At 39.1% G+C, this 223531-nt stretch overlaps 14 protein-coding genes and 1 non-coding gene across 24 annotated transcripts; 7 read left to right on the top strand and 8 right to left on the bottom strand.

Moving 5' to 3' along the window:
• Positions 1 to 11369: 11369 nt before the first annotated feature.
• Positions 11370 to 31752, bottom strand: LOC117297949. The gene is made up of 5 exons (XM_033781141.1): positions 31717 to 31752; positions 30664 to 30785; positions 12911 to 13004; positions 12227 to 12363; positions 11370 to 11556 (listed from the first exon to the last, which is right to left on the bottom strand). Exons 2-5 carry the CDS (start codon positions 30743 to 30745, stop codon positions 11525 to 11527), a joined length of 345 nt encoding a protein of 114 aa, XP_033637032.1. The 5' UTR covers positions 30746 to 30785; positions 31717 to 31752; the 3' UTR covers positions 11370 to 11524.
• Positions 31753 to 32309: 557 nt separating this feature from the next.
• On the top strand, positions 32310 to 42388 carry LOC117298011 (leucine-rich repeat-containing protein 40-like). 3 transcript variants are annotated; one of them, XM_033781229.1, is made up of 14 exons: positions 32310 to 32324; positions 33054 to 33468; positions 34016 to 34197; positions 34852 to 34925; positions 35588 to 35717; positions 36173 to 36296; positions 37078 to 37220; positions 37431 to 37603; positions 37902 to 37992; positions 38594 to 38742; positions 39352 to 39459; positions 40347 to 40457; positions 41010 to 41273; positions 42133 to 42388. In XM_033781229.1, exons 2-14 carry the CDS (start codon positions 33291 to 33293, stop codon positions 42236 to 42238), a joined length of 1833 nt encoding a protein of 610 aa, XP_033637120.1. In that variant the 5' UTR covers positions 32310 to 32324; positions 33054 to 33290; the 3' UTR covers positions 42239 to 42388. The 3 variants fall into 3 exon arrangements, with proteins under 3 accessions (XP_033637120.1, XP_033637119.1, XP_033637121.1); XM_033781228.1 differs by lacking the exon at positions 32310 to 32324 and adding an exon at positions 32725 to 32950; XM_033781230.1 differs by lacking the exons at positions 32310 to 32324; positions 33054 to 33468 and adding an exon at positions 32725 to 32950.
• A 3262-nt stretch (positions 42389 to 45650) lies between these two features.
• Positions 45651 to 52669, bottom strand: LOC117297649 (ATP-dependent Clp protease proteolytic subunit, mitochondrial-like). Its single transcript, XM_033780792.1, has 7 exons — positions 52592 to 52669; positions 51368 to 51478; positions 50751 to 50822; positions 49628 to 49724; positions 48384 to 48571; positions 47501 to 47606; positions 45651 to 46514 (listed from the first exon to the last, which is right to left on the bottom strand). The coding sequence occupies exons 1-7, from the start codon at positions 52613 to 52615 to the stop codon at positions 46390 to 46392; spliced, it is 723 nt and encodes a 240-aa protein (XP_033636683.1). The 5' UTR covers positions 52616 to 52669; the 3' UTR covers positions 45651 to 46389.
• Positions 52670 to 52980: 311 nt separating this feature from the next.
• On the top strand, positions 52981 to 61768 carry LOC117297815 (small glutamine-rich tetratricopeptide repeat-containing protein alpha-like). 2 transcript variants are annotated; one of them, XM_033780962.1, is made up of 10 exons: positions 52981 to 53036; positions 53956 to 54133; positions 54780 to 54889; positions 55336 to 55483; positions 56799 to 57003; positions 57904 to 58042; positions 58788 to 58886; positions 60137 to 60174; positions 60658 to 60744; positions 61517 to 61768. In XM_033780962.1, the coding sequence occupies exons 2-10, from the start codon at positions 54034 to 54036 to the stop codon at positions 61692 to 61694; spliced, it is 1104 nt and encodes a 367-aa protein (XP_033636853.1). In that variant the 5' UTR covers positions 52981 to 53036; positions 53956 to 54033; the 3' UTR covers positions 61695 to 61768. The 2 variants fall into 2 exon arrangements, with proteins under 2 accessions (XP_033636853.1, XP_033636854.1); XM_033780963.1 differs by having other exon boundaries at positions 53004 to 53036; positions 53953 to 54133.
• A 5320-nt stretch (positions 61769 to 67088) lies between these two features.
• Positions 67089 to 80840, bottom strand: LOC117297838 (trafficking protein particle complex subunit 13-like). 2 transcript variants are annotated; one of them, XM_033780994.1, is made up of 12 exons: positions 80742 to 80840; positions 79394 to 79462; positions 78264 to 78363; positions 77192 to 77407; positions 75709 to 75781; positions 75114 to 75158; positions 72859 to 72867; positions 71291 to 71424; positions 70184 to 70391; positions 69573 to 69673; positions 68840 to 68990; positions 67089 to 68008 (listed from the first exon to the last, which is right to left on the bottom strand). In XM_033780994.1, exons 1-12 carry the CDS (start codon positions 80821 to 80823, stop codon positions 67907 to 67909), a joined length of 1290 nt encoding a protein of 429 aa, XP_033636885.1. In that variant the 5' UTR covers positions 80824 to 80840; the 3' UTR covers positions 67089 to 67906. The 2 variants fall into 2 exon arrangements, with proteins under 2 accessions (XP_033636885.1, XP_033636886.1); XM_033780995.1 differs by lacking the exon at positions 72859 to 72867.
• A 903-nt stretch (positions 80841 to 81743) lies between these two features.
• On the bottom strand, positions 81744 to 92825 carry LOC117298016 (calreticulin-like). Its single transcript, XM_033781235.1, has 9 exons — positions 92595 to 92825; positions 91142 to 91243; positions 89299 to 89502; positions 88562 to 88656; positions 87732 to 87941; positions 86683 to 86796; positions 85898 to 86041; positions 84838 to 84930; positions 81744 to 83890 (listed from the first exon to the last, which is right to left on the bottom strand). The coding sequence occupies exons 1-9, from the start codon at positions 92677 to 92679 to the stop codon at positions 83672 to 83674; spliced, it is 1266 nt and encodes a 421-aa protein (XP_033637126.1). The 5' UTR covers positions 92680 to 92825; the 3' UTR covers positions 81744 to 83671.
• Positions 92826 to 95147: 2322 nt separating this feature from the next.
• Positions 95148 to 106024, top strand: LOC117298017 (UMP-CMP kinase-like). The gene is made up of 8 exons (XM_033781237.1): positions 95148 to 95350; positions 96979 to 97089; positions 97709 to 97852; positions 98838 to 98975; positions 99926 to 100002; positions 101835 to 101931; positions 103004 to 103040; positions 103807 to 106024. Exons 1-8 carry the CDS (start codon positions 95297 to 95299, stop codon positions 103812 to 103814), a joined length of 666 nt encoding a protein of 221 aa, XP_033637128.1. The 5' UTR covers positions 95148 to 95296; the 3' UTR covers positions 103815 to 106024.
• Positions 106025 to 107969: 1945 nt separating this feature from the next.
• On the bottom strand, positions 107970 to 117483 carry LOC117297798 (ribosome biogenesis protein BRX1 homolog). Its single transcript, XM_033780946.1, has 10 exons — positions 117466 to 117483; positions 116506 to 116715; positions 114305 to 114416; positions 112927 to 112970; positions 112450 to 112520; positions 112230 to 112279; positions 110210 to 110334; positions 109519 to 109620; positions 109193 to 109321; positions 107970 to 108874 (listed from the first exon to the last, which is right to left on the bottom strand). Exons 1-10 carry the CDS (start codon positions 117481 to 117483, stop codon positions 108632 to 108634), a joined length of 1104 nt encoding a protein of 367 aa, XP_033636837.1. The 3' UTR covers positions 107970 to 108631.
• A 575-nt stretch (positions 117484 to 118058) lies between these two features.
• Positions 118059 to 129064, top strand: LOC117297907 (polyadenylate-binding protein-interacting protein 1-like). The gene is made up of 11 exons (XM_033781088.1): positions 118059 to 118127; positions 119263 to 119517; positions 119969 to 120157; positions 121081 to 121193; positions 122083 to 122191; positions 122492 to 122602; positions 123025 to 123143; positions 123732 to 123894; positions 124704 to 124758; positions 125431 to 125557; positions 126387 to 129064. Exons 2-11 carry the CDS (start codon positions 119299 to 119301, stop codon positions 126475 to 126477), a joined length of 1296 nt encoding a protein of 431 aa, XP_033636979.1. The 5' UTR covers positions 118059 to 118127; positions 119263 to 119298; the 3' UTR covers positions 126478 to 129064.
• Positions 129065 to 132618: 3554 nt separating this feature from the next.
• On the bottom strand, positions 132619 to 139637 carry LOC117297599 (coiled-coil domain-containing protein 130-like). The gene is made up of 6 exons (XM_033780713.1): positions 139529 to 139637; positions 137752 to 137944; positions 136759 to 136962; positions 135979 to 136151; positions 134311 to 134449; positions 132619 to 133721 (listed from the first exon to the last, which is right to left on the bottom strand). Exons 1-6 carry the CDS (start codon positions 139529 to 139531, stop codon positions 133012 to 133014), a joined length of 1422 nt encoding a protein of 473 aa, XP_033636604.1. The 5' UTR covers positions 139532 to 139637; the 3' UTR covers positions 132619 to 133011.
• Positions 139638 to 141485: 1848 nt separating this feature from the next.
• Positions 141486 to 164528, bottom strand: LOC117297629 (disabled homolog 1-like). Of its 6 annotated transcripts, none has more exons than XM_033780759.1 (10): positions 164273 to 164528; positions 155098 to 155151; positions 153521 to 153642; positions 152360 to 152449; positions 151975 to 152106; positions 150457 to 150636; positions 149823 to 149915; positions 146361 to 146618; positions 143977 to 145800; positions 141486 to 142696 (listed from the first exon to the last, which is right to left on the bottom strand). In XM_033780759.1, exons 2-9 carry the CDS (start codon positions 155114 to 155116, stop codon positions 143980 to 143982), a joined length of 2715 nt encoding a protein of 904 aa, XP_033636650.1. In that variant the 5' UTR covers positions 155117 to 155151; positions 164273 to 164528; the 3' UTR covers positions 141486 to 142696; positions 143977 to 143979. The 6 variants fall into 6 exon arrangements, with proteins under 6 accessions (XP_033636650.1, XP_033636655.1, XP_033636651.1 ...); XM_033780764.1 differs by having other exon boundaries at positions 164480 to 164520; XM_033780760.1 differs by lacking the exon at positions 164273 to 164528 and adding an exon at positions 157537 to 157805.
• Positions 164529 to 169907: 5379 nt separating this feature from the next.
• LOC117297345 lies at positions 169908 to 175712 on the bottom strand. Its single transcript, XM_033780324.1, has 2 exons — positions 175202 to 175712; positions 169908 to 171408 (listed from the first exon to the last, which is right to left on the bottom strand). The coding sequence occupies exons 1-2, from the start codon at positions 175695 to 175697 to the stop codon at positions 170858 to 170860; spliced, it is 1047 nt and encodes a 348-aa protein (XP_033636215.1). The 5' UTR covers positions 175698 to 175712; the 3' UTR covers positions 169908 to 170857.
• A 20007-nt stretch (positions 175713 to 195719) lies between these two features.
• On the top strand, positions 195720 to 195791 carry Trnap-agg. Its single transcript has one exon. It is a non-coding gene; the product is annotated as a tRNA-Pro (tRNA).
• A 1257-nt stretch (positions 195792 to 197048) lies between these two features.
• LOC117297796 (mucin-5AC-like) lies at positions 197049 to 198272 on the top strand. Its single transcript, XM_033780943.1, has one exon. The coding sequence runs from the start codon at positions 197049 to 197051 to the stop codon at positions 198270 to 198272; it is 1224 nt and encodes a 407-aa protein (XP_033636834.1).
• Positions 198273 to 201781: 3509 nt separating this feature from the next.
• LOC117297795 lies at positions 201782 to 221231 on the top strand. The gene is made up of 4 exons (XM_033780942.1): positions 201782 to 201843; positions 205301 to 205329; positions 205851 to 206872; positions 220049 to 221231. The coding sequence occupies exons 1-4, from the start codon at positions 201782 to 201784 to the stop codon at positions 221090 to 221092; spliced, it is 2157 nt and encodes a 718-aa protein (XP_033636833.1). The 3' UTR covers positions 221093 to 221231.
• Positions 221232 to 223531: the final 2300 nt, after the last annotated feature.

Raw genomic sequence — 223531 nt, 5'->3', positions numbered from 1 at the left:
GTGCAAAAGATTATTCCTTGAACTCAAAAACATTAAAATTTGACTGACTTTGTTGATCGCATGACGGACAAATCGGACAGCAGGTACCAGACTATGCAACACAGACGCACGCAAAGTGGCACTGTATTCGTAATCGGGCGGTGCGTGGGTTATGGGATGGTCGCTTATAATATTGCAGGTCGGAACTCACATTGCTTGCAGTCCTACGCGGTCGCACATTGCAGGTCGGAACTCACATTGCTTGCAGTCCTACGCGGTCGCACATTGCAGGTCGGAACTCACATTGCTTGCAGTCCTACGCGGTCGCACATTGCAGATCGGAACTCACATTGCTTGCAGTACTACGCGGTCGCACAATGCAGGTCGGAACTCACATTGCTTGCAGTCCTACGCGGTCGCACAATGCAGGTCGGAACTCACATTGCTTGCAGTCCTACGCGGTCGCACATTGCAGGTCGGAACTCACATTGCTTGCAGTCCTACGCGGTCGCACATTGCAGGTCGGAACTCACATTGCTTGCAGTCCTACGCGGTCGCACATTGCAGATCGGAACTCACATTGCTTGCAGTACTACGCGGTCGCACAATGCAGGTCGGAACTCACATTGCTTGCAGTCCTACGCGGTCGCACAATGCAGGTCGGAACTCACATTGCTTGCAGTCCTACGCGGTCGCACATTGCAGGTCGGAACTCACATTGCTTGCAGTCCTACGCGGTCGCACAATGCAGGTCGGAACTCGCATTGTAGTCTAAGCTGAATGGGGAAATTCAAGACTTTCACCGTGGAAGAATCTGTCCATTTAATTTGTAATATTGTAAATAAATCAGTTGTATATAAAGGTGGCGATCTATGTTACAAGTTTTGGAATGGCTTGTCAATTAATATCTTATTCATTCTGGTTTTCTGTATCAGGGGGGAGATCGTACACATACGGCCATACGTTGTACTGTGCGGTATTCGGTGGGTAAAAGCCGGAACTATCATTTTTTGTTTTACTACGACGCTTAGGGAATCCACGAAGAGTCTACACCCATACGTTGTGCGTTTTGCGGTGGGTAAAATCCGGAACGATAGCAGTTTTCTGTTTTACTACGGTGCTTTAGGGATCTACAAGTTGTACACACCGTACGTTGTTCGTTATTTGGTGGGTAAAAGCCGGAACGATGGCAGTTTTGTTTAAATAATCTTTCAAACGATTTTGTTCGGTTTATGAAAAAAAATGTTTTAAAAATAATTCAGGATTTCGCGGTTAACCGTCATTCAGGGCAGCCTAGCCTTAGCCCACCTTATTGAGCTATTAATGGCTCCGCTTTTAACATCGGTCTCATCACTGTAATGGTGACAGTGATGAGACCGATGTTAAAAGCGGAGCCATTAACAGCTCAACAAGGTGGGCTAGCCTAGCCTATAAGCATATCAATCAATGCATCCACAGCCGTTTCTATAAACATTTGTATTATTTCTAAGCTTAAAATTAATTTGTTTTGTTTTCCCCTGTATGTATCAATGAATTTGGTTATGTACATCAACCCTTATTTTTACGATGCACTTTCTTGGGGTAATACTTTAATAGAATCCTGACAAGAGTTCGACTTATTTATTAAAAAAAAAATGTAATGCTCGTGAACAGTTACTTATAATCCCCTTTTTATAATTGCCTTGTTTTAAAAGTTAATGAAATTTATTCTCTCCAGCTTTGCTCCCTCATGCATCAACTTTTTAAAAAACCTCGCCCAATTCCATCAGTTCTATGTTTAAAAACAAAATAAAAAAATTCATCAACACTTCACAAGGCAGTGTCATGAATTTTATCAATCTTATACTCTTATAAAATAAGTGTGAAATATGCGAGGCCCAAGCTATGGAGCTCTGTTGACACCCCATCTCTAGTCCATCACACTTTAGACGAAAATAATTATTAAAAAAACTGTTTACAAAAAGATTTCTTGAATAACATATATTTTTCTCATGGGGTTATTTCATTAATCTATATCAGTATTATGATATTTGTGTTTTGTTATGGGGTTTTTCTTATGACACAAGACCCCTCGTTTTTGTTTGTGAGTTGTTTATTCTGTTCTTATTTTCCAATCTTTGTTATAATTGTAACAAGGGGGCCACTACTTAACAAGCTTGAGACCCCCTCCACATCCAAGTTGATTACTGCTTTGGTAAAAACTATTACTTGATTAAACCATCTCTTCTGTTATTTTCATATAATATTGTCACCATTTTGTTTTAATGTGGAAAAGAAAGTTAAGTGCAGGTAGAAACCTGCGTCGTGTTGACATAGCATTGATCGTACATTATGTAAAATGTCAATTACATGTCGTGTATAGATTATATAAAGAACGCAGGTCGGAACTCACACGAGCTGATTGGGCATGCATTATTTCTGAATCGACTCACGACCCGGCATGGTTGGAAGTTGCAGGTCGGAACTCATGTTTTAAAGTCAAATCTTTGCACCGTGGAAGTTATTTTTGCAGTCAAACCATGTAAAATAATGTTGTTTCGATTGAAACAATTCATGTTACTCACTCATGTTCTCGACAGCATTATTTTCTTGGCCTTAATGTCATTCATTATTGATGTATTCTCTAGCAAATCAAGCTCAGGTTCGAACCGTGAAAAGGGTTGGCCTGTACGTGCGTGCAGTCGTAGTAACTCAAAAAGAAACTCAAAGAATCCCACCCGAGTAATGTGTCTGTGATTTCTTTCACAGAACTCTGGCATAACACACATCGGTGTACATGGGTAAAAACAAAAATGAATATAACTATTTCAAAAAGGTTCCCATGAAGTAAATCATTTTGTTGGTAAAATTCGAAATTATCACTCACAGTTTTATTCTTATCAGTTAAACAAACCATGTTAGAGGAATTGAAACACTGTTTTTCTGTACGACGCTTGTCACGTTGTGCGGTATTCGGTGGGTAAAAGCCGGAACTATCATTTTATGTTTTACTACGACGCTTAAGGAATCCACATAGATTGTACACCCATACGTTGTGCGGTATGCGGTGGGTAAAATCCGGAACGATGGCAGTTTTCTGTTTTACTACGGTGCTTAGGGTATCAACACCACATGGTAGTAGATCGTAGGCCTATACATACACTGCGCCATTCGTGGATAAAGGTCGGGACGGCCAGTGTTTGAAAATTACTATTTACAAAGACGTTGTTGAGGTTTTTTTTCTAAAGTTTTTTTAAACAATTAATCCAGTAGATTTAATAACTCAATTTGTACAGGTTTAACATTCATCCGTTTAATAAGCCAGGGCATGATCTAATATTATTATAGACCCTCGTCCATTGGTTGGAAGTTGCAGGTCGAAACCCGCGTCCATAGCATTGATAGTACATGGTATGGGTGGGGGGGGGGGGGTCCAAGAAAATATGATGAGGTATATTTTTACAAATAATGTTTGCATAAAACGTATTATATCAAGAAGATTATTGGAACTTTTCATGGAAATTATATATAGTTTGGTCAAATTTATCGGCCTTGGCGGTATTCAAGCTGCCACCGGAGGGCGCTGTTTTGAAAAACGATGTCGGTCGTTTTGAGGGCTTCCTTCCACAAGTAGTAATGTGGTTGAAGAACTGAAGACATAATCGGGACATAATAAAGCTTGGAAATACTTATTGAACTATTTTGAGCGATTTGAGTTAGGCTTCGCATCTTAACGTGGTCACGGGTGGGCTGTCCTAGCAACGTCCGTCAAGTATCGGCTGTCAATTATTATGCCAAGTTCAAGTTTATTGAAATAAATTAACAAAATGTAACATTACAGGAGAACAAACACAATATTTATAATAAGTTGAGGTTACTAAAACAATTATTTTTCCACTGTGATCAGATAATTAAATGCAAGTTTGTCATGGTCTTTTGTATTTGCAGTATTATGTTTTTTAATTGTTGAATTAAGCAAACTTGTTTTAATAGGCCTTATAGATAAAATATGACGGACGTTAGGGGTCGAATCAACATGTATGCATACATGAAGTGTGTATAAATGCGACGGTCGGTAAACGCAGGTCGGAACTCTCATTGCAGTGTTGTGCATTATAAATATATTAGTAAATTTTGGGTAGCGATTGAAATAATCCATGTTTTATGTTTTAGACACCATTAATTTCCTCGGTTGTTTTCCAGTTAACCAAGCTCTAGTCAGAACTGAAGAAATTTATACAATTTAAATTAAAAACCTAAACTGGTACGTGCGTACAGTCGTCGTAGGCCTATATACTTTATGAAGGTTCTCATAAAGTAAATAATTTGAGGGTAAAATATGAAACAGTTTTTCTTGTCCGTAAAGCAACGATGCTAAACGGAACTGACACACGATTGATTCAATATTCATCAGATTGCACTCATCGTAATGTGTGCTTTAAATTACTGGGTAAAACCTGGAACGATTTCATGTTTTAATTTTGTTTTCCCGTAAGACGCTTGTTAATCAGTGCAACAATGATCTTACACACACACACACACAGCTGTGTTTATGGTGTAAACCGAGGACTTCTCTTTGTTCTCCCATTGTTTGGACATGGTTTATTTTTCAGACGTCCCTATTGGTTTTGTACACGAAATCAAATTGAGGACGTCCTCGGTGTGACTTTTTCCCGGATCCCTTTTGTTATAACCTTCTCCAAGTCCTCGGTTTGAATGCGTATACATGCCCATTACGTTGTGTGGTACTCGGTGGGTAAAAGCCGGAACTATCATTTTATGTTTTACTACGACGCTTAGGGAATCCACGAAGATTGTACACCCATACGTTGTGCGTTATGCGGTGGGTAGAATCCGGAACGATGGCAGTTTTCTGTTTTACTACGGTGCTTAGGGTATATCAACACCACGTGGTAGTATAGTTTCAGAATAGATCGTAGGCATATACATACACACTGCGCCATTTGTGTTTAATATTTCAATGTTGGCAACAACAAAAGCATCAAATGTAATTCAAGCATTACACAGTCTACAGAATTGAGACACATGGCTAAAGATACTCAGTTAATTGTTACCAACATGCAGAAAATTTGAAGGTCGGGACAGCCAGTGTTGATGTTACTTTTTTTATCAAGTTTGTGCACAATATTATTCAGAACTCAATTTGTACAGGTTTAACATTCATCCGTTTAATAAGCCAGGGCCTAATCTAATATTATTATAGACCCTCGTCCATTGTTTGGAAGTCGAGGTCGCCATGCCCTGCGTCCATAGCTTTGATAGTACATGGTATGGGGGGGGGGGGGGGTCCAATAATATATGATTTGAGGGTAAATTTTTACAAAAATAAATGTTTGCAATAATTGTATTACATTAAGAAGAATGTGGCTAAAGAACTGAAGCTTGTAAATACGTATTGAACTATTTTGAGCGCTTTCAGTTCGGCTTCGCATCTTAATGTGGTTGGGGTAGGCTGTCGTCGTCCGTCAAGTCGTCTGTCACATTAAATGACTATTTCAATTAATGTCAAGTTCAATTCATTCAATCATTTCAAATTTACAAAAATATTACATCACAGGAGAACAACCACACTTAAGTTGAGGTTATAAAAACATTTTTTTTTTCACTGTCACCATAATGGTCATAATTGTTTGCAATATTATGAAGTTTTAAATTTTATTCGGCAGCTTTTTTTTTATGTCAGTTATAACAGCCTATTTATTATATAAAATATTACGTATAGTGGGGGTCCAATCAACATGTATGTCTACAAGTTGTGTATAAATGCGAAGGTCGGTAAACCAGGTCGGAACTCTCATTAATTTCTGCAGTGTAGTGAAGTAACGTCATGTGTAAATAATTCAGTAGATTTTGGGTGGCAATTGAAACAATCCCTGTTTTATGTTATCTACACTATTTTTCCTCGGGGATGTTTTCCAGTAAATCAAGCTCTGGTTAGAACTGAAGAAGTTTATACAATTTGAGTTAAAACCTAAATTCGCGCGTGCAGTCGTCGTCTACTAACTTCAAAATAGGTTCTCGTGAAAAAATAAATTGAGGGTAAAATTTGTAACGATCACTTACAGATTTTCTTGTCAGTAAAACACGGAATTGACTCACGAGTTATTCAGTGTTCAGCAGATTATACTCGATGTAATAAGTGCCTTAAACAACCGGGTAAAATTCCGAACGATCTCAGTTTCATTCTGCTGTTTTTCTGTACGACGCTTGTCACACACACACCATACGTTGTGCGGTATTTATGGTGGCTTTAAAGGGACATCGCAAATATATATTGACGCCAATATTTGCGACTTTTACACCAAGTTGCAAATATTGACGCCAATATTGACGCCAATATTCACGACTTGGCCCAAAGTCGCAAATATTGACGCCAATATTAACGCCAATATTCACGACTTGGCCCAAAGTCGCAAATATTGACGCCAATATTGACGCCAATATTCACGACATTGGCCCTATGTCGCCTGTTCGTACACTGCGCCATTCGCGTTGTTGAAAATTATTATTTACATAGATTTTGACAATTTATTTTTAGTTTTAACACACCTATTCTGTAGATGTCAAAGCTGAATTTGTACAGGTTTAACACTTATCCGTTTAATAAGCCAGGGCCTAATCTAATATCATATTATAGACCCTCGTCCATTGTTTGGAAGTCGAGGTCTCCATACCCCGCGTCCATAGCTTTGATAGTACATGGTATGGGGGGGGGGGGTTCCAAGAAAATATGATTTGAGGGTTAATTTTTACAAAAAACAGTAATTGTATTATATCAAGAAGATTATTTGAACTTTTCGAGGAATTTATATATTGTTCAAAATTATCGGCCCTGGTGGTATTCAAGCTGCCACCGAGGGCGCTGTTGAAAAACGAATTCGCTCATTTTGAGGGTTTCCTTCCAGCCGGTTTTAACAAGTATTAATGTGGCTAAAGAACTGAAGCTTGTAAATACTTATTGAACTATTTTGAGCGCTTTCAGTTCGGCTTCGCATCTTAATGTGGTTAGGGTGGGCTGTCGTAGCAACGTCCGTCAAGTCGTCTGTCACATTAAATTACTATTCACAATTAATGTCAAGTTCAATTCATTCAATCATTTCAAACTTACAAAAATATTACATCACAGGAGAACAACCACAATGAAGTTGAGGTTATAAAAACAATTATTTTTCCACTTTCACCAGATAATCAAATGCAAGTTTATCATGGTATTTTTTTATATTTTCAATATTATGAAGTTTTAAATTTTATTCGGCAGCTTTTTCTATAATAATAACAGCCTAAATATAAAATATTACGTATAGTAGGGGTCGAATCAACATGTATGTCTACAAGTTGTGTAAAAATGCGAAGGTCGGTAAACGCAGGTCGAAACTCTCATTAATTTTTGCAGTATAGTGAAGTAACATCATGTGTAAATGAATCAGTAGATTTTGGTGACGATTGAAACAATCTTTATTTTATGTTTTCGACACCATTATTTTCCTCGGTTGTCTTTTTTTGTATGTTTATGTTAATGGTTTATCAAAAATATATTCAATTCGCTAATTAGCAGAATTACATGAACACTTACATAGTTAAAATTCTGGAGTAAAACATTGCAATAATAATTAAAATGGCATTAACTCTAAACATGTTTTTTTCTAATAGGCTTTAGATAAAATTATGACACAAATGGACGTGCCTGTTTTCCATATTGGTGACTCTGTTATTAAACAAGCTAATTGTATCAAACTGTTAGGCATTCTTGTTCAAGAAGACCTGGGGAGGAACACTCAGGTTGGTAGTATGTGCACTAAATTCAACAGAAAACTGTTTTTTCTTCGAATGCTCAAACATTGCAATCTCCCACGGGCTGACCTTGTTACAATTTATTTACAGTATGTCAGGCCCACTCTGGAATATGCCTCCCCTGTGTGGTTTTGTGGTTTTGTGGTTTGACAAAATCACAAAGCGAGTGCCTTGAGAGGCTGCAGAGGAAAGCTTTTCGTATTATTCTTTCCACTGACGTAGTCAACTCTAAACCTTATATAGTGAAATCTGCCAGACACTTCAAATTCCACCCGTCCTAGCCAGGCTTGAAAAGCTCAGCCTTAATTTTGGGAACGCTTTGTTGAACTCCAACATTCACACAGTGGTTGGCTTCCTCACAGGAGGAATAATAACTTATGAAATTCCGACGATTAAATTTGTCCGCTATCAGATGCCGCACTAACCGCTACAAGACAAACACTATTCTATACCTGGTTAACCTCATCAATAAACAATAGCTTGGTTTTTTTTCTTGGGAAGTCAACCACTGTGAATGTCGGCTTAATCTCATCCTCATTCAATTATTGGTTTATTATTCACTGAGTGTACAAAAGGTCACAAACGACCTATTTTTAGAACGATGCCAACTTTATATAAAAACCATTCATTAACTTCCGGAGTAGTATAACAATTCACACGTCTGGAAAGTTTCGGCAGCTGTCTGGACAATTCCAGTGGCGAAACTCTTTAAGATAATGCACAATTATTTAAGGTGTGTCAGCACTGTATACTCAGTACTTTCCCGAGTCCTGTGAAAAAATATCACAGGCATGTTACTCGGGTGGGATTCGAACCCACGACCCTTGCGAATCCAACCCGAGTAACATGCCTGTGATATTTTTTCACAGGACTCGGGAAAGTATCGAGTATACAGTGCTAACACACATCGGTGTATGGGTACAAAAATTAATATTCTTTGTCCCCGATGCAAATTTAACATCTATTATATTCTTTATCCATGTCGGAACTTTAATTCGTGTATCATTTGTATTATTATTATTTATTAAACCACTTCCCTGATGGCACAACATAGAAGACATGGAATTAAACCGATACATTTTCCACCCGGTCACATTGCTGTTTGTTTGTTGTTGGTGGTGGTGACTAAATGAATCTGTATAGCTTCAAAGCGAGAGAAGGAAAAAAGGGGAACAAAATTTACTTATAGGGGCCTAAACACTGTATGCCTAATAGAAATAAACGCATACACAAAACTGGTATTGGGGGAGGGGATCACATGGATTTCCCAATGGAAGTCCGTACCGAGTGCCTCTCCCGTGGGCGTTTGTAATTAAAAAATTACCTGATTAAAATATTGGATTTTGTATTAAGTTTAATTTGATGCCCTTAAACCCATTTTTCCATTTACACACAACAGACAATGTATTTGCTTTTACACTCACGTCAGTCAGTATATATTTTTAAATTACAAAAATCATGGTACATCAAGAACACTGAAATGTTTTTTTTTTTAAGAAATGCAAAACGGGAACTAAACTGTGCGACCCTTTGTGGCCCGTAAATATGTACCCTTGATTTGGCTAAATTATTTTGAGCGGATTTTTGTTTTTTTGTTTTTTGAATCAACATACAATAATTTATTCGGTTCTTCCATCCACGGAAGTGTAAAGAAATACGACCCGGTTGTGACCAAATTCTAGTCTTCTATTTAAATTCCTCCTCAAAATATATGCCGACTGCTCCAAACGATGACCGAACAAAATCGTTTGAAAGATTATTTAAACAAAACTGCCATCGTTCCGGCTTTTACCCACCAAATATAACGAACAACGTACGGTGTGTACAACTTGTAGATCCCTAAAGCACCGTAGTAAAACAGAAAACTGCTATCGTTCCGGATTTTACCCACCGCATAACGCACAACGTATGGGTGTAGAATCTTCGTGGATTCCCTAAGCGTCGTAGTAAAACATAATGATAGTTCCGGCTTTTACCCACCGAATACCGCACAGTACAACGTATGGCCGTGTGTGTACGATCTCCCCCCTGATACAGAAAACCAGAATGAATAAGATATTAATTGACAAGCCATTCCAAAACTTGTAACATAGATCGCCACCTTTATATACAACTGATTTATTTACAATATTACAAATTAAATGGACAGATTCTTCCACGGTGAAAGTCTTGAATTTCCCCATTCAGCTTAGACTACAATGCGAGTTCCGACCTGCATTGTGCGACCGCGTAGGACTGCAAGCAATGTGAGTTCCGACCTGCAATGTGCGACCGCGTAGGACTGCAAGCAATGTGAGTTCCGACCTGCATTGTGCGACCGCGTAGGACTGCAAGCAATGTGAGTTCCGACCTGCATTGTGCGACCGCGTAGTACTGCAAGCAATGTGAGTTCCGATCTGCAATGTGCGACCACGTAGGACTGCAAGCAATGTGAGTTCCGACCTGCAATGTGCGACCGCGTAGGACTGCAAGCAATGTGAGTTCCGACCTGCAATGGGCGACCGCGTAGGACTGCTGCAAGCAATGTGAGTTCCGACCTGCAATGTGCGACCGCGTAGGACTGCAAGCAATGTGAGTTCCGACCTGCAATATTATAAGCGACCATCCCATAACCCACGCACCGCCCGATTACGAATACAGTGCCACTTTGCGTGCGTCTGTTGCATAGTCTGGTACCTGCTGTCCGATTTGTCCGTCATGCGATCAACAAAGTCAGTCAAATTTTAATGTTTTTGAGTTCCAGGAATAATCTTTTGCACAGGTTAGTGAGTAGTTATAACAAAAACTGATGTATTTGACCATTCCAACTGAGTTCCGACTTCAAATGCAATACAATTATCCGAAAAATTTCATTTTTTTAGCAGTTCCGGCAGATCAGGCAGATCAGGCAGTTCCGGCTTTTACCAATTGCCGTCACCCTCGAAGGATCGGAAATAACAACCAAAACTTCCCACCAGTGACTCCGATTTGTGCTGATAAATACTTCGACAAAAGCATGGACGACCTCCATGACAAAAGTAAGACATTTTTTTCTGTTACAAAACAGAGAAACATTGCCATGGTCATGATGATCGAGGACTGTCATGACTGTTTTACAAAAAATAAAAACATTTCTTATTCCTGGTCTAGATAGAGTCTAGATATAGCTCTATGGGTAAAGCCCATCAATGGTTACATTGTCTTGATTCGATTGTATCTGTAATACTGATCAGCAATGACGTGGACGTAAATAGAATAGCTTTCAATCATGGTAGTTGAACCCTTGCAAGCGCGTCACATGCAGCAACTGATGCCAACTCACCATGTTGGTGGTCAATAGGTTTACGTGTAAATGCCGCGTCGCCTAAAATGCGCACTTCACTGAATAACACACGTTTACATTGACCACCAAAATGGTGCATCCAAGATTATTCTGATGATGACGTTAGGTGAATTGGGTTAAAACTCATGTACACTACATAACAAGAGTGGACCTGATAACAAAAGTCCACATAATGTAGGGGATTGAAACACTGTGTGAACTTGCACACATTCACACAGTGTTATTTGAAAGTGTTGAAGAATATGATGCCCCAACCCACCCACCCCAGTTATGCCAGTGTTTACGCCACATCTTCTCTGACAAGTCTCAATCGTGAGGGGCCCAAAATGTCTTACCAGTAGAGACTTGATTTCTGCATGAGTGGAATGATGTCTTGATTCTGCATGTCTGCAGTGAAGCATTCCAGACAGAATAGCGACTGGAGAATGGCGTTCATGTAACACGTATTACCAAGATTTGAGAATCTGGCGGAAAAAGTGCACAAATCAGACAAATCGTCACCAACATTACAAACGGACACACACAAATACAAGTAAAAAGTAGCAATCCGGGAAAACAGCAATGAACATTTTTAAAATCAAGCTCTGTAAAAAAAGTTATGGGTGTTTTCAACTAGCTTTCTAACAATGGTTTCTTGATGCTTTGAACTTTATAGCCTACATGCGTCGAAGATTGCAAAAAGGCATTTTCCGTTTTCACAAACTGACACCAGATAATACAACAAATAAGCAAAAAATAAAAAGCACATTGCACATTGAGACATTTGAGATAAAAACTAATTAATGTTATTATTGTTATAGATGGTAATGTTACATTGGTGCTAAAGAATATTAATGCAGTACCCGTATTGGCAGTTCGAATCCTATGTTAACATCTATTATATCGTTGTGGTACCCGCTGCCAAAACATAGGATTCAAACTGCCTCTAGCTACTGGCAGTCACGGTAGTCTTATTGGTAAGACACTGCTCTAGAATTGCAAGGGTTGTGGGTTCGAATCCCACCCGAGTAACATGCTGGTGATATTTTTCCACAGCAATCGGCAAAGTACTGAGTATACAGTGCTAACACACATCGATGAAAGGGTAAAAAAGTAATAATAATACTTTTTTTTTTAAGTGTGTGAATGACCTACCCTTGTAGACTGATCTGAGACGTCTTGACTGCTGTGGGGATGCTCTTCTGCCTCCAGCCGGGTAGCTTGTGATCGGGTACAACCTCTTTGAGTTAGAGACGCTCAGGAATCCAGGGGTAACGTTAGAGTTGGTTTGCCTGAGGGGACAAACAACATTAAGAATATGGGACTTGAGGCATTGCACGGTGGGGTATCAATAACCTAGGTATCAATGTTAGCGATAACAACATGCGGATCTACTTGCTAGGTAGATTTCCTACCTTCTGCCTAGGTAGTATTTAAGAAGCAGGACAGTTCTTTTCAGAACTGAGAAGTCTCCCCAATAGACCCTTTCCATGAAATATGTAAATTGCACATAGCGCGTGCGCACTAACGTTTTGGTTGGCAAAATGAGGGAGCATCGCGCTGTTTTTTTAAACGGCTAATGGGTGCGTGACGCAGACGCGATTGCGCGTCTGCAACCAACAGGGTCTGTACGCATGCATGAATGTAATTAGCATATTTCATGGGTAGGGTCCATTCAGAGAATCTAATCTGAGGTAGTAGAGAAGTCTCCCGAATTAAAAAAAAGTTGTTGTGCTCTAAAGAAATCAACATCAGGTTGTGAGGACAAATAGAACTAATGCCATATAAAAAATAACATGTTTTTTTAAGGCCCCACTTTAAAAAACCCAATAAACTCACCTTGATTGTAGCAATGCATCCGTGGCAGAGTAACCAGCAATCTGGCGCCCTCTACTGTAGAAAGCTGATGCATTGGAAACCGGCTTGGGGGCAGCTGCAAGTCAGGGTTTAAAAAAAGAATTCACTAGTATTCTCATACTTTGTATTGTTACTAAAAATGACACTTCATCTAAGCCCTAAGCGGATATAGGCACGGGAAAATTCTGCATTTTAGATGCTCTGTGGTGCAATCTTTGGTAAATTTTGAGGGGGGACATTTGATATAGTGTCCCCCCACCCTTCTAAAAAGTTGTGTCATCCTTATAGCCCCCAGGATTAATGCCCATGGCGAGACACAGGGTTGGTCTTACACAGTGCAATACTTGGGCTTCATGATTAAGGTGGTCAAAAAGATGGGGGGACATTTGATATTGTGCCCCCCCTCCCCTTGTCACCCCCCCCCCCACCCCCACCTATTTGATGCCCACCACCATTAGTAGGATTTGAAACTTTGTATGGTGGAATTGTAACTATAAGAACATTTTGCGATAACACTATGTGAATCTCTTTATGAGTAGTGTTGGTTCGGAAAAGAACTTTTGGTTAATGACTCATGTTTCTATTAATATACGCTGATCATCTACAGGAGAAAAATCATAAGAAAGACTGTACTTACTGTTTGTCTAGACGCTACTGCTCGTCGAAAGTACTTCAGTAGGGTTCTCTACGCAACCTAAAATAAACGACAAATATCGGACAAATTTACATCAGCTGTGTAGTTGCACGTTTTGTGTGCATTTGATCACTAGGCATAGTTAATTTTTTACAGTATTACATTTGAGAACCACCAGTTCCTTAAAAGCTCAGATGTGCCTAGTTCATTTTGATGGGTCATAATAAATAATTTGCAGAAAATAATTAACTATTTGTCTTTTTAACGACAAATAAAGCATCAAAGTCTTTTGGGAAAAGAAATTACACACAAATTTCACAAGTACCTACATGTGAGGTGAAACTAAACATGGATTGGAAATCACTAACAAGGCAATTATTTTTTTAGAAACCTCTTTCATCAGTGAAAAGGGTACAAAAGAATTTAGGCATTGCATGGTGAGGTATCAATATATATTTGGTTTGCGGTAACACCAGCATGTGTGTTTCTACTTGCCAGGTAGAGTTTGTTCTTAGAGAACTGTCTTTCTTTATTCTACTACCACAAAGAGTAGATTATCAGATTTTTGAGAGACTTTTTCTGAAAAGAACTGTCCTGCTTTGTAACTATACCCGGGCGGAAGGTATAGAAAATTGGCTGGGACAACTACTTTAGCTTTATAGGATCATAATTAACTGCACTACCGCGGAGTCAATCTCTTGACGATGACTATAGCAAGCTAGTCAAAACGTTGAGACCAATTCAAGAACTGGATAATGATTTGGTTCCCTATTGGGCAATCCCTATAGGCTTCTGCTTGCTTTTTGTTGATATGTCTCTAATTATTTTACTAATAATGTAAAAATTACACATTTCTACTTATTGTTGCTGTGTGTTTTGAAGTTTTTAAAGCCTAAGTGAATAAATAAATAAACAAATAAATAAATTACTTGATGGATTGGAATTGGACCAAAATTAAGTACAGTTTCAAGAAAAAGGACAAAGCTTTATGGAAAGATTTCTCCAAACTGTAATAACCTGGTTGTCTCTTCGTCTTTTATCCATATGCTTCAAGTCCTCTGCATTCTTCTCACTCAGCCTCTTCCTTGATTCAACCTCTTCCCTGCAAACAGTCAATCAAAACAAACAAAGCTCGGTAAATAACACCAAACTCACAAATCTCAACTCATGTTAATCCGGCATGGGTAGGCCTATCGTCTTCTTGATACTCCAAGAGTTTATGAAGACGCACCAAAAATTCAATCCATACTCAGTGATACCGCCTCTTGAAATACATAATTCTAAAAACTCCCCCTTTCTGGAGCTCGCCAGCCCTGGCCCCACGCGTCGACCTGGTATTCTTTAAAAACGTGAGAGCCCATAATTTAATAACAACAAGTATGCTAGTAGTAGTACAATAATTTCGCTGCATTGGCCTGCAACCCCCCCCCCCCCCCTCCCCCTGGGTTAAACAACAGAGGAACTGCAGTTGAAATGACCAGATAGAGAAAGGACCAATAATACTATAATTAATACCAGTATCAGCCGCCAGACTTGAGATTTGCTGAATTGGGCCCGCCAGACACCCCCCCTCCTGGGTTAAACATCTGAGGAACCACCTAAAACCAAGTTGAAATGACCACTGATGACACTATTCCCAATACGCTTGCCCTATACACAGAATTCACTGCTTCCGTAAGCGCTGATTCTTTGCTCACGGTAAGCAGTGCCATGAAATTGGGCCCAGCTGGAGCTGTTTATAACCGGCTTTCTGTGCTAGCCTTTCAAGCGTAGAATGCCTAGAAACGTGCAGTAGGCACGCACAAAAGCCAAAATTCGCCGCTAACCCATGAAATACGCTTGCCGTATACACAGAATTCCCTGCTTCCGCAAGCGCTGATTCTTTGCTCACGGTAAGCAGTGCCATGAAATTGGGCCCTGCTGGAGCTGTTTATAACCGGCTTTCTGAGCTAGCCTTTTAAGCGTAGAATGCCTAGAAACGTGGAGTAGGCACGCGCAAAAGCCAAAATTCGCCGCTAACCCATGAAATACGCTTGCCGTATACACAGAATTCCCTGCTTCCGTAAGCACTGATTTTTTGCTTACGGTAAGCAGAGCCATGAAATTGGGCCCAGCTGGAGCTGTTAATAACCGGCCGGCTTCCGCGTGTCAGGCCTACGTACGCCAATATACTCATGCCGAATGCGCAATTCATAGCTTTTAGTAACAGGGCGTAATCTATTTCTAAGCGCGCGCGAATATCTATTTCTAAGCGCGCTTTTTAACAAAAGGGCATTTATGAATGGGAATAAAAGAGTAGTGACTTTTTCTTAAACGTATGTTGCCGTGCGATATAGGCCCTCGCCTTCTGCTCGGGCCTTTATCACCTGGCAACGACCCTGCTGGTTTTAAACGGCCAATAAAGAACTCGTCGCTTCCCTTTTGTTCCCCTATCAAATGTCCATCAATTGAACAGATAAACAGTTCTTGAACTTGGTTCATGAACTGCTCTAATGAACATGTTGTGAACTGTTTAAGGAATGTTCATGGACTGATCATGAACATTCTTGAAAGTTCATCGAGTCAAATTCCATCTTACCTGATGGGGTAGATTGGTTAGATGCATAGAGCTATATATACATACGTATATACAGCTGATGACAATTAGTTAACAACAGGGTGGACCACGTGAAGGTTGTCATCTCCCACCCCACAAAAGGGATCGTAATACATCTGAGTGTGTAACCATTACAACAATTGCTTCTTTGTAATGTTACCCCCTCTAATTATTATTTATTATTATTATTATTTTATGTTATTATTATATTATAAAACCTTGTTCATGAGTACTCTATACAGCTAAGACAATGGCATGACCTTTGTATACATACAACCTTGTAATGAGTACTCTATACAGCTAAGACAATGTCATGACCTTTGTAATTATAAACCTTGTTAATGAGTACTCTATACAGATAAGATAATGTCATGACCTTTGTAATTATAAAACCTTGTTAATGAGTATTCTTTACAGCTAAGACAATGTCATGACCTTTGTAATGATAAAACCTTGTTAATGAGTACTCTTTACAGCTAAGACAATGTCATGACCTTGTATTTATAAAACCTTGTTAATGAGTACTCTATACAGCTAAGACAATGTCATGACCTTTGTAATTATAAAACCTTGTTAATGAGTACTCTATACAGCTAAGACAATGTCATGACCTTTGTAATTATAAAACCTTTTAATGAGTACTCTATACAGCTAAGACAATGTCATGACCTTTGTAATTATAAAACCTTGTTAATGAGTACTCTATACAGCTAAGACAATGTCATGACCTTTGTAATTATAAAACCTTGTTAATGAGTACTCTATACAGCTAAGACAATGTCATGACCTTTGTAATTATAAAACCTTGTTAATGAGTACTCTATACAGCTAAGACAATGTCATGACCTTTGTAATAATAAAACCTTGTTAATGAGTACTCTTTACAGCTAAGACAATGTCATGACCTTTGTAATAATAAAACCTTGTTAATGAGTACTCTATACAGCTAAGACAATGTCATGACCTTTGTAATTATAAAACCTTGTTAATGAGTACTCTATACAGCTAAGACAATGTCATGACCTTTGTAATTATAAAACCTTGTTAATGAGTACTCTATACAGCTAAGACAATGTCATGACCTTTGTAATAATAGAACCTTGTTAATGAGTACTCTTTACAGCTAAGACAATGTCATGACCTTTGTAATAATAAAACCTTGTTAATGAGTACTCTATACAGCTAAGACAATGTCATGACCTTTGTAATTATAAAACCTTGTTAATGAGTACTCTATACAGCTAAGACAATGTCATGACCTTTGTAATTATAAAACCTTGTTAATGAGTACTCTATACAGCTAAGACAATGTCATGACCTTTGTAATAATAAAACCTTGTTAATGAGTACTCTTTACAGCTAAGACAATGTCATGACCTTTGTAATAATAAAACCTTGTTAATGAGTACTCTATACAGCTAAGACAATGTCATGACCTTTGTTATTATAAAACCTTGTTAATGAGTACTCTATACAGCTAAGACAATGTCATGACCTTTGTAATTATAAAACCTTGTTAATGAGTACTCTATACAGATAAGACAATGTCATGACCTTTGTAATTATAAAACCTTGTTAATGAGTACTCTATACAGCTAAGACAATGTCATGACCTTTGTAATTATAAAACCTTTTAATGAGTACTCTATACAGCTAAGACAATGTCATGACCTTTGTAATTATAAAACCTTGTTAATGAGTACTCTATACAGCTAAGACAATGTCATGACCTTTGTAATTATAAAACCTTGTTAATGAGTACTCTATACAGCTAAGACAATGTCATGACCTTTGTAATTATAAAACCTTGTTAATGAGTACTCTATACAGCTAAGACAATGTCATGACCTTTGTAATAATAAAACCTTGTTAATGAGTACTCTTTACAGCTAAGACAATGTCATGACCTTTGTAATAATAAAACCTTGTTAATGAGTACTCTATACAGCTAAGACAATGTCATGACCTTTGTAATTATAAAACCTTGTTAATGAGTACTCTATACAGCTAAGACAATGTCATGACCTTTGTAATTATAAAACCTTGTTAATGAGTACTCTATACAGCTAAGACAATGTCATGACCTTTGTAATAATAGAACCTTGTTAATGAGTACTCTTTACAGCTAAGACAATGTCATGACCTTTGTAATAATAAAACCTTGTTAATGAGTACTCTATACAGCTAAGACAATGTCATGACCTTTGTTATTATAAAACCTTGTTAATGAGTACTCTATACAGCTAAGACAATGTCATGACCTTTGTAATTATAAAACCTTGTTAATGAGTACTCTATACAGATAAGACAATGTCATGACCTTTGTAATTATAAAACCTTGTTAATGAGTACTCTATACAGCTAAGACAATGTCATGACCTTTGTAATTATAAAACCTTGTTAATGAGTACTCTATACAGCTAAGACAATGTCATGACCTTTGTAATAATAAAACCTTGTTAATGAGTACTCTATACAGCTAAGACAATGTCATGACCTTTGTTATTATAAAACCTTGTTAATGAGTACTCTATACAGCTAAGACAATGTCATGACCTTTGTAATGATAAAACCTTGTTAATGAGTACTCTTTACAGCTAAGACAATGTCATGAACTTTGTAATAATAAAACCTTGTTAATGAGTACTCTATACAGCTAAGACAATGTCATGACCTTTGTAATTATAAAACCTTGTTAATGAGTACTCTATACAGCTAAGACAATGTCATGACCTTTATAATTATAATGATATTAACCTATTAATGAGTACTCTATACAGCTAAGACAATGTCAAGACCTTTGTAAATAAATCACCTCGTTAATGAGTACTCTATGACATTGTCATGACCTTTATAATTGAAATAACCTCGTTAATGAGTACTCTATGACATTGTCATGACCTTTGTAATTACATCACCTCGTTAATGAGTACTCTATGACATTGTCATGACCTTTGTAATTAAATAACCTCGGTAATGAGTACTCTTAAACAACCTCCATATTCACACAACACAATGTCATGACCTTTCACATTAAAAGCTTTAAGAGTTACCAACAAAACAACATGGTGGCCACCATGTAAGCTACCCCAGAACAAATACCATGTAAACAATTAGACTAATAAATAATTGAAAGACAAATTAAGTAGTAACAATACAAAACTTAATGTCTAATAAACACTTAAACACACTCCTTAAACATATTGTTCTCTTTTTATTTGTTATGAATTTACTGCAAATAAACTTATGTTGTTTCGTATTTTGTAATGAGCAAACTGCATTACAAATTAACTTAACTTGTTTCACGGTTGTAATGCGGTACTTCATTACGCACATGAAACGTTCACATACTTGCAATAAGGTACTGCATTGCAAGCATGTTATAATTACATGATTGTAATGAAGTACCTCATTACAAACATGCAGTTTTTGTATGTGAATACATGAACTTGTATAGTACCTCGATACAAGTTTAACATGTATTCTGTCTACATACTTGTAATGAAGTACCTCATTTCAAGTACGTTGACAACAATTCGAAAAGCACATATACTTCCAAGAATGAATTAAACAGGCCAACGAAATGTGAAATCTTCACAAATCTTGTTGTGGCTTGTAGTCAGGCACCCTCTGCGATGTGGCTTGTAGTCAGGCACCCTCTGGGATGTGGCTTGTAGTCAGGCACCCTCTGGGATGTGGCTTGTAGTCAGGCACCCTCTGGGATGTAGCTCATAGCCAGGCACCCTCTGGGATGTTGTCAGGAGCAGGTAGCACCACATCCCCAGCAGAACTGCAGACTCCTGAAATTTATACCAATCGAGTCAAATCAACGAGTGTAACACTGCATGTCTCTATGTGGGTCTGTACATAAGCCCTTTGATTAATTATGATCAGAATTTGGAAATTTACCTATGTTTGGTGCGCTTCAATCACATGGGATGATGTCCTCTAGGCAGGCACCCTCTGGGATGTGGCTTGTAGTCAGGCACCCTCTGGGACGTGGCTTGTAGTCAGGCACCCTCTGGGATGTGGCTTGTAGTCAGGCACCCTCTGGGATGTGGCTTGTAGTCAGGCACCCTCTGGGATGTGGCTTGTAGTCAGACACCCTCTGGGATTTGGCTTGTAGTCAGGCACCCTCTGGGATGTGGCTTGTAGTCAGGCACCCTCTGGGATGTGGCTTGTAGTCAGGCACCCTCTGGGATGTGGCTTGTAGTCAGGCACCCTCTGGGATGTGGCTCGTAGTCAGGCACCCTATGGTATGTAGCTCGTAGCCAGGCACCCTCTAGGATGTTGTCAGCAGCAGGTAGCACCACATCCCCAGCAGAACTGCAGTCTCCTGAAATATATACCAATCGAGTCAAATCAACAAGTGTAACACTGCATGTCTCTATGTGGGTCTGTACATCAGCCCTTTTGATTAATTATGATCAGAATTTGGAAATTTATCTATGTTTGGTGCGCTTCAATCACATGGGATGATATCCTCTAGTCAGGCACTCTCTGGGATGTGGCTTGTAGTCAGGCACCCTCTGGGATGTGGCTTGTAGTCAGGCACCCTCTGGGATGTGGCTTGTAGTCAGGCACCCTCTGGGATGTGGCTTGTAGTCAGGCACCCTCTGGGATGTGGCTTGTAGTCAGGCACCCTCTGGGATGTGGCTTGTAGTCAGGCACCCTCTGGGATGTGGCTTGTAGTCAGGCACCCTCTGGGATGTGGCTTGTAGTCAGGCACCCTCTGGGATGTGGCTTGTAGTCAAGCACCCTGTGGGATGTAGCTTGTAGTCAGGCACCCTCTGGGATGTGGCTCGTTGTCAGGCACCCTCTGGGATGTAGCTCGTAGCCAGGCACCCTCGTAGCAGGTAGCACCACATCCCCAGCAGAACTGCAGGCTCCTGAAATATTTACAAATCGAGTCAAAACAACAAGTGTAACACTGCATGTCTCTATGTGGGTCTGTACATAAGCCCTTTTGATTAATTATGATCAGAATTTGGAAATTTACCAATGTTTGGTGCGCTTCAATCACATGGGATGATGTCCTCTAGGCAGGCACCCTCTGGGATGTGGCTTGTAGTCAGGCACCCTATGGGATGTGGCTTGTAGTCAGGCACCCTCTGTGATGTAGCTCGTAGCCAGGCACCCTCTGGGATGTTGTCAGCAGCAGGTAGCACCCATCCCCAGCAGAACTGCAGACTCCTGAAATATATACCAATCGAGTCAAATCAACAAGTGTAACACTGCATGTCTCTATGTGGGTCTGTACATAAGCCCTTTTGATTAATTATGATCAGAATTTGGAAATTTATCTATGTTTGGTGCGCTTCAATCACATGGGATGATATCCTCTAGTCAGGCACTCTCTGGGATGTAGCTTGTAGTCAGGCACCCTCTGGGATGTGGCTTGTAGTCAGGCACCCTCTTGGATGTGGCTTGTAGTCAGGCACCCTCTGGGATGTGGCTTGTAGTCAGGCACCCTCTGGGATGTGGCTTGTAGTCAGGCACCCTCTGGGATGTGGCTTGTAGTCAAGCACCCTCTGGGATGTAGCTTGTAGTCAGGCACCCTCTGGGATGTGGCTCGTTGTCAGGCACCCTCTGGGATGTAGCTCGTAGCCAGGCAACCTCTAGGATGTTGTCAGCATCAGGTAGCACCACATCCCCAGCAGAACTGCAGACTCCTGAAATATTTACCAATCGAGTCAAATCAACAAGTGTAACACTGCATGTCTCTATGTGGGTCTGTACATAAGCCCTTTTGATTAATTATGATCAGAATTTGGAAATTTACCTATGTTTGGTGCGCTACAATCACATGGGATGAAGTCCTCTAGGCAGGCACCCTCTGGGATGTGGCTTGTAGTCAGGCACCCTCTGGGATGTGGCTTGTAGTCAGGCACCCTCTGGGATGTGGCTTGTAGTCAGGCACCCTCTGGGATGTGGCTCGTAGTCAGGCACCCTCTGGTATGTAGCTCGTAGCCAGGCACCCTCTGGGATGTTGTCAGCAGCAGGTAGCACCACATCCCCAGCAGAACTGCAGACTCCTAAAATATATACCAATCGAGTCAAATCAACAAGTGTAACACTGCATGTCTCTATGTGGGTCTGTACGTGAGCCCTTTTGATTAATTATGATCAGAATTTGGAAATTTACATATGTTTTGTGCGCTTCAATCACATGGGATGATGTCCTCTAGGCAGGCACCCTCTGGGATGTGGCTTGTAGTCAGGCAACCTCTGGGATGTGGCTTGTATTCAGGCACCCTCTGGGATGTGGCTTGTAGTCAGGCACCCTCTGGGATGTGGCTGTAGTCAGGCACCCTCTGGGATGTGGCTTGTAGTCAGGCACCCTCTGGGATGTGGCTTGTAGTCAGGCACCCTCTGGGATGTGGCTCGTAGTCAGGCACCCTCTGGGATGTGGCTTGTAGTCAGGCACCCTCTGGGATGTGGCTTGTAGTCAGGCACCCTCTGGGATGTGGCTTGTAGTCAGGCACCCTCTGGGATGTGGCTCGTAGTCAGGCAACCTCTGGGATGTGGCTCGTAGTCAGGCACCCTCTGGTATGTAGCTCGTAGCCAGGCACCCTCTATGATGTTGTCAGCAGCAGGTAGCACCACATCCCCAGCAGAACTGCAGACTCCTGAAATATATACCAATCGAGTCAAATCAACAAGTGTAACACTGCATGTCTCTATGTGGGTCTGTACATAAGCCCTTTTGATTAATTATGATCAGAATTTGGAAATTTACCCGTGTTTGGTGCGCTTCAATCACATGGGATGATGTCCTCTAGGCAGGCACCCTCTGGGATGTGGCTTGTAGTCAGGCACCCTATAGGATGTGGCTTGTAGTCAGGCACCCTCTGGGATGTGGCTTGTAGTCAGGCACCCTCTGGGATGTGGCTCGTAGTCAGGCACCCTCTGGTATGTAGCTCGTAGCCAGGCACCCTCTGGGATGTTGTCAGCAGCAGGTAGCACCCATCCCCAGCAGAACTGCAGACTCCTGAAATATATACCAATCGAGTCAAATCAACAAGTGTAACACTGCATGTCTCTATATGGGTCTGTACATAAGCCCTTTTGATTAATCATGATCAGAATTTGGAAATTTATCTATGTTTGGTGCGCTTCAATCACATGGGATGATATCCTCTAGTCAGGCACCCTCTTGGATGTGGCTTGTAGTCAGGCACCCTCTGGGATGTGGCTTGTAGTCAGGCACCCTCTGGGATGTGGCTTGTAGTCAGGCACCCTCTGGGATGTGGCTTGTAGTCAAGTACCCTCTGGGATGTAGCTTGTAGTCAGGCACCCTCTGGGATGTGGCTCGTTGTCAGGCACCCTCTGGGATGTAGCTCGTAGCCAGGCACCCTCTAGGATGTTGTCAGCAGCAGGTAGCACCACATCCCCAGCAGAACTGCAGACTCCTGAAATATTTACCAATCGAGTCAAATCAACAAGTGTAACACTGCATGTCTCTATGTGGGTCTGTACATAAGCCCTTTTGATTAATTATGATCAGAATTTGGAAATTTACCTATGTTTGGTGCGCTACAATCACATGGGATGAAGTCCTCTAGGCAGGCACCCTCTGGGATGTGGCTTGTACTCAGGCTACCTCTGGGATGTGGCTCGTAGTCAGGCACCCTCTGGTATGTAGCTCGTAGCCAGGCACCCTCTGGGATGTTGTCAACAGCAGGTAGCACCCATCCCCAGCAGAACTGCAGACTCCTGAAATATATACCAATCGAGTCAAATCAACAAGTGTAACACTGCATGTCTCTATATGGGTCTGTACATAAGCCCTTTTGATTAATTATGATCAGAATTTGGAAATTTACCTATGTTTGGTGCGCTACAATCACATGGGATGAAGTCCTCTAGGCAGGCACCCTCTGGGATGTGGCTTGTAGTCAGGCACCCTCTGGGATGTGGCTTGTAGTCAGGCACCCTCTGGGATGTGGCTTGTAGTCAGCTCGTAGCCAGGCACCCTCTATGATGTTGTCAGCAGCAGGTAGCACCACATCCCCAGCAGAACTGCAGACTCCTGAAATATATACCAATCGAGTCAAATCAACAAGTGTAACACTGCATGTCTCTATGTGGGTCTGTACATAAGCCCTTTTGATTAATTATGATCAGAATTTGGAAATTTACCCGTGTTTGGTGCGCTTCAATCACATGGGATGATGTCCTCTAGGCAGGCACCCTCTGGGATGTGGCTTGTAGTCAGGCACCCTATAGGATGTGGCTTGTAGTCAGGCACCCTCTGGGATGTGGCTTGTAGTCAGGCACCCTCTGGGATGTGGCTCGTAGTCAGGCACCCTCTGGTATGTAGCTCGTAGCCAGGCACCCTCTGGGATGTTGTCAGCAGCAGGTAGCACCACATCCCCAGCAGAACTGCAGACTCCTGAAATATATACCAATCGAGTCAAATCAACAAGTGTAACACTGCATGTCTCTATATGGGTCTGTACATAAGCCCTTTTGATTAATCATGATCAGAATTTGGAAATTTATCCTATGTTTGGTGCGCTTCAATCACATGGGATGATATCCTCTAGGCAGGCACCCTCTTGGATGTGGCTTGTAGTCAGGCACCCTCTGGGATGTGGCTTGTAGTCAGGCACCCTCTGATACTACAACTGATGCTACAACGGATGCTACAACTGATGCTACAACTGATGCTACAACTGATGCTACAACTGATGCTACAACTGATGCTACAACTGATGCCTACAACTGATGCTACAACTGATGCTACAACTGATGCTACAACTGATTCTACAACTGATGCTACAACTGATGCTACAACTGATGCTACAACTGATGCTACAACTGATGCTACAACTGATGCTACAACTGATGCTACAACTGTGCTACAACTGATGCTACAACTGATGCTACAACTGATGCTACAACTGATGCTACAACTGATGCTACAACTGATGCTACAACTGATGCTACAACTGATGCTACAACTGATGCTACAACTGGATGCTACAACTGATGCTACAACTGATACTACAACTGATGCTACAATGATGCTACAACTGATTGCTACAACTGAGCTACAACTTATGCTACAACTGATGCTACAACTGATGCTACAACTGATGCTACAACTGATGCTACAACTGATGCTACAACTGATGCTACAACTGATGCTACAACTGATGCTACAACTGATGCTACAACTGAGCTACAACTGATCTACAACTGATGCTACAACTGATGCTACAACTGATGCTACAACTGATGCTACAACTGATGCTACAACTGTGCTACAACTGATGCTACAACTGATGCTACAACTGATGCTACAACTGATTCCTACAACTGATACTACAACCTGAAGCTACAACTGATGCTACAACTGATGCTACAACTGATGCTACACTGATGCTACAACTGATGCTAAACTGAGCTACAACTGATGTACAACTGATGCTCCTAACTGTACTACAACTGTACTACAACGATGCTACAACCTGATGCTACAACTGATGCTACAACTGATGCTACAACTGATACTACAACTGATACTACAACTGATGCTACAACTGATGCTACAACTGATGCTACAACTGATGCTACAACTGATGCTACAACTGATGCTACAACTGATGCTACAACTGATGCTACAACTGATGCTACAACTGATGCTACAACTGATGCTACAACTGATGCTACAACTGATGCTACAACTGATGCTACAACTGATGCTACAACTGATGCTACAACTGATGCTACAACTGATGCTACAACTGATGCTACAACTGATGCTACAACTGATGCTACAACTGATGCTACAACTGATGCTACAACTGATGCTACAACTGATGCTACAACTGATGCTACAACTGATGCTACAACTGATGCTACAACTGATGCTACAACTGATGCTACAACTGATGCTACAACTGATGCTACAACTGATGCTACAACTGATGCTACAACTGATGCTACAACTGATGCTACAACTGATGCTACAACTGATGCTACAACTGATGCTACAACTGATGCTACAACTGATGCTACAACTGATGCTACAACTGATGCTACAACTGATGCTACAACTGATGCTACAACTGATGCTACAACTGATGCTACAACTGATGCTACAACTGATGCTACAACTGATGCTACAACTGATGCTACAACTGATGCTACAACTGATGCTACAACTGATGCTACAACTGATGCTACAACTGATGCTACAACTGATGCTACAACTGATGCTACAACTGATGCTACAACTGATGCTACAACTGATGCTACAACTGATGCTACAACTGATGCTACAACTGATGCTACAACTGATGCTACAACTGATGCTACAACTGATGCTACAACTGATGCTACAACTGATGCTACAACTGATGCTACAACTGATGCTACAACTGATGCTACAACTGATGCTACAACTGATGCTACAACTGATGCTACAACTGATGCTACAACTGATGCTACAACTGATGCTACAACTGATGCTACAACTGATGCTACAACTGATGCTACAACTGATGCTACAACTGATGCTACAACTGATGCTACAACTGATGCTACAACTGATGCTACAACTGATGCTACAACTGATGCTACAACTGATGCTACAACTGATGCTACAACTGATGCTACAACTGATGCTACAACTGATGCTACAACTGATGCTACAACTGATGCTACAACTGATGCTACAACTGATGCTACAACTGATGCTACAACTGATGCTACAACTGATGCTACAACTGATGCTACAACTGATGCTACAACTGATGCTACAACTGATGCTACAACTGATGCTACAACTGATGCTACAACTGATGCTACAACTGATGCTACAACTGATGCTACAACTGATGCTACAACTGATGCTACAACTGATGCTACAACTGATGCTACAACTGATGCTACAACTGATGCTACAACTGATGCTACAACTGATGCTACAACTGATGCTACAACTGATGCTACAACTGATGCTACAACTGATGCTACAACTGATGCTACAACTGATGCTACAACTGATGCTACAACTGATGCTACAACTGATGCTACAACTGATGCTACAACTGATGCTACAACTGATGCTACAACTGATGCTACAACTGATGCTACAACTGATGCTACAACTGATGCTACAACTGATGCTACAACTGATGCTACAACTGATGCTACAACTGATGCTACAACTGATGCTACAACTGATGCTACAACTGATGCTACAACTGATGCTACAACTGATGCTACAACTGATGCTACAACTGATGCTACAACTGATGCTACAACTGATGCTACAACTGATGCTACAACTGATGCTACAACTGATGCTACAACTGATGCTACAACTGATGCTACAACTGATGCTACAACTGATGCTACAACTGATGCTACAACTGATGCTACAACTGATGCTACAACTGATGCTACAACTGATGCTACAACTGATGCTACAACTGATGCTACAACTGATGCTACAACTGATGCTACAACTGATGCTACAACTGATGCTACAACTGATGCTACAACTGGTGCTACAACTGATGCTACAACTGATGCTACAACTGATGCTACAACTGATGCTACAACTGATGCTACAACTGATGCTACAACTGATGCTACAACTGATGCTACAACTGATGCTACAACTGATGCTACAACTGATGCTACAACTGATGCTACAACTGATGCTACAACTGATGCTACAACTGATGCTACAACTGATGCTACAACTGATGCTACAACTGATGCTACAACTGATGCTACAACTGATGCTACAACTGATGCTACAACTGATGCTACAACTGATGCTACAACTGATGCTACAACTGATGCTACAACTGATGCTACAACTGATGCTACAACTGATGCTACAACTGATGCTACAACTGATGCTACAACTGATGCTACAACTGATGCTACAACTGATGCTACAACTGATGCTACAACTGATGCTACAACTGATGCTACAACTGATGCTACAACTGATACTACAACTGATGCTACAACTGATGCTACAACTGATGCTACAACTGATGCTACAACTGATGCTACAACTGATGCTACAACTGATGCTACAACTGATGCTACAACTGATGCTACAACTGATGCTACAACTGATGCTACAAACTGATGCTACAACTGATACTACAAACTGATACTACAACTGATGCTACAACTGATGCTACAACTGTAGCTACAACTGATGCTACAACTGATACTACAACTGATGCTACAACTGATGCTACAACTGATGCTAAACACTGATTGCTACAACTGATAGCTACAACTGATACTACAACTGATACTACAACTGATACTACAACTGATACTACAACTGATGCTACAACTGATACTACAACTGATGCTACAACTGATGCTACAACTGATACTACAACTGATTACTACAACTGATGCTACAACTGATGCTACAACTGATGACTACAACTGATGCTACAACTGATGCTACAACTGATGCTACAACTGATACTACAACTGATGCTACAACTGATGCTACAACTGATGCTACAACTGATGCTACAACTATGACTACAACTGATACTACAACTGATGCTACAACTGATGCTACAACTGATACTACAACTGATGCTACAACTGATACTACAACTGATGCTACAACTGATGCTACAACTGATGCTACAACTGATGCTACAACTGATGCTACAACTGATGCTACAACTGATGCTACAACTGATGCTACAACTGATGCTACAACTGATACTACAACTGATGCTACAACTGATGCTACAACTGATGCTACAACTGATGCTACAACTGATGCTACAACTGATGCTACAACTGATGCTACAACTGATGCTACAACTGATGCTACAACTGATGCTACAACTGATGCTACAACTGATGCTACAACTGATGCTACAACTGATGCTACAACTGATGCTACAACTGATGCTACAACTGATGCTACAACTGATGCTACAACTGATGCTACAACTGATGCTACAACTGATGCTACAACTGATGCTACAACTGATGCTACAACTGATGCTACAACTGATGCTACAACTGATGCTACAACTGATGCTACAACTGATGCTACAACTGATGCTACAACTGATGCTACAACTGATGCTACAACTGATGCTACAACTGATGCTACAACTGATGCTACAACTGATGCTACAACTGATGCTACAACTGATGCTACAACTGATGCTACAACTGATGCTACAACTGATGCTACAACTGATGCTACAACTGATGCTACAACTGATGCTACAACTGATGCTACAACTGATGCTACAACTGATGCTACAACTGATGCTACAACTGATGCTACAACTGATGCTACAACTGATGCTACAACTGATGCTACAACTGATGCTACAACTGATGCTACAACTGATGCTACAACTGATGCTACAACTGATGCTACAACTGATGCTACAACTGATGCTACAACTGATGCTACAACTGATGCTACAACTGATGCTACAACTGATGCTACAACTGATGCTACAACTGATGCTACAACTGATGCTACAACTGATGCTACAACTGCTGCTACAACTGCTGCTACAACTGCTGCTACAACTGCTGCTACAACTGCTGCTACAACTGCTGCTACAACTGCTGCTACAACTGCTGCTACAACTGCTGCTACAACTGCTGCTACAACTGCTGCTACAACTGATGCCACAACTGATGCCACAACTGATGCCACAACTGATGCCACAACTGATGCCACAACTGATGCCACAACTGATGCCACAACTGATGCCACAACTGATGCCACAACTGATGCCACAACTGATGCCACAACTGATGCCACAACTGATGCCACAACTGATGCCACAACTGATGCCACAACTGATGCCACAACTGATGCCACAACTGATGCCACAACTGATGCCACAACTGATGCCACAACTGATGCCACAACTGATGCCACAACTGATGCCACAACTGATGCCACAACTGATGCCACAACTGATGCCACAACTGATGCCACAACTGATGCCACAACTGATGCCACAACTGATACTACAACAGCAACAGCAACAGCAACAGCAACAGCTGTAATAAATAATAATAATTAATAATAATTAATAATAATAATAATAATTAATAATAATAACCGAATTTATAAAGCGCCTTTTCCAAAGGATGTAAAGCGCTAAAATGCGTAAACCGCGGACCGGCGGAAGAGTTGCATGCCTGGAGCGCTATGTTTGAAATATGAGACCCAAGGACGCCTCTCATTGAACAGACTTATAAGAAACCTCAAATATTTCCACACAGTTTTAAATTGAAATGGATGTCCACAGGCCAATAATGAAATTGTAAGATACAACAGACTTTTATTATGGTGTGGCCATCTTGATTTTCTTCCATGGAAATCAATGTAACCAAACCAAGGCTGGAAGATGTATGGTCTGGTTCCTTTTTGTACAATGAGTATTAGCATTCAATACTGTTATTGGATACATTGAACATGACCGATATGATGGCAGTATGATGCAGGTCTCTACTTACTGTTTTCTTTCCTCTCCTCAAGTAGCAGTTGTTTCTCTTGGAATGAGGCCATGAAGACCGACCTCCCTTCCTCCTTGCGCATCTGGAAGGCGCTCTTTTGCCGTTCACTGTACTTTGGAATCCTTTACGAAAAAGAGCAAGACAAAACAAAAGATGCAGAGATGAACTAAGTACATGAAGGGGCATTGCTTGGCAACCAGACCATTGCTGTGCACTAGCGGGTCGTGTGCAGGCGGCAGCGAATAAACCCGAAGAAACCACACGTCCAGACACGTCACTATTTTTGGCAATATGTTTGCTGCCACCATCGGTGAAAGGTGCTCGTGTTTGGGGAAGCCCTTATGTTGCGAATTTTGTTTTTTTCTCAAATACAAGATGAGTGTAAAAATCTAGGAATAAGGTAAGGTACTAAAATACAGATCTTTTAAATGTAGATGGCTGAAGGGGGGTATTTTGTATGGTCTTTAAGCACAAATTATTATGCTAACTGGACTCTGGCTACCAGCTAAAATACCATGTCACACGAACAAATTGTGACTGGTTTCCTGCTCATTTCTGCTTAGCCCCTTAGCAGAAAAATTGTTCAGCAATATTTTCTGCTTAAGCAGCTCTCTCTATGAAATTGGGACCTGTCTGGTAAGGGTCACTTCTATGGGGAAAATGTACTTTTGTATTGGAACCTTGAAGAGTGAGGGCACCACAACAAAAGCACAGGGCACCATAGCCCTAATTAGGACTCTTCCTCTGTACACAGATACAGAGTCCTAATTATTAAGGCCCATTTCTGGGGCGGAAAATTTTCAAAGCTTCATAACTAAAAATCTTACCTGCAACAAGCCATTTATTTCAACAGATTCACATTCCATTGCGGCATATTTCATATCGAATGAAAAAGTGGTGGCACCATACGGAAACATTTGTGTATAGTGCCAGTGCAACTGCCACAACTTGTGCCAGCACTTATTAAATTTTACCCTCATGATAATTTTCCGCATGTCGCCACCAATTTATCTAGCGTTAACTAACTCCAAAACCACTGAATTGTTTTCTTACCTGAGAAGAAGGGTTACCACATATGATATGGAAACGTTTCCGTATAAAACTTGTTTTCATCAATTACAACGAGTTAAAGTTCCGTCTCCACCGCTAGCGATAAATCCTTTACTTCAGTGCTTGGTCAGCCTTTTTGAATTGGCGCGAAATTGCTATTTGTAAATGAACGTTGAGGGACACAAACAAGTAAGTCGGTCGTCGAAGAATTAAGTCTTGTCGGTCAGTACGAGTCTTGGTGCAAGACGTTTCTCGTTTCCCTTTTCACGCACACCGCCACCAATTCACCAACAGCGCCCGCACCGACTCAATTCGCACCGACTCACGTGACATAGGCCGTGTCCGAAACGGCGACTTCGGCTACAGCTACGGCTAGATCGCGCGCGTCTGCCTATTCTTCAACACTGGTAGACGCGCTGATCTAGACGTAGCTGTAGCCGAAGTCGTCGTTTCGGACACGGCCTTAGTTCACTCACCGCTCCCCCCCGGAGAAGCGGTGAGTGAACTAAGTCACGTGAGTCGGTGCGGATTGAGTCGGTGCGGGCGCTGTTGGTGAATTGGCCGCGGTGTGCGTGAAAAGGGAAACGAGAAACGTCTTGCACCAAGACTAGGTCAGTACACACGTAGGCCCCGAGAGATACGTAGTGCGACATCCGGTTTGACCTTGCGCGTTGGAGTCTTTGTGTAAACAACGCGCGATTTATGTGAACTTGGCGAGAAACAGGGCGCCCGCGCGCGGTCAAAATGCGTTTGTGTGGCCCGAATTTTAAAAAGTTTCCCTGTGAACTCATCATAACTGCAAGCAATGTGAGTTCCGATCTGCAATGTGCGACCGCGTACGACAGACTGCAAGCAATGTGAGTTCCGACCTGCAATGTGCGACCGCGTAGGACTGCAAGCAATGTGAGTTCCGACCTGCAATGTGTGACCGCGTAGGACTGCAAGCAATGTGAGTTCCGACCTGCAATGTGCGACCGCGTAGGACTGCAAGCAATGTGAGTTCCGACCTACCTGCAATGTGCGACCGCGTAGGACTGCAAGCAATGTGAGTTCCGACCTGCAATATTATAAGCGACCATCCCATAACCCACGCACCGCCCGATTACGAATACAGTGCCACTTTGCGTGCGTCTGTGTTGCATAGTCTGGTACCTGCTGTCCGATTTGTCCGTCATGCGATCAACAAAGTCAGTCAAATTTTAATGTTTTTGAGTTCCAGGAATAATATTTTGCACAGGTTAGTGAGTAGTTATAACAAAAACTGATGTATTTGACCATTCCAACTGAGTTCCGACTTCAAATGCAATACAATTATCCGAAAAATTTCATTTTTTTAGCAGTTCCGGCAGATCAGGCAGATCAGGCAGTTCCGGCTTTTACCAATTGCCCATAGTCAGAAAGCTGAATAACGCTGCAAATTTAGCCAGATTTGTTTGCCTAGCTTTGGTCATTTTAGTCTTTCTGAAGTCCGATCGGCCTGAAGTCTGTCATCATTATTGGGTTTCACTTGCTGGTAATTAGTAACTGGCAGTGTTCAGCTTTTTAGGAGACATTTTGATGAGCTGATCAGTCACATTATGTCGAGACTTCGAGGAGGTGGACCAGCATCAGGGAGGGGAAGGGTACCCCTGAATCCCAGAGCAGGATTTCAAAAACCTGCTGCTAAAGATGTCAGTGGAGGGGTGTCATCAGCATTGCTGAAGCAGGCAATGCGTAGTGGACAGCTGAATCTATCAAATCGCGAACTCACAACAGGTTAGGAAGACCTTTATTCATTTAATTACAAACAGTTGATTGAATTTCACTACTGTCTGAATCACAAGTAAATGATTGAGTGCAAATTACATTATTATTTAAAAATCAATTAATTATAGTAGAGTTCATTTAATTAACCCAATGTGTTTGTGAGATTGGCTTCTGACACTGACAGCTTGTTTATAATGCAGAGTTCATTTGATGGGAAGATACTCTAAACAAACAAACAAACAAACAAACAAACAAAATCACTCAAACTAAGGTGTATCATACTCAAAGTTTCAAAGTACTATTTTATAAACCACAACTTCACAAGAGAAACTGACTGTGTAGTAAATGTTAAACGATTTTGGGTTGAACAAAGAAAAATTGACTAGAGTGGGACTCTAACTACGACCTGTGGATACATGTGCTGGCCTGTTAATCCAGAGGTCGTTAACTGTACGAGTCCCACTATAGTAAATTTTTCTGAAACGAATGAGTAAACTGACGATACATAACATTTCACTTGTTTAACAGTCTCTCTTTACTACTTTGTTTATTGTAGTCCCAGACTCTGTTTGGCGCATCAACATTGACGTACCTGAAGAAGCCAAGTCGGTGTCGATGGACAAGACAGAAGATGGCTGGTGGGAACAAACTGACTTGGTGAAACTCATCCTCGCTTGTAACAAACTCCAAGAGATCTCGAATGATATTCAACAACTGCCTGCACTTACTGTCCTGGATGTAAGTCTCTATTAAATGAAGGATGATTGGACAGACCTTTAAATTGTTGATAAACAAACTGCGCTGGTTTGCTTTGACGGCCGAATGTTGGCAAAACATTCAGTTGTGCTGACAGATGTTGTCAACTTTTTCTGCAAAATGTCAATTAAAAAATCTCCCATGATAGGTTGCTTTATTTCCAATAAATTTGACAGTTTTTTTGTTTTTACATGGGTTTATTGTCACAAAGTTTTTGTTTTGCATTGGTGGCTTTCCTTAGAGAATGGTTGGCAGGTCTAATAATAACAACCAGCAACTGCTGTGGTGTCCTGTGCTTTTGCTGTGGTGCCCGTTTCAAAATTCATATATAAATTAACATTTTCACTACCAGGTGACAGATGCAGTGCCCTGCAAGCTTGAGTCAGGATGCTCTGACCTTTTCGGTCATCTTTGTCATGCCAGCGAAAAAGACGAAAAAAACAAACAAACAAACCAAACCCAAACAACAACACATTGTTAGACGGTCTGTAATAATATTTTTAATTGTTTGTTCTTTTTTGGTCACCTTTGGCATGCGAGCGAAAAAGAAGGGAAAAAAAGAAGAAGAAAAAACCCCAAACAACAACACATTGTTAGACAGTCTGTATTAATCTTTTTAATTGTTTGTTCTTATAGGTCCACGACAACGCGTTGACTTCTCTACCACCAGCGATTGGAGAGTTACTGAATCTACAGAGACTCAATGTCAGGTTTGTTATGTAACCAGGGCCCAATTTCACAGAGCTGCTAAGCACAACAATTAGCTTAGCATGAAATTTTTGCCTTCATAAAAACAGGATTTCCAACCAAATTTCCATGTGGTTTTCAGGATAAGCAAACAACAGCTGTATGCTAGTGACAAGCAATATGCATCAAATGGAAGTTTGGTTGGTAATCCTGTTTTTATCAAGGAAGTAATTTCAGGCTAAGCAAATTTTTGTGCTTAGCAGCTCTATTAAATTGGGCCTAGAAAGGCACTGGACACTATTGGTAATTACTCAAAATAATCATAGCATAATGGTAACAAGCAATGGAGAGCTGTTGATGGTATAAAACATTGTGATAAACATCTCCCTCTGAAGTAACAGTCTTTTTCTCACTCAAATTATTTAATTTGACAAAAGACTTTTTTATGCTACTGAAAGCACAACAATTTGTGCAATAATGGTATTTTTTCTATCATTATTTTTCTTGCAACCTCGATGATCAATTGAGTCCAGATTTTCTGTTGTTTTATGCATATGTTGGGATACACAAGTGAGAATACAGCTCTTTGACAATTACCAAAGGCCATTATTTGTATTTATACACAGGTTCTTTAGGTTGGTGAATTTGCAGCAGCTAATTCTATTTTCTCATCATTTTCTTTCAGTCACAACAAATTGACAAGTCTACCTACTGAGATATTTAAACTGCGACATTTACTGACCCTACATGCAGAGTTCAACGATCTGACGGCAGTTGACGAAGGCATAGGAGAATATATTCACCTCGAAGATCTGGTAAGCGCAAAAAGAGTTCCCTTGATGGGAAGATACTCAAAAAAACAAAACAAACAAACAAACAAACAAACAAACACCACAACAAACACACAAACTAACACGTAACTAAAACTAAGAGTATTTAACTGACTAGTACACACATGGAGGATGTAGTAGTGGTACACATTTGAGCCAATTGACTTTTAAAAAGACTGCTATAGACCAATCCGACGAAACAAAATTGATAGCGCCCTCTATTGAAAAGACATTAGCAACTACGGTGTCTTTTGTGCATAATCTAGGGTTTCACAATGAGCTAAAATTGACCTTGAGATACATATCAATCTAATAATTGCTGAGCAAAGTGTTATGTCACAATACACATCACTTTAGTGATTTATGTAAGACCATAATTCAACCTTACAGACTATCCGTTTTAGGTATTTGTTTATTTTTCTCTTGTATTATACCTACAGAATCTGTCGCACAACAAGCTCACAACACTGCCGTACACGATAGGTCAGCTCGGGAAACTCAAAACCATGAATATATCAGAGAACCAGATCACGCTACTCCCATCAACTATGGGCCTTCTAAAAGGTGAACTATTGTTACCAGTTAAGGGCGCTGGACACCTTGGGTTATTGTCAAAGAACAGTAGTCTCACATCCCAACACATACATAAAATAACAAATCTATGAAAATTTGGACTCAATTGGTCATCGCAGTTGCAAGATAATAATAAAGGAAAAAAATACCCTTGTTCCACAAATTTGTTTGATTTCAGATGAATAATAAGGCTAATTATTTGAGTGAGAAATTACCTCTTTCTCAATAACTACGTTAGTTCAGAGGGAGCCGTTTCTCACAATGATTTTATTATCAACAGCTCTCCATTGCTCGTTACCGAGTAAGTTAACTAACAAATTATTTTGAGTCATTACCAATAATGTTCAGTGCCTTTAATCGGCTGTAATAATTGATTGGTCGATGTGTTTATAAATTGTTTCGTGTCGTGGCCAGTTCATAAAGCCTGTAAGTGAAAAAAAATGCTAAGCACAGAAACAAGTTACCAGCATTCATTCCATAAAGTTTTTGTTGATGCGACAGGTACTCCACTAATTTTTTGCTTAGCAAAGAAATTTGCTTGCAGCATTTCTGCTTAGTAGCTTTATGAGTGCTGGTCTTGCTCCTTAGTCACTGAAAAGGTGCAACCCGTGCACGCAAACCGTACATGCAATATCAATGATCCCAACCCTTAAACTCACAGACAAATATGTGTATACTAGTGGAAGTTAACCAAGTTCCCTTGACCGAAAGATCATCGAAACAAATGAGCAAACAAACAATTAAACAAACTCTTGTATCATTTTGTTCGTAGCTGTTAGAATCTTGGAGGCATCCAACAACAAACTGCCTGAAATTCCAACAGAAGTTGGCGACATGAAGTCCCTGGAGCAGCTTTATCTCCAACACAACGTCCTGACTGCTCTACCTCTACTGAGGGCTTGCATCTCTCTCAAGGTTCGTTATTAAAGCAGAGGTGTCATGGCCGAGTGGTTAATAATAATAATAAACAAGACTTATAAAGCGCATTTATTAAGAGCATTGAATTCAACTTCTGGTGGTTAAGGTTGGGCTAATCAATAAAATGCATCACCCGTGCAGTATTTGGAACTAAGCCTCTGAATTGATAAACAGTCAAAAATAATTTGCATTCATTATTTCCAACAGGAGCTTCACGCTGGAAACAATCGCATTGTTGTCTTGTCCCCAGACCATCTGGAGCACCTGACTACAGTCAATGTAATGTCTATGAGAGACAACAAATTGAATGAGATACCAGACGAGATTATAAATGTCCGTAGCTTGCAGAGACTGGACCTTACAAACAACAACATATCAAGGTGGTCTTTATCTATCATTTATTTTTTAAATTCCTTTAAATGTCAAAAGGCCAAATAATTTAATGGGGTCAGAGACATAGTAGACAGCTGTCCTAAATTTTCAATAAGTGAGTGTGACATTTTCACCCTCAGTACTAATCTTTAAATTGATGACAAAAAAAACAGCACATTTTAAGCATTTTTGTGTTTGCCAAAATAATACATAATATAACTGACTATTGTGTGTCAACTCAAAAGTGATCCATCTAAAAGAAAGATACTTACTATGCATTGTCTTGCTTTTTGTATATTGATTCAGTTTGCCAAATAAGTTGGGTACCCTGACTTCTTTGAAATCGCTGGTGTTGGAGGGAAACCCAATGCGTGGCATACGCAGGGATATTGTTAGTGTAAGTATCTTGACTTTTTTTAAGATGCAGAAGTAATAGTGTATCATGACCATGTTGTCAACAAACTGGACTCAAGCTTTGATATTTCTGATCAGCAGAGTGTGGGTTCGAGTCCTGGTGTGTCCTAAGTAAGACACTTTACCAAATTACCAGTATTGCTTCGTCCTTAAGATGGACGTAAAGCCGTTAAGTCCCGTGAATCGTTTCTCAGATTTCTGAGGGTAGGATTGTCTGTTTGTTAATACTGCTGTCAGAGATGTAGTAGGTACCCGCTGTCACCTCGCTACATGTTAACGTATTTGACGTTCTTGTGAAAATACCGTGAGAGTTTCACTTGTTTGACTTTTATTCAATCAATCAACCAATCAAACTATCAGAAGTCATTTATAGGGCGCCAAAATCAAAAGTTTACTCTAAGGTGCTGAGGCACAGTTGAATAGTTAGTAAGCCTGCTGGAACAGGTGAGCTTTAAGGAGTGTCTTGAATGAGGTAGAGCTGACGTTTCTAGTTAATTTGTACAGGAATAAGCTTATTTCACATTTTTGGGGCATATTTTAATTAAAAATGATCTCTCTATTGTATTTTTCTTCATGTTCTTTAGCGAGGTACCCAAGGTATCCTGAAGTACCTTCGTAGTCGCATCGAGGAAGAGCCATCAACCAAAGATGCCACAGACGGCCCATCAGCCTCGGACCCATCAAGTGCAATGGGTGTAGTTGCAGCTGTGGCTAGTAAAACCTTAGACTACAGGTAAGCACAATGGCTAACATTATGCTCATCTGCATCATCTTAAGCAGCATGCAGCATCAGAGTCTGGCTTTCTCCAGAAGACGATCAGAGCATACTGATCGAAACGTCGCGTTTAAACCAACGGGTTTTTTCAGAACCACCCCAACTCAATTAGAGATTATCATTACATGGTGTTGCCGCAAACCTTGCTATACCGTAATTCCACCATGCAAAGTTTCTAATCCTGCTAATTATGCTCGCTGTGAAGCACGAAGCTTGACCTCCAAACCTCTCACTGTCACAAACTGACACAAAATCTTCCAATGTGTGAACCAAATCACTCTCACAAAAGGGCCAGGCCTGGTATTACACAGAGACTACGGATGACATGGTGTCTGTTGCCCTGGTCTTGGTCTTGGTGCCCCTTCAAAAGTTTCCGATAGACTTTAACATTTTACAATGGAAGTGCCCTTTGTAAAATGAAAAATGGCCTTGCCCTTTCAAATCTGAAATTCCAGGCCTAAAGTTCAATACCTGTTTGATCAATCAAATTCACCCAGCTGGACAGAGCAAATGCCTTCTTAATGATAAAAGTGGATGTGTTTAGTAAATTGTGTTGTTTGTTTTTAGTAATAAGAAAGCAACTGAGGTACCAGTTACACTGTGGGAGCCAGCCAGGGAGGCTGATGTCGCTGTCGTCAATCTTAGCAAGAATGCCTTCACTCAAGTACCTCCAAAGTAAGTGTTATGTGAAAGGAGACTGTTATCAGATAATAAAGATGAGCTCCATGGTAAAGTTGTAGTTTTGTGATCCTTTCATTTTCCAATAGAGTCCTTATGAAAAACAGTCTCTAACTTCACTTTAAAGCCATTGGACACTTTCTGAACAGAACAAAAATTTAACAGATTAAAAAAAACACATGTCATATGACACTGCGGAACGTACTGAAACAAGGGTGGGTTTTCCCGTTATTTTCTCCCGACTCTGATGACCGTTTGAGCATAAATTTTCACATGTTTGTTATTTTATATATAAGTTGGGATACACAAAGTGTGGGCCTTTGGACAATACTGTTTACCGATGTTGTGCGATTGCTTTAAAATGATATAAAATGTTATTGTGTTTGATGCCCTCAAGTGCTTTTTTGGTTGAAATCCAAAAACTTTTGTTGGCGTCACATTTCAATGATTGTCTGTACATTTTTGTTGAGAGAATGTTCCGTTCATTCCTGAATTCTGATGATATCAATCAAAACGGCTTCGAATTTGACTGGCGCAGAAATTCCTCCTTTGAATGTACACACCCATTTGTATTTGATGTCCGATGACTTTGTGTTTAAATTTTGCTCTGAAAGAGTATCAAATAAAGTTAAATTTTACACCATTTTAACTTAAGAAAAAGAGAGTTGCAATTTTGTTCTTGTTTTAAATGAAAATGACAACCCCACAAGACTCAATTTGAACATGCAGCTCTGCTTTGATTTTACTTTTTTGTACATTGACTGACATATAAATGCTAAACAAGCTTGGTACAGTTGGATTTTACGTATTGCTTATGTTATTCCCTTGAAGTCTAAATCTGAGATTTTGAGGTATCTTTTTGTTCCTTTTTTTTTTAAACCCAGTTTGATACTCCTTTCAAAGACTGTGACTGAACTGAATCTTGGCTTCAACAAACTATCAACGCTCTCTGTCGAGTTACAGATGATGGTCAACCTGGTACATCTGGATCTCAGGTAAGTTTGACAAACAAATGAACATTTAACTTTTAAATCAGATTGAATCCTCCAAATTCTACCATGATTTGACTGATTTTAATTGATTCATTATCATGGTGTGGTGTGTCATGGCGGAGCGGTCTAGGGCGGTGGACTCAAGCTCTGTAATTAATAAAAGAAAGATGGTGAGAATCCTGGCCAGGCCATGTTGCGACACTTGTGTCCTGAAGCGAGGCACTTTATCATAATTGCTTCTCTCCACCCAGGAGTACAAATGGGTACTGTGTGAGAGCTGGGGAGTAAATTGCGCTGGACTGGCATCCTATCCAGGGGAAATAGAAATATTCTCATTCGTTTAATGCGTAAGAAACCAAATAGAAACACCCTCCTGATGAGCCATACTGGCTTGGGATCGACTTTACTTTACTTTATTATTATGGTTTGGGAAAAGCAGACAATTTCCTTTTCAATAAGATTGATATTATAAATTATGAAAGGTTTTGAAACAATCTTAATCAAGCCAGATATTTCAAATATTCTGATACAGACTTTTTGTTTTGATTGTACTAGGAACAACGCAATAAGTAATCTTCCATCAGAATGGACTACATTCAGCAAGTTACGGGAGATTAATCTTTCTTACAACCGGCTGAAAGAAGTGCCAGCTGTAGTCTTCACTTGGACTCAGCTAGAGAATTTGATCCTGGGCGACAACCAGATTGGCATTATTGACGTCCCAAGCTTGAAGAAACTACCAAAGATCGCTAGTCTGGATCTACAGAATAATGACATTATGCAGGTACCACCAGAACTTGGTAACTTGGAAACACTGCGGTAAGTTAGTAGTGATTTTTTTAATAATAAATAATAATAATAATTTTTTCATTTATATTGCGCCCATTCCATAACATGTACACAAGCGAATAAGAAAATAATTGTAAAAATATTACAAATTTACAAGAGGAAAAAGTGAGGAAATACAACAATCCATAGAAATGTAAATACAAGAACCATACAGGACTTTCCAAATAGAAAAACTGCATAACACTAAAACAGTAAAACCAAATATATTAGAGATCAACTTGAACAAAGTTAACATAATTTTGCTTATGTTATAGAAAGGTACTGGGTACATGTAAATGCATGCGCAATGATTACATACATGTACAGTTGCGGAAAACGTTTTTTTAAAATGGTATAATAATGTGAAAAACACCACATTTTGATGTCATACTGGGCAAAAGTGAAGAGTTTCACCGTTAAGTGACACTACAACAAACTCGAATCAAACAAGACAATGGCAAATGCATTGCAACAAAGATACACAACCTTCATCCAGTCTGTGTTATGACATCAAAGTGTCTTTTTAAACTGGTTTTCTGGGCACTGGTACTTCGTGTTGATTTCAATTTTCATTCTTGTTGGTCTTTGCTCGGATTATTAGTTTGGGTTATTTCGTTGATATTTTACGGACAGCAACATAAATAAGCCTTTTTGAGGTATGGCGGACACAACACTACAACACTATAAGGTTTGGGTAAACTTGTCTGTTTTTACACCCAAACCAAACAGTACACTCCTATCACGACCGCCATACCTCAAAAAGGCTTATTGATGCTGAAATTATTTTGAAGACACCATTGTTAGTGCATTGCCTTCTTATAACCCAATTCTCATATCTGTCTGGATGCAGGTCTCTACAGCTTGGGGGCAACCCATTCAGGACTCCTAGGCCAGCCGTCCTTGCTAAGAGTACAGCAGCTCTCTTGGCCTACCTCAAAGATCGGATTCCTACTTAGGTTAATTAAACAATAGGTGATCAAATCCATCAATAATCTGATCTGAAGAATAATCCTAACTCTTTCTTGCTACTAGTCTGCATTATAACACACCTCTTGGGTGTTCTGTATTCTGGTTGGCTGAAACACGGTAACGTGGGATGAACTATTATAGGCTAGTGATCGCGCGCGCTTGTTTTGCGAGAATAGTACCAGAGCGTTCTCGTTATCGAGGACTGTGTGACCGGGCCTTAAGAGGTAATTTTTCACCCAAATTTTAAAACAAGTACTATCCTACCAAACTATTTGGCTGCTTTATGACTGTATTCACAAGTACTATTATAGTTTTAAAGATTGGTCCATATCATAGAGCTATATATATTGACTAGAGCCCTTAAAGACACTGGACACTATTGGTAATTGTCAAAGACCTGTGTTCTCACTTGTTGTATCTCAACATAATCATAAAATAACAAACCTGTGAAAATTTGAGCTCAATTGGTCGTCAAAGTTGCAAGATAATAATGAAAGAAAAAACACCCTTGTCACGGGAAGTTGTGTTCGTTTAGATGGTTGATTTCGAGACCTCAAATTCTAAATCTGAGGTCTCAAAATCAAAGTTGTGGAAAATTACTTCTTTCTCAAAAACTATGTCACTTCAGAGGGAGCCATTTCTCACAATGTTTAATATCATCAACCTCTCCCCATTACTCGTCACCAAGTAAGGTTTTATGCTAATAACTATTTTGAGTAATTACCAATAGTGTCTACTGCCTTTAAGCCCAGTTCATACTTCCTGCAAATGCAGTACAAAGTTTGACGTCACAAATTTGCAACAGGTGAACCGTGTTCAACTCCTGCCAAACATTTGCTGCGGAAACAGCCCTGTGACGTCAAAATTTGTATGAACCGGGCTTTACTTCCTATTTATACATGCAAACGTTTTTAGAAGCCTCCTGGGGGCAGAGTCCACAGACATGTGTTTGTTCTTGTTTTGTTGAGGTCGAATAAATAATAATAATAATAATAATAAATGTCAAGTGAAAGCAAAATCTGCTTCAACCAATGGAACAAGAACAAATTTATTTTTAAAATTACCACATCATGGCACAGACAGGGGAACATGCACTGGGTGTACAAGAACAACCCCAGTCATATACGCCCAGTGCCTGACATCATGGGACAGACTCGGCATACAAAAACGACCTCAGTCTCTAATCCATGTTCACATTTGCAGCATATTTGATTTGAAGACGTAAAGAAAAGGATAAACGCACTTACATGCATGTAGCCATACAAAAGCAGTACATAAGTTCAAGCTTTTACACAAGTTTGTACACAAACGGGATGTGCCCAGATCATGTATTCTCTTGGCTTATGGTCGTTAGTTATATGGTGGCTTTAAAACACAAGGCAACTTAGTGCTCTAGTCAATAGATATAGCTCTATGATTATTGCGAATAATCTAACTTTGATTTGAAATTACAAAAAGGGGGAACTTTCTCAATATGAGATTTACAAATTATGTTTCTTTGAGATTTAAAGGTTATCATTTTATGTTTATTGTATTTTTGATTGCTGGCTTCCATTTGAATATAGATATTTATAATTAAACATTTGGGGAATTTACTTTTGTAACAGTAATGTTTTGTACAAAAACAAATTTAATTCCAAATTCAAAACACTTTGTGCATGAATTGTGAATAGATATAGCTCTATGATTATTGCGAATAATCTAACTTTGATTTGAAATTACAAAAAGGGGGAACTTTCTCAATATGAGATTTACAAATTATGTTTCTTTGAGATTTAAAGGTTATCATTTTATGTTTATTGTATTTTTGATTGCTGGCTTCCATTTGAATATAGATATTTATAATTAAACATTTGGGGAATTTACTTTTGTAACAGTAATGTTTTGTACAAAAACAAATTTAATTCCAAATTCAAAACACTTTGTGCATGAATTGTGAAAAGAACTGTGTGAAATAAATAATGTAATAAACTCCGAGTTTAAAGCATGATCTTTTATGGTTTGTTCTTTGATTTTAGGACAAGATAAAAGCGATGTATGTTTACCATTCCACTTTCCCTGACTGCTCTCATCAATCTTATCCAATATTTAGCATGATCAAACAATGGATGCATATCATTGTCACAGAATATAACCAGATTTTGCCAGATCTACACTCAAATACTGTGTCATCGATAAATTTACTGACAGCTAGTTAGGTAGATGATGACCACAAATCAACAGAAAATAAGGGAATAAAAGAGTGGTGACGAGGTCTTAACCAGCCGTTTCAAACCAGCAGAGTCGTGGCCGAGCCCTAGTTCAAAATCGCATGGCCATGATATGACCCTGCAAGGTTTTATACTGCCGGTAAATGGATGCATATGAATGCATTGTTGCAGAAAATAATCACAAGGTGATATCTGGACTGTTCCATTTCATGAGGCCAAGCTGAGTGAAATGGAAAAGCCAGATTTCACAATGATGATGATGTCGTATGCTTTATGCTGATCTCGGTCTAAAGTCCATAAGCCAGTTTATAGCTAGGTCCTCAGCCAGGTGAAGGGCTTTGATTACGCCATCAAGGTGAGAGAGTGGGCAGTCATCTATCATGTGGGGCATCGTCTGGGTTTCACCACAATCACAAAGTGGAGATGCAAGGTAACCCCACTTGTGTAGGCTGCTGCGGCATGGCCCTGCGTCGGTACAAAACAGGTTCAAGAGGCACCATTGGCCGCGGGAGAGGTCCATTCCCGGCAGCTGGATGGTGGGGTCAGCGACCAGGAACTTGTGGGGGACATTGGTGTGGTCTCGCCACCGTATGCGCCATAGATCTTCTGCATGTCTGTGGTCTCTGCACTGTCCGGTACATTGGACCGTGGGTTTCTAGAAGTTGAGGTCACTGAGGAGAGGAAGCTCAGGGTTGGATCGGATCTTACAGACCAGCCTGGATGTGGCAACCTCTCTTCGGATGTCTGGAGGGGCTATGTTACTCAGGACTGGGAGCCAATCTGTCCTTGTACTGCGAACGGCGCCAGTGATGGTTCTCATGGTGTTGTTGAGTTGGACGTCGACAAGGTCGGTGTGGACAGAATTCCTCCAGACTGGAGCACAGTACTCAGCCACTGAGTAGCAGAGGGCTAGAGCAGATGAGCGGAGTGTCTTTGCTCCCCAGGTTGTACCAGCGAGCATGTGGATCAAATCGGTCAAGTGTAGCCCTCACCTTGAAGTGGCCGTCCAGCCTTGTGATGTTCGGCATTCTCTTCGACATTTGTTTAAAAAAAATTAAGTAAGTAAATTCACAGTAGTCGAGGGAGTGGTTATTTCAGCCTTTGACCCCTCTCTTCAGGGAGGGTCAATCCAACTCCTTTGCAAATACACTAAATGTCTGACAAAGTCAATAAAACACCAACAAAAATGTCCTCTAAAATATTAATAATATTTATTAATCACTTAGAAAACCAAGTATCTTACACTACTGATACCAGCTGTTTGCAGGCATGGTATTAGGCCATTGAAAAAAAGTAGGACATTTGATCGAGTACAAGGGCTGACATACAAGTACACATGGAAGATGATTTGATAGTCTTTTCAGGCTATTATTAATAACATTTCTTTGATTTTTTTTTAAGGAGGAAAAAATATTGAAAATCTGATTAAAGTAGGAAGAATATCATGCCTTTGTTCAGCAGAGTACATTCCTGAAAGGATCTTGGCACCTTTGAGAAAAGTAGAATTGATTAGAACTCGGCAATACTTCCAAAAGCTCATCATGGATTGAAATCAGTATGAACAAATTGTTTTTGAGAAATCTGTCAAGATTAGAGTTGTGCATTTACATTTATGTTTCAGTTGTGATGTCTTTTTAAACCAGTTCTTACAATTCAAATCAAAGTTATGAGCCAATCTGTAAAAGGCACAGGTGTAGACTGTGGCCTCGTATGCTCGTTTTTGAAAGGGCGAGGGCACCAAGGCATTTTCTCCTTGGGACAAAAGGGCAACCTATGAGGAAATTGTAATTTTCCGGTAAACCGGTTAAACGCCCTAACCCTAGGGCTCATCATAAAAAAAGCCTGAAGTGAAGTTGTGTTTCTTAGCAACGTTATTTGAGGCAAAGTTTTCCTTAAGATAAAAGTCTTTCTGGATAAAGACGATGTCATCAATCACTCTTGTTTACTTTGTTGTTTTCCCCTGGTAGAGGGGGATGTTCTAAAACTTTGTCAATAATTCCAAACTCCTTTGCTTCTTCCGGACTCATGAATCTGTCTCGCTCCATCACTGATTCTGCAAACACAACAAACAAAAAGAAAATACGTTTTCTCTTTCGCAACATTTGTGTAAAATCCAATAGTAATATTGGAGTCTTATATATGAGTAGGGTAGATGACCTTAACTTTTGATCCAAACCGGACCTTCTTCAGAGGCATAAACAAGTACAAACAAAAACAAATCCATTTATAAAAAAAGAGGAGCGAAGGATACACAAGTATACATTTTTTTTGTTTTCCATCCAGGCATAGGGGCCGAATTAGGGAAAACAAATCAACAATGAAAAACAATAAGTAAACTATTTTTAAAAGATATTGAAAAAAAAAAAACCACAAAAAACTGTATACTATTAAAAACTGGAGACAGAAATAAAAGTGGTCCAGATCCAAAGAATTTCAAAATCTAAAGCGGCACACACAAAACAAGAACTAATCATAAAAAGGAAATTGGAGAAAACAAGAGAAAAAGATTTGTTTTTAACCACTAAAAAAAAATAAAAAAAAAAAAAATCAAACAACCTCAAAATCTACCTCAGACGCCACAATAAGGTGCTCAAAGCCCTTAAACAAAGAGAGACACTTATTAAAGGCACTGGACACTATTGGTAGTTACTCAAAATATACATAAGCATTCAAACATAAAGCAATAGAGAGCTGTCAATGAAGTAACATAGTATTTGAATCTGAGAAAGACTTCAGGCCTGAAGCCTTTCTCAGGCATCTGAAAGCCCACAAATATGTGCAACAATGTTTTTTCTTTCATTATTTTCTTGCAACTTCTATGATCAATTGAATCCAAATTTTCACAGATTTGTTTCTTTATGCATATGTTGGTATACACAAGGTGAGAATACTGGTCTTTGACAATTACCAGAACAGGTTATGAAGTTTTCCTGAATAATGAGACTGACTGATGAAGCACCTAATAAGGGTTTACTGGGTCTAAGCTTCTCCTTGAATCAAAACACAATAAAGTTATTAATTTGAGGAATTCTTCCTTACCTATTGTTGCTAACGGCTGGTTCGTGTGCTTTAAATATAACTGGTTGATTTGAGCTTTAATCTTCATGATCTCTTCTGCCTGTATTTGAATATCTGTGGCTTGACCCTGTAGAAAGAGAATTTCAAGTCTGTATTATTAAAATGATGGCACAGCAATGAAGAACACATTTATTTGAGTCCATTTGTTTTTAATAAAAATTGCCCCTAAAAACAGTTTGACAGAACCATCAAAAGAGTGCTCAATTGGTAAGGATAAAATCATCACTGCTTAATTTGAGTCTGAAGTTAAGACAATACAAATACACACTACTTGTTCTTATTATTACAAAAAACATTTGAAACATCATTATTACATGGTTAAGATATTTAGCGTTATTGTTAACGTTATTACTAATATGCAGGGGAATATGTGAAGCATAGTGCTTTTAAGATTTTCTCTGTGACAGACAAAGATTTGGACCGAACAAGGACATAGCTAACTGATTTGAAAAAACACAACAGTTAAAACAAAATAAGCAAATGGAGTAACAATTGCATTAAAAACACACACACAAAAAGCACAAAAATATGCACAAAAGTATGCGTCATGTTGACCCAGAGGAAATCCACCTCAATTCCGATAAAGAGCAAGAAAAACAAGTATAAGAGCACGATCTCCTCTGTGACCGCAAAACGCACAAACATCAACAACGGGAGACTTTCAGGACACTTGGTGGCAGCAGACTTACCAGGTAAAATCCATTGTTCTCGGTCATGTGCACATGCTCAGAACTACGTAAACAATAGACATTTACCTGGTAAGTCTGTTGCCACCTAGCGCCTCAAAGTCTCCGGTTTCATGGCAAAGGGTTAACAAAACCAGGATGAATTATGTCATTCTTACCGCTGCTTGGCCCGATGGCTGATGAACCATGACCCTGGAGTTTGGTAAGCTATACCTCATACCTGGAGTACCTGCCGCTAGGAGCAACGACGCCATACTGCACGCCTGCCCAACGCACCATGTAGATATTGGTGGTAGGACGTACTGCATTGAGTCATATATACCCAGACCAGCTGTCACTGACCCTCCTAATAATAGTAATAATAACAATAATTAAAACTTATAAAGCGCCATCTATCTCAGACTAAACTTATTATGAGGCGTAAAATCACAATCAGAATTTCAAATTTTCTTTTAAAATAAAAACAAAGAAAAAACCAAGTGTTTGAGATGACTGTACAATAATGATGTATTCCTAAATAAACACATGTATTAAAGGCACTGGACACTTTTGGTAATTTTTTTATTTTATTTTTATTTTCTATGCAAGTCGCCAGACACACAAGGCCTGAAGGCCCATTCAAGGTGTGGGCTACAATTAATTTTGTCCAGAGGCCGTTGCCACCTACTCCTAGGGCTGAAACAGGGTTAGCCCTTTTACAGTTCATACGGATGTAGGCTTGGGTATCATCAGTCCGAAGCCTGGCCGGGAGAGCAAAAAGAAATACCCAATTTTATGTAGCAAGTGTCACGACCGGGATTCAAACCCACACTCTGCTGATCAAACACCAGAGCTTGAACCCGGTGCTCTTAACCGCTCGGCCATGACACGCCTCAATTACACAAAATATATACTATTAGCATAAAAACTTACTTGGTAACAAGCAACGGAGAGTTGTTGATAGTATAAAACATTGTGGAGTAACATAGTTTTTGAGAAAGAGGTAATTTCTCACTAAAATATTTGAATCAGAAAAAAAAACCTTTTATTCAGCATCTGAAAGCACACATAATTGTGCAACAAGTGTGTTTTTTCTTTCATTGTTTTCTTGCAACTTTGACGACCAGTTGAGTCCAAATTTTTAGATGTGTTACTTTATGTATATGTTAGGATACACCAAGTGAGAGTACAGGGGTATATTTCACAAAGAGTTAAGACTAGTCTTATCTCGAGTTAGGACGAGTTACTCGTCCTGACTTAGGACTAGCCATACGTTTTTTATATCTCCTAGGACTAGTCCCAAGTTAGGACTAGTCCTAACTCTTTGTGAAATCGACCCCTGGTCTTTGACAATTACTAAAGGTGTCCAGTGCCTTAAGTCATTGTAATCATGGTAATTGTATGATTCTCAGACAGTGTTTACCTGGACTATTGATGTACATGTGAATAGGTTTCTTGTTGCTCTCAGACTGTAGGAATAGGAGTTGAGCCACAACCAGACTGGCTAGTGTATCATCAACCTGAAGAAGAAAAAAATGGAGAACCAAGGATCACAAAACAACCAGAAAACTGTCTGCAGTGGGATCAACATTCTTGCCCTAAAACATTTAACCTCCAAGAGCTGCAAAAAAACAATCATAAACCGAAACCACACAAAAAATATCTCTAACACAAATAATAATAACAACAATAACAAGTTCTTATATGCGCATTTCAGAATAACCGTATCAATGTGCTTAACATTAGTGCCTTGGTCATTGGGCCATGACATTCCTTTTTAATCTTTCTCCGCTCCCTGAGGAGTATACAGTCCTGAGCTGCAGTGGCGCTCAGAAGGCTTTTTCAAACACAATATAAACCTCTACCCTCGCAGGTACCAATTTTAACCCCTGGGTGAAGAGAAGCAATTATAGTAAAGTATCTTGCTCAAGACAACACATGTCCCGACCAGAATTCGAACCCACACTCTGGTGACTTAACAACCAAAACTTGAATTTGATGCTCTGAACCACCGGCCATGACACCTTAAAATCTCTAGACTTTCCTAAATTTACACATGCTCAAGGGCTGTGTTCGAATACACCGATCCATTAGGCTCCGCCCACGGCGCAAGTGTGAGCAAGAACACGTGAGCCTCTCCAATGCCACACTGCACAACTCTGCCGCTTGCGCCAAGCATCCGCGCACGCATGTCGGACTTTATAGTGTCGGACTTTTGGTTGTGCAATGGGTTATGATTGGTCAATACCCAATGGGGTGGAGCTTAATGGATCGTCAATTGGCAGCTACAGCTAGATTTGAACGCCATTTATAATGACATGCGTTGAGGTATAGTACATCCTTAGCAACAGTCGTAGCAATAACTTTAGCTTCCATTTCAGATACGACCTTACACTAAAGAAAACATTTCAGGCAAATTTTTATTATCTAGAATGCATAGTTTGGGACATGCGCAACCAGACCAGAAATGATAGTAAGCTGTAACAAGTACACTGGATCTGAGCTAAAATATATTGAAACAAAAACTGTAATACTTATGAACTTACTGGGCCCATGAGACAGATGATACGTTCCTTGAGCAATCTTGAGTAGATGTCGTAAGCTCTTTCTCCACGCCCCTGTAACAAAAATATGTACTTCTTCATCAAGCGAATTCTTTTTGCCTCAACTTCAAGCAATGTTAGATGGTAACAGTTATTCTAATAGGCCTAACAAAGAATTCATTTACATGTATGCTTGGCCAAACACTTGATATTGTATAACTTGAAGCACATACATGTATATTTATATATCAGCAAAACACTCAATATTTTCATATCAAAACAATTAGTCACATATATCAGAAGTCATGGGGCGAGTAATACACAACTTACAAAAAAACTTTTCGTTACCAAGTAAGGTTTTATGCTGATAATTATTTTGAGTAATTACCAAAAGTGTCCACTTCCTTTAAGTTAAAACAAACAAAGATTAGATATAATAGATGTTAAATTTACACCGATGAGTGTTAGCACTGTATACTCAGTACTTTCCCAGGTCCTGTGAAAAAAAATCACAGGCATATTACTCCCGGTGGGATTCGAACCCACGACCTTTGCAATTCTCGAGCAGTGTCTTACCAAGATTAAGATAAGAAAATATGTACATGTAAGAACGTACTTACTGTTTGTTCAATCACTATAGGCACCATCGGAGAGTGGACTTTGGTTGAGACAGAAAACAATTGTTGTGTCTGCCGACAGTGTGAGACAACTTTGGGTTGGGAAAGTACCCTCTGCATGGGAATGTAAATACATACATCACAATTTGGCAATTTGTGTGGTACCATCATTTTTATATAAACAGTGTAGGGTTTCATTATCAAATTTACTTTTGCAACATGTGCAAAATATGAAGAAAAATGCATACTGCATGGTTTTGACATGGTTCAGTGGACGATAACTCTTCGTGCCATCCATCGTAGCCCTGCCAGCAATTAGAGTCCTATGCACAATGTAAATAGTGCACAACCTTTAAAACCCTTTCTTTTCTTATTTCTCTTCGCACCTTGCACCGTCGACCATAGTTGCGATAAAGTAACCCTCCTCCCGCCGTCGGCAGGAGGGTTACGTTATTGTAGTTGCGATAACATAACCCTCGTCCCGACGGCGGGAGGAGGTTTACGTTATCGCAACTAACATTATCGCAACAACGTCGACCAATGCTGACACCAACGTACCATCCCAGTTCACAGAATGGTTTAGTCCGACAGTTTAAGTTTGTGCCCTTAGAATTTGTGTCATGATTTTTAAAAAGTGGTTAAAATGGGGCAAATCTGGTGACTAGCTGTCAAAATTGTACGTGTTAAACCAGATTGTCATTTGCTGTTTGAGACAATCTTGTAACCCTCCAGCCTGGCGGGCGTCGGGAGGAGGGTTAGGTTCCGAGGGTTACGTTATCGCAACTAGAAGTGACTTGGGTACGTCAATTTGGGTACGAAGTGACTTGGGTACGAAGTGACCGACATCGTAATAATTATGTGCATGTCGCATCGGGAATGGAGCATTTTTGGCCATTGCCCTTTTGTAAATTAAAATATGTCAGTGTTCCGTAAACTCTGGCTTTCTGCTTCTGTGGAAAAAAAGTTGTCTGTAAATTTAAATTAATTCAAATCCACAATTTGAAAGATCATACCCTTAATCATTGTATGGTAAACCATGGAGGAAGAAATAGAACATGACATAGGCCTACATGATTTTGATATTTAATTATGGTTTATAAAAAACATTTATGATTTTTTGTGTTCATAAAAAAAAAAAAAGAAGAATCATAATTGATGATATTTAGTAGTTAAGTTTGCATACAATTATTGAACCACACTGAAATATAGATTAATGAAACAACTTACACCTAAACACCGCAGCATCGGCATACTGTTTTTGTTACGTGCTTCAACTTCAAGAGAAATTGCAAATGTTACGCTTGCTTGGGGCCGGCTGTGCTGTGGATGGGAAGAACCCGGTGTCTGTGTGTGTTTGGTGTAAAATGTTGTGTTGTGTAAACGCGTTTGTGTGAAATCAACTCTTAGGGGCGCCCTTTACTTTTTGCCACTGGCCTGGTCCAATTACAAACAATAGAGGGGGTGCTTCGACCAGACGTGTCTTTATGTTTTTTTCGAGTTGCAGCTATATAGCTTTATGGTTGCAGCAGAGAGGTCACGTTCGTGGGTTTTTATTCAGAACAACAAACTCATAAATTGACGAATGATTTGACGACCAAAGTAAAAGAAGGTAGGGAAGCAGCGTTGAAAACTTACCAATATCAGGATCCATTTATAAATCAAATTGTTAGAAGTAAGTACTTTTCAGAGTGGTGAGTAGAATTAACAAAAGTTGGGATATGAAAATTGAAAATGATGAGCATGAATGATATTGAATGATGAATGAATGATGATGGTGGTTTTGATGGGCGATGGGCGGGGCTTGTGGGATGTCAGGCGAGGATATGCCACCACTCCAGCGACATGTAAAACACTAAGTGACTTAGTGGGGAGATACCAGTTTGTCACTTCAATTTATTTGGCTTGTCACTTCCATTCCATGTATTAAAGTTTCAAAATAATGTTTTTAACTTTTTTTTGCAAAAAAGTGTTAATTTAATTAATCATGGCCTGACGTGACGTGTGACGATGAAGTGACATTTTTGTTGACCCGTACTACTCTAGGCTAGTACTAGGAGTCTTTCTCAGATTAAAAGTAGGCGGATGTGCTCCGAAACGAACTCATAAAGCCTCCCTATGGGATTCATGTGCACCCAAAAAGTTCTTCTTCACTTTGGTTTTATAATTTAATTATTATATTTCTTGTATTGAATCCAAAGGTGCCTCGTCATAAGTGAACTTAATCACTGTAGTGTATGTAGCTCACAACACGTGTCACAAGCCAGAGGAAACCTGTAGTAAACAAACAAGCACCCTTGTGAACCAGAAACACTAGGGTTGACAGTAACACCTACTCTTCTTCGATATGTTTTGACTTCTGGGTTCTTTTACAACTCACCAAGCACCAATCCAATTAATACAAGGACAAGTACATGGTATCATAAACACAAGTGCCATGCCTGGGATTCAGACACTCTGATTCTCACACTCTGCTGATCAGAAATACCAGAGCTCGAGTCCAATGCTCAGCCATGACACACCAATTAATACACTGTTTTGTAATAAGAGTCTCCATTGGCATTAATTATAAATAATTCTTTTGACATAAGCAGCACTTCAAGATCTGTACCAAATTGGAATTGGAGTCAAGAAACCAAAGTTGGAGTCAAGAAACCCGAATCGTAGTCAAGATGGCTGATAAGAGGCAGCTCATCTTCTCAATCTTAGAATTCCTTGAGGATGAGATCAAAAGTGGAACCCTCGACGAGGAGGCTGTAGAAAGTATTGAAGGTAAAAACGAATCTTAAACGTCTTAATGATGCCATTTTCACAATTTTGTTTTCCTGAAGCAGTTCTTATGAACAAAAAATGTTTCACTAACTCTAGAGTGTGAGATTTGAGCAAATGTCCTCCAGATTAACGTGTCAGTGTCCCAGGCAGTTCTGTCTGGTAGATTATGTCGTCTATATGGGAAATTAGAATAGGCTGAAGGAGAATGATTCAAAAGAGGGTGCTGTTAGGAGAAAATTGTACACACTTTGCCGTATGGGGGGACACAGAATCTCCTGCCACACCAGCACCAATATCTTTGTTAGAGGGTGCCAGTCGGAAGCTATACTACTGTTAGCTGCTGTGTAGCCAGGGATGACACCCACGTTTACAACCCGGGAATAAGCAGCAGAGTGATCACCTTAAAGGGATAAACCACAAGGGAAACTGAATGAAAGACATTGACAAAATAGGGAGACTGCTAACATTAGTGCTAGATAGCTCCGTTGGTAGATCGATGGCACATTAGGGAACAGCTTCAAATCCCACTCTAGTAAAATCCTCAAGTCAAAATGTTACCTTGGTGTGTTTGAGATGACTCCGTGTGTAAATCTCTCATCAGAGTTGATACTAAAAGAAAACTTGTTTTTTCCCCTTTTAATTTAAGTTTCAACACAGTGTTTAGAGACGGCATATGGGATTAACACAAGAGATCATGGTGTGCTGAGACCCGATCGTTCGCTGCGGGAAATGTTCAAGACTGTCTATGGAACACCGGTACGTGCTGTTTAAAATACAATTTTTATCTTTGGAAAGGAGCACTTCCATTGCAAAACTTTTGAAGAGGCACCTAGGCCAACACCAGAGCTCTGTAGTTTGATTCCAGGCCTTTATATGTATACAAGTACAACTGACTATTACATATATGCAGGCCTAGAATTTTATCTTTGAGAGGGCAAGGCCATTTCCATTTTGAAAGGGGCACTTCCATTGCAAAACTTTTGAAGGGGCCCCTAGGCCAAGACTAGAGCTCTGTAGTTAAAAGTACAGGTCTTCATACGTAATGTAAGATGTAAAAATTATGACTTTTAAATGAGTGTTTTTCTCTTGAGGATTGCTGCTTTTTTAACTAAACATATCACACACTTGTGTGCAATTTCTTAACATATAAAGCTTTGTAAAGTTATCATTCAAATTGTGACAAATACAATTTACATTCTTAGGATGCATCGTTAGGTACAAGTAATGATTTGTACATGGAGCCTGATATAAGAAGTCCTTCAGCGCCAGATGTGTGTTCATCAGTGACAGCCAAAGACTGCCCACCATCTGGAGACGAGAAGAAGAAAGCTGAGGAGTCTAAGAACCAAGGTACAGCATACCCCACTCCCCCTCTCTACCCACGTGTGGCGTGTCATGTCCGAGCGGTTAAGAGCACCGGATTCAAGCTCTGGTGTTTGATTAGCAGTGTGTGGGTTCAAATCCCGGTCATGACACTTGCTACATAAAATTGGGGAGGTATTGCTTTCTGCTCTACCGGCCAGGATTCGAATTGATGATACCCAAGCTTACATCGGTATGGACTGTAAAAAGGGTAACCCTGTTTCAGCCCCAAGAGTAGGTGGCAACGGCCTCTGGAAAAAACAAATTGTAGCCCACACCTTGAAGTGGCCTTCAGGCCTTGTGTGTCTGGTGACTTGCATTAAAAAAAAAAACCAATAAAATAAAATAAAACCTTCAGACAATGAAGATGCATGCTCCAAATCTCCTTTCATATTGATTTCCAGCGCGTCAGTGGTAGTAAGAAACCCACACTTAAGTATTGTTTGAAGCTTTGCATGGTGTGGAGAAATAAGAAGAAACTATAAATAAACAGTAAGCTTGCGGGTACAACCATGTGTAAATCTCTTAGGGTGAGTGTTGGCTCTTAAAAGAGGTTAATCGCTTGCTTAAGGACACGATTGTGTCACGATTGGGACTCGAACCCACACTCTGCTGAACCGGCTCTTCTCAGAGCCAACACTCACCCTAAGAGATTTACACATGGTTGTACCCGCACTTATTTTAAACCCACAACCCCAAGCATTCAAACCATTTACGCCCGAACATTTCATTGATTCAAAGATCATAAACAGTTATTTCCATGATTACGATTCTACGGTTACAAACAAAAATTAATGCTCACAAAGTCGCTGGTTTAAGGGTGAAAATGTGTGTCAAACTTCCTGAAAGTGTCCTGCTAATGTTACAGCAAAATGGTGGTCATTGAGAAAGTTTTTTATTGTGACATCATGCACCTGGGTCAGTCCCCAAGTACCCTGCTCCACTTGCAGGGTACCTGGTCTGACCCAAGTGAGCCACAAGAAAGAACTCTAAGCTACTCAAACACACTGGGTTCTGAACTCTGGGTCCACCTGGGGGAAGCTAATCGAACGCACCCATAGAATCATGTCACATGAGCCAATTTACAGGCAACCAGATCCAGGCAATTTCAAAGAAGAAAAGCCATTCACATTTAAATGTTCTCAAATTTTCTTGTGGGTCGTAAGACAATGTTCGAAAAATTACTCATTTGTTACCAAAGTGGTCCTGCAGCCACTGCAGTTGGTTGCCTCCAAGTTGCTTGTAAAAGTTGCCTCGTGTGAAAAGGCTCTAAGACTTCCGATATATTGAATCTCGTTTTCAGGCAACGAGTTAATGAAACAGGAGAGATACAATGAAGCAGCTGTGTGCTATACAAACGCCATCAGTGTAGATTCTACTAACGCTGTTTACTACAGTAATAGAGCTGCAGCATTCAGCAAGCTAGACAATCACAAGAGGGCGCTAGAGGACTGCAATAGAGCCATCAATATTGATCCCCAGTACAGTAAAGCATACGGTCGCATGGGGTGAGAATAATAATAATACTCGGTTCTTATAGCGCTTTATCACACCCTTATAAGGGGCATATCAAAGCACACAGTAATATTCCTGCAAGGTATGTGGAGCTACGATTTGAAGTATGAGACCTATTCCTTTATAGCACCGTGTAATGGTTTACAAGGAGCTGTGGCGCAATATGCAGCCAATCAAAACCAGGAACACCTGGGTGAAACCCCTTCTCTTTTTTTCCACTGGGTTCTGTTACGTGTGCTACACAGCAGATGGGCCAACGGCTTTACTTCCCATCCAAAGGACGAGGCAATGTTTAAGTGTCTTGCTTAAGGACACAAGTGTCACGATTGGGACTCGAACCCACACTCTGCTGAACAGAAACACCAGAGTTTGAATTTGGTGCTCTTAACTGTTCGGCAACGACACTTCCACGAGTACAACCAAAATTGACACTTAACAGGAAGCCTGAGGCTCGTCGGGCGAGTAGCCTCACAAAGGGACAAGCTCGCCGGTCATGTGTTTTACAATAGAATAAAATACCGCATTGTGAAGTCTCCTTGTACAAAATGTTGACTGTGTATTTTCCTTCTAAATTCGAACCCGCTCGGTAATTGTGATGCCATCAAGCAAAATTAGTCGTTTGTTGACACAGGTAATTTTAAATTTGTTGATACATTTAAAAAGAGAATAAATCTTGAAAAATCTTGCTTTACAAAAACTGGTACCCAGCCAAAATTCCATAAAGTTTGCATTGTTGCAAACTGGTGCCTCACAGCATGAATACTTAACATAGAAATTTGCAAAGCAGTATTTCCTGCTAAACAGCTTTATGAAATTGGGCCCAGACAGGTTATGTAGGCCTCCCACTGTAATGCTTGCTTGTGTTTTCCTTGATTTTTTTACCCACTTTTTAGGCTAGCATATACGCATTTGAACGACCTTACAAAGGCAAAGGATGCTTACGCCAAAGCTGTGGAGCTTGAACCAAGTAACGATAGCTACCAGGCCAACCTTCGTATTGCAGAGAAGAAACTGAAAGATGCAAATATAGGGGTGAGTAGAAGGGGGAAGTCGACATCTTTACCTTACCAGGCATTTTGTTCTTCCTACTTTGGTCTGATTTCCGATTTGTTGTACCTTGGAAAGATAATCTTCCCATCAAGGGAACTCGATTAACTCCCACAAGGGGATATATTTGTTAATCTGCCAACAGCCAATCTCTCTCAGTCAAACATTAACTAGGTGACAAAAATTTAATTCTAGTCATTGTGAAATCAGTAGTTAACTTAATATGATTCTTACCCACAACTTTGGGATTGTAAGTCCTGGGGTCGGTTTAACAAAGATGCTCCTAAGGCTAGTTCTAAGTTAGGATGAGTAACTCAACCTGACTCCACATAAGACTAGTCTTAAATCTTTGTGAAAAGCACCCTTGTAGTACCACTGGACCAATCAAAAAGTATAGTTTGTTGCTTAATGTTAGCATTCGAATCAGTGTTCACAAAACATGCCCAATCCAATTTTGTTTGCTTTGCAAAATTTGCTGGGCAAAATCAGGGTTAAAGAATTTAAATTTTTGGTTTTACATATATTGATGTATGTTAGCACTGTAATCGCAGTACATCCCCGAGCTCTGTGAAAAAAATCACAGACATATTACTCTGGTGGGATTCAAACCCACGACCCTTGCAATTCTAGAGCAGTGTCTTACCAACTAGACTACCGAGATTGCCCGGTAGCTAGAGGCGGAATTAGCGTTGCTTGAATAATTGACTTTTATCCATTCCCTTATATTCAGGGTGGTGGTGGTGGGGGCGGGGCCATGCCTGGCTTTGGACCTGCTCTTGGTGGGATGGACATCGGTTCCCTCCTAAACAATCCAGCGCTGATGAATGCAGTAAGTTCAATATTACTTCATTCCTTGGCTACCAGCTATGGCTACATCATCATGTGTTGAAGTATAGAACTTCATTAGCAACACACTTAGCAACAGCCTTAGCCCTAGTTGTAGCCGGATACAGCTTGTCTGGATCTGGATAGATACTACGTAAAACTCTTATGGAGTCAAACACTTAGGGTTCGGTGTGCGCATGGAGTTGTTTATTAATGCTGGGTGGTGTGCTTGGGAGCAGCTACTTTGAAGTCTTTGTTATCTTATATTACATTACAATTTACAATTTTTCTGCTAACCTGTGAAATAGGCTAAGGCTTAAGCAAATTTTTCTGCTACAACGCTATGAAATTGGGCCCTGGTGAATTGCGATGTTCCACAAGGTTTATATCTCTGAAACTGCAACCCCCACTCCCCCCCCCTCTGAATCTGCAGGTATCCATATCCCATTATATGTATGTATTTATTATGGGTGTGAAGCCAATGATTCTCAGAAAAGCTAACTGTATTTACCAAGAACCAAATGGAGAGAAGACAAAAAAGGAAATTTTTCAGTTTTAGATGTGGGAGAAAAACCACAAGGATATATTCCAGGGACAAAACCCACGCAATCAATCAAGAAGGAACTGAAAACCCAATCCACCATGTAACATAAGGATATCCCAATAACTCTAACGTCTTTGTTAATAATAATAATAATAATAGTGGCTTCTTATATAGTGCACATGTTCGTCACTCAGTGACGCTCCTGGCGCTGTAACATACAGTATTTCCTGCAAGATTTGGGACTAGAATTATGAGACCTAATTTTGATAGCACCATGTTATGTGTTACAAGGTGCTGTGGCGCAATTTGCTGCTGATCAGACCAGGAACACCAGGGCGAACCCCTTCTCTTTTCGATAAGTGCACTGGGTTCTTTTACATGCGTTACATAACACATGGGACCAACGGCTTAACGTCCCATCCGAAGGACGAAGCAATGGTGTCTTGCTTAAGGACACAAGTGTCAGGGCTTGGGATTCGAACGCACACTCTGCTGATCAAAAACACCAGAGTTTGAATTTGGTGCTCTTAATAACCGCTCGGCCACGACACTTCCACTTTGTTGACAGTTATTGAATGGTTTAGCCATGATGCTGACATCTTCCAAAAAAAAAGAAGTTTTTTAGCTCTTGATATTATAACTACTCAAATTCAATTTGTCTAGTGTCTCCTTTTCTGACTTTATGTCTCTGTTCTTCATTTTGTTTTTAGGCGTCTTCGATTTTACAAAATCCACAAATGCAGAGTATGTAAGTATACAGCAGAACTGATCTCGTTTTAATCATTCAATCATGACAACTAATTTGTGTTAAGAGCTGCCAACATTTGCATCTTGCAATTAGGCATACTTTGTACAACAGTCAGGAAGATATTTGGAATTAAACTCAACATAATAGTTTCTATAACCAGGGTGACTATTTCAAAAGCGGTAGCGTTTTTTGAGATATCCCCGAAAATCCATAGCAAATATGTGACCAGGAAGAATAATTCCTTGTAGAAATTCCTAATAGAAGCGTTACGCGGCAACAGGTTTAGATTCAAAGTTGGGCCATAAAAACTGTTATCTTTTTGATTTACCACATTACTTCAAAGTGAAATGTTTCTCAAAATGTTTTACACTTTCAAACTATGCTGTAATAAATAAGCGTTATTGCCATTAATTTTAAGAGTTATTACCAAACGTATACCTTCCCTTAAAAGTAATTTCCTTTTTGCTTCAATCTTTCCGTTAGGATGAGTTCCATGATGGGTCAAGCCATGGAAGGAGACGGTGGTCAGAATCCAGAACAAGCAGCGAGTATGGCTAATCTTTTACAAGTGTGAGTAGAATCATATATCATGATCGTTGCTGGTTTGTTTTTGTTTGTTTATTGATGTTTTTTTGTGTTAAAGGCACCAGACACCTTTGGCTATTGTCAAAGACCAGTGTTCTCCTTTGGTGTATCCCAACAAATGTGAAAATTTGGACTCAATTGGTCATTGAAGTTGCAAGAGAATAATGGAAAAAAACACCCTTGTTGCACTAATTTGTGTGTTTCATTATCAGAAATGTATAACAAGGGCAAGCGGATCAGTAACACTATTCATGTTGAAATATGGGGCCATTATTGCTGAAGTGCAAGCTTTAGGCATGATGCCAGGTTTCCAAACTGTTCACGTTATGGGGCCATGCAATAAGTTAAAAGGCCTTTTGACTTTGTTGTTTCTATGTGATATTTGATACTCCTTATCATTAGCGGTGTCTCAGATCAATGCATAGTGAACAATATTTTGATTTATTCTGAGGGAAATCTATGCTGGGCGGCACAATGTATTTTGCTCAGAGTGCTGGGTGAAAATTGTAAACAGTACCGCCCAGCCCACCGTGGCTACAACACTGGTGAGAATAATAATAATAATAATAATAAAAATAATAATAATAATAATAATAATAATAATAATAGTCGCTTCTTATATAGCGCGCATATCCATCACTCATTGGCAATCAAGTCGCATTAACATACAATATCTTCCTGCAAGGTGTGTTGGACTTTGTTTGAGTTATGAGACCTATTAACAATAACTACCCCTTCATGATCACTTTCTTTTCAGAGGGCAGCAAATGGCCAGCCAAATACAGCAACAGAATCCAGACATAGTGCAACAGATACAAGGGATGCGCAATAGACAAAACCAACCACCAGGTGGTGCCGATGACGCCAACCCTAACGCCCCAAATAACAACGGTAACCAGCAGTCACAAGGAGGACCAGATCCACCTACAAGTTAAACACACACAAAAAAAAAGCTCTGTGTTCTTTTGTACCACTTTTTTTTTGTCACTGTCAAAACCAGGGCCAAATTACATAGTGCTGCTTAAGCAGATAATGTTGCTTAAAGGGAAGGTACACGTTTGGTAATTACTCAAAACAAATATTAACTTAAAAACTTGACTTGGTAATGACCATCGGAGAGCTGTTGATAGTATAAAACATTGTGAGAAACGGCTCCCTCTGAAGTAGCATAGATTTTGAGAAAGAGGTAATTTCTCACTAAAATAATAAAAGACTTCTAGTCAGAAGTCTTGTATTCCTCTCTGAAAGCACACAAATTCCTCCAACAAGGGTGTTTTTTCTCTCATCATTTTCTCGCAACTTCGATGACCAATTTACCTCACAAATTTTACAGGCTTGTTATTTTATGCTTATGTTGGGATACACCAAGTGAGAAGACTGGTCTTTGACAATTACCAATAGTGTACCTTCCCTTAAAAGGGTTTGATACCTTTTGTAGATCAAGTTTGAATCCCTACTCACTGTGAATGAAGATGTTTGTAATATAATTTACTTGTAGAATTTTCAGCTTCATTAGTCGTCAAGTTTTTTTTTTGAGAGAGAAAAAGTGAAAATCAACGAGCAAGTTTTCAGGAGAGTCAAGTAAATCCGTTGTACATGCTAAAACACTTTTCATCTCACCGAGACAAAATTTATTTTTGTGAAATTGTTTTACTCATTTCTCTCAAATTACAGCACCTCAGCGTAAAGGGAAGCTTTCTGCTGTCATTATCTTTAAAGATTAATGTAAAACTGCGGCTGTTTGTGTATTATGTCAAACAACATGTACCCAAACCCTTCAACAAGCTTGTGCTTAGCAGAAATGAGCAGGATACCAGGCACAAATGGTTCATGGGATATGGTATTTTGACTGGTAACCTTATTCTTGCAAGTTGTGGTAAGCTGCATTTTGTCCTTAAGCAGCTCTATGAGACTGGCCCCTGTTGTGGATGTTTTAAATTTCAAACCAGGCTGAAGTATTTGCATATAAAAAAAAAATTGTTATTCCATTGTTATTATGCTATTTCATAACAAAAAAAACTTTCTTTTTGTTTGGATGATAAGTAAAATAACAAATAAATACAAAAAAACAAGCAGAATTGTTATTTCTTAATCATAAACGCCACTTTTTTTCAAGTCAAAGCACAGTGCAGTAGTGGTGGTTAAAAGGATAATAAATTGTCAATTTTTAAGCAAATAATGCAGACTTGGTGTACAATTGTAACTGTTATTTCTTCAGTCTGGTATAAAGAATATTCATTCAATTATAAATCATTTAACCGTTACTAATAAATACCTCTGAGATTTTATGCACTCTTGATTGGTCAAAGACTGGTCACATGTGTTCACATGAGCTAACTCATAACATGTATAAAGACCAGGGCCTAATTTCATGGTTCTGCTTACCGTCAAATTCTGCACTTGCGATCACCCTTCTCCGCTTACCGTGTACAAGAGCAGAATTTCTGCGCAAGCTGTGTAAGCGAAGAATGCCTAGTAACGTGGAGTACGCATGTGCACAAGCAAAAACTCATTGTTAACCCGTGAAATAAGCTTGATATAAGCACGGAATTACCTGCTTCCGTAAGTGCTGATTATTTGCTAACAATAAGCAGAGCCATGAAGTTGGGTCGCGCTGTGTGAATTAGGGAATAAATGGCCCCTAAACCAGCATAGTGTTGTGTATTAAGAAAAGCTTGTATGCACTTATGCATGTTGTGCAGAAACTGTTTAGTCAACTGTTTTCTTTGTACCTATTTTTTTTTTTTTTTATTTTTTTTTGGCAAGAGATTTTGGTGCTTCGGGATGGGCACGCACGTGTTTGCATAATTGTTCAAAAAATGTATTAATTAAAAGTAGCTGGTACTTACTTTAAACAAACATAATGCTAATAACGTCGAAAACTAACCAATCATGGAGGAAGAAATTCCTCCATGAACCAATAAAGTATTTCTATTTATGGTATTCAACTTACAGAGAGCTCATAGTCTGGTTCTTGAAAATATGAAGAGATCATGTGCCACGCAACTGTCTAATAAAGAATGGCACTGAATCACATTTTGAAAAATATTGCCAAAAGCATTTAGCAACCTTTTTTCCAACAAAATTGATATTCCTCTCTGCCAAGGGCTTTCAGTTTTTCATCCAAAGTTTGAATCGCCCCATTTAATTGTAATGCAGCATATTAAATAGAGCATAAAATCTGATTAATTTAAAAAACTGACTGCATGTAGTAAATTATTTAGAATCATCAGAAACTCTGAATATATCCAGTGTCTTTTCCTTAAAATTGTCCTTGTCCTCAACCACTGACCTTACTATCCTAGAGCTGCTTAAAGCCAGTGGACACTATTGGTAATTACTCAAAATAATTATTGGCATAAAACCTTTCTTGGTAACGAGTAATGGGGATCGGTTGATGGTATACAACATTGTGAGAAACGGCTCCCTCTGATGTGCAAGAGTTTTTGAGAAAGAAGTAATTTTCCACGAATTTGATTTTATGCATATGTTAAGATACACCAACTGTGCAGACTAGTCTTTGACAATTACCAATAGTGTCCACTGCCTTATAACACCACAAAGTAGCCAAGTACAATAAAATCATTCTTACCAGAATAATGTTACCACCAGCCAAAAACACCATTCCCCTTGCATCGTCTGTAATTGTATCCTGCTAATTTTTGCTTAGGACAAATTTGTTTAGCACCATTTGCTGCTCTGGAATTTAAGCCCTGGGGTGGATTTCACAAAGGTAGTCCTAACTTAGGACTAGTCCTAGGCAATGCTAAGAGATAGGACCAGTCCTAAGTTAGGATGAGTTACTGGTCCTAACTTAGGACCAGTCCTATCGCTTAGCATTGCCTAGGACTTGCTAAGAGATAGGACCAGTCCTAAGTTAGGATGAGTTACTGGTCCTAACTTAGGACCAGTCCTATCGCTTAGCATTGCCTAGGACTAGTCCTAAGTTAGGACTACCTTTGTGAAATCCACCCCTGGCCTCTTACACCTTTCACACTAAAGTTATTTCCTTGGAAATTCCAGGGAACTTTTGGTCGATCTTTTCACACTACAAAAAAAAACCCGGAAATTTCCCAGGAAATAACCTATTCCTAGGAAATAATTAAACCTGCTCAGGGGTAGGGTTAAGGGAGTTAACCCCGCGGTGAAATGTTTTTCCGGGAGACGACCGTGCATATTCTTTGGAAATAGTACTCCCGGGAGTTACCACATTGGGATAGTAAGAACGGTTGCTGGGGTGTCAGTGGGGTTAAAAACTCCTGGGATTTTCCCTGGAGTTTATTTTCCTGGATAATTTGCTCTGTAGTGTGAAAAGGGTTTAAGAATGCACTGGGCTCAAATACATAGAGCCACATTAGCAAAACAAAAAAGAGCAAAACTAATCAGAATAAGGCTACCAGCCAAACTACCATGTCACATGTATTATCTTTCACTGGTATCCTACTCACTTTGGCTAGGCAGAAAATTTTTGTAAATAAACATTTGCTGATTAAAACCCGGTTCATACTGCATGCGAATGCAAAGCGAATTTGACGTCACAACCCTCCTTTCGCAGCGATATTCGCAAGTGAGTTGAGCAGAGTTGAACCGCTGCGAATTTTTCGTTTCAAATTTGTGACGTCAACATTCACATCGCATTCGCATTCGCAGGAAGTATGAACCGGGCTTAAGTAGTTTGGTCATGCCCCTAACACTGTAAGCACTCAAAAAAAAAACACCTGCCATTCAAATAAGCATTGTGCAACCATTTCCAAGGCCTTTTACGGTGAAGATAAACATTCAATATCAGATTGTTGAAATCTTTTAGATGTTATTTGTATCGTGTTGCATTCCAAATTGCATTTCTTTGTGTGATATTTGTTTGTTCCTTTTGCATGTGAATTGGCAAGTGTTATAATAGTTTTGAAGAGTTGCCAACTTTCACCGATTCTGCAGAAAGTTCCCTGAAAATAAATGTCCATGATCTGATGAACAAATTTGAAAATCTACCTGATTGTGTACACTTTGTCCCTATGTTAAGAATGTGATTGTAAATATCTCCCCAATTGTTGTACAAAATCAAACTGAATGCAAGATGCAAATGTTTACAGCTCTGCATTTTGTAATTCACCATTGGGCTAAACCTCTGTACTCTTTGTTCAATAAAAACGTTTTCTCACATGCATCTATCTGCTATAGATGGATTGCACATAGCGCCATCGAGGAAAATTGAAAAACAATAGAGAATCCATCTCTTGGTAAGCTGTAAATTTTATTAACTACTTGTCACCACTTTTGACTGCTTCCCGTCACTTATTATGAAGATAAAAGAAATTTAAAGTAACTGTTCTCTGGTGGTCAACGTATTCCAGAATTCCTGAGACTATCTTCTTTATAGTCTTGGTCCAAGACGTCACCATCTCATACTCGTAATGTAACATAGTGTCACGTGATAATCCAACAAAGGGTGCTATTTTCTTCTTGAATTCATTTAAGTTGATGTCTGACTTTACTGGAAATCGACCAAGAATAGCCTTACAAAAAGCTAGCGGGCAATATGGTGCGGTGCCCATAGTAGCGAGAATAGACTTACGCAAAGCTAGCAGGCGATACTGCGCGCTGCCCACGGTAGCACTGCTTGGAAACAATCCAACGGTCATCGAACCGAGACTATCTTCTTTATAGGCATAGTGATGCATGTTCGTCTGTTTATATCACATGTAATTTGGTCACTACTTTATTTACTATGTACTGTGAACAAAATACGGTAAAAATAATAAACCACAAAAGTAAAAAGTTTGTTTTTTCCACATCATTCTTGTAGAAACTGGTTTCCATTTCCTGGTTTTGACACTTCGTGTCATACGGCAAGACAATGAACCATTATAGTTTGATCCTTCAGATGGGACTCAACTGGTTCTACGGAAAGAAATAACCACAAACACTTGAATAATATTCATATTATATATTTCACATTTTTATTTACATGTTTATTCTCAACAAATAAACTATTAAGTTTAGTCATCTATATATAAATCATTATTTAGAAATATTTTTGAGAAGAAGCATTTAGACGTACCTTTTCATAAATATTGACTAGACAGCACAGATTCACATCAGTTACAGTAACTACATGTACATGTACACCAAAATGACGGGTTCACATTCTACCAATCTTGTGAGAAACTGTGGATGAGGCGCCTCCAGACCATTCAACCCCATGGCCTGAACATCTAAGAAAGAAATAACTTTTGTCTTTGCTTTCTCCTTTTCACAACATAACCCCCCTTTTCATTCTGCCTTAGTCTCTAATTACTTACTTTTTTCTGTCTTCTCATTATTGGTTTATCTTTTGGGTCCCCCCCCCCTCTTGTGGTCAAACCAGCCCCTTCCTCTACTTCCCTGATGTCACCTTCTTCTTCTTCATCTCCTGCTTTTTCTGTGTGCTTTCATCTCTGTCATCTTTATTTCACTGGACTGTTGGACAATTTAGCAAAAGAAGTTGAGTTTCCCGCCCTAGACTGCTCGGCCACGACATTCCACTGAACCAACAGAACAGTGTATGACATAATTGACCCAAGCAAGCTTGGACAGACAAATGTCAAGGCAGCATTGACCGAAGTTGGCCAGGCTAGCCCCAGGCTGGACAGCACGCATGATGCAAAGCTCCCATGATTCAAAGCTAGCCCTCTATCAGTCTATTGGCCGTAGCTGGCCAGTATCAGCGGAACTGGCGTGTAGTTTGACCTCGGTCATTTCAGATAGAGATACGCAGTCAACTTCTATTGCGGGCGTGACAGCAGTGACTATTTGGGCATCTATGTCACTGCACGTTTATCAAACGATGATTGTATCCAACGGAATTACTGGATCTAGCGGCAAGTATCTGTCTTTATCCTAGCGGATAAAGACAGGGGCCCAGTCTACCATGGAACTGGCTGGGATCTCTCAGGGATGTGGCTGTAAGATTAGGTCTCATGGGAAATCAAATTCAGGTCTAGAATTACACAGAGCCTACAGAAGCCATGCCCCACATTGCCCCTGGCCTTGGTGCCCCATCAAAAGTTTCCCATTGAATTTGAAATGTTTCAATGGAGATCCTCCTTTGCAAAATGAAAATGGCCTTGCCCCTTTGAAGTTAAAATTCCAGTCCTGCAAACTGGCTCTTTTAAGCTCCTACTTGCTCGGAGTAGACAAAAATCTGCGCGACATCATCGTGTTCATAAGTTCTCTTCAAGTAGGTGTCAGTCAGCCGTAATCCTGATATGCTCTGTGTAGAAATAAGGTCAGGTCAAAGAGGTCAAAGAGGTCACAGAGGTCAAATAAGTAATGGTTCATGTTAAAGTATGAAAGAAAAAAAAATAACAAAAGAATACACATACAGTCAGGACAGTGATAAACTATTTACTCTAAACATTAACATTTGCATAAGGTACAAATTTAGAAGAAAATAAACATTTTGACAAACATGAAAGTTGTATTTCAATACAAGAAAGCCAAAATTAATGATGACTTGATGTTTCAACCCTTACTAGCAGAGTCATTCTTGGAGGATAAATGACAACACAACAAATACAAACAGGTAAACTGGTTTAACAGAAGCAGTCCAACCAGTGGCAAAATTGAAAAGAGAGCGAGGCAGACAGAACACAGAAAAAACAAGTGATGAACAGTTGACCACAAGAGGTTGGATAAAACCAACGGTAGGAAGAGGGAGAAAAATAAATTAAGAGGGATATCTGTTGAAAACAATCGAAGAAACATATTGTTTGGTTTGTGTGCATAAACAATTAATTTAATTTTATTTCAACTTAGTTTACCGAACAAAACAACTGGACTATAGTCCGAACAGTAAATGAATCAAGTTAACAGAGATGAAAGATTACAGTAAAAATGATAGAATAAGAGGGAATTGAATTATAAACAGGTAAACACAGAATAGTTTTTAAAATTTGAAATACATGTACAATATTCAAAATTATGAAAATGTAAAGTTATGTTAATGACAGATAAATAATAAATCAATAGGTTGTATTCAGTCAAGTGACAATAATCTTCATTTATAAATGCATAGTTTGTCATAATTCGTTCTGAGACATACCTGTAGTCCTGGAATGGTCGCTAACAGCGTCAGCTCAACATCCATGCTACTGCCGGGTCCAAGCTTACCCAACTGCCTCCCTGATACACCCAACCACATCAATCCATTCTCAGTGTTATTGAGTACCAGCTTCAGATCCATTGTCCTTTCACTGTCCAAAAAAATATAATAATAATAACAATTGTCATGATAAGTAGGATTTGAAACTTTGTCATGATAAAGGGCATGATATTTGTTTCCCCTGTGTGGAAGAGAACATCTTTGTGGCGTGTTGTGGTCGAGCGGTCTAGGTCACTGGACCCAAGCTCTGGTGTTGTCAGCAGCAGAGTGTGGGTTCGAATCCCGGTCACTTGTGCCCTTGAGCAAGGCAGTTAAACATAATTGCTTTGTAAACAAAAAATGGTAAGGTAGTGCACTCTGCTCTGCCAGCCAAGGTCCAAGTGGATGATACCCATTCTAACGGATTGTAAAGGGGGTAACCCTGTTTCAGCCAAGGTCCAAGTGGATGATACCCATTCTAACGGATTGTAAAGGGGTAACCCTGTTTCAGCCCTATGAGTAGGTGGCAATGTGTACCTGGTGACAGTTGGTTTACGGCGATGCCCAGATCGGTTAAGTGATAGGCCTCACCTTAAATTTAACCTTGGAGACCCTCTTTAACTTTGAAACCATTAAACTATGAAAAGAAATGATACAACCAAATATTGTTAAATAAATCTGATATTTTTCTTACCAGCAGCTTGTGATTCTGCACTTGATTTGGAACGGTTTCTCTATAGTTATTGAGTCTGGTATACTGGTCACATTGAGTTTGACATCACCATATCCTGGAGCCTAATACACACAAACAAAATTAAACACAAATCATGTCAAAAGTATGGGCTACATATTAATAAATACATTCAGTCATAGAGGTCTTATTTTATCATACCAACATTGCAAAAAACACAATTCACAGGTATGGTAAAAAAATACAAAGTTATAAAGAAGTACAAATAGAAATACAATAAATTGCATCAAAAAAATCTATAAAAATAGCAAGAAATAAGCAAAACCTTCAGAAAATCAGTTGTAAACTAAGGAGAATAGAGAATGCACGGCCACGCAGTCTTCAGAATGGGAAACTGGACTCTTGAGGGTGCTATTGTGACATTTTGTTTTTTGTGTTTTGGGGGTTTTATTTGGGGGGGGGGGGGGCTACCATTTGCAAAAAAAAACGAGTAAAACATTAATGTGTACCGGTACATGTGATCAATTTATCTATCAAATAAATGGTGTGTAAAGGGTTTCCGCACAGCACCACTTTTCCCCGAGCCAGCAGAGAATTTTCATAAGTTTTCTTACCATACGCTGCAGTTGACTGGTCTGTAATCGGCCTCTCTCTCCCATGCTGGTCTTCCAGACTATATCCAGCTTGCCGATGTTGGACACACCTTTGATGACAGCGGGTTTATCTGTTCCTGGTAGGGGTTTGGCTTTCAGGCAGTAGAGGTACTGTCTTGTATCCAGGGGGTTTAGGTAGGTAAAGTTGCCAAACGTACTTTCTGAGTTACTGTACAACAGTATAGAGAAGCAGAAGCAAGAGGGCATCAGAAGTGTTTCAAAACCAGTCAGTGCGCAAGTAGCGCTATAATAAGACTGTACACAGGGTTTTTTTTTCAGGAAAAAACAACTCTTGGGTGCAAGAGAAAAAACAAGTGTTTGGTAGTAGCCCCGGTAATACGATTGGGAAACCCGTACGCTCACTGCTGGGCCAAAATGGAGTGGCGAGTAAATACCTTACAAAATATTACGTAAAATAAAACCCTTTTTTCCCCGTTATTTCTTAATTTCTTTACTTAAAATCTGTCCGGAAAGTGTACTTACAATATCAGTTTTTCGTGATAAAGCCTCCGATTTTTAAGTGCTCCCGACTGTTTCATACAAGATACATTTTAACGATGTTTATAATCGGTCTCTTTGGAGTATTTGCCATCGAGGCCAGTAATTTCAATGACGGGCCAGTAAACTCAATACAAGACAAGTCCGGTGGTCTTGTTTTTGTTTTCAATTCAACGTCTTTGTCTCCAAAAAATGATGTTCAAATATTGAGTCTGAGTCACGGAGTGAGGGATATGAGCGCTTTATAAGAAGCCACTATTATTAAAATGTTCGAGCATGTGTAAGGTGCTTCCTGGACGCTTGTCATTACGAGCGTGTCAAAATGCACGTATTTCAAAGCAATACACATGTTCAGGGCCCAATTTCATAAAGCTGTTTAGCAGAAAATACTGCTTATCAAATTTCAATGCTAAGCATAAACCGAGTGGGGGCACCAGTTTCAATAATGTAAACTTGATGGAATTTTGGCAAGTAATCAGTTTCTGTTAAGCAACATTTTTCTGTACTTAGCAAGTTTTTTATGCTTAAAGGCTTTATGAAATTGGGCCGAGCACAGCGACTTGGACATACCTTACACCATTAGTTTCAATCGTGTTGAGTTCCTTGACTTTATATTCAGCGGTTGGTTCAAGGAGTACTTTCTCCATAACTAGCGGTGACTGAGTGATATTCTGAATCTGAGCCTCCAGGTAAACTTCATTTGACTTTATTGTGGGATACAAAAAAAAGTTCAGAAGAAATATTACATACTAGTCTTGAGTTAAACTAGTCTTGGCGCAAGACGTTTCTTGTTTTCCTTTCACGCACAGTGCGGCCAACTCACCAACAGCGCCCGCATCGACCGCCCGTATACACGTGGGTTAAAGGCAGTTGACACTATTGGTAATTACTCAACATAATTTTTAGCATAAAAAATTACTTGGAAACAAGCAATGGAGAGCTGTTGATAGTATAAAACATTGTGAGAAACGGCTCCCTCTGAAGTAACATAGTTTTCAAGAATGAAGTAATTTTCCACGAATTTGATCTCGAGACCTCATAATTAGATTATTCCATAATTATCTCGCAATTTCGACGACCAACTGAGTTCAAATTTTCACAGGTTTGTTTTTTATGCATATGTTGAGATACACCAAATGAGAAGACTGGTCTTTCACAATTACCAATAGTGTCCAGTGTATACGGGCGGTCGATGCGAGCGCTGTTGGTGAGCTGGCCGCGCTGTGCGTGAAAGGAAAACGAGAAATGTCTGGCACCAAGACTAGAGTTAAACATGACATTCCTTCTGCAGCAGGGCTGACCACGTTTGCATCTTGCAATCAGGGAGATTTCGTTAAAAAAGCAAGATGTTTAGAATTACATTCAACAAAAGAGTTTCCGTAATCGAGGAGATTTTGTACAACAATCAGGGAGATATTTAGAACTACATTCAACATGATAGGGACAAAGTGTCCATAATCAAGGAGATTTTCAAATTTGTTCTTCAGAACATAGAAAGAAAGGTTTATTTTCAGGGATCTTTCTGCAGAATCAGAGAGTATTGGCAGCTCTGCTTTGGGCATACTTAGTTGACCTTTCACGTTCGTATAGGTTTTTTTTTCAGGTTTAATTATTAACAAGTGTGTCATATTTTCTGAGAGCAACCCCCTGTCATGCCTGTTATTCTTACCAATCTTGTATAAAACCTTTGACTATAGTACTTTTGTACACAACCAATGTTAAAGGAACCTTACAGAATTGGTCAGAAAAAAACTTGTCTAAGATCACAGATTTAAATAAAACGTACATGGTCTAAAGATAATGATAGTAGAAAACATCCCGTGAAATATTTCTGTCTGAAATGTCATATTTGATGAGAAATAAATAATCTAACTTCGCGTTAGGAGTTTATCGCTCAGTGAGCGTTTTATTCATTTTTACTTTGGCATCAATGCAATGCAAAATTTGTAACTGGTTTTTCACTATTCTCTTGTGACCCAGATGGCCAATTGATCTCAAACTTCTACAGGTTTGTCAGTTTATGTATATGGTGGATTACATAAACTGCTTACACTTCAACTGTTTTGTTAGCAAAACCCAATTCGGTAATGTTCCTTTAAAATGTTAAAGAAAGCGTTAAATTTAACGAGCACACTTACTACATAATCCTGCATTAGCACAGACACACACAACCAAGTGTAGATGGAAGTCAAGGTGAACACACAGATGCCATAGACAACGGCACATGCAGAACAAGCGTACAATGGCAAAAAATTAGATTAGTTGCTCTACCAACAGTATGACAAATATGACTATTTGTACAACATATTACTAACTAATGTTTGTTAGGTTTGCACCATGTGTACTTGGGTAGATTATGTGGCGTGTTGTGGCCTAGCAGTTAAGAGCACCGGATTCTAACTCTGGTGTTTCTGATCAGCAGAGTGTGGGTTCGAGTCCCAGTCGTGACACCCTGGGGCCGATCTTCACAAAGAGCTCTGATTGATCACTGCAAAGCAAGTTGCTTAGTAAAGTGTGATGTCACAAAACAAATCACTTCGCTGATTCTGACCACTCATCTTACGATGAATCTTAGTGCTTTGTGAAAATCAAGCCCTGTGTCGTCATGCAAGACACTTAACCACGATGCTTCGTCCTTCTGATGGGACGTAAATCCGTTGGTTCCGTGTAGCACAAAATATTGCAGATTCACATGTAAGACTCTAGCAATTACATGCATGCAGAGCAGACTAAAGTTGTTGCTATAAAACAGTTATAAGTTACATTGAGTTATTCATGTTTCCAAAATCGGATTTTTCTATAACATTACTTTCAATTTTATAGCACATGTGTTCAGCCATACATAGCCACTCATGCATGTAGTAACAGTGTTAGTTTGAACAAAAAACTTTTTTCTATTTTCTCATTTGAACCAAACCAAAATACTGTTCAAAAGCCGAAAATGTTCCTCCTAAAAACCACAGACAAGTCAGCGAGACATATTCTATTTTTCAGCAAATAAAAAAGAAGAAGTAAATTTGAGGTGTTAGTGTCAGTAGACCCCTTTATTGGCCGCCATAGTTGATGGAACATGCACGCGTAAAAGGCTATCATTGGCTAAAAGCCGTGCGCAGCAAGTACATTTTAAAATTGTTTTTTAATCAAAGATGGCGGTCAATTACATCATGTGCAATCCATCTATACTAAAAACTAAACATGTAATGTACCTGCACCATGCGCCTTATTGCACTGTACTGTTGGGCAGCATGTGTAGTAAAAGTCGGTTAAAAATCATAATTGCTTCATGTAATAATCCCGGTTTTGTAAAAAAAAACAAAAAAAAACAAAAAAACATCAGGCTCTAAATTTAAGAAAGTTTTTCCAGTTGTGCTTGAAGAATGTAGCACTTGTAAGCATAAATGCAGATTTTAAGTACTTGAATCTGTGTATCACTTAAGCCAAGTAATAACGAGGATAAATGAATGTTTAAAGCAATTCACATTATAAACAGCAAAATTAAAATAAATGCAAAACATCTGTGTTCTGCAAAAAACAAAACCGATGAAATAATAGTAAATCAAACAGTTGATACATTGTGAATCCATCGCATTGTAACATTTGGCACAAATACATACATGCTGGTCCCAATTTCATAAAGCCTGTAAGCAAAAAAAAATACTGCTCAGCACAGAAAAATTACTGCTTAGCAGAAACTGGTTACCAGCCAACAGTCCTTTAAGTTTGCATTGTTGTGACTGGTGCCCCACCTATTTTTTGCTTAGCATAGCAATTTGCTAAGCAGTATTTTCTGCTTGACAGCTTTACAAAATTGGGCTCGAATGATCATCAAATTCTTTTTGGAAATAGTTGAAGACAGCAACTGCATGAGGTGAATATCTTGCAACACTTTATCATGTAATAATAATTGTTGGGACAAATATACCATTTGCGAGTTAGATTTGAATAATATCTGGTACAATGACTTGCTTTGTCACAATGTACCGCTTACATTTGAACTCCTCAGACTATAGAGACAGTTTCTATGTCAAATGGTTTGGGGCAAGCTTTTGTATAGCAACCTCCAGATGAGCAAACCCTGGTACCATTGAGCCATACACATCCATTCAGAATTGTGTATGGGTGTTCATCGTCTCTTTTGTAACTAAGCAAAAGCTCGACCCTAATCATGTGACATAGCAACTGTCTCGATACTCTGATGAATTCAAATTTAAGAGGTAGCTTGTGATCAAGCACGTCATTGTACCAGACTCACCAGACAATATTTAAATCTAACGCGCGAATGGCTCATTAACTGCATGCTGTCTCGATCAAAAAGAAGAAGAAAAAACATCTAAACGTAGTACTGACCAACAGATGGACGTTGAGTGCAATTAGTTCAATAAAAAAATATTACCTCAGCATTGTAGAACTTCGTCTTGACATCGAGGGGTTTTAAGACCTGGAAGAAAAATTAGAATATTGGAAACATTTTAATTTTTTAATTTTGTTTTATTTTATGCAAGTTCACCCCAAACAAGGCTAAAAGCCACTCTTGGACTGGGGCTACAAGAAGGAAAAATTATTTGATGTGAAAAGAACTCAGGGGAGCTGATCGGTAGGAATCAATTTCCCTCTTTTAACAGTCTAGATTGTAGGATGGAGGGAAACATGCACCAGGCAAAGAGTTCCAAAGAAATGCAGTACGTGGAACAAAGAATATATTATAATACATAGCAAAAATTTATATTATATACATGTTCAGGCCTTGCGCTAAAGATTTTGGTAAAGTGGGCTGGTAAACTGTCCCTTTTCTCCATGAAGTTTCTCCATGAAGTTTAAAAATTAGAACATGGAAAGATTTGTTTATTTTCAGGGAACTTTCTGCAGAATGAGGGAGAGTTGGCAGATCTGATACTGGACTTAGTATTTCATTTACAATAAAAGTTTTGCTAGTCTGTATATTTTGATAGTATTAAAGAACATAAATATTTGTTGAACGTTTTTTTTACCTGAAATTTGAAGAATTTTCTGAAGTACATACTTTCACCAGCTTGTGTATTGTAAAACACTGCACATACCAAACTGCACATACAAAAAGCAAACCAAAACATAACTTGATATGTAGGATTTAAAAGTTTGCAAGATGGAAATACGATCTAGTAAGGTTTGCGGTAACACCATGGAATGATAATCTCTAAATGAGTTGAGGTAGTTCTGAAAAGAACCGCAGGTTTAAAGAACCACTGAACCACCGCAACTCAATTAGAGATTATCATCACATGGTGTTACCGCAAACCTTACTACATAACTTGATATGCAAAGAAAACTCTAAACGTCCCAAAACATCTGCCTGAACAGTGTACACTATTTCTTCGTCCTTCAAATGGGACTGTTGTGTATTAAAGACACTGGACACCTTTGGTAATTGTCAAAAACTAGTCTTCTCTCACTTGCTCAACATATGCACAAAATAACAAACCTATGAAAATTTGAACTCAATTGGTCGTTGAAGTTGCGAGATAATAATGGAAGAAAAAACACCCTTGTCACACGAAGCTGTTTGCTTTCAGATGCTTGATTTCGAGACCTCAAAATCAATTTCTGAGGTCTCAAAATCAAATTCAAATATTTTAGTGGAAACTTACTTCTTTCTCAAAAACTTCAGAGGGAGCCGTTTGTCACAATGTTTACATTATACTATACTATCAACAGCTCTCCATGGACCGTTAACAAGTAAGTTTTTATGCTAACAGTGGTTACCAATAGTATCCAGTGCCTTTAAAGAACCCAGTACACTTATTGTTAAGAGAACCGTTTCGCAGACTGTTCCACAGCACCTCATAAACCCTAACCAGCCTGCCCTAGCCATCGACAGGAGATGGTTGATGTTGATGAAGTAGGGCTGTGCGTTTTGGGGTAATTTTTTTCCGGGTACCCAATGTTAATTTTGATTCGGGATTTGGGTACCCGTTACCAGTTACATCCAGGCCTCAAAATTCAAGGGGTGACCATAGCCGTCGATGCCCCTCTTACTGGCCGACGTACACCTGGAAAAATTCACCTCCTCATGCCCTTTTCTTCCATTGGCCGCCGTGCCCTTCTTAACTATGTATGGTTTTCTGTTTAACAGTTACGAGATAATGGAAGTATTCTTGACCAATCCGATCCCAAAGCGTGTGGCATACCAACCATTGACTACGTCCAAACCACACAGGTACATGAAACCATTCGCGTACACATAGTACATCTGCATGGTCTGGTTTTCTCCTCCATCGATTTGATTCATTCAGCTGGCCATGCCAACCAGGGCAGTTTGTTTATCAACAATAGAAAGGTCTATATAATGGACAAAGTCTAGGCCGTGTCCAAATTAGTGGCTACAGCTACGGCTTGATGTCCGCGTCGTTGAGGGTATAGGATATCCTTAGCAACACCCTTAGCAACAGCCGTAGCCGTAGCAATAGCCGCCAATTCGGATTTTGCCTTACTTACATGTGTGTCCCTAGTTCCTTGACCTCATGGTGAATGACCTCATCAATGCACTCGGCTTGCTTGAGCTCAAGATGGGCAGGAGTCCCTGCCCCCGATAGCGTCAGTCGTTGTGAGCTCGTCTGAAGGTCCGTCTTGAGTAAGATATCTTTAACCACATGCTGGCTGTCATTATGAACACTGACGTAGCTTGAGAAAGTCTCACCTAGATAGATACTCCTGTTGAAAATAAACGTTTTGTAGAGTTGAACAATGGCAAATTCACTAGAGTGAGAATTCTGACTGGCAGGGATTTCTGTCCCCCTCATGGGAAATTTTATGTGGTCTGTAGGAGGATGATTCAAAAGAGGGCGATATCAGAAGAAGTTTGTACAGTTCGCCTAATGTGGGGACCGAATCTAGGGGGGGGGGGGGACACAGAATCTCCTACTACACCGGCCCTCTTCCAACTGAGCTATCTAGCCCTATGTTGGTGGTCTCCCAATTTTGTCGATATCTTGGTTTGGGGGCGCCAGTCAGAAGCTGCTTAGTTGCTGTCTAGCCAGGGATTACACCCACGCTTACAATACATCCTGGGAAGCGGCAGCCAGGGGATCATCTTAAAGGGGAAGTAACTGTTTATTTCAGATATCAAATAATAAACCAGAAGGGAAACTGACTGGGATAAAAACTGTCTATTAGACCACTACTGTCTGAAAGTAAACCACATACACAGCCACTACAGGGGTCCTAATGTTTGACTGCCTAAGGGTGCTCTCAATACTATTTTCACCACTGTCGGAGGTATACGCAATTCGTCCTGCACAGTTTTATTTGGCTTCTTTCACTTTTGTTCCGCGGTAGCTTTAAGTTGCTTTAGAGGTGGGTTGTAACGGCTCCTCTAAAGGTCTTATTATCCGTGATGGATATGATGTCTGTGGTGGTTATGTGTTCCAGTCATTAATAACTGTTTTGGGTATGAATGAATATTCCCCCGAAAGTGATACACATATGTTTGAGAGCGCCCTCATGTGCTAAAAAATACGGCGCATTGCCAGTAGCCCGCCAATTATGATTATTGATAATAATTTCTCACCCAAAGTCCTGTGGCAACATGAGTAGCTGTCCAACACTGAAATGCTGCATTCCGTCATCCAAGCCTAAGTTGGGGCAAACATCTTTTATTATGGAGCCACCTACATGTATCAAGAAAATGAATTGTTTGCATGTTACGCTTCCTATATAATTATATTAATATAAGTTATCACACGCGCGCTCGTAGAAATACGGAAAATATAGGGCGTCTGCATCCCATATCCAACTCGGCCGAACGCAGAAGCGCTATATTTTTCTGTATTCCACTCGCGCTTGTAATGTGTACGTATTTATCTTCAAGCAAACTTGGCGCATGATATAGAACACACAAGACGCAGGTAGTGATATTAGCCGTGCAATATAGGTTTTTATCACCACTCCATTCTGCAAATCTGATTGGAGGATTAGCACGTACTTGAAGATAAAAGTAATAATGGCTTCTTAAATGGCGCTCATATCGCTCACTCAGGGAGGCTCAAGGCCCTACAGCATTCAGTATTTTCCTGCAAATTATGTGGGACTATGTTTGAAATTATGAGTAAGACTCACTCCTTTTTACATAGCACCAGGTGAAGTGGTGTCTCGTGCCTCACCTTCCCCCTCTGGGACCTCGGTTCGAATCCCACCCGGGGTACTATGTGGATTGGGTTGGCAGTCACTACCTGGCTGCATGTGTTTTTCCTTGAACAATTCTCTGAAGTTTTCCTCCCACATCTAAAATTTCTTCATCATCTTCTCTTCTTGTTCGGCTCTAATTAGAGTGTTGAGGATATTTATCCAGATCCAGATGTAGTGGTTTACAAGGTGCTGTGGCGCAATATACAGCCAATCAAACCAGGAGCGAACCCCTTCCCTTGTTGATAAGTGGTTTCTTATACGTACGTTACACAACACACAGGACTAACTGCTTTACGTCCCATCCGAAGGACGAAGCATCATGATTAAGTGTCTTGCTTTTGAAAGGACACTGTTATTTCAAGGCCTGCACTGCAGTGATGTTTGAAACTTTTCTGTTCAGTATTAATAATAATATATGTAGACAAAATATACCATTTAAATAACATTGACGGTGAAAAAGGAAATCAAAATCATGGAAGGGAAACCATCATACTCATAGCTGTTGATGTTTACCTGCTAAATCTCGAGGCTCAAATAACACCGGTGTTGTAGTGATGAATGACGACTTTGGCAACCGCATAACTGTTGCAAAAAACACAGTAACGGTAGTCAAGTTAAAAGATCTATTTATATCGTAGGGTCATATGCTATCGACCCTCATATGTTTTCGACCCCCCAGACTGTGCAAGCTCCACCGGTGAAAGAAGCTCTGCTGTTTACTCACGGTCTGTATTTTCGTCAGGCTTAATCATGCTGATAAGTTTCCTCTCATAGGTAATACGCTCAAATATTTATAAATGATAAATTTTTTGTATAAATCACCAGTGCATATAATGCAAACAATCAAATGAGTCAAAGAAACAACATCCAAGATCGAAAGTTCAAAACAAAATCATCATCTGCTAGATTGAGTTTGATTCTCCTTCAGTCACTAGATAGATCACATGATGTGGTTGCTATTTGGGATTCTGTGGCATGCCAATATGGGGGGAAAAATAAGTGAAAGTGAAAAAAAAAAGTTTCTTTGGTTAACTGCAGACTGTAATAAATTCTGATAAACGTAATAAATAGGCCTAATATGTCTACATTACAGAGAAAATATAACAGACTGGTTCCTTATAATTAACCTGAAAACCATGAAACCAAACATTGCTGGTCTGAAATGGGGGAAAACAGTGTTTTTGCTTCAAGGAGGATGAGGTGTTGTACTGTGCCTTGTGATGTCTCAGAATTTGAATCAAGTAGCCATATCTCTAGGACAAAAATGTAATTAAATTTGTAAATTATTAATTGAATAAAAGGGAGGAGGGTTACGTTATCGCAACTCTACTTCTGAATATTCAATAAAATACCAAACAGTAAATGTGTTGGAAACATATGACACTGCTCCAATATTGTGCATGCATTACCACTGTGATTGTGAATGGTGGACTATCTCTCGCAACATACATTCATTCTAAGACCAAAACTTTCAGATTTCAACACACGAAAGGTTGGAATTGGATAGATGATTTTAAAAAAAACATTTGGTTTTTGATTGTGAACAATTTTCCTGTTATCCTACTGGAAACCCATGACACCATGATACAAATAATGGGGACAAATGAGATAGGCCTATTTAATTAATACTTTAAATTTTATTCCTAAAAATGTTTTTATTTATAATTTATACTATTAGTATTATAGATAGGCCTAGCTATATTTTATTAAAAAAAAATTAATGAAAAAGTGGTGGCAGTATAAAATAGTATACGGAAAGTTTTCCCGCAATCACAATAATTGATCTACAATTTCAAACGTGAAGTAAAGTACATTGATAATGCAACAATATCCATTAATATTGTGTAAACTTTGACCAAACCTTTCAACGAAAGAAGATGTTCTTTCTCCCTGGGCGCCTCCATCTTGAAAATGATTAAACTTGTTTCAGTCCATTTACACATGTATTTGTTTGTTATGCGGCCACGACCGTTAACGCGTTGTAACGGGAGACGATAACAAAAAGGTCAAGCGACTGGAAGTTCTCTCTTTTTATCCCGTTTTAATGGGCGGGGTAGAAGGGGAAGGGGTAGAAGGGGAAGGGGGGGGGGGGGGTTGGTCTTGACTTCACAGAGAAATATTGCACTGTTTTCCCACATGAATTATGTCAGATTAAAACATCATGTACTACTCTAAATATGCAGCCAGTAGACCATCAGGAAACATGAATAACTCAAATGGAACTTTGATTTCATACTTTTTTTTGCCAGAGTGACCCCAAAAATATTAAATAATATTTTTTTAAATAAATATTGAAAGTATGTCAATGTGCATATGGGACATTATTTTACATTGTAAAACCGCAGTATTTTTGTGTGCAATCTTTGTAGATTCCGAGCTCTACATGCACAAAAAACTAGTGGTCAGGGCCCTTGCCAACCCCCCAATCAGGTTGGCTCAGCGGTTTCTTTCCCTGCCTCTCACCTCAGTGGACCGCAGGTCCAATCCCAACTCAACCCCGAAGCCTTGAAAGTGGAGTTTCGGCTGGTAGCCTTATTCTATTAAATCGTTGCAGTAACCGCTGCTAAAACAGCTAGCTACCGTTATCTAAGTTATTTTCCACGAATTTGATTTCAAGACCTCAGAATTAGGTCTCGAAATCAACTTTGTGTGACAAGGGTGTTTTTTCTTTCATTATTATCTCGCAACTTCGACGAGCAATTGAGCTCAAATTTTCACCGGTTTGTTATTTTATGCATATGTTGAGATACACCAAGTGAGAAGACTGGTCTTTGACAATTACCTATAGTGTCCAGTGTCTTTAAAATGGGGGCCCTGCATGATGAGGAACAATCACAAACACAACATTCAAACTCAGAAACTATTTACTTGTGACATGGTGGGTGATCATTTTATTTGAGAGCCTCTCATAGCATAATGCATGTATCTCAAATCTATATAATAATGACTAAAAGTACATAGATGGAAACAAGAAAACCACTATATTACTACCAGGACAATCCAAAGATAACAGTTTTTAACGTTTGAGAGGCTGCTTATAGTCACAACTAGTCTTGGTGCAAGACGCTCCTGTTGAGTTGGTCAAATAGCCTTATGTACCTGTACATACACTGCGCAACGAGGATCACGACAGTTGAGTAATAATGAATAACAACGTCTTGCACCAAGACTAGGTCACAACATAATCGACTCTCATGCACCATTGGATAATTGGTCACAACTTTCAAATATTCGTGTAAATTCCTCAGCATATGGTTCATCATCACTGACAATGTTGAGCTCCAAGAAATTTGAATAAAGCCATGACCCATACAACTTGGTTTAGACTTGCAGAACTGAATCCAATAAATTCAGGCAAACTTAGTTGAGTTGAGAGGGTTTGGATTGGTTCAGACTGATATAGAACCATCTTCATTATACAATTCCTAAAGTACTTCCCAATCCAACCTTTTCAAACACTTGATCCCAAAAAGTGTTAGCAACATTCAAAAATAAAAAAATCTTCATCACTATTACATAAAGGTAAAAAATAAAACAAGTTGCCACAAAATACTCATCTCCGATACATCAAACAATTATTTTTGTTCTTTTCATCAATTAACACTTTGACTGATTGTCATAAGATATTCTCAGTCTGCTGCCCTCTGTTGGTCAAAAATTGAAAATACTTTCCCTGTATAAAGCGTAATGACATGCATATGCATGCATTAAGGGACACAACGGAATAGATGGGCCTGAGAGACGACATTTGAGCAATCAAAGTGTTAATGTATTTGGCTATTTTTGTACAAAACCAATGTTAGAGAGTAAAAGTGAGAGTTTTGAACTCTTCCAATCGAGCGGTTAAAAGATATCAAACACTTTTCAAAAGAGATTGGTTTGGTTATTTTGTTCACAAATGTGTCACTGAATAAAATATATCAATACATCGAAGTGTAATAAATTAAACTTAAGGTCAAAGATCAACTCTAAAAATACATACATGTAACAACGATGTGTAGTTGGGAAAGATGGCTATGAAAAAGCTTTGAATATTTAACTTTTACAAATCAAACTTGCATACACTTTGTAAGCAGATTTCATTACACATTACACTGGCACCCATCACGGTCATAGTGGCTTAAAGAATGCAAAATTTAAAAAAGATGAGGGCAGGAGGCCGAGTGCAAAGTGTGGGAGGTGCCTATCACAAAGTAATGGCAGTAATAGATTGTCGCTTTAATCTTTTAACTAGATCAATGACTGATTGACCAATTTTCAACACTGCCACTGACCACAAACACAGTCAATTAATTTGTTTTGGGCACAAGACAGAGATGCTTGCTGAGGAACAAAAAAATATCCATGAAGGTAGTGCAGGAAGTTTATGGTTATTTTGCTCAAATAATCATCACAGTACCACCATACGAAATAAACAAGTATACAATGAATTTGTACTGTACAGTTGTAAACTCCAACAGGGGTTGCGGATCCTGTCGGGTCAGTACAACACCCTAAACATCCCATAAAACACCAAACTGCAACGTGTTCGAGATATCCACAAACTTTTATCAGCCATTAAGGCTTCTTCGCTGGAAATTCACCCCCAAAAGTGAAAATCCACCAAAAAATTTACGAAACAAAAAAATAAAAACTGCAAGCCGCAACTCGCAAAAGTTTTAATAGCTCAAACATATTGCAGCATAAGTTATTATTTTACAAACTAAACTATATAAATTGTTTTTCCACTCCCTCTCTCTGAAAAAAAAGTAAATTGAAAAAAAAATCCCCAACCTCCCCATAAGCATCGTTTTACAATTCATCTTTATGAAGCATTTCTTCATCTTCCTCCTCTCCTTCAAATTCCTCCGCTAGATCTCCTTCTTCGAATCCTTCAAGATCGTCTGCGTTCATTTTGAATTCGTCTTCTTCGTCTTCATCTTCTTCTTCATCTTTCATTTTTTTCTCTTCCTCCTCTCTCTTCTGTTTCTCTTCTTCGTCTTGTTTGTCTTTCATCGTCTTCTCACCCTCCTGAAATGGAAAAAAAAGTGTAAAATAATTGTCAATTACAAAGTATACTAATAGACATTGTCAAGCCTCAACTGACCAAGCAGTGCCCTGGTCATTTGGGTCAATAAAATTTCTTTGATCTTTCATAGCTCCCTTGGCTTGAGCTTGTTTTTCTGCTAATGATTAAAGGATTTATATATTTGGTTTGTGGTAACACCATGTGTGTATCCACTTGCCAGGTAGAGTTTGTTCTTAGAGAACTGTCTTGCTTTATTCTACTTGGTCTGAGATAAGGACATTGTCCAAAAAGGTGCCTGGTTTTACCAGTGGACAAGCAAGTAATAAAACAGCTACTGAAAATCTTAGCTAATATGACTCGCTAACATGAGTGAAATCAATCAATGAGAGGAGCAGATCAGGATTGGTGTGGTAAACACGGAGATTCATAATCCGGTAAATTTGTTCATCATATCTGCTCCATGTTATGAGAGACTCAGAATTAAGAGGCCTTAAACTATACACTTAAAGGGGCACAGCAATTCTTAGCTCTGGTAAGTGGCACTTCAATATAAGGAAAATATAAATTTGCAAAGGGCACCACATACAAATAGACAATGTCAGGCTGCAACTGACCAAGCATTCCTGCAGCGGTGCTTTAAAGGCTTTATTATACACAATATGAACCTCTGCCCTCACAGGTATCAATTTATACCCCATGGTGAAGAGAATCAATTACAGTAAAGCATCTTGATCAAGGTCTCAAGTGTCCTGACCAGCATTCAAACCCACATCTCGATGACTTAACAATCAAAACTTGAATTCAATGCTTTGATACCCTACAAATGAAAACCTTTTAATTTCAACCCCTTAAACTCAAAACAACATTAGAAAACAAATTCAAAATTTGCAAATTTCAGTGATTCCTGATTCGGTTTAAAAACTTGAAATCAAAAGATTGCCATAAATACCTTTGTTGGTTTCCATAACTCATCCGCTTGTTTTTCTGCTAATGTTACATCGTCTGTGATAAGGACGTTGTCAAAAATGGTGCCTGATTTTACCTGTGAACAATCAAACAATAAAACAGCTAATGAACAATGAGTTGAAGCTTAGATCGTTGACTCGCTAATATGAGTGAAATCAATCAATGAGAGGAGCAGATCAGGATTGGTGTGGTAAACACGGGGATTCATAATCCGGTAAATTTGGTCATCATATCTGCTCCATGTTATTGATTATGAGAGACTCGGGTCATAAACTTTGCTCTTGAAGGGGCACGGCCATTCTTGCTATGGTGAGGGGCACTTCAAGATGAGGAAAATAAGAATTCGCATTGAAACATTGCAAAGGGCACCACAGCAAAGGCACATGGCACCACAGCAATAGCTGTGGGTGTCGTGGGCTAATTCAAGGTCTGGAATACATTCATACATTCACTACATGTCAGGCCTGGAATTTCATCTTTGAAAGTCAAGAGCAGGGCCATTTTCATGTTTTCAAAGGGCACTTCTGTTGGAAGATCTTCAAGTCTTTGGGAAATATTTGAGGGGGCACCAAGGCCAGAGGGCAACAGAGACCATGTCCTCCAGGTAATCCCAAGCTTCTGCAGATGGTTTTTCTAGAAAGCAATATAACATCAAATACTTCTGTTCTTTAAGGCTGGTTAATCAACTTCTTTTCCCGCGGGGCACCAGTCGCAACAGTGTAAACTTTATGGAATGTTGGCTGGTAACCCGTTTTTGCTAGGCAAGATTTTCCTTTGCTTAGCAGGGTTTTTTGCTGACAGGCTTTAAGAAATTGGGCCCTGATTGTTTGTATGGTTTTAAAACCAAGCCCCATACAAATGACAGTAGAAAGAATACCTTGAAATAAGGACCAGTAAAAAAGCTGTTGAACCAGTGAAATGACAAGCTAAGTGGTCCCGCTTGCTAGACACTGAAAAAGTAATGGCCAAACCCTTTTTAAAAAAATGATTTTGTTTTTCTACCTTGCTTAAATAAAGGTTTAAATTGGAAACTTCTCACATACCTGCCATAAATCAAATCCTATTACACCGAAGTCTTCATATTGGTAAAGAGCATCGTCAGCTTCATATTCTGGGTTGTCGATTTCTGGATGGACCCATTTACCTTTGTACTCTGGGTTATCGATCTGTTTGGGTTTCCATTCTCCCTGAAATACAACATCAAAAACTTGTAAAAAAATCTGAAATTGAATTAGAACTAGAAAATTTGTGTTTGGTGAGCACAGATACCCAGAAAGCTATTCCAGTTCTTTGCATTTTACCATTTCGTTAAAAAGCACTTTGAAATCAGTACAAGTGGCACACATTTAGAGATACTAGTCCTTCTATCACTCGGACAACATTTTCTTTCGTTTTGCCATGCTGACCTTGTCGATATTTCCTTGATTTGTCAGAAAATGCAATTCTTAGATACCTTGTGCACTTATTTGGTGATCAGAAAGTGGCCAAACATCAGTAAACTCAGCCCCGAAAGATGGTTAATAATATGAAGCCATTTCATCATCTCACCAGCAACAGCAATCCAATCGGATTCTTAGTGTATCAAACATAGGGATCTAAAGAGATCAATAACTAAAACCGATATTTTCTTCTATGAAGAAGGACACTTAAAATTGGTTTTAAAATCCATACTCTGCAATCTGGGATGTTTTTGTGGTCTTATCATCATATTTATAGAAATTTGATCTTAATAAAAGAAATAATATATATATTTTTTTAGGGCAGGGGCAAAAAAAACATCTGGATTTTCGTTTAAAAACGGAGAAATTTCATCCCTGTAGAAACCTACCTGGAATTCTGGGTTGTTAATCATTGGTGGTTCCCACTCGCCGTCCATCTCATCGTCCCAATCCTCAGGCTTCTCTGCATCAGGGTCGGGGATGAACTCTGGCTTATCGAAATCCTAATAGGGAGGAAAATATGAAATATAAACAAATTAAAAAAGGAAAACCGGTTGTTACTATGATGACCAAGGATGCCTCATTAGTTACTTTAATCACTTACGCAGACAGATAAGCATATTTCTGACCATGTGACTGAAAATGGCATGAACTTTCTTAGCAGATGTATAAGGTTTTTTTTCCAGAAAACAAAGGCAAACATTTCAATTTTAGATATTCAAGTTTAGGTGCAAAAAAACAACAAAAACGATTCTTGGTGATCAGGAAGGTGGCGAATCATCAGCTTTTACTCAGCCCCGAAAGATGGTTTGTAAATTACGCCATTTCATCATATCACCAATACTAAAGTCTAGTACCTAAGCACACAAAATGCTCAATAGTATTTTTCTTATACTCTTTTCTAATTCGGCAGAGCTGCAATCTATGTCGCTTGCAAGCCTCAGAAAATCTGTAAACAAGGGTGCTTGTTTTGTGAACCAGAAACACTGTGGTTAACCTCATCTCCTCCACAATAAGTGATCTGGGTTTGTTATGTGCACTGCCAATCCTAGTATATGAGAGCTATGACTCAATCATCACAAGTACCAGAGCTTAAATCTGGGCCTCTTAACCGCTCAGTCCAGCACACCACAAAGTTAACAAAGACTATGAATAATAAGTGGAATTTTTTTTTAGCATTGAGGCCCAACAATCTAGCCCATCAAACTCAAGTTGTTGTGTCTAAGGCGCCAGAGTGTGGATTCGAGTCCTAGTTTGAGAAAAATAATACTGCGGGTGTGCACAGAAATTTAGCCTAGCCCATCAAACTCAAGTTGTTGTGTCTAAGGTGCCAGAATGTGGGTTCGAATCCTGGGTTGAGGAAAAACTACTGCAGGTAGCCATGGAAATTAAGTACTGACATGAAGAGGCCAAAGGCCCAACGAGGAACTTTATTTACCTCTGGTTTAGTTTCCTCAGGATCATCAATCTTTTCTCTCTCGTCCCAGTCCTCTGGCTTCTTAGCTTCGGGGTCCTTGATCTTCTTAGGTGGCAAGAAGTCCCAGTCGTCCTCCAAGTTGCCCGACTCTACCTTCTTATTGTCAATGCGCACTTCGTATGTGTTGTCAGGACGCAGAATGAGTGTGTACAAATGAGTCATTTCATCATCCTGCATGTTTGTAAGTTAATGGAAAAAATGATTGTTGATAGAACACAAACACCGTCAAGTCCTTTCAATCCACTAAGTGAAAGTAGTAGTCCCAGCCGATTTCATACCCACTGCCAGGTAGAAGTTAATAAACAGTTCTTTTTGCATCTGAAACAGTTGCATTTATTCAATGCAGGCATGGAGTTACAAAACAAAACCTGGACTCCATTGCGCCTGGTCTTGTCCTTATACCCTTTCATAACTTTTCCTATAGACTTAAAGATTTTCCAATGGAAGTGCCCTTTACAAAATGAAACGGCCTTGCCCTCTCAAAGATGGAATTCCTTTGTCTACATGCATTTGGTGATCAGAAAGTGGCCAATCATCAGTAAACTCAGCCCCGAAAGATGGTTAATAGTATAAAGCCATTTCATCATCTCACCAGCAACTGCATTTTTTTATTCAGATTCAAATTGATTTGCATCAAAAGAGATCTAGACTCTTGGTTTCTGTCAAAATTTGTCAAGTTTTATTGAAAAAGAAGAAGAAAAAAGAGAGTTTTATTGGTGAAAAAATTAGACTGCGTCAGCCATCATTTTAGCACAAATAAGAATAAAACTCAAAATATTGACACGCCTTACCTTGCATCGAATATCTTTCTTGATAAGCAGATTTTTGCCCTTGTAGCTGAAGATGACGTGAACTTTCTTAGTGCCAGGACCACAGATATCAGGTCCTTTTTAGAAAACAAACACAAATATTTCAGTTAAAGATATTTGAGTTTTGACCTTGATTGATTTGTAGTGAAGTAAAAGAAAGAACCCAGATTTTTGGTGATCAGGAAGGTGGCGAATCATCAGCTTTTAATCAGCCCCGAAAGATGGTTTGTGAATTACGCCATTTCATCACATCACCAATCAAAAGTAAAACCCTATGCAAAGCACACAAACTAACATTTCCATCCCTTCTGCTCAGCAGATTTCTTGGCTAAGCAAGTAATGACCGACCAGGGTACCAGTCACAGCAATGGTGCTCTAGCTGGTAACCTATTTTTGCTAAGCAGATTATTTTTGTGCGAACAAGGTTTATGAATTGGTCCTAGATCAGCTGAGATTCCCTCAGTATTCCTTTTTCAGAACAGTGATACTGATTACATTGGGAAAACACCCTTGCTCATTCCTAACACAAACAACATGCCTGCACATTGCAACAAAATCACTTATTGCATTTTTTGTTGCATTTTGTTGCATTTGGCATGGTTTGCATTTCAACTGTGTTGCATTCTATTGTATTTGACAGGGTATGTAGAGGGACCCAACGGGGGTTAGGGTTTTAAAATATGCATATTTTATCTTTATGTAATGGTGTTTTCACTTACCGAACATGACATTGTAAGGTGAATCTCCATGCATGTCCTTCTGGTCCAAGTCTCCAGGGAATATTTTGACGTAACCTCCTCCGCAGTCGATCTTCTGTTCGTGCTTGACAGAGAACTGAACTACAAGATCTTTGCCCTCATTGCTGAAGGAGTCAAACTTTGCTGACAGGGCGTAGAACTTGGCATCTTGACTGGTCTGAATACCTAAAATAGACAGGAATTACACTGACTGTCATTCACTAAATACTTTCATGTTATTAAAGTAAAATCATTTTAGTGTACTGCACATGCAGTCACAACCACGATCGATTCGCTTGTTTTAATGTTGTTCAATCAAAATAAGAAAATAAAAGTTTAAGAGTAGCCATATTCATTTTCAAAAATCCCCCACCCCACCAAATGGCAAACCAAAACTCCCCTGGAATCAATGGGTTTAACAACAAAAATTTGTAAAAATATTGCAGCTTAGAATTTTTCTGCGCCAATATCAATTTATGTTAAATACATGTTTTTCTTCTGATTGGGGGAAATTATTGTTCTCAGAATAACTAGCACTTAAATCAGGGAAGGTACACGTTTGGTAATTACTCAAAACAAATAATAACTTAAAACTGACTTGGTAATGAGCATCATTGGAGAGCTGTTGATAGTATAAAACATTGTGGAAAACGACTCCCTCTGAACTTACGTAGTTTTTGAGAAAGGGGTAATTTATCACTAAAATAATAACAGATTCCTAGCTAGAAGTCTTTTATTCTTATCTGAAAGCACACAAGTTCGTCCAATAAGGGTGTTTTTTCTTTCATCATTTCTCGCACGTTCGATGACCGATTGAGCCCAAATTAACACAGGCTTGTTATTTTATGGTTATGATGGGATACACAAAGTGAGAAGATTGGCCTTTGACAATTACCAAACGTGTACCTTCCCTTTAAGAGCTTGTAATGTACTACTCAACAAACACTAAGATCTGTCATATTATTTGCAATCATTGGTAATCAGGGACATATTTAGAATGGCATTCAAGATAACAGGGGAAAGGTTCCACCATCAAGGAGATATTTTAATTTGTCCATCAGACCATGGAAAGATTGGGGGTGTTTTTTTTTCAGGAAAAAGTTGGCAGCTGTGAATACTGTTTGAACCTATTAACATGAAATACCATACAAAGACATTAGTATTGATTTTTCCTTTGAAGAGAAAGCAGTGACATGTTACTATGGTAATAAATCCGTAATTTATATTGCTATCTTTTTATTACAGGCACACCAGAATCCTAATTATTATAATCGGGTTCAATATGGAGACAGCAGCCTATGGTTGGATTTCCTATAGTCTAGTAGCTTGAGTTTGCGAGTGCACAATTAATCCTGTGTTGCACACTCAACCTTTTGTAGTAAAATTGTGTGTTTTCAGACAAATCCTGCAAACGAATGATTACCATACAAGCAAGGCACCCAGGAGAATTCAGTTTTATCTGTGTTCTTTTTTATTATTAAAATAATACAATGGGAGCCTTAGTTGATTCTGTTTTACAGCCATTGGTTAATATGGACACCCTGTATAACCCACGGCATCCACAACATTGGTGTGATGCCCAGTGCTTTTGCCATGGTGCCCTCTGCAAGAAAAGTGCCCCTTACCAGAGGAAAAAATTGCTGTGCCCCCTTCAAGAGTGAAGTTCAAAGCCTGTGACACAACAATGTAGGATTGCCGTTTGTACATGACTTTACAGTGGAAATGGTTTCAATATTTTAATATGAAAATTGAGAACACAAAGTGTTTTTTTATGAGGTTTCGTTTACTCGCAGGCACGAACATCAACAAACAGACAGGAACTCACCTTTGTCTTTCTCAGCATCATTGAAAAACTTTCCAGCCGTCAATTTGAATTTTCCTAGTCCATCTCTATGTTCAGAGTTCACCCATCTGTCCTCCCAGTCACCTGTTGGACATTGTAAAAAAGGAAAGGGTGTGAACAACAGAATAAGGCATACTGCAGGGATCTCCCCATGCAGGAGCTAGAGTATCTGGCCAAAACATGAGATTTACGTGCCGCAACGCATAAATTTCAACCAATTGTACACAATAAATTTGTCCATTTTGTTCATTAGAGCATGGAAAGATTGGTTTATGTTCAAGAACTGCATGCAGAAGCACAGAGAGTTGTCAGGCTCTGCCACTGTAGAACAGTCTATTAAAAAATTACACAATAAATATAATCTACACATTTTTGCATATTGACCTCAGTGCCAATGCCCCCAGCTGACTAATGGTTTATTCAATGAAGAAAAATATTGAATTTCTTTATAGTTGAGTTTGGTTATTATATTGTATTTATATTGCCTTGCCATACAAAGTACAACATGTCAATTGTGTGAAGACCAGGTTCTATTTGATACACTTAAAATGTAATAATAATAAAATGAAAAAAAAAATGAAAAATACACAGTGGCCACACCCTTTAATTAACAACGATATGCCACAACTAGAAGTTACCATAGACCTTTTATTATTGCGATTCCCGCCTGGCTGATTTTTCTCAATTGTCGAAAGGCATTTTGGAAGGAAAAGGGGGCTTACATTCATGGAGACGATAGCGGAATGGAACCGCAGGATAGTTCTAAGAGTACCCCCCCCCCTCCCATGTTGCGATAAATATTCAAGTCCAATCCTCCCGACAGTCAAGAGGAGATTCAGATTGGAACTTGGAAGGTTAAATTTTTGCACCTGGCCCCCCCCCCCAAAAAAAAAAAAATAAATAAATAAATAAAAATCTCTCCACAAAAACTGGCCAAACACTCAACTTCAGCACAGGGTTGGTCACTCGATTGATCAGATGGAGTCAGATGGTTGAGTTGGAAGGACCTTTCCTAACTATCTCACTAATTCATAATCAATTGCTCAATCACTCAAAGTTTTAAATCAAACATTGAAATTTTTTAGAATAGGAAGCAGGCAGAGATGTATGCACAGGGGGTTGGGAGAAGAAGGAAGTGGACAGAAAACAGGAAAAAGATGAGGAATCCGACTGCATAAGTTTTTCCACTAGAAAATACTGAATAAAAACCATCATCATGACTGCCGCCCTACCCCCCAAAAATATAGGTAGGAGAAGTCGTGGAGTAGCATCTTATTCTCATTAAGCACATAATTCATTATCTACAACATCAAAGAAAAGCTCTTTCATAAAGATTTGAGTCCAAAACAAAATCTCAGGATTTTTTTGAACACATAAAATAAATATGGAGGAACTTAATCATAAAAATGTTCACAATTAAAAACATTTTACTTACCATCAAATTGGTCTTGAAAGAAAACGTCAGCCCTTGAGAGTGATACAGCAATAACACAAAACAACAAGCACTTTAAACAACTCATGTTTCTGAGCTTTTCGTGGCGGTTTCTTGCCCTGAAAAAGTGGAAAAGTTCACCCCTTATCCGTGGCTTCTACTCTGTCTGTGCACTGAATGATGCAAATTCCACCGGCAATGTAAAGTGTGTTTTTTGTGTACACGTACAAACATGCGAATGGATCACACGTGAGTGTACGTCCAGATGGCTCCCTCTGATTGGTTGCTTGGCTAAGTAGTGACAATTAGCGACCAATCAATGCAGACCACGCGGTCGACGATCTATAGGAGCAGTGTGTGACTTTAATAAAGCGCCCTCTTTCTAATTTCCAGATCATTTTTATATTCCTATAACGAGAGAGCGGTGTTTGCCGCCTGAAATAATTATTGTTCGTGTTGAATTATTAATGATAACATAAATTATTCAAAATGTGTATGATAATTATAAAGAAAAGCTGTGATAGGTTAAAGCCAGTGGACACTAATGGTAATATACTCAAAAATAAAACCTTACTTGGCATGGAGGTATAGAATGCTATAGAAAAACATTGTGAGAGAAACGGCTTCCTCTCAACATAGAGCTGTCCTTACTCTATGCTCTCAAGTAACGTTGTTTTCGAAAAAGAAGTAATTTTCCACGAATTTGATTTCGAGACCTCGAATTAGATTTTGAGGTTTTGAAATCAAGCATCTGAAAGCACACAACTTCGTCAATTGTGACAAGAAAGGGTGTTTTTTATTTCATTACTAATTATCTCGCAACTTCGACGACCAATTGAGCTAAAATTGAGCTAAAAAGTTTCCAGTTTTTGAGTATACATGTACTACACCAAGCATGCACCAAGTGACAGAAGGCTGGTCTTTGACAACTATTTACAAACCAAATAGTGTCCCGCGTCAATCACCATAGCTTGTGGTGTAAGCTGTAACCCTCATCGCTTATGATTGGTCACACGAGCAAGGACAATGGATTTATCGTGTACGTACACGATACGTTATGATGTACGTACACGAAGTTTGGATTTATCGTGTACGTACACAAAAGCTACGGCTGTTGATTGTACTGTTTTATCAAAGCGCCGTGTTTTTTATTTTGAAGGGAGCTGAGTCAAAAGAGGGCGCTATAAATCAAAATAATTTTTTTTATAGACCTTTCTTTTGCAACGTCACAACCCAGATTGGAAAACCAGTATGGAAAGCCGTTAGTGCAAATCAAGAAAAGATCGCTATTTTTGGTAACAATGTAACCAAATTTGTTGATTTTGTTTAAAATAAAACAATTTAATAATTATTAGAGATATTTTGTTTAATTGAAAGTTAGCAGAAATGGTTGAATTTTGTTAAAACATCTGTTAATACGATTGAATGCTTTACTAACATTCGGCCGACCATGTCAACCAAGGCGGTTTGTTTATCAACAAAAGAAAGGTATAACATGATCCTCATAATTTGACAAATTTTAAAGTCAAACAATCACGCAATCGTCAAAATGGCTCCTTGGTCCCATGAAAATAGTAATGGTTGGTTTGATTTTCGAAGGTACGAATTATTGTAGAAGGTAGGAAGTGGTGTCCAAGGTACGAAGTGTCCAAAGTCACTTCGTACCTTGCAAAAAGGTACAAAGTGTCCAGGCATGGAGGAATAATTGTCACCAGTGTACGAAGTGTCAAAGGTACGAAGTGTCCTGACACCTATTGAAATGGTGCGTACCCATGATGCTTGTGATGAAAGTCCGTTTCATCATTATATTATTCTACTTAATCGCATTTTATAACAAACGGTTACAAACGCTTTTTAAAGACCAACTCGACCGATATTTAATTTCCCATACGGGGGACAGAATCTCCGGAAACGTCGTAGTCCTTTTCAATGGGGTGACGTTTCGTCAAACAAAATTGTATTTTGAAAAGAATTCGTGGAGCACAACATTTGAGTATACCACTTCCATCTCCGCGCTTGCAGCATACAGAGTAGAGAATTGGTGCAACTCATTCTCCACATAGAAAAAATAGCATGGGGTCAAGCCATTATTTTGTCAGTCCATAATACACACGCGGAGTCTGGGTGTGGCGCTCCAAACTAAACTAAGGCCGTGTCCGAAACGGCGACTTCGGCTACAGCTACGGCTAGATCGCGCGCGTCTGCTATTCTTCAACACTGGTAGACGCGCTGATCTAGACGTAGCTGTAGCCGAAGTCGTCGTTTCGGACACGGCCTTATTATATTTTATACCAGTCCTTCCAGTATTAATCTTTTTACTGACTGGTAGTCAAGCATTTTTTAGACTTGCTACAAGTCATTTTAAATGGGAAATCAATTTCTTACATCGTTTCAAATACAAAATAAAACTACAATTAATTAAATTATTTATAAATTAATTGATATAATTGACTGAAACGAAATCTTTGTCACATAAAAAAAAATTAAGTATTATAAAAAAAAAAAAAAAAAACAAGTCAGAAGGGGGCGCTATATCATGAACCTTTCGGCGGACGACGGACAACGGATGTAAAACTGTACGTACGGGTACCATAGAGCTATTTATAAAATAAAAGATAGCTCTATATGACACAACGCGAACGTGTGTGAGACAACATTGTTAAACATCAATCATCCACGTTGTAGGTTTGTGTTGGTTTTAATTCATGCTGAAGCTGAGTAGATTGCTTACTTCGTGTATGGGTACGTGTGTGACAAAGGTAAGATACTGAATTGGGGTAGAAAAAAACCTCCATGGTTAACCCATGGTTTCATATCAAATCAAATAACAGGGAAATTATTCATAAACATTATTCCTTTTAAATTATAGAATAAAGGTCATGTTAATTTAAGTTTTGTAATTCATACATTTGTATCGTAGGAGGTCCTGTTTTCGAGGTGTCCCTAAAATCGTGGCAAATCTTTTACCTCTCTGTGCGCGATGTAAACAGTCCGTAGATAGATATTGTGTGGTTTTATTTGCCAAACAAGCAAAGAGTCTCCTCTCCCTTGACCAAAACTTAGGAACATGTAAGGCTCCACTGGTTATTTGCTCTCGTAAATGCAAAAAGTTTGGTATTTTAGGCATTTCTATAATACAAGGTACAAAAATATGTCATAATGTTGAGGCCATATAAAAATATTTGCCCACCGAAAACGTTTCATCAAACACTATTTCAATTCACAATTCACGATGATCAAATCATGTGACTGAATATTTTGCTGAGCATTCTGGAAAAAAAATACCGAGGCTTAAAGAAGCCATGACCATGTGCCTTATATCATTTTCTAATATTTTTTGAGATTTTTATTTTGTAACCCTCATAATCGTATCAATACTATTATTAATATTAATATTAAAATTTAAACATCAGGTTGTTGATTCAATTATCACTGTTTATTTATACGCTTTATTATAAATATTAAGAAAAAAAATAATACAAAAATTTTGGAAGCCAGTAATTATTCACATTTTTTATATTTTTTATATTTTTTTATTTTTTGCAAGTTTCAATGGTAATTTTAAAAATTTATTATAAAAAAATATTTTGAATAAAATGAAGGCAACTGCTGGCTATACAGTCATACACAGAGTCTCAAAGAACACTTGTAGTCACTGCAGATGTTTCTTCCATGTATGGCTTCACCGGGAAACCATACTTTCTCGTTTGCCGTGAAAACTGGAAAAACTCAAAACAAATGGGGCCAGTTGAAGTCATCGAAGATCGGTGTGTTGTTTGAACATTTCAATATTCATCAAGTTTTAATACATGTTTGCATACATAATATTAACAAATGAAGATAATTAGGGCATCGGTTGATATATGGCATCATTATTTTTTTTCCAATTCAAAGAAAAAGGCATAATAGCGTGAAAACTGGTAAGCAGAGGATACAACAACCATACACATTTTTAGGGCTAGGATCATACAATACACTTTCTCATTCAGTTCAGTTATCATCTGTTGAACAAAAAATCCTTCAATTTCATTACATTATTACACGTTGACTTTTGAAATCCTTGCTGAAGTTGAAATCTTATCCCCACTGATCATCTGCCATTTGAGGGTGTTACCATCACTCATTTCCCAGGCTTTCACCCCTGTGCGTGGACCTGGTGGTTCGAATGCCACCTCAGACTGGAGCCTTGCATGTGGGTTGGGTTTTTCAGTCCACTAAACATTTATTCTTGTTTCCTATCCATCCAGTAACTGGCATACTTTTGGGCTGTTGGATACGAGTATTCAAACAAATAAAATGACCTTTTCACAAGTTTGGCTCAAAAGAAACAACACAAATTGTCGAGTACAATTTTAACATCGACAATTGTTCTTGACTCTCCCCACAGATTAGCACAACAGGTCCAAAAGTTGTAACCATGGCAGCAAAACCAACAGTTATTTTTGTTCTAGGAGCGCCGGGCTCTGGCAAAGGAACGCAAAGTGCAAATATAGTACAGGTAAAAAACTGGCTCATCTACGTCTATTAGTTTTTACTCACTGTTTTTTCACATTAAACTTCAAACTATTCAATTTATTAGGAGAACAGTTTTTTTAAGTGCTGTTCTGTAATTAGGGATGTGATTTCTTAAATTTTAACCAGATATCCGTTTTTTTTTTAACCCCACCCCCTCGTTAAAATAAAGATATAACACAATAAAACCCGTGAAAATTTCAATTCGATAGCTGGTAATGTTTCTGAGTTATTGTCAAAAATCAGGAGTGGTTATGTTATTGCAGCACACTGAAGTACACATTTATCTCAGACTTAAACTATTTTAACTCCTTTCGTTAAAACCACACTCCTCAGAAGGGAAACGCGTCTCAAAATGCATTATCAACAATTGCAGTGCTGCCTCCCAAGTTAGTTTTCATAGTCATTAGTTTCTCAAAATGTATTACCAACAATTGCCGAGTTATTTTTTTGGTCATTACCGGTAATTTTTTGAGTTTTACCAAAGGTATCTGTCCCAAGTTATTTTACAAAAGATTACTTCTGTTTTTCTATAAAGTCTTGCTTCATTTGCTTAATCAATAATTCATGTATCATGTATTAATTTGTTTTTTTTAATTTTTCAGGACTTTGGGTTTGTCCACTTATCGGCTGGTGATCTCCTTCGAGCTGAGAGGTCGTCAGGGTCAAAAGAAAGTGCTCTTATAGAAAGTTATATCAAAGATGGCCGCATCGTTCCTGTGGAAGTGACAGTTGCACTTTTAGAAAAGGTATAAACTTTGACAAGTGTCTCATAAAACAGACTACTTTTAAAAAGGGTTTTGATACCTTTTGTAGATAAAGTTTTTGGCCATGACATAAATCCCTACTCACTGTGAATAAAAATGCATGTAATGTAATGTATTTTACCTGTAGAAGTTTCAACTTCATAGGTTGTTTATATTAGAAAAAAAGGGAAACTCTCATAGCAATATTTTCAGGAAAGTCTCGTAAATCCGTTTTACATGCTAAAATATTTTTTGTCTCCTGAGACGAAAATTATTTGTGTGACATTCTTTTACCTATTTGTCAAAAAATACAGCACCTTAGCAACTAATATTTTAAGGGTAGCTTTCAACTATCATTTTCTTCAAACCGTGTAAATGTAAATCTGTGGGCATTTTGTTTTCTGCGAACAGGAAGTACCCAAACCCTTTTAAGGGGTACTGCCTCGGACTTGGCACTTCGTGCTGGCATATCATTATCGATTGTCATGAAATGAATATGATTGGAAGATGTTTTAAAATTAGAATATCAGGAAGAGTGTTAAGGATTCAAAATTTTTCAGTAAGCTATCAGTAAGCTACGTGGTCTAGTGGTAGGACATCTGTTCTAGCAATGCAAAGGTCATGGGTTTCGAATCCCACCTGAGTCGTTTGCCTGTGGAATTTATCCTACAGAACTCGGATAAAGAATCAAAGGTCAGGGTAAAAAAAATATTATAGAATATTATGATCAAGACAAATATACCGTGAAATTGTGTGGTTTTCCTTTTACTTTGTGAACAAATTACACAATCTGCAATTTTGTAGAATCAATTTGGACTCCTCCAAACATTGTAGAATGGTATCAAAAACAGTTACACGGTTTAACTTATAGCGATGACTATAAACCACGTCGCGCGTCAATATTTCCATGGCGCGCCATCGCGCGACCGACTTTAAACCGGCCTTTATGAAACTGTTTCTTTAATTTTGAGTGTTTTGTTTTTTCTAGGCAATGAATAGTAGCGGAAAAAGCAAGTTTCTCATCGATGGCTTTCCACGAAATGCAGACAATCTTGAAGGATGGGAGAAGCGAATGGACGCCAAAACAGATGTCAGATTTGTGCTCTTTTTTGAATGCTCAAAAGATGTAAGTTTCTTATGAATTTTGACCAAGATCACAGAACTGCGGGCCCAATTTTATAAAGCTGTAAGGCAGAAAAACTGTGCATAGCAATTTTTTTTTTGCTAAGCAAGAAATGACCGGGGTACCAGTCGCAGAAATGGTAACTGTATGGTGTTCTGGCTTGTAACCCATTTTTGCTGAGCAAAAGTTTTTTGTGCTAAGCAAGTTCAAATTGGGCTCTGCTTGTTACAGATCTGTCAACATTTGTGCATTGCAACCAGAACGATTTTGTTCAACAACCGGGGGGATATTTAGATTTACATTCAACAAAAGAGACAAAGTTTCCATGATCAGGAAAAGTGTTACTTCAGAACCTAGAAAGATTGGTTTATCTTTTAGAGATTTTACTGCAGAATCAGTGAGAAATGCCAGCTTTGCTTGCCCTGAGCACAACAAACGGTTCCTTCAGGTTTTCTAGCTTGCGACTGGTTGCCCTAAAAAAAACGTTCACTAAGCACAGTTATGTGCAAAGCAGTGTATGGAATTCTGCCTTAGCTATGCTGTTATCAGAACAAATAAGCATTTAAAGGTACGGTCTTAGAAGCAGCAGCAGAGGGATCACAGTTACCATTTCATGTCCCAACTTGTGTCCTTAAGCAAAACACTTAACCATTGCTTCGTCCTTGGGACGTAAAGCCGTTGGTCCCGTGTGTTGTGTAACGAAAAGGAAGGGGTTTGCCCGGTGTTCCTGGCTGTGGCTGCTGTATGCGCCGTAGCACCTTGTAAACCCTTAGAAGGTGCTTAATAATTGGGTCTCAGAATTCATCACTGCAATAACATATCTTTCTGAAAGTTTGTATATACTCAGCGCCTTGAGTACCTTGTTTGGTAGATACGTGTGCTATATAAGACTTTGATATTATTATTATTATTATAAAAAACATAACAAACTCATCTCTGCTTTCTTTTTTTAGGTTTGTGTAGGAAGATGTTTAGAGAGGGGAAAGACTAGCGGACGGGCAGACGACAATGTAACGAGTTTAGAAAAAAGGTGAAACTTTTTGAACCCAAATGTTTGGACTGGTGCTCGATCCATATTTCATTATTTGAAGGATTTCATTTTCCCCCGCAATACATGTATTCAGGGGTTACCCTTAACACTAGTGTACTTTGTCTCCTAAAAAATGCTACAGAAATTAATAGTAAACACCGCTTTTGAAATTTGCCCTGTGGGCTTCTAAAAACTGTGCAGTCCACTTGTTTAGAGAGGTAATATTTCTACTTTTTAAAATGTGATTGAGAAAATTTTAAAATGTGTTCATTTATGTGTGAATGTATCTATGACATGTATGACAGTATTTAATATATGGGCTTCTACGAAACTTCCTGGGGGCAAATACAACAAACAGTTAAAGGCAGTGGACACTATTTGTAATTGTCAAAGACTAGCCTTCACAGTTGGTGTATCTCAACATATGCATAAAATAACAAACCTGTGAAAATTTGTACTCAATTGGTCATCAAAGTTGTGAGATAATAATTTAACTAGCCTTTAGGGCTCTTTTACAAAAAGATTAAGCACAAGGCCTAGAAATTTGTGACATTTTCCAACAAATTCCAGTTGAGTATTAATCTACGTGTCCAGCCACACTGTAGCAATCTTTCAGAGAGTTATTTGATCAAGAAACGTAGCAGATGTTAAAGCCATTGGACACTTTCGGTAAACAGTATTGTCCAAGGCCCACACTTTGTGTATCACAACTTCTATATAAAATAACAAACCTGTGAAAATTTAGGCTCAATCGGTCATCGGAGTCGGGAGAAAATAACAGGAAAACCCACCCTTGTTTCCGCACGTTTCGCCGTGCCATGACATGTGTTTAAAATAAATCCGTAATTCTCGATATCGAGAGTTGATATTGTTTTAATGTTTTCTCAAAAAGTAAAGGATTTCATGGAATAATATTTTAAGAGAAGTCTTTCACCATTACCTTCTGTAAACCCTGTAAATTATTTGTAAATCTTTGACCTTTTTTTTTTCTGTACCGAAAGTGTCCAATGGCTTTAATCCACATCGATCACCAAGGCTGATCTCAAACGCACAAGGATATGAAGTGGATGGGAACGAATTTTTGAGCTAAAGAAAACCAAGTATAAATAATATTGGATGTAAATTTAAAACTTGTTTTTTTTATTCTGATATTATAATTTGTTTTTTACCCTTTCACCGATGGGTATGAAAGGAACGTGTTGCCTTGGATCGGTCGAGTTGGTCTTTGAAAAGCGTTTGTAACCGTTTGTTATAAAATGCATATGGTTAGAAAGATGTTTTAAAAGTAGAATACAATGATCAACACAAATATGCCTCGAAATTGCTTGGTTTTCCTTTTACTTTGCGAACTAACACAGTCGGCCATTTATTGGAGTCAAAAATTTGACTCCCATAAATGGCCGACCGTGTTAGTCGACGAGGTAAAAGGAAAACCACGGAATTTCGAGTAATACTTGTGTGGATCATTATATTCCACTTTTTATCATACTATATGCATTGTGTAACAAACGGTTACAAACGCTTTTCAAAGACCAACTCGACCGATCCAAGGCAACGTGTTCCATTAAGCACTGTATACTCCGTACTTTCCATGTATGTGAAACAATCCACAGGTAAATTACTTGCGATTCCAACCCATGGCCTTTGCATTGCTAGCCTGGTGGCAAGAGGCAGTTCAAATCCTGTTAGCAGCGGTTACCATTAACACAAAACTCAGGAAAGTACCAAGCATACAGTGCTTTATATACATCGTGTATACGGGCAAGTTTTTGTTATCCCCGATGCAAAAATAATATCCATTGAATATTCTGATATTGACTTTTCCCCCCCAGGTTTGTAACATATGTTGATCATACAAAGCCAATTGTAGACAAGTATGCTGAGAAGGGAATGGTTCGGACAGTCAACGCTGACCCATCTGTAGATCAGGTAAGGTTCAGCTATAAAGCATACACAGTGGCTGATTGTTTGTTTGTTGTTTGTTAGTTTGTTGGTTAGATAATCTTCCCCGGACAAGAGAACTCGACAGAGCTCACCAAGCTGGCATCGATCAATCTCTCTCAGCAAACATTGGTGTAACAACTGTGATTACAAATTTCACAAATCAATAAATTATGTTTCAGTAGCCAGACACTACTTATTCTAGTCATTGTAAAAGCGGCAGTTGGCACGGCCAGTGCATGTACAAACCACCGACAGCAAGAAGCAAAATATGGGAATTTTTAAGCTTAATGAAAAGTAAACCTTTGGTTTTGAACCGTTCAATTGTTTTGATCCTATATCAATTTATAGATTCATAGGTCGCAATTTTGAGATATCGCTGAAAATATGCCCATGCCGGAAGAATAATACTTAGGGGTGGTAGGAATACACAATATGAGAAGCATTACGACAGTTACCCTTCTTTTACTGTTGATTAAAATTTGAAGGGCATAAAAACTGATACATTTTTCCATAACCACGTTACTTCGAAGTGAAATGTAAAAAAAACAAAAACCTGCTGTAGGCTTCTAACCCAAAGTTGTTATTGCCAACAATTTTAACAGTGGTTACCTATACCTCAGGGGGATCTATCAATTATAGGAAAACACAAGTCAGATTACTTTAGAAATATGCAAATATATTAACAGTGGGAGAAAGGAAAACAGATAAACACAACAGCTGTTAGCAACAGCAGTTGAGCTTCCAGACCAAACTGTAGCCGGTGGAAAATAAAGCAAATAAATCCGACAGATGTGCAGGCAACGAACACAAATTTCAATCAATATTATATGTACAAGGGGTCCGTGTTGTTGTTCCATGAATTTATTTTTATTCTGCATGACCTGATGGTTCGTGTCTCATGATTCAAGATTTTACGCTTCAGCTTCCGATTTGAATCGGAAGACCGGTCAAATTTGGGTTACATCTGTGTGACAATTTTTTTTCCCTGTAATTCACACTGCATTGTATTTTTTCCCCGTACTATATTTTTTTGGTTTTCTTCATTTCCTTCATTCAGGTCTTTGAAGTCGTCAAGAAACTTTTCAAGGAAGAAGGTTTGTAGAGACTCCCTCTCTCTCTTCATTTTTTTTATTATTTTTTTTTATTTTTATTTAATTTTTTGTTTTTAGGGGGTGGAGGTCTTTTGTCTTCCCTTTTAAGTAGTAGAGTTGAAATAGACCCCATCATATTACTGTACTACGAATGGTGAGTTACATATTAAGTTTCCCTCTATCCAAGTGGATAGAGGGATATCCCACCCGAGTAACATGCCTGTGATATTTTTTCACAGGACTCGGGGAAAGTACTGAGTATACAGTGCTTACACACATCGGTGTATGGGTAAAAAAAAAATACTATTCTATCCAAGTTGTTTAGACCATGTTATCTTGGGATTGAGCAGGTGGGGGAGGAAGGGGGGGGGTGCAGAATCTCCTGCCATACATGACTTTCTCAATCTCTAGAGATAGAGTTGCTCGATCTTGAGTTTAAGCAGCTCAACCTCAAGACTTACTTTCATACTCAGATGTTTAGATTCAGTCAATCATTAACATTCCATGGACAGCTACAAACATGAGTGCTTTCAGTCAAACGGGCATAAATAACTTCTCTTCGAAATAATCAATTTGTTTAAGTATTTTTTTTTCAAATATTAAGCAGGAAAAAATGCCTGTTTAATATGTTCTTCAATTGAGTTTTTGAGTGTCAGTTGTTAATGTTTTTAAATCATAAATCTTTTTGACTCGCCCTGTATTCCATGATTGAGATATCGAGTCGTGGTGTACGTTTCTGTTCTGACATCATTTTTATCTTCCTTTGCAGGATTTTAAGGATCTGGAGAGACCTGTCAGGTTGCAGCATATCTCTTTATTTTTATATCGTACTTTTTCATCGGGAAGGATTAAATGGACCATGCAGAGTGAGAAGGGTTTGGGGGCAGGGAAGGGTGTCGGGCATCTTTGTTTCTGGGATGTAAAAGGTAATCAAACAGGTGTGTTTTGAGTTCACTTTAGATTCAGGCCAAATGCTGCGAGGGCACCAGGGCATTTTTCTCCTTTGTAAAGGGCACGTCTATGGCAAACCAATCTTTCCAGTCATCCGAAATTTGATAATCACAATGATAATGGAAACTTGTTCCTTATTATGTCGATTGCAAACCACAATATCTCTCTGATTGCAAGATGCAAATGTTGGCAACTCTGCTACTGGAAAATTTCAAGGGGCAACGAGGCAATGACCAGGGGCACCGGAGGCAATGACCAGAGTTGCCCTCGTGAAGCATCATGGCCAACGGACACAAAATAGGGTCGGTTAGCACAAAATACGGCAGGTTAGCATACGTTTTTGCGTGCTAACCTTCGTAAACGAAAAACGGCTCCTTACGGTCTCTATGAAATGGAAATTTTGTCACGGGGCGCACCATAAGCACAAAACGTGTGCTTAGCAGCACTTTGAAATTGGGCCCAGGCCTGTATATTGACAACAGGAGAGTTGTGGACACCAACAGAACTTGGGTCCGGTGTTCTAGACCGCTCATTCACGACACGTAAAAGGCTGACCGTGCAAGGGGCAAATCGAATTTGAATCATGTACACTGTATAGACACAAAAGGCCGTTAGTGTACAATTCCCAACCACTCTTAAAGGTATTATTAATGAATTATGTGTTGATTATTTGTAACCTCTCCTGCCTTCTTCATACCAGTTTAAATTTCAAATAGTGGAGTCCATGATATCTTGAACAAACTGAGTATATTAGTAGTCCGGGCCCAATTTCATAAAGCTGCTTCAGCAAAAATCTACTGCTTTAAAACAACTTGCTGCTAAGCGGAAATGAGCAGGATACCAGTCATAAATTGTACCATAGAGTAAGTTACTCTATGATTGTACGCGTGACAATTGTATTTTGGTTGGTAACCTTAGTCTAGTAAGCATGACTTCGAAAGTGGGCCCAGGTGGCTGGGAGTGTAAAAACAAATTGCTCTTTGCTTGGAGTTATCTTCTAACAAAGATCAGCTGGAAACTGCCCAATCTTATAGTATTTTGGTAGTTTGCAAGGACCTTTCTCACCATGTATGCTACTCTTACATGTACAATAAGTAGTTTTATTATTAATTAATTACGGTATTTAAATAAAATTGTATAGAATGTTGTGTGAGAATAAACCATTTTGAATACAATAAAAGGTACTGATTATTTTTAAGAGTTGAAGGGGCTGTGTCGTCGTGATCAAGGCAGGTCTGTGGCTTCACATGGAATTATGATCTTTAACCCAGTCACTGCCACTCACGCGCCCTTCCACCATGTCAAAGCTATGGAGAGTGTGGGCACCAGTGTAGGAACTTGAGAGTGCTTCGATCATAACATACACAGCCCCTTTAAGAGTTCATGTATTTTTTATTGTTTCTATATTTTTTATTGTTTCTATTTAGTCGGTATATGTATTTTGTTTCAAGTATTTTTTGTAGTTTCTAGTGGACAATGAAAAAAAGTGGCCAAACAGAAGTTATTATTTTAATATTATTATATTAAAAGAATGTCAACATAATGATTGATTTGTTGCTTCCGGGAAGTATTTAAATTGTATGATTTGAATAAAGTCCAGTACAATGACTTGCTTAGTCACAAGTTCCTGCTTACATTTGTACCCCTCATACTATAAAGACAGTTGCTGTGTCAAATGGTTTGGGGCCAAGCTTTTGTTTATTGTGCCATACAAACTAATTAAAAATTGTGTCTGGGTGTTTGTCTACCACCTAAAAAGGGGTAGACGGAAAAGGAGACCCAGTAGAGGACGTACGTCATGGACTTTGGTCGTGTGAACATTGTAGTTTTTGTATGCATAATTCATGTTTGATGTCGGGTCAGATGTCAAATCGAAATCGAGGCAACCCTTACCCTAACCCTAACCCCCGACATCAAACATGAATTATGCATACAATGTTTTATTCACACGACTGAAGTCCATGACGTACGTCCTCTACTGGGTCTCCTTTTCCGTCTACCCTAAAAAGGGTCCCTATTGTAGACAGCAGAATAATTAATACATTAATAATAGATTCAATTGGCCAGGTGCAATTATACCATTTCCAGATTTTTTAGTTTTATTATCGATTGCCCATTTTAACTATTACCAAGTATACACATTACATTTTGCTTGTTCCTTTTAAAAAACAACTCTCATTCAACTTTGAAAACGTTTTAGTTTCTGTTGAAAAAAAAGGTTTGCTCAAAGGCGCTGAGGCACAGAAGAAATAAATAAGTCATTGATGGTAGGCATCCTGAAACAAGTGGGCTTTCAGAAGTGACTTGAATGTGTTATGTTGTGTTCCTGATGTGATTTGGAAGTCACTTTTTGACTCGGGGGGGGGGGGGGGGGAGGGGCTTCTGCTGATGAAGAATATGACCAGGGCCAAAGTTTGTTATACAATGGTGCTGAGAAAAAAAAATATGAACGAGAAGGAACATGTAACCGATCAAAATAATGTGTTTTGAAAATTAATAATCAAAGTCTTATACAGCGCACGTATCTACCCAACAAAGTACTCGAGGCGCCGAGTATATACAAACTTTCAGAAAGATAGGTTATTGCAGTGATGAATTCTGAGACCCAATTATGTAGCACCTTATAAGGGTTTACAAGGTGCTACGGCGCATTCAGCAGCCACAGCCAGGAACACCGGGGCAGACCCCTTCTCTTAACATTGTCACTGGTGAAAATACCACGTTATGTTTACCACTTTTACTGGTTCCCAACTAAGGCCGTGCAAAAAACTTTGTTATTAAACTACTTGTCACGGGTTCCCTATAAGCTTTTTTGACTAAACGGACAAGTAAGATGTATGTCTAGTTTCCTGTAGACGACTAGAGCAGGTGTCCCAGGGAATTCCCTCTACTGGAGATTGTGTCCCCCAAGAGGGGGCAATCACAAATAGTTTGTGCATAGTTTGCCATATGGGGGGACGGAATCTCCTGCCACACAGGCCAGTCGAAATATTGAGACAAATAATTGCCTCACTCTGCGGCAGTAACATTAGTATTGAAGAACCCTCAATCCACTAAGCGAAAGTAGTTTATGTAGTTCCAGCAGATTTCCTACCTTTTCCCCCAGGTAGTACTTATTATAAGCAGGACAGTTCTTTTCCGAGCTAAGTAGTCGCCCAAATTCCAAAATCTACTACGCAGCAGTAGAATAAATAGCAAGACAAGTTCAAAGAACAAATCTACACCGCAAAGTAGATATATGGTGGATGGTGGACTAAATTGGATTTAGAGCCCACCACTAAAATTGTTCTAGCACTGCACATGGCGTTACCGCTAACTGCATTCTACCTCCTAAATTTATGCATAAATTTACATGTATGTAGATAACTCATTTTTAAAAAACTTACAAAACTAATTGAACACAAGAAAAGACAAAGCAGAGGCTCTTCCATGTCACATTCATCGACTTGTCTTCATTCCTAGTTACATCAAAGAATTGAATTTTAACATGTGTACTGTAATATTTATTGTACAAATTTGCAATTTCTTTGGAGAAAACTACCTTACTTTCCTATAATTGTAGAATAAAGAAAGGGACAACAAATTAAAAAGAATAATTACGTCTCATTTTTGAAAGGTTCTTGTTTCTTCTTTCCCCGTTTATTTTCCTTCATAGATCAACCCCCCCCCATAAAAACACCAAAATTTCTTCCCCATTTCCAAATGACATGTTACACATTTCAAACATGCCCCGTGGTGAAGGTCTTTGCTTTAAAGACACTGGACACCTTTGGTCATTGTCAAAGACCAGTCTTCTCACTTGGTGTATCTCAACATATGCACAAAATAACAAACCTGTGAAAATTTGAACTCCATTGGTCATTGAAGTTGCAAGATAATAATGGAAGAAGCACCCTTGTCACACGAAGTTGTGTTTTCAGATGCTTGATTTTGTTACTTCAGAGGGAGTTGTTTCTCACAATGTTTTCAACAGCTCTCCATTGCTTGCTACCAAGTAAGTTTTTATGCTAACAATTATTTTGAGTATTTACCAATAGTGTCCAGTGCTATTAAAAAAAGTCTGAACCTAGAATCCATATTTGAGGAGATATGTTGAAATAATGACATGTCCACCTTTTGAGAACCCATGCGCTTTTAGGAACAGTGTTCCAAGCACTAGATAAATAGACCAAAGAGCAGGATTTATTTTAGTTATAATATGTGGTACAAAACAACAGCTGATTTCTCTTAGATTTAATTGTTTTGGAACCGTTAGTTTGTTGCAATCTATATAAATGTAGGTAAACAATAAAACTAACATGTGAAAATTCCAAAAGATGGTTGTGTTTTTGAGATATCATTGACAATCCGGTGCAAATATGTCCACGCTGGAAGAATAAACCCTAAATGGAATACACATGAGAAGTGTTTTGACAATAATGCTTCACAGCTTCAAACCTTGAGGCATAAAAACTGATATCTTTTTACAAAACCACATTACTTCCAAGTGAACTATTTCTCAAACTGCTTTATACAATTGTAAGCTGATTTGGGCTTCTATACCAAAAGTACACCTTCCCTTTTAAAAACTCTTGAGCTCAGATAAAAAAGTCTGAAATTTCTCATCTCCTGACGCACAAAGACATGATACTGATATCAAGTTTCTATTCAACAACATCTCCTGTTTTTCCTGCTGCCTTCTTCTTTCGTCCGCGTCCTGTCGGCTCTTTCCTGAAGAATGCAATCTTTTCGGCTCCTTTAGCATCCTCTGGACGTATCGTATGGAACACCTCGTCCAGATTGTCCATCTTGAACGTCTCGGTGGGTCGGCGTTCCTCCCTACCCTGCACCGCCTCCTTACGCGTCTGATACTTCAAGGATAACTGCTTGCGTAATGTTCTTCTTTGCTGGGGGGTAAACAAAATATATAATATGTTATATTATGTTAGGGTGTTATAGATTGAAATTTGCATTGGGAATAAAGAATATTAATATTTTACTAATTGTTTGTTGTTTAACCCATATACACCGATGTGTGTTAGCACTGTATACTCAGTACTTTCCCGAGCTCTGTGGGCACCAAGGCAATGACCAGGGGGCATGGAGGCAATCGCCTTCTTTGCCTCCTTGAAGTATCAGGTCTGACAAATGGTACAAAGGAGCTGCTAGATATATACAGTTCAAATGCCAAGTTTACTGGTTTTGATACCAAAGTGTGTTCTTACCTCGTTTGGTGAAACATAATTTGAGTTTTCATACAAAGTTTGCCCTCCAATACTGCCTTTGAATATCCGAACTAAGTTGAGAACGAAACGAGGGCCAATTTCCACCAGGGAGCCATCCTCCTCCAAAATCTGAGCCGGAAAAAACCCAAATAAAAAACATGCGTTAATAAACAAAATTAACATGTGAAAGGTAACGCAGGAGCTAAAAATTATTATTTTTTTAAAAAACTTTATTGTAAAGTGCCCTTTGCAATAAGAAAATGGCCTTGCCCTTTCAACATGTTCAAAGATAAAAATCCAGGCCTATGCTAGGCTAAATACTTTACCTGATAATTACGAAACCATATTCTGTTGTCGAGTATTGAGAACGTGTAGACATGATCGTGGAATGGCTGACTCTTGGGATGCAGGTTGGGTGTACTGAATATCTGCCAACGGAAAAACAAAAGTTTTGTCAAATTTCAAATATTAATAACCATCATAATTAATTTTTAGTTTTTTTTGTGTTTGTAAAAAGCACTGAACACTATTGGTAATTACTCAACACAATTGTTGGCATAAAAACTTACTTGGTAATGAGCAATAAAGAGCTGTTGATAGTATAAGACATTGTGAGAAACAGCTCCCTCTGAAGTAACTTAGTTTTTGCGAAAGAGGTAATTTCTAACTCAAATAATAAAAGACTTCAGTTGAAGCCTTTTATTATGCATCTGAAAGCCCACAAAATTATGCAACTACATGTAGTGTGTTTTTTCTTTGATAAGTCTCTTGCAAATTCGATGACTAATTGAGCCCAATTGAGAAAACTGGTCTTTGACAATTACCAAACGTGTCTAGTGCCTTTAAGCGCTTTGTATCCAAGTTGTAGAAAGTGCTACTTATATATAAAGTTATTATTATTATTATTAATAATACTGGTAGTGGAAAATTACCAAGCATTTTGTAAGAAATGAAGTGCTAGGGTTCAAAATTTGTAAATAAAAACCTATATCTAAGTAAGTTAACTTTAAAACCCACCTGAATGAATAACTCTTTCAGAAGCGCAAAGTGTGGTTCACCGTCAAACTCTTTGCTGAAGGATAAAAGTGGTCTTGAACCTCGCAGGCAGTTACCGGTCAACTTTAACTCACTCATCGTGTGCACTGATAAATAATAATAAAGAGGGGATGCAATTGTTGATTTCAATTATCAAATAATCATAAATACCTCAGACAGTGGGGGTGTTTAAACCTTTGATAACAACCAGTGTTTATAACCGGTTGTGAGCGGATACTCTAGTCTTGATGCAAGAGGTTTCTTGTTGCATACAGGCGATGCAGGTGCTGTTGCTGAGTTGGCCGTGCTGTGTGTGCAAAGAAAACCAGATCGTGTTGCACCGAGACTATACGCGCATGCGCACGAACGGAAACTGTCAGAAATAGGCATGCAACACGGACGTCGTACATGTACATGTAACATGTACATACCATGGAGGTAGAAACATACAGAGCTCAAGCACGTCGGAAACGGATAAGTTTGACAGAGTTTCTTACTTTATTACACCTTTTAACCAAAAAGGTATTAATGAATGGGAATAAGAGGGGAGCTACTAGTTCTTTCACGGCCGTTTAAAACCTTGCAGGGTCGAATTGCCATGTGATACAGGCCTGAGCAGTTTGACGCTGCCTGTTTTAAACGGCTGTGAAAGAACTAGTAGCTACCCTTTTATTCCCTTAATAAATCACCAGGAGGGTAAACTAATTGGTTGAATTTTTAATAATTTGGGGTTGAGCCAGAATTGAACCTTGAACCTCCTTATTAAGAAGCTTTGTTAATTTGTGTAAATCAAAATTTTTCAAGTTTATAAACATATGGGCAAGGACAAGTGTTTAACTTGGTGATTTTAATTTATTTAGTCATAATGACAATCATAGACATTACTTATATAGCGCATATCACCTTAAGGTCCCTATGCGTTATAAAGAGAGAAAGAAATTTGTTGAAAAATGCCGAAAATAATGAAATTGACTGTGACAACATTGATTGAACAAAATGTGTTTTAACCCAGGTTTTAAATTAATCTGTAGTTTCAGCCTGTTTCACATTTTGAGAATAACTGTTCCAAAGAACAGTAAACTGAGGTAAACTGTTCCACTGCACAGCAGCGTTCTGGAAGGAGCGAGAACTATTGACCCAATTCACCTGACATCATCACCAGAATAATCTTGGATGCGCCATTTTGGTGGGCAATGTCACTGTGCAGTATTCCCTATTCAAATGTGCACATTTATTCAAATGTGCACATTTAAGGCGACACGGTGTTTACACCTAAACCTAGTGACCACCAAAATGGTAAATCGCCGCGTGTGCAACGGGTCAATAGGAAGTATTTGTGATACCTGGGGCTGACAGAAGATGTTTGTTCTTTGAACGCAGATTTCTAGCCGGTTGATAATTCTGAATTAGATCCTGGAGATAAGCAGGGACTAAACCATGAAGACATTGGTAAGTTATCTTAAGATCAATACGAGACCTTATTGGAAGCCATTGTGGTTGGCTTACACTTGATCTGTTCATACCCCCAAAAAAAAACAAGAAATAAATAATTTTAAAATCTTAAACATAAATGAGATTTTCTGTTTAAAGCCAGTGGACACTATTGGTAATTGTCAAAGACCATGCTTCTCACTTGCTGTATCTCAACATACGCATAAAATAAGAAACCTGTGAAAATTTGAGCTTGATTGGTCGTCGGAGTTGCGAGATAACTCTGAAAGAACAAAACGCCCTTGTCACACAAAGTAGTGTGCTTTCAGATGCTTGATTTCGGGACCTCAAATTCTAAACTTGAGGTCTCGAAATCAAATTCGTGAAAAATTACTTCTTTCTCGAAAACTACTCCACTTCAGAGGGAGCCGTTTCTCACAATGTTTTATACTACCAACCTCTCCCCATTACTTGTTAACAAGTAAGGTTTTATGCTAATAATTATTTTGAGTAATTACCAATAGTGTCCACTGCCTTTAAACTAAATATTATGTGTGAGTCTATGACTTACAGTTTTCAATCAAGAATTTGGCAGATGGTCCGTGAGGTACATTGGCAAACCTGAAATAAAAAAAACCCCAAGATTATTTAGGTTATTCAAATTATGAGAACCCAGGAAAACCTTCCATGAACAATTCAATAGTTTACACATGATCAAGAGAAAATATTTGACCATTTTCTGTGGTTTCAATCCGTTAAATATGATCATGTAATTTTAACACCACACTCACCACATGAAAAGATCTCTCTTCTTGCGCGACTCAAAAAATATACACTTATTGCAGTTTTTCATCTCACAAATCTGTAAACAATCAAAATAAAATAAAACATTACTATAAAGGATTGACAAGGATAAAAAATAAAAATTTTTAAAGAATTTTTGTATGAAAGCTTACTTATTATCATCATGAAGTTCAACCTTGACCCATTTTTGCTGAAATATATCCCACTCAAATGAAGTCATATTTGAGAAAAAAAATTCTGCAAAACCTAAACAAAAAAAACAACAGCTGATTTTAATAGTAAGAACAAAAATTAAGAACAATTTGTTTACACAAGAGATGAATAAGATTTGTTTACATGCTGTATTTGTAAGCAGAGCCATGAAATTGGGCCCATGTCCGACAGACACACAACTTTGTTGGAAATTGTCTTGCACAAAAATCTCTACGAATTTTAAAAAAGATATGAAGAAGCGGAAATCCTACCTCATTAATTTGTGCCATTCCAGCTCTACTGTTCATCTTCACATCTGAAAGACAAAATTCAATACAGAAGTCAGAATTTCAAATAAAAACACACACAATTGAAACTAACTGGGAATTTTTTTAAATGATTTGGGGTTGAACATAGAAAATTGACTAGAGCGGGATCCTGCACGCCATTTTGGGAGAGCGCCAGCATGTTTAACTAATTCAGAGGTAGTTGGTTCGAAACCCCGCTCTACTCTATTAATGTTTCAACACCAAATCACAATAAAGTTTTGCTAAAACGTGTGATTCCTCAACTTTATGAGGGTTTTTCCAATGGAAACTGTTGAATAATTTACACTCAGTAACAACCATTGAGTGATGCATGTTGTGGCCAAGCCATTTTGATTTAGAGCACTTGAATCAAGTTCTATGGACAATGGTAACAACCATTGAGTGATGCATGTTGTGGCCAAGCCATTTAGAGCACTTGAATCAAGTTCTGATGGTGAAGTCACCAGGGTGTGGGATGGAATCTTGGTCATGACACTTGTAGCCTATGATGCTACAGATCGTCGTTTTACTTAAGTTCAGGAATATGTTACTCAGCAATGAGATGCACCAAATTAACTGCAAAACTTTCTTTATTGTTCTTGATCCGCAGGTAGAATTACTTTATAATTACTGTGACGAATAAACTTTGATTTGACGATTGAGTTCTGATTGTATACAAGATTACTAATTAGTGTTGACGGTTGACTGGTGAAATAGAGGTCACAATTAACTTACTGGATGGCGGTAGTATTATACTGGTAGGTTGACGATAATTACTTTGATTAGATGGCGGTAGTTGGTGGTTGGTGTAGTCTAGTGATTGGCGATAGGTGATTTGGTGGATTGGTGGTGGTTCAATTTGCTGAGCTGCCTAGGTTTTGTGGCAACAGATGTCTCAAAATAATGGGTCTTGTCCTATATCTTGGCAATTTGCTGATGTGACAATTGTACGACAAAAATAAATGTGATGAAAAATCGCGCCCTCTATTGACTTTTGAAAAGGCGAGGCGCTGCACAAAAAAGGTAAACAAAAAAAAGAATATTCTGGCGGCTACAACACTTGTGTCCTTGAGAAATGACTGGATCAACCTCAGGACTAAGTAAAATAGCCAATACATTTGGATATTTCAATATCACACTTCCAGACTACTAGGGGTTGATCTACTCCTAGAGTAGAACTATGAAGTTTGTTCCGCTATCGTCAAGACTATACTGGAATGAACCTAATAGTTCTAGGAGTAGGGTTGATCTAGCATGTCTAGTGAGGCATTTTGAAGTGGCGCAGTGAGATCAGACACCACTAAGAACGAGGTTGGGAGAACCCTAAATAAATTGAACAAACCTTCTCTGGAATGAGGCATAAGTGTGCGGAGATCTATCATGAGATGGCGACCTCTGTATGACACACCTCGGGCTGAAAACACAAGTACTCTCTGCTTGTTTGTCCATTTTGTCTGCAATGTAAGTAATCATAAACGTGTAAACAAAAAGTAAGTCACCACAGTACACTATAATAATAAAAAGCAACAGGCATTACTTGGATGAATGCCAGTCAACTCGCCCCTAGCAAAGTCGCCCACTACAAATTCGCCTCCTCAGATACAAACTCGCCCCCCCCTCAAAGTCGCCCCCCTGACAGAGTCGCCCTGTCCCCATGTAAGCTTGAGCAATTAAGCCATTTCACAAAGCATGCAAAGTGATGGCACAAAATAGTTCACAGCTTGATGTTTAAATATCTTTGTTGCTTTCGGGAGAGGCTCTTATCTGCAAAAGTTGTAAAACATAAAAAAGTTGGTAAAAACATTTTCAAAGCAAGTAATTAATAAACTTATAAGGGAAATTAATGACCATCCTATCATCACCACATGCAATAAAGTAAAGTAAAATAAGTTTAAAACAATAAACATCCTATATCAATTGTCCCATCAATCATCATAAAGTAAAAACAAACTCTGTCAGTGGGCAAATTTGTGAGGGGCGACTTTCTGAGACAATGAGACTTTGAGTGTGAGAGGGGCGACTATACAATTTAGGGCCGACTTTGCTCTACTAGGAATCTAGGACTAAGTGGCGACTACGTGGGCGAGCTGAGTGGTTTCCCAGACCCAGGTTCACCATGTTCATGTGAACCAACCTCCCTGCGCTGCGTATTACTATTTGGAAAGGACGGTCGTACTACCACAACTCACGACAACTCATTACCAACAATTTGTAAATGGACTTTAATAATTAATAGAACATTTTTAACGGTCCTACTAAAAGCCGACAACTCGCCGACAACGCCGACAACAAGTCCAGAGCGCCGATAACTCGCCGCCAACAAGTTTTAATTACCTCAAAAATGGCCAATAAACCATAGATGTATTAGAACTATATGTGTTCTGTAATATAAACATAAAGTTAATAGAAAAACTTCACAAAAAGTGTGAATTTTTAACCAGAAAAAAACTTCACTTGCACGAAAAGCGGTCGGACGCCATCTTGGCTTAAAAACCGTGTTTGGACCAGACCATTATGATACGGGTAGATTTAGCACTTGTCAACAACAGAGGGCGGGCTTCATGTAAAGACCTTCACTGCAGTGTGCACAGTGCATGACGCCCGCCCTCTATTGCTAAGTCTGACTCACCCGCATCATAATGGACTGGTCCGAACACGATTTTAAGCCAAGATGGCGTCCGACCGTTTTCCGTGAACGTTCAGTTTTTTTTCTGGTTAAAAATTCACACTTTTCGTGAAGTTTTTCCATTAAATTTATGTTTATATTACAGAACACATATAGTTCTAATACATCTATGGTATATTGGCAATTTTTGAGGTAATTAAAACTTGTTGGCGGCGAGTTGTCGGCGCTCTGGACTTGTTGTCGGCGTTGTCGGCGAGTTGTCGGCTTTTAGTAGGACCCCATTTTTAATAACAGAAGTCAACAGTCAAATGCATCTAAATCACTTTCAAACTATTGAAAACACTGTATTTTTAATTGATTTTGTTTTTGTTTTACCCCGAATTTAGTAACGAACGGAAATAGCTTCAGTGTCTTTCGACATACCTGGACGATTCTATTAGACCGCATGGGTAATTTTTAAGGGCCGAGTTGTATATTTTTATTTTTGGTATTAATTTTAACTGCTGTATTTTTTCTCGTAATAACTAAAGCCGCCACTCTAGAATTTGGAGTAACTAGGCAAGATTTTAATAAAATATATTTGAACTCCATGAGAGGCACATAAATGGTAAATAATCATCTTGCATATTGTATCACCCCTGCGGTGAAATGGTCAATTGGATATTTCCGTTCGTTACTAAATTTGGGGTCAAAAACACTTTGTTACAATTAAAATAACATTTTTTTTCAACAGCTTGAAAGTGGTTTAGATGCATATGACTCTTGTGCATATGATACACGGTTGACTTATGTTCAAATGTTCTGTTAAAAGTGCAAGTTGTCGGTATTTCGTTAGTGCGACCCACAGCCTGGCCCAGGGGGAAAGGAAAGCAAACATTTTGGGGATTGTAACTCTAAGTCTAACTAACTCTACTTACCGGTAAATTTACGGCCGAACCTTTCCTTCTTTTGATTATGCCTGTCTCAGGTTTGCTTGTTTTTCTTTTCTTGTTTCTCATTAAAACCTCTTGTGCCTTGCGTTTCGCCATCTTTAGATCTTCCCAGCCAAAAATTGAAAAATTGTCTTGTTGAAATAAATACGGTAAACGCAAAATACCAACAACACGTGTGTGATTATTGCGCGCAGTCTTTAAAGACGCGCATTTATTTGCGCGTGGAATTTGCGATTACTGCGGGCGCGCAATTTCGACGTTCAAGTTGGGGAGGGGAGTGGCAAGGAAGGGGGTCCACAGTTACTTTCTTTTTGACGGAAGAAAGTTAAATTTTTCCTCAAGCCACTGCACCCACCTAAATGTATATGCTTGATTAAGCAGCTCAAGAATGACACTATCTTGTTGTGATGTTTTTCCAGCCGGTGAACAAATTACCGTATTTGCTTAAAAACCACATCTTTTCCCCCTATACCCAGTGAGCCCTCCATCATCAGAACAACAGGGTGCTGCTTTTCAACGTGTTTTCATGGCTTTACAGAGTGCGGCACAATAATAGAGCATGTATAAGCATAAAAACTTGCTAGTGCAGAAAAATACTGCTTTACAAAAACTGGTTACCAGCCAAAATTCCGTAAAGTTTCAAGCATTGTTGCAACTGGTGCCCCCCACTTAGTTTTTAGAAATTTGCTAAGCAGTATTGGACCAAAAAATAGTGTGAGCTACCAAAGAGCTACGTAATGTTTACAAAATACCACAAGGCCAAAACTGACTGGTTTGAAGTTGGAATGGACAAAATTGGGAGCATGCCGGGTAAAGCATGCAGGATTTGTATAATGTGACCTCCCGACGTTCTATAATGTTTTTATTATCTTCATAAGCATCTAATTTTACCAATGATACAAGCCTAGTTCACAACTGAAAATCTATGCACAAACTTAAAAGTACATGACTCCCAACAGTCATTTTTTTATGAAGTGAACGAACCCTTTTTGTCATTAAAATGTGGGAAGCGATATAAAAAGAAATTAAGAGGGCGCCCTTGTGATGAGCAAATTAATAAAGTTTGTGTCTTCAAAAATGACACACCGCGCAAATGCGCGACTTTGAAGATTGCGCTCAACCAGTGTCACTGATACAGTGCACCCAGACTACATTTCTTGTAAACGCAACGTGACTGAAGCAGGGTAGCTTGTTCTAATGTGAACCAAGGCTTAATATGGAAAGCCTGAGCAGCAAATATCTACTGCATAAATTTTGCATAATTATTATTTAGTTTGTTTTTTAAATGACCTGAATTGCTTTGGGAAGTACAGTTTGACAACTTCATTCTGCAAAATATATGACTGTAGCCAGTAAATATCTTTATTGTGAAAAGGAATTTAGACAACGTTTATTGCGGCAAGGGGAACACAAAAGATATTGACCTTAGAAAATTAGTATGCCGTCCACGCTTTCCATACAAGAAACTTCTAGTCAACCTCGGTCTCAAACTATTGCTCTTTGTGCAAAAACCAAACCAGTGTACAGTTGTTGTGTTGGTTAAAGGTTGACAGTATCTCGGATATGTACGCAGATTGTGTTGTTCTCCATCACTTCGACGAGAAAAAGTAAGAACTAACAATAAGAATTTTGCCTTTTCTTACAAAGTTTTACCCAAACTGTGTGAATTTATGTTATAAGTGGGTATCATTTTATGTTGTCTAGCAAGCATATACGGATTTTCCTGAGGTTTAAGAAGCGATAAATTTGGGATAGAATTTTGTATGTTTTGTTTGGCAATCATTAAATTGAATGATCAATAGTCAATACGAAGTTTTATTATGTGATTGTTTACTGTGACCTGTGTAATTTTGTGTTGTGGGTGAGTGCATGGTGAGTGAAACGAATGGAATGCTAAAGCTATGAAGGGTTATGTGTTATATTTATTTAATTATGATTAGTATCAGTTATCAAACAAGCACGCACGAGTGGAATACAATACAAAATAACACTTCTCTTCTGTTCTGGGCTGTGAGTGACTGTCACTCACTGTGTATAACGGAAAAGTTTCCATATGGCGCCACCACTTTTTCATACGATATGAAATAATATAGTATCAAATTAACCGCAATGAGATATCCCTTTTTGTAAAAATGAGTGAAAAAGTGGTGGCGCCATATGGAAACGCAAAGTTTTCAAAGGGCGCAAAATGCGTGGTAGTTTGGTTGTAAATTTCTTCCATTTAATTAGGGAAATCCTACACTACTCCAACGTACTTCATTTTATTCCTTACTTTTGTGGAAATACTATGACACATGACAGGGCTTACCAAATGATGACTTTGTCCAGATGTGATGATTTGAAAATTTCTAAAGTTAGGAACAACACACAATTCCAACAAGGTTTGTTTTTGAAAAAAAGTTTGTAAAAAAGTATAAGTGTCTAATTTTACTCAAATGAGATATTTGACACAATAAAACTAACATCTGAAAATTTCATTTCAAAAGGTGGTCGACAGAAACTCCCTAGACAGGAATACGCAATCAAAGTTGTGTTACTGCAGTGACGCATCTCAAAGTCAAAATAATTGTTTGGGTCTTAAAAACTTAATGTTTTACCATAACTATATTTAATATTACTTTGAAGTGAAATAATCCTCAAAACGCTCATTACTATCAATTGCTGCTGTAGGCTTCTAGCCAAAGGTTTGATTGCCATTAATTTAAAAAGTGATACCCAAACTTATACTTTCCATTTATCAAGATGCCATTAAGAGAGTGCTGAACTATTGACCACACAATGAGCTCATTATCAGCATCAGCCGCTGTGTTTGTACCCGGAAGGAGCTGGCAACCAGCACCAGGCCCTGTCAGTTCAGCAGCTGCAGCAAGGACCGATGTTCAGCCGCAGCAGTTCACCAGCGCTGGACCTGCTGAGTTTGTACCAGGAAAGCCATGGGCTGGCGGGGACGGACTAAACTCTGGGCAGCCACAACAGTGGTCTAACGGGGAAGAACAGGTAGAGATGACTTTTGGCCTTAAAGGGGGTAGTGTTTGGGTTGGGATCATAGAGTTAAGAACTGTTCATACTTCCTGCGATTGTGAATGCGATAACAAAAATTGACGTCACAATTTCGCAACAAATCATTCGCTTCAGTTGCCCAACTGCTGTGAAACCGTCGCTGCGAAAACAGACATGTGGCGTCAACATTCTTATCGCATTTGCATTTGCAGGAAGTATGAACTGGGCTTTTAAAGTGTTTTGAATTCGATTTGGGTTGAACAAAGAAAAACTGACTAGAATAGGGTTTGAAGCAATGGTCTTGGAATTCATGTTTGTTGTGCTGTCATTTAACCTTTGAGAAAGACTCCTCTAGGTTTGAAACTACAGGCCATTCACTGTAGGTCCCTTTGGTTAGTGAGTCGTTTGCAACAGCTAATTCCATTCTCATTCTTCTATCTTGTCACAGTACCAGGCACAGTATGCCAATAGATCACAGGAGCCCCAGAGCATCCAATTGGTGAGGGATGTGTTAGGAAGTCTGAATAGCAATCCAGGCATGTTTGAAGACCTCATGCATTCCCTTGTGGCACGTCTCAATTCGACCATCGTTTCAGACGATGAACTGAGTGCAATTGCCAGTATCATATTTGAACAGGTATGTAATCCATAGTCAAGTTCGCGCAAGGATCAAGGAGTGTCTTTCTGACACATATGGTGCTTTACAATTGTTTATCATAATAATAATAATAATAGTGGCTTTTTATATAGCGCTCAGGTCCGTCACGCAGTGACGCTCATGGCGCTTCAACATTATTACCCCTGGTCACTGGGCGTTAAATCATTCCTTAAACCATCTCAGCTCCCTTGGGAGTATACAGCCTGTGCCGCCAAATATGTAGCGCAATCCAAGCTTATCAATCACAAGAACCAACTCTGCCCTCACAGGTGGAGAGAAGCAATTATAATGAAGTGTCTTGCTCAGGGACACAAGTGTCACGACCGGGATTGTAATAATTATTGTCCACAGGCTAGAAAATAGAGCTAGGTCAGGGCTCAAAATAAACTCTGGACCCGAGGCCTGTGATGTTAGTGACTGGTCAGTAGACTCAATTGGGACAAGCCTGATGGTCTTATGTTTTTCATTTGAATAAAATACCTCATTCAAGAGTGTCTAAATTACATTTTTTTTGTATGTAAATTGTTTTTATATTAATTTTAATTTTTACTGTAATTTGGTCATTGACCACCAGTGTAAGAAACAATTAACTAAACTATCTTTCTAACAAATAACCACAAATGACCTAGATCTTGTTAAATATCATCCGAGGTGGATTTCACAAAGAGTTAAGACTAGTCTTATCTTGAGAAAGTCGTCCTTACTTGGGACTAGCCTTAAGTTTTTAGTAACTCCTAAAGAGTTCTAGAACTAGTCCTAAGTTAAGACTGTCTTTGTGAAATTGACCCCTGGTCAATTCAAAGGATAGGGTATGTTTCTTTTGTTGAATAATCCAAGAAATCAAACGAAATCAAATCGATAACAACGTCACATTTTGTTCACATTCTTGTTGATTTTTGCAGTCAGTTTCGGAGCCAAACTTCAGATATACAGGAGCCAGAGCCTGTGATTATTTGACTGTGCATCTTAAACTCCCACCACCAATTAAAACATTCAGGGTACACATCAACCAAAGGTACAGCATCTTTTCTCTTTTTCATTTTGTTTATAGTTTAGTTAATTTTGGCCTTACCCATTGTTTGAATCTGCAGAAAATAGTGAAAAACCATGCACATTTTTCAGCGTGTAAACACATTGTCCTTAAACAGCTACCTGAGCGGAATGTTTTCAACGGCAATGGTATTTTAACTTGTTTATAATGCAATTGTTCACCATTTTAATGTAATTTTGATATGTGTACACTTCTGAATTTTTCGTAATTATCGATTAAAAAATCAGGCCCCAACCTAAAGGATTTGAAAAACTAAAAACACTTCTGCCGTTGAGAGCGCGCGTCAAAGGACAATGCCGCTGACGTCATCTCTGGGAGCTTGCTTTGTTATGCCTCCACGCTGCAACAAAGCGGCTTTACAAATTTGAGCTCCCAGAGATGACGTTTTGAGAGTGATTACATAACAGGGCTTTTCGCAAATCTCTCAGAAAAGCGCTGGATAAGGGCATTCAAAATGATTGTTTTTTTACACAATTGAAATCTTTTTATAGTCATATGACTCGAGTTCCCTATTCTTTGAAAACACTTTAAGTGAATTTCAGCAAAGTTTACAACTTGACATTTTCGTTCAAGCAGGTCTTTAATGTTGGTTCTGAAAACTGATAACAGCATTTTTTTTAAAGATTTTTTGACACAATTTTCTTGAATATGGGTTCATCCCTCCCAGAGGGAAATATTTCACAAGTGGTTTTAGTATGAACTTCATAATCAGGAAGTGTTCAGACTAAAGGTTAAATTTGATAGTAAGATTTTTTTTTGTCAGAGTAAATGGTTCTAGGAGTTAAGACACCTACTCTTATTGGCAGAAAATTTGTCAAAAACGAATCTTTGATTTTTCTATTGGACCAAATAGAGTGAAAGATCCCGTCGAAAGAAGGGAACAAATGGCCAAAGACCCAAGACAGATGGGACGGTTACATGGCGCTACCATGTTCCTCGCAGAATTATTTCTGAACACAGAGGTAAGTTTATGTTTTCAAAATCTTCTTAATACTGTAGAAATTAACTCAAGGCAGCCTCTTTGATGACAATGACTAGAGAAAGCTAGTCGAAACGTTGAGACAATTACTAGTTTAACAGATCAAATTTTATTCCAAACCTTTTAAAATGTTTTTGAAACGTTTTTACAGCTTTCCCGAACCACATTCCTTTGACGGGAAATCTTTGCTGCAGTGCTTCTTACCAAGTTTATGGTCACAAATGCTTTGACCTTTTACTAATGGTATACCCTCCCTTTAATGCAATACTTGACTTTTCGGCAGGTGGAAGGTAAGAGGATAGCAATTTACCGAACAGCCCTGACTGAACTGATGGATACGTTGGTAAAAAACGCCAGCGACGAAAACCTCAAATGTCTTGGCCAACTGCTCAAGGTAGGTGTTTTTATTTCATTTGAAAGTTTTTATTTCGTTTTAAAGTTTTTATTAGGCCTGGTTGAGAAGCCAAGGACTCTCAGAAAAGCGAACTTAATCACTGTACTAGCCAAGAACCCCCCATGGAGAGAAGACAATGAAGGACACTTCAGGAACCCCCAATGGAGAGAAGACAATGAAGGACACTTCAGTTTTAGATGTGGGAGGAAAACCCTAGAGAGGTATTCTTGGGCAAACTGATGCAGTCAGGTAGGAACTGAAAACCTTATTTAAAAAGTGCCCCCCCCCCTGCATGAGTCAAACCAGGTTCCTGGAGGTTGAAGGCGAGGAAAGATGCCACCAAGCCAATTTGACTGCCTGTTGATTAATTATCCAATTGCTTCTTTGTGACATTAAGAGGTTTACAAGGTTTTTATTTGTAGCTTTCAGGTAAAGAGATTGAAGACTACGATAATGCGCAGAATCAGAGCACAGTATCCAAGACTTTAAATGAAATATTCAATGAGGCGAGGAGGCAAACAACGAGGGACACCATGGACAAGTAAGTCCAATATTCTAATAAATTTTGCTGATAATCTTCAATTGAGACTGGCATTTTTATGTAGTTCCAGAGTTTTGGGGATTTGGAAGGAAAGTCTGAGATCTCAGTATACTTAAGAGTTGAAACCAACGGTTCTTTTCAGAACCACCCCAACTCATTAAAGATAGTCATTACATGGTGTAACTGCAAACCTTTCCATATCGTATTTCCACCATGCAAAGTTTCAAATCCTACTTTACACTTTGGATGATTACGGACCATGTTTTTATGGCCAAGGCTCAGGTCTATTCACGGAAAGACATTCCATATTGGATCTAATCCTGTTATAGCACCAAGTTATTGTTAACAAGGTGCTGTGGCGCAACATGCTGCCAATCGAACCAGGAACACCGCGGCATACCCCCTTCTCTTTTCAATAAGTGTACCAGGATCTTTTACGTGCACTACACAACACACATGACCAACGGCTTTACGTCCCATCTCAAGCACGAAGCATCCTGGTTAAGTGTCTTGCTTAAGGACACGGGTAACACGACTGGGACTCGAACCAACACTCTTATGTATCAAAATAATTGTTTCCTATCCAAGGGGCATCCGTGTGCTGTGGTTGCAGCTGTTTGAGCTGCGAGGGGCCAAGTGGGGTCAAGCGGAAGTGAAGTACAACAGTAGTTCAGGTCCACCTGGGGTAGCTGGTGGTAATGTCTGCATGGCAGCGGGAGGAGATGCACCACCATCTACAGCTGAGTTCACGGTGAGTCTATTCAAAAGATTGAGTTAGTTTGGAGGTTTTAATAAATGTCTTTATTATTATTACTATTATTATACCAAATAATAAACCACAAGGGAAACTGACTGGGTACATTTTAAAATGATTTTGGGTTGAACAAAGAAAAATTGACTAGAGCAGGATTTGAACCAATGATCTCCGGTTTAACGTGCCGGCGCTCTACCAACTGAGCTATCTAGCCCCATGTTGGTGGTCTCCCAATTTTGTCAATATCTTTGTTCGGGGGGTGCCTATCAGAAGCCATTGAACCACAAACTGCCGTGTAGCCAGGGATCACACCCGGGTAACGATACAACCTGGGAAGCGGCAGACGGGGGATCACCTTAAGGGGATGCGACTTTTTATATCAGATATCAAATAATAAACCACAAGGGAAACTGACTGGGTACATTTTTAAATGATTTTGGGTTGATCAAAGAAAAATTTACTAGAGCGTGAATTGAACCAACATCCATCGGTTTAACGTGCCGGCGCTCTACCAACTGAGCTATCTAGCCCTATGTTGGTGGTCTCCCAAATTTATTATTATACCAATCGAAATGTTGAGTCGTCAACCACCGGTTCTTCTCAGAACCAACACTACCGCAACAAATTTCACCTGAAGTGTAACTAGGTTCCTTTTTATGTGCATTACACAACCTATGTCCCATCGGAAGGACGCAGCAATAAATGTAAAGTTTCTTGCTTAAGGACACCGGTGTCAAGACATTGGAAAAGATTGTTCACCGATTGGGGGACAGTTAACATTCAAGTCCCATTCTTTTTTCCAACAGAATGAGCCAGTCTTCTACAATAACCAAGGTCAAGTTATCACCGCTGCAGAAGCAGGTACTGTTAGAAATATTGAATAATGTTTAATATTAACATTTTTATCCGTCCTGTAATTGGCGCTTGCGCTGTTTGATGTTGTATAAAATAAAATAAAAATATTGAATGAAATAAGTCATATAGGGGGATGCGATATTGCAATGAATAGTTTGGTATCCAACAGATGTATCTAGGATCTAGAGAAAAGTATGAATTTTACGACGGTAAAAAGTATTCAAAGAGTAATTAAAATATGGAGAAAGTAAACAGACACAGCTGGAACCTGAAAAGCTGCCAACTCTGCCTGATGCTGCATAAAGTTCCCTGATTGAAACCAATCTTTCCATATTCTGATGAACAAATTTGAAAGTCTCTCGGACTATGATCAATTTGTCCCTAATTGTATTAACTTAGTGTTGTATAAAATGTCCCTAATTGCATGATGCAAATGTTGGCAGCTCTGTTTTTTTCCCCAAGCCTAAAGCCCGGTTGATACTTCCTGCGAATGCGAAGCGAATGTTGACGTCACAAAATTCGCAACGAATTTGGCAGCAGTTCAGCTCTGGTCAACTTGCGAGTATCACTGCGAAAGGATAGTTGTGACGTCAAATTCACGTCAAACTCACTTCGCATTCGCATTCGCAGGAAGTATGAACCGGGCTTAATAGTTTCTAATATTATTTGACCTGGTAGGTTTTGGTGATGAGTTAGATGCGGAGTATGACAACTACACCTGTTACGACGAATCTGCAGTAGATCCCTACGCTGACTACGACTTGGATCCGAGCCATTATCAACCAGACGCCAATGAAGGGCTTGAGTAAGTCACCCTCAAAAAACCAAGTTAGGTCCGAATGTTTGAGCCCGATGAACACCTTCCAATTCTATTGATGGTACATATGAAGACACAAGAGATGAATCTTCTCTTTTAGCGGAGCTTGTTCAAATATAAACCGTTTAAGTTTAAACTGTTCAGGGGTGGATTTCACAAAGAGTTCAGACTAGTCTTATCTTGAGTTAAGACAAGTTACTTAACTTAGGACTAGCCTTGAGTTTTTAATATCCCCTAGGACTAATCCTAAGTTAGGACTAGTCCTAAATCTTCGCGAAAATCCACCCCTGGTCTTTTAAAAACAATTTTTGGCCATTCAACTTTTTGAGCAACGAGTTCTTTGGTCTGGTTTGATTTCCACCCCAAATAAGAGCCATGAAAAAAGGTCGGCATTAAAGGCCCTTGACACGTTTGGTAATTACTTGAAATATATACTGTACTAGCATAAAAACTTACTTGTTAACAAGCATAAGAGAGCTGTTGATAGTATTTAACATTGTGAGAACCGGCTCCCTCTGAGGTAACATATAGTTTTTGAGAAAGAGGTAATTTTCCAGTGAAAATATTGGAATGTGAGTAAAACCTTAGACCGGAAACCTTTCTTCAGGCAACTGAAAGCACACAAATTTGTTGTGCAACAAGGATGTTTTTCTTTCATTATTTCCTTGCAACTTCGATGACCGATTGAGCCCAAATTTTCTCAGATTACTTACTTTATGCCTTTGTTGGGAAACACCAAGTGAGAATACTGATCTTTGACAATTACCAAACGTGTCCAGTGCCTTTAAAATAGTAAGTATTTGTATTTTGTCCGCAGTTATGCCGACGATCTGGACGAATTAGATGCTGAAATCCAAGCTGCCTTCAGTGACTTCCTCATCGAGTCTGGGCAGGGGGCACCCTCATGAATTATTCATACATATTCAAATATGTAAAATACAGTATTGAATACATTATTTTGTTGCCATACTTCCATAGTATTGATGACCTCTGAGTGAGTGGTGCACCTCATTTACTACAAGAATAAAGTTATGTGAATGAATAAATCATGAATAATTCATGATAGGTCAAGTAACGAAGAGCATATCTGTCATGAACGGTTCATGAACGTAAAATTTATTTATATTAATGTTTCCAATGTTAAAGGTACTACACAGGATTGGTTGAGCTGATGAAATAGTCGCAGAGAGTGTTCATGTTTTGTGGGATCAACTATATACATGAAATAACAAACCTTGACAAGTTTTGGCCTAATTTGTGGTGCGAGTCAGGAGAAAATTGTGAAAAAACATACACAATTTTCAGTTTGAAAACACATTTTACCTAAATTTGGTTGTAACAACCGACATCAGCTGTTCTCGAACAATATGACTTCATTTCAGAGGGAAAAATTTCACACAAAAATGGTTCTTGTAAGAATTTCATAATCAGTTAACCAAAGTTAACCAAAATTAAACAGCGTTTTTTTAACTTACCAATCCTGTGTAATACCTTTATAAGATTATGGCAGTATACTTACATTATGGTACAACTTGTAAAGCACACATGCAGTACATGTTTTGGGCAGCTAAAATGTGTGAATTATTTTGGGCATTCAGCGAGCATTTCAAAATCTGTATAAAGCAAAACCCTACTCACAAGAGATTTCTTGCTTGTTTCCTATCACACCAATCACAGGCATATTACCTTTTTTTTTTTACCGAACTCAGGAAAGTATACAGTGCTAACACACATCGGTTTGTACTGGTGTATGGGTTAAACGAAAATTAATATTCTTTATCCCTGATGCAAATTTAACATCTGTTAAAACATTGGCAAGCATTTTATGTGATAACTTTCACACTGACTGACCTTTTGTGAAAGCTTTCAAAAATCAGAAGTTAGGTAGGGTCATAGATTGGTAAATACTCCCCAAATTTACAACCATGAAAACTTGACTTGGTCATGGTGGTGAGAAACACTGCAGCTATTTATAGTGATATACTTTTTGGAGAAAGGATCCCCTTCAAAGAAAAATTAAATGGCTCAGATAATTTTTTGGACCAAACACATGATTGAATCTGAGAAACGATTCATGCATGAATCGTTTTTCAGATCTCTCAGGGTTGGTGTCCATTCTTGAATGCTGTGGCCAGACATGCGCAGACCTGCCAACATTGGCATCCAAGAAATAGGGACAAATCTGGACTGATTTTGTTGCTGTTGCGGGAGGTGAACATCGGAAACTGTACACTTTTACTTTTTTAGGAGTCAAACTTCGGGTCTCCTGCAATGTGATGCGGTTGGTACCTGCCGGCGTCTCACTAAACATGGATGTATTCAATATTGGTGTGAAAATAAAGTGACAGTTTCTGGCTGTTTTCTCAGAAAGTAGACACTGTATTCAGAAAAAAAACTATCACGTGTGAACTGATTGTATTTCCAGAAGACGATCAGAGCATACTGATCGAAACGTTGAGTTAAACCAACGGTTCTTTTCAGAACTACCCCAACTCATTTAGAGATAGTCATTACATGGTGTTACTGCAAACTCTTCTATATCTATATGATTGTTTCTCTCTTAATAATTTTAGATTTACATCAGCATTACATTAAAAGTACAATTCCAGTACAATCTATGACCCTACCTCTAAATAAGTCCTTCCTTATTCTAGCCATGAACAACAAATTAACTGATCAAGGGAAAGCAGCGTTTGATGTCGCTGATGTATATAACTTTTTTGTTAATCTAACAGTTGTGAATTCAACACTTTTGAACCCCACTTTATATAAAAAATGTGAATGCCCATGTTAAAAATGTATAACTCAATGGACAAGTAAAATGTTGCCTAGTGTTGTTAATCATGTTAATACACATACACATGTACATGCATCTGAGCATTAGCTTATTGGCTACGAATGGTCAAGTCTATAATTTTATCGTTAAAAGGGCAAGGCCATTTTCATGTTGCAAAGGCACTTCCATGGGAAATCTTTTGAAGGGGCACCAAGGCCAAAACAAGGGGCAACGGAAGCCATGGCCTTCTTGTATTTCCAGGCCTAAATTGTGTTCTTAAACTCATCAGCAACTATGTGAAATTTGTTAAACATTTCTCTCCTGCAAATGTTTAAAACTTGGCATATTCAGTCGTCACATCATCAAAAAATGGAGAAGAATTCTTATTGTGATTAGCACTCGTACCATCTTTTATGTAAATAAGTGAACTTTTGATTTTAAAATTAGGTTGTTTTAGCGGTTCCTTAAACTGCGTGTAAGAACTGAGGGTTCGGAATTTCGTTTCGGTTTCAGTTCGGAATAAGTCGATACTTATTTGAGGTAATTCTTCGTACCTTACACTGAGACCAATTTTCACAAAGATGGATCTTTACCCAGCAAGGACCATTCATATTTGTATGTATTATTACACCACTGCTAAGTAGGACTTGAAACTTTGCATGGTGGAAATACGATATGGAAAGGTTTGCGGTAACACCATGTAATGACTATCTGTAAACGAGTTGGGGTGGTTCTAAAAAGAACCGTTGGTTTCAACTAGACTTTTCGATCAGTATGCTCTGGGGCCAATTTCATAGAGCTGCTTAAGCAAAAAATTTGCTTAAGCACGAAAATAGCTTGCTTATATTTTTACACATGTTACTGGCCAAAATTTCATGCCATATACATTGCTTGTGACTGGTATTTAGCTGTTGTTTACATAGCATAACAATTGAGTGGAGTCTTGGCCGGTAATCTGATTTTACTAAGCAAGGATTTTTTTGCTAAAGCAACATTTTGTGCTTAAGCAGCTCTATGAAATTGGGCCCTGATCGTCCTCTAGAGAAGAAAAAAAAAGACGATCAGAGCATACTGATCGAAATGTCGTTTTGAAACCAAAGGGTCTTTTCAGAACCCCAACTCATTAGAGATAATCATTACATGGTGTTACCACAAACCTGTCTATACACTACTGACTATGTAAACACCCACCTACTATAATTACCACTGGTTTTTATTTTTGTTAAAAGCTATTAATTTGTTCCCCAAACTTTTCGAGCATCAACAAATTTAACTTATTTTAAATAGATGTTAAATTTGCATCCCGATGCAAATTTAACATCTATTTAAATCGTTTGCAGTACCCGCTGCTAAACAAAGGATTCGTACTGCCTCTAGCTACCGGGCAATCTCGGTGGTCTAGTTGGTATGACATTGCTCTAGAATTGCAAGGGTCGTGGGTTCGAATCCCACACGAGTAAAATGCCTGTGATTTTTTTTCACGGGACTCGGGGAAAGTACTGAGTATACAGTGCTACACACATCGGGTAAAAAAAAAAAAAAATAAAAAAAAATAATAAAATTTAACTTAACAGAAACAATTATTGATCACTGAGCCATGTAGGGGTTAAATTTTAATTAGCCTTTTTGAGGTATGGTGGCCACTATAGGAGTGTACTGTTTGGTTTTGGTATATACTAGTTTACCCAAACCTTACAGTGCTATAGTTGGGTGTACACCATACCTCAAAATGGATGATAAAGTTTGGTACAACAGCTTGCTTAAAGTAACAAGTGACAAATTTACCACTTAAATTTGAATTCCTCTGACTATAGAAATGGTTGCCATGTTACATGATTCGGAACAAGATTTTGCGTCAAGAGATGGTGAACACCTACCATACACAATACTGAATGAACGTGTACAGTGCAACGGTACCAGGGTTTGCTCATCTGTAGGTTATACAAAAACTTGGCCCGAACCATTTGACACAGCAACTGTCTCGATTAGTCTGAGGAATTCAAATTTAAGCGGTAACTTGTAACAAAGCAAGTCACAAGTACCAGACATTATTCAAATCAAACTTGCAAATGGCTGATTGGCATCAGTGATATGCCGTTGTACATCGATCGAATGACAAAATGGCATCTTTTTTTTTGTCGTCTCCAAAATGTCTTCAAGGATGGTGGATGTGGTTTACACCACTCTGCGGCACACTTGTTTGTAATAACTGTAAAGACATGTCTGGAAAGTAAACTCATTTTGTTTTGATAAGTGCTCACTACAGGGCTCAATTTCATGGTTTTGCTTACCGCCAAATTCTGCGCTTACGATCACCATTCTTCGCAATACCGGGCAAGTGAAGAACTTCTGGGCGAGCTGTGTAAGCGAAGAGTTCCTGGTAGCATGCTTGCGCACCAGTAAAGATTTCCTGCTGACCTGTGAAATACGCTTGACATAAGCCTGGAATTCCCTGCTTGCATTTAAGCGCCGATTCTTTGCTTGCGGTAAGCAGAGCCATGAAATTGCACCCAGATGTTTACAAGTCCACTTTGCGAAGCAAAAAAAATGGTGTATCAAGGTGTTGACAATATTTTAAATCTTATTATTTGTGCTGTACTACTGAATAATATTAACAATTTCATAATGTACGTTCTGTGCCTACATGGTTTGCCGTTAATTACAAAATACTTGTATGACATTTTCCCTGGTATATTCTTTTTGAAATTTAAACAGTGACATATGAAATTTTAACGTAACTTTGTAAAGGGCAACCCATTGCTCTATTGGAACATCCAGAACGCATTCTTCATACATTGCAAGTCATTAAGTGGCAACTACCTAGTTCATTACAATGGAATTTCATCTTGGAGAGGGCAAGGCCATTTTCACTTTGCAAAAGGGGATTTCCCTTAGAAGTTAAGTATATGGGAAACTTCAGAAGGGGGACCACGACCAGGGGCAACAGGCTATGGCCTGCGTGTAATTGGTCTGTCATTGTATGCAATATCAAAAAAAGTAGGCACAGCAATAACATCTCAATGTGCTTTACATTTCTGCACTGGTCATTTGGCAAAAAACATTTCTTTGATCTTTTTTAGCTCCCTCGGGAGTATACAGGCCTGGTCAACCTCTACCCTCGCAGGAACCAATTATAGTAAAGCATCACAGCGTAGTATCATTAATTATGAATAAATATAATTGAATTTTTAAAACATTTGCTTTAAAACCCTTCCATATAGCATAAATACCACAAACATTCATAACTTTAAATTGTGAACTTTTGTATTTATGGACACAATGATTGGAAGTGTCCCATCCTAAGTAGTTTAAATACAAAATGTTGTTTTTTTGGTTTTAAAAGCTACACAATGTAAATCCATCGGTTTATTTTGTATTTTGTTGTTTTGAGTTTTGTTTTCATATGACAGTATGAGTGAGTGTACATACATTTTCAATGAAATAAAACCAATAAAATAAATTGCAGTCTCTTGTGTTTTGTCTTTTGCGGTTTGTATGTTCTGCACCCTTATAGAGTCTGTATCTTTACCCCTTTCGAGAGCCGTCAGAAGCAGATCAAATACCAAAATTTTCGGCCGTAGGGCAACAGTGTAATGGGATTTGTCCCACCGAGCCTCTATTTCTGGATCTGGATACGTACATATATGTTCACAATGCTACAAGTTTTATTAGAGCCAAACTAGAAGACGGTGAAGAAATTTCAGTTTTAGATGTGGGAGGAAACCCCAGAGCATCATTCCAGGGAAAACCAACACATTGAAGTACATGTAGGGACTGAAAACCCAATCCACATAGTGCCCCCAGGGGTGGAAGGTCTTCTCCTGCTCTAAGAAGAATGTCCATTCCTTGATGTTATCCTGCCCAGATGATCTGCTGCCTTCCCTCTCCAACGGTACCACCCTACATAATTGTGTTTGTGAGACTCCCCTTCCATCTGACCGTGTGATCAACCCCAGGGGAAAAATCTACAGGACTGCAGTACTTGTGGTGCAGAAACTTTGCTGGTTTGGGAGTTTATTAACAAGACCAGAATCAAAAATGAGACGAGACTAGAATTCAAAAGGAGCTAACACAGTTTTATAATTGTAACTTTTTTATTTGAACAATACACTATGAGAAGTTCAATCTCTTCTGTTTTATGCGTGATACTCGGCAGGATTGAAAGTTATTTCAATGTCTTGAGCTCACTGACTGACACTGAAACCACTGGCCTCAGGCCGGCGGTCCAGAGTAAAAATTCCAGCCCTGAAAACAGATCAGTTTCCTCTTTTAGGACGCCTGTAAGCAATCTCTCTTGCTTGCCAATACCAGCTCTCCATTTCATCAAGCACAGGCTTGTAGTGTGGCTTGAGTAACGAACTTGGAGCAGCCCCCGTATAAAATCATCTCAAAGGCATTAAATGTCTTCTCTTGTTTTGTTTTGTTCCAACATCTTCATCATGCAGCCATTGGGGCGACCCCAATGCTCGATGACCTGGGTATTTGGAGTGTGTGAGGTGTAGTGTATGCCAAGAAAACTTCTATCCTGTCTTTAGCAATTCAGCTCAAAGGCATCAATGCGCTTTTTTCTATCTCTGGATTAATTGTCCATGATTCGGCAGCATGAAGGACCACCGCAATCACCACTAAACATTTGAATATAGACTTTCTCCTGGTTCCGACACATTCAATCATCGCTGTCACTACTACTGTAGTCACACAACACTAAGGACTTAACACCCATGTCACCATGATTTATCGTCTTAAAATTCTTCACAGATTGTGCAGTGCCATTTTGTGGATGTCTTACGAAGTCTTGACAAGCAGAACTTTGTTGACTCCTTTCCGATAAGACCTGGTCTCTTAAGTCGGCACGCTCCTCGCTCTCTTCGCTATTACCCTCTAACACTCTATCTTCCAATCCAGGCTGTTCCTCACTCAAAGTCGGAGAAACATGTTCAAAAATGAACATCCTCTGCTGCACCTCATGATTTGAATCACCACTTTCCAACTCCATCGACGGTTCTTTCCCCTGCACCAAGGTCTCACTCTCGCACTTATCATCGATCGGACTGTCCTCTTTCTGACTTTTCCTCCTCTTCACCACAGCTATCCCAATCTCATTCTCAACTCTTTTCCGAGACACTCTCCTCACATCAGCGCCAAAGTCACTGAAACCTTTACCGACTCTCTTCATGGATTTAAGCTTCTCAATGAGGTCAATGCCCTTTCTGATATCTGTGGACGATCGGGAAGGTGACTTTTTCGACAATGAGGGCGACATTGCTGGTGTTTCTGGACTGGAAGATGAGGAGGAATTCAATTGCGCTGACTTTGAAGAGAAAATGCTCCTGTTTGTGATTTCTGCTCTTTTTCGTTTCTGTACATCATCCGATGCTGAAAAGCAAACAAAAAATAAAAATTGATTATTCCTTGACAAAACTCTGTTTTATGTAGTGCATGGATTTCTTTTATGACGGTCATACATTTCACCAAATGTACATACGGAGTAAACAGGCCTGATACTTCAGGGAGGCAATGGTGCCCATTGGTGCCCTTGAAATGCTCACGTAGAAATTTACAATTTCCTACTAGAGAGCCCTTTGCTAAGAAGAAAATGCCTTGGTGCCCTTACCCTTTCAAAAATGAAGCATAAAAGCAATGGTGTGTCTCATTTAATTTGTCAAGTCACCTGCACCACCACTTATCTCATCCATCTCAAATCTTGCAAATTTTGTGGTGCTCAAGAGGCGTTTCTACAGCCACAGATCCACAGTCAACACCCAAAAGCTGGATACACCTGTAGGACATCACTTCAATCTTCCTGATCACCCCAGTATGGCATGATTTTACAGGGCATTGAGGTACTAGGCAACCAGACTATTGCCCGAGTGCATGGAGTAGGGAGAAACTGTGGATAAGATGCCTGTGTTACCTCTTGGCCTTTGATAAAGACTCTGCCATTAACTATTTTTGTAATACTCACACTCTACCGCGCTGTAGTGCAGCAGCGATGCCAATTTCTTGTCCTCTTCGCTTTCAGGAACTAAAGCGATATCCAAAGACGATTTCACCAGCAAGGCTTGATCTTTCTCATCTGCAGACTTGATTTCTTTCTTTTCCATCTGAAACAAATATCCTAAAATATTACAATTCGAACCAGAATCTAACTTATTATTTTCTAGTAAGGAAAACTGTCTCTTGTGCTTAATTATTTATTGTGCTTAAAGGCACGGGACACGTCTGGTAATTGTCAAAGACCAATCTTCTCACTTGGTGTATCCCAACATATGGATAAAATAAAAAACCTGTGAACATTTATAGTTACCAAGTAAGTTTTGTTGCTTACAATTATTTTGAGTAATTACTAATAGTTTCCAGTGCCTGTAAGCAGCTCTATGAAATTATGCCGTATAATAATGTAGGTGTTTATAAAGCTTACGCCTTTAACAAGGATCAAAGCGCTGTTCAATAACAGAAAATTACATAGAGAAAAGAAATACAAGAAACAATAATAAATTGTGGTTTAAAATACATACAATCACCACCACTAATTGTAGGCCTACGGATGCTAAACAAATAATTTAGAATTTGTGTTTTCGTACATTTTCTTAAAAAGGGTTAAAAAACAGAACTTGCGACTTCCGCTTTAATAATCGTTTCAACCATTTCTACAATTCCAGTCAGTACTACTACTCAGGCATGCAAGTGCCCGATGAAAAAAAACAGGAAACTTTGCGTATGACATCTGTAAAAGGAGCAAATGTCAAAACATTTTAACCGAATAAAAATAGAACACTGTATTTCATTCTATATATTCACAAAATCACAAACCACAGTGGAGTGACACACAAAGCAAATGCGAATAAAACGAATAAGTATAAAACGTATTAAATTAATGTACTACAATCACAGGGGATTAAGATAAGAATCTTTCAAAAAACAAAAGGGGTGCCAATCATTCTCCCTAGATAGTGTCTTTATGAAAAGGAAGGACTTGTTTTGTTGTACTGTTGGCTTCATTCAACCTTTAAGGAAATTATGAAACAGATTTCAATGTTAATTATGGTTACAAATACTAACATTTATTTGGCGCTCTACAAGGAACACAGCAATCAGAATCAACAACAAAATTACACAAAAAGTAAACAAGAGGAAGCATTAAAACAAACAGATCATAAGCTGGGAATAGGTGAGCGTTTAGTTGGCGCTTGAAGAATGCAATAAATGCATTTCCCTGATAGCACACAGCGGCTTGTTCAACAATTAAGGGGCAACAAGCAACAGAGAATGAACTGTCCCCAGCGCAGGGAATTCCACACTAACGTCAAGCGTGTTTTACGGGTTAGCTGGAAATATTTGCTTGTCCACGTGCTTACTTCACATTACTAGGCATTCTTTGCTCACACAGCTAGAGTAGAAATTTGGCGCTTGCACAGTAAGCGGAGAATGGTGATAGTAAGTGAAGAATTTGGTGGTAAGTTCAGCCTTGAAATTGGGCTCAGAAGAGGAGCGAAGCCCCCTTCATCCTCAAGGCTTATCTGTATTGAAAAAGGTCAAATCGTCAAAATCATAACTTGGAAATTGCCATTGGAATGATTTTAAGGGTTCAATGGTTAAAACGCCACAACCCTTGAATACATGCAAGTCCTACCCTGAATTTCTGCCTCAGCATCCTGTTCTGGTCGAAATCATTCTTCCAACTTGTTTGAGTGGTCTCCAGTTCATGCAGAGTTGGAATGACCTTCTCTAGCTTGGTGCTGTCGTCTACACCATGCTCCAACTTGAACATAGGATCCGCTGCCAATTTCTTGACGGTTTCTCGGTCTGCCAGGCAAAGGTAATAATAATGATAATTTGTGGTTGAACAAAGACAAACTTGCTAGAGTAGGATTTGAACCTGCGACATCTGGAATAATGTGCCAGTGCTCTACCAACTGAGCTGTCTAGCCCTATGTGGTCTCTCTATCTTGTCAAAATGTTTGTTCAGGGGTGCCAGTCGGAAGCCATACAAATGCCGTATAGCCAGGGATCACACCCAGGTTTACCACAACTCCTTCGAAGCGGCAGCCAGGGGATCACCTTAAGGGGATGCGATAAGTAATAAACCAAAACTGACTTAAAGGCACTGGACACCTTTGGTCTCACCAGTAGTCTCACTTGGTGTATCCCAACATATAATATATGCAAAAAATAAAAAATCTGTGACAATTTTGAATCAATTGGTTATCGAAGAAGCAAGAGAATAATGAAAGAAAAACACAATTGTTGCACAAATTTGTGTGCTTTCAGGTGGGAGTCGTTTCTCACAACGTGTTATAATACTATCATGTTCATAGTATAATATCAACAGCTTTCCATTGCTCATTACCAAGTAAGTTTTTATCATAAGTGTCCACTGCGCAGAAACTTAATATTGTGCAATGAGACCTACCTTCTGTTAGAACCTGCTCGTTCTCAGCCATGTCCCATTTCTGGTTTTTGCGAGTGGCCCCCGTCACGATAGAGTAGTCACACTCCATCGGGTTCGTTTCCATCTCAAAGTAATGGTCACACAGATGGCACTTCATCCTGAATCGATAAATCGGGGTGGTGTAGTAGTTCCCCACTTTCGTCTTCTCTGCGTTATAGCGGACACCTGCACGAACATCAAGAAGAAAATGTTATAATATGTTCCCAAAACCCGTCTGGCAAGTTACGGAGACCGTGCCTTTTCCAGCTGCGCACCGCGTCTCTGGAATTCCTTGCCAGACGAAATGAGGGACAAACCAAAAACACCCCTACTCGTCCTTGATGAGTGTTCTTGGCTCCGAGTACATGGGACCTAAGGCCTTATTCCCCATCCAAAGGACAAAGCAATTATGGAAAGTATCTTGCTAAAAGAGACAAGTGCTACGACCTACACTCTGCCCATCAGATTATTGAGGCCCTTTGGGAATAAAAGGCTTTCAACAAGTTCTTAAACGGCCGTTTAAAACCTGCAGGGTCGTGGTCGCGTGATCAGCGAGGGCCTTTATCACACGACCATGACCCTGCAAGGTTTTCGACGGCGTTTAAGATCGAGTCACTGCTCTTTTATTCCCATTCATAAATGCTCTTTTGTTCAAAAAACATAAAAAATTACAACTTAAGACACTTTGACAATCGCAAACTCAAGGTTTCTACATATTTTCCCGTTAAGAAATAGATTACGCGCTGTTACTAATAGCTAAGAATTGCGTTCCGCATAATAATATTGGTGTACATGAGATTGTGCGCCCGACAAGCAGAAGCCAGCCGGTTTAAACAGCTCCAGCTGGTCATTACCAACATGTTTAAACACCCCCACGTGAAGTGCTCTCCACCAATAGGAGTAGCGAAACTGTCTGGGGTATTTATGAATAGAGAATAGAAACCTCTAAGTTGTGGACCAATCCTCATTTCTTACCCATGCCAATGTGTTTGCCACATCCCCCACACCAGATGTTGTATGGCATCTCAAAGCGGATGACCAGGATTCCCTCGCTGAGTCTCTTGGCCCGCTCCCGAAGAGGGTGGGAGTTGCGATACTTGTTGATTGACCCATGTTTGTTTGGATCAAAGTCTGGCGGGTAGTAGCGGTTGACAGCTTTCCTGTCAGACTAAAAAAGGAAGAAAAAAAAAGGGGGATAACTATAATATAATTTAATAGATGTTGAAGATGTTTCACTACCTGCTGCTAAAGCATCTATTTGAACTGGCTCTAGCTACACAGAACTCTGGAAAGTACTGAGTACACAGTGCTAACACACATCGGTGTAAGGGTCAACCACACTTAATGTAATATTATTATTAAGTAATTGCAAAATATTGATGTAAACAAGTATCGTCTGGATTGTTATTGCTATAATCATAACCCTCAAATCTCTATCCTCTGTGATCGTAACTATTTATTGACCTCAGCAGTGAGCATGGTGAGGGGACTTTTTCAGGGTTTGTGATGATTCAAGGGATCTGTACCCCTGCCCGGCTGTCAAACAAACATTCTGCCATTTACGCAATTACTGCATCATCTGCACTCAGCACAAGTTTATGAGTCAGTAGGGGCCTATAGACGCGAGTAAACATTAAACTCTGACTATCTGTCAGAAAAATCAACAAACTGAAAAAACAAAAACAACAGGGGATAAGTTTCCATATGGCGCCACCACTTATTCACTAATTTTTACAAAGGGCAAAAAAGGGGTTATCTCATTGAGGTAAATAAGATACTATATATATTACTTCATATCGAATGAAAAAGTGGTGAAACTTTTCCACAACAGGGATGCTGGTCCAACAAATTATTGATATTATTGATATTATAAAAAATGACAATTCAGTAGTTTGTAAAGAGTCAGGGCCCAGGGGCAGCACATACGCAGGATAACTTTCCGTATGGCGCCACAACTTTTTCACTCATTTTTACAAAAAGGGATATCTCATTGAGGTAATTTAGATACTATATTATTTCATTTCAAATGAAAAAGTGGTGGCGCCATACGGAAACTTTTCCCATACGCATAAGGTTTATCGCGAATAGCCAAATATCAAGAGACGCTGTATGTTGAACCCACACAAAGATATAGGCGATGCGTGCGCGAGTCGTGCATGACAACATACACAGCGCGGTAGCAACTGCCCCATCGCATCTGCGTACCCATTACGCATTTCGGTTCTGAATCGCGACAAACCTTATGACTTATGTACGCTTCCATGTTTTACACACAACAAAGATAGTGGACAATGCAAGGAGCAAATTTTTAGCAAAATTCACCAATTGAAATCAATTTCTGCAATGCCATTCTCATTCAGCAGTGTGCGTGACAGGCGTCAGTTTGTTGGTGACGACAGACACTGGACAGTCCCACATGTCAATGCATGTGTGGCGAACACCAACAAAAAAAAGGCAGCCAACTCTGCTCTACTACTCCTGTGTATCTGTATCTGTATTGTTGAGCCGGCAAAAAAATGTCTAAAGACACATCACACCAGCTTTGCGCATTGTGTGGATGGGATGGCTTAATTTTTGAAGTGCTTAGCGAGAGTGTCTTTCTTTGAAGATATCTAACTAATGAGTTGCTGGAAATCACACTACCGGGTAATAATGCGTTCCAGTCCTTGATGGTGGCCGGAAAAAAACTGTTGCCGTAGATTTTGGTTGGCAATGATGTGACTGGTCCTGTTTCTATGTCCTCAATACTCACCATCTTGATACATTATCCTCAGCACCTTTACTATGGGAAGCACAGCTCTATACTGGCTGGGGAGGGAAGTTTTCTGGTACTTTCCTGTGAATCTTTTTTTGACGAGGAAATCAACACAAGTCTAGCGCCACCAAGCGACAACTTCACAGCTCAAAAAAGATCGATGATTTTTTTTTTTTTCACGGCCGCTGCGTTATGGCGCCCTCTTTTGAATAAACTTCCACTAACATTTACCACTGCGCCACCACTGTTCACACCCAAATTCACCGCCCACACATGGACCATCCTAGCTAACCAATAATCTTTGGAATATCGTAGTGCATAAACTATTATGGCCTATTATGGGGGATTCTTGACTTTAAATTTTTCCGAGAATTTGTGTGGATTTGAAGGTTTTCTTTTATTTCCAGATATTTTTAAATTAATTGTTTTTTTTAAACTAAAATACATAGTAACTCAACTGATGGATAACCCAACATTTAGTAACAAGCAAGACTTGAGACAAAATTTAAATCAACAAGTTGTTTATTTTAATAATTTCTCTGAAAATAGAATATGATTTGGAGGATACGAAAGTAGCATTTTAGTATTTTTATTTATTTATAACATGTATATTAATTTGAAGAAAAAATGCATACAATTACTTGGATTTGCATTTGGCAAAAGGAGTAAAAGAAACAATAATTATTATACAATATTTTATATAATATGAAAAAATACAAAAACTGAAGGAGCAAATAATTTGAAGGTAATCATAATTCTGTGTAATTGCAGTAGGGTGTAAACTTGTAACATCTTAGTCCATTGTAGGCTACAGACAAATTTTAAGGATTGATTTGTGGCATTAAAATCAACATAATCCCAAGCTTGCCCGTACAATGCGTTTTCTTGAGCCCCTTCTGCTTATTTTTTCACAAAGAAACCAAGAATCATTGTCAATGTTTGCAGAACTTCAACATACTTTAGTGTTCATAACTCCTACCCTATTTATTTGTTATTAAATTTACAATAACGAAAAAGATGCCAGATTGAAATACACTTTCATTTGCTAGAAAGTTAATCACAACAGAGCTGCAATTATTTGCATCTTGCAAATCAAGGAGATTTTGTATTGAATTTGTAAAATAAATTACATCTTCAAAGAGTCAAAGGTCATATCTCACGAGGTCATGTAATGAGGCTGCATCGTAACAACAAATTTGTGAAAGAAATTACATTTTAAAAGGGTCAAAAGGTCATATCTCACAAAGGTCATCTTTGCATGGTAGTGAGGCATTCTAACAACAAATTGTGAAAGAAATTACATTTTAAAAGGTCAGAAGGTCATACATATCTCTCCCAGCAGAAGTTAAACTGAGTTACCGATGCAGGTAGCTAAAATACACAATGTTATCAAATAATTGATGGTGATTAACAATTTGTGGAAAGTTCACCACAACATACTAAAACATTATGCTGCTAAAAAGGTCCACTTATGTGTGACAATAATTTTGGTAGACATGACAACACCTTTCCACCAGACCATTGGCAATAAAAGAGGCAGCATGCAACTGAACACTTTACTGTGATAATTTCAGAACTGTATAGAAAGCAACAAAGCATGTTATAAGTGCCGATATATATTTCTTACTGAAGATATTTTCTGCTACTTCAAAATGGAAAAACATTTAAATGTTTTTGTTTATATATTTATGGGGCAACAAAATCAACCGTTCCAGAAAGAGACATAATTTTAGGCATGCATACAGCAAAATGCAGATGTTTCTGTGCGGAAGGAATTTTCTGGGAAAAAATTCTCATGAGATGTTTTAATAATAATTTCAAAAACTCTTACAATGATAAACATTAATTTTGTTTTTTACCGATGTGTGCTAGCACTGTATATTTAGTACTTTCCCGAGTCCTGTGAAAAAATATCACAGGCATAATCCTCGGGCGGGATTCGAACCTACGACCCTTGCAATTCTAGAGCAGTGTCTTACCAACTAGACTACCGAGGTTGCCCGGTAGCTAGAGGCAGTTCGATTCCTATGGCAGTGGGTACTGCATCAATAGCAAAGTTAACATCTCTTTATCCCCAATGCAAATAACGAAAAAACAATTCTCGACTCGACCTAGTTTGTGGCCAATCTGAGATGACTACAATGACAACTACGTAATGTCCAAAATTATTTCTGGTTTTGAAGCCAGGAATTAACTGTCGGAAAAGCAAACTTAATCACTATACTGGCCAAGAATCCCACTGGAGAGAAGACAAGGGAGGAAGCTTTAGTTTTAGATGTTGGAGGAAAACCTCAGAAAATTATACCGGGGGGAATCCATGTACTTGGGTAGGGACTGGAAACCCAATCCACATAGTGCCTCGGAAGGATTTGAACCAATGCAAGTAACAATACTACTACGCAAACCCGACTGCCAATTACAGCAATGAACCATTAAAGAAAGAGGCTAAAAAACACATCTTTTTCATCTTGCAACCTACACCTGTTATTTTTGTTCCAAACAGTTGACTTAATTGGATCATTAAACTGTATAATATCGCAGGCTTAAGCACACGGCTTAGGTAAAGAAAAAGTACTTATTTTAATGAAATATCTGCTGGCAAACAAGCCGTTGATTTCACCAAACTCTTCCTAACTGAGGATTAATCTTAAGACTTAGGATGAGTCCCAGCCCTGCTATGTAGCATGTAAACTTTAAGATTAATCCTAAGTTAGGATGAGTTAATCCTAGCGTTTCATGAAATCGGCTGCAGGAGGCCCTATTGTTTCAACCAGCAACAACATAGCACACTCACTTTTATAAAACTGGAAAAAATATAAATTGGGAAGATAGCTTGATTTTCTTAATAGCCAAAATGATGTGTTTTAAAACCTAAATATTTCTTTTCTGACATTCAAAAAAGCATAATACTGATAATATAAAAAAACATAATGTGAATTAAATTTTTTAATATCAAGTTTTAAAATCTCAATATTAAGAGAACAATAGTTGCTTTTAAAGAAATACAAAAAATGAGTTGAGTCAGCCTTATTTAAAAATCTAAAACTGTATGCGAAGATTTACTAATGTTTGTGTGCTTGTTTACAACTACACTGTGGTAAAGATAAACATGCGTTGGTCCACAGGTACCTTACTATTAGCAGCCATTCAGGATCTTGAAGAAGCCTAAGGAATAAAAGAAACACATGTCGTTATGGTGTGTCATGGCCGACCCGGATAAAGGCACCGGACTCAAGCTCTGGTGTTTCTAATCAGCAGCGTGTGGGTTCTAGTCCTGGTCATGACACTTGTCGAGAGGTTTCGCAAGCGTGCGGATACAGATACAGATACGGATATGATAACTGTATCCGTTCACGCCAGCCACATCTTGGATTTTGTTTCGCAAACTATAGGTATGAGTGCGCTCACATTCACCATGACTGTTTTTCTGACAAACATGACCGATAGTAGTCTTGAAATCAATTGTTAAGACGATACACTCATCCTCTATCCCAGTGTGTATGCGAGTCAGTGGCAATAAGAGCTGCCATGCGCTACCTACGACCGTTGCATGAATGAATCGCACTGTGACTGTTGCATTAACGGCAGAATGTGTATTTGTAACAAATAGGCAGCGCCTAACGACTTGTCATCAAGTCTAGACCGATAGAGACCCTGTGTTTTATACACTGTATTTTCTCATCGCTTTGCTTGCAAATGACTAAAAATTTTCTATCTATATCAAGCACGATACCAGTGAAAGCAATTACGTGGGAAATATATTTAATCTTGGACAAAAATACAACTGAAAGTCTGCAAAACAGTATCGGTTTTTCTACGACGTGTATGAGCTCCTGTATCCATTGCAAACCTGTGTGCAAAATACGATAGTCGCTGATACGCGTCACATGAACACATAAAGTGTCGGCGTATCGGTATCCGTATGTGTATCCGTACACTTGCGAAACCTCTCTCTTAAGCAAGACACTTAACCAATAGGATGGGATGTAAAGCTGTTGGTCCCGTTTGTTGTGTAACGCACGTAAAAGAACCCAGAAGTGTTCGTCCCGGTGTTCCTTGTCAGATCGGCAGCATATTGAGCCACAGCACCTTGTAAACCATTAAAGACACTGGACACTATTGTTATTTGTCAACGACCAGTCTTCTCACTTGGTGTATCTCAACATGCGCATATAACAAACCTGTAAACAAATTTAGCTCAATCGGCCGTCAAAGTTGCGAGATAACCATGGAAGAAAACAAAACTTTGTCACACGAAGTTGTGTGCTTTCAAATGCGTGATTTCGAGACCTCAAATTTTAAATCCGAGGTCTCAAAATCAAATGCGTGGAAAATTACTTGTTTCTCACTGAGTGCTGTATAAGAAGCCACTATTATTGTTGTTATTATTATTATCAAGGTTGAACCCTGGAAGACGTTAGATAATATACCCAAACAATACTTACAAATCACTTGTTACTAGGATTACCAAAATCAAAGGCACCGAATGGAGAATCATCAAAGAGAGGTTGACTGCCGGCTGGTTTCTGTCCGATCTTCACGTCGCCGAGTCCAAAGGGATCTGTCCGTACACCAGAAATATCATTACTACCATTGGATTGGTGAGCCGTGTTAACTGTGGCAAAAGTTCTGTGGTACGTGGTTGATGATGGGGAGGAGGAAGATGGTGATGAAAATGATGCAGATGACGACGCCATGATTGAGGTTGGGTTTGAGACAGTCTCGACCTGAGGCCCAGCCTGTGGAGGCAAGACAAAGACCTTCTTGACAGTGGGCGACCCTCTCAGGAAGGGATCGTCGGCAAAAGGGTCATCGGCAACGGGGATGATCGGAACGGCAGCTAGCTTGCTTAGAGAGGGGTTAGACGAGGAAGTGGTCATGTGATGGTGAGCCTGACGATGCATGAGAAAAGAGTCCGGTACCGGTGCTGAGCTTGATAGAATGTCGATTGCATTGTCTGAAACAGGAGCGTCGAGTCGGGACGCCATCCTGGAAGAGTGGATGTTCTTGGCGATGCTGACTTCCATGGATGACGTTGCTGTGTTATGGCAGGAAGATTGGGGTGACTGAGAGGGTAATGAGTTTGACAGTGCCATGGTACCTGTTGTGCCTGTGGGTGAAGCTAATGACGTGTGGGGAGTTGGGATGGCATTGTCTGTAGTTAGGTTATGGATAACAGGGGGACTCTGCTCCCGTCCTGGAGAGGACAGGTTCCCAGTGCTATTCGAATGAGTTGAAGCGAGATCCGAAATGGCGGCCTCGTCATTGCCATGCAGGTTATTGTCAATGTCTAACGAAGCCAGGTTGGAAGGTAGTGAGGAAGGGTTTCTTGTTAGGGATGGTGCTGTTATGAGGTTAGCAGTTATTGGGGAAGTTCTTAATTGATCCCCTGCAGAGTCAACAGACAAGTTAGGGGCTGCAAAGGAATGGGATTTGACCCGAGGGGGTACCGGAAGTGGGGAAGTGCCCTCCGAGGCGGAGAGGCTACTTCTGGATCTCCGCGGAGGGGGAGGAGGAACGTCTACAACATCATCAAACTTTAAACTGATACCGTGGCTAAGGATTTCCACCGGCAAAGGCGGCGGTGGGCCTTGAGGAGAGGGCAAGCTGAAATCATCAGTGATGTCAAATGTTTTTGTGAGATCGAGTGACATTGCAGGTAAATTACCAGAAGCTGTGATGTTACTAGGTTCTGCTCCCGGGTTGAATTCAGGTACTTTGACCTCGCCGGGTTTGGCCATCTTAAACCCAGCGAATGGATCTTTCTTCTTGGGGTCCTTGGTCTCAGGGCCTTGTCCCAGAAGACCGATGGAACCAAAAGGGTCTGGCTTCTTGGCTTGCCCGTTCTTTTCGACCGGCTTAGGGTGGACCTGCTGAGGCTGAAGGGTGAACGCATCAAACGAGTTGGATGTGGTGGTCGCAGTGCTGCCAAAGAGATCCTGTCGTTGTTGTGGTTGCTGTTGCATGGGTGCTTGCCCCATGCCCATCGGTGCTTGCCCCATGCCCATCGATGCTTGCCCACAAGCCATGGCTGGCTGGCCCATTCCCATTGGCGCTTGGCCCATACCCATTCCCGCCTGGCTGAAAGGCTGCTGTTGGAACCCGCCACCCATACCAGGTTGTGACATACCAAATCCGCCCATACCTCCTCCAAATGGATTTGTCGATGCTGGAGCTGCAGCAGGCTGGGGCGGGGCAGTAAAGGTATCCTTAAATTCCTTGAAGAGGTCGTCAGATGGTTTGGCAGAGCCTGCAGGGGCAGCTTGTACCTTGATTAAAAAGAAAGCGATAGTTGCGTCAACATAAAGTTTGATAAAGGCAGATGCGATATTTGCCCCTTTTAGTAGAACAATTGAAGTGTTGGAGTAACATAAGGAATTAAGCAACTAAAGATTCAAGTTGATCTCAAATTGAAAATGAAAGTGTTTTGATCAGAGCTCCGTTCAAATTTGCAACCTAAGTTATAAATTTGTACAGAGCTTCAATAAACCTTTGAGAAAAATGTAATTCAATAATTTTGGTCTGCATAAAATTTGACTTGATTTCATTTGAATTAGTTCGGATAAAATTTAGCAAGAACATGGCAAAAAAGCAAACATAGTTTGATAACAGAAGGATAAAAATGCAAACATAAAAAGTAAAGCAAAAACAGGAAAGAAAACCGGCACAAAATTATCCCAGGATAGCTCATAAAGATCCAACCAGTTAGACTCATTTTCATTGGGGTCATGTAAAATACAGGACTGATAAACTTCACAGATCTGTCATCTAACTTTGTGTGTCTCACTGTATACATGAAAAATTCTATTTTCTCAGGAAAAAAAAATACCTGAACTTCTCCGAAGAGATCTGCGGATGGTGCAGGTTGCACAGGGGCAGCCGCAGGGGGTACCACGGGGGCAGGGGCCTGCCGCGGGGCGGCACGGGGCACAGCCTGAGGTGGACGCAATGGTGGTGGGGGCTGTAGTGGAGGCGATGTAGCTGGGGCGAATGGGTCTGCTGTGGTGGATGAAGTAACGACAGCACCGGGGCTGAAGGGATCTGCATCGGGGGAATTAAGGTCCAACTGCTCCATGGCTGTGATACCCTGAAAATATAACAAAACAATAGTTTGGGTCATTTTGGTTTTAAAGTATTTGGTGTCGACTGTTCCATGGCTGTAATGATGCCCTGAAAAATAAAGAAACATTAACTCGGTCATTTTGGTTTATAAGCAATTGACGCAGAGGAGCTCTTTAAAGGGAAAAGAGAATATTTAGTGTTCGATATAAAGCATGGTTCACCACCCCCCATTGGCTATAAAAGAAAATCATTAGAATCAATACTTAACCTTTGGAAGTACTGGAAAAATGTGACAGAGCAAAGGTTACAGCAATTTTTTAAATGCAAAGAAGAATGAATTCTTACAATGTACTTTACCCCCTAATTACTCACACACTCAACATGTAATCTATCACAGAATCGTTCATGTATCTCCAGCAAGTGACAGGTCCATGACAACATATCCACAAACCCCTCCCTCCCCATCTGCTTCGCCCACTCCACCTTAACCCAGTCCGTTGACCTGTCCTCCCCGCCTGCTGTAACATCAGGAGGGAAGTACTCGATTTCTTGGGAGAAGCGCACCCCGCAACTTGGCCTTCGTTTGTTGTTGGGGCGCTTGTGAGTGAGTGCCGACATCTTGGGGTCATGTCTTAATCACTATAGAGGTAACCTTGGGAAATGACATTTCGGCCCCAATGTCGCATGGCTATAAGCGGACGATGACTACACCACTTATTTACATACAGCTCTTACACACAGTTTTAACCCATACGAACACGTACCTTATCACACAAACAATATAGACAAAAAGGAAACTTGAAACGCACAATGTGTAAAAACCTATTTTTTTTTTTAAAGGAATTTTCAATTGTGGGTTGTGTTTCTTCGGAGGGGAGAGGAAGGCAAACAAAAATTCTAAGAAAAACTTTGCGATTTATGGTTGAAAGAACAGGAAACTATAGTATCCTGATGTAAGCATGAGTCATCAATTCAGTGAGACACTCCAGTGATAAATGTATACAGGGCTGTTCCAACAAGGTTAAATGCTTTACATGTGGCAAGGTGCAGTCCGCGAAATAACCCACAGCACCCACTGCAATTGCTGTGGTGCCCTAGATGATTTTGCTGTGGTGCCCTTTGAAAAGTTCCAACACAAATAAAAATTTTCCTCATAGAAATGCCCCTTACTAGGGGCAAAATCGCTGTGCCTCATCAAGAGCGAAGTTCAGGGCCTAAAGGTATACATGTACACAATGAGAGAAACTGACTGGGTATTATTTTGAAACTATTTGGGTTGAATAGATTAAGCTTGGGCGATATCGATTTATTTTATTCACGATATATCGCCGACAATATATCGCGATATTCGAGATAATCGCGATTAATGAAATTTGACATCATTAGTCTTCAAACTCCAAGTGAAAGTTGTAGAAGAGACAGTCATAGCTTAAGAGAGGTGTTCTAATGACCTATTCTTCTGGTTTTACTCCAAGCCTATGGGGTGCAAGATGTCTCAGCTAGCAAATACATCGCGATATTTAATCGATATTGCGATATATCGCGATATATCGATGTTTCGATTAAAACCAAATCCATCCGATATCGAAATTGTTTCCAAATTAATATCGCGATATTCGATAATATCGTGATAGCGCCCAAGCTTAGAATAGATGTTAAATTTGCATTGGGGATAAAGAATAATATTTTATTTTTTTACCCATAATTATACACTTTGCTGTAATGTGTGTTAGCACTGTACGTATACTCAGTACTGTGAAAAAAAAAATCACAGGCATTAGTATTATTATTATCAATGAAAAATTGACTTGAGCAGCACTTGAACCTGTGACCTCCAGATCAACGTGCCGGCGCTAATTCACACGACCATCGAGAGGACGAACGGTTTGGATTATCGCACAAACTTTACAGGAACATGAAGGACTTCGGACTCGATACGAGGGGGGGGGGGGCTGTGCTGAGATTTTACATACTTCCACTCAAACAAGAGAGTCAAAGGAGAAAAGGCACTGAACCCAAATGACATTTGTCCCTTTATTGACTGTTAATTTCTGTATCATCACCATAACACCCATTGCTAATCATGTTCATTTCTGCCACGCTATTTTCAAGGAAATTGTAATACATGTATTAATCATAAAGAAACAAGAATACGTGGATTCATTTTAGAGTGGTACAGTCTATGATAACAATGGAAAACATGGGAAAATGTTAATACATCCCGACATGAAGTTCAATCTTGCTGAAAATTGGGGTTGTGATGAGCATTTTACTACAAGTTGCTTGCGGCCGCTTGCAACTTGCGGCCGCTTGTTTCCAAAACAAGGTATATTCGATTGTTAATAATTTATGGGGCAAAAAATCAGCAAAAAAATTGCAATGGCTAGGCTCATAGCGATGCAATGAACAGTCTTTAAAAGGTTAAAAAAGTTGTGTAGAATTTTTTTTTTTGAGGCAAATACTGCTTTATTGATTGTCTTCAATACATTCAAGGTTAACATTTGAACAAGTATTAGTTAAGATGGCTACAACGAGTTCTGTTATTTTTTGCACAGAACTCGAGAAAGTACTGAGTAAACAGTGCTAACACACATCAGTGTATATAGGTAAAACCAAAATTAATGGTCTTTATTCCTGACGCAAATTTAACATCTATTAACTTGCAATTATTATATATTTGGTTTGCGGTAACACCATGTGTGTATCTACTTGCCAGGTAGAGTTTGTTCTTAGAGAACTGCCTTACTTTATTCTACTACCGCGGAGTAGATTATCGGATGTTCGGGAGACTTCTCAGTTCAGAAAAGAACTGTCCTGCTTTTTAACTACTACGTTTTGACTAGCTTGCGCTAGTTATCGTCAGGACGATGACTAGAGCAAGCTAGTCGAAACATTGAGACCAATTCAAGAACTGACTCTGCAAAAGTGCAGTTAATTACGATCCTATCAACTAAAGTAGTAGTCCCAGCCTATTTTCTATACCTTCCGCCCGGTAGTGCATGTAGTTAAGAAGCAGGACAGTTCTTTTCAGAACTGAGAAGTCTCCCGAACATCCGATAATCTACTCTGCGGTAGTAGATTAAAGTAAGACAGTTCTCCAAGAACAAACTCTACCTGGCAAGTAGATACACACATGGTGTTACCACAAACCAAATATATATTGATACCTCACCATGCAATGCCTCAAATCCTAAATAACTTGCAGAAGTTTATTGAAAAGTGAACATACCATTTGAAGATTGCTAACTTCATTTTCCAAGCTCACTAAGCTGGATATTGCCGTCTCTTGAGGCTCAGCAGTCGTCAGTGTAATCGGAGATTCCTGTTTCATGACAAAAAAAGTGAATCAGATAAAACAAAAATGTCAACCAGTCAGTAACAATAACAGAGTAGAAACCATTTAAGAACTCAATTCACAGTAGTGAAGTTCATAACAAGTAGTCCCCTTGATCCATTACAGCGGAAGTAGTAGTAGTTCCGGCTGGTGTTGTGTATGAAAAAGCCATTGGAGCGCTACGGTTGCCAAGGTTGTATACTCCCCATGGAGCTGAGAAAGATCAAAGGAATGTTAAAGGCCCAATGACCAAGGCACTAATGTAAAGGGCATTGAGACAGTTAGTGTGAAATGTACTGTATAAGAACTAGTTATTCCTATTAATAACTGTTTTTAATAATTGTTATTATAATTGGATGATACCCAAGCCTACATCCATATGGACTGTAAAGGGGGTTACACCCTGTAGTACAACATAGGTAAAAATTGCCCCTCGGAAAAATAGTTGGTTTGTAGCCCAGACCTTGAAGTGGGCCTCAGGCCTTGTGTTTCTGGCGACTTGGGAAAAAAAAAAAAAATGTAGACTTACAGAGTAGACGTTTTCTTCTGCTGGGGCTTTGGAAGTTGGTGATCCCAGAGGGTTATCGTAGCTCGGTTCAAGATAAACCGTGCTCTCCTCCATGCGCTTCTTCTGCTCTACCACTTCCTTCTGTTTGTTGGACAGCACAATCTCAAACAGATCCTTCAAAGCTATGACCAGTTCATCAGCCTGAGATAAAAGATAGGGTCATAGATTAGGTTTTGTTTAAAAATGTTGATTTATTTGTAAAATTATCAAGGTACAATGAAAGTTGCTTGTGAAAGTTTAAGCTGAAAGTTTAAGCTGAAACTTCAACTGTCAATCCATACACGTTTAGTAAGGGACAGCGGGTACCAACCACATCTCTGGCCCCAGCATACATGTCAAATACAGACACTTAGAAATACAAGATTCATGCATGAATCTTGCTTAGCACAAATCTTACTCAGCAGAAACACCTTACAAGCTGACCATGTCAAAAGCATGTTCCTCTCAACTGATTTATGTTTTGGTCCCTTCCCTTTTGTTTTTCTCTTCCTGTGTTACAGCGCTTTGAGCACCTTTGGTGGATTTCAGCGCTTCACAAGACTTTATTATCTTCAAGGAGGCTTCAATCCTTGATTCCGATTGGTCAATCCATAGCAACAAGGAGTGTGATATAATCTTATAATCGCACGGCCAATCATGACACCCTGCGTCTTGTGTGTTCTAACTCCACGAATTGCGCTTTTACAAGCTTATTGTCCAGCTTAAATATCAAAAGTTAACGTAAGATCAAAAGTTGCACGTTTGCGTCAAATGCTGATCGTCACATGCATTGTTTGAAGTTTGCTTGAAGATAAATTCATTATCTCACCCGCGCTTGCGGAAATACAGAAAAAAAGGGCGCCTTAATGAATAAGGGACGCAAAAGCACTATATACTTTCCGTATTCTACTCGTGCTCGGGTAATAACTTTTATTATTATTTCTTTTCGATGATAAGTATTCTGGGTTCTTATACAGCAATCTTCCTTAACACTTTCCACTGGCCTAATGCCAGTTAAAATACCAGATGACCAGTCACAATTCATTCTGAGTGGTTTGTCTGGCTACTCCAGTATTGAAAAGCATCTCTTATTTCACGTGAAGTATGGACTAGTGGAAAAGGTGATTGACCAGTGCAATAACAAGCTAACTGACCCTGCTGAACAATCACTAAAAAAGTTAAGGGCAAACCCAGGTCAAGTTCACGCAAAGACCAATGTTTAACGAGTAGATATTCAGTGACGTACAGAGGGCATGCGTAGAGGTTGTAGTGCGAATGACTCTTGTCATGTCATCTCAGGGGAGGGGCAATTTAAGCACGTTATCATTTTGTTACAACTGTGTTATGAAAGCTGCTGTTGGTAACCAATGATGCACCATGCCAAGTAGGTTGGTTCCAAATAGTTGACTACCGTAGTTCAACTAGACAGAGTTTGGGCAATGATAGTCAAATTATGGTCAACGACAGTCCTTGCGCAAACTTGGCCCTTGTTGTACGTACCTGATTCTGTGTCTTGATGGCGTAGAATTTGTGGTTGCCAGCTTCACCGTAGATGTAACCAAAGGCCCGCTTGTCAGTCGGATCTCGTGAAATAAACGAAATCTTTATGACATCATGTGTGTGTAGGTTTGCCTGTGGAAGAAATAATGTACAAATACAAATAAAGCACTGGCGCCAACTATATGCAGGGCTCGTCAGTGCCTTTGTGCACTTACTATTTTCTCATAGAGGAGCCTTTCCAAAATAAAACGTCTTGGTGCCCTTGTCATTTCAAAGGAAGTGCCAGGTATTTTATTATTACAATTACCAAAAATTGATATCATTTTAATATTTTGTATCAGGATTGTGAAATTCAGAAATATTTAAGAAATACTTTTCATCTTACCAATGACTTTAAGTCAATTATCTTAATGCCTTCTAATGACACGTTGACGATGATTTGCTGTTTGTGTTCTCCGGCTGTTTTGACAAGGGCCTAATTGGTTAAGAGAAAGAAAAAGTAATTAAGAAAAGGGAAGTCTCAACTGCCAAATTGCGTGTTAGATTTGAATATTGTCTGGTACCTTGACCTGCTTGATCATAAGCTGCTTAAAGGAACATTACAGAATTGGTTTTTGCTAACAAAACAGTTGCTGGCAGTGTAAGCACTTTATGTAATCCACCGTTTACATTAACTGACAAACCTGTCGAAGTTTGAGATCGAACGGCCATCTAGATCACGAGAGAATAGTGAAAAACTGATTACAAATTTTGCAATGCATCGATGCCAAACAAAATATGAATAAAACGCTCACTGAGCGATAAACTCCAAACGCAAAATTAGATTATTTATTTCTCATCAAATATGACATTTCAGACATAAATATTTCAAGGGATGTTTCTACTATCATCATCCTTACCCCGTGTAAGTTTTTTGTAAATCTGTGATCATCACAATTTTTGTTTCTTACCAATTCTGTAACGTTCCTTTAAGTTTGAATCTCTGGTAAAGTATGTGTATATTTCATTTCAAAAGGTGGTATCGTTTTTGAGAAAATCTGAAGCAAATTATTTCCACACAGGAAGAGAAATCTCTTAAGGAATACTTAATCTATGAAGCACTACTTGGGGCAATCTGATGAATTTTTACAAAACGTCCTTTCACTTAAAGGGTTTTGATACCTTTTGTAGATCAAGTTTGACATGACATGAATCACTACACATAGTGAATGAAGTTGTACACATGGAGCTTTAGCTCCATGATGTAGTCGTCACGTTTTTGAGGGAAAAAAAGGTGAAAATCACAGAGCAAAGTTTTCAGGAGAGACGCATACATCCGTTGTACATGCTAAAATAATTTTTGTCTCACTGAGATGAAACATATTTTTTTGAAATTGTTTCATTCATTTCTCAAAAGCTACAGCACCCAATGCACTTAAGCAAGCATACTTTAAAGGAAGCTTTCTACCATCTTTATCTTTAAATCGTGTAAGTTTAATATTAATCTGTGGATGTTTGTGTTTTGTGTCCTACAAAAAGTACCCAGACCTTTTAAACTTTCACCTACCTTTAATTTTCCCATCGTATCCAGACACATTTTGTCGCCTCTGGCCTCCTCTACCGTATCAATTCCGATTAGTTTGGCTCGGAAGTTCTCCCCAAACGCCTTAAACCGCGCCTCTCTTTCCTCTGTGTGTCACGTTTTGATGGAGAAAAAAATTGATTAATTGGAAGGTCACATACAGGTTCGGTACGCCTTAATAATTAGGGCTCAAATTTGGGGTGAAAATTCACAATGCAGAGCTTCTAGCTTAACATTTATTTGTCATTTCAGTTTTACTAAAAAAAAGTCTGAAGAAGTCCGAAAACTAAAAATATTCAGTGACAAAAAAAAGGGATGTAAATTTAAAATGAATTACAATGTAGAAGTAAACGTTAGGCACTCACAATTAAAAATTCAAGAAACAGCAGTTAGACAAACTTTAAAAGGGATGAACTTTGCACAAATAGTGAGAGCTGCATTTAAAATCTATATCTGGAGGTACTACTTGTGTTAATTTGTCAAAAACCAGTATCATCAATTGGTGTATCCCACCATATGCACACAGGATGAAATAATCAAACCAGGACAAATTTGGGCTCAATTGGCAATCCAAGTTGCAAGAAATTTAAAATGAAAACCCACATGAAAATCCACATTTGTGGCATAGATTGGTGTGCTTTCAGATGCTTTGAAAAATACTTTTTCAAATTTACGGGGTGAAAATTACCTATTTTTTCTAAAAAGTCCATTGCTTCAAAGGCGGTCATTTCTAACAATTTTCTATCACATGACAAACCATAATGTAAACTGACTGGTAAACTTTAAGAACTTTGGGTCAAAAAAAGAAAAATTTACTAGAGCAGGATTTGATTATCCAGATGAGGTGCCGGTGCTCCACCAACTGAGCTTTCTAGCCCTAATGTTGACAGTCTCCCTATTTAGTCATTTACTTGTTCATTAATTGAGTAAAAGTCACCTGGAAGTGGTATTTTTTCAAAATGAAGCTTTTGTCACTAATATATGTGTTTTGATGAGTGGAATGTGAATAAACAGTTAACTAAGGTTTTAAAAAATCAGTTCTTATGTTATTTACAAATTTAAGAGTAGACCCCGACCCGAGAGGGCGCTGTTCGTGACGTCAATCGAGGCAGACTTTGCCTGTAATGTGTAGAGTAAACACAATTGCAAAGTACATGTACGAACCAAGTCGTGAGTTTGTACGTTTAAAAAAAAAATTGTTTTTGTTTTTTCCGGCAATGCCGACCAGTTGTATTGCTGCTGAATGCAGAAAAACACTTTTTGAAATGTACCAACTCACGACTTGGGCGTACATGTACTTTGCACGTGTGTTTAGTATACGCATTGCAGGCGAAGTCTGCCTCGATTGACGTCACAAAAGGGGTAGGCGGAGTCAGCCCCCCAAACAACTTTATTTATTTTTTAAACATATAAATCGTGACACACAATTACTAAAAAAATTTTGTTATTGTTCGTAAGCATATACTGTTATGTTTGAAAGAAAAACAATTATATTTCCAAGTGACTTTAAATACCAGAACGGATTTTTCAGAATTTAATATTTTTTACTTCAGTGAACTTACCTCTCTTTTTATTTGACATTTTGTTTGGCTCTATACTCTCATTACCCAGAGAATCTGCACATAAAAAAAAAAAAAAAACTTTATTTTTATCATTTTTGTATTGTGTATTTCTGTTTTTGAAAACCAAAGATTCCTCATACATGTAAGTGATCTTAAAGCCATTATACACTTTTGGTAAACAGTATTGACCAAGTCCCACACTTCGTGTATCACAACATATACATAAAATAACAATCCTGCGGAAATTTAGGCTCAATCGGAGTCGGGAGAAAATAACGGGAAAACCCACTCCTGTTTTCGCGCGTTTCGCCGTGTCATGACATGTGTTTATGAAACAAATCAGTAATTCTCGCTAACGAGAATTTATATTGTTTTACCGTTTTCTCAAAAAGTAAAGCATTTCATGGACTAATATTTCAAGAGAAGTCTTTCACCATTACCTTCTGTAAACCCTGTAAATTATTTGTAAATCTGTGAACTTTTTGTTTTTTTTCTGTACCGAAAGGGTCCAATGGCTTTAATGGCAAAGAATACAATGTACCTTTGATTTTTTGAACCGTTCAGTTGTTTTTAATCCTATTTAAATGTAGGATCTATACAGGAAAACGAACCAAAAGGTGGTAGTAAGAAGACACTATAAATAAATAGTAAACTTGCGGGTACAGCCGTGTGGTAATCTCTTAGGGTGAGTGTTGGCTCTACAAAGAGCCGGTTTGGTCTGGACGTTTCGAACATGTGGGAATGTGGGAACGTGTGGGTTCGAATCCCCAGCCGTGACACCTGTGTCCTTAAGCAAGACACATAACCATTGCTTCGTCCTTCGGATGGGACGTAAAGCCGTTGGTCCCATGTGTTGTTTAAACGCATACGGTAAAAGAACCCAGTGCACTTGTCGAAAAGAGAAGGGGTTCGCCCCGGTGTTCCTGGCTGGACTGGCAGCATATTGCGCCACATCACCTTGTAAACCATTACATTGTGCTTAAGGATTAGGTCTTATATTATCTCAAAAATCGCCCCCACTCCTTGCAGTAATAATACCTGGCGCTTTGTATCCTTTGGCAAAAGGCACGTTATAAATACGGTTATTATTATTATTATTATTAACAGTTTACTCTGCTCGTCTTCAGGTGAAGGTGGTAGGTGGTAGTGTTTCAAGAAATACAGCAACATTATCCATAATCGGAATACACATTCAGAGAATCGTTTCATGCAGAAATGTTTCTCAGAATGAAATGTGTTTGCATCCCTGTCTCTCTAAAACCTTATCCATTTGAAGTCAAATGTTTCTCAGAATGAAATGTGTTTGCATCCCTGTCTCTCTAAAACCTTATCCATTTGAAGTCAAATGTTTCTCATAATAAATGTTACGTTATCAACAGCTGAAGTGCTTCTTACCAAGTCAATTTTAATGCTCACTGTTTTTTTCGGATGAATAACAAAAGGTTTACCCCCTAAAGAGGGGAGTCCAGGGTCAAATTCAGTTTATGATTTGAAGAAAATAATAGAAGGCATGAAAAAGTCTGAATTCAGATAAAAGTCTGAAGTTTCTCATCCCTATACAACCAGCATGAAGGAAAACTTACATAAAATCCAACTGAAGCAAAATTTAACCAACACATGTAATACTTTTCCCCTTCATTTTGAGCAAATGAAACATTGTTAATCAGGACAGTTCTTTTCACAACTTAGAGAAGTCTCAAGAATTCCCAAAATTTTCTTCGCGGTATTAGAGAAGACTCCAGAATTCAGAAAAAAACTACTCCTCGGTAGTAGAATGTTGTAAAGCAAGACAAGTTTCATAAGAACATACATGTAAGCTACCCAGCAAGCTGATACACACATTACCGCAAACCAACACACAAATACCTCACCATGCAATGCTTCAAATCCCATATTTTTAATCCAACCAAAATCTGTGCCCAATACTTTAATATACTATACTACCAATAACATCTTAAGAGCAAACAAGCCACTGCAGAAAACAAACTTACATTTGTACAGTAGTGACAAACATGTATGTTCAAGTTCATGGCACAATGTACGTTAATAATAGTAATAATTTAAGACTTGTAATGCGCACATATCCACCCTGCTGGGTGTTCAAGGCGTTAAGTGTACAACTACAAGTACATGCATAACAGTAGGCCTCCTGGCCTTACAATGTGCCAGTAGACAATAAAAACGGATACCTACTGTACATGTGAAGATTTTCCAATAACTATTGCCGTGTCTTCAAATAATGCAGAAAGCATAAAAGCCACACATTTCTTGTGAAAATTCGCGTTGCAACATGTTCACAATGAAAAAAGGGGTGGATCCAATTTAACCTTTCAGACCTCAGTTGATATTTGTGTAACCTATGGACTCAAACGGTCCACACACACACAGGTACAAAAGTTACCAACATTTTCAGAAGCAATCAGAAGCAACTTTTCTTACAGACTGAAGAAGTTTCAATCAACCAAGCTGAGATCCTTGCCTTGTTCTGGTTTTCCAGATGAAACTGTTTCTTCACCAAGGCCTCCAAATATCAGATACAGTCAACTTCTTACCAAGGGCGAAGCCGGCTGGTACGTCGTCGTCGATGGAAGGTGGCAGTCCTTCCTTTATGGTGGGAGTTGGCTTCAGCAGGAAAAGAAAAAAACACTAGTGGTGTGTTGGTCCCCAAACCAGAGCTCTCAGTGACCCTTGTACCCCAGATCTACACAGGGCAAACAACCCCCAATAAACACTTGTAAGATAAGGCCAAGCAAATACAAAATTGTGTGTGCAGTACTCCAGATAAAGTTGGTGCTTTTTTTTTTTTTTCTCGCCTCCATGTTCTAATCACTGACAAATACGTGTAAGACAAACTTTAACATAACTAATAAATTTGTGCATAGTATAAAAACATGGGTGATAGTTATCTCTTTGATGTAGTACATCGCACATTCAATGTAGCACTAGCAGGGACAATTGTACGTGAACATGTATGTTGCAAACTTTGTAAATGTAAAGATAAAAGGTAGATAATGAGTGACTGGCACAATGACCAGTAAATCTACACTGTTAAACACACAGTGGTCCTTGCTTGCTCAATATGCCTAATGGTACTACACTCACAGGCATATTACTCAGGTGGAATACATAGGATTCAAATTGCCTCTAGCTACCAGGCTATATCGGTTATCTAATTTGTAAGACACTGCTCTAGAATCGCAAGGGTCATGGGTTCAAATCCCACTCGAGTAATATGCCTGTGATTCAGGAAAGTACCGAGTATACAGTGCTAACCACACATCGGTGAATATGGGTAGAAACAAAGAACTAATATTCTTTATCCCCGATGCAAACTTAACATCTAGGCCTCATGTTTTTATTTGAACAAGCACTATGACATGCAGTATAAGCTATCTCAAGTCTTTATAGGCCATACAATCATTACTCAATAGAGTTGAAGAAAAAGAAAGATATTCAACAGTGAAGTACTGTTTTTGAGTGTACTCAGTGTGTTTATATCTTGCAGCCAGGGCCCAGCTGCTTTAAAAGCAGAAAATATAACTTAACAATTGTTTGCTAAGCAGAGATGAGCAGGGTACCAGTCACAATTAATTTGTGCACTCCACATGGTAGTTTAGCTGGTAACCTTACACTGGTAAGCATACCTGTTGTGCTTTAGCTAATTTTGTGCTTTTTTGAAGCAGCTCCATGAAACTAGGCCCTGGACATTCCACCAGTGCATGATGAACACACAAACATTCCATCTTGAGGCTAATGTAAGCAATGATTGTTTACAGAACAGGTGTTTGTTCATGACAGGGTGTTTTGTTACAGAAATAAAGGGGAATGCCAAATGGTGAGCTTTAACAGGAAGGCATGTGAACATGATCAATGCAAATAGGAACCTCAACGGTATAGGTCATGCTGGATTTACATGTAAATGTACACAGCCATAATCATGGGTACATTTTGTACACCTTTTGTTTCAAAGACAACATTTGGACAACAGATAAATTCTGAGTAACTCTTTGCAGATCTTGTGTTCGATAAACCCATTTCATTTCATTTCATTTTTGTTGATTGATACATTATATCAATAATGCATTGAGATAGCTGCTACATTCATGGTGGTTTTTAATTTGTTGTTCATAAAATGGACACAAACAAAAACATGTTCCCATGTTTTAGGCTGGGCACAGCAGGCCTATGTAGTAAACCACAAGGGAAACTGGTTTGGTAAACTTGAAATGATTTGAGGTTTTAACTTTCTCCAAATTTGTTTTAAATGTACAGGGACACTACATGTCAGATTTTGCCTTTTATCATTTTTCAGTGACTAACCATCAGGACCAGTTAGCTTGTCATTTCACTGGCCCATCAGCTTTTTCAAAACTAAAGCCTGCCTGACCACTTGGAGCATGGAGATGGTTGGTTGGAGCATAGAGTAAGATGGTTGTAAGATTCTTAGTGGGTTTTTACTGATTATTTTTGTTCTACGGCTTGTGGGAGCGGAGAGGTTTGGGCAGTTTTTGCTAATGTGGTGTTTTTGTTGAGATATGATTGTTTTTTACTTATCTTTTATCAGTGTATAAATCATAGTTTTATAAATATTTTTTGTTCTAAGTCTTGGAGCTTTTTATCAATGTTTTGACATGTAAATTTTCCATTTCTTTCTTTTTAACGAGGGACAAATAAAATGATTGAATATTGAATGTCGGTGTACCATGGTCCTTTCTCTATGGTGTATTGCCAACACCAAAGCACTGTGTGGTCCAACAGCTACTCAGACATCTGGCACTATAGGACACAACCTGTGTTAAATTGAGTGTGCTTAGTATGGCTACATTCCACCCTAGCACAATGTACCACACACCATGCACTGTGTCCTTGGCAAATTTGTAGACTTGTTTACAAGTCTGAGATCCCAATATTTTCTCTGCATGAGCAACAGAAAAATGCCTCACACAATTAGCCTATCACCATCCTAACTCGCGATCACAGATTACCCACAAGAGGGCGCTGTTTCAGGCAATACTGTACTGGCCGTCAGGTAGACTAGAAACAAAACAACAATCACAGACTTGGAACCAAGTCTAGGCAAATACATTGAACATGTACAGGGTACGTTTGCATTTACTGGTACCTGTGTCTGCAAGTTGCTCGTACTTTAAACACAAGTTGTAATTCAGGTCAGGGCCACTTTCCTCAGACAGTCACCTCAATGGTTTGTACCATAAGTTAAATAAATTACAAACCACCATCTCAAGTGGAGTGGAATAACCACTGCAACCCTCAAGGTGTTCACCCACACTTGAAGCAGTTTTTAATAGTCGAGATTGCTTTAGCCCAGGATAAAAGCACTGGACACGTTTGTTGCACATCCACAAAATGGTAACAGACCTTTACAGGGCACGACTTTGAGAGAAAAATACACAATACTTCAAGGGGCTTAGTTTTACTGTCCAGACTATACATTTTTGTACATGACCAGGATCAAAAAGAGGGAAAAACTTCCCACGCCCTGCTTGAACAATTAAGTACTTTAGGAGAAGATTGATCTTATACGTCTTTTGGGTATAAAGTGTACTAAATGTATAAATTAAGGGAATAAAAGAGTAGGCGACGAGTTCGAAAGGCGAGAGCCTTTATCGCACGGACACGACCCCGCAAGGTTTTAAACGTCCGTTTAAGAATGAGTCACTACTCTTCTATTCCAATTCATAAATACCCTAAATGTCAAAGAGCGAAATAATTTCACAAAATAGACAATGACAAATCTTTTGCGACTTTTTCGCAGTTTGCAAATTTCCACAAAATTTTTCAATAATGTTTCATGCGCGTCGGCCGGTGTGTAGCGCGTGTACACGCATATTGCGCGCTGTAACTGATAGCTATGAATTGCGTTCTGCGTAATTTAAATTGGCGTACATTAGCGTGCGCGCCCAACACGCGAAGCCAGTCGGTCTTAAACAGCTTCAGCTGTGACTTTATCAACCGTTTAAACACCCCCGTAAGGACGCGCTCTCTACCAATAGAAACAGCGAAACTGTCTGGGGTATTTTTGAAAACTAAATCAACAGAATTCAAGGTTAACATTTGAAAATAATCTGTGTCTGTACAATATTTTATTACACAGTGAGGTTTTGGCTGGACTTGTCCGGTCAAAAGTTTACTGGCCCAAGACTAAACATCACTGCCCTTGGGCATGTGGGTCCAGTGTAAAATCCGAGCACTGCTTTAACAATGATTGGTTCATGCACACTACGTGTACATTCTTCATCATCATCAGTAGCGCAGAGCCTCCAGACAACATTCGCTACATGCCATAGGGTACACACATTCCTGCAGTCTGTCTTTATTACAACATGACAGTGTATTGCATCAAGGACAAAGAATTGTAATTTGTTTTAATCCTAATACACTTTGATGTGTTTTAAGCATAGAGTTATATATAAGAACTAGAGGGCGCACGGGTGATGCTTCGTGCACAAACGCGACGGGACCGCAAGAAGACACGCGTGTGCCATTCTGTACTAGCGTTGAATATGAAACACACGTTGGAGTTTGTGTTTATCAAACGCTACGCGATGCTGTTTTGTTCAACTTACACTTTGCACAAACACACGCTATGGAATGCCAGTTTTGTCAACTTAGAAAATGGCCGCCTGCGTGCCTGCCGGGGCGCATATATAGGCCAGTGCGCTCTCTAGTTCTTATATTATATAACTCTATGGTTTTAAGCAATATTTGTTTTTTCCTAATTTCTGTGAAAAAAGGGTCACAGGCAAACCACTCTACTGGTGGGATTAGAACATAGAGCTATATACATGTATAGCTCTATGGATTAGAACCATACCTTTGCATTGCTAGAGCAGAGATCTTACAACTAGACCACCGAGAAAGCCCACTGCTAGCTAGGCAGTTTAGCTCATCAGTGGTCCAGTGAGAGTTCATATAATACAGCCACAGGCATACACTTTGATTATAAAGACAGTGCCTTGTTAAAGACACTGTACACTATTGGTAATTGTCAAAGACCAGTCTTCTCACGGTGTATCTCAACATCTGCACAAAATAACAAACCTGTGAAAATTTGAACTCAATTGGTCGTCGAAGTTGCGAGATAATAATGAAAAAAAAAGCACCCCTGTCACACGAAGTTGTGTGCTTTCATAATGCTTGATTTCGAGACCTCAAATTCTAAATCTGAAAAGACTGGTCTTCGACATTAGCAATAGTGTCCAGTGTCTTCAAGAGCATTCCCCATAGACCATGTGAACTTTGTTTACAATCACTGTGACCTTGTGTATTCTGAAGGTATTCTGGGAATATTGACATTTTGTGTCATAATTTGCAGTCCAGTCCACATAAATACAAGAGTTATGAGAGTAAGCTGGACAAGTTTTGAGATGTGCCCCCTTTCATCATATCAAAAGTTGATAAGAATTAGACAGTGCAATATACGATTTCATGTTTTCTTCCATTAGGCTGTGTACAAATCGTGCCTGCAGGAAGTCCAGGCTCTGTGGCTCTTTTGTAAACATGTGATGTCACAGGTCACATCGTCTATATAACAATAATATTGAGGACTATCTAGTGACGACACATAACCAGTGAAACGACAAACTCACTGGTCCTCCTGGCTAGTCACTGAAAGAGAACAAGGCAAACCTTGGTTGTATTAAAAGTCACAGTAGCACTGCACATTGTGCTTGCCATCATTTAAACAAACACAATTAATATCTGGCACGGTTGCTCCTGCCCTATTGATACTTTTTTGAAATCCGAGAACAGCTGATGACTTGGGCACAATTTATGTTTTGGTCTCATGCCAAGAACTACTTGCAAAGCATCACAGGTTAAGCTAGGAACTTGTAGCCAACATGGCACCAGTATTAGGGATAATTTTATTTTGAAAACAATTAAACACAAAATTTGGACCTACATGTACCATGTACATGAAGGGCTCAAATTTTGAGGGAAAATCCTCAAGACCACAGTAGCTAAAATGTTTTCTAGACCAGAGATATTTTTATACAAACATAATCTACATGAGAAAGTTTCACATGCATTTAACAAGCTTGGTGACATGTTACAAGAGAAGATTGATCTCATTAATGTCTTCATTATACGATAAATTAAAAAGTGCGGCATTGTTATTGAATCGAAAAACACATACTGTAGGCCTACCTATTACCCCCTACAAAGTTTGCACCGTAAAAAAGTTGCAGCTTGTGCAAACTTTAATGAAGATTGCATGCAACACATTACAATATTATTATGAGCACATGCAAGAAAGTTTTCACTCTAAAGCAAGTCAGTTGCAGATGTTCAGGACGGTCTAACGGGGCTATCAATTTCCATTTTTATTTCACAAAATGATGTCACCAGGTATTAATATTAACATTTCTTTACCAATCAAGCTGAATAGTTCAGGACACAAGCAAGGTTTGAGTAAAAACTTCAGCTCCCTCAATAGGCCCTTATGGTAAAAATACAGAGCTTGGACATGTGACAGAGCTTGGACATGTGACAGACCTTGACTGAGGCCTGCTGGGATACTTGCCAAGATGGCAACCTGATATGCTTATGTTGAAGGGGTGAAGTAACCCGAAATAAATCCTAAATCATCTTTAGTTCTGTATCTTCTGTCTCCGTCCTCCTGATAATTCCAGCTTTCACCATCGAACAAAGGTAACACTAGGGAAGCGTTACAAATTGTGGAGAGCACATTATTAACGGAAAAGTTTCCGTATGGCGCCACCACTTTTTCATTCGATATGAAATAATATTATAGTATCTAATTTACCTCAATGAGATATCCTTTTTTGTAAAAATTAGTGAAAAAGTGGTGGCGCCATACGGAATGTTATCCTTATTAACTCGAGATTGGTTCTACCATGGAGCTATACCTCCGGCATGGCCAAGGCCAAGTAAAATAAGGACATTTACAAAGCCAGGTTTGAGAGTTACACATGTCAAAGTGTCAGACACACTTTGTTGGTTTGGCCTTGGAACTTGGGGCTCTTTCTGAATTTTCGCTTTTTGGACACACAGTGACACAGTGTGTGTGTCACTAGCACTGAATTCAAACATGACTAGTTTAGTGGCCGGGGCTAGACCTAAGTATTTGTCTTAATACTACCCTGGCTACCTACTAACTTAGTACGGTATTATAAAAACAAATGTTACTTACTTTGCTTTTTTGGTCAACAGGAACGAAAACGGGTGAGGTCTCTGTTTACTAAGAATGAGTGAGAAGGTACTGTTTTGGTCCCTGAACTAGCCTACCTCCGGCAGTGACCGCCTGCAGGGTGAAGAGTGTGCTACTACAGTGTGTTTTTCCAACTCAAGGGAGCATGGAAAGATCCTGTTATTAAGAAAATGTCGCCTTGTTTCTTACCCACATCGTACGAAAGCACACAAACATCGATCACTGATGGTGTGAGAGGGTCGGCCCACTACTTGTTGTATGTACACGTTTGGTTTAACAACCTCGTGCACCACCTTATCCCCATGTAAAATGAACACGAGATTGAGGAATTTTGGGTCCCAATCTGGGGATGATAACGTCATCAAAAGAGGGCGCTATCACTCATTATTAGTTCCGTGACCCGCAAAAAGTTCGTTGTGCGCGCCGTCGGCCATGTTGAGTACTATTTCTGTTGGTAACGCGTCGTCTGCTCGCAACAGCAGACGCACGTTTGTAACCGAGAAAGTTGTTTTTTCTCCGATAGACAAATATTTGGTGAAGGTTTTCTTTCAGTATTTTATTTGGTAAAACAATGAATTACATCAAGCACATAATATTAACTCCGGATAATGCAAGTCAACGCCGGTCGATACTGTGAGAATTTTAGTTCGTTAAAACAATATATTGTTAAAGTAAAACGAAGATCCATATGAATTCAAACCTGCCGACTGGTCTCCAAACATTGAACTTTTCTCAGCAGTGTCGTAGCCAGATATTATTAAATACCGTTACTCTGAGCGCATTTAAGTCCATTGATGCACCAAAATGGATGGGTGACGGAGGTAAAGGTGCACATCGAGGAAAATTTGCTCGTGAAAGTAAACAAACTTAGCAGTTTTACTCTTGAGGCCGCACTTATTGCGAAACATTATTTATTTTGTATGGACGTGCACATGGCTACCAACTACCTACCACATCACGGTACCACCACTGTACAAAAAAATTATTTTGTTAAAATCGGAAGGGATTTTAGCAAAATGTTTTCGGTAATGGTGGTGCGGTACGGGCTGGCCTTCATGGGCACTCTGGTATATATTTTAGATTCAACTATCTGAAGAGGGCGATTCACGTTGACAAAATGCCTTGGCATAGATTTGATTTATTTTTAGATGGTTTATTAACAATACAACAAAAATATTCTCGGCCAGAGGCCGAAAAACATTTTGTACATGTCATGTACACATTTAAAAACTTCAATATACAAAAGACAAGATTGAAGAAAGCAAAGATGTCCTAAGCAAGTCAACATTAAATTTAAGAGAGTGAAATTAGAGATAAAACAACAATACAGGCAGTGGACACTATTGGTAAGTACTCAAAATAATTATTACCATAAAACCTTACTTGGTAACGAGTAATGGGGAGCTGTTGATAGTATAAAACATTGTGAGAAACGGCTCCCTCTGAGGTAACGTAATTTTCGAGAAGTAATTTTTCACGAATTTGATTTCGAGAACTCAGATTTAGTATTTGAGGTCTCGAAATCAAGCATCTGAAAGCACACAACTTGTTTCTTTATTGCTACCTCGCAACTTCGACGACCAATAAATTGCGCGCAACTTTTCACAGGTTTGTTATTTTCAGTATAAAAAATATGTTGAGATACACCAAGTGAGAAGATTGGTCTTTGACAATTACCAATAGTGTCCAGTGTCTTGAACACAAAAATATTTGGGACTGGAATGGAAGTTCAAAACTCAAGTGTCATCTCAAACGACTCTTTAAAGACAATGGACACTACAGTGTATTGGTAATTGTCAAAGATTAGTCTTCACAGTTGGTGTATCTCAACATATGCATAAAATAACAAACCTGTGAAAATTTGAGCTCAATCGGTCGTCGAAGTTGCGAGATAATAATGAAAGACAAAAACACCCTTGTCACACGAAGTTGTGTGCTTTCTGATGCTTGATTTCGAGACCTCAAATTCTAAACTTGAGGTCTCGAAATCAAATTCGTGGGAAAATTACTTCTTTCTCGAAAACTACGTCACTTCAGAGGGAGCTGTTTCTCACAATGTTTTATACTATAAACCTCTCCCCATTACTTGTAATCAAGAAAGGTTTTATGGCAATTATGATAGTTATTTTGAGAAGTTACCAAGTGTACACTGCCTTTAAGTCAATGTTATCTTGGCTGCTCTATGCACCTGTGTGTCTACATATCCGTAACAAAAACAAGCAAATTACATTGGGGCAGCGAGGTGCTAAGCCTTGTTTGTACTAATCCTACCTCCATGCTTTAAGATAATGTCTAATTTTAATGTTCCCCTTCTTTCATGTCAGAAACCAGCTAGAGGGCTAGGTTGTCTAAGAAAATTGTTTCATTGTAAATGTTTCCTTCAAATTCATATTGTTTTTTATCTGTTGACACGTGGACGATCTGTTTGTCCTGTGTTTAGGCAACTTCTTCTTTGTCGTAGAGATGCTCTCCAAAGCCCATTCCGATGTTTCCTCATGCCTGTCGTCCTCCGCGGCTGTTTCAACAGGTTCAGATTGTTTGACAGTCTTTGCTAGGCCCTGCTTGGTGCAAAACAATCGATGGTTGCCGGAAAAAAATATTCACGGCTCCTGGCTTACGATTTACATTTTAACCGTGATTTAACTGAGCACATGAACTGCTTCGGTTTGCTTTTTGCACCGTTTATGCGTTACGTTAAATACAGGCCAGCTGATAATAGTACTCAACACGGCGGCGGGTGTCAAAAACTGACGATTGTGACGTCATGCGAAACCTCTCTATACGTTCATCATGCGCCAAGATGATTAATAGGCCCCAAAATTCTTGAATTGTAGCATTTTGAGGGGTCGTGCAATTAATAGATTGTGTAATTATGATTAGTATTGGAATTCTGTGTTTCATCATTGTTTCATCTTTGGGAAAAAATAGTTAGCCGTTACAAACCAAAATTACCTAGGGGGGGGGGGGGTGCAGAAAAACAACCTAAATTTGCCTAATACGCTTTTCTCCCTCATTATTTTGTATTGTTGGGGCAGTTTTTCCCGGTGTTTTTTTCTGCCTTGCTTTTGGCTTTCTTTGCCCCCACACTCTGTCGCTCTTCTACACTTGTGGGGCTACTTCCGACCGTCTTCAGACGCGGCAAGGTCTGCATACTCAAAAGACTCCCTCAATTGCAGAATGGGAGTGTTGTACACTGAGCTGTTACTGAGAGAAATACAACAAGACGGTCAACAAATCCAGTCTCAGAATAGTAATGCTGGAACTGCACAAGTTTTACAGCTGGAAAGTCCATCTCCAGTGCTCGATCTTCTCTCAGTCTTTGTTTAGTTTTCATGACGGTTTTGAAGGCCAGGCGAGGTCAGGGAGAAGAGCTATGCACCACTGAGGGCAACTCATTAAAGCACAATGTCCGGCTGAAAAATCCTTGGAAATAAGTTCTGCGTTAAGTTTGAAAATAACTCCAGAAAAGGCATACGAGAAAGACGAAATTTGTACCGAGCCTGCCTTTAGATATTCCTGCGTCTCAATAATAATCACTCCAGATTTTTGGGTGTCGCTTATCGCCCAGTCACTCCACCGGGAAACGCCAGCAGGTTGGGATACTCCGAAGGCTGCTTAAAGCCATTGTACACTTTCGGTAAACAGTATTGTCCAAGGCCCACACTTCGTGTAGCACAATTTATAATATATAAAATAACAAACCTGTGAAATTTAGGCTCAATCGGTCATCGGAGTCGGAAGAAAATAACGGGAAAACCCACCCTAATTGTTTCTGCACGTTTCGCCGTGTCATGACATGTGTCTAAAATAAATCCGCAAAATGATTCTCGATATCGAGAATTTATATTGTTTTAATGTTTTCTCAAAAAGTAAAGCATTTCATGGAATAATATTTCAAGAAAAGTCTTTCACCATTACCTTCTTGTAAACCCTGTAAATTATTTGTAAATCTGTGAACATTTAAAAAAAAAAATTCTGTACCGAAAGTGTCCAAGGGCCACAAGAACGAAAAACCGTCCATCACCCTTTCCTTTCATTCATTGCCTACGATGAGGTGTTTGCAACACACATATCTAAAAGATTGACACTGAAAGCATCATGTTTCTAATGATTTGTGAACATTTGAGTGACACACCATTTAGTTAAACATTTTCTTTGAATAATTAATTTTGAGTATCGATTCAATTCGACTGAAACATGACATTACGGAATTATCGTGGATTGCTTCTTATTTAAAATGCCTACCCAAAAGTGTCCTAGTACTGTGGGTGCGGTGCACCTCCAAACATTGGCTTAGTCTAGTATGGTGTTCGTTTTCAATGAAAACTAAACTTATAACACCTATCGGATGGAGTGGCAACGGTAGCCAGTCGAAACTTTGAGCGTGACAAACAGAGTTAAAAGCTACGAAGGCCCATTAGTGCCAACAAAAAATAAAATTCAAATCCGTTATTACGGATTCGCAATCCGTTATTACGGATTAGTAATCCGTTATAACGGATTCGCAATCCGTTATTACTGATTAGTAATCCGTTATTACGGATTAGCAATCCGTAATTACGGATTCCCTCGAGGATCCCCTCGAGGATCCCCCGAGGGCGCTATGTGCTGGTTACTCGGCCTAGAGTACAGTGGTTTGATTGACGAGAGCTATCGACTGGCGTCCGCCATTTTGTGGAGTCAAAGATTTGACACCAACAAAAAATGACGAACAGTTTTACTTCACGTAGTATAAAGAAAATCACACAAATGGCATTGTGTGCGGTCATTACATTATACTTTAAAAACATCTTTCAAACCATTTAAATTTACTTCATAATATTCGCCAAATCCAGGGCAATGTGTACTGTCTTTATAGGGACCGATTTCTGCAACGTTACATGTTAAATGTTAATTGTTCAACAAAAAATAATAATAAAACAACTGTTCATGTTTCCATCATGGTTTATTGGACTTGAAATCATAGTTTTTCTGTTAAGCAAATAACGAGCGTTTTCGGAAATTTGAAGGGTATGGATACATGTAGAAATATCATGACAAAAAATGCTTCACGGTGGAGAGTCGACTTGATGTATTTCATTAAAACTACTCAGATAGACAATGTAAATTTTGCCAACCAAGTGATGTTAGTTTGATTTTTATCCCTTTAATTATTTCACTCTGGGGACTTAGAAAGTCATTGGGTCACCCAGAATTAATGGAACTACAACTGTCCTCTAATCATTGTTCTTATGACAGTTACATAAACGAAGACCTTCTCTGAAGGATCTTCCTTACACTTAACTCCGTCGGGATCTACGATTAGCGAGCTTTCGATTTTTGGCACGGAGCACACAGGACGGGAGAGAGCATAGCACAGTAATCTGTATTCTCACGCTTGAGTGCTCCAGTCCTGGATGTAGTGGACCGCATGGTGATATAGAATTGATTCAAGTCCCAGTCCCCATGAGGGTCCTTTTTATTTACAGTTCCATCGCCTAAACATCAGACAACTTTTGCGATGTTGGCATCCCCCAACCTAGCCCCCCTGTGCCTGGCCATTCTCGGGACCACAATCGCTACATTTTGAAGTCGGATATGATTTTTCAGGATCTCTCGCACGAGAACGGGGCTTGAATCGAGTCTATCACAAGGCTCCCCCACCATACAACATGTACAAACAACATCACTCCGTTGTCGTACAGACCGGACGTTGTTTCACCAAAATAGCGTTCCCAATCTCTACACGACGGAGTCTACGTCAGTTTGGCGCATGCGTCGATCGATTTTCCTGCTCCCTTACACTGAGTCCTGTGAAAAAAATATCACAGGCATGCTACTCGGGTGGGATTCGAACCCAAGACCCTTGCAATTCTAGAACAGTGTCTTACCAACTAGAGGCTAGAGACAGCCTGGACAAAAATACTATTTTTTGAGATGTCATTGTTGTGTCACTTGAAAGTGTTGATTGAATTCGCATGGAATGACACGAGCTTCTTTTTGCCTGAAGTCTAAACAGAAATGTTTACAATAATATACAATTTCGTTACTTAGGTTAAACTTGAGTCATCCAACACTTGGCCAGTGCGAGATTTAAATGCTCCGGTGGGAATATCGTATTAATTTTAAAATGTATTTGTATGAAAAGATTGCTATCAATTGCAGATCCAACCAAAGCTAGAAACTGTCATTGCTTGGACCGCGGCGTTCTTGCCTTACACCGTCACTCGTTCACAGTTATTTATAGAAGTTTTCTCGATTGGTTGACTTTGCATGTCTCTTGAAATCTATTGAGAGCAATGGAAATGACCTCTCTCCAAATTGTGGATGATGTTTTACATTTCGAAGCGTACAAGGGTGAGATGTTTGTTCACAGGGTGTTGCCTTTTATCCGCAGTAGATTGATATGAGTGATTGTCGTCTAGAATGTTGCATCTACTTTACCGTTGTGATTGTATTATTAAGTGAATTCGTGAATGTCTAACAATGTTCCAATATACTGCTTCTCAGCTGAACTCTCTGTTGCTCTCTGACCTTTTGGTACTATCCTATATGGACGAGCGTACTCATACTCTAGGCTGCCATTCTCTACTTCAGCTGTTGTAAGTAGGTAAGTCGAGTGTTAGTTTCTCCTGATGAACTTGGGGTTGCGTCAACGTGCACACTGACTTGGTGATTTATTCTTTGCTCCTTGAGATCATGTGGCCGTGGTTGAAGGTAGTCATCCTCTTGGCTTTCATTATCTACTTGAGTGTCAGTTTCTCCTGATGAACTTGGGGTTGCGTCAACGTGCACACTGACTTGGTGATTTATTCTTTGCTCCTTGAGATCATGTGGCCGTGGTTGAAGGTAGTCATCCTCTTGGCTTTCATTATCTACTTGAGTGTCAGTTTCTCCTGATGAACATGGGGTTGCGTCAACGTGCACACTGACTTGGTGATTTATTCTTTGCTCCTTGAGATCATGTGGCCGTGGTTGAAGGTAGTCATCCTCTTGGCTTTCATTATCTACTTGAGTGTCAGTTTCTCCTGATGAACTTGGGGTTGCGTCAACGTGCACACTGACTTGGTGATTTATTCTTTGCTCCTTGAGATCATGTGGCCGTGGTTGAAGGTAGTCATCCTCTTGGCTTTCATTATCTAGTTGAGTGTCAGTTGCTCCTGATGAACTTTGCTCTTTGAGATAATCTGGCCGAGCGTAGTCATACTCTGGGCTTTCATTCTCTACTTCAACTGGTTGGTAGTAGGTATGTTGTGCGGGAATTGTCTCTTCAGTCGTAGTTGGTTCCATGTAGACATGATTCTCGTCCTCCGTTAGCTGCAGCTCCATGTAGGGATCAGCTTGGGTGACTCGGTTTTCTTTCTCAGATCTAAGTCTTTTTATGAGACGTTTTTGTCTTACACGAAAGATGAGGATGACGACATGGGTGATGACGACGACGAATATTGTAACAGCCAGGACTATGGAAGCTACAACAAATGGAGTTGAAAATGGGGCTGTCATGGTGGTAGATATCTCGATGTTTGTTGGCGTCATGCTGGCGAGGTATAACACTGAAAGTGTTACACTGGATGTGGCTACGATGGTGCTGCCCCCACCCGGTAATGGGTCATTGACATTACACACATATTCATCAGTATCGGCCCTCTGCACATTGGTGATGGTAAAGTCTTGAACAACTGTTTGAGTATTCACACCTACCGATGTAACGAAGATGAATCGTCCATTGTTGTTAAAAACAGTGAAATCACCCCATCTCAAAGTCTGTCCTGGATCTTCAGTTGCCCATTGAACAATATGATCCGACTCGAGATTTGTAGCGGTACACCTCATATCAACCTGCCCGCCCTCCTTACGATCAGCCTCTGGTGTTAAGATCTCTGCATACACTGTTGGTTGAGCAGTGACAACCATCAGGAATCCGCCTGCATCAAGTGAACACCAAACACACACCAGCAAAACATACATCGAGATCCTTCCATCCATCGTATTGAATCTGAGTTTATTATGTTGCTATTAAATCATTCCTTTGAAAAAACAAAAAAAAGCTTGCTTGACGTGGAATGATCCTGCGTTCTTCACGCACAGCTCAACGTAAAAGTGATTAAACTAATGTGCACGTATTGAACAACGGATGTTTTTCAGCAAACATTCTGCCATGGGAAAATGTACCAACAACCTCTCAGTTCATATTGAGGAGGGATTTGGTGGTACTGCAACACGATACCAGTTTTTAACAGGATAATTGCTTAAAGGCACGATTGACACATGGTAATTACTCAAAATAATTGTTAGCGTAAACAGTTACTAGGTAACGAGCCATGGATAGCTGTTGATTATACAGCATTGTGAGAAACGGCTCCCTCTGTAGTAACTAGTTTGTGAGAAAGAAGTAATTTCTCAATACAAATTTAAAAGACTTCACACGTCTAAAGCCTTTTCTTAAGCAATTGAAAGCACACAAATTATTGTGCAAGGGTGTTTTTTTCTTTCGTTATTATCTTGCAACTTCGATGATCAATTGAGTCAACATTTTCACAGATTTGTTATTTTATGCATATGTTTGGATACACCTAGTGAGAGTACTTGTCTTGACAATTACCGAATGTGTCACGGTGCCTTTAACATAAACGATCGAGTTCAGGTTGTTTTTGCGGAAGCAATGATAGGAAATGCGTACTTTCATTCTGTAACAGCCTTTACGAATGATGCCACGTACGTTCACACACAGCTCAATGTAACCGCGATTTACCAATATCCATGTATCTATGAAGTTAATTTTGTTGTACTTCCTTATACGGAATTGGACTTGAAATCATAGTTTTTCTGTTAAGCAAATAACGAGCGTTTTCGGAAATTTGAAGGGTATGGATACATGTAGATATATCATGACAAAAAATGCTTCACGGTGGAGACTCGACTTGATGTATTTCATTAAAACTACTCAGATATAATCAATGTCAATTTTGCCAACCAAGTGATGTTAGTGTGATTTTTATCCTTTTAATTATTTCACTCTGGGGACTTAGTAAGTCATTGGGTCACCCAGAATTAATGGAACTACAACTGTCTTCTAATCATTGTTCTTATGACAGTTATATATAAGCTTCTCTGAAGCATCTTCCTTACACTTAACTCCGTCGGGATCTACGATTAGCGAGCTTTCGATTTTTGGCACGGAGCACACAGGACGGGAGAGAGCATAGCACAGTAATCTGTATTCTCACGCTTGAGTGCTCCAGTCCTGGATGTTGTGGACCGCATGGTGATATAGAATTGATTCAAGTCCCAGTCCCCATGAGGGTCCTTTTCATTTACAGTCCCATCGCCTAAACATCAGACAACTTTTGCGATGTTGGCATCCCCCAACCTAGCCCCCCTGTGCCTGGCCATTCTCGGGACCACAATCGCTACATTTTGAAGTCGGATATGATTTTTTAGGATCTCTCGCACGAGAACGGGGCTTGAATCGAGTCTATCACAAGGCTCCCCCACCATACAACATGTACAAACAACATCACTCCGTTGTCGTACAGACCGGACGTTGTTTCACCAAAATAGCGTTCCCAATCTCTACACGACGGAGTCTACTTCAGTTTGGCGCATGCGTCGATCGATTTTCCTGCTCCCTTACACTGATCTCTATTATATACAATCAGTAATCCCTTATATTAATTTTGGTTTTTACCCATACACCGATGTGTGTTAGCACTGTATACTCAGTACTTTCCCGAGTCCTGTGAAAAAATATCACAGGCATGCTACTCGGGTGGGATTCGAACCCACGACCCTTGCAATTCTAGAACAGTGTCTTACCAACTAGAGGCTAGAGACAGCCTGGACAAAAATACTATTTTTTGAGATGTCATTGTTGTGTCACTTGAAAGTGTTGATTGAATTCGCATGGAATGACACGAGCTTCTTTTTGCCTGAAGTCTAAACAGAAATGTTTACAATAATATACAATTTCGTTACTTAGGTTAAACTTGAGTCATCCAACACTTGGCCAGTGCGAGATTTAAATGCTCCGGTGGGAATATCGTATTAATTTTAAAATGTATTTGTATGAAAAGATTGCTATCAATTGCAGATCCAACCAAAGCTAGAAACTGTCATTGCTTGGTCCGCGGCGTTCTTGCCTTACACCGTCACTCGTTCACAGTTATTTATAGAAGTTTTCTCGATTGGTTGACTTTGCATGTCTCTTGAAATCTATTGAGAGCAATGGAAATGACCTCTCTCCAAATTGTGGATGATGTTTTACATTTCGAAGCGTACAAGGGTGAGATGTTTGTTCACAGGGTGTTGCCTTTTATCCGCAGTAGATTGATATGAGTGATTGTCGTCTAGAATGTTGCATCTACTTTACCGTTGTGATTGTATTATTAAGTGAATTCGTGAATGTCTAACAATGTTCCAATATACTGCTTCTCAGCTGAACTCTCTGTTGCTCTCTGACCTTTTGGTACTATCCTATATGGACGAGCGTACTCATACTCTAGGCTGCCATTCTCTACTTCAGCTGTTGTAAGTAGGTAAGTCAAGTGTTAGTTTCTCCTGATGAACTTGGGGTTGCGTCAACGTGCACACTGACTTGGTGATTTATTCTTTGCTCCTTGAGATCATGTGGCCGTGGTTGAAGGTAGTCATCCTCTTGGCTTTCATTATCTACTTGAGTGTCAGTTTCTCCTGATGAACTTGGGGTTGCGTCAACGTGCACACTGACTTGGTGATTTATTCTTTGCTCCTTGAGATCATGTGGCCGTGGTTGAAGGTAGTCATCCTCTTGGCTTTCATTATCTACTTGAGTGTCAGTTTCTCCTGATGAACATGGGGTTGCGTCAACGTGCACACTGAATTGGTGATTTATTCTTTGCTCCTTGAGATCATGTGGCCGTGGTTGAAGGTAGTCATCCTCTTGGCTTTCATTATCTACTTGAGTGTCAGTTTCTCCTGATGAACTTGGGGTTGCGTCAACGTGCACACTGACTTGGTGATTTATTCTTTGCTCCTTGAGATCATGTGGCCGTGGTTGAAGGTAGTCATCCTCTTGGCTTTCATTATCTAGTTGAGTGTCAGTTGCTCCTGATGAACTTTGCTCTTTGAGATAATCTGGCCGAGCGTAGTCATACTCTGGGCTTTCATTCTCTACTTCAACTGGTTGGTAGTAGGTATGTTGTGCGGGAATTGTCTCTTCAGTCGTAGTTGGTTCCATGTAGACATGATTCTCGTCCTCCGTTAGCTGCAGCTCCATGTAGGGATCAGCTTGGGTGACTCGGTTTTCTTTCTCAGATCTAAGTCTTTTTATGAGACGTTTTTGTCTTACACGAAAGATGAGGATGACGACATGGATGATGACGACGACGAATATTGTAACAGCCAGGACTATGGAAGCTACAACAAATGGAGTTGAAAATGGGGCTGTCATGGTGGTAGATATCTCGATGTTTGTTGGCGTCATGCTGGCGAGGTATAACACTAAAAGTGTTACACTGGATGTGGCTACGATGGTGCTGCCCCCACCCGGTAATGGGTCATTGACATTACACACATATTCATCAGTATCGGCCCTCTGCACATTGGTGATGGTAAAGTCTTGAACAACTGTTTGAGTATTCACACCTACCGATGTAACGAAGATGAATCGTCCATTGTTGTTAAAAACAGTGAAATCACCCCATCTCAAAGTCTGTCCTGGATCTTCAGTTGCCCATTGAACAATATGATCCGACTCGAGATTTGTAGCGGTACACCTCATATCAACCTGCCCGCCCTCCTTACGATCAGCCTCTGGTGTTAAGATCTCTGCATACACTGTTGGTTGAGCAGTGACAACCATCAGGAATCCGCCTGCATCAAGTGAACACCAAACACGCACCAGCAAAACATACATCGAGATCCTTCCATCCATCGTATTGAATCTGAGTTTATTATGTTGCTATTAAATCATTCCTTTGAAAAAAAAAAAAAAAGCTTGCTTGACGTGGAATGATCCTGCGTTCTTCACGCACAGCTCAACGTAAAAGTGATTAAACTAATGTGCACGTATTGAACAACGGATGTTTTTCAGCAAACATTCTGCCATGGGAAAATGTACCAACAACCTATCAGTTCATATTGAGGAGGGATTTGGTGGTACTGCAACACGATACCAGTTTTTAACAGGATAATTGCTTAAAGGCACGATTGACACATGGTAATTACTCAAAATAATTGTTAGCGTAAACAGTTACTAGGTAACGAGCCATGGATAGCTGTTGATTATACAGCATTGTGAGAAACGGCTCCCTCTGTAGTAACTAGTTTGTGAGAAAGAAGTAATTTCTCAATACAAATTTAAAAGACTTCACACGTCTAAAGCCTTTTCTTAAGCAACTGAAAGCACACAAATTATTGTGCAAGGGTGTTTTTTTCTTTCGTTATTATCTTGCAACTTCGATGATCAATTGAGTCAACATTTTCACAGATTTGTTATTTTATGCATATGTTTGGATACACCTAGTGAGAGTACTTGTCTTGACAATTACCGAATGTGTCACGGTGCCTTTAACATAAACGATCGAGTTCAGGTTGTTTTTGCGGAAGCAATGATAGGAAATGCGTACTTTTATTCTGTAACAGCCTTTACGAATGATGCCACGTACGTTCACACACAGCTCAATGTAACCGCGATTTACCAATATCCATGTATCTATGAAGTTAATTTTGTTGTACTTCCTTATACGGAACACCAAACGCCAATGAACTTAAAAAATAACACGACTATGGATTTTACAAAAATGGTCGCAATGGTTAACTGATTCTATAACATGCCCCCAAAACACCAAAATAAATGATGTATTTTTGAACATCATTTTCATTTATCATCACACTAACTATAAGGATTGGTCGAAAGATTCAAATCAAATAATAGTTTTACAAAATGTTTCCCTTTTACAGTCCTTTAGTCGCTTGGAGAATTAAAGTTAGGTGAGATATTGTTTGTGAAAGAACTTATTTAAATTCTCACTGGGCGCTCCCAAAGAGTGTGTTTCACGTTTGGACTAGGATTTTGACGTTATAGATTGTCCAGGGTAGCATAAAACTGATTTGGAAAATGTCTGATAGTTCAGTTTAGGGTATACATGTTATAAACCTTTATCACGGTGTGGTCATCTTGATTTTACTCCATTCCAACTCATTAATTGTAACCTACCTGAGGCTGGACGAAATAATAGTCTGGTGTCATACGCAATGAATGTTAGCATTCATTACTGTTATTGGAAACATGGAACATGACCAAGATGGTGACAGCGTGATAAAGGTCTATAGGTGTATCTCATCAATAAATCACAAACACGCCATCAACGGTGCCAACAGGGTCCTAATATGTGTCTTCTTTTACAGAATGAAAAGCTTGTCCAAAGAAGTGCCTTTCATTTGGCCTAAAAAGAACATTGTAAAAGTCTGTTAAAATTGTTTGGTACTTTGTCAGAATATTTTTTATTGTGGCTCATACAAAGTCCTCGGTTTTATTTTAATACAAAAAAATGAAAAGATACAATAATAAAATACATTATGTTAGGTTAGTAATTTATTTACAGGAGCAGGTTCAGCCAATCCTATATCCCTATTCCAAATGAATATTCACTAAAAAACATTATAGCGAGTAAATTCTTACATTATTGACGTATCCTGAGTGAGGTGATAATATCTGAGAATTATTGTTTTATCCTTCTCTGTAAACTAAATAATCAAACCTTACAATGCGACGTGAAAATAGATTAATAAATGTGATGTTTCGTCATGGTCAAAGCAGGCATGTGGCTGTACATTAGTTACTAACTCCCACACAATTACTGCAGGTGCGACTTTCCTCCGTATCATGATCTATTTGTAATAGATGTTAAATTTGCATCGGGGATAAAGAATATTAATAATGATCTATTTGGTCATGACGACACGGTCCCTTTAATCTTAAGGAACACCAGTCACACCGACTTCATTTTTAGCGTTAATGTAAAGTAAAATATATCATTCATAAAACATAACTTTGACATATAACTTTCTTGAATATTAATTTTCTTCTTAATAATTAAGGATGCATTTGCTGTAAATTTACACAAAGTGTTTGTACACGCCTTTTCATCGTTTGCGTAAATTACAATTTTGTTTACAACGTTATTTTTGTTTCTGTATTAGGTGCGGTTATACAAGCAAAGTGTACATTTTTTTCAAAATCTTAAAACCTCAAAACCCACAGAACAGAAAAGTTTCATTCAAGTGAAATAATCCAAAATGCATGAAATTGTTGTGATTAAAAAATAGCGAAGTTTCCTACCACGACACTGTTCTGAAATTTAGGCAGATATAGTGGAGGGAAAACTTGGAGGACATGGACGAACACCCTTCGGCGATGGTATGGAGATGGGGCAGTGGGTGTGGCAATGGGTGTGGCAAAGGGTGTGGTTCTAGGTGCGCGTTAAGGGGGATACAAACCGCTTGATTTTGAGAAATAAAAACCCATGCAGTTATGGTTGTATAGTTCATGACAACTTGTGACGCTTCTGAGATTTATTATTTTTAACCCAAGAAGCGTATTAAAAATGTGTACAATCTAGTTGTGAATAGGTTAAATTGTATTGTCTTAGGTTGCAGTTTTTGTTGTGGTTCCCTTTTCTCAGCAATGCAAGGTTTTATAAAAAGAACCACAAGTTTATGTTTTTGGTTATCGGTACAATATCAAGCCAAATTCATGTTTAATGTGAAAATTTGTTCTTATTTATAAAGTGTGAACAAGAAAATGTATTGGCTAACAAAATAGGATCTCAAGACCGTGGTAGTATAAGATTACGATTACCAAATAATATCTCTAAAAAAATGTTTACGTTTAAGGATTGAAAACTCATGTTTCTAAAATTGATGCATGTTCATTTAAAAAGCAACGAGGCCAACTTTGAAATGTAGAACACAATTATTTGAAGATTAATCAAGGGACAAATAGGAGCTGACAAGCCATAGGAGAAGGTACGAGGAGATTGGGAGAAGATACCGGGCCTGGGCACAATTTCATAGAGCTGCTAAGCACACAAATTTACTAAGCATAAAAATTTCTTCGTTGATAAAAACAGGATTATCAACCAAATTTCAATGTGATTTTCAGGATAAGCAAACAACAGCTGCATACCAGTAACAAGCAATATGCAACAGGTAGAAATTTGGTTGGTAGTCCTGTTTTCATCAAGGAAGAAATTTCATGCTAAGCAATTTTGTTGTTCTTAGCAGCTCTATGAGATTGGGCCGAGGTGACAAGGAGAAGGGCAGCGTCTTTCTCAGCCTATGGTACCTATCAAATAGATCAATGTTAGTTCATCATTACACTTGAGTACAGCACTGCTTCAGATGCTGGTTGTTGGTGGTGTCCGCCGTCTTGAATTTCGTCTGATTGCAATTCCAAATCAGCAAAGACAATGTGATCCTCAGATGCTGGGTTGCCATGACTACTCTGCTGTCTCATGGGTACGGAGTCTTGGGCATGAGGAGAATCGTCGGTGTTTTCAAGGCTAGGGGTACCGTCATTGACGTTTGTTGGGGGTGGGGGAGAGGGTATCATCCGGTCATTTTGGATACTCGGGTCGTCACTCATACGCTCTGCTGGCTTGGGCTTATAGGGTCTTGGCTTACTAGGTCGAGTTGGTCTGACTAATGCAATCGGTTTGATGGATGTGGATAAGTCGACTCCAGAGGGCGTTGTTGTTCCATCAGAGACACTTGACTCAGTTACAGGATTGTCATTGTTAGGCCTACCCAATGTGTTACGCTGTGACGGGTTGGGTTTATAGGGTGTGGGTTTAATAGGTCGAGTAGGTCTAACCGATGCCGCCGGTGTGGGAGTGGGTGAGTCGTCCCAATAGGGCGCTGTTGTTCCATCAGAGACACTATAATCAAATGCAGGATTGTTGTAACTCTGATCAGTTGTAGGGTTATCGTTGGGGTCCGACTGTTGCTTATTCAGTTCACGTTCAGTCTTTTGAGTTTTGGTACGGATTGGTTTTGCATAAATTAGACTTGGATCAATCGTCTCAGCTGTTTGTACCGGCAAAGTGCCAGCATAAGACGCAGCTGGTCCGGATATTGGGATTGGTGAGGGGACATATATGATATTATCCTGTAATCCATGCTGTATTGAGTCAAGATCTCCATACTCGTTGAAACTGACATGAGACTGCTCAAGTCTATCTAGTGTCAAGTCAGTGTTTGTTTGGTTGATGTCTGCATTGAACTGTTCCGATTTGGGATCCGAGTTGCCGGAGCGTCGTTTACAGTAAATAAGGATCAGGATTACGAGGAGAAGAAATGCAGCGACTCCCCCTACGACTGCTCCGGCAACGACGGCAGGACTGGACGGAGTCGCGGACGTAGATTGAGTAGATGTAGAGAATGAGGTTGAAGTAACCTCGTTCTCTGTGGTTAGAGTAGGATTTCCAATCGATGGTCTCGTTGATCCTGCTGTAGACGATATTGACGTGGATGATGTTGTGGGTTCTGTCATGGGTATTGTCAAGGTGTTCCTCAATGTAATTGGTCCGATTTGACATGTACGTTGCATACCAGCGAAATACACTGATGATATGAAGCATTCGAATGCAACACAATTATCGGCATCATCCACTGTCAAATCTAATGTCCTTACGACTGTATCGCTATCATCGTTGATTACTGATGTCCATGTGGTGTATCTAGAAGTCTGTATAGTGGGATTGATCGTCATTGTGACTGTTCCGTGACTGCTCTCAGATGAACACCTCATATCTAACTCTGTCCCAGCGTCTACTGTAATGGGTCCAGCAGGAGAGCACATAGGGAAGGACGCACTGGGGAAGTATAACACTGAAAGTGTTACACTGGATGTGGCTACGATGGTGTGGCCTCCGGTCGGTATAGGGTCATTGACATTACACACATATTCATCAGTATCGGCCCTCTGCACATTGGTGATGGTAAAGTCTTGAACAACTGTTTGAGTATTTACACCTACCGATGTAACGAAGATGAATCGCCCATTCACGTTTTGATAAGTGGTCTCACCCCATCTCAGGGTCGTGTCTGGGTCCACAGTCCTCCACTCCATGACATGATGCGACTCGAGGTTTGTAGCGGTTCACCTCATATCAACCTGCCCGCCCTCCTTACGATCGGCCTCTGGTGTTAAGATCTCCGCATACGCGGATATACTCCGCATACATAGATACTCCGTGACGTCATAGATTTCCCAGGTCAGCACAAAACTGTTTTGAAAAAAGACTGATAGATCAGTTCAGGGTATAGATGTATCCCATCTATAAATCACAAACACGCCACCAACGGTGCCTTCATTTTAAAGACACTGGGCACTTTTGGTAAATGTCAAAGACCAGTCTGCTCGCGTGTATCTCAACATGCACAAATTAACAAACCTGCGAAAATTCGAACTGAAATGGTCGTCGAAGTTGCGAGATAATAATGGAAGAAAAAACACCCTTGTCACACGAAGTTGTGTGCTTTCAGATGCTTGAATTCAAAATTTAATTCTGAGTTCTCGAAATCAAATTCAAATATTTTAGTGGAAAATTACTTCTTTCTCGAAAGCTACGTTACTTAGAGGGGGTCGTTTCTCGCAACGTTTTAAATTATCAGAGCTCTCCATTGCTTGTTACCAAGTAAGTTTTTATGCTAACATTTATTTTGAGTAACTACCAATAGTGCCCAGTGCTTTTGATACAGAAACATATTTTAGTAAACATTCTTGAGAGCAGTAAGTGTACACAACCTGATCCCTACATGGAGCTGCAGCCAACGGAGAACAAGAATCGGATCTACATGGAACCCACTACGACTGAAGAGACAATTCCCGCACAACATACCTACTACCAACCAGTTGAAGTAGAGAATGGCAGCCCAGAGTATGACTACGCTCGTCCAGAGGGCAGCACCAACACCAGCTATGAAGCGGTAAGAGTGCCACAGAGTTCAGCTGAGAAGCAGTATCAGAACATTAACAATTAGACACATGAGTACCATATAGGCCTACATTGCACAAACTAGGTGTTAAAATTTACACCGTGGGTGTTGTCACGTTAAAGATGAAAAAAGAAATCAATATTTTACACAATGTGGTGTTTAAAAACACTTATTTCTGTGAAAACATTTACATTGGCGTTAACCTCCTATGGTGATTACTTTGATTCTCTATTTGGTATCGTTATGTGACTAAACACTTTGTGTCAATTTGACACCCCAGTTGTTGCAGTCACTCAAAAGGTTCAGATAATTGCAGAGTACTTTGTATACAACACCTCCTAAAAGCTACAATACAAACGTCCATTTTTGGAAGAGAGAGCAATTTCTATTGTCCTCTATGGATTTCATAAATGAACCTCATATATATGAATAAATTAATGACAACAATAATTAACAAACTATCAATGATCTATTCGATAGTTATTGATTTTGATATTATTTTGAAAAAAATGTACACCTTGATTATGTAATTAAACGTATCCAAATTAAATATACAAAACAAACTCATTAATTTGTATTATTCCACACGATTCAAAGGCGTGTACACTCGTTGTAAAATATTTGCAAATGCATTCATGATTATTAAAAAAAGTATTGTCCATAAAAGTTAGATTTGTCAAACTTATGTTCATGTTATTGTATGTTTTTACAGTAACGCTAAACATGGAATCAATGTGATTGGTGCAAGTTAAGGTTAAAGGAGCTGTGTCTTTATGCCCAAATAGATATGGGACGGAGAGAGTGTGCACGTGCAGTAACCGTGTGTGAGTTTCATGTACAGCCACACGCCTTTTATGAGCAAGACGACACAGCCCCTTTAATATATTCTCACGTCACGTTTTTAGGGTTGATCATAAAAGTACACAAAGTCAAAACCAAAAAAAAAAGAATTTTTCTTTGTAGTCAGATTACATCAACACTGTAAAAACCTGCTTGCTATGATTACTGATTTGTGAATATTCATTTTGAATTAAAACTTCTGTAAATAAATAACACATTATTTTTATATTAAAAATATTTTTTGGGTTGAACAAAGAACTGACTAGAGTGGGATTCGAACCAACGACCTCCGGATTAACGTGCCGGAGGTCGTTGGTTCGAATCCCACTCTAGTCAATTCTTTGTTCAACCCCAAAAATAATTTTAAAATTTACCCAGTCAGTTTCCCTTGTGGTTTATAATGATAAATTAAAAAAAGCAACAAGATTTTGAGTCAGATAAATGTAATCGGAAAACATGAATATGTATGAACCTGCTTGATATGAATAAATTTGCATTCCCAAATGATTATCAGTTTGCAATCAGACTGTGTTTATATAAATGAACCTGCTGGATTTGAATAAATTAATGACAAGTGTATTTTAAACGTCAACTCAATCGGGAAAGAACGGACCTCATTGCCTCAACACGTATACTTATTATTCCTCCTACAAAATGAATGCATCCATTCATATTTTTTGTTATACTAAAACGAGATCGAGGACTTTGTATGAGTTAGGAAAATTATTCTGCCAAAATACTGAAAGATTTTAACAGACTTTTAAACTTTTGGTTGAGGCCAAATGAACGGTTTTCCTCGATCAAGTTGTGCATTCTGTATTGAAAATAGACAATTAAGGACATTGGGACCCCGTTGGCACCGTTGGTGGCGTTGTAGATTAGATACATCTATACACAGAACTGAACAATCAGATACTTTCCAAAATCAGTTTCGTGCTACGGGCAATCTATGACGTCACAATCTTTTTCCCCCAAACATGGATCACATTTATTGAGAGCCCTCAGTAAGAATTTAAATAAGTTCTTTGGCAAACCAATTCTCACATATCAAAGCGATTAAAAGACCGTAAAATAAAGGTTTAAAAGGGCAACAATATTGTCAAACTATTTGACTTGATTCTTCTGTTTCAAACCATCCTACTAATATTAAGAAAATGACATTAATGGCAAGAAATACGTCATATTTTCTGTTGGTTTGGGGGTATTTTCTAGAATCAGTTGAACTGCGACCTTGTGACCCTTATTGTTAAACCTGTTGCCGTAAAAATGAAAACCCAGAATTGTGTCATTGTTGAAGTTCATTGGTGTGTAATGCTCAGAAGGAAGTACAACCATGTATCGTTAAACGTACATTAAATCACTATTACATTGAGCTGTGTGTGAACGTGGGATCATTCTACTTCATGCATTTCCATCCTTTTCCCGTCACCTCCAGGAATAATTTAATAGCAACTCAGATTCAATACGATGGATGGAAGGATGTCGATGTATGTTTTGCTGGTGTGTGTTTGGTGTTCACTTGATGCAGGCGGATTCCTGATGGTTGTCACTGCTCAACCAACAGTGTATGCGGAGATCTTAACACCAGAGGCCGATCGTAAGGAAGGCGGGCAGGTTGATATGAGGTGTACCGCTACAAACCTCGAAACGGATCATATCGTGGCATGGAGGACTGAATACCCGGATCTGGTCCTAAGATGGGGTGAGGACACTTATCAAAACGTAAATGGGCGATTCATCTTCGATACATTGGTAGGTGTGAATACTCAAACAGTTGTTCAAGACTTTACCATCACCAATGTGCTGAGGGCCGATACTGATGAATATGTGTGTATTGTCAATGACCCAATACCGACCGGAGGCAACAAGATCGTAGCCAGATCTAGTGTAACACTTTCAGTGTTATACTTTCCCAGTGCGTCCTCCCCTAAATGCTCTCCTGCTGGACCCATTACAATAGATGCTGGGACAGAGTTAGATATGAGGTGTTCATCTGAGAGCAGTCACGGAACAGTCACAATGACGATCAATCCCACTATACAGACTTCTAGATACACCAACTGGACATCAGTAATCAACGATGATAGCGATACAGTCGTAAGGACATTAGACTTGACAGTGGATGATGCTGATAACGGTATTGCATTCGAATGCTTCATATCATCAATGTACTTCGCTGGTATGGCACGTACATGTCAAATCGGACCAATTACAGTGAAGAACACCGTGACAATACCCATGACAGAACCCACAACATCATTCACGTCAACATCATCTACAGCAGGATCAACGAGACCATCGACTGGAAATCCTACTCTAACCACAGAAAAAGAGGTTACTTCAACCTCCTCCTCTGCATCTACTCAATCTACGTCCACGACTCTGTCCAGTTCTGCCGTCATTGCCGGAGCAGTCGTAGGGGGAGTTGCTGCATTTCTTCTCGTAATCCTGATCCGTATTTGTTGTAAACGACGCTCCGGCAACTCGGATCCCAAATCGGAACAGTTCAATGCAGACATCATCCCAACAAATACTGACTTGACACTAGATAGACTTGAACAGTCTCAGGTCAGTTTCAACGAGTATGGAGATCTTGACTCAATACAGCATGGATTACAGGATAATATTATATATGTCCCATCCCCGAGCCAAATATCCGGATCAGGTGAGTCTTATGCTGGCACATTGCCGGTACAAACAGCTGAGACGATTGATCCAAGTCTAATATATGCAAAACCAATCCGTACCAAAACTCAAAAGACTGAACGTGAATTGAAGAAGCAACAGTCAGACCCCAACGATAACCCTACAACCGATCAGAGTTACAACAATCCTGCATTTGATTCTAATGTCGCTGGTGAAACAGCGCCCTATTGGGACGACCCACCCACTCCCACACCGGCGGCATCGGTTAGACCAACTCGACCTATTAAACCCACACCCTATAAACCCAACCCGTCACAGCGTAACACATTGGGTAGGCCTAACAATGACAATCCTGTAATTGAGTCAATTGTCTCTGAAGGAACAACAACGCCCTCTGGAGTCGACTTATCCACATCCACTAAACCGATTGCATTAGTCAGACCAACTCGACCTGGTAAGCCCAGACCCTATAAGCCCAAGCAAGCAGAGCGTATGAGTGACGCCCCGAGTACCCACAACGACCGGATGCCACCCTCTCCCCCACCCCTAACAAGCGTCAATGACGGTACCCCTAACCTGGAAAACACCGACGATTCTCCTTATGCCCAAGACTCCGTACCCATGAGACAGCAGAGTAGTCATGGCAACCCAGCATCTGAGGATCACATTGTCTATGCTGATTTGGATTTGCAATCAGACGAGATTCAAGATGGCGGACACGACCCTCAACCAGCATCTGAAGCAGTGCTGTACTCGAGTGTAATGATGAACTAACATTGATCTATTTGATAGGTATCATAGGATGAGAAAGACGATGCCCTTCTCCTTGTCACCTGGGCCCAATTTCATAGAGCTGCTAAGAACAACAAAATTGCTTAGCATGAAACTTCTTTCTTGATTAAAACAGGATTACCAACCAAATTTCTACCTGTTGCATATTGCTTGTTACTGGTATGCAGCTGTTGTTTGCTTATCCTGAAAATCACATGGAAATTTGGTTGGTAATCCTGTTTTTATCAAGGAAGAAATGTCATGCTTAGCAGCTCTACGAAATTGGGTCAAGGCCCGATATTCTCTCCCAATATAATCCACGCACCTTCTCCTAAAATGCTTATCAGCTCTTATTTATCCTTGATTAATCTTCAAATAATTTTGTTCTACAATTCAAGTTGGCCTCATTGCTTTTTAAATGAACATGCATAAATTTTAGAAACATGAGTTTTCAACTTTTGAATTAAAAACATTTTTAAGAGATGTTATTTTGTTATCGAGCTATTATACTACCACGGTCTTGAGATCCTATTTGTTAGCCAAGACATTTTCTTGTACACACTTTATAAATAAGGACAAATTTTTACATTAAACATGAATTTGGTTTTACATTGTACCGAAAACCAAAAACCATAAACTTCTTGACAACAATTTCATACATTTTGGATTATTTCACTTGAATGAAACTGTTCTGTACTGGGCTTTAAGGTTTTAAGATTTTGAAAAACGTACTCTTTGCTAATATAACCGCATCTAATACAGAAACAAAACTATAACAAACAAAATTAACGTTTACGATTAAAAGGCGTGTACAAACACTTTTGTGAATTGATTGCAAATGTATCCTTAATTATTCAGAAGAATATTAATATCCAAAAAAGTTACACGTCAAAGTTATGTTTTATGAATGATATATTTTTACATTAACGGTAAAAATGAAGTCGGTGTGATCGGTGTTTGCTAAGAATTAAAGGGACCGTGTCGTCATGTATAATGACACGGAGAAGGGAAGGCGCGCCTGCAGTAACTGGTTGATAGATCGTAATTTAATGTACAGCAATGGCCTGCTTTGACCATGACGACACAGCCCCTTTAATCTATTGTCACATTCACACTTTTAGGTTTTGATAAAAAAAAAATAGTCAGAGAAAAAAAAAAAAATGATTTGTACTCAGATTGCATCATCAGTGTAAGAACCTGCTCGACATGATGTATTTTTTAGTGAATATTAATTTGGAATTATGATAAATGATTATGTCTGAACCTGCTTCTGTAAATAAATTACTTAAACATCTTTTCAGATTAAAAATAACAACAAGATTTTGATTAAGATAAATGTAATTGTAAAACATGAATATGTAATAAATTTGGCATTTTAAAAATTTGGTATATTAAAATTCTGCTACAGAATTATTGTATAATTTCATTTTTTTATATTAAAATAAAATCAAGGACTTGTATGAGCTAGAATAGAAAAGACTCTGTCAAAATACTGAACCATTTTTTAACAGACTTTTAGATGTTGGTTGAGGAAAATGAACGGCATTTGATCAAGTTTTTTCATTCTGTATTTAAAAGGATTAATAATCAGGATTTGTGACCCTGTTGGCACCGTTTCGTGGCGTGTTTGTGATTTATTGATGGGATACATCTATACCCTCAACTGAACTATCTGACATTTTCCAAACTAGTTTTGTGCTACCCTGGGCAATCTATGACGTCACAATCCTCGTTCAAATATGGGTAACACTCTGGGAGAGCGCTCAGTGAAAATTTGAAAAAATTCTTTAACAAGCAATATCTCACGTACCTGTAATTCTTAAAGCAACTAAAAGGACTGTAAAAGAGAAACATTTGTAAAACCAATATTTAATTTGATTCTCCAATTTCGAATAATCCTCCTAGTTATATGATGATATTTGTGCATATCCAGCATATTATTATGAGGCTGGATTTGTTGACCGTCCTGTTGTATTTCTCTCAGTAACAGTTCTGTATACAACACTCCCATTCTGCAATAGGAGACTTTTGGACGCTTGGTGGCAGCAGACTTACCAGGTAATTTAATTTCATTTTTCTCAGTAATGTGCGCGTGCTCAGAGCTACGTACACAATGGAAATTTACCTGGTAGGTCCTGCCACCTAGCGCCTCAAAGTCTCCCATTGAGGGAGTCTTTGGAGTATGCAGACCTTGCCGGTCTGAAGACGGTTGGAACTCAGCCCTAAACGACTCACAAGACTCCCCACTTTACTCGGACTCGGTCTCGAGGATTGAGGTCTCGATAACAAGACTTGTGTACGGGGCTAGGTCATTTGCTTGTCACAATAAACTTGTTTGCGCCAGTTATTTCTGAGGATTCCCTTCTTGTTGTACATAGGCAATGCGGTGTTTACATGCTAACAAGTTATGACAACAGCTGAACATGTTTCTATACTGTTTTTGATGTGTTCGGAAACACCCGAGCAGTTATTGTTAGGTGTTCAGACTTCAGCCGAACACTTTGTTTTTGTTCGGGTTTTCTTTTTTAGATGTTCGACCAGAAGCCGATGCGTGTTGGGCAATCAGTGACGCCTTATTTTCCTGATTGAGAGATGGACGTTTAAGACACCACGTGTTTATATCAATCAGTCGTCATTAATTTATTCCAGCCAGCTGGTTCATATACATTTACACAATCTGATTACAAAATGGTAGTTGTTTAAAAATGGCTATTTATTCAAATCAAGCAAGTTCATGCATAATAATGTTTTCCGATTACAAAATTGTTAATGACTCAAATCGTGCTATTTTGTTCTATTCTGAAAATGATGTGAGCAATATGTTTATAGAAGCAGGTTCACACTTAATCATAATTCCAAATGAATATTTACTTAAAATACATAACAGCGAGCAGGTTCTTAAAATTGATATAATCTGAGTACAAAAAAGGAATTATCGTTTTTTGTTCTGACTGTGTGTACTTTTATGACCACAAGCTAAAAACGTGACGTGAGAATAGATTAAAGGGGCTGTGTCGTCTTGCTCAAAGCAGGTATGTGGCTGTACATTATGAACTATCACGCAGGTACTGCACATGCGCACTACCCCTCCGTATAATTTCTATGGCGAAAGAGCGCATGCGCGTGTGCAGTAACTGGGTCCGCTTTGTTCATGATAACACGGCGACTTTATTAATCTTAACATAAATGTATGACTAAATTTTTTGCGTTACTGTAAAAGCATCAATTTAAGTGAACATACCATTGACAGATATAACTTCCTTATACATGTATATATTCTTTAGAGTGATTAAGATGGCGTCCGGGACGTGTTACATTTTTTTGCTCCCGGTATTTCTGGTGTTTTTGACCGCTCGTGCTTATCCTTGTGGTAATATTTTCTTCATAAATAATAACAATGATGTTGGAGAACACTATAGGAAAGCTATTGCCACTTGCCATGATTTTATGAGGTTCAACGGACTGGATTTCGTTCTAGGATCTAGCAATTTGTACAAGTGTGAACGCTTTGGTACTACCAGTCACGTTACGGTTCAACGGCGACGGACACTTCACCTTTGTAGCACCAAGCACTCTGCCTTTCTTCAGGCTTTGTGTGTCGCCATCTTGGTATGTGGGGACGTAGAACTAAACCCCGGTCCCAACTACAAGTTTCCTTGTGGAGATTGCTGTAAACCTGTGAAATCTAACCAAATGGGCCTACTGTGTGCAACGTGTCAATCCTGGTTTCACATCAAGTGCGAAGGTATGTCTAACATTGAATATGCCCGTTATATGACCTTCCTGATGAACCTTGGTTTTGTGGAACCTGCTCTCTACCCCAATTTTCCGACTCATTTTTCGAATCAACTATTTCAAGTACGAACACTGATGAGACTATTGAAAGTACCTTGTCGTCGGAACATTCATCTATGATTGACCGGGGTTCTCACAGCAACATATTGTGTGCCTGTTTAAACTCTAGGAGCTTAAAAAACAAGATGGCCGAATTCAACACTCTATTGTCCTCCATGAAACTGTCTATTGTGGCTGTAGCTGAAACCTGGTTGGACTCGTCAATACCTTCTTCAGTAGTAATATTAAATGACAACAGTTACACCATTTTTCGAAAGGATCGGAATCGGCATGGTGGAGGCGTGATGCTGGCCATCTCCAATGGTCTTCAACCTACGGCTGTTGATTTGCCTGATACTCAAACTGAAATAGAAATCGTATTTGTTCAACTAGCTATTGGATCTGAAAAATGGCTATGTGGGGCATATTGAAGACCGCCTTCTTTAGATAGCACCAGTATCGATGATCTAGAGAATGTGTTGAGCCATCTTGATTTGGACTCATTCGCCGGTGTAATTCTAATGGGTGACTTCAATATTGACTGGTCACCTAGCAACACTGGTCACCTGAGGTCCACCTTGGAAAACCTCACCGATGCTACTTGCCTTGACCAACTAGTTCATGAAGTAACTAGATCATCCGCTGATTTTTCATCGAACACTATCCTCGATTTGATCTTCACCTCGCGTCCGGATCGTCTGCGTGACGTTTGTATTGAAGCTGGTATCGGCAACTCCGACCATAATATGGTGACTTTCAAGATTCGAGGCTCACCCGGTAAGCTTCCCAAACTGCTCAGAAAACTTTATCAATATCATAACACTGATATTGATCATTTTCACAACCTGATTTCTATGACATCATGGGATTTGATTGACTATTCTGACATAGATAAGGCATGGTCAGAGTTCACCGACTTATTTTTTGCCTGTGTACGTGAATGTATTCCTCAACGTCGGTGTCGAAGGAAAGTGAAACCCTGGATCACTGGAGAGCTGCATAAACTTATCAAGGAAAAACGGAGACTTTTTAAGAAGGCTCGTCGATCAAGAACTGAGGGAGTTTGGAATAGATATAAGCTCATCAGGAATAAAGTTCGTATCGCCTCTAAAAAAGCATACAGCGATTATGTCACGCAGCTTTTCAAGAAAAAAGACAACCGCAAGTCCTTTTGGTCTTTCGTTAAGAACAAACGCAAATCTTCAGATGCTGCCGACTCTTTTTCAGTCAATGGTGCTAAGATTCAGGACCCTGGCAAGATCGCTAATGGATTGAACGGTTTATTCGCTAGCTTCTTCACAACGCCTTCGGACGCCTGTTGCAACACTGCCTGCCCCTGTGTTAGACTTTCCTCAACTCACAAATCTGTTTGTGACAAGGGCTCAGATTGCCAGTGAAATCAACAAGCTTCCACCTGGTAAAGCTCATGGTCCAGATGGTATTACCACACAAATGTTGAAGTTAGCATCTCCTGCAATCATACCTGCTTTGACCAACTTTTACAATCACTCTCTCAGTGTTGGCTGTATCCCAACTCAGTGGAAACGTGCTAATGTTGTGCCAGTACACAAGCGTGGTGATAAAGCAAGTATGCTCAACTACAGACCGGTTTCACTGACATCTATTGTTTGTAAACTGTTATAAAAAGTCGTGGTTAAGCAGCTCCTGGATCACTGTCAGCACCATGGACTCATTGCTTCCCAACAACATGGCTTCTTGCCTGGGAGGTCATGCACCACGGCTTTAGTTTCTGCTACTAATGACTGGCTGTCATCGCTGGATTCCAAAGTTCCAGCTGTCGACCTTGTATCATTGGATTTCAGTCGAGCATTTGATACAATTTCTCATGACTTACTCATCAAGAAACTTCGTTTGTGCTACAACATAAGTGCCACTGCCCTTCTCTGGATAAACTCATTCGTTTCGGCCCGTGTGCAACGTGTTGTGTATAAGGGAGTCTCATCCAATTGGCTATCAGTTAGCTCAGGGGTACCTCAAGGATCTGTACTTGGCCCCTTGCTTTTTGTACTTTATGCCAACGATCTCCAGCTTCATTTGTCATCCAGTATTGTCCAGTATGCTGATGACATTTTTATATTTAGGAATGTCTACTCTCATAGTTGTGATCCAGATCTCCAAAATGACTTGATGACTATAGCGGACTGGGCTAAGTCTAACTCCCTGAGGTTAAATCCAGATAAATTTAAAACTGTTCGCTTATCCTGGAGACACCTCCCAAAACCATGTTACCAATTAAATGGAGCTCCACTTGAATGTGTTGATTCTTTGAAGCTGCTCGGGTGTTCTATACAGAGCAGTTTATCTTGGGATCTCCAGGTCAGGGAAACTGTTTGTAAATGTAACCGTATGATAGGACTGATTCGTATGATAGTTGGCAATTGCAATCCTGAAGTTGCCCTACACCTGTACAAATCACTAGTTTTACCTACCTTTGAATATTGTTCACCTGTTTGGTGGGTACACAAAAGGAAACATATTGACATACTCGAAGGAATTCAACGTAGGGCTAGCAGGATGATTTTGCGTCAAAGATATATGGAGCAGTCCTACCTGGACCGAGTAAATGCATTGGGATTGATGGTTTTATTTAAACGTAGAGATTTTTTAAACTTATCTTTTATTGCTAAGCAGTTGGTTTTTAACACATCTTATTCTGGTTGTAATTTTCTTAGCAATTTTAAGATCAACAGTAGGCACTCCGACATTCTTACTTTCCATCACGGTAAACCTAGAACAGATTTTTATAAATATTCTGCAGTTATTGGTTTTCCTAAAGCGTTTTCTGAACTCAAACCACAAACCCGAAACTCTTTAATTCTTCATTCCTTTCAGACGTTTCGTTCCATCTTGCGAGATAATTTAGCCAACTAAGTTAATTTTGGTTCGGCCCGGTAGGTTTTTTAAGTTTTTAAATACATTGGTTCAACTGGCCTTGATCTTTCCTTAAGTTTAATTTTTACATGTGCACATTTTTATTTCTTCTTTTTATTTTCTTTGTTATTATTTTATTACCCCCCCCCCCCCCATTTTAACTCGTATTGGTGTTTCTGCTTATTTTGTTGACAATATTTGAGGGTCTATGTGCTTTTTAGTTGGCTAATGACTTTTTTTCTAACAGAAATAATGATGTTCACGGATTTACATTGAGCTTGCAGGGTTTGGGGATGGTGATGGTGGAGGGCTTCCCTTGGAATGTTGCTTGCTGGTGTGCTGTGGTTTTTGGGGGATGGTTGGGGCAATGTCGCAGAGTTAATTTTCGTCTCAGGTTTGGCGTGTAGGGTCGTATTGGCCAGTTATGGGATGTTTTGGTATAATATCATGGCTGGTTGATGGGTTTTTGCATGCTAAAATAATGTTCATCTCACTGAGACGAAATATGTTTTGTGGCTTGTTTTGCTCATTTCTCAGGGGCTGCAGTTCCTCGGTAAGTGGTATTTCGGGGAGGCTTTCTACTGTCATTGTCTTCGGGCCATGTAGGTTTGTTGTGAATCTGTGGACATTTTGAAAAAGTACCTTGTGTTTATCGTTTGTGTTATTGCTTTTTACTTGCCATCTTTTGTTTAAACTTTTACTGCAATTTTAGAATGTTTAGTGTATAGTATATACATGCAATGTGTATTTATGAGCTAGGTCTGGGAGGGCACATCTTTTTTGATGACAGTTTTTGGACTTTTGCCCTTCCCTGGACGGCCTGTGCTTGTTTTATTGTTTTGCTTTTTTTTTTTTGTCCGAAGAATTAAAATAAATAAAAAAAATAAAAATTTCTGAATAAGTAATGATGCATTTGCAAACAATTTATTTATAACATAACTGTATACACCTTGTGGTTTTACGACGTTAGTTTATATTCTGTATATAATTTTAAACTGGATGCGTTTACATAAAAAATTGAACATGTAATTCAAATTAAATCGTCCAAAATTTGAACATAACATTTGCAGATATTGCTTGGATACCAATTGTTTCCGAATAATTAAAGATGCATTTAATTACAATTTACATTAACTGTTCATGCACTTTAATCGTAACGTATAATTTGTCTTTTGCGACATTACCTTGTTCTGTTTATTCAATTTTTGATGCGTTTACATCAGCAAAGTGTTGTTTATCAAAACCTTAAAATCCTCAGTAGAAAAAAACAATTCCCCAAAATAGCAAAGTTTCCAACCACAACGATGTTAGGAATTTACATTGAAGGAGATAGTGAAGGGAAAACTAGGAGAACGTTGGAGAACACCCATTGGCGATGATGTGGGGTTAGGTGTAGCAATGGCTGTGGCAAAGGTTGTGGTAGTGGGTGTGCCAAAGGGTGTAACAATGTGTATGGCTCTGGGTGTGGCATGGGTGTGGCGGTGGGTGTGGCGGTGGGTGTGGCAATGGGTGTGGCAATGGGTGTGGCAGATGGTAGCACGTATGAATACACCTCCATTTTGGTATGGAGAATAAAAAAGCTGCAGTAATTTTTTCCCATTCTTCATTTGTGACGCTTTTGCAATGGTTGTTTTATAAAGAGCTTTACTTATAACGTGTAACGCTGCAGGTTTTTCTGTGGATATTGTTTTTAAACAATATAAAACAAAAACTTATTAGAATGAAAAGGTTGTCATTATTTTTAAAGGAACATTACAGAATTGGTTTTCGCTAACAAAACATTTGCTGGCAGTGTAAGCACTTTATGTAATCCACCATATACATAAACTGACGAATAGTGAAAAACCGATTGCAAATTTTGCATTGCATTGATGCAAAAATAAAAACGAATAAAACGCTCACTGAGCGATAAACTCCAAACGCGAAGTTAGATTATTGATTTCTGATCAAATATGACATTTCTGACAGAAATATTTCAAGGGATGTTTTCTACTATCATCATCATTAGACCATGTAAGTTTTATGTAAATCTGTGATCTTCACGATTTTTGTTTCTTACCAATTCTGTAACGTTCCAACAAAGTGTGTTGGAGAAATTGTATGACAAAATAATTGGCTGACGATAGAGTCTCATGTATTTGGTACAAGATTAGCCTAATAAAAAAATTATATATCTGCAATAGTTATACACCATCACTCCATTGGTATTAGTGATTTCGTCCGTCTAGAATGTTGCATCTTCTACACCATTATGTTGTGCAGGTATATCATGGATGTCTAATTGTTACTTCAGAGGAAGCCGTTTCTCACAATGTTTTATACTATCAACCTCTACCCATTACTCGTTAATAAGTAAGGTTTTACGCTAATAATTATTTTTAGTAATTACCAATAGTGTCCACTGCCTTTAACCTATTATATTAATTCGTTGGAGTGCCCGCTATTTTACACATTATGATTCGAACGGCATGTCTCTAGCTACCGGGCAATCTCGGTGGTCTAGTTGGTATGACACTGCTCTAGGATTGCAAAGGTCGTGGGTTCGAATCCCACCTGAGTACTATGCCTGTGATTTTGTTCACAGAACTCGGGAAAGTACTGAGTATTAAGTGGTTACATAATCGGTATGTCTAGTGTGATCATTGTGTTCGTTTTGAATGACAGCTAAATTAATAACACTCAGTACTGCTGAAGAATGTTTACTAAAATATGTTTCTGTATTAAAAGCACTGGGCACTATTGGTAATTACTCAAAATAATTGTTAGCATAAAAACTTACTTGGTAACAAACATTGCGAGAAACGGCTCCCTCTAAGTAACGTACCTTTCGAGAAAGAAGTAATTTTCCACTAAATATTTGAATTTGATTTCGAGACCTCAGAATTAGATTTTGAGTCACCGAAATCAAGCATCTGAAAGCACACAAATTCGTGTGACAAGGGTGTTTATTCTTTTATGATTATCTCGCAACTTCGACAACCAATTGAGTTCGAATTTTTTCGAAGGTTTGTTAATTTGTGCATGTTGAGATACACGTGAGAAGACTGGTCTTTGACAATTACCAAAAGTGCCCAGTGTCTTTAAAAAGAAGGCAAATATTAAACACGATTTAGGACCCTATTGGCACCGTTGGTGCGTATTCGTGATTTATTGATGGGTTACATCTGAACTGATCTATCAGGCATTTTCCAAATCAGTTTTGTGCTGACCTGGGAAATCTATGACGCCACGATCCTCGTCCAAACATGGATCACACTCTTTGAGAGCGCTCAGTAAAAATTTAAATAAAGTTCTTTGACAAACCAATTCTCACATATCCAAGCGACTGAAAGACTGTAAAATCGAACATGTAAAATGGCAACAGTTGTTAAACTATAGTTTGTCTTGATTATTCTGTTTCAAACCATTTTATTAACATGATGACGATGAAATTATGTTGAGGTCAACGTGATTTAATTTGTTGGTTTTGGGCATGTTCCAGAATCAGTTGAACTGCGACATTGTGACCCTTATTGTTAAACTTGTTGCCGTAAAAATGAAAACCCAGAGTTGTGTTATTGTTGAAGTTCATTGCCGTGTGACGCTCAGAAGGAAGTACAACCATGTACCGTTAAACGTACATTAAATCACTATTACATTGAGCTGTGTGTGGACGTGGGATCATTCAACTTCATGCATTTCCATCCTTTACCCGTCTTCTCCAGAAATGATTTAAAAGCAACTTAATAAACTAAGATTCAATACGATGGAGGGAAAGATCTCGATGTATGTTTTGTTGGTGTGTGTTTGGTGTTCACTTGATGCGGGCGGATTCCTGATGGTTGTCACTGCTCAACCAACAGTGTATGCAGAGATCTTAACACCAGCGGCTGATCGTAAGGAGGGCGGGCAGGTTGATATGAGGTGTACCGCTACAAACCTCGAAACGGATCATGTCGTGGAATGGAGGACTGATGACCCATACACGACCCTGAGATGGGGTGAGACCACTTATCAAAACGTGAATGGACGATTCATCTTCGATACATCGGGGGTGAATACTCAAACAGTTGTTCAAGACTTTACCATCACCAATGTGCAGAGGGCCGATACTGATGAATATGTGTGTAATGTCATTTACCCAATACCGACTGGAGGCAACACCATCGTAGCCACATCCAATGTAACACTTTCAGTGTTGTACTTCCCCAATGCGTCCTTCCCTATGTGCTCTCCTGCTGGACCCATTACAGTAGACGCTGGGACAGAGTTCTATATGAGGTGTTCATCTGAGAGCAGTCACGGAACAGTCACAATGACAATCAATCCCACTATACAGACTTCTAGATCCACCAACTGGACATCAGTAATCAACGATGATAGCGATACAGTCGTAAGGACATTAGATTTGACAGTGGATGGTGCTGATAATGGTGTTGCATTCGAATGCTTCATATCATCAATGTATTTCGCTGGTATGAAACGTACTTGTCAAATCGGACCAATTACAGTGAGGAACAGCGTGACAATACCCACGACAGAACCCACAACATCATCCACGTCAACATTATCTACAGCAGGATCAACGAGACCTTCGACTGGAAATCCTACTCCAACTACAGAGAACGAGGTTACTTCAACCTCGTCAACTGTGTCTAGCCCAAGCTCGCCTGGTGCGGCCCCATCTTCAACTCCATGGATTGTAGCTTTCATTGTTGTCTTAATCCTCGCTGTTACATTCTTTGTCATAATCATCATTCTCATCCTTCGTGACGTCAGAAAGAACCGTCTGATAAAAAGACCCACCTCTGAGAAAGAACCTCAAGTCACCCAACCTGATCCCTACATGGAGCTGCAGCCAACGGAGGACAAGAATCGCGTCTACATGGAACCCACTACGACTAAAGAAACAATTCCAAATCAAGATACCTACTACCAACCAGTTGAAGTAGAGAATGGCAGCCCTGAGTACGACTACGCTCGTCCAGAGGGCAGCACCAACACCTACTATGAAGCGGTCAGAGTGCCAGCTGAGAAGCAGTATCAGAACATTACCAATTAGACACATGAGTACCATATAGGCCTACAGTGCACAAACTCGGTGTTAAAATTTACACCGTGGGTGTTGTCACATAAAGATGAAAACAAGAAATCAATGTTTTACACAATGTGGTGTTTAAATAACACTTATTTCTGTGAAAACATTTACATTGGCGTTAACCTCCTATGGTGATTACTTTGATTCTCTATTTGGTATCGTTATGTGACTAAACACTGGGGTGTCAATTTGACACCCCAGGTGTTGCAGTGTACATAAAAACCATAGTGGTACAATATTCAAGACGACACTCACTCAAAAGTATCAGATAATTGCAGAGTACTTTGTACACAACACCTCCTAAAAACTACAATACACACGTCCATTTTTGGAAGAGAGAGCAATTTCTATTGTCCTCTATGGATTTCATAAATGAACCTCATATATATGAATAAATTACTGACAACAATAATGAACTATCATTGATCTATTCGATAGTTATTGATTTTGATATTATTTTTAAATACAAGTACACCTCGATTATGTAATTAAACGTATCCAAATTAAATATACAAAACAAACTCATTAATTTGTTTTATTCCACACGATTCAAAGGCGTGTACACTCGTTGTAAAATATTTGCAAATGCATTCATGATTATTAAAAAAAGTATTGTCCATAAAAGTTAGATTTGTCAAACTTATGTTTATGTTATTGTATGTTTTTACAGTAACGCTAAATATGGAATCAATGTGATTGGTGCAAGTTAAGGTTAAAGGGGCTGTGTCTTTATGCCCAAATAGATATGATACGGAGGGAGTGTGCACGTACAGTAACTGTGTGTGAGTTCCATGTACAGCCACACGCCTTTTATGAGCAAGACTACACAGCCCCTTTAATATATTCTCACGTCACGTTTTTAGGGTTGATCATAAAAGTACACAAAGTCAGAACAAAAAAAAAGAATTTTTCTTTGTAGTCAGATTACATCAACACTGTAAAAACCTGCTTGCTATGATTACTGATTTGTGAATATTCATTTTGAATTAAAACTTCTGTACAAAAATAACACATTATTTTTATATTAAAAATGTTTTTTGGGTTGAACAAAGAATTGACTAGAGTGGGATTCGAACCAACGACCTCCGGATTAACGTGCCGGAGGTCGTTGGTTCGAATCCCACTCTAGTCAATTCTTTGTTTAACCCCAAAAGTCATTTTAAAATTTACCCAGTCAGTTTCCCTTGTGGTTTATATTGATAAATTTAAAAAAGCAACAAGATTTTGAGTCAGATAAATGTAATCGGAAATCATGAATATGTATGAACCTGCTTGATATGAATAAATTTGCATTCCTAAATGATAATCAGTTTTCAATCAGACTTTTTTTATATAAATGAACCTGCTGGATTTGAATAAATTAATGACAAGTGTATTTTAAACGTCATCTCAATCGGGAAAGAACGGACCTCATTGCCTCAACACGTATACTTATTATTCCTCCTACAAAACGAAAGTATCCATTCATATTTTTTGTTATACTAAAACGAGATCGAGGACTTTGTATGAGCTAGGAAAATTATTCTGACAAAATACTGAAAGATTTTAACAGACTTTTAAACTTTTGGTTGAGGCCAAATGAACGGTGTTCCTCGATCAAGTTGTGCATTCTGTATTGAAAATAGACAATTAAGGACATTGGGACCCCGTTGGCACCGTTGGTGGCGTTGCAGATTGGATACATCTATACACAGAACTGAACAATCAGTTAATAAACTTTCCAAAATCAGTTTCGCGCTACGGGCAATCTATGACGTCACAATTTGTTTTCCCTCCCAAATACGGATCACATTTATTGAGAGCCATCAGTAAGAATTTAAATAAGTTCTTTGGCAAACCAATTCTCACATATCAAAGCGACTAAAAACCCGTAAAATAAAGGTTTAAAAGGGCAACGATTGTCAAACTATTTGACTTGATTCTTCTGTTCTGAACCATCCTACTAATATTAATAATAACATTCATGGCAAGAAATACGTCACATTTTCTGTTGGTTTGGGGGTATTTTCTAGAATCAGTTGAACTGCGACCTTGTGACCCTAATTGTTAAACTTGTTGCCGTAAAAATGAAAACCAAGGGTTGTGTTATTGTTGAAGTTCATTGCCGTGTCGTGTTCAGTATAAGGAAGTACACCCATGTATCGTTAAATGTACATTAAATCACTATATACATTTAGCTGTGTGTGAACGTGGGATCATTCAACTTCATGCATTTCCATCCTTTACCCGTCTTCTCCAGGAATGATTTAATAGCAACTTAATAAACTCAGATTCAATACGATGGAGGGAAGGATCTCGATGTATGTTTTGCTGGTGTGTGTTTGGTGTTCACTTGATGCAGGCGGATTCCTGATGGTTGTCACTGCTCAACCAACAGTGTCTGCGGTGATCATAACACCAGAGGCCGATCGTAAGGAGGGCGGGCAGGTTGATATAAGGTGTACCGCTACTAACCTCGAGTCGGATCACATTGTTCAGTGGAAAACTGAAGATCCAGGACAGACTTTGAGATGGGGTGATTTCACTGTTTTTAACAACAACGGACGATTCATCTTCGATACATCGGTAGGTGTGAATACTCAAACAGTTGTTCAAGACTTTACCATCACCAATGTGCAGAGGGCCGATACTGATCAATATGTGTGTAATGTAAATTACCCACTACAGGGTGGAGGCAACACCATCGTAGCCACATCCAATGTAACACTTTCAGTGTTATACTTCCCCAGTGCGTCCTTCCCTATGTGCTCTCCTGCTGGACCCATTACAGTAGACGCTTGGACAGAGTTAGATATGAGTTGTTCATCTGAGAGCAGTCACGGAACAGTCTCAATGACGATCAATCCCATTATACAGACTTCTAGATACACCAACTGGATATCAGTAATCAACGATAATAGCGATACAGTCGTAAGGACATTAGATTTGACAGTGGATGATGCTGATAATGGTGTTGCATTCGAATGCCTCATATCATCAATGTATTTCAATGGTATGCAACGTACATGTCAAATCGGACCAATTACAGTGAGGAACACCGTGACAATACCCATGACAGAACCCACAACATCATCCACGTCAATATCATCTACAGCAGGAGCAACGAGACCATCGATTGGAAATCCTTCTCCATCTACAGAGAACGAGGTTACTTCAACCTCCTCAACAGTGTGTAGCCCAAGCTCGTCTGATGCAGCCCCATCTTCAACTCCATGGATTGTAGCTTTCATTGTTGTCTTAGTCCTCGCTGTTACATTCTTTTTCGTCATCATCATTCTCATCCTTCGTGACGTCAGAAAGAACCGTCTGATAAAAAGACCCACCTCTGAGAAAGAACCCCGAGTCACCCAACCTGATCCCTACATGGAGCTGCAGCCAACGGAGGACAAGAATCGCGTCTACATGGAACCCACTACGACTAAAGAAACAATTCCAAATAAAGATACCTACTACCTAACCAGTTGAAGTAGAGAATGGCAGCCCAGAGTATGACTACGCTCGTCCAGAGCGCAGCACCAACACCAGCTATGAAGCGGTAAGAGTGCCACAGAGTTCAGCTGAGAAGCAGTATCAGAACATTAACAATTAGACACATGAGTACCATATAGGCCTACATTGCACAAACTAGGTGTTAAAATTTACACCGTGGGTGTTGTCACGTTAAAGATGAAAAAAGAAATCAATCATTTACACAATGTGGTGTTTAAATAACACTTATTTCTGCGAAAACATTTACATTCGTGTTATAACCTCCTACATGGTGATTACTTTGATTCTCTATTTGGTATCGTTATGTGACAAAAGCACCCTTGGTGTCAATTTAACACCCCATTTGTTGAAGTGTACACATAAAAAACGTAGTGGTACAATATTCAAGACGACACTCACTCAAAAGGTTCAGATAATTCCAAAGGACTTTGTACACAACATCTCCTACATGCTACAATACAAACGTCCATTTTTGGAAGAGAGGGCAATTTTCCATTGTCCTCTATGGATTACATAAATGAACAAAATAACTGACAACATAAATCATTGATCTACTTGATAGTTATTAGTTTTGATATTGTTTTGAAAAACATGTACACCTTGATTATGAAATTAAACGTATCCAAATTAAATATTCAAAAAAACTCATTAAAATGTTTTATACCATATGATTCAAAGGCGTGTACACTCGTTGTAAAACGTTTACAAATGCAATTTTATGATTATAAAAAAAGTATTGTCCGAGAAAAGTTAAATTGTTGTTAAACTTATGTTTATGTTAATGTATGTTTTTACAGTAACGCTAAAAATGAAATCAATGACTGGTGCAAGTTAAAGGCAGTGGACACTATTGGTAATTACTCAAAATAATTATAAGCATACAACCTGACTTGGTGACGAGTAATGGGGAGATGTTGATGGTATAAACATAGTAAGAAACGGCTCCCTCTGAAGTGACATAGTTTTCGAGAAAGAAGTAATTTTCCACGAATTTGACATCGAGACCTCAGATTTAGAATTTGAGGTCTCGAAATCAACCATCTAAACGCACACAACTTCGTGTGACAAGGGTGTTTTTTCTTTCACTATTATCTCGCAACTTCGACAACCAATTGAGCTCAAATTTTCACAGGTTTGTTATTTTATACAGATGTTGAGATACACCGAGTGAGAAGACTGGTCTTTGACAAAACCTTACGATTCAAAGGCGTGTACTGATCGTTGTTAAATGCTTGCAAATGCATTCATGATTATAAAACAAAGTATTGTCCAAAAAGGTTATATTTGTCAGACTTATGTTTATGTTATTGTATGTTTTTACAGTAACGCTATGTTCTGTTGTTGGTAAAATTATTGAAAGGATTATCTGTAAACATCTCATTAATCACATGTATAGAGGGGGATAATCTCACCTACACAACACGGTTTCTTGCCTAAAAGATCTTGCGTTACTCAATTTACAACTCTTTATCATAGCTGGGCCAATGCTCTTGATGTTTCAAAACCGCCCAGCATTGATGCTATATTTCTTGATTGGTCAAAAGCTTTTGATCGCTTAAGTCACACAGTTCTTTTGAACAAATAACATAAATATGGTATTTGTGGCTCAATGTTGCACTGGTTCAAGTCTTATCTTTCAAACAGATTACAGCGGGTTCAGTTTATGGGTTCATCATCTGACTGGGCTGCAGTTCATTCTGGCGTGCCACAGGGTGCTGTTCTAGCACCTATTCTTTTCAATGTCTTTGCTTTTGATTTACCATTTTGCATTCAATCTAATCTCCGTCAGTATGCAGATGACACTGTCTTGTACAATGTGGTGTTTAAAAACACTTATTTCTGTGAAAACATTTACATTGGCGTTAACCTCCTATGGTGATTACTTTGATTCTCTATTTGGTATCGTTATGTGACTATAAACACTTGGTGTCAATTTGACACCCCAGTTGTTGCAGTGTACATACAAACCATAGTGGTACAATATTCAAGACGACACTCACTCAAAAGGTTCAGATAATTACAGAGTACTTTGTACACAACACCTCCTAAAAGCTACAATACAAACGTCAATTTTTGGAAGAGAGAGCAATTTCTATTGTCCTCTATGGATTTCATAAATGAACCTCATATATATGAATAAATTACTGACAACAATAATAAACTACCATTGATCTATTCGATAGTTATTGATTTTAATTTTATTTTGAAATACATGTACACCTCGATTATGTAATTAAACGTATCCAAATTAAATATACAAAACAAACTCCTTAATTTGTTTTATTCCACACGATTCAAAGGCGTGTACACTCGTTGTAAAATATTTGCAAATGCATTCATGATTATTAAAAAAAGTATTGTCCATAAAAGTTAGATTTGTCAAACTTATGTTCATGTTATTGTATGTTTTTACAGTAACGCTAAACATGGAATCAATGTGATTGGTGCAAGTTAAGGTTAAAGGAGCTGTGTCTTTATGCCCAAATAGATATGATACGGAGGGAGTGTGCACGTGCAGTAACCGTGTGTGAGTTCCATGTACAGCCACACGCCTTTTATGAGCAAGACGACACAGCCCCTTTAATATATTCTCACGTCACGTTTTTAGGGTTGATCATAAAAGTACACAAAGTCAGAACAAAAAAACAAGAATTTTTCTTTGTAGTCAGATTTCATCAACACTTTAAAAACCTGCTTGCTAAGATTACTGATTTGTGAATATTCATTTTGAATTAAAACTTCTGTAAATAAATAACACATTATTTTTATATTAAAAATATTTTTTGGGTTGAACAAAGAATTAACTAGAGTGGGATTCGAACCAACGACCTCCGGATTAACGTGCCGGAGGTCGTTGGTTCGAATCCAACTCTAGTCAATTCTTTGTTCAACCCCAAAAATCATTTTAAAATTTACCCAGTCAGTTTCCCTTGTGGTTTATATTGATAAATTTAAAAAAGCAACAAGATTTTGAGTCAGATAAATGTAATCGGAAAACATGAATATGTATGAACCTGCTTGGCATGAATAAATTTGCTTTCCTAAATGATTATCAGTTTGCAATCAGACTGTGTTTATATAAATGAACCTGCTGGATTTGAATAAATTAATGACAAGTGTATTTTAAACGTCATCTCAATCGGGAAAGAACGGACCTCATTGCCTAAACACATATACTTATTATTCCTCCTACAAAACGAATGTATCGATTCATATTTTTTGTTAAACTAAAACGAGATCGAGGACTTTGTATGAGTTAGGAAAATTATTCTGCCAAAAATAATACTGACAGATTTTAACAGACTTTTAAACTTTTGGTTCGAGGCCGAATGAACGGTTTTCCTCGATCAAGTTGTGCATGCTGTATTAAACATAGACAATAAAGGACATTAGACCATTAGCACCGTTGGTGGCGTTGTGGGTGGAATACACCTATACCCAGAACTAAACAATCAGATACTTTCCAAATCAGTTTCGTGCTACCAATTTTTTTCTTCTCCCAGATACGGATCACATTTATTGAGAGCCATCAGTAAGAATTTAAATAAGTTCTTTGACAAAATTCTCACATATCAAAACGACTAAAAGACCGTAAAATTAAGGTTTAAAAGGGCAACAATATTGTCAAACTATTTGACTTGATTCTTCTGTTTCAAACCATCCTACTAATATTAAGAAAATGACATTAATGGCAAGAAATACGTCATATTTTCTGTTGGTTTGGGGGTATTTTCTAGAATCAGTTGAACTGCGACCTTGTGACCCTTATTGTTAAACCTGTTGCCGTAAAAATGAAAACCCAGAATTGTGTCATTGTTGAAGTTCATTGGTGTGTAATGCTCAGAAGGAAGTACAACCATGTATCGTTAAACGTACATTAAATCACTATTACATTGAGCTGTGTGTGAACGTGGGATCATTCTACTTCATGCATTTCCATCCTTTTCCCGTCACCTCCAGGAATAATTTAATAGCAACTCAGATTCAATACGATGGATGGAAGGATCTCGATGTATGTTTTGCTGGTGTGTGTTTGGTGTTCACTTGATGCAGGCGGATTCCTGATGGTTGTCACTGCTCAACCAACAGTGTATGCGGAGATCTTAACACCAGAGGCCGATCGTAAGGAAGGCGGGCAGGTTGATATGAGGTGTACCGCTACAAACCTCGAAACGGATCATATCGTGGCATGGAGGACTGAATACCCGGATCTGGTCCTAAGATGGGGTGAGGACACTTATCAAAACGTAAATGGGCGATTCATCTTCGATACATTGGTAGGTGTGAATACTCAAACAGTTGTTCAAGACTTTACCATCACCAATGTGCTGAGGGCCGATACTGATCAATATGTGTGTAATGTCAATGACCCAATGCAGAGTGGAGGCAACACCATCGTAGCCACATCCAATGTAACACTTTCAGTGTTATACTTCCCCAGTGCGTCCTTCCCTATGTGCTCTCCTGCTGGACCCATTACAGTAGACGCTTGGACAGAGTTAGATATGAGGTGTTCATCTGAGAGCAGTCACGGAACAGTCACAATGACGATCAACGCCACTATACAGACTTCTAGATATACCAACTGGATATCAGTAATCAACGATGATAGCGATACAGTCGTAAGGACATTAGATTTGACAGTGGATGATGCTGATAATGGTGTTGCATTCGAATGCTTCATATCATCAATGTATTTCACTGGTATGCAGCGTACATGTCAAATCGGACCATATACAGTGAGGAACACCATAACAATACCTATGACAGAACCCACAACATCATCCACGTCAACATCATCTACAGCAGGATCAACGAGACCTTCGACTGGAAATCCTTTTCTAACCACAGAAAACGAGGTTACTTCAACCTCTTCAATTGTGTCTAGCCCAAGCTCGTCTGGTGCAGCCCCATCTTCAACTCCATTGATTGTAGCTTTCATAGTTGTCGTAGTCCTCGCTGTTACATTCTTTGTCATCATCATCATTCTCATCCTTCGTGACGTCAGAAAGAACCGTCTGATAAAAAGACTCATCTCTGAAAAAGAACCTCGAGTCACCCAACCTGATCCCTACATGGAGCTGCAGCCAACGGAGGACAAGAATCGCGTCTACACGGAACCCACTACGACTGAAGAGACAATTCCCGCACAACATACTTACTACCAACCAATTGAAGTAGAGAATGGCAGCCCAGAGTATGACTACGCTCGTCCAGAGGGCAGCACCAACACCAGCTATGAAGCGGTCAGAGTGCCACAGAGTTCAGCTGAGAAGCAGTACCAGAACATTGACAATTAGACATCCATGATATACCTGCACAACATAATGGTGTAGAAGATGCAACATTCCAGACAGACGAAATTACTCGTATCAATGGAGTGATTGAGGGTGTTTAACTATTGCAGATATATTGTTTTTTAATTGGGTTAATCTTGTACCACATATATACATATGAGACCTAAAACACGTTATAACATTGAAGCTCTTTATAAAACACGATTCATGGATAAAACAACTATTGCATAAGCGTCACAAATTATTGAGAAATAGGATCGAATATCTGCAGCATTTTTTATCTCCATACCAAATGATTGTGTATAATATATGCTTCCCTTAACACGTGCCACCATTTGCAACACCCATTGCCACACCCACTGCCACACCCACAGCCATTCACATTGTTACACTCTTTGGCACACCCACTACCACAACCTTTGCCACATCCATTGCCACACCCACTGCCACACTCGTCTCCACTTCATCGCCAATAGGGACTTTTCGTTTTCGGCGACGGATGGTTCTGCGACGGTTGTTCAGCTAAACGTTGTCGTTTTTAGCACAACGAAGATTCATCCCAAGTACTGTCGTAGAAATTGAGGGACGACCGTCCTCAAAGCCGACGCATGCGCAGATGACGCCAAATGTCATCTTTACCGTCGCAGAACCATCCGTCGTTGAAAACGAAAAGTCCCTACTGTGTGTTCTCCAACGACGTCCTAGTTTTCCATTCTCTATCTCTCTAAATTCAATTTCCGAACAGCGTTGTGGTTGGAAGATTTGCTATTTTGGGGAATTGTTTACCTCGAATGAAACCCGTTTTCTACTGAGGGTTTCAAGGTTTTAAGATTTTGACAAACGTGCTGATGTAAACGCATCTAATTTTAATATACAGAATAAACGCCAGTCGCAAAAGACAAATTATCCGTTACTATTAAAAAGGCATGAACAATTGATGTAAATTGTCAGCAAAATGCATCTATAATTATTCAGAAACAATAAATATCCAAGCAATATCTGTCAATGTTATGTCCAGATTTTTGAAGATTTATTTTGAAGTACATGTTCACTCTTGTTTATGTAAACGCATCAAACTTAAAATTTACAGAATATAAACTAACGTCGCCAACAAGCACAAGGCGTGTATATGTATACTCAATGAAAATTGTTTAATAATGCATCAATACATATTAAGAAAAAAAATATCAAAGGAAGTTATATTTGTTAAGCTTTGTTAACTTAAATTAATGTTTTTGCAGTAACGCTAACGTGATTGGTGCACGTTAAAGGGGCTGTGTCGTCATGACCGAAGCAGACTGGACAAGGAGTTATGAACTCTCACCCAGTTACTGCACACGCGCATGCGCTCTCTCGCCTTAGATATGATACGGAGGGTGAGTGCGCATGTGCAGTAACTGGTTGAGAGTTCATAGTTCCATGTACAGCCACAGACCTGCTTTGATTATTATGACACATCCGCTTTAATCTATTCTCATATCAACCATTTTAGGTTTTGAAACGGCAAACAAGTCAAAATAATAGAATGAATATTTCGTTGTACTCAGACTAAATCAACAGTGTAAGAACCTGCTCGCTGTGATGTTTTTTGTGAATGTTCATTTGGAATAAGACTATGTGCAGTAACTGGGTGAGAGTTCATGATAACTGTACAGCCACAGACCAGCTTTGACCAAGACGACACAGCCCATTTAATCTAATTTCACGTCACGCTTTTAGGTTTTTGATCATAAAAGTACACACACTCAGAAAAAAAAAATCCTTTGTACTCAGATTACATCAATTAGAACCTGCTCGCTGTTATATATTTTAAGTGAATATTCATTTGGAATAAGAATATATGATTATGTATGAACCTGCTTCTATGCTAACATCGTTTTTAGAATTGAAAAAATAGCAGGATTTTGAGTCATAATTTTTTTTAATCGGAAATCATTATTTAGTATGAACTTGCTTGATTTGATTAAATTTGCATTTTTAAATGTTTGTTCTCTTGTAATCAGATGTATGAATATGTATGAACCTGCTTAAAATATCAATAAATTAGCATTTTTAAATAGTTATCATTTTCTAATCAGATTGTGTGAATGTATATGGACCAGCTTGCTTGAATAAATTAATGAAGACTGATTGATATAACCACGTGGTATCTTAAACGTCCATCTCTCGATCAGGAAAATAAGGCACCATTGCCCAACACGCATCGGCTGCTGGTCGAACAGCTAAACAAGAAAACTCCAACAAAAACAAGTGTTCGGCTGAAGTCTGAACACCTAACATCAAGTGTTCGGGTGTTCCCGAACACATAAAAAAACAGTACAGAAAAGTGTTCAGCTGTAGTCATAACTTGTCAGCATGTAAACACCGCGTCGCCTATGTACAACAAGAAGGGAATCCCCTGCAATAAATGGCGCAAACAAGTTTATTGTGACAAGCAAATGACCTAGTCTTGTAATCGAGACCTCAATCCTCGAGACCGAGTCCGAGTAAAGTGGGGAGTCTTGTGAGTCGTTTAGGGCTGAGTTCCAACCGTCTTCAGACCGGCAAGGTCTGCATACTCCAAAGACGCCCTCAATGGGAGACTTTGAGGCGCTAGGTGGCAGGACTTACCAGGTAAACTTCCATTGTTTACGTAGCTCTGAGCACGCGCACATTACCGAGAACAATGAAATTTACCTGGTAAGTGTGCTGCCACCAAGCGTCCCAAAAGTCTCCTATTGCAGCCTATGGGAGTGTTGTACACAAAGCTGTTACTAAGAGAAATACAACAGGACGGTCAACAAATCCAGCCTCAGAATAATATGCTGGATCTGCACAAATATCATCATATATAATTAGGAGGATTATTCGAAATTGGAGAATCAAATCAAATATTGGTTTTACAAATGTTTCTCTTTTAAAGTCCTTTTAGTTGCGTTAAGAATTACAGGTAGGTGAGATATTGCTTGTTAAAGAATTTATTCAAAATTTCACTGAGCGCTCTCCCAGAGTGTGACCCATATTTGAACGAGGATTGTGACGTCATAGATTGCCCAGGGTAGCACAAAACTAGTTTGGAAAATGTCAGATAGTTCAGTTCAGGGTATAGATGTATCCCATCAATAAATCACAAACACGCCACCAACGGTGCCAACAGGGTCACAAATCCTGATTATTAATCCTTTTAAATACAGAATGAAAAAACTTGATCAAGTGCCGTTCATTTTCCTCAACCAACATCTAAAAGTCTGGTGAAAAATGGTTCAGTATTTTGGCATATTATTTTCTATTCTAGCTCGTACAAATCCTTGATTGTATTTTAATATAAAAAAATGAAATTATACAATAATTCTGTAGCAGAATTTTAATATACCAAATTTTTTAAATGCAAAATTTATTAATATCAAGCAGGTATATACGTACATATTCATGTTTTCCAATTACATTTATCTTACGCAAAATCTTGTTGGTATTTTTAATCTGAATAAAATAATTATTAGCATAAAACCTTACTTGGTAACGAGTAATGGGGAGAGGTTGGTGGTATAAAACATTGTGAGAAACTGCTCCCTCTGAAGTGGAGTAGTTTTTGAAAAAGAAGTAATTTTCCACGAATTTGATTTCGAGACCTCAGATTTGGAACTTAGGGTCTCGAAGTCAAGCATCTGAAAGCACACAACTCCGTGTGACAAGAGTGTTTTTTCTTTCACTATTATCTCGTAACTTCGATGACCGATTGAGCTCAAATTTTTACAGGTTTGTTACTTTATGCATATGTTGAGATACACCAAGTGAGAAGACTGGTCTTTGACAATTACCAATAGTGTCCAATGTCTTTAAGTAATTTATTTACAGAAGCAGGTTCAGACATAATCATTATCCTAATTCCAAATGAATATTCACTTATATTCACATGTCGAGCAGGTTCGTACACTGTTGATGCAATCTGAGTACAAATAAATTATTCATTTTGTGTTCTGACTTTTTTATTTTTGTATCAAAACCTAAAGGTGTGACGTGAAAATAGATTAAAGGGGCTGTGTCGTCATGGTCAAAGCAGGCCATTGCTGTACATTAAATTACGATCTATCAACCAGTTACTGCAGACGCACCTTCCCTACTCCGTATCATTAGTCATGACGACACGGTCCCTTTAATCTTAGCAAGTACCGATCACACCGACTTCATTTTTAGTGTTTATGTAAAAATATATCGTTCATAAAACATAACTTTGACATGTAACTTTTTTGGATATTAATTTTCTTCTGAATAATTAAGGATGCATTTGCAATCAATTCACACAAAGTGTTTGAACACGCCTTTTAATCGTTAGCGTAAATTACATTTTTTTATAACATTAATTTTGTTTTTGTATTAGATTAGATTATTAGACAAGTTTATGATTTTTGGTTTTCGGTACAATGTAAAACCAAATTCATGTTTAATGTGAAAATTTGTCTATATTTATAAAGTGTGTACAAGAAAATGTCTTGGCTAACAAATATCGTCATGTAAACAAGCAATATGCAATTCAAATAGAAATTTGGTTAGTAGTTCTGTTTTCATCAAGGAAGAAACTTCATGCTAAGCAATGTTTTTGTTCTTAGCAGCTCTATGAAATTGGGCCCAGGTGACAAGGAGAAGGGCATCGTCTATCTCATCCTATGGTAGTATAATAGCTCTATAACAAAATAACATCTCTTAAAAATGTTTTTAATTCAAAAGTTGAAAACTTATGTTTCTAAAATTGATGCATGTTCATTTAAAAAGCGATGAGGCCAACTTGAATTGTAGAACAAAATTATTTGAAGATTTATCAATGGATAAATAAGAGCTGATCAGCATTATAGGAGAAGGTACGTGGATTATATTGGGAGAGAATACCGGACCTGGACCCAGATTCATAGAGCTGCTAAGCACAAAAATTTGCTAAGCATGACATTTCTTCCTTGATACAAACAGGATTACCAACCAAATTTCCATGTGATTTTCAGGATAAGCAAACAACAGCTGAATACCTGTAAACAAGCAATATGCATAAATAGAAATTTGGTTGGTAGTTCTGTTTTCATCAAGGAAGAAACTTCATGCTAAGCAATGTTTTTGTTCTTAGCAGCTCTATGAAATTGGGCCCAGGTGACAAGGAGAAGGGCAGCGTCTTTCTCATCCTATGATACCTATCAAATACATCAATGTTAGTTCATCATTACACTCGAGTACAGCACTGCTTCAGATGCTGGTTGAAGGTGGTGTCCGCCATCTTGAATCTCGTCTGATTGCAAATCCAAATCAGCATAGACAATGTGATCCTCAGATGCTACGTTGCCATGACTACTCTGCTGTCTAATGGGTACGGAGTCTTGGGCATAAGGTGAATCGTCGGTGTTTTCCAGGCTAGGGGCACCGTCATTTACGCTTGTTAGGGGTGGGGAAGAAGGTACGATCTGGTCATTGTGGGTACTCGGGGCGTCACTCATACGCTCTGCTTGCTTGGGCTTATAGGGTCTTGGCTTACTAGGTCGAGTTGGTCTGACTAATGCAATCGGTTTGGTGGATGTGGATAAGTCGACTCCAGAGGGCTTTGTTGTTCCATCAGATACACTTGACTCAATTACAGGACTGTCATTACGGGTAAGCCTACCCAATGTGTTACGCTGTGACAGGTTGGGTTTATAGGGTGTGGGCTTATTAGGTCGAGTTGGTCTCACCGATGCCGCCGGTGTGGGAGTGGGTGAGTCGTCCCAATAGGGCGCTGTTGTTCCATCAGAGACACTATAATCAAATGCAGGATTGTTGTAACTTTGCTCAGTTGTAGGATAATCGGTCAGGGCTGACTGTTGCTTCTTCAATTCACGTGCAATCTTTTGAGTTTTGGTACGGATTGGTTCTGCATATATTAGACTTGGATCAATCGTCTCAGCTGTTTGAACCGGCAAAGTGCCAGCATAAGACTCAGCTGGTCCGGATATTGGGCTTGGTGAGGGGACATATATGATACTATCCTGTAATCCATGTTGTATTGAGTCAAGATCTCCATACTCGTTGAAATTGACCTGAGACTGCTCAAGTCTATCTAGTGTCAAGTCAGCATTTGTGGGGTTGATGTCTGCATTGAACTGTTCCGATTTGGGATCCGGGTTGCCGGAGCGTCGTTTACAGCAAAAACGGATCAGGATTACGAGGAGAAGAAATGCAGCGACTCCCCCTACGACTGCTCCGGCAATGACGGCAGGACTGGACGGAGTCGCGGACGTAGATTGAGTAGATGTAGAGAATGAGGTTGAAGTAACCTCGTTCTCTGTGGTTAGAGTAGGATTTCCAGTCGAAGGTCTCGTTGATCCTGCTGTAGATGATATTGACGTGGATGATGTTGTGGGTTCTGTCATGGGTATTGTCACGGTGTTCCTCACTGTAATTGGTCCGATTTGACATGTACGTTGCATACCAGCGAAGTATATTGATGATATGAAGCATTCGAATGCAACACCATTATCAGCATCATCCACTGTCAAATCTAATGTCCTTACGACTGTATCGCTATCATCGTTGATTACTGATGTCCAGTTGGTGTATCTAGACGTCTGTATAGTGGGATTGATCGTCATTGTGACTGTTCCGTGACTGCTCTCAGATGAACACCTCATATCTAACTCTGTCCCAGCGTCTACTGTAATGGGTTCAGCAGGAGAGCACATAGGGAAGGCCGCATTGGGGAAGTATAACACTGAAAGTGTTACACTGGATGTGGCTACGATGGTGTGGCCTCCATCCAGTATTGGGTCATTGACATTACACACATATTCATTTGTATCGGCCCTCTGCACATTGGTGATGGTAAAGTCTTGAACAACTGTTTGAGTATTCACACATACCGATGTATCGAAGATGAATCGCCCATTCACGCTTTGATAAGTGGTCTCACCCCATCTCAGGGTCGTGTCTGGGTCCACAGTCCTCCACTCCATGATGTGATCCGACTCGAGGATTAGTAGCGGTACACCTCATATCAACCTGCCCGCCCTCCTTACGATCAGCCTCTGGTGTTAATATCTCCACATACACTGTTGGTTGAGCAGTGACAACCATCAGGAATCCGCCTGCATCAAGTGAAACACCAAACACACACCAGCAAAACATACATCGAGATCCTTCCATCCATCGTATTGAATCTGGGTTAATTAAGTTGCTTTTAAATCATTTCTTGGAGAAGACGGATAAAGGATGGAAATGCATGAAGTAGAATGATCCCACGTTCACACACAGCTCAATGTAATAGTGATTTAATGTACATGTATTTAACGGTGAAGTCGACTTGGTTTGTACTTCCTCTTACTGAGCACTGCGCGCCAATGAACTTCAACAATAACACAGTTCATGAATTTCATTTTATCCAGACATGTTTGACAAAGAGGATTATAACGTCACAGTTCAACTGAATCTAGAACTGCAGTTGTTTATGAACAACGATCTGCAACTCACACATATCATGACATTAAATACTGTAGAACCTTAGCACGACCACAAACCGACTGAATTCAACTCCAGTTTCAAACAAAATCTAATGGCGGAAAGAAACAACTGAAGAGACACAAACACAGTGAGATTATACGACAGAGGAGATTTATTGCAAAATGATAATAATATTTTCTCGGTGTGTATGGGTGACACCAAAATTAATTTTCTTTATGCCCGACGCAAATTTAACATCTTAACTCGATGGAACGGCCGCTGCTATACACATATGATTCGAACTGCCTCTAGCTACCGGGCAATCTCGGTCATTTTAAAGGTCGTGGGTGCCAATCCCACCCGAGTATTTTGCCTGTGATTTTGTTCACAGAACTCGGGAAAAAGTTGAGTATACAGTGGTTACATAATCGGTATGTCTAGTGTGATCATTGTGTTCGTTTTGAGTACACTTACTGCTCTCAAGAATGTTTACTAAAATATGTTTCTGTATTAAAAGCACTGGGCACTATTGGTAGTTACTCAAAATAAATGTTAGCATAAAAACCTATACTTGGTAGCAAGCATTGGAGAGCTCTGATAATTTAAAACGTTGCGAGAAACGACCCCCTCTAAGTATCGTAGCTTTCGAGAAAGAAGTAATTTTCCACTAAAATATTTGAATTTGATTTCGAGAACTCAGAATTAAATTTTGAATTCAAGCATCTGAAAGCACACAACTTCGTGTGACAAGGGTGTTTTTTCTTCCATTATTATCTCGCAACTTCGACGACCATTTAAGTTCGAATTTTCGCAGGTTTGTTAATTTGTGCTAGTTGAGATACACGTGAGAAGACTGGTCTTTGACATTTACCAAAAGTGCCCAGTGTCTTTAAAATGAAGGCACCGTTGGTGGCGTGTTTGTGATTTATAGATGGGATACATCTATACCCTGAACTGATCTATCAGTCAATTTCCAAAACAGTTTTGTGCTGACCTGGGAAATCTATGACGTCACGATCCTCGTCCAAACATGACTCACACTCTTTGAGAGCGCTCAGTGAGAATTTAAATAAGTTCTTGACAAAAAATCGCACAAGCGACTGAATGCCTGTTTTATAACGGTTTAAAGTGGCAAAAACTTGTCAAACTATATTTGACTTGATTATTCTGTTTTAAACCATCCTACTATGATATTAGGAGAATGTAAAAAATTATGTTGAATAATACGTCATTTGTTTTGTTGGTTTGGGGCATGTTTATTCATATTCCACTCATCAAAACATATATATTAGTGACAAAAGCTTTATTTTGAAAAAATACTACATCCATGTGACTTTAAGAAAATTACATTAATGGCAAGAAATACGTCATATTTTCTGTTGGTTTGGGGGTATTTTCTAGAATCAGTTGAACTGCGACCTTGTGACCCTTATTGTTAAACCTGTTGCCGTAAAATTGAAAACCCAGATTTGTGTTATTGTTGAAGTTCATTGGTGTGTAATGCTCAGAAGGAAGTACAACCATGTATCGTTAAACGTACACTAAATCACTATTACATTGAGCTGTGTGTGAACGTGGGATCATTCTACTTCATGCATTTCCATCCTTTTTCCGTCTTCTCCAGAAATGGTTTAATAGCAACTTAACAAACTCAGATTCAACACGATGGATGGAAGGATCTCGATGTATGTTTTGCTGGTGTGTGTTTGGTGTTTACTTGATGCAGGCGGGTTCCTGATGGTTGTCACTGCTCAACCAACAGCGTATGCAGAGATCTTAACACCAGAGGCCGATCGTAAGGAGGGCGGGCAGGTTGAAATGAGGTGTACCGCTACAAACCTCGAGTCGGAATATACCGTAGAATGGAGGAGGCGAGACCATAACATGAAACTGAGATGGGGTGAATTCACTATTAATAATAACAATGGACGATTCATCTTCGCTACATCGGTAGACACAGTTACTCACACAGTTGTTCAAGACTTTACCATCACCAATGTGCAGAGGGCTGATAGTGATGAATATGTGTGTAATGTCAATGACCCAATATCGGTCGGAGACTACGACATCGTAGTCACATCCAGTGTAACACTTTCATTGCTATACTTCGCCAGCATGACTCCACGGAATGTTGCTTTCATAATAACCCTCGCTGTTGCATTCTTCTTCGTCGTCATCGTCATTCCAATCCTTCGTGCTGTCCGACAAAAGGGTCTATTTGAAAGACTCAGGTCTAAGAAAGAACCCCAAGTCACCCAACCTGATCCCTACATGGAGCTGCAACCAACGGAGGACAGGAATCGCGTCTACATGGAACCCACTACGACTGAAGAGACAAATCCCGATGATACCTATGAGCAAAGAATAAATCACCAAGTCCCTGTGCTCGTTGACCAAACAAGCAGTTCATCGGGAGCAACTGACACTCAACATACCTACTTCAAACCAGGTAAAGTAGATAAAGAAAGCCAAGAGGATGACTACCTTCAACCACGGCCACATGATCCAAAGGAGCAAAGAACAAATCACCAATTCACTTTGTATGTTGACACAACCCCAAGTTCATCAGGAGCAACTGACACTCAACATACCTACTACCAACCAGTTGAAGTAGAGAATGGCAGCCCAAAGTATGACTACGCTCGTCCAGAGGGCAGCACCAACACCAGCTATGAAGCGGTCAGAGTGCCACAGAGTTCAGCTGAGAAGCAGTATCAGAACATTAACAATTAGACACATGAGTACCATATTCATTGCAAAAACTGGTTGTTAAAATTTATACTGTGGGTGTTGTACATAAAGATGAAAACAACAAAAGAAATATAAATATACACAATGTGGTTTATGTGGTTTTGGTTTTTAAATAGCACTTGTTTCTGCGAAAACGTTTACATTTGAAGTGGTATAACCTCATATGGTGATTATTTTGATTCTCTATTCGCAATCTATGTGACAACATGCTTGGTTTCAACTTTTGACACCCCAGTTTGTTGTGCAGAGTACATAATGGTACAATGGCAAATATTCACTGAATAGGAGTGCGGATTATACACAGAATACTTACTTTTCCAAAGGTTACAAAGCGCTCAGAGAATGACAGGAAAAACAAAAAAGGAATGCAAACAAAAACCAAGAGGAAAACCGCGACTAGGCAAAGCTAGCAGCATTTAGCCAAGAAAGACCCGCGCAAAGCCTGTCTCTTTTTGACTAGAACTGCATTAAAACTTCTTTAAATAAATCACACATTATTTTTATATTAATTTTTTTGTTTGGGTTGAACAAAGAATTGACTAGAGTGGGATTCGAACCAACGACCTCCGGATTAACGTGCCGGAGGTCGTTGGTTCGAATCCCACTCTAGTCAATTCTTTGTTCAACCCCAAAAGTCTTTTTAAAATTTACCCAGTACAGTCCTTTAATCGCTTGGAGAATTAAAGTAAGGTGAGATATTGTTTGTGAAAGAACTAATTTAAATTATCACTGGGCGCTCCCAAAGAGTGTGTTTCACGTTTGGACAATGATTGTCACGTCATAGATTGCAGGGTAGCATAAAACTGATTTGGAAAATGTCTGATAGTTCAGTTCAGGGTATATATACCTTTATCACGGTGTGGTCATCTTGATTTTCTCCATTCCAACTCATTGTAACCAACCTGAGGCTGGACGAAATAATAGTCTGGTGTCATACGCAATGAATGTTAGCATTCATTACTGTTATTGGAAACATGGAACATGACCAACATGGTGACAGCGTGATAAAGGCCTATAGGTGTATCTCATCAATAAATCACAAACACGCCACCAACGGTGCCAACAGGGTCCTAATATGTGTCTTCTTTTACAGAATGAAAAGTGCCGTTCATTTGGCCTAAAAAGAACATTGTAAAAGTCTGTTAAAATTGTTTGGTACTTTGTCAGAATATTTTTTATTGTAGCTCATACAAAGTCCTCAGTTTTATTTTAATACAAAAAAATGAAAAGATACAATAATAAAATACATTATGTTAGGTTAGTAATTTATTTACAGGAGCAGGTTCAGCCAATCCTATATCCTGTGTTATTAAGTTCATTGGCGTGTAAGTATAAGGAAGTACAACAAAGTTAACTTGACAAATACTTCTATTGGTAAATCGCTGTTACATTGAGTTATGTGTGAACGTATGTGGCATTAATCGTAAAGGCTGTTACAGAATGGAATTACGCATTTCCTATCATTGCTTATACAAACTGAACTTGATCTTTCATTTTAAAGGCACATTCGGTAATTGTCAAGACACGTATTCTCCCTTGGTGTTTCCAACTTAAACATGCATAAAAGTAATAACAAGTCTGTGAAAACTTTTACTCAATTGCTCATCGAAGTTGCAAGAGAGTAATGAAAGAAAAAACACCCCTGTTACACTGCTTTGTGTGCTTAATATTCAGATAAAGGCTCCAGGTGAAGTCTTTTATTATTTGATTGAGAAATTACCTCTTTCTCAAAAACTGCATACCTTACTACAGAGGGAGCCGTTTCTCACAATGTTTTATACTATCAACAGCACTCCATTGCTCGTTAGGCCTACCAATTAAGTTTTTATGCTAACAATCATTTTGAGTAACCAAAATTAATAGTGTCCACTGCCTTTAAGCAAATATCGTGTTTGAGACTGGTACCGTGTTGTACCAAGCCCACCTCCAGAGATGAAGTGAAAGTGATTGTTGGAAGCCCACACTTTCCCGGAGTCGGACAGGATGTTTGCTTAAAAACATGCATTGCTATAAATACTTGCATTTAAATCACTGCTACAATAGTACGTGCGTGATGAACGCCGGATCGTCCGTTTCTTGCTTTTCAAATGAATTTTTTAGGATTAACTTAATAAACTAAGATTCAATACAATGGAGGGAAGGATCTCGATGTATGTTTTGCTGGTGTGTGTTTGGTGTTCACTTGATGCAGGCGGATTCCTGATGGTTGTCACTGCTCAACCAACAGTGTCTGCGGTGATCATAACACCAGAGGCTGATCGTAAGGAGGGCGGGCAGGTTGATATGAGGTGTACCGCTACAAACCTCGGGTCGGATTACCTTGTGGAGTGGAGGACTGAGGACCCTTTAGAGACCCTGAGATGGGGTGGAGCCACTGTTTTTAACAACGATGGACGGTTCATCTTCGATACATCGGTAGATAAAGCTATTCAAACAGTTGTTCAAGACTTTACCATCACCAATGTGCAGAGGGCCGATACTGATCAATATGTGTGTATTGTCAATGACCCATTACCTACCGGAGGCTACGACATCGTAGCCAGATCTAGTGTAACACTTTCAGTGTTATACGTCCCCAGCATGACGCCACAAAACAATGACATTACAAGCACCATGACAGCCCCATCTTCAACTCAATGGACTGTAGCTCTTATAGTCCTCGCTGTTACATTCTTCGTCGTCGTCATCGTCATTCTCGTCCTTCGAGATGTTAGACAAAAACGTCTGATAAAAAGACTCAGACCTAAGAAAGAAACTGTAAAGCCTGATCCCTACATGGAGCTGCAGCCAACGGAGGACAGGAATCGCGTCTACATGGAACCCATCACGACTGATGAAGAGACAATTCCAACACAAGATACCTACTACCAACCAGTTGAAGTAGATGAAAGCCCAGAGGATGACTACGCACAGCCTGATGATCTCAGGGACAGCGAGCAAAGAATAACTCACCAAGTCAGTGTGCATGTTGACCCAACCCCAAGTTCATCAAGAGCAACTGACACTGACCATACATACTTCGAACTAGTAGGTAAAGTAGATAAGGAAAGCCTGGAGGATGACTACCTTCGACCACGGCCACATGATCCCAAGGAGCAAAGACACGTTGACCCAACCCCAAGTTCACCAGGAAAAACTGACACTCATCATACCTACTTCCAACCAGGTAAAGTAGATAATGAAAGCCAAGAGGATGACTACGCCCAGCCTGATGATCCCAAGGAGCAAAACATAAACCACCAAGTCAGTGTGCATGTTGACCCAACCCCAAGTTCATCAGGAGCAACTGACACTCATCATACCTACTTCCAACCAGGTAAAGTAGATAATGAAAGCCAAGAGGATGACTACGCCCAGCCTGATGATCCCAAGGAGCAAAACATAAACCACCAAGTCAGTGTGCATGTTGACCCAACCCCAAGTTCATCAGGAGCAACTGACACTCAACATACCTCCTACCAACCAGGTAAAGTAGATAATGAAAGCCAAGAGGATGACTACGCCCAGCCTGATGATCCCAAGGAGCAAAACATACATCACCAAGTCAGTGTGCATGTTGACCCAACCCCAAGTTCATCAGAAGCAACTGACACTCAACATACCTCCTTCCAACCAGGTAAAGTAGATAATGAAAGCCAAGAGGATGACTACGCCCAGCCTGATGATCCCAAGGAGCAAAACATAAATAACCAAGTCAGTGTGCATGTTGACCCAACTCCAAGTTCATCAGGAGCAATTGACACTCAACATACATACTTCCAACCGAGTGAAGAAGATAATGAAAGCCAAGAGGATGACTACGTTGTCTCCAAGATATAGCACCAACATTTCCAATGTTCTCCAAAGATTTCAAGAGGCAATCAACAAACCCTAGCAAACTTGTTAAAATGACTGTTAAAGGCAGTGGACACTATTGATAATTGTCAAAGACTAGCCTTCACAGTTGGTGTATCTCAACATATGCATAAAATAACAAACCTGTAAAAATTTGAGCTCCATCGGTCATCGAACTTGTGAGATAATAATGAAAGAAAAAACACTCTTGTCACACGAAGTTGTGTGCGTTTAGATGGTTGATTTCGAGACCTCAAGTTCTAAATCTGAGGTCTCGAAATCAAATTCGTGGAAAATTACTTCTTTCTCGAAAACTATGGCACTTCAGAGGGAGCCGTTTCTCACAATGTTTTATACCATCAACCTCTCCCCATTACTCGTCACCAAGAAAGGTTTTATGTTAATAATTATTTTGAGTCATTACCAATAGTGTCCACTGCCTTTAACGAGTGACGGTAAGGCAAAAACGTGGACGAAACAAGACTAGTTTAGCCGTGATTGGCTCTACGTTGTACAGCCCCCCCCCCCACCTTTTCAAGAATAAAAGAAATTCCTAGTGGAGCAGTTAAAACTCAAACTGGCTACCAAGTATGAAAATATGTTTGTACTGGAAGACTCAAATTTATCTCTGTAACGAAATTGTATATAATAATGTAAAAGTTTCAATCAAACACTTAGCAGTTAAAACTACAAGTATAGGTGGTGGTTAATACGAAGGATAAGAACATGTGATGTTACGTACTTGCATCAACTGTAAATATCTGTGTTTCAAATTATCGACTTAAAGCAAAACGAAGCAGGTGTCATTCTATGCGAATTCAATCAAAACATTCAAGTGACGCAACAACGAAATCTCAAAATACAAGAAATAAATGTTAAGGTTTGATGCCATTGCCTGGTGGGATGACACGAATTGGACTCTGTTCAAACTTCATCCAATAAAGATCATTTACAACTATTTGTATTTGTTGATAAATCAACCCGGTGTATAAAAATCTTCTTGACATTCCAATTTCATAGACACTGTTTGAACAAGCCTTTCAGCATCCTCGATGCTTGTGTTTATTTAGCAGATTATGGAGTTACTTCACTACTGTTAATGAATAATTGCACAGAATGTTAAGACTTCTTGATTAAAATACATTTCAAGCTTTATACAAAACCGTTATTTCTCTCTTGAGTTTTGAATTAAAAATGTCATCATAAATCCCACAGATTATCTGATTTTTTTATATTTTGTTTAATTATTCTTTTAAATTTTAAATCTTTACAAAAAAGCAACCATGTCTATAAAACTAAGGCAGTCATTTACAATGCGATTCTTTCAACAAAGGACAGGTCATTTTTGGGGGGTCAGGGATTTTGTTCACGTGTATGATTAATAATATTAGGCCTGTGGCAATCCAAAATTAAGAAAATAATCATCTTTGAGAGAGTTTAAAATGAAAATAGTTCTCTGAGGGTTGGTACTGGGTATGAACTTTATTGGAAGTCTTGTGAGCTTTTAGAATGAAGCGATCGCATTTTATCGAAAAGAATCTTCTTCAAATATTTAAGAAACTTAATGCATCAGCCACTTTACATTTGCACCTATTGTTTTAGCGTTCAGATAAAATAATAATTTTGTTCACAATATTAAAAATGACAATCTTATCATCGTCCTCCATCTTAGTATCACCCGTCTGATACTGTAAGTCATTTCGAGGCTACCTGAGTTCTCTCCAACTAGTCTTGAGTTTGGTTACCGTTGGACCCTGCTATAATAGAGACGTCACTTCAAAACACATTTTGTAATGCCTAAATATTTTTGTAAACACAAACAATCAACGGCTTTTTACTGCGAGCCAGTTCTCTAAAAGAACAAACTCTACCTGGCAAGTATAGATACACTCATGGTGTTACTGCAAACCAAATATAAAGCAAGACAGTTCTCTAAGAACAAACTCTACCTGGCAAGTAGATACACTCATGGTGTTACTGCAAACCAAATACAAGGCAAAACAGTTCTCTATGAACAAACTCTACCTGGCAAATAGATACACAAATGGTGTTACCGCAAACCAAATATAAAGCAAGACAGTTCTCTAAGAACAAACTCTACCTGGCAAGTAGATACACTCATGGTATTACTGCAAACCAAATACAAAGCAAAACAGTTCTCTATGAACAAACTCTACCTGGCAAGTAGATACACACATGGTGTTACCGCAAACCAAATATAAAGCAAGACAGTTCTCTAAGAACAAACTCTACCTGGCAAGTAGATACACTCATGGTGTTACCGCAAACAAAATATAAAGCAAAACAATTCTCTAAGAACAAACTCTACCTGGCAAGTAGATACACACATGGTGTTACCGCAAACCAAATATAAAGCAAGACAGTTCTCTAAGAACAAACTCTACCTGGCAAGTAGATACACTC

Source organism: Asterias rubens, chromosome 12 (genome assembly GCF_902459465.1).
Source record: "Asterias rubens chromosome 12, eAstRub1.3, whole genome shotgun sequence".
In the NCBI taxonomy this organism is placed as follows: Eukaryota; Metazoa; Echinodermata; class Asteroidea; order Forcipulatida; family Asteriidae; genus Asterias; species Asterias rubens.
This window is presented reverse-complemented; position numbering and strand designations above follow the sequence as displayed.

Coding starts and splice junctions, on each gene's coding strand:
- LOC117297949 (XM_033781141.1), bottom strand. CDS start 30,745: ATGCGCAAGGAGGAAGGGAGGTCGGTCTTCATGGCCTCATTCCAAGAG. Junction 13,005..30,663: donor TGAGGAGAGGAAAGAAAACA/GTAAGTAGAGAC, acceptor CCTGACTTGCAG/CTGCCCCCAAGCCGGTTTCC. Junction 11,557..12,226: donor TCTCAGATCAGTCTACAAGG/GTAGGTCATTCA, acceptor TTTTTCCGCCAG/ATTCTCAAATCTTGGTAATA.
- LOC117298011 (XM_033781229.1), top strand. CDS start 33,291: ATGTCGAGACTTCGAGGAGGTGGACCAGCATCAGGGAGGGGAAGGGTA. Junction 33,469..34,015: donor AAATCGCGAACTCACAACAG/GTTAGGAAGACC, acceptor TGTTTATTGTAG/TCCCAGACTCTGTTTGGCGC. Junction 37,604..37,901: donor ACAAACAACAACATATCAAG/GTGGTCTTTATC, acceptor ATATTGATTCAG/TTTGCCAAATAAGTTGGGTA.
- LOC117297649 (XM_033780792.1), bottom strand. CDS start 52,615: ATGCCGATGCTGCGGTGTTTAGGT. Junction 48,572..49,627: donor CATGTACATCAATAGTCCAG/GTAAACACTGTC, acceptor TACTATTATTAG/GAGGGTCAGTGACAGCTGGT. Junction 46,515..47,500: donor CCAGCCGTTAGCAACAATAG/GTAAGGAAGAAT, acceptor TTGTGTTTGCAG/AATCAGTGATGGAGCGAGAC.
- LOC117297815 (XM_033780962.1), top strand. CDS start 54,034: ATGGCTGATAAGAGGCAGCTCATCTTCTCAATCTTAGAATTCCTTGAG. Junction 54,134..54,779: donor GGCTGTAGAAAGTATTGAAG/GTAAAAACGAAT, acceptor TTTTAATTTAAG/TTTCAACACAGTGTTTAGAG. Junction 54,890..55,335: donor AGACTGTCTATGGAACACCG/GTACGTGCTGTT, acceptor TTACATTCTTAG/GATGCATCGTTAGGTACAAG.
- LOC117297838 (XM_033780994.1), bottom strand. CDS start 80,823: ATGTGTAAATGGACTGAAACAAGTTTAATCATTTTCAAGATGGAGGCG. Junction 78,364..79,393: donor TGAGCCTCGAGATTTAGCAG/GTAAACATCAAC, acceptor TGATACATGTAG/GTGGCTCCATAATAAAAGAT. Junction 75,159..75,708: donor GAAAATTCTTCAAATTTCAG/GTAAAAAAAACG, acceptor TTTTTCTTCCAG/GTCTTAAAACCCCTCGATGT.
- LOC117298016 (XM_033781235.1), bottom strand. CDS start 92,679: ATGAGTTGTTTAAAGTGCTTGTTGTTTTGTGTTATTGCTGTATCACTC. Junction 88,657..89,298: donor ACCTTACAATGTCATGTTCG/GTAAGTGAAAAC, acceptor TTTTCTAAAAAG/GACCTGATATCTGTGGTCCT. Junction 84,931..85,897: donor TAGGATTTGATTTATGGCAG/GTATGTGAGAAG, acceptor GATTGTTCACAG/GTAAAATCAGGCACCATTTT.
- LOC117298017 (XM_033781237.1), top strand. CDS start 95,297: ATGCTGAAGCTGAGTAGATTGCTTACTTCGTGTATGGGTACGTGTGTG. Junction 100,003..101,834: donor GTAACGAGTTTAGAAAAAAG/GTGAAACTTTTT, acceptor TTTCCCCCCCAG/GTTTGTAACATATGTTGATC. Junction 101,932..103,003: donor CTGACCCATCTGTAGATCAG/GTAAGGTTCAGC, acceptor TCCTTCATTCAG/GTCTTTGAAGTCGTCAAGAA.
- LOC117297798 (XM_033780946.1), bottom strand. Junction 112,971..114,304: donor TATGCCTCATTCCAGAGAAG/GTTTGTTCAATT, acceptor TTTGTCTTTCAG/ATGTGAAGATGAACAGTAGA. Junction 109,322..109,518: donor TATGGTTTCGTAATTATCAG/GTAAAGTATTTA, acceptor TTTCCGGCTCAG/ATTTTGGAGGAGGATGGCTC.
- LOC117297907 (XM_033781088.1), top strand. CDS start 119,299: ATGAGCTCATTATCAGCATCAGCCGCTGTGTTTGTACCCGGAAGGAGC. Junction 122,192..122,491: donor AATTATTTCTGAACACAGAG/GTAAGTTTATGT, acceptor ACTTTTCGGCAG/GTGGAAGGTAAGAGGATAGC. Junction 122,603..123,024: donor GTCTTGGCCAACTGCTCAAG/GTAGGTGTTTTT, acceptor TTTTATTTGTAG/CTTTCAGGTAAAGAGATTGA.
- LOC117297599 (XM_033780713.1), bottom strand. Junction 136,963..137,751: donor TGGCAAACACATTGGCATGG/GTAAGAAATGAG, acceptor ATGTTCGTGCAG/GTGTCCGCTATAACGCAGAG. Junction 133,722..134,310: donor GCACTACAGCGCGGTAGAGT/GTGAGTATTACA, acceptor TTTGCTTTTCAG/CATCGGATGATGTACAGAAA.
- LOC117297629 (XM_033780759.1), bottom strand. Junction 150,637..151,974: donor CCATCAAGACACAGAATCAG/GTACGTACAACA, acceptor CTTTTATCTCAG/GCTGATGAACTGGTCATAGC. Junction 149,916..150,456: donor CAGAAGAAAACGTCTACTCT/GTAAGTCTACAT, acceptor GTCATGAAACAG/GAATCTCCGATTACACTGAC.
- LOC117297345 (XM_033780324.1), bottom strand. CDS start 175,697: ATGACAGCCCCATTTTCAACTCCATTTGTTGTAGCTTCCATAGTCCTG. Junction 171,409..175,201: donor AGAAACTGACACTCAAGTAG/ATAATGAAAGCC, acceptor ACACTCAACTAG/ATAATGAAAGCCAAGAGGAT.
- LOC117297796 (XM_033780943.1), top strand. CDS start 197,049: ATGGTTGTCACTGCTCAACCAACAGTGTATGCAGAGATCTTAACACCA.
- LOC117297795 (XM_033780942.1), top strand. CDS start 201,782: ATGGCAGCCCAGAGTATGACTACGCTCGTCCAGAGCGCAGCACCAACA. Junction 205,330..205,850: donor ACATTTATTGAGAGCCATCA/GTAAGAATTTAA, acceptor CACTTGATGCAG/GCGGATTCCTGATGGTTGTC. Junction 206,873..220,048: donor TCACCCAACCTGATCCCTAC/ATGGAGCTGCAG, acceptor CCTGATCCCTAC/ATGGAGCTGCAGCCAACGGA.